We start from the raw sequence: 234374 nt of genomic DNA, 5'->3' as shown, positions 1-234374 counted from the left end.
GCAGGTGAGGCGGGGGGCCTCCAGACCAAGGTGTGATGCCAGTTGCTGTCATGGAGGCGAGCCTCTGGTGGTTACTGAAAATTCTTTGCTCCCACACGCTCCGCCCTCCTGTGCGCTGCGGTCCCAACTGGCGCTCACACCCACTGCCAGTGCTGGCGCTGCTCGTACCTGCTGCTGGCACCAGGCCCCAATCACTTCACCCCATCAACAGATGCAAGTGGGGCCAGCTCTAGCAGTGGCGGTGGGAGCAGGAGCAGGGCTGCGGGCAGACAGGGGCCCAGGGGCCCTGGTGGGAGGGGCTGAGCAGGGGGAGCTCGGAGTCAGTGGCCCACAGTTCCTTTCAAGGTGCACGAATTCGTGCACTGGGCCCCTAGTATGTATATAGTATTAACTCAGTTGTATTTGTAGCAAATATATTTTTCCCAGTTTGTGGTTTGCTCTTAAAATTTTTAGAGCATTTTTTTTATCTCTATTTTCCCCTTCAGAATTTTTTTACTGGCTTTAAAGCTTAGAAAGTACTTCTTCACAAAATCAAATATTTTTTTTTTAGTTTGCCTTTGATCCTCTCTCTGCATTTACCTCTTTAAAAACTGAAAGTGACCCGGGTCCGGGTGAGGCCGAGCGCACCTAGGTCCGGGGGAGGCCACGCGCCCCTGGGTCCAGGGGAAGCTGGATCCCAGGCCCGGGTGAGGCCACGTGCCCCTGGGTCCGGGTGAGGCCGTGTGCCCCTGGATCCGGGTGAGGCCACACGCCCCTGGGTCCGGGTGAGGCCACGCGCCTCTGGGTCTGGGTGAAGCCGGATCCTGGGTCTGGGTGAGGCTGTGTGCCCCTGGATCCGGGTGAGGCTGGGTCCTGGGCCCGGGTGAGGCCACATGCCCCTGGGTCCGGGTGAGGCCAAGGGCCCCTGGGTCTGGGTGAAGCTGGATCCCGGGTCCGGGTGAGGCCATGTGCCCCTGGATCCGGGTGAGGCTGGGTCCCGGGTCCAGGTGAGGCCGCGTGCTCCTGGGTCTGGGAGAGGCCATGCGCCCCTGGGTCCGGGAGAGGCCACGCGCCCCTGGGTCCGGGGGAAGCTGGATCCCGGGTCCGGGTGAGGCCATGTGCCCCTGGATCCGGGTGAGGCTGGGTCCCGGGCCCGGGTGAGGCCACGCGCCCCTGGGTCCGGGTGAGGCCGTGTGCCCCTGGAGCCGGGTGAGGCTGGGTCCCGGGCCCAGTGAGGCCACGCGCCCCTGGGTCTGGGAGAGGCCACGCGCCCCTGGGTCCAGGTGAAGCTGGATCCCGGGTCCGGGTGAGGCCGTGTGCCCCTGGATCCGGGTGAGGCTGGGTCCCGGGTCCGGGTGAGGCCACGCGCCCCTGGGTCTGGGAGAGGCCACACGCACCTGGGTCCGGGTGAGGCCACGCGCCCCTGGGTCCGAGTGAAGCTGGATCCCGGGTCCGGGTGAGGCCGTGTGCCCCTGGATCCGGGTGAGGCTGGGTCCTGGGTCCGGGTGAGGCTGCGTGCACCTGGGTCCAGGTGAGGCCACGCACCCCCTGGGTCTGGGTGAGGCCACGTGCCCCTGAGTCCAGGTGAAGCCATGCCCCTGGGTCCAGCCAAGACCAAACCAGAGGGAGTCGGACCTGCATTACCACCATTTGTCCACCATCCAGAGCTGAGGGGTCAGTGACGACATGTACACATAAGGAACTGGTGGACATTGAAATTGGGTCTCAAAAGAACTGTTGGTCCAGAAAGAAACTCACTGCAGACTTATTCATTTGCCTGTCAGCATAACTATTATTGCTCGTCTCACATTCAGTTCTTATAAGTATATCTCTAGTGACACATGATCTCGCTCATCTAGGGGAAATGATGAACAACATAGACTGATGAACAAGAACAGAACCAGAAACAAGGAGGCATCGATCGGGACTGTCGGGCCTCAGAGGGAGGATAGGGGAGGGTGGGGGGAGGGGGAGAGATCAACCAAAGGACTTGTGTGCATGCATATGAGCCTAACCAATGATTAAGTTCAACAGGGGGTTGGGGCATCCGTGGGGAGGGGTGTGAGATGGGAATGGGGGGATGAGGGCAAATATGTGACACCTTAATCAATAAAGAAATTAAAAAAAAAACACCTGAAAGTGAAAGTTAGAAACGAACTTAGTGTTTTTCCAAATACTTAACCAATTGTCCCAGCACCATTTTGTAACTCAGCCCTCCACTATCTCTGTATCTGTGTCCCCAAAGACAGTCGTCTGCTCCAAGCCAATGTCTAGGAGAAATACACACACACACACACACACACACACACACACACACACACAAAACCTGTAGTCCCCTGACTGCCAGCACTTACCCAAAAGTACTAGCAAACAAGGTATGATTTCTGATGTGTGGAGAAGGTAAGGGGTGTACCCTGGAGACCTCAACACAAACAACTTAAAAATTCCCTCTGATATTTCTATTCTCCCCAAGCCTCACCTGCTGCATCCCCAGGGAAGCCTGACCCTCCCTCTCAGCACAGCTGCCTTGCTGCTCCCCTCTAACTCGGCCTTCATTTCCCAGAACCCTGCCCCCTCTCCAGCGGAACAATTGGGCTGTAGGCCCCTGGCCCAAACCCAGCTCTTTCCAAACAAAGGCCCTCTGGCTAATGGCATCTGCCTCCTTAGAAAGCTGGGTAGCAACTTCCTTGTCACTTGAGAATGCCTTTGGGGTCTCAGCCCCACCCCCTGGGGCTGATTATCCTGTTTCTTGCAAACAAACCCAGTGATGTTCTAGGTGGAATTCTCATACCATCTGCTAATGGCACCCAGGTTACTCTCTCTCTCCTTGTGCCTTGAACATGCAGGAAGTGGAGTTCTGGGAAGAAGGAGAACCTGGAGACCCTCTTACAGAGCTGATATGCAGAGAGGCTGCCCTGGGAGCCCAGAGCTGAGATGGAGCATCCTGAGGAGCAGCCAGCCAAAGACTGGGGAGCCCAGGGGCCAATTGACTAGATTGGTTTATAGCTCTCTGCTCATTAGTGTAGACTCTGGGGGAGAAATGATAATCTTTGCTGTTTCAAATGGTGAGCCCTGTAGTGCTTAGTCTGGAGATAGCTTCAGCTGCTTTAGCTGAGCGCCAGTGCCAAGGATGAATCCAAGGAAGGGGGTAGGAGGGACTCTGTGGGGTGATTTCTGGACCAGTGTGGACAGAGGTTCCGGGAGGAGAGGTCTGAAGCCAAGGCAGGAGAGAGGTGACACGAGAGCAACCACCCTAGTGGCCAGAGGAGCCAGGGTGTTCAGGGGAGATAGGATGGTGGGGTCTCTACTACTCAGGTTCCCTGGATGACTTTAGATGTTATCCCTTAAGCTGCCTGTGACTGCTAGTAACAACAAGCCCTGGCTCAACTTGCTAAAGCAATTTGGAAGTAAATCTCCTGCCCTCACAGGAAGTCTGGGGGCTGGGGGCTACAGGTGCAGTTTGATCAAGGCTTTGCCCTACTTTTGTGCAATCCCCCTGGCTCCACCATCCTCTACGTGGGGCTTTTTCTCAGGCCAGGTCCCTTGTCGTCACAAGAGGCCCAACAAGATGTGACTGTGTACAGGAGCAGAGGGCTACATCTTCTTGGGAAGATGCTGTGAGTGGTCCCTTATAACATCTGTATTATAAAGAGGTAGTATGCAAATTAGGCCGGGACTCCGTAACGGGTCACGACCAGACAGGAGGAGGTTGTGCACGCAGGTGAGGCCTGGAGCAGAGATGGAGACACAGGCAGGGGGCCAGCCCGAGTCAGCTGGTGGATCGGGTGGCCCCGGAGCAGACATAGGCAGGGGGGCCAGGGCACGCTGTGAGTCGGGCACGGGTCCTGGCCCCCTGTGGCACCGGTCTGGCCTCCTGTGGTGCCGATTTGGCCTGACTCCTGCAGCAGCTGGTGCTGCGTGAGTCAGGTGCGGGTCCCGGCCCCCCTCGGGGTGCCTCCTCGGGCGATTTCAATCGCATGCTGGGCCTCTAGTTTATTATAAGTGAGCAACTGCATCCCATTCTCTATCATCAGAGTCACAGTCATCATGATTCCTTGTGGCACCTGCATACACACCTCCACCTTTTTCTAATGTATTTGTCTTTCTCTCCTTATGCACTGGCAGACTTGGCTATAAACAGTCCTGGGGACTGAGCCCACTAAAAGCATCTACCCTTGCTCTGCTGGTGCCTGTGACATCGTCGGAGGCCCTCAGCCCCCTGTGACCTCACCACCTGGACAACTCACCCAGCAGGGCCATCACTACTCCCTCAAGAAGCACAAGTAACAGAAGGCCTGGATGACCACTGTCCCCTGGGGAGAGGCGGCATCCCCACGCGCAGTGACAGCAGGTCTTCAGACAGCCCTGCAGTGGGATCCCAAAGTCAGGTCTCCCTCCCTGCAGATGGCCCAGCGGCTGGCGGTGCAGCGTCAACTGAACAGCAGGATGTAGATCCGGCCTCCATCAAGCCATCCGCCTCCAAGGCCACAGGCAGCATCTGGGACCAAAACCAGCATGAGGATGAAGCTGATGCAGGGCACAGGCAGGAGCCCAAGGAGGCCGCGGCCCAGCTGGCCCACCCGGCCCCAGATGCCCTGCAAACATCCTTGAGTCTCCAGAACCTAGTATGGGCTGGGCCGGTGCGAGATTCGAGGAGGACCCTGGAGTCTTCAGATTTCCCAAAGTGACTCCCCTGGTTAAGGAAGAGACACCACAAACAGCGGGTGTCCCAGACAGGGAGCAAGACTTAGCCCCATCTACCCCAAGTGCTGGAGCACAGTTCCCCCCGTGCCTGCCGCGGGCACTGCAGATGCAGACAGCCAGCTTGACACCATTGAAGCTGTTGGGAAATCTGAGGGTCCGGAGGCCGTGAACCCTGACACTGAAGCTTTGCCATCGGCTGAGTCCCAGGCAGTGACCGAGGGGGATTTGATAGACTGCTCAAGAGACCTGCAGGCTCCACTGGTCCCGCCCTCCCCAGGAAGCAGTGTGACCTGCTTGCCTGGCGCCCCCACAGTGGCCCTGGGGAGAAGACATCTGGACTCCAGTCTGTACACAGCCTGTGAGGAGAACGCCTACATGCGCTCCGTGACCAGCTTGCTGGGAGGGGGCGAGGGGTCCATCAGCTCCCTGGCAGACATCCTGGTCTGGTCTGAGGCCACCATGAGCATGGCCACGGGCCTCCTGGCCTCGGGACACAGCTCCGTACAGACCTGCTGCACAGCCCAGGGCCCAGCCTGCGCTCGGTCTCCAGCATCCTGGGGAACGCCAGGTCGGCCTTCTCCTCCGGGCTGGTAGCCAGGACTGGCTCGGTCCTTCGCTCTGTCAACTGCATGCTGGAGCGGACGGAGCAGAGGACTGTAGAAGGCATCCGCTCAGCCATGTGTTACATGACCAGCCAACTCACCCACTCTGGCCCCAACTATGACTAGACCCTGCACAGCAAGCCCCCAAATGACTGGCTCAGCAGCCTCCTGAGACCCTGGGACACTCATGCCCTGCCCCCTTGCCGCTGCCAGCCTGCGATAGCTCTCCCCAGACCAAGCTGGTTTCTGCGGTGGGCACAGGGCAGAGGGACAGGAGCGGGCTAGGGTGTCTGGAAACAGAAAGGGGTCCCCTGAGGGCTTCCCGGGTGGTCCCATTCAGGGGCTGGAGCCAAAGTACAGAAATGAAAGAGCCGGGCAGCGGTGGGGGCCAGGCGTAGAGGTCTCAGACCTGCAAAAACTGATCCTGGCGGGACCTCCAACCAGGTAAGTGTGCTCCTGAGGAAGGGGCCTGACCCTTCCCTGGCCTCCTGGCCTCGGAGGCTGGGGCTCTCTGCGAGGGCCTGCGGACACGGAGCCAGACCAATGTGGGCGGAAACCCCAGCGCCACTGCTGGCCCTGGGCCAGTCACTTCACCTCTGAACCTCCGACTGTCCTCTGCAGGACGGATAACGAACCACACCATGAAGATGTTATGAGACATAAGGGAAACCATGCATGTCCTAACACATGGGGTCTGGCACTTGATGAGCTCGAACATTTCAGCTGTCACTACGATATCCTCTAGCCGGCCAGGGACACGGTGGGAACAGGGATCTAGGTAGGGTGACCAGCTGTCCCAGTTTGCCTGGGACTAAGAGGTTCCTGGGAGGTGAGACTTTCAGGTTTAAAAGCAGGAAAACCCCAGGCAAACCAGGACAAGTGGGTCACCCTAGACCCAGGTCTGTTTCTGTGGTTTTTACTCTTGTCTGTGACGCTGTCCACCTTGGGAAGGCAGCCGCCTGCTTTGGAAATCCACCAGCCCTCTGGCTGGATACAGTATCACACTGGTCACTTGACTTGGTGAGTGAAGTTTCTACTGGACATGAGCCCCACTCCTGCCCTTGGCCCAGTGCCTTAGGCAGGTCACACCCCGCACTCCTTCGTGCTGCAGCCCTGGACGCGGAGACATTCACTCCTCACTTCTAGCAGCGTCTCCAAATGTGTTTGCCCTACACAGTGTCTCTCAAATTGTGAATTAACTGCTAACATTTAAAAACCCAGAATGCTTATATCAACATATAAATTTCTGCTTCTCTTAAAAAATCCAGGGGCCTTGCCCTAGCCGGTTTGGCTCAGTAGATAGAGCGTCGGCCTGCAGACTGAAAGGTCCCGGGTTCGAGTCTGGGCAAGGGCACATGCCTGGGTTGCGGGCTTGATCCCCAGTAGGGGACATGCAGGAGACAGCCAATCAATGATTCTCTCTCATCATTGATATTTCTATCTCTATCTCCCTTTCCATTCCTCTCTGAAATCAATAAAAATATATTTTTTAAAAAAATCTAGGGGCCTTATTACTTCAGAGCAACTGGCAGGTGAGCTGCCCGCTTTAAGAGAGACCTACCTGGCCTGCATCAGTGACTGATGTCACCTGCCGGCCCCCAGAGGTGCACATTTGCCACCCCTACCCTGCAGATGGCTCGCGAGGAAATCTAATGCCGAGCCCCAAGGGGAGGGGTACCAGGTGAACCAGGTGTGTCTACCGTTTTCCTCGAGCAGCTGCCACTTGCTGTAGGTGAGCCGCGAACTGTTTCCACGCAGTGAAAGCAAAGGTTCAGAGGAAGGAGGATGTCAATTCAGCTCCCAGTGAGCAAGGCCCCTTGGAGAAGCAATTGAATCAGACCTAGAAAGAGAGGAGAGGTGGGTCCCCGACAGAGGCCAAAGGAAGGAAAGCTGATGCGGATGTGATGGGTACTTGGTGGGGGAGGGTAGTTCAGCAGTTCAACCTGGGCTGAGCCCAGAGCAGAGAATGGGCGATAAAGCTGCCAGCGTAGACCCCAAAGGCTGTCAATAAAAAATTTTGAACCAGGTAAATGCCACTATGTGCCAGCTACTACTAGACACTGGAACGTCAAAGGTAACCAACAGTTCAGAAGGGACAGAAACCAGCCCTGACTGAGTGAAGGGATTAGCTGACTAGCACAACTGGCAAGTGTGGGTGTGGCCGGGCCCAGGGTTCAGCCTTGTCCTCAGGGTTCTATCTTTCCAGCTCCAACCCCCTTCCCCCAGTCTGTGCTGGCTCCATTCTCAGGTGGCTCAGCCACCTTCTTAGAAATAGAGGCCCTTGTTCCCACTGGCTTTGGCAGGGGAGTCCTGGGGGAGAGTCCCACAGGGCCTGGCTTGGCTCCCACGCTGTCTCCTGAACCAAGCACTGAGGCCACGGGAACGGGATATCTGGCCTGGGCCTCACGCCTACCTCTGGAGCCAGGGTCAGCCAAGAATTGGGGGATCCCCACAGGACATGTGTTAAAGCTGGAAGAGTTGTAAAGAGTATGGCCTTGGGGTCCAGGACACCTTGAATCCTGGCTCTACCTCGTACTAGCTGTGTTACTTTTATTCCCTTGTGCCTCAGTTTCCTCATCTGTAAAGTGACAATGATAGCACCTACTGCATTGGGCTGTTGTGAGGATTATGCGAGTTAATGAGTCATGTGCTTGGAGCCGTGCCTGGCCCTAGTTGAGTGCTATGTGTTAGTGAGCATTGTCATTATTGTAGCAGAGGGTGCTATAGATCTACGTGCCAAGGGCTGACTTTCCTGCTTGCTTCCAGCCTTCCTCTTTGCTTCGGGATAAACAGCTGTGTTGGCAAATCTGCTTGGCAACACATCTTCTCTGCAGGTGGGACCCCCCAGGCATCTGGGTACCAGTGCACTCGGGGAGAAGGTCAGGGCTGCACACTCAGAGGAGTCCAACACGGAGAGAAGTGGGCACACCCCAGTTCTGGAAAAGGCGGCCTGAACGAGAAAGGAAAGGCCGGAAGACATGAGCTTGGGGATAGGCCCCTCCCCAGGCAAGAGGGAGCAATTCATAGACACAGGAGCCTTCAGCAAGCAGGAGTCATCACGGGCATATGGACCACCTTGGCAGATGGATAAAAATTGAAGAAGGGGAGCACTATTGGGGAGAGGCAGTGCGTAGGCACAGACGGTGGTGTTAAAGGGGGAAAACAGCCCAGCTGCCGTGGCTCAGTGGTTGAGTGTCGACCTATGACCAGGAGGTCACAGTTTGATTCTCAGTTAGGGCACATGCCTGGGTTGTGGACCTGATGATCCCCAGTGTGAGGCGTGCAGGAGGCAGCCGATCAATGATTCTCTCTCATCATTGATGTTTCTACCTCCCTCTCCCTCTCCCTTCCTCTCTGAAATCAATAAAAATATACTTAAAAAGAAAAGGAGGAAACAATGAGCAGTCAGAATAACAGGGTGGCTGTATGTAGGGTACTCTTTCGTGTTGAGAACTGAGGCATGACAAAGTTACAAATTCACCCCAACAAAGCTGGCCCCTTCTCACTGCTTCTCCTCTATACATCAGGGTTCCCACCTGACAAACACCCATATTTCTCTAGGAGAGACAGCCATCTTTCTGGGCGGGTCTTCTGCCCCTGGGAGATTGGCCAGTAAGCAGAGGATCTGCTTAAAGGAACATTTAGGCTGGGCCAAGAGCCAGCCGGGCAGGCACAGTAGCCTAACATCTGAGCCCAGCAGGGGCTTGGCTAAGGGAAGGACACCAACAAGTCCTGGCAGATGGCAGCAGGGACACGGTGCCCCCCCACCCCCAGGGTGGATTGTCCCTTTCATTGAAGGACCGGTTCCCGCAGCTGCTATGAGCACCATCAGTGGACAGCTTTCAGTGCCAGCCCCTTCAAAGCACCCCTGGCCCAAGGTCACGCCCTCCTGGGTGGCCCGATCCAGTGACTGGTCTGTGAGGGAGTGTAAGGCCCGACTGTCCTGGGCCAGCTTGGAACAACTCCAGCTCCAGCTCTAGAGCTCCTGGGGAGCTGATGGGAGTGATGTGGGGTCTGCAGGGCAGTCTCCCTCCCCCTCCACACACTCGGCTTTCTCCTGGCTGAGAGCCTGTGTTCAGGAAAAACCAACCTGTGACTAGAGACTGCTGTTTTCCACCATCTGAGATGGGTATTGAGGAGTGGGATCCACAAATTCAAATGATCTTTAAAGTTCAAAAGTTTTGCCCTGGCCGGGTAGTTTAGTTGGTTAGAGCATTGTCCCATGCACCAAAATGGTTTTAGGTTCAATTCCCAGTCAGGGCACATACTAGGTTTCAGGTTTGATCCCTGGTTGGGGCACATATGGGAGGCAACTGATGGATGTTTCTCTCTCACATCGATGTTTCTCTCTCTCCTGCCCTCCCTTCCTCTCTTAACACATAACCTCCGGTGAGGATTTAAAAAAAAAAAAGTTTGACCCCGCTGGTGTGGCTCAGCGGTTGAGCATCAATCGATGAACCAGGACGTCATTGGTGTGATTCCCAGTCAGGGCACATGCCCAGGTTGCAGGCTCGACCCCTGGTTGGGGGCTGTGCAGGAGACAGCTGATCGATAATTCTCTCTCATCATTGATGTTTCTATCTCTCTTTCCCTCTCCCTTCCACTCTGAAATCAATGAAAAAAATTTAAGTTGGAAGATTATTTTTAAAAAATATATATTTTATTGATTTTTCACAGAGAGGAAGGGAGAGGGATAGAGAGCTAGAAACATCAATGAGAGAGAGACATCGACCAGCTGCCTCCTGCACATCCCCCCCGGGGGATGTGCCCGCAACCAATGTACATGCCCTTGACCGGAACTGAACCTGGGACCCTCCAGTCCGCAGACCGACGCTCTATCCACTGAGCCAAACCAGTTTCGGCTGGAAGATTATTTTTAAAAAAGAATCTCTTTTTTTTGTAAGAATAGTTAGAAATTTGAGGCCACTTTGAATATAGTAAGAAAAAATAAAAATAAATCTGTCAGTGTTTTGACTTGTTTTGTAAGGACAATATTCTTGTTTAGTCTATGGCCACTAGGCTAATTGGTTAGTCACCACATGACTACAGTCAAGTTTATAGGTTTGGCTGGTTGAGGCACAAGTTCTATCCCGGAAAGTGTCTCCTGAAGAAAGTGATCATAGATAAGGACAGTCCCCCAGGGAATGTGCTAAAGTGTAAAGGTAAACTTAAGTACACATTTAAATATTTAAATGCAAAACTGGACCCTCTCTGGGCTAAGAGAAAGCCCTATTTCTTAGGCCTCCTGGATCTTGAGCTTTGAATCCCCTAAGGGAGCAGAGCACGCCCTCTGCTGGAGAGAAGGCATCACTAGCCTGCACCAAGGAGGGCCCCAGACTATTTGAGGTTAATCTCCCGAGAGAAGTGAGTTCAATAAAAACGGTTTCTTTACTCACAACACTTCCAACACTAAATGTGTGAGTTTTCCACACCAAACAATTCTTCAGTTCTCTGTGGGTGTCCTGCAATTCAATTCTGACACTAACCACCTCGGGTCAGTACAGACCCCACAGGTTAAGTCCCACAAGATTGCATCACTAAAGATGCATCACTAAAGGTGGGTCCCCAGGTTACCCACACTTCTGTCTGACTTGGCTACAAAATCAGGGATTCCCATGACTTCCTCCTCAGGTTGGATAATTTGCTATAACAGCTCACAGAATTCAGGGAAACACATTACTCACTATTGCCAGTTTATTATAAAGGATATAAATGAGCAGCCAGATGAAAAAGTACATCGAGCAAGGTCCAGAAGGGTCCAGAGCACAAGCATTTCTGTCTCCATGGAGTTGAGGGGCCACAGCTTCCTGGTATAGGGATCCATTCAACAACCCAGAAGCAATCTGAACCTTGTGGTTTAGGGTCGTTATGGAAGTTTCATTATGCAGACATGATTGATTAAAGTAAAGCACTGGCCATCAGTGATTAACTCAATCTCCAGCCTCCTCTCCTCAGAGGTGTGTGTGTGGGGGCGGGGGGCGGGGGGGAACGGGACTAAAAGTTCCAACGCTCTAATCTCAAGATTTGTTCCTCTGGCGAGCAGCCCCCATCTTCCAAGAGTCATTCCTACCACTCAGGAAATTACAAGGGTTTTAGAAACTGTGCCAGGAACCAAGGGGGCAGAAACCAATATATATTTGTTACATCACCGGGCTTCAGAATAAACCTGAGATGCCACCAGTTGAGCTGATTGACTCAGGTGGGAAATGTGTTCAGAATCTCTGAGGAACAAAGCCAGACGGGCAGAAGGGCACAGACTGTCCAACTGGACTTGCTGCCAGAGCCCAACACCATGGCATAGTTTGCATAACAGTGCCCCAACCTCAGACCACAGCAGGCTCAGGGGCCTCCAGGAAGGGCCTAGCCATGGCAGAGTCTTCAGAGGGCAGGGCTTGGCTGAGGGGTCTCTGACGGGCAGTATCCATTGAACCTCCACTGGCCCATCCTGTGGAGTCCTCCTCAAGTGGACACTGTGGTCCTAGATGAGGGCCTTACTGTCTCCAAAACTCAGTGTCTTCATCTATAAAATAGGTCTCCCATTCCCTCACAGGGATGCTGTGATCAATAAGGCACACTAAAAAGAAACAAACAACATTAAACAGTTGGCATGTGACGAGTGACAGGTGTGCTTTTATTTTTTCTTCCTTGGGGTGTTCTGCTTTGTGGAAATCTCTTAGTTGGAACTGACAGAAACACAACATGACGTAACTTACTTAGGCAGTAATAGATGGATGGGCTGGGCGGAGAAGGGCGAGGAAGAACCTGGCTTTGGAGATGCCTGATGTCAGGGACTCCAAGCTGTAAGGACTGTCTCCATTGCTTGTGCCCACTACCTACCATGGCAACTCTGCCTCTTGAGAAATAGAGCGAAGAAATATAATGGAGTCACCATAGTCAAGTTGCTCAATTACTAAAATCAAGTAGGTTGAAGCCTGAGGAAATGATTCTATTCTTGCTTTAACTAGCCTGGGAACTTAAGTTTTTGAACTTTCCAGTCCTGTGCGAATGCCTCGATATACATCAGACCTCCAGATAACCCTCCGATTACCCCTGAAGGACTGAGGAAGAATGTTCAGGTATCCAGACCACCTGACATCCAGGATGCAGACAATCTGTCATCTAAAGAATTATCATCTCCAACCAATCCAGAGGAGAAGAATGCAGGACTAATTCTTCTCAAGAATGTGCTTTTTACTGTAAGAGCCCTCAGCTTTTCTTTCTTCTTTGAAACACTGGGTATTGTCTAGTTGTTTCTGGTATGCAAACCTTAAGACCTTTGAATAAACCTTTATAATTTATTTCTAGCTGAAGCCTCCAGAGCCTTTTTGGGTTTGTTCAGCATTCTCCTCCAGGTTTCTGCTCCTGCAGGGAACATGGCTCCTGGAGGCTCCAGGCCCACACGCTCACATTTCCAGGACTAAGAAGAAAAACCTGTTTCCCTGCTCCAGTCTGATAAATGCCAAGTGTAAGGATCTGGTTGGCCCGGTCTGGGACGCTTTCCTTTAACTATGTGCTTTAGAAAGATCTGAGGCATTCTTAGGTGTACTCCCACAACTCTGTGGATTAAAAAATTCCTCTGCATCTCTGAATTTTAAGTATTAACCAATGAGGAAATAGGATTCACCTAAAACACCTGGTTTCATTTCTGACCACCTGTATTTTATGAGTACTTGTTAAAATAGAGTGTTTGATGAAGAAAATCACCTCCCACAGATGGCCTTCACCACAGTGAACTCGAACAAGACAAGCCGGGTCCTCTTAGCAGGAGGAGGTGGTCATTATTACCCTGGTCAAAGTTGGGTAAGTTGAGGTAGGGCAGGGCACAATGGCAGATTACTGCTGGCCCCTGCATGAAATTCTGGACCTTGTCTCCCAGCCTGGGCTTTGGGATTCAGCAATGGTGAGAAACAGAGCTGGGCAGGAGAAGGAATAACCTAATAACGAGGCCCACTCAGAAACTTGGGCGGTAGTCAGACAGGCCCCCACTCCCCCTCTCCACTCCCAGGACCACAGCTGGCTCCCAAGACTGTTAGGGGCAGAAATAGAATATTGGGGACCAGCCTCAATTATAATAAGGAATATTAACCATGCTCTGTTATCCATGATGGTTCTGTTCTGATTAGAGGAAGCATATTCTAACCTGGCTGAGTCTTGTACGCCCTGGGACATGAGAGCTAACATTGGAATGCAGTCCATCCTCCTGTCCCGAGAACCACCTATCATTATGGAGAGATTTACAAACTTGTGGCTGAAACAATCTAATCCAGGAGGCACCTACTTTTTACAACCCCAGCCCCTATTATCTGTAATCTGGTCCCAGGTTGCCCAGAGACACCGGCCCTTCTGCAATGCCCCCCCTCCTTCCCCCCGCCAGCCCGTATGACTTTTATTTTTTTTATTATTTATTTATTTTTTTAATTTCTTTATTAAGGTGTCACATATTTGTCCTCATCCCCCCATTCCCATCCCACACCCCTCCCCATGGATGCCCCCACCCCCCTCTTCTCTTTAACCATTGGTTAGGCTTGTATGCATGCACACAAGTCCTTTGGTTGATCTCTCCCCCCTATCCCCACCCTCCCCTACCCTCCCTTTGAGGCCCGACAGTCCGATCGATGCCTCCTTGTTTCTGGGTCTGTTCTTGTTCATCAGTCTATGTTGTTCATCATTTCCCCTAGATGAGTGAGATTATGTGTTACTAGAAATATACTTATAAGAACAGAATGTGAGACGAGCAATAATAGTTATGCTGACAGGCAAATGAATCAGTCTGTAGTAAGTTTCTTTCTGGACCAACAGTTCTTTAGAGACCCAATTTCAATGTCCACCAGTTCCTTATGTGTACATGTCGGCACTGACCCTTCAGCTCTGGATGGTGGACAAATGGTGGTAATGCAGGTCCGACTCCCTCTGGTTTGGTCTCGCCCAGACCCAGGGGCGCGTGGCCTCACCCGGACCCAGGGGCGCGCCGCCTCACCCGGACCTGGGACCCAGCATCACCCGGACCCAGGGGCGCGTGGCCTCACCCAGACCCAGGGGCGCGGCCTCACCCGGACCTGGGACCCAGCATCACCCAGACCCAGGGGCGTGTGGCCTCACCTGGACCCGGGATCCAGCTTCACCCGGACCCAGGGGCGTGCGGCCTCGCCCGGACCCAGGGGTGCGCGGCCTCACTCGGACCTGGGACCCAGCCTCACCCGGATCCAGGGGCGCACGGATTCACCCGGACCCGGGATTCAGCTATACCCGGACCCAGGGGCGCATGGCCTCACCCGGACCCAGGGGCACGTGGCCTCTCCCGGACTCAGGGCCGTATGACTTTTAACCTGTAATAATTATCCCGAGCCTACTTTCCCATGCCTGTAATTCCTACTTCCCCACGTAATCTTTGCCCTTCTACCCAATATAGTAAGCAGCTGGCTTATGGTGGGGTGCAGAGATTTTTATGGATGACCTGCTGCTCTCCCAAGCTGTCGGCATTATTGGAATAAACACTCATCTCTGACTCAACTGTGTCTCTGTTTAATTGGCTCAAGTAGTGACAGGAAGACCCAACGCCTTGGTGGTCCGATTATAAGACCACAACCCCGGGACGTGGATGTCACCGCACAGACGCAGGGGAAGGCGCAGGAGTGAAGAAGGGCTCCAGGGATGGGGCAGAGGGGCACGAGCAGAGCCCAGCGTTCCCACCTCCAAGAAAGGTGTCCAAGCGGCAGATTTCCTAGGCGACTGAGCGGGGACGAAAACGCCCCATACGGTCTCAGCTCCTTGCTACTGGGGCAGGAGTCCAGGTTGGGGCCTGGCGAGAAACTAGGCTGGGACAGAAAGCAGGGTGACAGCGAACAGAGGCCTCTCTCTGGGAGAGAAATCCCGGCCGGTTGCAGGCTGCTCGGGGACCACCTCGGGCCCTTGCCCACCGGCCCGAGGCCTGGTGGCGCCGTCTCCTCCGTTGGGGTTTCCTTCCTCGCAGGGTGGAGCCCCGCGGGGATCCGGGTGGCAGCTCCAGCGCGGGACGAGGGCGCGGCCCGCGGGCGAGGGGCGGCGAGGAGGGCGCGGCCGGGCTAAGGCTGGGGCATCCCCGCCTCGCCCCGCGGTCTCCACGTCCCGCGACCTCAGCCCGCGGGCGGGGAGAGCGGGTGGGAGAGTCTGTGCTGGTTGCTACGCAACGGCCCGGTGACGTCAGGCAATTGAGTTTGGTTCCCAAGGTAACTGGCCCGGCAGCTGGGCCGGGAACTATTTGCGTCTGTCCCCAGAGGGGCCGCGGAGCCTCCGGGGTCTGGCGCAGCTGAGGAAATGCGCTCCTGGCCCGCGGGCAGGCGGAGGACGGAACACAGAGGCCCTTTCAGCTCCCTGAGGCCGGCCGCCCGGGCGGGGCGGGGCGGGGCGGGGCGGGTCTGAGCGCGACCCGACAGCGCCCCTCCTCCGCTCCCGGCCGCCGCGGTTTTCTCCCCGATCCTGGGGAGGCCCCTGGAGGGCCAGGCTTTGTCCTGCTTGTAAGCGCTCTCCTGGGTAAACCCCTTGAAAAGGGGGCGTCTGTTTGCAGCAACCCGCCCCGAACCCTCACTGGCACATACTAGGTACTCAGCCCGGCCTTCCCAGGGGATTGGCTACCCTTTCAGAATTGCCATTTGACTCCAGCGCTGAGAAGCCCTTGTCAGATTCTGATCTTGAGCACCTCCGTACCTGTCCTTCGAGCCCTGGTCAGCAGATCAGCTCCATAATTTGGGGAGCACAATGCAAAAATAAAATGAGAGGCTCCTTGTTCGAAAATGACCCCGGGGGGGGGGGGCGGGGGTAAAAAATGACAGAGCGACAATGTAGGAAACAGGCCCAGCCCTGCCCACTGAGGGTGAACTGCAGGAGTAAAAGTGACAAGTACATGGGTAAACGGAGGCAAGTGGCATCAGTCACAGAAAAAGAGGATAAGGCTCAAACCCAGAGTGGAAGAAGGTGAGGGACAAGACACAACAGGATTAGAAAGACAATCAGGTGTGCAAAGGCAAAGCAATGACCTAAATTTGGGCCTGAGAGCTGGCCCAGCCCCACCTGGGCGTCCCTCAGGACTCAGGGTGCTGTAACTGGGTCCTCCCACCTAATGGCACCTGTAGCAGCAACGGAGCAACATCCAAGCCTCTCACAATGTTTCGGAGGAGCTGCCACCACTTCCCCCGAGTCCAATGGCCGGGCAGGCTGGACTCAAGAGACACAGAGATCTGGGCCCAGCCCAGTATTGGCATCCAGACCAGCTAGGTGCCTGCCCAGAAGCCAGGGCATGCTCTGCCTATCCTGCCTCAGGGAGGCATCTGCCCCAACCCTGTAAACCCTAGCATCTCTTGTCAACAGTCTGACAGCTGACCACGGGCTGAGGGCGGGAGTCATATGGCCTCTTTGAAAGAGAGGCCTAGAGCTGGCTTTCTCCTGGCAGGGCAGCCCCTTAGCCTGACTCATAGTTGGTAAAAACCTCCATCCCTCTGAGTGAAGCAGACTCTGTGATCCCTGTTTCACAGGCAGAACCTGTTCAAGGATGCACCAAGGTTCCCCAGTCTCTCCGAGACGATCCTGGGGAACTAGCCCTGGGCCAGGAACCAGAGCTGGTGAGCAGAACCAGCTACCTAACTTGTCGGGCCCAGTGCAAAGTGAAAATATAAGGTCCCTTGCTCAAAATGTATTAAGAATATAAAGAAAATGACAGCAAAGCCTTAAGCCAATCATGGGGCTCTATGCCACTGCCCAGGTTGCATGCATGAAGCCAACCCAGCTGGTGAATCCTATACACTAAGCAAGCCTCCTTCCTGGGCACAGTCCACCTGTCCCCTCTCTCAGGGTCCATCTGTTGGTCTCTCCCCCACACTGCTGCTGGCTAGTTCCTAACCATTCAACACAATCTGGGGATGCGGGGCGGGTGTCCTCAGAGAGGTCCACCAGACACCACTGGGGGGATGCCCAGTGCTTGGCCATCAAAGGACCAAAATCACAGAACCCTTCCAGAAATGCTCATTTCTGCAAATGTTGGATATTTGGTTAAAATATATGAAGGCTGCCTACATAAGAGGAGGAAATATGAAGCACAGCAGCTGATTGATGAGAATTTGGCAGTGACCAACACTGAAACATATAAGAACAAAGTCAAGCCCTGATCAGTGTGGCTCGTGCCTTCAAACCAAAGGGTTGTGATTCAATTCCTGGTCCAACACACCTGGTTTGCAGGTTCAATCCCTGACCTGGGCTGAGCGAATTCAAGAAGCAACCAATGGATGTATGCCTCTCACATCATGTCTCTTTCTCTCTCTCCCCCTCTCCCTCCCTCCCTCCTTTCCACCTCTCTCTAAGAATCAATGGAAAAAAATACCCTGGGAGATATATATATATATATATATATATATATATATATATATATATACCCCCAGTGCACGAATTTGTGCACCGTGAAAGGAACTGTGGGCCTCTAGGCTGCAGTGGGCACAGGGGCAGGTCTGGGCTCATTCTCCCTGCCTCTCCCGCCACAGCCCCCAGTCCCCTGTCTGCTGGCAGCCCCGCTCCCGCCGTCACGGCTCCCACATGCTGCTGGCGCTGGCCCCACTTGCACCCGCTGACGGCACAGAGGGATTGGGGCCAGCGCCAGCAGTTGGGCAGGTGCCGGCAGCAGGTGTGCCGGGCGGGACCGTGGTGCAGGGGAGCAAAGAATTTTCAGTAACCACCAGAGGCTCGCCCCGATGACAGCACCCAGCGCCCTGCCTTGGTCTGGCGCCCCCGCTCACCTGCTCCACCATCCCACCACGGCCAACGCCCGCCATGTTCCTTGCTTTGCTGCCTGCTGCCGACACCTACCATGTTCTGCACGTGCCCCCTGGTGGTCAATGCACATCACAGCCACCAGTTGTTCGGTTGTACCTTCTTTCAGTCTATTTGCATATTAGGGTTTTTTATATATATATATAATTTTAAAATATATTTTTATTGATTTCAGAGAGGAAGAGAGAGGGAGAGATAGAAATATCAATGATGAGAGAAAATCATTGATCGCCTGCCTCCTGCTCACCCCCTACTGGGGATTGAGCTCTCAACCAGGCATGTGCCCTTGACTGTAATCAAACCTGGGACCCTTCAATCCACAGGCTGATGTCTAGCCACTGAGCCAAACCAGCTAGGGCTATTTTTTTAAAAATACACCAGCCCGGGCTGGCAAGAGGTCTCTGGGTCGGGGCACATGCCTGCGTTTCAGGCTTCATCCCAGTAGGCAGCCACTCAATGTTTCTATCTCTCCCTCTTCTTCTCTCTAAAATCAATGAAAACATATTTTTTTTTTAAAAAAAGCAACCAACAGCCCTAGCTAGTTTGGCTCAGTGGGTGACACATCAGTCTGCAGACTGAAGGGTCCCGGGTTCGATCCCAGCCAAGGGCACATGCCTGGGTTAAGGGCTCGATCCCCAGTAGGGGGCGTGCAGGAGGCAGCCAATCAATGACTTCTTTTTCTTCTCTTTCTTCAATGATTCTGTCTTATTATTGATGTTTCTATCCCTCTCTCCCTCTCCTTTCCTCTCTGAAGTCAATAAAAAAATATTTTAGGGGTAATGGGGGAATAAGGACACATATGTAACACCTTAATCAATAAAGAAATTTATATAAAAATAAATAAATAAAAACACACTTTAACCTAAAAAATACATTTTTTTAAAAAAAGCAACCAACAATATAATGCCATAACATTGAACTTAGAATTTCTTTTTTTAAAAAACACTGATACAATGGAGAATATCTGACCTGGACTGGGGGCAGCTACTTTAGACCATACTTCCTTTAGGTCAATGAAGGTCTTTCTGGGAAGCAATTAGAGGCTGAATAAGAGGCCAGGTGCTTACCAGTTTGAAGGACAAGCATTAACCAGGCAAATTCAAAGGATCTCAGGAAGAAGTGGGGTATTGGGTTCAAGGGAACAAAAGGTGAGTCTAGAATGAAGCTGAGTGACGGGAGATGAGGTCAGAAGCAAGACAAGATGACTCAGGGCCTGAAGAATCCAGGAGACTTCGCCTTTTATTCTGAGTGAGATGGGAGCCATTGGTCAGCTGTTAGCAGGGCAGCTGTGAAATCTTCACTTGTTTAGAGCACCACTGGCTACTGGGCAGAGAATGGATTCACCACCTACTATCTGGCACATGTTTTTGTTGGCCTGATTTTGTTTTAACCTGTGTTTGTGCAATAATCCTGCTGCTTGAGGTTGGAAGCCGTCCTTCAGACTGTTGTGATCCTTGCACTGAGTAGGTCCTCAATAAATGTTTACAGGTCAATTATCTGACAATTCTGTTTCTGCAATACTCTTTGGGAGACTTGCTTCTCAGACCAGCATCAACACCACCTGGGAGCTTGTAGGAAATGTAGAATCCCAGGCCCCGCTCAGACCTAACTCAATCAGAACCTGAAATTTAACAAGATCCCCCAGAAATTCAGATGAATGGTAAAGTTTGAGCAGTTCTAGAGAGCAGAATAAATGGAGGGCCAGACAAGCAGGAGTGGCAGGCAGGAGGTGAGCCCAGTGCACACAGTGGACTTACTTGGGGAGTCTCCCTAAAAGTAGCCATCACCCTGAGTCACTGAGTTTGAGAGGACACAGGACAGGTAATAAAGCTAACTCTTATTGGGTGTTTTCTATGGTTTCTCAATCGTTTACATGCATTAGCTAATTTAGTCTTCACCACAGCTCTAAAAAGCAGTTCTATTACAGTCACTGTGCCCAAATTGCAGATGGAGAAACCGAGGCCCAGTGAGGTTGGGGTTATTCCAGAATATTCCATAGCTATACAAGCATTTGCCCCCACACCGTTCCTGGTGTTTGTGGCAGGGTCTGTTCCCATTGGTCGCTGCCAGTCCTCAGGTTATTCGGTGTTTTGAATGTCGTCCTGGTTACAAAGGTGGATGGAGGAAGCAGGATCCAAACTGTGCGGGAGCCATGCTGTAAACCACGATCTCTATCCATCTATCGCCATCACCACCCAGAAACAGTACACCTCAGGGACAAGTAATGTGTCAACGTGCTTGTGAGCTATAAAGCACAGTATAAATGCCAAATGCGTGGATTCCTCCGGGGGCCGAATTGAGAGAAACCTTTTAAAGCTGGAGAAGCTGGGCTGTGAGAGGAGAGGCTGCTGTGGGGAAGCAGCATGCTCTCTCCTTGTTCGAGGGGGTAACTGAGTCAGAAGGAAAGGTCTCCCTGAGTGGAGCCCCACGACCAGCCCCTGGAGGCTCCAACTTGTCAGATGCCATTAGGCACTAACCAGGTTAGCCCATGCCTGTATTCCCCAATTGACCCGGCCCTCCTGATACCCACCACAAGGGGGCGCTGCTCCCCAGCCTCCATCCCACTGGACCCCACCGGCTCACAGGAAACGGACTTGGAAGGAGCCCTCGTGACCAGGGACTTTGAGAAGAGAAGTGGGGATAGAAGGGGGACTTACATCCATTTTCAATCCACAAAATACCCCCGTGGAGGAGGAGCTCTTGTATCCATTTTACAGATGAGGAACTTGAGGCCCAAAGATTCCCCCAAACCAGGAAGCTGAGAGAGGCAGGGCTAGGTCATGTGATAACAACCTCAGGTCCCCAAGGGACCGACCACAAGCTGATGTCAGCTCATTTGACCCTGTTGTCTCACTGGTGTCCCTACTATGTTGATTCTGTATTCTAAATGGTGGCCAGAACCTCCACCACAACTGTATTCTCACAACTCCAACAGCCAGGCCCCATAAAGGTGGTGCCTTCTTGAACTTGAACCTTTTTGAAGTCATGGGTTCCTGCTTCATTGCCCTCTGGCCTTCAGGAACCCCTACCTGCCACCCCAACTCAGAGAGCCTGGGGTCTCCTCTGCTCCCAGAGGCTGGCTCCAGGCCCCCAGAGTCTGTCCTATTCTACATCCCTTCTTCACCCCAGGGCCCCACGGGTTCAGGCTTTGCCTCCCCTGACACCCAACAGCAGGCAGCAGCACAAATAAACAAAGGGACATTTGAACCAGGAAGAGCCTGTGGCTGAGTTCAAACCAGGCACCGGAGGCTTCTTCTCATCTCCCACCAACTCCTTTTATGGTCTCTGGGTCCGGTTCTTCCCTCCTAAGTCAGAACGGGAAAGGCCTCAGGAGTCACTGGGTCCACTGCGCCAAACTTTCCTTTTCTACAGAGTAAAACACGGCTGCTGCTTTCGCACCTCCGGGCAGGTTCACAAGACTAGGACAGGGCGGGCAGCGTCTGGCAAGGGACGTTAACTCCAGCCCTGGGGCGGGACCGGGCACATCGGCCTTAGGAGGCCCAATCCCCACACCTGTAAAATGGGGTCCAGGGTGAAGGACCCTAATTGTGACTTTTCTAAGGCCCCGCCGCAGCTTCTGAGGTTGCGGAAGGCCCTAGCGAGTATCTATTTCGGCCCCACTCGGTGGGACCCTTTCCTTCTCTCTGCCCTGGGAGCTGCGGGAAGCTCGCGTGTCTTGGGGCACGTGCGTGTGAGCGACCCTGTGTGTGCAGGAGGGTGCTCCGCGGCACACACTTCCGCGCCATTGCTTGGGTCTGTGCGCGCCCCCTACTGGCCGGCCACCCCCGGCTGCCGAGCGGCCCAGTGGCCGTGTGCAGCGCCGCGTGTGTCCCGACTGTCCCGTGTGTGGCCACCCTCCCCTCAGGGGCCGGAGCACAGGGTGTGCACGGCGGGCAGGTTGGCCCACAGCATGCGGAGCATGGGGGCTCTGGCTCTCGGTCCCCAACCCAGCCCTCCCCGCCGGCATATTCTGTTTCCCCAGCCTCCCGCTCCGCCCCCGTGGAGCGATCTGGGGCCGGGGCCGGGGCCGGGGCCGGGGCCGGGGCCGGGCCGGGGCCGGGGCCGGGGCCGGGGCCGGGGCCGGGCCGAGAGCGGCCCCTCCCGGGCGGCTAGTGAGCATGGCCGGGCTGCTGGGCGCCCGCCGCCCCTCCCCTGCCGCCCCCGCCCCGGCGCCCCGATGGGTTTTTCCATGACTGCATCCGGCCGCGGGCCGCCTTTGTTCCCTGGGTCCCCGGCAGCGGCCCGCCTCTCCCCCGCGCGCTGGGGATTTTCCAGGGCTCAACTGGAGCATGGCGGTGCCGCCTCCCTCACTTCCCGACTCAGACCCCGGCCTCCTGCGCCCGGGCTCGGGCTCGGGCGGCGACCCCGAGATCACCTGCGGGGAGCTGTGCCCTCCCCAGATGCGCCGCTCGCTCCGTCCCTCCGGGCCTCTAAGCCCCACGTGTGTGCGCAAAGGTGACCGTCTCCTGGCCCGCACGCCTCCGCGCTTCGTGAGGCGCTCTTGGCGCCCCGAGCCCCTCCCGGACTGCAAGTTGGGGGACGGGCGTGAGGCGGGTGCGGTGCCGGGCCGCCTCTGCCTGCAGATTGTGGAAGGGTCTTACGTTTCCCCCAAGGGATTGGGGGTGCAGTCCTGGCGATAGGTTTAGTGCCCGCCCCCCACCATGGAGGGGAACCCAGGAGCGCGCGCACTCGCCGCTCCCGGTGTAACCGCGCCCGCCCCCACCGGAAAATGGGCACATCGAGGGCAGTAAGCCCCAGAGCACCGAGAACCCCCTCCCAGCCATCAGGAAGAAAAGGGAGATAGGCAGGCAGAAAAGGGGCGATGGGGAGATGCAAGGGCGCTGGAATGTTCCAGGGAGTGAGGGCAGGAGTTGGGACTGTGTGACCTTGGCAAGCTGGATCCTGTCGGCGCAGGGGTGCGTTCAGTCTGTGGGTGTCTCAGCCACCAGCGAACCCTCCCAGCTATTACCCAGCCATGTTGGCGGGAAAAGTGTAAGAAACGCTGTTTGAGCCGAAACCGGTTTGGCTCAGTGGATAGAGCGTCGGCCTGCGGACTCAAGGGTCCCAGGTTCGATTCCGGTCAAGGGGCATGTACCTTGGTTGCGGGCACATCCCCAGTAGGGGGTGTGCAAGAGGCAGCTGATCGATGTTTCTCTCTCGTCGATGTTTCTAACTATCCCTCTCTCTGTAAAAAATCAATAAAAAAAGAAAGAAAGAAAGAAACGCTGTTTGCCTCTGAGTGAGCTTGCTAAGCCCTACCAGCAAAGCCAGGCAGCCAGGGTGGCCTTCAGCTGAGGTACAGGGGTGAGGGGACGAATGTGCAGAGGAAGGGGTCCTGGAGTAAGGATGTCTGGTTCTGTGGGGTTTGGAATCTCCTCAGAGATAGAAGGTGCGTGTGGGAGGAAAATGCAGAGTAAGGGACACCAGATCCAGGGAGGCTCAGCGCTGTCTCCCTGCCAGCACCTTCCCCCCTCCCTGCTGCATTCTCCTATCCTAAGCAGTAATGGGGGAGCCTGACTTCTCTGAAAGGGCTCCTCCTCCAGTTGCATCTTTGTCAGCTCTCTCTGCTTCCTCCCTGTGTTAAGGCCCCCTCCCTCTCAAGCCATCGGAGCATGAGGAAGCCTCGGTTCCACACAGCTGGGCTTCTTGCTCACAGGCTACTCAGATGCCCTTTGCCCTTGTGAAGTTGCAGAAGCTGAAACAGCCTGTGGCTGGGCACCAGCCCCTGGAATAGAGGAACTTTCACTGAGGTGAGGCTAGCTTTAAGCAAAATGCAATTCAGTTTCCCAGATAATGGCATTCTGGCTTATTTTTTGTCCTTGTACCCTGCACAGGGATGCAAGTCATGTTTAAGATCTTAGCACGAGATCTGTCAGTACACAAGGTTCAAATGGTAAACCATAGTTTCTACTTGTCCTCTCTGCCCAGGGACAGCAGTGGGGACGGTAGTTAGAATCTGCTGGCACTAGCATCCTGCTTGCTGTTGCTTTGTCCAAGGTTGTCTTGTCCACCACTTACCCTTCATTCTCCCTGTTCTTGCTCAGGCTAAGAATATTAAACCCGGGCCTTAACTATTATCCCTCAGTTTTCTCACTTATAAAATGGGGATACTAATGGTGCCTACCTCCCAGGGTGGTTATATGAGTTAAATTAATTTATCTGAATTTAATACACATAAAGAGCCTACACATAGCAAGTAGTAAAGCATTGGCTATCATTATGGGAAGTTAGGTAATTTGTCCAAAGTCACATAGTAAGCGAAGTTTGATGTCAGCCCAGGCCACCTGGCTCTGTAGCCCATGCACTTATCCTGTGCTAGTGCACTAGCACAATTGGGAAATGGTATTCATGTACATAGCTCATCAGTAAAGTGGGGGAAACAGTAGCTGCTAGGGCTAGGAGACATTTTTCTTTTTTCTTTTTTTAATATATTTTATTGATTTTTTACAGAGAGGAAGTGAGAGAGATAGAGAGTTAGAAACATCGATGAGAGAGAAACATCGATCAGCTGCCTCCTATACACACCCCACTGGGGATGTGCCCACAACCAAGGTACATGCCCTTGACCGGAATCGAACCTGGGATCCCTCAGTCCGCAGGCTGACACTCTATCCACTGAGCCAAACCGGTTTCGGCTAGGAGACATTTTTCTAGGAAAGAGCCCATTCATAATGGTGATGCTCACTTTGTGGCTATTATAATTGTTTTATGGGTTTTTTAAATTGCAAATGTCAATCAAGAAATTTATGACAATCAGATAATCACTCTGATGGTAGAAAACTCCAGGTCCTTCCAGCAGTGATATGAATCCTAAAACATTTTTTCGTTCCATATTTATCACCTGCTCAACTATGCCCAGCACTGTAGTAGATGGGGGTGGGGATGGTGAGCATTCTTAGCAGGGAGACAGTTCACTTTCTTCCTCTGGAGATAATATGCGTGTCTATGGAAGTGATACTTTCAGTTGCCAAAAGGAGTAGTTCACTTAACGGTTAATGTTTGACAAGGACTTCTGGCAACAGACTCTGAGATGGTCCATGATCCTTCCTTCTGGTCTTCATGCCCTGTGTAACCCCCACCCCTGAGTGTGGGTAGGATCTGTGTGGGTGAGACTTATTATAGGGCAAAAGTGATAGGATGGATGTGATTGTGTGTATATGATTATGTTACATAAAATTGGAACCACCTTCTTTACAGAAGAAAGCTGCGACTTTGGGGCTGCCTACAGAGGGAGCAAGAAATTGAGGCCTCTCCCTGATGTCCCCAAGAAACTGAATTCTGCCAACCACGTCATGAGCTTGCAAGCAGATTCCTCCCCAGTCAAGCCTCAGATGAGACCTCAGCCCTAGCCAACACCTTGATGGCAGCCCTGCAGAAGTCCCAGTCCAGGATGTCCAGACTTCTGTGAGAAATTATGATATAATAAATGTGTACTGCTTTAAGTGACAAATTTTTTAAAAATTTGATTTCAGAGAGGAAGGGAGAGGGAGATAGAGAAACATAAATGAGAGAGAATCGTTGATCAGCTGCCTCCAGCACATCCGCCCTCCCCCCGCCCCTTACTGGGGACTGAGCCCACAACCCAAGCATGTGCCCTTGACCAAAACTGAACCAGGGACTCTTCAGTCTGCAGGCCGACACTCTATCCACTGAGCCAAACTGGCTAGGCCTAAGTGGCAACTTTTGTTGTTATATTGTTTTATAGCAACACAGAACTAATATAAGATCTAGTAGGTGAAAAGTCCTACATAGGACTGTTAAGGGATACAAAAAATTATAAGGAGCCCAGTACTTCAGGAGCTTCCCAGCAGTCAAGGTGAGAAAGGAAACAGCATGGTTTTACCATTTGACAAAAAAGGAAAATAATCTTCTAAAAAGGCAACTTGGCTCCAGTTCTAAGAAGAATTTGTCATTTGGATAGTAGAATCTATGAACAGAGCCTAGCATCTGTAACCTGCAGTTCAAGATCCTTCTTCATCCTGCCTTCCTTCCTGCCTGACCTCTTGCCACATCATGCCCTCCTGTTTGCTGCCCTCCTTCTGGAATGCTTTGTCGACGCTTACGTTTCAAGGACCAGCCTCTTGCACCTCTTCTGCAAAGCTTTCTTTAGTTTCCTAGCAGAGTTAACCACCTCCTCCTGATCTCCCAAATCTTTGTTATGTATTATTCATTTTTAAATTTTTATTGAGCACTAAGTTTTAGGCCTCCTGTTAGGTGCAGGAGATACTGTCGCAAATGCAGCACAGAGCTGTCCTTGAGGCCTACAGCCTGCGGGTGGCACCGTAGTCATAGGCCTATCTTCTCACAGGGCCAGGCCCTGTCTGCATCCTTGGCACTCAGCACCACACACAGCAGCCACAGTCTCAATGTTGGTTAAGTGAATGATTATCTCATGATGGGATGCTGGCTTCCTGACAGGCTTTTGGGAATGAGTTTGCTGTAAAATATGTCCCCAGTAGCTGAATTTGTTGGATATTATGATTTAGTGATGTCATGGGAACTCACAAATTGAACATGTAAATTCAGCAGAAACTGACTTAGTTTACCTGTAATTGATACAGGGTTTCGGGGGTGGGGGGGACAGGTGCTAACCATAATTGATCAATAGGTTCTACAGCATTTTCAGGGTGTTGCTGGTTTATCATAATCCAGTCGCAGTTGTATGAAAGGAGATAGGGAACAGCCTGTGGCAGTGATAGGAGATTTATGCATCTAATTTATCTTTAAAAAATGAAGGACTCTAGCAGCAAATTAAAAGAAGGGGGCCAAGTCATGGCCCTATTAGTTCTGGTTGCTTGGAAGCAGCCCTAGTGTTATAGTAATATATAGAAATGTTTAAAAATGTTCAAAAAATGTTCAAAAAATGTTAAAAAGGTTTGAGTTAAGTTTCTTGAAACTTAAAGTGTGATATTAAGGACACATTCCCCACTGCCCTGAAGCGTGTGTGCCCCATAGATAAGGATTTGAACTTCAGTTACTGACTCAGAGTGACTTGCCAAGATAACCATTTGTGTGAGTGTTGTACTCTCCCTAGATAACCACATGCAGCCCCTCGCCCCGTTTGAGATGAACTTGTGTGCATCGATGTAATTCACTGATAGCCGCCTGAACTGCTGCGGGTACGAAACAGGCTTTAAGAATAGGTCCCGGCCAGCCAACAGGGCTCGCCTGTCGAGACAGCCACAAAGGCACGTCCTTTTGTCAGTCCAGCAAGCAACGCCGTTCCACGCTCCTCTCCCTGGCAGACGACGGAAGAACGGCCAGCACCTCCCGATCAAGACGCGACCAAACTCTCGGGTGAGGAATGCTGGCCCCTGCATGCCGGACCAGCCCAGCCCAGCTGCCGGACCCCAGAGGACAGCACCACCGGGATCCCGTTTAAGCCTGTACCCGCAGCATCAGAAACTTTTGTGAGTAATAAAGTGCCATGTGATTTGCAATTGCATATGTTTCATGTGGTGTCATTCCTCCGGCAGTTAACTGAATTATTTTGCATACACTTAAAACTGAAATTAAAGTTTCTGGTCTTTTTGGTCCTAGGCCTGCCCTTGGTCCTGCTTGCATAGAGCAGCCTCTTCATTAGCAACTATTTGAATGTCCCAACACCTGCGCGGTTAAAGTTTATCTCAAGGGACGCCTTAGATAAACACCCCAGATCCTGTCCCGGGATCTACTTGGGACACCTAGGTGTTTATAAAATGGGATATTTGACGCCCTTATAACCAGTGGCAGCCCTGCTTGACAAGTCTGTAAAGGGTGCTTCCCAAACTGTCAGGTGGAGTTTGGAAATGTCTGAGGGTCCTGGAGAGCTCAGACTGTGGCATTTGGCTGTTGCCAAGAGGAGCAGCAGCCCACTCTATCCTTCCACTGCCCCCTCCCCTTCCTGGCCAATGCTCCTGTGTTCAGTTTCCTGGAGAGTCTCTTTCCCAAGCATCCTGGCCTTCAGGGAGGAATGAGATGCTGCCTCGAGGTTCCCCAGAAGTAGGGTCCTGCCAGCCTATTCTGGGGCCCCCCTCCAGATCCTGCATCTCACTGCATCTCAGATGTATTTTCTTGGCTGTGGCCCATCTCTGCACCTAGAGCCTCCATTATCTCTGCTCAGAAAAAATTCTAAGCCACTCCAAAATCCTCCAATGGGAACCCCTGTCCCATCCCCAGACACCGACCAGGGCCACTAGGGGTCCTTTCTGCAGTATGGCGAGGTTTCTGGAATCTGCCTGGAGTTCTGCTTTGCTCCCTGGAACTTGTTTACTGTGGACTGCGGACTCTCCCCTGGGACTTGTGGGAGCCTTTTCCCCAGTGCTGAGGAACCTGTCTCTACTTGTTTCCTCACTGCCCCAGTTTGCCCTCCTTCCCTCTTAGGCAGAGCTCAAGTCCCCTTTTAATTTAAGCTGCAGGGAAGTAGTCTCAGGAATGGCCTAAAGAGCTGCCCCCCAGCCCCATCAGTTAAAATATCCTCCTGTGACCCCAGCCCCTTGTATCAGGTCTCTGCCTCCCCTGCATCCTCCCCAGAGATGCACTATTTTTGGTGTCCTATCTTCATACCCATTTTTCTGTTTGATTCTTGGGGTTTGGTGACCCACATTTTGGCCTGAGGTCTTGGCTGAGGGCCTGACATTACTTTGGCACTTCTTTCAGACCTGGCACAAAGTTCAGGAAGGACCGCCTGCTGCTACACTCCCTACTCCTCAGGGCCCTGCCTCTGCCCAGTCCCCAACTCCGGTCCCAGGATGTCACTCCACTGGGGCAACTGCTATAACTCCTCTCCAGGCTCTGATTTCTTCCTCAACCAGGCAGTTTCCAGCCTATGGTGTGGGATTAATAAACACTTTGGGAAGTCTTTGTTCTTAAAAAAGGAAGTTCTCTTTTTAAAAAAATAGTTATGAGCCCAGGCTAGTGTGGCTCAGTTGGTTGGGTGTTGTCCCATACACCAAAAGGTTGCCAGTTCCATTCCAGGTCAGGGCACATGCCAGGGTTGTGGGCTTTATCCCTTGTAGGGAGCATGCAGGAGGCAGCCAATCGATGTTTCTCTCTCTCCCTCTCCCTTCTCTCTCAAAAAATCAATAAAAAGTCTTTTAAAAACTAGTGATGGCCGAAACCGGTTTGGCTCAGTGGATAGAGCGTCGGCCTGCGGACTGAAGGGTCCCAGGTTCGATTCCCGGTCAAGGGCATGTACCTTGGTTGCGGGCACATCCCCAGTGGGGGGTGTGCAAGAGGCAGCTGATTGATGTTTCTCTCTCATCGATGTTTCTAACTCTCTGTCCCTCTCTCTTCCTCTCTGTAAAAAATCAATAAAATATATTAAAAAAAAAAAAAACTAGTGATGAACATGATAAAACATTCAAAAACAAAAATATTTTCTTCAATACCCTTGCTTTCTAGTTTCATTCTGCAAAGGTAACTGTTTTTGGTTTCTTGTTTCCTCCAGATATTTTCTTTTTCTTTTTTTAATATACTTTTTCCCCCCTTTATTGATTTTAGAAAGAGAAGAAGGGAGAAGGATATATAGAGAGAAACATCGCTGAGAGAGAAACATCATCGGCTGCCTCCTTCAGGCCCCCCGCTGGGGATCGAGCCCACAACCTGGGCATGTGCCCTGACCTGGAATTGAGCCAGTGACCTATTGGTACCTGGGTCGATGCTCAACCGCTGAGCCACACCAGCCAGGCTCCAGATATTTTCTAAGCCCTCCCCCCACTCCCCACCCTCCAACAAAAAGCCCTGATTCATTTGCTAATTTTCCTGGTGTAAGTATTCCCATCGTAACTGATTTCAAGCTACCAACATGATGTCAGTGAATGTGGCGCTGAGGAGGAATGTGCACAATTAGCTAGGGATGAGAGCCAGCTCCAGCTCACCATGGTGAAATTATGTGTATGTCATTAAGCACACAGCCAGACACACGAACAGAATCATAGGACACCTACACCTTGCTTCTGACGTTAACCAACTTGTTGGTAAGATGAAGCCAAGTATAGCAACCACTGCAGAATGGATGTATCAACCCATCTGCTCCTCATGTAAGATTACTGATTGGAAGGATCTGTGCTACAGTCACTGAGGAGTGTGTGGCAGAAAAGTTTGAAGGGTCATCAGTTAAACAACAGGGTAAAGTGACTTTAAGATGCTAATTAGTGAGATGACATTTTTGTGAAATAAAAACCTTGGTTTGAGTAAATCTTGAAGAAACAATATCAATTTCTAATGCAGTAATTAGGAGTTAAGAGAACCCTTAATTCAAGACAAGATTTAAACTGTTCTGCCAGGGATGGAGGGGAGTGAATCTTCACCTAATTTCTTTCAAAACTTCAGTGATTGATCAAATTTCCCAGCTAGAGAGAATTCAGGAATCTACAAAACCTGGAGAAAGGGGTCTGGTGAGAGACTTCACTGTGCAGGCAGGTGGCCCTGAGCTTGCTCGGTCTCTTCAGGTGAGCAATCTCTTTGTCTGAGCATAGACACATGAGGACAATGTCATTTCAGTTTGTTTAGGGCCAGCAGGAGGAGAAATGGATCATTGTGAAGGCCAGATAACTCCCTGTGTTGATAGTCAACCCATCTAGTTTAAAGGGGTTGGAAGCGGGGGGAAGAGGGGGCATAAAAACCTAGAATAAGGCCCTAGCTGGTTTGGCTCAGTGGATAGAGCATCAGCCTGTGGACTGAAGGGTCCCAGGTTTGATTCCGGTCAAGGGCACATGCCCGGATTGTGAGCTGGATCCCTAGTAGGAGGCGTGCAGGAGGCAGCTGATCAATGATTCTCTCTCATCATTGATGTTTTTATCTCTCTCTTCCACTTTGAAATCAATAAAAATATATTTTAAAAAATAAAATAAATGCCACCAGCTGATAAAGACAGGAGGCTTGCCCTGGGAAGAAGGGTCACAGTCTTTGGCTGTATTCCTCCATCCTGCCATCGGGATATGGTTTTTGGTTCATTGGCAGGTGTATGTTGCAGAACACCCTTGGGGACAGGAGAAATGCAACCATTTATTTATTTTATTTTATTTTTGAGCTCAGAACTGAATAATTCCCGAATGGATGTACTCACATCATCAGGGCTAGACAGGCCTAATTCATTTAGGCTAAGGGGCAGCAATGGAGAAGACTCGGCTCCTCCCAGTGGAAGATTCCCCACACATCCCAGGGACTCCTATGGGGAGAGTAGGTGCTCCAGAATGTGCAGGAGGAATTCTTCTAGGGCTGGCGCAAAGAAACCAGTGTGGGCAGAAGGCTATCTACAGTGGGGAGCTCCACAGAGAGGGAATCTGGGGAGGGGATGCCGTGCAGAGCACAGAGGCACTGGGTGGATTTGTCAGTCAAGGTCAAGATGAAAGAAAGGAGCCCAGCTGCATAAATATCAAGAAAAAAATTGGGGGCAGAACAGATTGACTGGAAAACATGTAAGGAAAAGCATTTAAAAAAAATAGTAAATCTGAAAATACCAGATGGTGATGAGGATGTGGGGGAAATGGGTACTTTTAGACACTGATGTTGGGAGGTACTTTGGGACCAGGGGGCAACTGAGAGAAGGTGTGCATACCCCAGACCCAGCCATGCTGCACTGGGTGTCTCCCACTGACGGCTTCAGCACAGTTGCTCCTGAAAACAATTACAAAGATATTTATTGAAGCACAGTTTATAATAGGGAAAAAAAAAAGTGAAAACAAAGGAAAGACAATATTAACTCTAACTTGCTCATCGGAGGTAGTCTATATTGCAAAATGAATGAGGTAGATCTTCATGTATTCACATGTATAGCCTCAAAAATATTGAGTTTGGGTTGTTTTTTTTAAAGTTTTCTATTGATTTTTCAGAGAGAGGGGAAGGGAGAGAGAGGAAAAAAATCAAAGTGAAAGAGAAATATTGATTGATTGCCTCCTGTACGTGCCCTGATTGGGTATCGAACCCAAAACCTGGGTATGTGCCCGGACCAGGAATCAAACCAGGGACCTTTTGGTGCTTGGGATGATACTCAACCAACTGAGCTACATCAGCCAGGGCAAAAACATATTGAGTTTTAAAAGCAGATTGCAAAATGGTCCACATAGTGATTCCTTTCACATAAAGTTTCAAAACACACAAAATACTGTTGTTCTATTTAGAAGTGCATTTATAATATACTAGAGGCCCAGCACACAAAATCGTGCAGGTAGTGTCCCTAGGCCTAGCCGGCAATCAGGACCATCTTCTGAGCTCAAGCCAAACCAGTGCCCAGGCCAAACGCCGCCTCCGCTGCCAGGGCGGGTAGGTCACGGACGCACCCCACAGCTTCCATCAGTGCCACAAGCCCCAGTAGCAGTGGCGGCAGTGGCGGCGGCGGCAGCAGCGCCCACGTGAGCAGCCCTGAGCAGGCAGCGCATTCCATCAGTGGCTGGCCCAGCGCATGCGCATGGAGGTGAAGTTGCCAATGCCCACTTTCCCGCTGGCCTGAGCCCCCGAGCAGCCAGGGATGAGCTGGGGATCCCAACGGTGTGACAGCCAGGTGGGTCCTCCCACCACCCACCCTGGTTCCCCCGTTCACCATCGCTGATCCATCGGAGTCTGCGGGCCAAGGGGGAGGGACCAAGAGGTCAGCCGTTCAGCCAGCTCGCCAGTCCCCAGTCCCACCGCCCCGCCCGCCGCCACCACTTGCAGGCCAGGGAGGAGGGGCTGAGAGGTGGTCAATGCACCTCATGGCGACTGGGTAAGCGGTTGTTCTGGTCGTTACGCTTATGGTCCCTGGCCTTTTATTATATAGGACTAGAGGCCCGGTGCACGAAATTCGTGCATGGGGGGGAGGGGGGAGATGTCCCTCAGCCCAGCCTGCACCCTCTCCAATCTGGGACTCCTCGAGGGATGTCCGACTGCCCATTTAGGCCCGATCCTACCAGGATCAGGCCTAAACAGGCAGTCGGACATCCCTCTCACAATCCAGGTCTGCTGGCTCCCAACTGCTCGCCTGCCTGCCTTCCTGATTGCCCTTAACCGCTTCTGCCTGCTAGCCTGATCACCCCCTAACCACTCCCCTGCCAGCCTGATTGATGCCTAAATGCTCCCCTGCCAGCCTGTTTGCCCCTAACTGCCCTCCCCTGCAGGCCTGGTCCCCCTCAACTGCTCTCCCCTGCAGGTCTGGGTCCCTCCCAACTGCCCTTCCCTGCAGGCCTGGTCGCCCCCAACTTCACTCCTCTGCCAGCTTGGTCACCCCTAACTGCCCTCCCTTGCAGGCCTGGTCCCTCCCAACTGCCCTCCCCTGCTGGCCATCTTGTGGTGGCCATCTTGTGTCCACATGGGGGCAGGATCTTTGACCACATGGGGGCAGCCATATTGTGTTGGAGTGATGGTCAATCTGCATATTACTCTCTTGTTAGATAGGATAGAGGCCTGGTGCATGGGTGGGGGCTGGCTGGTTTGCCCTGAAGGGTGTCCCGGATCAGGGTGGGGGTTTCCTTGGGGTGTGGGGTGGCCTGGGCGAGGGGCCTCTGGTGGTTTGCAGGCCGGCCACGACCCCTGGCGACCCAAGAGGGCCCTGGTATCTGGGGTTTATTTATCTTCTACAATTGAAACTTTGTAGCCTGGAGCGGAGCCAAGCCTTCTGCTTGCTCCATGGTGGCAGCCATTTCTGTTGGTATTTATGTATCTTCTATAATTGAAACTTTGTAGCCTTAAGCGGAGGCCTGGGCTGGCCAGGGTGTGCGGAAAGCTTGGCTTCCTCCATCGCTGGGGGCAACCTAGCCTCCTGCCCTTTCCAGCACTGTGCCTCCACCATTTCTGTTTGGATTTATGTATCTTCTATCATTGAAACTTTGTAGCCTTGAGTGGAGGCCTAGGCCGGCAAGGGCAGGCAGAAAGCTTGGCTTCCTCCATTGCCGGGAAACCCAAGTCTCTCTCCTGCTCTCTGTGGCCGTAGCCATCTTGGTTGGGTTTATTTACATATTCTCTCCTGATTGGCTGGTGGACGTGGCTGGTGGGTGTAGCGGAGTGATGGTTAATTTGCATATTACTCTTTTATTACATAGGGTAGCAAAGAACAGAAACATACATGGGGGTTGTTTTCACCAATCTCAGCTGAGTAATTACCTCTGGAGGAGAGAAGGAGGGAAAAGAGATATAGGGCTTTAGCTATTTCAAGTTTTATTTCTTTAAAAATATCTGAAGAAAATAAGGCAAAGTATTAGCACCTATTAAATGTTGGGGGCAGATACAGATGTCTATTCATATCACATCTTATACTGTGGTAAGTGGAATAATGGCTCCCAAATATGTCCATCCATGCCCTAATCCCCAGAACCTATGAATATGCTACCTTATGCGGTGTAAGGACTTTGCAGATATAATTAAAGGATCTTGAAAGAGGGAGGTTATCCTGAATTACATGAGGGACCCAATGTAATCGTAAGATGGAGGCAAGAAGGTTAATCAGAGAGAGGACACTGACAATGGAAGTAGAGGTGGCAGGGATGTGCTTTGAAGATGGAAGGAGACACAAGCCAGGGAGTGCAGATGGTCCCTAGAAGCTGGAAAAGGCAAGAAAAGAGTCTTTCCTGAAGGTGCCGGAGGATCACAGCCCTGCTGGCACCTTGATTTTACACGTCTGACCTCAAAGAACCAAACTGTATTGTTCTAAGTCACTAAGTTCGTGGTAACTTGGTAGAGCAACAATAGGCAGCTAATGTAGTTCTTTGGGGGGAATGCTTCATAATTTAAAATTTTGTTTGCTTTTATTTTATGCTATTAAAGTTAGGAGAATGGTGGTAAGGTCTATGGCCCATCTTCCTGTTCCTCCCTCAGAGGAGGAAAAGCTGTAGGAACGCTTCTCTCAGTTGGCCACTGAATTGAAAAGCTGAGCTGTGTGCCCATCTCCAGTGGGCCTTAGGATTCTGGAAGCCTTGTTTGTCAGAACATGCCCTGGCTGTTGGGGTGAGCCACACCCCAGGAGAACTTCTGGAGCTGGTCCCTCCTTCCCTGGGAGGTAAAACTGCCGGAAGCCCACAGAAGTCTGAGGGTGGCTGCAGAGATGAACTGAGGCAGTATTCCAGGAGCTCCCCTAAGGACACTTCTCGCCCTTCATCCACCTCCTGAAGAGACCAGGAAACTGCTTGGGGCATGGCCTGGAGTGGAGAGTCCAGATGCCAGGCCCTCTTCCCAGGCCAGAGCACTTCTGCAATGGGGGAGGGGCAGCACTACGCTTGGCAGAGCCTGGACGTGGGTCATGGCCTCCCAGGGAGGATCAGCAGGAGGGAGCAGCCTGAGATCTGAGCAGTTGCAGGTGTGAGGTGTTCAGGAAGAGAGCCCATTTGTTGAAGAAGTTGGGCTTGAAAGGAAGGAGACTAACAGGAGAGGCTGGTAAAAGGCATCTAAGGCTCCTGAGAGAGGTATTTTCAAGAAAAGAAATACCTGTGTATGTTGCGCGCGCGTGCGTGCGTGCGTGCGTGCGTGTGTGTGTGTGTGTGTGTGTGTGTGTGTGTATGCGCGCATGTGCATACACACATATAGGCCCCTGGTGAGGGGAGAGAAGCAGAAGAGAGGGGGTGGCCCTGGCCACAGGCTGTAGGGGAGGCTGCAGGGCCCAGAATTTAGCACAGGCAGAGAGGAGCCGTGCTGGGCAGAAGGAAAGATGGTTCTTCTTTTTCCAGATCTGGAAACTAGGCAGGAAATACACGGGTCTGGAAGGACACTCCACCTGCTCAGAGTTACCCAGGTGTGGGAGTGGGGACAAGGGAGAATCAGGGGGCTTCACTGCATCTGGATCACCTGAATTGTTTTACAATGAAGATGTACTCCTACACTACTTGTGAAATTGAAAATAAACTTCCTATATTAGACCCTATGAGTAGCACAGACAGTGAGTGCTAGGGTTGTTCCGAGAAGGGTCACTCGGGTGTCAGGTTTGCTGAAGGCTGGGCTGGAGGGGGACTTGACCAGTCAGGAGAAGAGCTGAGGGAATAAAGGGAAGGGGTGGCAGGTCTTGAAGGCGGTAAGACCCCATGGCCAGAGTGAGGCCTCCAAGAAGAGGAACTGGCTGCTGAGGGGATGCAGACCAGCTGCTTCAGAGTCTCTGGGAGACCCATGGACTGCACAGGCCCCACCCCCATATACACACATTCTCAGTCAGGAGGCCTGCTTGGGGTTCTGGAATTCCCATTCGTTTAAAGTTCCCCAGATGATTCTGATGGGTAACCAGGTCATGGGTGCACCTCGGGAAGGATTCTGTTGGGGTGGGTGGGGTGGGCAGGCTGCCATGTGAGAAGGGAGGGCTCTAGACCTCATTCCCTTCCAACCCAGGCAGCTCAGCATTGATGTTCTGCCTGAGAGCAGCCAAAAGCCTGGATCAAAGGTTAAAAAATCAAGTGTGTACACCCCTAAGTTAGGACAAGAGAATGGAAGTGGTGTGTTACTTCAAAGTAAACTGGATGGTACTCTGCATGACCAACCAGCCAGGCAACTCTTGAGGCCCCCGGATGAGAGGGAAAGAAATGGCAGGGCCAGGGGACAGGTTAGAAGAAAAGAGGAAATAACAGACTCTGAGGGGATGCACCAAGAGTGGTGAGAAGGAGAACCCCTAGGCTTGCACCCTCAGAGCTGGGCTCTGTCACGGGCACCTGCGGAGGCAGCCATACTGTGGGTAGGGTTCTGAGTTAGAGGGTAAATCTGCTTTCAAGGCTGTCTTGAGGATGCAGGTGTCCTGCTGGGGAGAGAGTTGCTGGAGAACCCCCGCACCTTAGGGAGCTCTAGGAAGACAGTATGGGCAAGAGTGAATCCAGTGAACTGACAGAGGAAAGTTCCGGCGAGGTGGCAGCTCTCCCACCAAAGTGTATTCTCCGGATCACCTTTCCTTGTGGCAATGGTGTGGGACAGCGCTGCACCAGAGAGACGGCAGGGTAGGTGATGGGGGAGGCAGAGAAGTCTGTTGGCCCCTCCTGTAAAGGACTTCTCACCCCAGACATATGGCTCAGCATCCAGGCTCCGGTTACCTGTAATCCAACCTTCCAGCTACTTCCCAGGAGCCTGCCACTTGTTCCTCTGCCAACTTCTCTCCACTGTGTCCTTGCCCATCTCCCGGGTCTCACTCAGCCCAGGTCCCACGTCCCACAAACCTCAGAGTGGGAAATTGAAGGGGAAAGAAGTCCCTTTCTATGGTCACAGGGCCAGCAAAGGGCTGAGTTAATTCTCAGACTCACCCCAACTTAGAATATTTCTAATCAACTGCATTCTTTATTAAGATACTGAAATACAATATAATATTCTGGCACAGTGTGCTGAGAATTTAAATAAATATAACATAAAACAGGCTGAGAGGAATTGGGTATATTCTCAAGAAACAGAGAGAAAAATTATAAATACTTTTTTTTTTCTTTTAGCAATAGTAATGCAATGAGCATTTTTGTAGCTATATGTTTTGGATACCTTAATGATTCTAGAGGTGAGATTGACAGGTCAAACAGTACTGGTACCCTAGCTGGTTTGGCTCAGTGGATAGAGCATCGGACTGTGGACCAAACGGTCCCGGGTTCAATTCTGGTCAAGGGCACGTACCTCAGTTGCAGGCTCCTCCCCAGCCCGGGCCCTGGTCCAGGTGCAACCAATCGATGTGTTTCTCCCACATCGATATTTCTCTCTGTCTTTCCCTCTCTCTAAAAAATCAATGGAAAAATATCCTCTGGTGATGATTTAAAAAAATAATAATAAATAAAATAAAACCCAGAAAATTTTATCTCATTCTTTGTTAAAAAAAAAAAAAAGGCACTGGTAATTTTAAGGGTTAATTTTCTTCCAAAAGGCTCTCCCAGTTATCATGCATTTCTTTTCTTTTTTTTTTTAAATATGTTTTTATTGATTTTTAGAGAAAGGAAGGGAGAGGATAGAAAGATAGAAACATCAATGAGAGAGAAACATCATCGATTGGCTGCCTCCTGCATGAACCCCCACTGAGGATTGAGCCTGCAACCCAGGCATGTGCCCTGACTGGGAATTGAACCCACCATCTCTTGGTTCCTGGTTCCGATGCTCAATCACTGAGCCATGCCAGCCGGGCTATTGTGCATTTCTAAAAGTAATTCATGAGAAAGCCACTGCCCAACAGTAGGTATTCAGTTACTAGTCTGATAGGCAATAAGGGGAAATGTTATCCCAAATGGTTTTATTTTATCTTGCTTTGAGTATTAAGGAGGTTGAAAATTTTCTTCTCTTATTAGCCACTTGTTTCATTGTTTTGGTTCATCTGCCTACGCACATCTGCCATCTTTCTCTTTGGTGCCCCATTATAAAAGCCCTTTGAAAGGAAGGATATTTGCCTCTGTTGCCACATTAGTCTGAAAAATATATTTTCCAAGTTTGTCTTCTGCCTCTTCAATTTGTTTTGTTTGTGGTTTTTGACATATAGAAAATTTTCATTTAAAAAATTAAATATAGTCCCTGGCTTGATGGCTCAGTTGATTGGAGCATCATCCTGTACACCAAAAGGTCGAGGTTCAATCCCCAGTCAGGGCACATACCTAGGTTGTGGGTTCAATACCTGGTAGGGGCACATATGGGAGGCAACCAATTATTGATGTTTCTCTCTCCCTTCCTCTCTCTAAACATATCCTCAGGTGAGGACTAAAAAAGAAAATTAAATCTAGTAGGCTTTTTTTGTTTATTTCTGTCTTGGGTGAGGCACCAATTAATCTTTTCAGGCATAAAAAGTAAGAATAGATAGGAGCCCAGCCAGAGTGGCTCAGTGGTTGAGTGTCAACCTATGAACCAGGAGGTCACGTTTCACGGTTTGATTCCTGGTCAGGGTACATTCCCTAGATTGCAGGCTCAGTCCCCAGTTGCGGGGGAGGGGGGGGGGCGTGCAGGAGGCAGCTGATCAATGATTCTCTCTCATCATTGATGTTTCCCTCTCTTTCTCATTCTCCCTTCCTCTCTGAAGTTAATAAAAGAATATTTTTTTAAAAAAGAATAGAAAGGAATTTGGATGGGGGGATATTTAATCTCTGGGAGGACAGGTTGAACATGTGAGACTCCAGCTCACTAAAGGTGACTGTTCCAGGTTTACACAGGAATCCCTGTTGGGGAAGGCGAGGAGAGGGAAAAGGGACAAAGGGCAGAAGGATCTGCATGGCAGGGGAGGGCCTGGCCACACCCAGTGTGTAGATGGAAGATGTCTCTAGGTGGGTCCTGTTTGGTGATGGGACTGGAGAGAAGCCTGGGAGACCAGGTTATCTCATCCAAAACCAACAAATGTCTGAAATATCTAGAGAAGGGGGCAGAATCTACACAAAGGGATTGTCCTTGAACCCAAATGAGGTCACAGTTGTCCACTAGACAGGCAGCCTAAAACCCCATGCCGGAAGTTCTGCCTACTCCCAAATAAAGACACAGTGTGACACCAGAGGGAGGTCCAGTCCTCAGTTTATACCCATTCCTCAGAACTGAGGGGCGCTGCCGAGAAGGAGTATTTTCCTGTTGTTCATGCTACACTTTCAGATTCAAAGTTGCTGTTGTATCCTGTTCACCAAGTGGGGATTTTAAGAATCACTGAAAAGTTGGTGAACTTGCCTCTCTCCTGCATCCCGAAATGGAAAAATCCTCCAGCTTGGCTTGTCTGTGAAACTGAAAAACTGTCCTCTAAGTTTTCATTGTGTGTTTAGTGTTTGCATATTGAATTTGAAAACAAAGGTCAGAGGCATTCTTTGTGACTTACTGTGGACATTTCAAAAGAGCAATCTTTGTCTAATAATAAGAAGTTACAGAAATAGACTATTTGGTCACTGGCTGACTACGATGGAAAAGCCAAAGGTTTTCCAAGAGGAAACAAAGGGAGGTAAGGAGTCTAGACTGGCCACTCAGTAGAGTGTGTCACTGAGATGCCCCATCACCACAAGGAAGTTTGGGGGGCTTGCCTAGGCACTATCTAAATCTGGGTGAGCATTTTGGCGTATGGATGAGCAGGCTCTTTAATTACACAGCTGTTTCTGACTTGACTTCCTGGTGGGTTTCATTCACTTGATGAGAGGGTCTTCATTGAGCTGCCTGATGTGGGCCTGGCATTATGGGTTTCCGGGCAACCCAATGTGTCTGGGTGTGTCCCCTTAGTGCTCTCTTTCCTGATGATGTTTCTGGGTGCAGTCTCTGTGCTGGCTTCTGGGCTGTGACCTTCCCCACGTGATCAGGTATGTGACAGCCCCTGGCCTCTAGGCTCCGTGAACACACACAAAAGCACAAACGCTGGCTCGGCTGGGGTTCTTCCAAACTGCTGCCCCAGGAGGTTGTGGCCGAAACTGGAAGTTTCCATTTGGCCAGTGGTGCGCAGGGCCTTCCATGTCTGAATATTGGACTATTTAAGGCTCTAGCAGGACCCTGCTTGTGGCTGAGGGTTTAGAGAGTGGAACTGGCCCCTCCAGGAGCAGAGTCCAATCCCTCTCTGGGGACTGGCCTAGGCCATCAGTAGCTTTGCAGTAGTGATGATGCCTGCCAGACACTTCTCACCATCCTCACAGGAAGCTTTTGAATTGGATATTTGGAACCAGCCCAAAGTCTCTGGGTACCACGGACAGTGATCCCTCTAGGCAAAAAGGAAATGTCTGGGTCTGTAACAAGGCCGACTTGTGAGTGCCTAAAACTGGTTCTGAAAGGACCTTTTCAGAAAATAGAAAAGGACTTCAAAAATATTTTGAACAATGAAAGAAAAATCTTTGAAACAGAGAACTTTCTAGGGTGATTCTCTTAGATTCTGTTTGGATTTTTAAGAGATCTATTTTAATATTGCAGAGGTGAAAAAATGGGTTCCTTAAAGGAGATATTCACTCAGACCTCTGCACAGGGAGGTGGAGCCAGAGCTGGGACCAGAACTGGCTCCTGGGGCCCCAGGGTTTTCCTGGCCTGTTTGTGTTTCTGTTTACATCTGTGTGTCTCTGGGCGTGTCCCTCCGCATTGTGCATGGGCAGGCTCTAGGTGTGTCCCAGCCGCTCAGCAGTGGGTGTTTCTTCACTGCAGGGAAATTCCAGGGGCAGATCCTGCCTCAGCTGCGGTGAGACAATATTTCCTTGGGAGGAAACCAGCTCTCAGAGCCAAGAACCAAACAGTTTCCACTCCTGGAGTGGGGAGGCAGCAGTAGGAGGGAAATGGGAGGAGAGAGCAGAGAGGAGGGAGGCAGCAGGAAGGAGTAGGGTGCAGGGAGGCAGCAAGAAGGAGGAGGGAGCAGGAAGGAGGCAGGAGGGAGCAGGGAGGAGGTAGGAGGCAGGAGGGAGGAGGAAGGAGGAAGGAGGAAGAAAGAGGGAGGAAGGTAGAGCTGTCCTCACCGAGATCCCCCTGGAAGGGAGCTGTCTCAGGGCCCACAGGCCCCAGGCTCCTTGAACCCTCCAAGACACAGTTTAAATTTAGACTTTCTATTCTGGTCCTTGTAGCTTGGCCTCACCCTGTAGCCTTACAGTTGGCCAGTTTCCCCAAGCACAATTCCTCCTGGACCCAAGGGCCAAATGTGTAGGAAGCTTTTCTCCCAAAGGCAAGTCATACCCTAATAACTGTTTTGTGGAGCTGTGGATTTGTGATGGAAAGAAGGATGGAAGAAAGATCCAAGCTAGAAAAACCCACCACCCTAACTCACTTTTCCAAACCTGCCCCCCCCCCTCCACATATTCACACACCCTAAAATGTATTTGTCCCACAGGCATTCCTAGAGAGTTGGTCACTGAGCAACTGTGATGGGAACCCACTCAGTCCCATTCACTGTCTAGTAGAAATTCAGACAAGAAAAGAACTGGTTAAGTGGTGTGAACATGCTATGGATGACAGTTGCTAGGTGGGGAGAAGGGGTTGGAACGCTGGATAAAAAGGTGAAGGGATTAAGAACTACGAATTGGTAGTCACAACAAAGTCCCAGGGATATAAAGTACAGCATAAGGAATATAGTCAACAATCCTATATAATAAAAGCCTAATATGCTAAGTGTCCGACCGTTCGTTCGACGGTTCGACCAGTTGCTATGACTGACCACCAAGGAGCAGACACTCTGACCAGGGTCCTGCCAATCAGGACTGGGCGAGACAGGCCAGACACGCCCTGGAGCCCTCCCACGGTCCCTCCCCGCCCTGATCATGCACCAGTGGGGCCCCTCAGCCTGGCCTGTGCCCTCTCGCAATCCAGGACCCTTTGGGGGATGTTGGAGAGCTGGTTTTGGCCTGATCCCCGCAGGCCAGGCTGAGGGACCCTACCGGTACACAAATCTGTGTACCGGGCCTCTAGTATTATAATAAATATGTGTGGTGCCAGGTGGGTACCTGAAATACCAGGGGGACCACTTTGTAAAGACTATGATTGCCTAACCACTATGCTGTACCCCTGAAACTAATATAAAATAACTAGAGGCCCGGTGCATGAAAATTCATGCACTGGAGTGTAGTCCCTCAGCCCAGCCTGCCCCCTCTCACAGTCCGGGAACCCTCAGGGGCAGGAGGTGACCCAGCTATCAGGGGAAGGCGACACCCCATCACAACTCTGCTGCTGCCACTGCTGGCAGCGCAAGCCTCAGCCGGCTCTGGTTACCTGCGCCTTGGGCCGGCCCTAGGCAGCTGGGCAGCCGACATCCGAGGCTTGCCTGCACCTTGGGCCGGCCCTGGGCGGCTGGGGGTCTGAGGGGACTGGGTGCCACCATCTTTGAGGTAGGGGCAGTCAATTAGCATATTCCCTCCTTATTGATTGTGGGCACCATCATCTTTGAGATGGTGTGAAGGTCAATTAGCATATTCCCTCTATTAGATAGAATACTGAATGTACCAGTAAACTGTAATTGAAAAATAAAATTTTAAGTCAAAATTTAAAAGAAAGAAAGAAAATGCTCTGGGGATGTTCAGGCAGGGCATCAACATAACATAACTCTAACTCTCCAGAATTGATGACTCAAGGGGGAACAAATTTGGTTCTACCCACTGCTTCTAGAGAGGTTAGCTGTATTAATTAAACACTTGCTATGTGCCAGATACTGGTTAAGTGCTTTAAATATAATATCTAATCTTTCTTTCACACAAAGCTTACCTGATCACATTTTTCTGTCAACTCCCTTGCATACATGTGAATTTAAAACCTGTCTTTTTGGCCCTGGCCTGTGTGGTCTGGTTGGAGCATTGTCCTGTACACCAAAAGGTGGTGGGTTTGATTCCCGATCAAGGCAATACCTGATTGGGACACGTGTGGGAGGCAACTGCTCAATGTTTCTCTCTCACACTGATGTTTCTCTCTCTCTAAAATCAATAAACATATCCTCGGATGAGCAGTTAAAAAACACATACACATCTGTCTTTTCTCTTGCTAATCTGTATTTTGCCAGTTAATTTGCAGGCCCCCAATATAAGAGGGTGGAGAAAAAGGTTTTCCCTACAATCTGGAGGGAGAAACACTGGTGGTGCCATCCTCCAGGTAGGAGGGGACCTTCTGACACCAGTTGGTGGTGGTCAGCATGGATTTGTGCTTTTTCCTCTATCTGGTCACTGTGCACCTGAGGACACTACAATTCTGCAACTGAATTTCTTTCACATAAAGCAAACATGTACTGGAAACTGCTCCCTCAGCCTCATCAACACACTTCCAGCTGAAAGAATGGCCCCACCAGTGGTCCAAGTGTTATAGAAGATTGGAGAAGAACCAAGCAAAGCTTAGAGAAATGGAGTTACACAGCTTTATTACGCCGGCAGACTCAAAGGAGGTTGCCTCTCAAATTCTGAGCAAACCAATATGGTGGAAGCCCCTCTTTTATCCCCTTTTGGTGTCTTTGTCCCCCAAATATGGATTATACTTCTGCACCTTTCGCGGGCTTTGCAAAATGCCCCAGGTGTTAGGTGTCTTGAGACCATACCTAAGGGCCTGGCCTGGTGCCAGTGCTGATAACCCCCTCCAGGGGCTGTGTCATGGTTTATGGCCTCTGTAAAATGTGAGCATTTAGGTAACAGGTCTTGCAAGACCAGTTTGTGGAGAAAGGGGCAATGACTTAATTATAGGTTATCAAGAATGTACACTGGGATTGCTGTCACAGATTCAGATTGCTAGCCCCCCCCCCAAACATCAGGGTTACACTGGAATTAGCCTTTTAGCCTCTCCCAAGCAGTGGCTTGGCTGGCCTGAGAGAGCAAGTGGGCACTTACTCTGGGGAATACACCATGGTCTGAAGTGCTGCCCTGAGCTCTGTGGGCCAGAGGGGATGCCTTTTGGCAGGACTGACTCACACTAAACAGACTCATCGAGCACTGATGTAAAAAACAGAAAGCTCTCCTTGTTTCAGAGAGTCTATCTGGTAGACAAGATACTCACTGTGGCAGGTCTGGACAGTCCCTCTCTCTCTCCGGTGTGTGAGTCTGGCAGGAAGGTCGTTGGATGGGCCTGACATCTGTTGGTGAATCTCAGTGGCCCAAAGTGACAAAAGGGTTGGATATCCATGGCAAGGAAGCCCCTGCTGGCCATGTAGATTGTTAGGACAAAGCACATATTCTTTAGCTCAACACTTATTCAGAGAATGACATGTAAACAATGATAAACTTGGAGCTGCTCTGAGTGGGGGGAGAGGGAAGCGTGCCTTGCCCACCCAGCCCACCCCAGGGAGCTCTGGGGAGCACTGAAACTCCTCTGATCTCTCAGCATCTTTCTGAGGTGTCCCTGGCCAATGGCTGCTGGCCTGTCTGACATCATGAGAGAAGCTGGGCAGAAGAACTGATTGGTTGCATGAGAGTTCAGTATTAGGAGGGTGGCATCCTATCTAATAAAAGAGTAATATGCAAATTGACCATCACTCCAAGACACAAGGTGGCTGCCCCCATGTGGTCAAATATGGCTGCCCCCTTGTGGACACAAGATGGCTGCCACAAAATGGCCAGCAGGGGAGAGCAGTTGGGAGGGACCAGGACTGCAGAGGAGGGCAGTTAGGGGTGACCGGGCCATCTGAGGATGGCAGTTGGGGGGTACCAGGACCACAGGGGAAGGCAGTTTGGGGGGGCAGGCTTGCAGGGGAGAGCAGTTGGGGGGACCCAGGCCTGCAGAGGAGGGCAGTTAGTGGGGACCAGGCCTGTAGGGGAGGGCAGTTGTGGGCGATCAGGCCAGCAGGGAGGGCAGTTAGGGGCGACCAGACTGGCAGGGGAGGGCAGTTAGGGGTGACCAGGCCAGCAGGGGAGGGCAGTTAGGGGCAATTGGGCCGGCCAGGGAGCAGTTAGGCATCGATCAGGCTGGCAGGGGAGTGGTTAGGGGGTGATCAGGCTGGCAGGCAGAAGCGGTTAGGGGCAATCAGGCAGAGGCAGGCGAGTGGTTGGGAGCCAGCAGTCCTGGATTATGGGATCAGGCCTAAATGTGCGGTTGGACATCCCTCAAGGGGTCCCAGATTGGAGAGGGTGCAGGCTGGGCTGCGGGACACTCCCCCCCCCCTCCCCGTGCATGAATTTTGTGCACTGGGCCTCTAGTTTATTATAGAGCCCCAAGGTGGGAGGCAAGGTGAATATGTTGTAGTGTACCGCCATCTTACAAAGGATGCCTCTAGAAGTCGAATTATGGAGTCATTTATTAAAGTCCGGCGGCATACAAGGGGCTAAAGCTCCAAATCTTGCAGCCCCGAACAGCTTGCCACATCTGGTTTATATTGGCAGAATATCACAAAGGTATTGATTACATCTTTGGGTCTGGAATGAGGAACCTGTTTCGCAAAAAGCATTTTTACAGAAGCGAAATTGAGCAACTTAGTTATCTAAAGTATCTACGAATCACTGAATCAACAGAAACACATTATCTGGGACCACCAGGGCAATTTAGAATAATTGTGCTGTCCAGATTCTGGGATCACTGAGTCAACAGGAATGCACTATCTGTAGCTACCGAGACAATTTAGGATAATTGTGCTGTCCTGGTTCCCAAAAGAATGTGCTTCAGTAACCAGTGAGATCACAATCAATGGGATATTCAAACCATCATCAATGGAGTATTGGGATAGCATACATAAGTTCAGAAAATCAAAATAACTTTTAAAAGAGTACAGAACCCAAAACAGCAAGGTTAAAATGTTAAACAGCAATTTTTACCCAAGTATGGTTGCTACCATACTTCAAATATTCATCTCTGGAAAGACAGAGAACCTGGTACCCTAATACCTGGATTTGGGGATATAACCGTACAACCAAGGGATCCAGGCTGCCTCTCACTACTTGAGCCAATTAAGCAGTGACAGGGTTGAATCATAGATGAACGTTTATTCCAATAATGCCGGCAGTATGGGAGAGCAGCAGGTCATCCACAAAAATCTGCTCTGCCTCTGCCCATAAGCCAGCTGCTTATATTGGGTAGAAGGACAAAGATTACGTGAGAAAGTAGGAATTACAGGCATGGGAAGAAAGTCGGCACGGGATAATCATTACAGGTTACAAGTCACCCGGGCTGGAGAGGGGGTTTCAGAGGGCTGATGCCTCCAGGCACCCAGGGACCAGATTACAGGTAATAGGGGCTGGGAGCTGTAAAGAGCAGGTACCTCTGGGACTAGGGACTAGATTGTTTCAACCATGAGGTTGTAAATCTTCCCACAGTGACAGGCAGTTCTCGGGACAGGAGGATGGACTGCATTCCAATGTTAGCTCCCAGGTCCCAGGGCGTACAAGACTGAGCCAGGTTAGAATATGCTTCCTCTAATCAGAACAGAACCATCATGGTTAATAGAGCATAGTTAATATTTCTTATAATTGTAGCTGGTCCCCAATATTCTATTTCTGCCCCTAACAGGGACACCACAGATAAAGTCTTCTATCCAAAAACCAACCTATCTCCAACCACCCCTCCTGCCCAAAATTCTATCATGTAGTTGGCTTTTTTTTTTTTTTTTTTTCATTGATCCCAGAGAGGAAGGGAGAGGGAAAGGGAGAAACATCAATGATGAGAGAGAATCATTGATCAGCTGCCTCCTGCACACTCCCTACTGGGGATCGAGCCCGAAACCCGAAACCCGGGCACGTGCCCTTGACCGGAATCAAACCCAGGACTCTTCAGTCCACAGGCCGACACTCTATCCACCGAGCCAAACTGGCTAGGGCGAGGCCCCTTTTGAAATGCAAATCTACCTAAAGAGGAATACCAAACTATTTAACCCAGTATTCCTGGAATTCTGAAGGTGAGTAAATGAATCCAAGAGTTATCCTGAAATTTCTGGTTATGTCTGGGGACTCCTGTTTCTGTGGAAAGGCATTCTTTAAAAAACAAACAAAAAACGTACTTGGAAATGACCAGATAAATATCTGTAAGGAAAAGGGGGAGAAAGCTATTTATATGTAGATAAGGAGCAATTTCCAAGACAATATTGTTAAATAAAAAAGCCAGGTGCAGAGCAGGGGCCTAATATCCTAGTCTTTAAATAATAAAAGAAACCTAATTTGAGCTGTAGATGTGGAGAACAGCTCTGGAAGGAAAGAGACTCTGGTAAAGTTTGAGGCTAAGGGGCAGAGAGGAAGAGAACCTTCTCACCACATTCTCTTTTCAACTTCTCAATGTTGTCCCATGTGCTCATTTATCAATTCAAAGAACATTTTTTTTCCCTGCTCCAAAATCCCATTCAATATATTGTCCTCAGATAGAGGACATATCAGACATTAAACTGATAAGAACAGATACTACATTTGATCTCAGCCAAAAGGCCGAGAAGCTATAATAATTTGTTTTTAAAAATGCATTTGGCCTGCCCAGCCAGTGTGGTTCAGTGATTGAGTGTTGACCTATGAACCAGAAGGTCATGGTTTGATTCCCGGTCAGGACACATGCCTGGGTTGCCGGCTTGACGCCGGTAGGGGGTGTGCAGGAGGCAGCTGATCAATGTTTCTCTCTCATCATTCACGTTTCTGTCTCTCTCTCCCTCTCCCTACCTATCTGAAACCATAAAAACATACTTTTTAAAATGCATTTTAGCTCCACAGTCCAGGCCTGTGCTCTGCCACTAACCTGCTCCCATATCCTCATCAGGAGCCAAACAAAACCGCATGGCCATGGCCTGGGGACCAAGGGACCAGGTGCCAGAGGGAGTGGCACATGGGGTTCTCTGGCAACAGTCTGGGGCACGGTCCATGTCTTCACTTATACCTCATAATGCCCAGAAGGAATAAAGGACCACAAGCATTGACCCCAGCACATGGCAGCATGTGGCCAGCCTGCCAAGGAAAGGTGCCAGTCACACACCGCGCACCGAGAGGGCTAGCAGGGGGACTGTTCGGGCAGGAGATGCCCTGGGCAGGGTAGGCAGGCTTCTTCATCTTCTCTGTGCCTCAGGCCCCTCTAGAGTCTGGTGAGACCTCTGGACCTTTCTGAGTGAGGTTTTTATTTTTATATATTTTTATTGACTTCAGAAAGGAAGGTAGAGGGAGAGAGTTAGAAACATCAATGATGGAGAGCATCACTGATCAGCTGCTTCCTGCACACCCCCTCCCGGGATGGAGCCTGAAACCTGGGCATGGGCCCTGACTGGGAATCGAAACATGACCTCCTGGTTCATAATTCAGCACTCAATCACTGAGCCACGCCGGCTGGGCAGAGTAAAGTTTTTAAATACGTACATAAAGAAAATAGCCCACCCGGTGTGGCTCAGTGGTTGAGCGTCGACCTATGAACCAGAGGGTCATGGGTTCAAGTCCAAGTCAGGGCACATGTCCAGGTTTCGGACTTGATCCCCAGTGTGGGACTTATAGGAAGCAGCCGATCAATGATTCTCTCTCATCATTAATGTTTCTATCTCTCTATCTCCCTCTCCCTTCCTCTCTGAAATCAATAAAAATACATTTTAAAATTGTGGACGAAAGGGGCCACATGCTAACCTGATAAGCTCAGGGAAGGCCTGCATGGTGGTCTTGAAAACTCAGAGACCTAAAGTAACTGCAAAGGATGGTCTGAAGTTAAACTTTAACTAAAAGCAGCTATGGTTGCCCTAACCAGTTTGTCTCAGTGGATAGAGCCTCGGCCTGCGGACTCTAGGGTTCCAGGTTCAATTCCAGTCAAGGGCATGTACCTTGGTTGTGGGCACATCCCCAGTAGGGGGTGTGCAGGAGGCAGCTGATTGATGTTTCTCTCTTGTCGATGTTTCTAACTCTCTCTCCCTTCCTCTTTGTAAAAAATCAATAAAATAAAAGCAGTTATGGTGGGTAGTTACATCCTAGGCTGGTATCTTTACTGACAAGGTCAATCTTTATCTTAACTGAGCCTATGTGTCTTTTTGCATCTATAATAACATATCCTTTGAAATGTCTGGGTAACTTGTAACTTCCCTTTTTCTGGACCCCTTGTAGCACAACCTAATGTGCCTGGGTGCCAGGACAGATACCACAAATTCCTTAATTGTTATGTTAATTGTTCCTGCACCCACCTAAGTATGTGTCCTTCATTTTACTTTTTATCCAATCCCAGGGGTTTCCCTGCTTTGCTTTCTCTCACCTCTCTCGTCTGTCACCAATAGATTTTATGTAACCCCCCTACATCCCTTCCTTTGATTGCAATGTATAAATATAGATGTAACCCGCCATTCTCCGGAGCATTATCTCAATCCGTTGAGGCTCTGCTTCCCGGCAATTGTTGACAGTTTGGCTCAAATAAACTCACAAAAATTCTTTACAGGTTTGAATGTTTTTATGTTAACAAAATAAATAAATGATATTTTCTCCTGTTAATCTGTCTCATGTCAATTTGATTATTAGCCAGAAGAATTTAGAAAGGTAGAAAGAAAATTATTTTCCTCCCTGACATGAGCAACAACTGTGGTGTGATATGAAAATAGCTGTGACTTCTATTGTTGACAAAGTCCCAGGAACCACCTATAATACTGTGATGTGATTTCTATACACACAATGGAAGGAAATGCTAGATTTCAATGAAAGGTTAGGGAAAATAAACATGTAAATTCTACTCATCCAAGTTCACCACCTCCCAAAACCATAACTGCAGGCTAAGACTCTAAGGAGTGAATGTTTTGAAGGGGCACAAGTTGGGTAGAAAGCATGGATTTCTAGACCAGCTCCCTGAACAAACGTTTACTTAAAAAAAAAAAAAAAGTATTTATTTATTTTAGAGAAAGGGAGGGAGGGAGAGAAACATCAGTTCAGTGTTCCACCTATTCATGTATTCCTTGGTTGATTTTTGTTTGTGCCCTGACCACAATGGAACCAGAAGCCCCTTGGTGCAGGGGACGCTGCCCAAACAACAGAGCCACTGAGCCACACTGATTAGGGTGTTACTTAAAAAAAAAAAAAGTTTTTATTGATTTTAGAGAGAGGGGAAGGGAAAAGGAAAGAGATAGAAACACCAATCATCTGCCTCCTGCACACCCCCTACTGGGGATGAACCCACAACCTGGGCATGTGCCCTGACCAGAATAGAAATCAGCGATCTCTTGATGCATGGGAAGATGCTCAACCAACTGAGCCACACCTGCTGGGCACCAGGGTGCTACTTTTAAAATATAGAATAGCAACCTGTGGACGGAAAAAAAGGGGTCACACACTAAACCTGACAAGCTCAAGGGAGACCTGCATGGGGGCCTTACAAACTCAGAGACCAAAAGTAACCACATAGGATGGTCTGAAATGAAAACTTTCTAATTAAAAGTGAGTCACAGCAGGTAGTCTTGTTCTAGGTCTGAATCTTCCCTGACAAAGGTCAATCTTTAACCTTAACTGAGCCTGTCTATTGTCTTTTTGCATCTAGAGTAACATTTGGAATGTTAGGGTTATTTCCTCAAGGGCACAATCATTGCACCAGAGCAGAGTCCAAAAAACCTCTCATTGTTATCATGTTGTTAACTATCCTGCACCCACCTATCTAAGAGAACTTGGTGTCTATTCCTTTTACTTTTTATCCAATCCCACAGATTTTTCCCGATTTGCTTTCTCCTGCCTTCCTAATCTATTACCAAAGGATGTCAGGTAACCCCTTTAAGCCTCTTCCTTTTATTGTAATGTATACAATGAGGTGCAATACTTTCATTCTCTGAAGCATTTTCTCAGTCTACTGAGATTTGGCTTCCCAGCAATTATTATAAGTTTGACTCAAATAAACTCATAAAAAATTCTCTACAGGTTTGAAAATTTATGTTGAAAAATAAAAAACAATTGCTGCCACTTTTTTATTGAGCATCTACAATGGTCTATGGTCCTGGCACTTTACAAATATCATCTTTAATCCACCCCACCCCAGACACACACACACTCTCTTCCAGGACATATTCTTATCCACATTTTACAGATGAGAAGACAATCAGAAGTAACTTGGCAAAGCCATAAGTTAGTAAGTGTTAAAGGACTTTCTTTTACAACATTTAAGAAAAGGCAATTATCTAGAGAGTTTTTTACAGTTGCTGGAACTTTTCTAAGGACATTTCAAAATGCTTATTAGGAATTTGTGATTTAATAAAGAAAGGAAACAAAAAGACAGGATATCTATGTAAAACCTGAAATTATATCCTGTTTCCATTTCCTACTTTTTTGCTTCTAAAGATTAAAAGCACTATTTTCCCCCTCATATTAATGAAGCAACAATGAATAAAAATAAGCCTGGCCTGCATGGCTCAGTGGTTGAGCGATGACCTATGAACCAGGAGGTCACGGTTCAATTCGCGGTCAGGGCACGTGCCCAGATTGTGGACTTGATCCCCAGTGCAGGAGGCAGCCGATCAATGATTTTCTCTCATTATTGATGCTTCTATCTCTCCCTCTCCCTTCCTCTCTGAAATCAACAAAAATATACATTTTAAAAATAAAAATAAAAACAGGCGACTTTTGTTACTTGGTAAAGAAGAAAAGCCAAATCCACATTGTAATAAAAGAAACTAATAAAAGGACAGGCGATGTAATGAGTAAACTGAAAGTGGATAAAAATGGGTTTTGATAAACAGGTGAGTCCTTAAAGGTTTAAGAATGGGAGTGAGGGATGCCTTGGCTGCATACCTCTCACCTGTTGAGAACCGATGCACTTTCATCACGCAAGAGGAAAGCACCTACCATTTATCTGCTGGGTTTGGGGATTCCCATCTTGTTAAAGTTTACACATAAAAAAACAAACAGGCCCTGGCCCACCCGTGTGGCTCGGTGGTTGAGCACCACCCATGAACCAGGAGGTCAAGGCCTGATTCCCGTCAGGGAATATGTCAGCCTCCATCCACGGTGAGGGTCGCGCAGGAGGCAGCCAATTGATTTCTCTCTCTCCCTTAAATTAATTTAAAAAACATATTACACACACAGGCATGGACATAATTACAGATCCTATGGAAGCCAAGGACTTGGAGACTGAGTTGCTAGGCAGCCGCCTCAAAACTGGAAGCACCTCTGCTCCATTGTTAACTGATGAACGTGGGCCCGGCCGCTTCACCTGTAAAGGAGGGATCGTTCCTGCACTGCCCTCTGCCTCGAACTGACTACTCTGATCTGTAAACACACGGTCCTCACAGACTCAAATGAGACTAAAAGGAAGACAGTGATGGCCTGAGAACGTACTACAGCAGAGAAAAAGGAACGAGGCTTTTCCTCCAGACAGGGTCACACGAGTCATGAGAATTCCCCCGGGATCACTAGAGGCCAACGCTGTACAGCGGGGTGCTCCTCAGACCTCCCTAGAGCACCCCCGTCCCCCGTCCCCCGCCTCCCCCCTCGCACAGGACGGAGCTGCCCGAGGCCAGCCAGGAACCGGCTCCCCGGCCGCCGCCTCTGAGCCGATGCCTTCCACCTGCCCAACCGCAGCTCCCGGTTAATAAAAAATGGCCCCAGGTTGCATGAATAACATGAATCAAACTTAACGCACAGAAAAAACACTGCTGGGACCACACCATTTAGCCGTGGTTACCTTGGAAAGGGGGTTTATTCCTTTTCTTACTTTCCCGCACTGTAAGTACTTTTGCGTACCTCGTTTCTCCGTCTGTACACGGTTATGAAAATTAAAAAGCTCAAAATAGGGCCTGGCAATTAGTACTCAGGGAATGTCAGTTATTTCTTTTGAAATTACCTACCAAGAACATAATATATGAAAAAAAATTTAAATGTTTTACTGCTTATTGCTTTTAACGAATCTCTTTAATGAAAAAAAATTTTTCACTTTTTTTGCATCCGTGTCCTCCCCCTCCCCCAAACCCATTCCCAATTTGAAGTAGCAAGTTGAAAGCTATCGTGGTAAATTTGCGGAGTCTGCCTTTCCTTTATAAAAACTCTGGGGATCACATCCCAAAGCGCGCAAACCAAGGGGAGAACTTGGGAGAAGGCCTCGGGCGTCCCCCGAGGCACCCTTAGCTCCGCCGCGAGGAGAAGCGCCAGGTCCGCCATTAGAGCGCGCGAGGGAAAATGGAGGCGTCCGGCCCTCCGTCGGCGGCCCCAGAGCGGCGCCTGCGCCCTGCGCGCCCGCCCCGCCCCACCCAGGCCCGCGAGGCAGTTACAGCGGTTGAGGAAGGGCGAGGGGCGGGGAAAGAGCGCCACGCCACCCCCCACCCCCGCCCGAGCGCGCGGTTCCGTCGAGCCCCGCTCCAGCCCCAGTACTCCGGTCCAGGCCGCTTCGGGCCGCTAGCCGCTCCGCAGGCACAGGCCGCGCTCCGCGCTTTCCCTCCAACCCTTTGTGTCCAGGCGCGCGGCGGAAGGAACACGGGGACGCGCGCCGCGCTGTGCGCCTGCGCCAGGGGGCGGGCGGCGCGCCTGGCCGGGAGTCCGGAGTGGGCGCTGTTCCCAGTCGCCCCGCCCTTGACCCGCCCCTCGGCCGCCATTTCGTGCTCCGGCGCGCGCGCGCGGCCTCAGCGTGATGGACGCCCGGGAGCCCAGACAACAAAGGCCTGAGCGTAGGACTTGGGCGGACTGCTGGTCTTCCCGATGCCGGAGGGAAGGAGATGGCTCCCAGCGACTGCATTATGCCCGAGTATGGGGAGGAAATGGGCCTGCGAGTGTGCACATGTGCCCAAACCCGTATTTGTATCTTTGATGTACGCATCCGTGGCTTTACACGTAACTCCTGTGTGCAAGACCTCGAGGATGTTCTCTCGACTATGCGCAGCACTCTTGTGTTTGCTCCGCCTGGCTACTTACACAGGGCCGGTGTGCATGTACTCGTGTTAACCCGGGACGTGCACTGACACATGTATTCATGAGTCTGAATTACCCACTAACCTTTTCATACCCGGGATGTGCGCAGACCTGGAGTGCAAGCCCAGCCTCCGAAAGTCTGGGGTACCCCTGAAAACCATCCCGTTTCTGGCCTGTTTTGGATTAATTCCCTCTTGTTTACATGCAAAGCATAACCACCAGCCTGCTACCCTATGCTATTCTTACGCTTGGCTTCTTTTCTTCCCTCCTGCTCACTGCTCTCCTGCTGTCACCCCAACTTTGCACGAGGGGCAAGTGGTAACAGTGACCCTCTGCCAGTGAGAGTAAACAGAAAATGGAAATTAAAGGCATGATACAGCTAGAAAGGAGGGGCCTGAAAAGCTTGCTGGAGAAAACCATGAAGCAAGGCCAGTGCAGGTGGCCAGGGCCAGGCCCCAGAGGGAGCCAGGGCTCAAGCCTGAGAATATGGTTCTAGAAGGCATTTAAACAGAAGATGACACCAAATCCACATTTGTGGGAGGACGGGTTGAAGCAGAGGGAGCAGGTGATAGAGAGGAGAGTGTGTAGGAAAAGGAGGCCTTTGGGGGCCCATGGGGCAAGAGACCTTGGGGACCAGGTTCAGGGAAAAGTGGCCTCCCCAGGAAGGGAAGTGGGAGGAAAAGCAGGATGGGGGACTGTGATCCGTCAGCTGTTAATACCTCCTGCTGCTTCTGGCTCTTCTGTGTTAAGCACGTGCCTCTCCCCAGGAATGGGACACAGACTCAAGTCCTTTACCAGCTGGGCACCCGGGCAACACCTACTCAGCAGGGATGGAGGGAGATACTGCCTGAGAGAGAACAGCCTGGGTATAGAGTGTTTTCAGTAAACATGGGATGTTAGCATTTGAGCTGGACTGGCTTTAAAAGTTCCCTTGTCTAGTCCTCCTTCCCCTTCCATCAAAACCACCTCATATGGCCAAGCGGTAGTTGGGTGTTGACCCATGAACCAGGAGGTCAGGGTTCAATTCCTGGTCAGGGCAAATGCCCAGGTTTGGGGCTCCAGCCCCAGTGGGGGGATGTGCAGGAGGCAGCTGATCGATGATTCTCTTTCATCATTGATGTTGTAGCTCTCTCTTCCTCTCCCTCTCTGAAATCAATACAAATATATATTTTTTAAAAACCCACCTCAGCCAGCGGTTGAGCGTTGATCCTGGAACCAAGAAGTCACAGGTTTGATTCCGGGTCAGGGAATATGCTTAGGGTGCAGGCTAGATTCCTAGTGGGGGACATACAGAAGGTAGCTGATCAATGCTTCTCATCATTGATGCTTCTATTTCTATCTCTCTTTCCCTCTCCCTTCTTCTCTGAAATCAATAAAAAAATATTTTTTAAAACCCACCTCATTTGTGTACCTTTCATCTCATTATGGATATCCTCTTATGCTAACTATTCCTAAGTACATTTTAAGGACATGAAAGTCCATCTCCTCTAACATACCCCTGCATTCCCATTGAGAACCCCTCTATAACATCCCCAACGTGTTGTCATTGAACCTTCATTTGAATGGAGAATGGGCCACTTACAAATTTAGCATGTAAAGTTTAGCTTATGAGGCCCAGATCTTTGCAATCTGAAATGAAGGCACTTTTTCCCCCTGTCACCCAAAAGGTATTTTCTGAGCCATGCTTTGTGTTAGGCCTGGAAGATAGAGTAGCCAGACACATTTCCTGCCTCTAAGAGCTTTTAGAGTCAAATTTCAAGACACCAGGGTCCAAGAGCAGAAAATAGCTTCTTCATATTTGATATGACGGTGTTGAAAGTCTATGCAGTGTGGATATCACACACTGGGCTGTTACGTGCGTCTTGAATTAAAACTGTAGGGCCTCTGTGGGTGGGATTGTATTGAGCACATGTTCACCTCCCCACATGGGGTTTGACCATGTCAAGCACAACCTAATTCTCCTCCATCCTTTTCAGTTGCCCCAGGTCTGAGCATGGTCCAAAGTTAATGCTATTGGGGTAGGCAAAGCTGATTCCAGTGATGGGAAGCACCAGCCACTTTATACAGAAAGAACCAACAGGGTCCCTCCTCAGAAGGGGGCTGTGGGCAAGCCTGAGGGGTGAGGTGATCCAGCTAATTGAGCCCTCTCAGCAACAACTCTGGACAACCCTGCCTGCCTGGGAGGTGGGGCTTTGGGATAAGTGGCCATTCTATTCTTCCTGTGTCACTCAGGCATGGGGCAAGTTTTTCTACCACTTTAATCCGCCAGCAGGGACACAGGCTGGAGCTTCCTAGGAAACCAAGCCTGAGCTCAATCTAAATAAAGTCTGTGTGACCTGGAAGTGGGTGAGGTGGTTCTACTTTCCCTTCTGCTGAACAGGCAAGTAGTACTGGATTACTGCTCCACATTTTACCCTTTCCCCAAAGGCCCCAGGATCTGGATTACATCAGTGATGTTATCCTCAAGGGCCCTTTCCTGGAGTATGCACTCCAGAGGTGAGCCCCCACCCCCAGACCCCCAGGCCCTGAGCAGGGGCCCAGAGCTGCCCCCTCTGACTGCTACACTGGGTTTGGGGGTCTTTGCCCAGGAAACACCTGGTGGGGAATTTCCCTGGCTCCCAAGAGTAAACCATGAAGACCTAGACCAGCGGTTCTCAACCTGTGGGTCGTGACCCCTTTGGGGGTCGAAAGACCCTTTCACAGGGGTCGCCTAAGACATCCTGCATATCAGATATTTACATTACGATTCATAACAGTAGCAAAATTACAGTTATGAAGTAGCAACGAAAATAATCTTATGGTTGGGGGTCACCACAACATGAGGAACTGTATTAAAGGGTCGCGGCATTAGGAAGGTTGAGAACCACTGACCTAGACAGTGCCTTCCTTAGGCAGCTTCTTACCTCCAAAGGGTCACATTTAAGAGAGGAGGAGAAATGAGGCTGTTTGCAGAAGAATAAATGCCACTTTGTGCCTGCTGATTTCCTGTAGAGGTCTGTGGGCTTGTTCCGGGCCTATGTAAATAATTTAATGGAAAACTCCAGAAGGCAGACAGCCCACGTGAGCCTGGCCTTGCCTGCCTCCAGCAGGCAGGTTATGAAATGTTTCCCCTCTGAGCAGTGGCTGGGTGGGGGGTCAGGATACTTCAGTCACAATCCAGGGAAATAAGACATTGCTCTGGGCTCCTGGGGAGGACAGCTGGGCGGGTGGGATTTCTTCAGGGAGACCAGCCCTCCCTGCTGCCTCCCAGGTCCTGGTCATAGACTCCAGGATGTGGCGCCTCTCGGATGCAAAGCCAGGGTCTAGGCTGTCCCAGTTGTGTCCTGCTCGCCTCCCCCCTCCCCCACAGGGCAGCCTGGGGGCCCAAGCAGTTTGCTGGGGGTTGGGGGCGGGGAGAAGGTTTCCGGCCGGTTCCAGCCTACGCTAGGCTAACAGGACGTCCCTCCCTCGGGCTGCAGGGCTGGAGGACCACCGAGCTCGGCCGCTGCCCACCCACTTCCCAGCCCAACCCACTCCGCCTTCCCTGCCATCCCGCCAGGCTCAGGGCGGTTCCTCCTGGGTCCAACCGCCCCAGTCCGGCCCGTCTGGGAGGTGGCCTGGGCGGGGAGGCTGGAGGAGGGACCCAGTGGAGTCACTGCCCAGAGGCCGCACCGCTGAAGCACAAACATTTCCTTATGTGGTGGCTCTGCAGGCCGCGGCTGGGGCGGCGCCCTGGGGCTGCTGGACACGCCCTGGGTGATGGTGACGACCCTGGTCTCAGAGGCGGGCCGCTGCCCAATGGGATCTCAGCCTCACCATATGGACTAGACAAAGAGGAAAGGCCCCTGGCCCTGATCTTTGTCCCCTGGAGTGTGTCCCACGTTCCCCCAGGAGGAAGTGGCCATTGCTTCTGAACCAGACCCTCTCTCCACCCCCAACTTCCCCTGCATTTGTGGGAAAGTGTCCCGGAGATCTGAGGTTCAGGCTGAGACCTCAGGCCTGGGCGAGGAAGGGGAGGGGTGGACTGCCTGGCTTTCTTGCCTGGGGCACCATCCTGGCCCCTCCCTGGCCCCTTTGCACAGTGCAGCACCCTGGTTTGCCTTGGGAGCTATATTTGGCCATGGGGATAACAGGGTGACTCATGGGAGGGACAGCCCCTATGGGGAGTGGATGAGCTGCATCCCTGCGGCTCTTTTCTGTTCCAGGCCTGCTTCAGGCCCTAGCCCTCCAAGGACGCTGGACAGGAAAACAGGGCTGCCAGGCCTGCCTTCGCACAAAGGCAGGTCTCCAGGGCCCCTGGGCTGCTGGGGGTGGGGGCAGCAGTGACCTGGGCAGGTGCCCAAGCTTCCCAGAGCCTGATTAATTAGTACAGCTCCAGCTTTAACACCCCCTCTCGAGGTTCTGGGGCGTCTGCTCTGAGCCCCTGAAGTGTCCTGGATTTTTGGGCCAATATCTCATTTCTCCAATATTACAGCCTTTGAGCAGAATTTAATATCTGACAGGGCAGGTTCCCTATGGGATATTTTTTTAAGTGGGGCTTTTAGCAGGAAATTTGCTCATCCCAGTGAATTTCTAATTGGTCTCATTTCAGGGATATAATTTGAGGCTGCATGTGAGAGAGAATTCCTGTCTGGGAGGCTTGTGCATGCAGCAGCACCCCACAGGCTGAGGGAGAAGAAATTTTCCATGCCTGGCCCCAGCCCTCCCACCAGCTTCCTGGTGATTCTCATTCCTCCTCTTGGTCCTTGATCCTGGCTCCCTGGAGTCTGTTCCTGAGTCACAGGACACTCGCCCAAGCTGCCTTCTTCTACCACTGCCCTTACTACCCATCCCAGGGTTCTCCTCGGCCACAGCACGCACACACACACACACACACACACACCATCCTGGTTCAGTGGGAAGAGACAGGATTCAAGCCCGAAATTAAACCCTTGTTCTGTAAGATGCAAGGTCCTAGGAGCTGAAGTCAAAATCCTGTCAGTAAAAGGACAAGAGCCATCCTTGCCCAGTGCACCAAAACAACATCAGTGGATAGACTGTCCAGTTTTAAGATTCTCTTTCCACACCTGGGGAGAAGTCCCCAAGGAATCTGAAGAAGGGAGATGGGGAAATGGACACTCACAAGCAGGAGAGCCCTAACCGGTTTGGCTCAGTGGATAGAGCGTCGGCCTGTGGACTGAAGGATCCTGGGTTTAATTCTGGTCAGGGGCATGTGCCTTGGTTGCTGGCTCGTCCCTGGTAGGGGGTGTGCAGGAGGCGGCTGATCGATGTTTCTCTCTCATCGATGTTTCTCTCTCATCGATGTTTCTAACTCTCTATCCCTCCCCCTTCCTCTCTGTAAAAATCAATAAAATATATTTAAAAAGAAAGGAGACCTTGTAATCCATACACTGACAAAATGGCCAAGTGTCACAGTTAGAAGGGATCAAGTAGCCATCTCATTCATCCCGGCTACCTAGGGCAGAACTCTCCTGGAATGCTTCGAATGGCAGGGAACTCTCACTACTGGGATGTGCCGTGTCAGATTGTCTTCACAGCCCTTGTCTGCCAGGCTATGGTGAGTCCCACTGCTGGAGCATGGTGGTGTTCCATGAATGTGGGGCCAGGATAAATAAGTGCCACCTTGAAGCCACCCACCCTGGGCCGAACTATACCAGCTTTTCCCACAATCCCACATGTCCTGAACATGCTTCGTCCTTCCCACCTGGACACCACATGCAGGTGGCAGTGTTTCTTCTCAGCAGTGGACCCTGAAGCAAACTCAGTTCTCCAGATGTGCCTGGACCAGCACAGCAGTGGAGCGGGGCACCCTCTCTCTGTGTGCTCTGCTCTGTCATCCCTGCAGCTGGGCCTTGCCAGGCCTTATTTTTAGCTCCTGCTGTGGTTGCATCTCTAAGCCCCAGGCTGGTCCTTTGTGTGGCACAGCTGTAACTTCAACTGCCACAATTCTAACCAAGAGGAGGGCTCCTTCCTGCAGATGTCAATAGTGCCTTGTCCTATGATGGACCCCAACTGGCATCACAGGGGGCAGACTGGGGAATGGGCATTCTCAGTCCTCCTAGGTGGTTCCTGCTCATGGGACCAAGACTCACTCTGGTTGTGGGCAAAGATGCCAGAGTGTGCCCTTTGCTCAGAAAGTAAAACCTGGCCGTGGGGCTCTCCCCCAGACCCCAAGCTAGACTCATAATTGGGTAATCAGCAGATGCCTGACCATTGTGAGCCCAGGGCTCCCAGATGCCTTGCCCTTGACATACTGAACAGGTTTGGGGTAGCTGAACACACAGCTCTGGGTTAACATGTGTTTGTTGACTGAGTCCTGGGTGGCTAAGAGGTAGGGAGCAATCCCAGGAGAGTGTCCACACCCTGGACACCTGCTTCTCCTGTCCCCTCTGCAACTGGGCCAGGACCGACTCACACCCCTTGCCCTGTTTGTGGATCTGATGAAGGGTGGCGAGAGGGGGCTCTGGCCCTGAAGCTGCCTCAAGGCAGACTAGGAGTCTGGCTGGGACCAGGCCTGGCCTGAACTTGCAGACCAAAGGCAGATGGAGGGTGACGTTCATAAAGTCTTCCCAAGAAGGATGGGGGAATCTTCCGGAGAGGTTTTCCTCCCAGAAGGGGTTTTATGCCACACTGAGTGCCCACCTTCTAGAATGACCTGTCAGCCACGGAGGGGGCAGGCATCCATCCAGGTCACCACACCTGATGGTGTGCTGGTGGGAGCTCAGGCAGGGGCCTGGCCTGTGGGGGAGGGGCACGAGGAGGGAAGGGGCAGGGTCATGGCTCCCGCTGAATCCCACTGCAGCTCATTGTGACAGAGAGGGAACCCCAGAAACCAACATGCCAGTGCAGGGCCACTGTAAGGAAGATAAAACTCACCAAGTCTGAGAGGAAAGGAGGGCTGGGGAGAGACCCCTGGGTGGCTCAGATGTACCAAGGAAAGCAGGAGCCCACACCCAGATCCCACCCTCCCATCCCCTGCTCTCCACCCAGTTCCTAGCACACCTTCACTCTGTCCTCATCTTCCCACTGTGTTGACAGAGTGTGGACAGGTGCCATCCTCCCTGACATTGGTGTGGATTTGAAGACATGCTCAGGCCCAGACCCTCGGGTGCTGTCCCAGGACTTGGAGACCCTAAGAGAGCCCCCTGGAACCCTTGCTGTCTAGGCAGAGGCAGGCTGCATGTAGGAAAAGAGCCCTGGACGGGTTCTCAGGGCCAGCATGGAGGTCCAACTCTGACCCTAGCTGGCTGGTGACCATGGGCAGATCCCAACTCTGCTGGTCAATGTGTCATTGTTGTGATGTTCAGAGCCCAGGCCATATGAACCTTCCCTAGGTAGAAAGGTCAAGGCCAGAGCTGATGTGTGAAATGCAAATGAGAACCCAATATGTAAATCAATGTTTGCTCCTCTTATGACAAGGTCCAGTGTGACCCAGATGCCCCCAAAGAGTGCTGGCACCTGGGTGTCCTCACAGAGAGGAGCAGTCTGGGCACCTAGGGGCACAGTGGCATTGACCTGCTGGGGGCAGGGGCCCAGCTGGAACCCAGCACTCCCCTGCATGAGCCCAGGGCCCTTGGTCCTCTCCCCAGTGAAATGCACAGCATTCTGTTCCTTCTGCAGTCACTTGTGTCCTGTGTCAAATTTAGACTATAGGAGGGAGGTATCTATCCCCCCAGGCTGAGGGGAACGTCTTTCAGTCTGGGCTTGAGCTGGCCCTGTGGGTCTGGGGACAGATGTGGCAAAGACCTCTGAGGAGCACCCACTATAAGAACAGTTGTGGCTTTGGGTAGGGGTCTCCGTAGGCCAGACCCCCAAGGCTCTTTCTTGCACAAAATACCTGGGGAGTGAGAGGGGGCCAAGCTTGGGACCCTGCCTCAAAGGATGCCAGGCATTCAAATGATGCAGGGCTAGGTGACACCAGCCCTGGGGGAGGGGATAGCTGTTTCCTGCGGCTGCTGGCCAGGCAGGCAGCTGGGCCACTGGGGCCCTGGGGAGACCCAGATGTTGTCTCTTTTCAGCTCATTGCTTCCCAAAGTGAAAGGGGGGAGACTGGAGAGGCCACAAAGAGGAGCCAAGGGGCCCCCAGGGTTTCCTGAGGAGCAGTCAAGGAGGGAGAGTGGGGGACATCTGTTCCCCAGGCCGCAGGCGTCCAGGACTAGAATGGGCTGTGGGCGGGACTTCATAGCACCAGCATGCAGGCCTCCAGGAGTGGACTCCAGGGGGTCCTGGTGGGGGGCCTAGTGGGTTGAGGAAGAGATAGGTTCCAAGACCCCTGCACAGAGTGAGCCCCAATCAAGCCGTGGGAATTTGTTGTGAGGGACATGAGGCCAGGAAAGGAGGTTAAGTACCCAAGGGAAGACAAGGGGGTCCACCCCCAGCTCCTCTCCCCCTGCCTGCTGGCGATCCTGAATGAGGCCAGAGTCCCCCATTTTCCTGAAACTCTTGTTTTCCACTGAGGTTCCAATGAACCTCAGTTCTTGAGGGTCCTTAGAATTTCCCTGAAGAGCTGGGTAAGAAGGAAGGAGGCATGGGGATGGGGTTACTGACGTGGGAGGCTGTCTCTGGGCACTGTTCCCCCAGGGCTCTCATCTCTGATGGAACCCCCTCCCCCAGACCAGAGCCAGCTGGAAGCCCCCTCCATCCCCTTCTCCTACCCCTTCCTCTCTCTACTATCCAGGTTCCAGAGAAAAGAGAGCCCCGTCCCACAGGACATCCCACTTCCTGCCTTGGTCACCTGCAAACAGCTCGGATCCCTGTCCTCAGTGAGGAAGAAGGGTGGCTCTGGCACTGTGCTGGCTGCCACCCTCCCCTAGCCCAGGTTCTGGGCACCGGACTCCATATTGATCCCCAGTGTTGGCTCCTCCCACCAACACTAAAGCCACCAAGTCCCTGCATGTTAACAAGAGTGCCCTGAGCTCCCTCCCTCTGGGCCCTTTCATCACAGCCACCCTCTTGAAAGAGATGTCCCATCTTCACTTCCTCCTCCCTTGCTTATTCCTCAGCCTGTGACCCTGAAACTGCTCAAAGGCTGGTCTCGGCAGCCCTGTGTCTGGTTCGCCATCCTCTTCCCTCCTCCCTCAAGCACCCACCTCTCTGGCCCTTCCTGTCCTCCCTGCAGGTCCGCTGTCTGCCTGGGTCTCAGTGCTGTAGTTCTCCCTCCCAGAGTGGCAGGGGGCAGGGGAGAGGTTGGACACTGGCATCAGACACTCTGGGTTCAAAGAGGTCTCTGACAGCGATGGGCCAGATAACCAAGGCGAAGGGTCACGGAGGGTGTCAGGCAGTTGGGCTGATGTGAGAAGCTACACGCACTCTCATGCTTACTTCTCCTGAGCACATTTTGAGGTGCTCAGTCATTTGCAAGGAATACCAGGTTTTTCTCCTCTGCTGCCAGTGCTCCCAAGGAGGTCAAATCACCCCCTCCCCACACTGGGCATCTTTACCTGGAACCCTAGGCCCCTGGGGCATAAAGGGTAGAGGCTGGCAACAGATGGGTTAACTCTTGGCCTGCCTCCTAGAAGGGGCACTTCTTAAGGTACCTCCCCGCCTCCACTCCTGGACTTTCTTTGATCCCCAAAGCAGCCAGCACCCCTCCTCTCTTCACTCATCCCCCTCTATTCCCTCTGATCAAAGGGGACAGAGGGCTCCCCCAGGTGGCCAAATGTGCCAAGGCCAGAAGCTGGGGAGTCTGCAAGGACCAGCTTCAAACCTTTTGCCCCTTCAGCCCCGTAAATATCTCTGCCGGGTCAGACCAGGTGTAGCAATGTGGGGTTTGAAAAAGCAGGTCACCTGTATGTACACTTACATCTGAATGAAAGGGGCAGTGTGACCAGGCCCTGCTGTAAAGTATTCTGAGCCAGGCTGTGGGGAGTTGCTTACAAGACTGTCTGCAGGACCTGGCCTAACACTTTGTCATGGGTCACAGGACACAGAGACATGGGGACAGGAAGCATAGGGCAGAGGCCCAGCTAGAAGCCAAAAACACACCAGCAGCAGTAATCACCAGCATCTATCATGTGCCTTCTGTGTGCCTGCTACCCTGTCCCAGGCTTTCCATTCTTTGTTTACTTCTCACAACAACCTAGGAAATAGACATTATTATAATCCCCATTTAGCTGATGAGGAAACTGAAGCTCAGTGAAGTTAAATCCCTTATTTAAATCACACAGCTGGGTGAAGCCTGAATTTGAATGCAAACATGTCTGACTCCAAATTCCTTCCTCTTACAAAAGTCTACCAATACACAGGAAGATAATTTGGCACAATAACGTAGGAGAGACACGAGTATCTCATGCTGTCACTACGGTGAGTTCATGAATGAAGATGTACAACTCCTTCCTGCCCCAGAAGTACACACAGCAGGTGCTCAGCAGAAGCAAATGGAATGATGACAGACCAGTTACCATACTATGAACACACACGTATGAAAGAAAGGGAGAGGTCAACCAGTTGCCCTCCAAGGTGCACACCCAGGCCCTACCTAGTACCTGCCAATGCATGCCAAGGCTCGGGGCTTGGGCACTGGTCCTTCTAGGATATGGATACCTGGACACCAGAAAGTTCCAGTGATGGGCTGCAGCTCACCCTCTGCTCACTGGCCGGCTGAGGCCCAGCGTTCTCAACCTAGATAGGTTCTGGTGAGAGCCACACACATTCATGTATGTGTCCCTACTACACATTCATGAATTCCCCACCACACATACCTCTTCCCAAGACAGAACCTGCTGCCGCCATCTGTTTAGTGCAGACAGTTGAACTCTTGGCCTCATCAGCACACAGTCCTGCTCACACTGACAAGTTACACACACAGCTCTCAGAGAGAAGAGAAAGAAAGATCGAGTTGGTTGGGGGGTCTGAAAATCCCTGAAGCTCCATAGACATTTGGGGACTAAGCCCTGGGGACAACCCCCTGGGCTCAGTGTCTGACCTCATGTAGAAGTCTGCCAGCTTCCCAGGCCTTGCCTGAGACTGTCTTCAGCCCTCCCATTTTAAAGGTTGGACCAAGGCCTGGAATGCCCACAATGGCCACGAGGGGGCGGGTGAGCATTGAATAATCCCTTCAGTCCAGCCTCTTCCCTAAAACCTTATCCACTCATTCCTCAATATGTATTAAGCACCCATTCTGTGTCAGATGACAGGACACAGAAAAGGGGAGAGCAGGGGAGGGCAGGGGAGGGAAGGAGAGAGGAAACAGGACAAGTGAAGAGGCAAATCCCAATGCTTCAGTGGGACTGGAGGTTAGCGGGGGAAGGTGTTGGCAGGAGGGGCTGGGTCGAAAATACTAGCTAGAATGTACTGAACACCAGCTGTGTCTAAGCTTTTCTAGATTTTCATATGAATTAACTCATTTAATCACAACTGTATGCACTAGGTGCTCCCATTATTCTATTTTTATTGTGGGTATTATGGGTACACAGTAAAACAGGCATAATGAGTTACTTATCTCATAGAGTTGTTGTAAAGATTAAATGGATCAATGATTATGTGCAAAGCACTTGGAACACTGCCCAGTTGTTATTATTATTCCATCCCCATTCCACAGACGGGGAAAGCAAGGCGCAGTTAGCAAGCACTGGCCTCAGAATTTAATCACCAGCAGGCTGGTTCCAGAGTGTGGGCTTGCAGTTACTAGATTGAAAGGTCCCATCAGGGGGTCCTGGGGGCAGTGGGGAACCACTAAAGAACTTTAGCAGGGAAGGGACAAAACCTAATTTGCATTTCATGCTGTCACCACGGTACAGCTGTGATCAGGATGGCAGTGGAAGGATAGAGAAGACATTTTTCTCCCCTTCTTTTTCTTTTTTGTTTTTGTTGTTAATCCTCACCTGAGGATATTTCTCTATTGATTTTTAGAGAGTGGAAGGAAGGGGGAGAGACAGAGAGATAGAAACATCGATGTGAGAGAGACACATCCATTGGTTGCCTCCCACACGTGCCCTGACCAGGGCTGGGATGAAGCCTGCAACTGAGGTACGTGACCTTGACCGGAATCGAACCCAGGACCTTTCAGTCCATGGGGAGACGCTTTATCCACTGAGCAAAACCAACCAGGGCAAGAGGACAGATTTGAAAGACATTAAGAAAGCAGTCTAGATGGTCTTGATGACCAATTTCATGCCAGAGATGGAGGAGGTAGGAGGCAGAAAGACATAGATGAAGCATAGTGGGGAGAATGTAGGGGCCCCCACCTGCTCTCTGGCCTACACGTGGGAGATGGCTCCAGCTCCACCGCTCAGGACTGAAGAGAAAGGAAAAGCAGCCCCCAGATCCCTCTGCCCGGTTTTTCCTGGAGAACCTGGGGATGGTGTGAGGGCCAGGACCCTAAAATCTGCTTCCCCTTTGTTCAGGGCCTGCGGGGCTCTGGGCTCCATGGGGATGGCACTGAACTATTCTCTCATCCTGCCCCCCAGGAGTCTCACCGCCCTCTCTGGCTGTCCCAAACATTGGCACAGAATGATAACCTCCCTCTCCCCTCCCACACGCCCAGTGGAGGCTTTCTCTCACAAAACCTCCCTTCTGCAGGATCACCTTTAATCCTCACAACCACCTGGCAGCAGGCTCTTATGATCTTGGTTTCACAACTGTAGGGGTCACCTTTGTGGGGAGGGGCTTGCTCTGGGTCACAGAGCTTGTGCCTGGGCCAGCCCTCTGCCAGGACTTTGCCGCAAATCATGGGCTCTTACCACTCCGCTCCAGCACCACCAGGCCCTGGGTGGCCATCTTGGGAGATGGAGGCAGCTGTGCTTTGCAACTTGTCTCTGCAGAGCTGAGAATGGGGCTGAGAGAGAGGCATGGTCTGGAGTCCTCAGGGCTCCCGGGCAGAACCAGGGTCCAGCTTCTGTACCAGCTGGCTAGGGGAACCAGTAGAGGAGGGTAAACAGCTGGGTGGGGCAAGAGCCTCCCGAAGGGTGGGGGTGGAGTGGGGCGTGCCGGGGCAGGCGAGTGGGGACAAAGAGGACGCCAGCACACCTGGCCGCCAGGCAGCGGAACCCGCCAGCCCGGATTCAAAACCGAGCTGAGGCTGTGATTGGTGGCCCGGGCCTCTTGCTCCACCCCTTCCCTCTCACCTCCCAGGCGGCGGGGAAAGAGGGATGGAGTCGGGAAGGCCCCTCACTCATCCTAAGTGCTTAGCACCAGCGGGGGCCTGGCTGGCAGGTCAATTAACTCCCCCTCCGCTCGTTTCACCCCCAGGCGGCCTTGTCTGAGTGTCCCCTGACTCCCCTCCCAGTCCAGCCACGAGGCCCTGGCCAGGCTCCCGGAAGGAGCAGCTTCCTGAGCCCGAACCCTTTCCATTTGGGCCCCCTGGCCTTCCCGGGCCCGGGAACCCTGCCCACCAGGGCCTTTCCGCCGGGGCCTGGGGGCGACGGTGGTGGTGGGGGTTGGGTACACAAGTCGCCCAGCCAGGCGAGGGGGGGCGCTGGGCAGGAACCCGACTCCGGCCAGCGCCCCGCCCCGGGGGCAGATGGCGGGGGCCCGGGCGGGTCCTGGGCCAACGTTTCAGGCTCAGGTTTCGGCCGCGAGGGGCGGGGCGGGGCGGGCGCGAGGGGCTCCGCTGAGGCCGCGGCCAATCACCGCCGGACCGGGACTTCCAGCCGCCAATCACGGCCCGGCTCAGTTGCCCCCGCCCCGCCGTGTCCTTTGTTCCCTGTTACCCCGGCGGCCCTCGGCGCGGCTCCCACGGCCGGCTCCCGGCCTCCAGCCCTGTGACTTCCGGCCCGCGCGGACCGGCTTGTGTGCACGCGACCGTGTACTCGGTGTGGGCACGCGCGTGTGCAGGGCCCGCCCCTGCCTGTCCCAGGGCGCTTGGGGCCCGCCACCAGGCACAGGCCTGCCCATGATCTGGCGCATTCGAGTGCCCTCAGCTGCCCCAGGGACCCCGGAGGGCCTGGCCCAAGCCCCAGAAAAGCTCTTTTGAGAGGCTGAACTTTGACCTTGGGCGGGGGGCAGGGGAGCTCCGAGTGAGCACCAGGACTGGGCAGTGGTCCAGCTCAGGCCCCACCTTTCCTTCCTGGGCCGCGGTTTTCCTCCCTCCCTCATGCTTCCTTGCCTTTGCTCAGTCTTCCCTGCCTGCTGCCTTGCAGATACATTCACCTAATGAACCTGTGGTCTTCCTTCCAGACCAATCTTAGAGGTTGCATCCTCTGTGATGCCCTTGGGAGTCGTCGGTGCCTCCTCCCTCAGGTGTTCCCACCACCACCACTCACCTAGCATGTGGTCCCTTCTAATCTGGGTTTGGGCATCTCAGCAGTGAGGCCCTGAGAAACTCAGGCTCAGTCACCCCATCTTCTGGCAGAGTATGGTGCTCCATCCTAGCCTAATCAAGAGACTGCAACAAGATATCTCGGTTGCACCTGAGATAGGCTTGTTACCCCAGGCCTGTTGTAGGATTAAGAGCTAAAATCTGAAGAACAGAGTGTCTGGTAGGGAGCCACACAGGCCACAGCCCTTATCTCTTCCAAGTTCCCAAATCCAGTGCACACTCTTCTTGCTCTCCCTCACCCACTCCTTAACCGCCACCCCCACCCCCACCCTGCCCCAAGTCTGCTCAGGATGCCATCCTCAGTCCCCTTCTTCCCATATTCCCTTCACTTTCCATGAGCTCATCTACTCTTAGACCTCCACCTGCCCTGCCCAGACCTGTTTCCTGGGTCTCCTGGAGACCTCCACCTGAACATCCTTCAAATATCTCAAACCCAGTTTGTCTCAAACTCAAGGTCCTCATCCTGCCACACCATCTTCTGTATCTGTAAAGGACTCACATCCTCACCATTGCCTGCCAAAACCTGGGTGTCATCCCCACACCCCTCATAGACCAAGTCTCCCAGTTCTGGCTGCCCACTCCCCCAGGGCCAGTGCCTTGCTCCACACTCTTGTAGTTTTTGCTTTTTCTCCTAAGGGGTCTCCTTGCTCTCTGCCTCCACAATCTGCAGGGCCTGCTGCTTGCAAGTTTTCTTCTCCCATTGCCCTTGGCCGAGCACCAGTCCCAACTCCTGGGTATAACTGACAGGGCCCTCCCATCAGCCTTGCTTGCCTTCCTGTCTCAGCCACAGGCACACAGAATTCCTTCAATTAAAGCCCTTGACACAGGTTAGGACGTCTTTCCGAGCACCCAGAAGTGATGCTAGGCCCTGGGGTGACCAGAGGAACAGTTAAGCCTGGGAAATAGACTGACTCAGCAAACAGGCACACTTAGGTCTGGTCCCTGCTCTGAACTTTGTGACCTTAGCTCTGTTACTCTCTCTGGATCTCATGTCCCAAAAGGATTTAATATCTTTGAAGGGCTCAAGGAGAACTTTGGGCGCAGGGCCAAGAATGGACAGGGGCCACCTCCCCTCCGAGGTGCTCCCCAGAGTCCCAGTTTTAAATCACCTGGGGGGATAGACAGGACCTGAGATGGATGAGCCATTTGGGAGGCATTGGGGAGGAGAGAAGGAGCAAGGGGGAGAGAGGGGGAGGGAAGGCTGACAAAAGAGACCAGCTGCTGTTTGCACACAAACCCCAAGTTGATAATGAGTAGAGGGGCTGGGGAGGGGCAGGGAAATGTGTTGGCAGGAGTCTTCCCAGAATCATGGTGCCCCTCCCTCCACCAGCCCCCACTCTGGGCCCTCACTACTCACACCCACCCATACATCTGCTTCTAGGACTGCAGCAGGGAAGGGCAGGAAAGGCCCAGTCTGGTGATCTGGCCCCCTCAGCCCAAGGCTCAAATCCTCCCCTTCAGGCCACACACATCTTGAGAGCAGCCCCAGGGAAGATCGCAAGAAGGGCCAGAGCCTATGAGGGCACAAGGGCATCAGAGGGCCCGAAGCAGACCCAGTCTCTAAGGTCCTGGTCAGAATGAAGGTCATGGAGGAGCTCTGAGTGCCTGGAGCTCTGGAGGAGAGAGGGGGGCTCCCAGATATGAGACCTGGAAGAGTTCTTTATCCCTGGGTCCTCCGGCACAGGGGCAAAGAGGCATAGCCAGAGCTGGGGGGTGAGCCAGGACATTCCTAGCAACCCCTTGGCCCCAAGTAATACCTGGAGGGCCCCTGGGTGGCCCAACAGACAGGGTGAAAATTAATAAGGCTCTTAAAGAAGACTCCTTGGTATCAGGAGTGGGAACCCCCACCATCATTTGGTCACCCGTGCCTGGAGGGTTATAGAAGGGCTTCACTTCCTGTGGCCCCAGGGCCCTTGCTCCATCTCCCCCTGCCCCATGGTCAGGTTAGCCTGTTGGCACCTCCCCTGGGTGAAGAGCTGCCCCATGCCCACAGCCAGCTCCTGCCATGTGGACTGTGGGTGCAGCTGACAGGCTGTGTCTGCAGTGAGAGAGTGTGCTCCCACTGCTGCCATGTGCTAGCCTAGCAACCACTCCCAGGGGCCTGGAGAGGTGGTGCGGGGAAGGATGGCAGCACTCATGCTCCCCTCTGCCTGCTGCCTCCTCTTTCCCTCCATGCTTGAGCTCCCTGTCAACACCTGCTCCAGAACAGGTCAGCCTGGCACCAGGCTCCAAGGACATGGCCGCACTGTTACATACTGTACATCCCTGGCCTTGGGCTTCTATCGGCCAGTCCCTGAGGGGCCAGGGGCAGAGCTGTATGGGAAGCAGCAGAGAGGAAACCACTGAGTGGACCATGAGGCCCAGGCCAGGGCCCAGTGGGGGTGAGGACCATTCCTTTTGGTTTCCTTCTCACCTGTTCTTCTCTCAAGGCCAGAATGGTATGGGTGCAGCAGGAGGGAAGAAAGGGTGGGAGAGCTGAGCAAAGTCTTGGAGATGGGAATGACAGGGGCACAGGAGCAAGAGGTTCACAGTGAGGAGGAGATGCGTGTGGCAGGCAACACAGGGGCCTTGGCCACCAAGGTGAATGAGGACTTCATCCTGGAGTCCTTGGGAGCTAGAGAAGATGCTGAGCAGGGAGCATCTTCTTGCTGAACAGGGTAGTGGGGAGACCATGTCCAGTGAGAAGAGGCCAGGTAGGTGTGTGGGTGGGAGGATAAGAGGCCCTGGTGTAGGGATTAACACCAGGGTCCTGGGGCCACAGCCTGGGAATCAATCTAGACCTTGACCCTCTCTGGGCCTCAGCTCCCTCAGCTGTAATTTGGGAGCATTATGAGACTGCCTTTGTGGGTTTGTTGGAAGGATTGGATGATGCAATGCACACAAAGCACTCCTGAAAGTGAACATTGTCACTAGTGGGAAGGAAGAGTGGCTTGAATGGAATCACAGGGCGGCCTCCCCATGGTCAGAGTACACTGTGGCTTCTGCCCCTTCTTGGAGAGTTTGGGGAGCAGTGGTGTACACAGCAAGGATGTGGATGGGCTTCCCAGGGGGCCCTGCACAGCAATGGCTGTGCAACTGGGGTTCAGAAATGCAGGATGTGTCCCTGAGCCCAAGTGCAGCCTGAGTGGGCATGTGGGTGGGCAAGAATGAGGGCTGGCCCTGACCGGTGGTGTTAAGTGGTTAGAGCATCTACCTGTACACCAAAGGGTCTTGGGTTCTATTCCTAGTCAAGGGCATGTATCTAGGTTGCAGGTTTGATCCCTGGCCTGTGTCGGGGTGCGATCAGGAGGCAACCATTCGATGTGTCTCTTTTATTTCAATGTTTCTCTCCCTTGCTCTTTCTCCCCACACTCTAAATCAATGGAAAAATATCCTCCTGTGAGGATTTAAAAAAAAAAAATGAGGGCTATTGGAGCTATGGCCTGCAGAGGGGACCATTTTAGGACCTCCAGGGCCCCCCATGCAAGGTCTGGGTACCAACAGGGAGAAGGTAGGGTTGTGGTAAGAAGCCAGCACCCTTAGATCAGGCTGCCCAGTGTGGCTCAGTTGGTTGGGCATCGTCCTGTGCATTGAAGGGCTGCCAGTTTGATTCTCCATCCATTGGGCAATGGCTCAGGCTCCGGTGGGGGGCATGCAGGAGGCAGCTAATCTATGTTTCTCTCTCTCTCTCTCTCTCTCTCTCTCTCTCTCTCTCTCTCTCTCTCTCTCTCTCTCCTCTCTCTCTCTCTCTCTCTCTCTCTCTCTCTCTCTCTCTCTCTCTTTCTCTCTCTCCCCTCCCTTTATAAACTATTAAACATGAGTAATATCATTTTTTTAAAAAAGGCCATTAGTATTGTAGAAAAATAAAGCTATACTTCTCCCACATTTGTGTGTACACATGTGCCCATTTTGTTGAATGAATGAATGTGTGTTTGGGGGACATTTTCCCTGAGCTGGATTTCACAAGTGAGCACAGGACCAGCCTCAGCAGGGGCTTTGGGAACACCGGGCCCTAAGGATGGAGAATGCCTACTTAGGACCCCGATCCCAGTGCCGAGGCCAGCCCGTGCCACCCTGAGAGGGGACCAGGCTGGCTGGGGCCCAAGGCCTTACCCGGCCCACCCTCCCAGGCCCAGGCCACAGAGGAGGCATTGATGGGAGAAGAGGCGCCCAGAGCCACTGCAGCTGGCGCACCATCCCTGGGCCTTGGAGGGGGGAGCAGGATGATCCCACAGCACCCAGGCCTCTGTTGGGCTTGAGGCCCAGGTCTGAGCATCTGTGGTCAGTGTGGGTGCCCCAGGCATCCTCATCCTGAGGTACGTCTGTGCAAAAGGTGGGAGAGCCTGACTTGGTGCCTGCAAATCCCTAGAGGGGAAAACCATGGGCCTTCCTTCCCAGGTAATGGTATGAGGCAGAGGGTCCCCCATCCACTCTTGAACCCCACAACGGATAGTCTCTGCCCTGCCTAGACCTCGACAGCAACCCTCCACCATCAGGCAGTACTGGGGCACCTGTGCCTGCCCACCTCTCTGGCCTTGCTTGTCACCACTGGACTCCCAATGGATCTTTCACTTGCTCGGCTTGCCCTCACCTTCCTCTCTGAGTCTTTGCTCTCTGCGTTGTTAGCCCATTGGGCCCCCAACATCCTCACCCACTTAACTGCCTGACCAACTCTCAGGCTTTACCTACCCCTCAAGCCTCAGCTCGGGCTTTGCCTCCTCCATGAAGCCTTCCAGGATTGTTCCTGGCCTTACTTAGGCTTTCCTAGGCTCCCTCTGCATTTTGCCAGCACCTCCAGCATAGTTATCATTTTAATCATCATGCTAGATTACAACCGTTCACATGCATAGCTCCTTAGGGATGGAACTCATTCAATATCTTCCTTTTTTTCTCCTCGTAGGCACTAAATAACAGAGTGGCCAATGGCCAACTCTGTTAATGTGTTGTCCCCTGGAAGAAGGCTCCCTGAACACTGAAATGGGAGCTAGGAGCCCAAAGGCAAGCCCTTCAATCCTCCCCTTTCACCAGTGTCCAGCCCTTCTGGCCCCATTGGGCCACTGGTATGGCCTTCAGTTTCTGAAGGACAAAAGCCCAGAGTCCTGGAGCTGTGCCAAGCAGAGGTCACACATGGGAGTCATTTAAGACCCACTGCTTACAAGTTAAGGGCCTCGGGTGAGTATCTACCCTTCTGAGTCTCAGTTTCATCCTCTGTAAAATGGGCACCCTTAACAGTCCCTGCCTCCCAGGTGAATGCGAGGACAAATGAGGCAGCACACAGAGAGCTGGTTTGGGGCTGGGCACACAGTGCATGAAGTTGGCTGTTATCACTGTGCTGGTTACTGTGTGCTGAGCCCTTTCCTGGCTGAGTCTTTGGGATGGTGTTTGGAGCCCAGCAGAAAGTCACTCACTAAACCTAGGGACATGCACAGGATGGGGGTCAGCCCTGGAATGTCCCACTTCCTCCTTCTCCCAAGAGGGGAGGACTAGGCTGGTCCTCCCTGTCCACACCCCCATATGCCCTTCCCTGTTGTCCCATCATAATTAGGCTCTTTGTGGCTCAGGAGGGGAGTCTGTGCCTCCTCTCCACCCCCAGACTCAAGCTGGCCCCAGGTAGGGGTCTTCCCTCCCTCAGGGGCATTGCTGCCTCTCCTGAAGGCAGGTGGGCCCTCACGTCCCCTGCTGCCCTACCCGTTGTACCGTGGTCAGCTGCGCAAGGAGCTCCACAGGGCCTGTGCAGGCCGCTCTCGTCATGAGCGGTCCGGCCTCACTCCAAGTGAATTAGTTGGTCCTCAGGGAATGAGTGCTGAGGCCTGCAGGCTCCTGGCACCAGCCAGTGATTCATTCACCACAGCCTCATCCCTGCCAGAGGCCAGCAGCATCCCTGCCCCAAGCCACTGGCCTGGTTCTCGGCTGGGGAGCAGGAGGCTGGTGCCCAGAGTGGCCCTGGTTGCCCGTCCATCTGCCCCCATCATCCTATTAATCATGCTGCTCCCCCCTTGGGTCATGCTTGCCTCCATCCGCCAGCCCCTCCCACACGCAGGCCTGGTGGCCCTGGATCTGCTCCTGGCCCTGCTTCCGCCAACCTGGCCCGCCCTGCCAGGCTCCGTCTCCAGCTCCCTTTGTCCCCTGGGCACTTTGAGTGACTGGAGGGAGGCCCACTCATCTTCTTTGCCCCTCCTTCTGTGCCTTCCTGCCCCCCCTCAACCAAGGCTCTGGGGTCCACTTAACTGGTCTTGATGAAAAACAGAGGCTCTACCCATGCATAGAAGGCTCCTGCTAACTGCCTGGGACTGGTCCCTGCCAGCCTCAGGCTGGGTCTTGGCTTTAGCACTAATGAGGATGAGGAAGGCACCTTGTCTCTGCCACATAACCCCTTAGGAGCCCACACACTTCCCTTCAATGACTCCCCCTCCTTGTTTTCATTGACTCAACAGGCTATAGGTGTTCAGAAGCAGGTATTGATGAATGAATAAGTGAATGAATGAATGAATGAATGTCCTTCCCCCACAGCAAATGTGACTTGTCTTCATCAATTCCCGTGACTCACGTCTTTCTGCTCAGATCTCTGACTTGAAATCTGTCCCACTGCAGCTGCAGAGTAGGAGCATCCACATTTTGCTGCCAGAAGACCCAAATTCCGGACCCAGCCTGATGTCTAAGATCCGACTAAGCCAGTGGTCGGCAAACTCATTAGTCAACAGAGCCAAATATCAACAGTACACGATTGAAATTTCTTTTGAGAGCCAAATTTTTTAAACTTAAACTTCTTCTAACGCCACTTCTTCAAAATAGACTCGCCCAGGCCGTGGTATTTTGTGGAAGAGCCACACTCAAGGGGCCAAAGAGCCGCATGTGGCTCGCGAGCCGCAGTTTGCCGACCACGGGACTAAGCCAACAGGTCCTCATGGTCACGTGGGGCTGACCTCCCCTCCCTTCCCCAGGCCGGCTTTAAGGATTAGAGGCGGTTTATCTTATTTGAGAATGGGCATAGATACTCCACAAATGGAAGCCACGAGAGGACTCTGCCCGCAGTGCTCTCCGGGGGGGCCTCTCTAGCACATACGTGTGCCGTACCTCTGCATTGTTCTATAATCTTGATGGCTGCTCTCTAATTGCCCTCAAATGGTCTCATCATAATGAATATCATCTGCAGAGCAGTTGAAAGTTTACAAACTGTAACTTCTTCCTCATCCCTTTCCCACCTTTACAAAAAGAAACGGAGGCTTAGCGAAGTTCACCGATTTCTCTAAGACCACACAGTGAGAAGTAGGCAGAGCTCGTGGGGCCTGCTGGTCCCCAGCCCACGGTGTCCCCAGTTCCAGGCAGGGGAGAGGCACAGGGCGGGAGCTCAGCAGGAGGCAAGGAGGCTGCCTGCGGATCTGATGGCCCCTGGGGGAGGCAGGATGGGGGTCATCCCTGTAATGTCACACTTCCTCCTTCTCCCAAGAGGGGAGGACTAGGCAGGCTGGGTGCATGGGTGTCCATGCAGGCTTGTGTGATCACCTGAGTGTGCAGGTGTTCAGGCTGAGACCAGGGAGCCCCGAAGGGAGCTTATCGAGGAATCACGCCTCCCAGGCTGGGATGTGGGACTGGGTTAGTTCCATCACCTCTTTCTATTCTTAGGCTTAGGTGTCTCAAAAACATTTAGAAAAAAAAAAAAAAAAGAGAAAGAGAGAGAAAAAAAAAAACATTTAGAAAAAGACAGGGCCAAATGAAATGTTTCTACTGGAACTAAGGTTTCATTACCACCCAGAAAAGCTACATTTTTCGCTATTTGTTTGACTTCGTATTTTGTTGTTGTCTTGGTCAGAAAACGGAGGCACCAGGGAGATACATGGACATGTACCAGAGGCACAGTGAGGGGAAAAGAGGAGATGGATACAGCAAAGCGAGGAGCCACGGGAGGAAGGGCTCAGCCTGAGGAAAGGGGATGGGGACAGTGAGGAGCGATCAGCAGGGAAAGTGCCGAGTCCACCTCAGTAGCTCCCCTCATCTTTGAAGCACCTGCTCCCAGGAGCCTCCTCTGGAGAGCCTTCCCTAACTGCCCGGGGGAGCTCGTCTCTCTCCTCCGGTTCCTGCTTCTGTGACCCTTGCCACACTTAGTGTGGACCTTCCTGACTGTGCCTGCCTCTCCCTTGGGTGTTGAGCAGGGCAGGGAAACTGTGTGTGTGTGTGAGCTTACATTTGGGAAGGTTTTTTAAAAAACAACCAGAAAAGTATAAAGTATAAAGGAGAATGAAGCAAACACCCACATGCCTGCCGGGAAGCTTTGTGCGCCAGCCCCTGGACGGGAAGGGTGCTTGCACGACTGCCGACATCACAGGCACATGCACGAAGACACATCCGGCCCCCACTCACGAAGCATGTCCCGGATATGGATATGTGTTCATGGTCATACTTCCAACGCACGTGCACACCCATAATCGGGATATGGACGGACTGGAAAAGGGCCTGTTCCAGAGAAGAAAGGTGGCCCTGGCTCCTGGATGACTTCCCCACAGGTTTGGCCCTTGGATACATGGGGACTGAGGGCAGGAGTAAGAGCCTTTAGGGCAGAGCTGGGTGGCCTCGGAGCAATTACCTCCAACAGCGCTGCCACAGTTTCTTGAAAGGCAACAAATCATGAGCTTTGTGTGCCAAGAAGGGAATTTACCACCAACTAATAATAATAAAACTTACCAACAAGTTTCTAAGTTGTGGGTTGCTTCGTCACTGAGATGTCAACCGAGTGACTGCTGCCAGTGTCCTGGCAAGGCTCAGATGCTCCCCCATTCTGCAGAGCCATTCAGCTCTCTCCACTCGACTCCAACTCAGCTCCAGGCCCACGGTGGCTGCGAGAGTGGGGGCAGCCACTCACGGAGCTAGGCCAGGGGCAAGGGGAGGCCAGTGCTGGGCGGCTGGGGTGGTAGCGTGGGATGACCTGTCTCCATCCACCAGCTTGCTCTGGGAGCCGTGTTTCCTCTCCTGTAAAAGGAGGCACCTACCTGGATTGGTGTGAGGCTTAAATGACACAACCTGTGAGGCAGTGCTTTAGGTAAAAAAGGGCTCCATCCAGCTCTTTAATTAATTACCATTTTAATTAGTTTAGGCCTCAGTTCTAAAGTTTCTAGAAATACTTAAAGGCCAACAGGAAAAAAAAAAAAGTCACTGAAGAAGTTGGACTAAGGGAAAGGAGAATAGGAATGGGAGGAAGCCAGGTTAGGGTTAGTCCCCCCCACCTGAGGTGGTTCTGGAACCCAGAAGTACCTTCCAGGTGGGTCCCCAGATAGGGAGGGAAATGTGATTAGTTACAAGACACGGAGGGTCTGTAAACAAAAATGGAATGAATGATTTGAGAGAAGTCTTAGAAGGTTGTTATCAAGTCCCATTTTGCAGGTGAAAAAACTGAAGTTCGCTGGGGTTAATCTTGCCCAACACCCACACTGGAAGTCACAGATGCAGGCGTGACATGATGTCTTCACCGGACAGGAGGGGGAACCCAGCGTTTGTGCTCCTGACCACCAGGCAATATTGCCCTGATTTCAGAGGCCCGGGAGAGACTGGTCCTGTGGGTCGCTCTAAAAGGGACCTTGAGCAACACTGTACCCCAGTCCAGAGCCAGGCTGTGGTAAATGGTAGCCTAGAGAAACAGCCAAGGCAGATGTTACCAATTGTCTTCGGATGCCATGGAAAAGCACAATAGAACACCCTGGGAGCTCAGGGCTTTCAGTGGGCTAACTTTCTGGTGAGCCCTGGGCAACAAACAGTTGCAAAATGCCCTTCTCCCCAAGTCACCAGGTCCCACTGGAAAAATCTTGTCTCACAATCAGAAGCCACCTAAATGGGAAGCCTTCTCTGCCCCCCCCCTCGCCCCCACATCCCCCCTCCGCCCCAACCTGAGACGCATTTGCTAGGGGATGAGGGCCTCAGTTGGTGAAAATAAATTCCTTCTGACCTGGGACTTTTCCCTCTGAAAACTGAGGCTGCACCTGCAACTGCAGGTGGCACGGGGCTCTGGAGCCAGGTTGCTGGTTTCAAATCCCAGCTCTGCCTACTTTGTGCCTCAGTTTCCCCTTTAGTAAGTGGGGTTAACAGCAAGCCTCATAGGACTCAGTGAGTTAATGTGTGTCTGGAACTCCGAACAATGTCTGGCCAAAAGTTTGTTCAGTAAAGAGCGGCTCCATTCTCACAGGGCCTCTCTGCCTCTTGCACTGAAATGTGCTGGGTTGTGGCGATGGTACTTCTGCCCCAGCCTGGTAGCGATGCACCAAGGTAGACGGGCACACTTGGAATGCCTCTGTGTGGTTGGGCAAGCCAGGCTTCAGACGTGCCCTCTTCCCACCGCCCCTCCTGCCCCACTTTCCTGCTCATGCACACACCTCTGGCTTGTTTCCATGCCGCAGCTGCCCAGGCTCTCCCCCTACTTTCCACCTCACATCTTACCCTGATTCTTGGCTCCTGCCAAGCCCTACTTGCTCCAGGAAGTGCCCCTGACCTCTTTGGTCTGCCCTGGTCTGGAAAGCTGGTGTCAGCCAGGGCCCCATTCGGCGAGAGGGAGAGTAGGTGGCATGGAGCCTGAGCAGCCAGGGCCAAAGGGGCTCTATTCTTGGCCAGGGGCCACGCTGCTGACAAATCAGGCTCCTGTTTGGGGTCCCAGCGTCTCCCTCTGTAGAAGAAGGCTCCTGCCTGTGCTCTCCATCAGCAGGGGTACTTGCCATAACTGTTGGAAGTGTGTTCAGTTTTTCTCCGCTCCTCTGGCATGGAGCAGGCGTCAACACCAGGGATGGGGGCTCAGTGGCACATTGGGCCCAGTTCCATTTAATTCAGAGCAATTGAACAGTCATTTGTACAAGGCACAGGGCCAGGCCAAGTGGGGACACAGCCTGACCCTGCCACCCCAGCTCACAGCGTCTGCAGGGAGGTGGTGCTTACATGACTGTCCACACCCAGAATCCCAGATGATGGAACAAGGTAGGAAAGTGAAAGGACTTCTTAGAACCACTGTCAAACAAGCCTCGAGTACCCCACTCCTACTGGGGGCCCCAGGAGGAAGAGAGAAAGCATGGAGATCCCCACTATTACCCGGTGACAGTCTTCCAGGAAACTGAAAGCTCTGAGTCACCAGAGAGGCTGGAGTTCTCAGCTAAGGATGTTTTTCTGTTGTTTTTTTAAAATTATTATTATTATTATTTTTAGAGAAAGAGAAAGGGAGAGGGAGAGAGAAAAAGAAACATTGACATGAGCCCTAGCCAGTTTGGCTCAGTGGATAGAGCATCAGCCTACAGACTGAAGGGTCCTGGGTTCGAGTCCTGTCAAAGGCACATGCCTGGGTTTCGGGCTTGATCCCCAGTTGGGGGCGTGCAGGAGGCAGCCAATCAATGATTCTCTCTCATCATTAATATCTCTATCTATCTCTCTCTCCCTTCCTCTCTGAAATCAATAAAAATATACTTAAAAAAAAGAAAAAGAAACATCGACGTGAGAGCAGAACATGGATTGGCTGCCTCCTGCACACACATCCCTTCCCCCACCACTGGGGATCAAGTCCACCTGAGCATGGGCCCTGACTGGGAATCAAAGCAGCAACCTTTTGGTGCAGAGGATGACACCCAATCAAGCTACACCAGCCAAGGCTAAGGATATTTTTATTTTTTATTTTTTAAAAAATATATTTTATTGATTTTTTACAGAGAGGGAGAGGAATTGTTAGAAACATCAATGAGAGAGAAACATCGATCAGCTGCCTCCTGCACACCTCCTACTGGGGATGTGCCCGCAACCAAGGTACATGCCCTTGACCGGAATCGAACCTGGGACCTTTCAGTCCGCAGGCCGACGCTCTATCCACTGAGCCAAACCGGTTAGGGCAAGGCTAAGGATATTTAAAAAAAAAAAAATTTTTTTTTTTAAATTGATTTCAAAGAGGAAGGGAGAGGGAGAGAGAGATAGAAATATTTATGATGAGAATCACTGATTGGCTGCCTCCTGCACGCCCCCTACTGGGGATCAAGTCTGCAACCCAGGCATGTGCCTTTGACAGGAATTGAACTTGGAACCCTTCAGTCAGCAGGCCAACACTCTCTCTACCCACTGAGCCAAACCGGCTAAGGAAATTTTTTAATGCTTGTCCCTCCCTGGTTTGAGCTGTTTCATGTTGGCTTACTGATTAATATTAATTATTCTTTTCTAATTGGCCTTTTATCTGTTTCTTCGAGTATTCAGAACACATTTTACTTCCACCACTCAGCCTTGTTTAATAGTAGTGGTGACTTCTGAAGAACATTCGGGAATATATTATCCTGACAATCTTAATTGAGGAAATCTCCAACATACCACATATGGCCCAAGAGGGGGTCTCAAAACCAGGTCTTGCACCTCAGAGCGCTGTGGCCCTATGAGCAGCCCAGGACAGAGCAGGTACAGGCAGCCATATTGTTCTCTCCCTGGGAGACAATATTCTTGTCTCCATTCAGCAAGTGGGAAAACTGAGACTTACCAGCAGCCCAGTGGATGGGAGGTCTCTGGCCCATGCTTTTAAGTAACACTCTTAAAGCACCCAGTGGCAAGAGTGGCCTAGAGAAGGCTGCCGAGAGCCAGTCATGGTCACGACCAAGACCTGGCCGGCCACGAGGCAGCACGTTGAGATCAATGAGATACCTGAGCTCGAGTTCTCCTCTCAGGCTTTAAATGCATGGAGCTCACATGTCCCTGGAAAAGGTTTGGATTCTGAGGTAATTCTATATCCCATTTTGAGATTTTCCTATCGAATCATTCAACTGAGAGCTGCACTATTTTCCCCCTGTGAGCATCTCAGAAAACCTCTTAGAGGGAGAACATTTTTCAAAGGAGCCCAAGGGGTTGCCTCCCCCAGTTCTAGAGACTCTTGCTCCCACCTGGATCTAGAAACTAAGACTCCCATGTTTACAGTCGTCACCGCACGTGGCAGGTGAGAGCCCGCCGGAGGGTGTGGGGCCGCTCACGCCCGCACTGCCAGCTTGCTCTGTGATTTCGCTAAGCCCTTCAATCCCTCTGCTCTGCCCTGTGCAAACCAAATGCTGCCCGAGTCACCCTGGGTTCTTCATGGCAAAGAGGAGCAGAATCTAAGTGAGAGCCTGTCTTTGGCCCGAGGGTCACAGGTGACAGGTGACAGCCTTGGTGGTGGCTATAGATTTCTTCAGAAATGCCATTCTTACTAGCATGTGAATAAGGACTGGACAGAGTGCCTGGGAGTTTCCTGGTTGTAGCACTGGGAGCTCTCCCTCCAGGAACAGTCCGGACAGGTGGAGAGTGAATAAATCCTAGCTGGGCATGTGTCCTCCTGCCCTTACACCTTCTCCCCGCAAACAGGGCTGGGGGTGGCTTCTCTGCTTGGGGTGACGAGAAGGTAGAAAAGACTCATTTGAGATTAAAAGAGAAGAGGAAAGAGGAAGCTCCAAGATATCAAAGAACCTGCCTCTCCTCAAATTCAAGCTTACCTGGGCACACAGATCCTCAGCTAGGGCCCACTTGAGGCTCCCGTCTCTTGGGTTCTCCTGTGAGGTCAGGTGGCAGGAGGTGACAGGTGTGCAGGTGCCCCGTTAAATGCCTCCTGACAGTCACAAACAGGTGTTTAACATTTCCTGGGGCACACTGCTCTCACAGGCAAGGAGACTGGGTGTGCCTGCACACGTGCTCCCCCAACTGGCACCCTCACCTGCCACGGTGCTGCTGGGCCCACGCACTCCCGAACGGGTAACCAGAGCTTAAGCAAAACACCCACGGAGCTCGAACTATACAAATAGACACACACTCAGATGGATGCAGGGAAGGGGTGGGGGGCTGGGAAATGGCAGAGGAGGCAGACGATTCCCGGGGATACGGCATGGGGCGTGTGTGCAGGGAGTCCAGAAGTGGCACCTCTGCTCAGGGGCCGGTGGTGGCCGTGTACACAGTACACACACTTCCCCCAGGCTCCTTTCCCTGTCTCCAGTTTGGCATTAGTTTTGGGGCAGGTCCTGAATGGCAGGAGATGCCCCCACCCTCTCCCTGCCAAGCAGGGGCAGCCAGACCTGTGTGGGTACCAGGGCCTCTGGCACAGCTTCCCGGGAGACCGGGCAGGCCCGGGCGTGATGCACAAGGGAGTAGGTGTATGGGGGTGGCTCTGAAAAAAGCCCAGCTGGGCTCGGCAGGGCGGGAGAGTTGAAAGGCCCCTGGCAGCTCCCCAAGCTCTTGTGCCTGGGCAAGGAAAGCACAGCCTGAAACTCCTGGTTTCTGAAGGGTGGGAAGGCGGGATTTTTTGAGGCCTACTCCATGCAGGCTGCCTCCCAGATTCTGTCATTCCTCTGAGGCCAGAGGGGCTGCCAAGCATGTCGGGCACCGAATCATAGGCTTCCAGAAACTCAGCTAGGCTGGTGCCCTCATTTCCCACCGAATATGGGAAGAATATGCTGAAGACGTTGTTCCTTTGACCAGGGTTCTACAAACACTGTGAAATGAACCCTCTTAAGTACAGACAGCAGCTGGAAATGGGGTCCTAAGAACACGGATGGTTTTCCTGGAGGTGCCAGACACTATTTAAAGCACTTTCTGGATATTAACCCCTTCAGTTCCCACCATACCCCTAGAAAGTAGGGACCATTATTGTCGTCTCCGTCTTTTAGAAATGAGAAAGTAACTTGCCCAAATTCACACAGGTAGCATGTGGCAGGGCTGGGATTTGAACCTAGGACACTTTAAATTCTTTCTGTTTCTTTGGGAATCAAGCAGACAACCATTTAGGAACAGGTTGGAAATGGCTTAGGAGTAAGTTTTGCAAACTTGAGTGCCTCCAGGGCCAGGCAGGTGAAATAAATGTGCGACTCGGGCTGGACAGGGAGGCCTGTGCTCCAACTGGAGAGTGTATAGGCAACCAGAGGTGTCCCTATGCAAATTCCCTAAAACCAAAACTTGCCTGAGGCCATTTTGTGGCTAGCTTAGAGAAGCTCTAACCTAAACCCAGTGCACTTGGGGCTGAAAACAGACCCCAGCCAGGAAAATGTGGCCTATCAGGGCATACCACTTGTATTGGGGGATGGTTTGAAAGGCCACAGAAGCAGCAAGGGGTAGAGATGGATCAATGACTTAAAGTGGGGAGTTGCCTGTCACTGGAGGAATAAGGCTCATGTTAGCCTAAGTCAAATGCCACACTCCTATGGCTAGGAGGAGGAGGTTCAAGGAGGCTACTCCAGCTCCAGGGTTCATCTAGCACATGGATTCCTCCATTCTAGGATTTTAGCTTCAGCCCAGTCACTCCAAGTTCCTTGCTATAATCCTTTAATCTGCTTTTCTGACCTGTTAAAAGGAGAGTGATAGCCCTGACTGGTTTGGCTCAGTGGATAGAGCGTTGGCCTTCGGACTGAGAGGTCTCAGGTTCAATTCCGGTTAAGGGCATGTACCTTGGTTGCAGGCATATCTCCAGTAGGAGGTGTGCAGGAGGCAGCTGGTCGATGTTTCTCTCTCATCGATGTTTCTAACTCTCTATCCCTCTCTCTTCCTCTCTGTAAAAAATCAATAAAATATATATTTTTTAAAAAGAGAGTGATACCATATTAGAGGCCGAATCTATACATGTGCTGATTTTCAGTTGGTTTTGACCTACAAAAACATCAGTTTCTTATGATTCAACCCTATAATTGTCCTACCTACCTTGCAAGGCACAGAGAATAAATGAAAATGCTTAAAGCCAAAGGCTCATTGCCATGTACATAGCTGGTGCCCAGTGAGTGCTTGGTGAATGTAAATGCTGGTGCCAGAACCAGGTGGGCATAGCCTTCCTTCCTCACTTCTAGCCAAAGCCAACTTGATGCAGACAAGTCGGGCAAAGCAGTTCTTTGAGGGAAATTCACGTCCATACAGCTCCTCCTGGATACTCCCACCCCCCTCCCCACCATAACAGCCAGAATTCAGAAGAGCCATCATAGCCAGTTTTCAGCTGTAGACAGAGACAACCGCCCAAGGCCACCAGACAGGGAAGACGATTCAGTCGCTTAGATGTGGCACAGACCAAGCTCATGCTGCGTCAGGTTTTGCGGACTACACGATCCCCTCGAGTGTAGCTAGAGCTTAATGGACGCGCCCCAGGTAGAAGGCGCTCTCCGGCGCTATTGACCGTGCCGCACAAACGTCTTGGAGAATGTGGCACAAAGGAGGGGGTGGTGGCGGCTACGGCCAAGGAACTCCTTGCTCCTCTGAGACGAAGAGTGGCCCCAGGCCCGCGCCTCAGAGACAGCTGGCGGTGGTACCGAGGGGACCGAACAAGAGTGGGGACGCGTGGTCCCTCGGGGACACCATTGTGAGTCCCGCGGATTGGCGCGCGCCCACCTTGAGAGAATCCCACCGTCAGCCATGGGGACTCCTTGGACAGGGCGGAGAGGAGGCGAGCGTTCCCTCCGCCGCCGGGAGGGGATGGTAGCCGCCGGCCAGCGGGAGGTGGCGTGATTCCCTCTCCCTGTCCAGAACCAGCCCACGTTTCTACCGGCCGAAGGACAGGGAGGGCGGACCTCGCTCCCCCTAATTCTGCCGGGAAAGCCCCACAGGACAGCCAGCAGGCTGGCAGATATGATCGGGGATGAGGGACTGACGCGTGCGGGACAGGGTGAACGGGAGGGGGCTCAGAGCCGGCAGGCGCCCAGGCATCCAAGCCTTTTCCCGGCCAGGTAGCGGAGTCGGAGGCCCGTGGGGGCAGCCGGAGAGCGCGTGGTAAGCTCAGTAAATGGGTTTCGCGGTGGAAATGGGGCCAGCTGGCCCCTGACCTAGGAAAACCAAGAAGGGAGACTCAGTCTCTCCTCTGCACCAGGCTTACAGCTCTACGGAACTTGGCAACCTTCCCTCTTCTGCGATCCCAGACTCCGGGTTTTCTCCATTCCCAAATCGGCGGCCCCAAGAGACAGACAGTGGGACCTGCCAATGGAAGGACGCAAAGCGTCAACTTTGTGTTCGCCCGCCACTCTCAGCCAGTGTGCGCTCGTTTCTCCGGAGTCCCGCCTTCCGTGTGGGGCGCCCCCTTCTGGCAACACAGGGATGAACCCTATCTGTCGCCATGTTGTGTGTGGCAAAGATATTTTTCTGGAACCTACTTGCACCTCTTCTAATCTTTCCTCCCACACAGCTGGTTTCTTAAATCGACAGCCAAGTGAGGTGGCGATAAAGAGGGGGTAGCCTACGGTTTTACGATCCTCTGCTCGGGTTGGATCGACACGTCACGCTACGCTCGCGGAGCCCCACGCCATTTTGAGTGTGGCGGCTTGATGGTTCCCTTCTCCGGGCTCCGCGTGGTCCCCTACAGGGCGCCCCAAACTTCAAGGAGCCCCCCAAGGATTAACCCAACTGATTATTGCCCCCTTATACTCCCTCGCATTCATGTGTCCCTCGCAGCCCCTTAAGTGGGAGGAGACGGAGAGACTCGATGGCCGGGCTCTGGAGGGAAGCTCCCTGAGGCTGTCGCGACGGCAGTGACCGTCGGGGCAGGCGCTATCCAGAACCCTGAGACAACGCCCGTGGGCTGCCCAGCTCGGATAGTAGCGCGCACCGGTCCTCCAGGCCCTTCGATGTATGAAACACCGAGTGTGTGTGCTTGACATGGAGCCCGCTCGTCGGCTGTTTTAGGGGGTGCACGCAGGGGCAAGTGGTGGGTAAAGGTGGTGACATCCCCAAAGACTCGGAGCCCCCGCGGCTGGGCAGAGGGGGTGAACCAAGTAAGAGAGTCATGCGGGCAGCCCAGGTGCGCGGGTCTTAGCCTCGCAGCCCTCAACGCTTGTCGTGGGACCTATGCTCACTTGCACTGGAGCAATTCTTGGTCGAAGGTACCAGGCGTATGGGGCAGGGGATCTCTGCGGGCACTGAGCAGGCACCGCCCGGGGTGAGCGCAGCCCAGCACCCAGTCTTCCCCTCCCCCTCGCTGGCAGCCGTCGTACGCGCAGGCCGCCACCTCCTCTGCCCTCCCCCCTCCTTCCGCGGGGAGGGGTGAAGGGGGGCTGGGCGGGCAACTTTGCCGCGCTTTGGCTCTTGGCGTCGGCTGCTCCAGCAAAACAGCGGCGAGAGCGCGCGCCCTGAGCTCGCGCGCGCGCGCGCCCTTCCCCCGCGGCTTCGGCGCCGCTGAGACCCAGCAAACTCAAGCTCTGAATGACAGAGCGACCGGCGATTGCGCAGCGCGGGACGCACCGAGGCACTGCCGCTTTAAGCACGCTTGCCCATTGTTCAGATTGGAGCCAATGAACGAGCGCCCGCTCCCTAAGCTCAACCAATAGCATTTGGGTAAGGGAGACCGGGCACCGCCCACTAATCTATATTAAAGGTTCTGGCGCCGCGTGAGTTCCCCACTGGCTGCTCTGAAAAGCCATCTTTGCATTGTTCCTGTGGCTTCCTCTCCGCTCGCTGCAGCCACCTCCGCCGCGCGCCTCCTCCACCGCCGCGGACTCCGGCAGCTTCTTCGCCAGAGTCCTCCAACTCTCGCTTTTTTTCAAAAAATCCTCTGCATAGGATCACCGGCGTGCCCCACCATGTCAGACACGGCCGTGGACACCAGCTCCGAGATCACCACCAAGGTGAGCTGGACGCCGCCCGCCCCTTCGGGGTCCGCGCGCTGTTGTCGCCGGAGCGGTGTTTGGCGCGCGGCGGTTGGGCTTTCCTGAACCCGCTGTTGCTCTCTCCCGCGGAGAGCTCGGCCTAGGCCCTCGAGGCAGCCCACTCTTTGTGTGTGCGGGGGAGGGGGCGGGAAGTGCTGCGGGCAGACGTGATGCCGGTCGTGGAGTGGGCCGGGCACCCTCGGAGACTCGGGGAGGGCGGGAGCGGAGGCTGAGGGGCTCGAGGAAAGACTGCTCCTCGGCTCTGGAAACTTGCTTGACTCTCCAGAGCGGTGGCGGGAGGAGAGGGGCCCAGCTAGGGGGTCTTCGGCCAGGCGGGCGCACGGAAATAACTTTGAAACTCCAGTGCGTTTGGAATCGGAAGTGTTGGGGGGGCGCGTTTGCGGGCTGGCTGCGGGAAGCGGCAGCTCCGCGGTGAGCGCCCGCCGGCGGCGCTGCTCTTTGTTTGGCGTTAGGTTGCCTCGTTTCGCGCCATGCAGTGGGTCCGAGGTTTATCTGCGCAGAGCTCTGATAAGTGGAGTGGGAGGCGGGCCGTCCGCGACGTCAGTTTTCTCCGCGGAGATGTTAAGGTCTTATCCTCCCTAGGTGTTGGGAGGCGGGGGTGGGCGTCCTCCCGGGGGCAGTGCGCCGGGAGCAGCCTCCCAGCTTGAGCACACCAGCGGAGCCGGGCTTGGCGGAGGAGAGAGCCCACGCGCCGGAGGGAGGAAACAGAAAGTGAAGGAGCTGCGCCCCGGGGCGACTATGGGCGCCCCCCGCGGCTGCCGGGAAAGACGGTGTGCGCAGCTCCTCCCGGGGCGACGCGGACGAACAAAAGCTGTGGCCGCAGGTAGCCCGCTGTGGGGTAGTGCGGGGCGCCAGGGTAGTCGGGACCCTGTGCTGCGGGATCATTGCCGCCCTCGGTTTTGAGGTCTTGCGCGTTTGGCGCAGCTGTGCTTCTGCGCGCCGCGTCGGTCCCTTTGCCGGCCCCGGCAGTGTCTCCGCCGTCGGCGGGAGCGCGACACTTTAAAAGCGGACCAGGTTTTTTAGCTCTTGGCCTCGTCTCTTAACGGCGCCGAGTCACCTTGGCGTCTCCTTAACCCTAGTGCCCCTGGCGTCACCTCTGGCTCTCCCCCAGGGGCGACTCTCCAGGCAGACGCGGGCTTGCGACCGGCTTTCTGAAGAGGCTCCCTCCGACCCGCTCTGGGCACAGCCAGAGTCTAGTTTAGATGGCAAGATTGTCCCTCCGCCGCGCGGGCGTACGCGCTTGCTTTCCTCCAGGGTGATTTCCCACGAGGGGCAATAAATAGCCGGGTGGAGCGCGTCCCCGACGGCCTCGGGGCTGCGATACCGAAAAAGCCCGGCAGACTTTGGGGCGGCCTCCCGCGGGACTTTGCCCGCCAAATGCAGAGGCGCAAAACCCCGCGTTTCTACGACTGCGGGGTGGGGGTGTTGCGCAGTCGTCCGGAGCCCGGAAAGACTGGTGCACACCTCAAGTGCTCGGCGGGGCCAGCGCAGCCCGCCGGCTACGGGTCTCCAGGGTCAGGGGCACACTCGGCGGCCCCGGGCCACGTGCTCTGCGCGCGCGGTGCGTGCAGAGCCCGCGCGCAAAGCTCGCCGGGCGGGGGCTGTGCGCCTGCGCAGTGCGGCCTCCCCACCCCCACTCGTTCCCTAGGGCTTCAGCCGCCAGGGGGCGGGAGTGGGCAGCGCCCAGTCGGGTCGGAGTGGGGCGGGCCGGGGCAAACCGGGCCGACAGGTGCCCCGAGGCCACTTTCTGGACGTCGCCTGGGGCAGCTCGATGCCTGTCTGTTGGCGGTTGGCCCAGCCGCACTATATGGAAAAAATTACGGGGCTTCAGGGCGTCCGCAATGGCACTGCCCTTTGGAATGCCGGCCGTCTCAGCTCCCTGAGGTGCGCGGGAGGGCTAGAGGCGTTTGGGGCCTAGGCACTGGTTACCTTAGCCCGAACCCGTTTCCAGACAACGATCTGCAGCCCCCTGGGATAGCTGTCAGATATGGGGGGGTTGGTGGAATTTGTTTTTTTTCAAAGGCCTGAGCTTGCCAGGTCCTAGACTGGTGGGCTTGGGGCTGGAGCTCTGCTGCAAGGACTGGCTGGTGAGGCGGCCTCTCCAGTTCTGCCTGTTAGCTCCTTCCCTTCCTGGGTTAGTCCACCCACGGGAACTCCCGAAGTGTTAGGGTCCTCCCTCTGCCTTATTTATGGCGCATACCTGCTGCCTTCCCAGAAGGACTTGTGAGAGGCGGAGCTTCCTCTGGTTGGAAACAAGTCCGATGAGTGCGTGTGAGAGTTCCCCGGGCTCGTCCGCCCAGTCAGACGGGTTTGGGGCTGTGGTGCCACATGGCATTTTAAGTGTGTTTCTCAAGGACTGAAAAATCGGACGACAACCTGACCACAGACGGACACACTGTATTTGTGGCCTTTTATTCCACTGGGTCCATGTGTTAAGTGCGGCGCTTTTAACTTGGGCATCCGATTAGCACTGCATAATACCTGGAGTCTAGGGCCCCTTAAAAGACTTTTCCTCCTTCCTCTTTGAAGGACTTAAAGGAGAAGAAGGAAGTTGTGGAGGAGGCAGAGAATGGAAGAGATGCACCTGCGAATGGAAATGCTGTGAGTGTCCACCTTGCTCAATACTTCATAGCTGCTCCTGGCGGGAAAGTTCTCTTCCTGGGCTTAGTCCAGGGTCGGGGAGGAGGCTGGGCAGTGTTGTGTCAAGGTCACCTGGTGTCTCTTCAGGGGTCTGAGGCTGTAGAAGTGTATTGGGCAGGGTTTGGGGCAAGGGATGGGGGCAGCAGTGATGCTGTGTCCTACGTAATAACTTGGTATGTTTTCTGTTGAGGAGAATGAGGAAAATGGGGAGCAGGAGGCTGACAATGAGGTAGATGAAGAAGAGGAAGAAGGAGGGGAGGAGGAGGAAGAGGAAGAGGAAGGTGATGGTGAGTAGCCTTGTCTGCCTCCTCTTTTGGGGGTACCTTTCCCTGGCTTCTGTCACGGAGGGGGGGGGGCTCCCAGGGTGAGGGCCAATGGACTACCTACAACTGGGTTTGTACCTGTGGAGTGAGGGCCTGCCTTGTTTTAGATTAAAGCTGTGCCTCACACTGTCTCACCCGATGGAGAGAGAGTTCCCTCCACCCACTGATCTGTGGGTCTGGCCTCTCTAGGTGCAGGTGCTTGCATCTCTGGGTCCTCTTTCTCCCAGCTGCCCTGTCAGGCAGCAGGGACATTACACCTGGAAAATCTGTTACTGGGGAGAGTCCTTAAGGAATGCAGTCCAGTTTTCCATTTTTCCTGCTCCTTTCCCCTAAGTTCTGGGTCCCACTGGGTGGAAGGGAGCCAAGACCCTCCCTCGTTGGTTGGTTCCTGAAGGGTTGTAGTTCACCTGGAGTTTGATTGTCCAGGTGAGGAAGAGGATGGAGATGAAGATGAGGAGGCTGAGGCAGCTACAGGCAAACGGGCAGCTGAAGATGATGAGGTGGGTTCTGGCTTTTGAGGGACAGGGTTGGGGGCTGAGGGGACTCCGTTGTATTTGGGGTGCTGGGTATTTCTGAGTTGCTCTAAAGGCCTCTGGAACTATCAGGAGGAGCTGAGGCAGTTGGTGGGTGGGCCCAGTGGGTTGAAACGGACCTTAACAATATTTTTCCTGCTCAGGATGACGATGTTGACACCAAGAAGCAGAAGACTGATGAAGATGACTAGACAGCAAAAAAAGGAAAAGTTAAAGGCCTCCGTGACCTATTCACCCTCCACTTCCCGTCTCAGAATCTAAACGTGGTCACCTTCGAGTAGAGACTCCCGCCCGCCTGCCCACCCACCCACCTCGGGCAGCGCCACCTGCAGATGACACGCGCTCTTCACCACCCAACCAAATCCACAACGTGAATTTGCAACAGGGGAGAAAAAAAGAACCAAAACTTCCAAGGCCCTGCTTTTTTTCTTAAAAGTACTTTAAAAAGGAAAATTTGTTTGTATTTTTTATTTACATTTTATATTTTTGTACATATTGTTAGGGGTCAGCCATTTTTAATGATCTTGGGATGACCAAACCAGCCTTTGGAGCATTCTCTGTCCTACTTCTGACTTTACTTGTGGTGTGACCATGTTCATTATAATCTCAAAGGAGAAAAAAAACCTTGTAAAAAAAGCAAAAACAACAACAAAAAAACAATCTTATTCCGAGCATTCCAGTAACTTTGTGTATGTACTTAGCTGTACTATAAGTAGTTGGTTTGTATGAGATGGTTAAAAAGGCCAAAGATAAAAAGGTTTCTTTTTTCCCTTTTTTTGTCTATGAAATTGCTGTTTATTTTTTTTGGCCTGTTTGATGTATGTGTGAAACAATGTTGTCCACAATAAACGGGAATTTTATTTTGCTGAGTTGTTCTAACAAAGCTCTGTCTCAAGCCTGTTTTTTCTTGTTTTGGTTTCTTGAAACCTGGGGAAGGGCAAAGAGATGGGAAATGATCTTGAACTCCGCTCCAGCTCTTGACTGGGTAGGGATAGGGGTTTGGGCATCAGCGCGTCTGGTGGGGGGCACTGGAGTTAAGAGCTGAGGGAAGCTGCTTACCAGGTTTGTCTCCTAGTACCAAAAACCTTTTCCTGGGACCACATTATTGGATGCCAAGTGAACCTGTGTGCCCTGGAAGGTGTCTAGGGCCTCAGACAAGTCACAGGCCAGGCGTGTAGCTGCCATTCTGTGGATGCACTCTTCCAGTGGGACAGCTGGCCTTGCCCTGTACAGGCCTCACTGGATTCGGTTGTCTGCTGAGCGGCTCCCCCTGGTGGTGGTAGGTGGGCACCTTGTCCCTTAGGACTTAATTTCCAGGGCAGTGATGCAGCCTTGTCCTCATTCTGCAAGCTCTGGCCTCCTAGAGAAACAAGTTCCTTGGTTAGTCTGGCAGGCCATCCTGCCCCTTGAGCATAGCTGAAGATGATAGGTGGGCCAGTTTTGACTAACTGGAGGGAGTGTGCGACCTCAAGTTACAGGCCTCGGAGGGAAGGTGACCGTTAAGAGCCCACCAAGAACCTTCTGGGGCCTGTTTCCTAGGCTGGGGTCCACAGGTGAGCTTTATAGGCAGAAACCTGTAATCTAGTGAGGGAGGTTTGACAACCCAGCTGTGGAGGTACAGGGAACGGGCTGATGATGCCAATGTGGAGGCTGCAGGACACTGCCAGACTGAGATCTAAACGTTGATCCTGCTTTCATATGTGCCTTTGTCTCTCCTGAAGAGTCTTAAACACATCTCTGGTGTCTTGGGGTACAAGTGAAATACTTGTTTTGGGTGAAAGAAAAGTGGGGTTTGTCATAATGGGTTTGGTTCAGTGGATAGTGTTGGCCTGCGGGCTGAAGGGTCCCAGGTTCGATTCCATTCAAGGGCATGTACCTTGGTTATGGGTACATCCCCAGTAGGGGGTGTGCAGGAGACAGCTGATTGATGTTTCTCTCTCATCAATGTTTCTAATTCTCCCTCTCCCTTCCTCTCTGTAAAAAAAAACAATAAAATATATTTTTAAAAAATACACACACTCCCTAGCCTGGAGTTTTGACTTTGTAGGGCTGGGTGTGGACAAAGATGGGTGGGGACTGAAAAGTCATGCACCCTCCCTACCCACCCTACCCCTTCTAACACTGGCTGTGTGGGGGTTCCTTTTCTCATCTTGGAGTGGGGGCACACTGCTTTATCACAAGAGAGTCTCTGGGACCCCCATCCCCTTCTAATAGGAGGAGACATTGGGGGGTATTTCATTCACACCTCACACCACTGGGGCCTGGGTTAAGGGGAGATGCTGGGAGGGAGAGAAGCAGGCACACTTAAGACATCATCTAGGGTAAAGCATCATGATTCACTGATGGATTGGATGTTGGAGGCAGTTCCCATGGAGGATCCCTCAGGCTTTGGCCTGAGCCCTTGAGCATAAGAAGGAGCCATTTACCACAGGGAAGGGGCCAGAGATGAAGGTCTGGAGGGCAGGAGAGAGACCGGGGCTGCACCAGAGTAAGGCCTAGGTGTGAATAAGGCAAGCCAGGGGGAGGGCACAGCAAGCAGAGACAAGGCTCAAGTCACACACCAGGGGCCATACCAAGTTGGGCACTGCCCCTCCTGGTAAAGAAAAACAGACCAGGACCCCCTCTCGCTCTTGCCTATCCTGTGCCTCACCTCCCTTGCTCACCAGCCAAATCAGCCTCTTGTGTCCACAGCAACCTTGGTCCTCCTTTATAGCCTTTGCACTTGCTGTTCCTGCTACAGGTATGTCTGACTTCCAGACTTCTTAGACTCACTCCATGTTAGGTCTCAGTGCCAATGTTATCTTCCCAGACGCCTTCCCTGGTCCCCAGTGTAAAAAGGCCCTTCCCAGTCAATTCTCACAATGTGAGCTTATATATTTACCTGCTTGTGTGTTTTGGCCCACTGAGGTCAAGGGCCACTTCTTAAAAAAAAAAAAAAAAATAAATATATAAATATATATATATAAATATACACACACACACACACACACACACACACACACACTGAGTGGCCAGATTATTATGACCACCTGACGTTTGTAGGCAAATTAGCCATACACTGCATCGTATGGGATATGGAAGCCCAAGGCCTGTTCAAACACCTTTGCTGTCTGCAGTTACCAAGATAAAACATCTCCAATTCGCACAGGAACACAAGGATTGGACAGTCGAGCATTGGAAAAAAGTCATGTGGTCCGATGAATCACGTTTCCAGTTGCATCATGCAGATGGCAGAGTGAGAATTTCGCGGAAATAGCATGAAAGCATGCACCCCACATGCATGAGTACAACCCTTCAAGCTGGTGGGAGCAGTGTTATGGTTTGGGGCATGTTTTCCTGGCATTATTTGGGCCCTTTAATTCGTGTGGAACAATGTCTGAATAGCACAGCATACCTAAGTATCGTTTCTGATCAAGTTCATCCTATCATGTTGATGGCGTATCCCAATGGAGATGACTTCTTCCAACAAGACAATGTGCCATGCCACAGTGCTCATATTGTGCAGGAGTGGTTTCAAGAACATAAGGGAGACTTTACCTTGCTTAGGTGGCCCCCACAATCACCAGATCTCAATCCAATTGAGCATTTGTGGGACGAAGTTAAAAGCATCAGGCAGCTGGTTCCACAACCATCAAATCTCACAGAACTGGACAGTGCTATTCATCAGGCATGGTGTCAGATTCCTCGCATCACCTTTCAACATCTCGTGGAGTTAATGCCAAGAAGAATCGCTGCAGTATTGAAGGCAAAAGGTGACCCAACCAAGTACTGATGGGGTGGTCATAATAATCTGGCCACTCAGTGTATATATACAGTATATATATTTCAGAGAGGAAGGGAGAGAGAGATAGAAACCAGTGATGAGAATCATTGATTGGCTGCTTCCACTGGGGATCGAGCCTGCAACCCAGGCATGTGCCCTGACCAGGAATCGAACCATGATCTGGTTCACAGGTCAACGCTCAACCACTGAGCCACACGGCCAGGCCACTTTTTTTCTTTTTTAAATGTTTTTATTGATTTTAGAGAGGAAGGGAGAGGAATACAGAGGACTATCAATGAGAAACATTGATTGGCTGCCTCCTGCACGCCACCTACTGGGGATCCAGCCCACAACCTGGGCATGTGCCCTGACCAGGAATCAAACTGGTGACCTCTTGGTTCATTCAACCACTGGAGTCACTTTTGGGGACAACTGGCTGCTGACTTTTCAAGGTAAGACTGGCCAGCTGGGCTAGGGGCCACTTCTTATTCAACACTTTCTCCCCCACATGGTAAGTATTTTGTCCATTCCATTCATTTGTTCATTCATTCATTAGTTCGCATATATACCCGATGCTTTCTGTGCTAGACACTATTATAGCCTCCAGAGATAAAAGAACAAGAGAGACAAGCCCTCCTAATCATGACATGACTGGTGGGATACCATGCATGACCCATTCCCCACGTGTCTCCACCACATTTGTGGTTTCTCCAGATGCCCACATTCTGGGAAGGCCTCACCCCTTCACAGGGACTAGAGCTTAGCTGTCCTCAGTGGGTCACTCAGGCCCCAGAATGCCCATTCCCCCATCAAATTGTTCCCAAACTGCTGCCAGGGTGAGGGTTAGATAAAGGCTTTGTAGGAGGGACCTTCGACCCTGTGTGACCACCTTACACCCCTGCACAGTCTGGGCTGCTGACTTCAAGGTAAGACTGGCCAGCTGCTCTCTGTCCTGCTGCCCAGGGCAGCACAGTCTTGCTGATGTTCCCAAGGCCTGTAGCCCAGGGGGACCTTAAGGCAGAAGAAGGGGGTTAGGAAGGCCACATAGCAGCAACATGAAGGGCTGGGGTCAGGTCTAACCCAGCTCCCTCAGGCTGCGGCCCTGCTCTGCTCAGAGCTACTACTCCGCAACTCCCCGGAAAAGAGGTGAGAAGCTGCCCCATACACTAAGGTGACCGGACATCCCGCTTTTGGCGGGACAGTCCCGATTTTTAACAATTTGTCCCGCGTCCCGCAGTGTTTTAAAAAAGTCCCAATTTTTGGAAAGAATGCATGACAAGCTAGGGAACGGCGGGAGAACGGGAAGAGAATATACGGTTTTCGGCGGCCATGTGGCTATTTAGCCAGGATATGAGTTTTATATTATTTTTGTTAATTTTATAATGTTAAACTTTAATAATAACAAATAATTGTTGAGACGTGATTATCGAGAACTGCTTATCAAAGTTCGCATTGTTGATCAGTTGTTAGAATTCGACCACCATTGTTTGGACTTAATGAACAAAGGCATTTTTTGGGATTGGCAACGACGAAAACATTTTGTAACTGTCTCTCAGACGATATAAATCGTACTGCGTGCTAGTAAGCCAGTTAAACAAGTGATGTCATTACAAATCAGCTATTCAGATAATTTAGGTAATTTATTTATTTCATAAATACATAAATTTTCTTGAATTTAGCAGACAGTACTCGTATTATTTATATTTTATAGTGGCGGCAAAAAGTCTAGCGCCGGCCTTGAAAGTGACACGACTTACGTTACGGCAAATTCATGAACTTTTATTTATTTATTTATTTATTTATTTATTTATTTTTTAAAAATATATTTTATTGATTTTTTACAGAGAGGAAGGGAGAGGGATAGAGAGTTAGATTGATGAGAGAGAAACATCGATCAGCTGCCTCTTGCACACCCCCTACTGGGGATGTGCCCGCAACCAAGGCACATGCCCTTGACCGGAATCGAACCTGGGACCCTTGAGTCCGCAGGCCGACACTCTATCCACTGAGCCAAACCGGTTTCGGCAAATTCATGAACTTTTAAAACAATGACAGCAATCTACTAAAAAAAATTCACTCAAATGAGAAATATGCCAAAGAATAAAATAATACTATACATAATTCTTTATTTATTATATTTGTAAATTGTACTTATGTTGAAATTTTAAAAAATATATTACAATACTATTTTTGCGTTCTATTGAAAATTTTTGTTGCTCCATATAGACCAAATTTTTAATCAAGAACCCCCCCCCCCCTCCCCCCGTCAATGGTGTCCCGCTTTACCAATGTTAAAATCTGGTCACCTTACCATACACAGACATGGCAGTTAATATGGGACAAATAACTGAACCTTACTGAGTCTTCATCTGTTCCTCTGCGCAATGAGAACAATAGCATGAGGCATGAGTCAGGGTCCAGGGCTGCCTCTCTTGGGGTCCTACATCTGCACTGAGTTCCCTGTTGTACCCTTTGTCCAAGCACCCCTTCACTCCACCAAAAGTTTGGCCTGGAATAGCCCTTGCTGACTCCAGCAGAACGCACTTTCCTCTTGTCCTGAGCCTGGCACATCACATGATTAAACACTGCCTGGGAACCTGTCCTCAGGGTCCAGGGTCACCTCCATCCTACCTACTTCCAAAGTCTCCTCCGACAGCAAGGACAGATTGGAAGATTCGTGAGAGATGGGCGCCCTCTCGTGGTCACAGAGGAACTACAGGGGGCTCCCCTGAGTTCTGCTCAGTCCAGGAAAAAGCCCTTCAGTGGGCCCTGGGCCCAGGGGCAGCTCACCCACCCCGTCACCGCCCCACACAAGATCTTCCTCCATCTCTGTTGCTGAAACCTCAGTCAGACATGACAGCCAGTGGTCATTTCCCAAGCCTTCCTGGGCATCTAAGGGTCCAATAAGGCACGATCCTTTTCCTAGGAGACCCCAGGCCTCCTCAGAGCTGAGGCCACAGTTGGCTCCTCCAAGGTCAGCAGCCATCTCTGGGTTTCACCCCCTGGGCTCCTCTTGTTTAGCTCCATTAAATTGCTTGCTGTGCAAAGCACCGTCCTCAGGAAGGCCCATCTCTTAGTCATTTCTGGGCCCAGTTGTAGGACTCCTCACAGTGGCCGCTGTCCTGATACAGCTGCAGGCCCCTAGGCTGCTTGGAATTGGGGTTTGGCTTTGGCGGCCAGAGGCACCCAGCTGCACTCCCTGGCATTTTCTGAGCTTCCTGCCAGGCTACCCCAGGTCTGAGAGCCAGGATCTGCTGTCACCTCTCCTCCGCTGTCAGCGCTGGCACAGGGTCCAAAGGCCTCTTATATCTTAGTCTCCCCAAGGCCCCGATGCCCCACCTTCTTCTACCAGCATCTGCTGTGGCCTCCTGTGTTCTGGACGCAGGCCATTCCATGGTCTCTTCCTGGTGGAAGCTGCTTCATGGGGATGGAAACCCTGGTCCCAGCTTTACTCAGGGAACTCCAATTTTGCATGTGGCTGCTTATCTCCCCCTCACCCCAAACCCAAGACCAGGCCAGCCAGGGAAGTGGCAAGGTTGTCCCCAGGCCCTTCCCTCCAGGGACCTCAGCCTATGCTCACAGGGTCTGATCTGAGAACAGAGGTGATGGAAGCTCAAATTAGGAAACATTCTAAGACCACCTGGGGCATTGACCTTATGTACTGGGTGAATGGTATGCATTATTTATGGAGAAAGCCTAGCAACCAGTGGCTGGTGTGAATTCTGTGAATGGACCCAGCTTGGAGGGTGCGTGCACTCATGGGCTCTCTGTCAAGTCTGCTGCCTGTAGCAACATGAAGTGCCAGGTGGTCACTTGAAACAACCTCATTTCACATGCATCCATGCAGCCTTGCAGGAAGGAGCTGCTGGTGAGGATTCCAGAAGGTACCAGGAGACAGCTGTTGTTTTTGACACCAGCAGCCATCTCTTCACCCTGCTTTGGCAATAATCCCCTGAAACAGTATCCAGTTTTCCTTCAGGAGAACTTCCCCTCCCCGACTCTCAATCAAAGCGGAGAGGAGGGCAGAGCATGTGACTTGGTCCTGGCCAATCAATGCCCTGATGCCATCTGGCCAAAATACTGATTCGATGGAAGTTGACACATAACCTAGTTGATCCAGTAAGAGTGAGCCTTGGGATTTATTTATTTATTTTTTAATCCTCACCTAAGGACATGTTCCTCGAGAGTGGGGAAGGGAGAGAAAAGAGGGGAGAGAAACATTGACGTGTGAGAAACATGAATTGGTTGCCTTCTGCATGCACACTGATTGGGGTCGGGGATGGAACCTGCAACCTAGGTATGTGCCCTGACTGGGAATTGAACCCACAACGTTTTGGTATACAGGACGATGCTCCAACCAACTGAGCCACTCTGGCCAGGGCCACCCTGGGATTTTTTATTGAGTTTCTGGGAAGGGAGGAAACATTTTTGTCCCTTTTGGAGACTTGAATTTAGGCAGCTGAGAGGCTGAGGCTACGCCCACACAGATAGGGAGCAGAGTTGAGTTATGAGGTTTTCTGTTATCTATAACTGAGTTATATTAGTAAACAGGAGAACACAGGGCTCCAGGTTTCAAGGCCAACCAGGCCTCCGTGAACAAAGACAGCTTGAAAGGGATGAGCACAGCAGTGTGTGGGATCTCTTCTGTGGTGTGGTCTCCAGGTTAAACAGAGAGGTGACTCGGCCTCAGAAGGGGTTGTGATGCTCATGGTCCATCCCTCAACAGGATCAAAGATTACTGCTTGAATCATTTCCAGCCAGGTTGGGGGGAATGGCCCAGGCTAATCTGAGCTGCCCACCATCATCCCTCTTTTCCAGCCCTCAGTGATAGCTGGTCCTCTGACCTCTCAGGGACACACTGAATTTCCAGTGTTTCCACCCATGCCTCATAGTCAAACAGTCCCCTGAACTAACTCAATTGCTCTGTGAAGTCCTGGATAAGGGATGAGACCCCCATCTTCATGCAGCCTGGGTAAGCAATGTTAAAAGGGCTTTCTTTCTGTAGAACTCACTGGGTTTTTAACATACCAAGGGGAAGGAGTCTCCAAGAGGAAGGTTTAACAGGCATCTTGTCCCAAATTTATTTATTTTTAAAATATATATTTTTATTGATTTCAGAGAGGAAGGGAGACGAAGAGAGATAGAAACATCAATGATGAATCATTGATTGGCTGCCTTCTGCACGCCCCCTGCTGGGGATTGAGCCCACAACCTGAGCATGTGCCCTTGGCCCGAATAGAACCTTCAGAATGCAGGCTGACGCTCAATCCACTGAGCCAAGCCAGCTAGGGCTGTCTCAAATTTATTTTACTTGGATTTTTTTTTTTTTTTACAGAAAGACTTATAATATTGAAGGATATTAGTGCCCAGAAAAAAAGCTGATCTGGCACAAGGACCCTCACCAAGGTTCAGGGAATATTTGCTGAACTAAACAGATGACTAGAAAGGATTCCTTTGGGAACTGCTGGCCAGAATGGTGATGTATGTTTTAACTCTCTGAAAGGCATATTTTAAAACCAAGGGCTTACCAGAGGTCCCCAAACATTCTCTGCTCACTATATCTTTAGTGTCTCAGTAATTTTTGCAGTTACTTTATTTAGGCAAAAAAACACACCAAACTAATAATTCCCTTTATTAAACACTTAGGTCCAAATGACTTCAGTATTTATGTCCTAACACTGGCTGCCATATTATTTCTTGTGGGAAAAAAAAAGCCATATAAATTGAGAGAAAAAATATTTTTATTTCATTTATAATCACAATGACCTCCTAATGTGTGTGCCTGTTGGGCACGGCACAGCTTCTTAATCCTTGGAATCAGACTGGACACCACCATCCTTATTTTCTGGTCACATTATTTTTGAAGGGTAGTAGTTGCTTCTTATCACCAAAACCTTCAAAAACATGGTTTACCAAAGATACCTCATAAAAAAAGCACGTAGTGTGTTCTACTGTTGAAACTGAACTATCTCGAGCTAATAGTTTGAGCAATATATGACAGATGTCCTGTATCACTGTATTTCCTTCGAAAATTAAAAGATCCTGCAGCACCTCTGTGAGTTTGCTGCAGAGCTACAGGGTGCCTTTGTGTACAGTTCGGGGACCAAATGTATTAACCAAATCTCTGCTTTTCACTCCACTCCATTCTGCCCCTCAATTTATTCAAAGCTACAGTCAAAGCTGCTCAGTTTCAGACCAAATAAAAGCACCAAAAAGAATTGCAAAGCCAGATGATGTCTTCACTTTGAGGACCATTTTAACAGGGCACTCTGAAAGCCACAAAACAACAACCAGGTCACTAAGCCAGAAGTTCTAAAAATAACTTGGTAATACAAAGGGATTGACCGTCAGATACACATCTTGGGGCTCTCTCTGGTTGTGAAGGATAAATCAGAAGGGGAGGCAATGCCATCAGCTGGACCAGCCCCAGATGGTCATAGGAACTGCGGAGGGGGGATGGGGGAAGGAGGACAATGGGGGACATGTTTAGGAAGAAAAGTCAATAGGCCTGGACCACTGCATTGTGGGACAGCTCATCCTTCTCCACGAACTTTCCGAAGTTCTCATCTTTCCCCCACACCTGGGCAGATATTTCTATCCACCCCTCCCACCCATGGCTGGGGGTGGAGAACAAGGACGTCACCTCTTTGTCCTGCTTCCTCCTCCTTTCTCCTCCCCATCCTACACCAGGCTGGAAGGGGCAGGCTTCTCTTTCTCGAACAGGGCAGGGCCTTTCCTATCATATTCTGTGTTCTTTGTGGGGAACTAGACAATTAAGTGTGCACACCTGGTTCCTGCTTTGTTGATGATAGTTTAAGGTTTTTAAAAAAATATTTTCTTTCTAGTAGAGCCTGGCTTTCCAGGCTGTTAGCTTGGTGGGACTGGTCAACCGTTTTGGTGGTCAAAAGCTAAACGCCAACTACTTCCTGTTTCATCACCTGCTTACTCCAGACGGATAGTGTCATTGCTCTGTCCTGTTTTCTTCAGAGCCCTGGTTACTATCTGAAATTATTTGCCTTCTGTCTCCTCACATTAGGATCTAATGGTAGGGACACACTCATCTTGTCCAGTAAATATCTCCATCATTTAGAACAGTGTCTGCTACGTAAAAAGTGCTCAGTAAATATGTGTGGAGTGAATGTATTATGTGTAATGCTTAAAGAATGCACACATAAGGCCCTGGCCGGGTAGCTCAGTTGGTTAGAGCATTGTCCCGATACATGAGATTGTGAGTTCGATCCCTGATCAGGGCACATACGAGAATCAACTAATGAATGCATGAATAAGTGAAACAACAAATAGATGTCTCTCTTTCTCCCTTCCTCTCTCAATCAATAAAAAAATAAAAAAATAAAAAAAGAGCCCTGACCGGTTTGGCTCAGTGAATAGAGGGTTGGCCTGCGGACTCAAGGGTCCCAGGTTCAATTCCGGTCAAGGGCATGTACTTGGTTGCGGGCACATCCCCAGTAGGGGGTGTGCAGGAGGCAGCTGATGGATGTTTCTCTCTCACTGATGTTCTAACTCTCTATCCCTCTCCCTTCCTCTCTCTGGAAAAAAAAATCAATAAAACATACATTTAAAAAAAATTTAAAAAAAAGAATGTGCATGTAGCATGTTCTCAATAGGCAATAGCTAAAAAAAATAAAAATAAAATAAAAAAGCTACCAACAAACATTTTAGGGACAAGGTAGCTATAAAAAAATGAAGATCTTCAAAGGAGCAAGGAGCAGGACACCCAGGAGAAGGGCTCCTAGAATCCAAGAAGAGAATTTCCAGGAGATAAAAAAAAAAAAAAAAAGAAGCCATGTAGCAGATAAAGCAAGAAGGACTGGAAGGGGGCAGTGAGTCAGTGGAGTTCATTGATGCAGCAAAGGAGAGGAGGCCACTGGCTGAAGCCAGACCTTGGTGGGTGGAGGACTAACAGAGGTAGGGAATGGAAAGAATGAGTGAAAAGAATTCTAAAAGCTTGACTCTGTAGGGAAAGAGAAAGATGGTGCAGGAGCTGAAGGTGATGCAGGATTGACAAAAAGCCTTATTTTAAAAAACTAGAGGTCCGGTGCATGAATTCGTGCACAGGTGCAGTCCCTTGGAGTGGCCTGCAGGGATTGGGCTGAAACCAGCAGTTCAATCCCGCCTGCCTTTCCTGCCTGCAGCTTCCACTCATCTCGGCCCCGCTGCTGACTGCCCAGTCAGTCCTGATTGGGAGAGGCTCGCGCCGCCATAGCAGCACTCGCCAGCTGTGAGCCCTGCACCTGGCGCCTGTCCTGAGGGGGTCGGGGGGATCTGGGGCACAATTGGCCCTCCAGGCAGGCAGTGGGACGCCCTTGCCAGCCTGGGATCCGGATCCATCCTGCTGACGTTCACGCCGGTTGTCGGGAGCCACCTGGCAGCTGCTTTTATATCATTTCTTCCTTGTGGAGCGTCTAGGGAGGGGAAGTGGCCCTGGTGCCTGAGGCCAACTTCCAGGAGGCCAGCGGCACTGTTGGAATCGTGCCAGCGGTGTTGTCAAGATCATGCCAGCGGTGCCGATCCATCGGTGCCTGGCCCGTTCTCCGGAGATTGGACCTGCAGGACTACTGAGGGAGTGAGTGGCTGCTGTCAGGCTGGTGGGCTGCCGGGAGGGGTTGGTCAGCTGAGCAGCACTCCCGCTGTGGGAGTGCACTGACCACGACGGGGCAGCTCCTGCATTAAGCATCTGCCCCCTGGTGGTCAGTGTGCATCATAGCACTGGTTGACCGGTCATTCAGTTGCTTAGGCTTTTATATATATAGATTATTTATTTGGGGGGATGACTGGAATATGTTTTGTAGGCTGAGAGTTGAAGGATCAAAGAGAGAGGGCTTTCCTGATTATTCTGAATCGTGCATAATCTCTTCTTTTAAACTCCTTTATGCCAGGCATTTATAATTACTTATCATATCCCTCTAATTAGAGACAAAGCTCATCAGAGGCAGACCTGCGCTTCACATGACATCTTATTGATACATATAGTAGGCCTGTGTGTGGCTATACCCCCTTTGGTAGATTTTGCTTCCTCCAACCCCCCCACACCCAACTGGCCAGACTCAGTGCTTCACCACATGGAGTCAATACTCAAAACACTGGCAAGTCATGCAGATGGGGAGATGGATGAGAGGGTTTACTGTTCATTACACAGTAAACCTTACCAAAAACAAACAAACAAACAAAAAATAAAAAAATAACAAAATAAAAAAACCCACAGTAAACCTTACCAAAATTCTCTAAGTAGAAATCTACACTCGAAAGAGTCTCTAAGTTCTCTCAAGTCTTTTCCAAAGCGGTGCTGCCTGGGATTCTTCTGTCCTCTCTTCCCCACAGACTCGATGGGTCCTATTGATTGCACTGAGCAATGGAACGCTTCCCCTCAGCCTGCCCAGGTCAGACTGGAACCACTCTTGTTCCTTAAGCATGCTGCTCAAATAACTGGGCTATAATTCATTTTGTTTTTCTCATAGAAGATAGCAGAGAAGGGTGTCCCTACAGTTCTGACTGGCTGAGTGACTGGGGAAGGGCAGTGAAGGAGGCTCTAAGCAGATAGAACAGCATTCCCTGGGAAGTCCTTTCTCCACTGGAATGTGTCCAGGCCCCTGATAGCCCTGCCTGTTGGAATTCTGGGGAGCAGACATGGTTCAGGAAAAGGAAAGGAGATGAGTTCACTCTGAGAACAGATGGCATTTTCAGAAAGCAAAAGGAAACCTTCACTCATTTTTACCTTGTTGTTTATTTTATACAATCTTTGATAATTAAAAATTAGCTTTTAAGACAATAGATCTAATGTGAGGGACAGAACTGTCCCTGAAAAATGGCAATAATATACTAAAAATGTACAGCTCCTCCTCTCCACCAATGCAAACAGCCCCTTCAGCAACAGAGCAGGGACTGGGAGCAGGGGCTACGGCAGAGGGCAGGTCTCTGAGTGTATTCTCCTCGCCCCCGGCCTTACTACTGTGGTAACCTGAAAACTTTTAATTGTTGGTATTTTATATTTATTGATTTTTTTTTCTTAGAAAGGGAGGGAGTGAGCAAGAAAGAAACATTGATTTGTTGTTCCACTTATTTATGCATTCATTTGTTGATTCTTGTATGTGCCCTAACCAGGCATTGAACCTGCAACCTTGGCATATTGGGACGATGAGCTACGTGGCCAGGGACTAATTATTGGTATTTTATAAAGGATAGTGGAGGCTACTGGTAACTCAGAGGTAAGTTCCTAAAAAAGAACCCTTTTAAATGTTCTCTCTCACATCAGACTGGAAAGCACTATTGATGTATAATCACTTCTCTCCCACATGAACTTCTCTGACTGATTTTCACGGCCTTCCAGCATCCCACAGCATCCCAGGTGCTTTCCCAGTGTTCTCCAGTCAACTTCAGGAAGATCTTTTCTTCATTCTGTAACTTATTCTCTCATTTAGGAATATGAGTCCCTACCCTACCAACTTAGAACATCTTCTTTCTGGAAACCTCTTAAACAAATGAACATTTTAAATAAATAGAAAAAGTTAAAAACAACAAACCAACAAAGACAGGGTGCATGTATGCTGTGAAAGAGAACCACTAAATATAATGTCTAAAAGACAAGTATTAAGGTCATAGGTCTTGCTATTCTTGGAAATCAGCAACTGAAGCACTCAGGAACCATAAGATCTATCAGCCGGTCTCTGGAGTAAAACAGAATTGTGATCCTACGGTCTGATAAATGTCATTTTCTCATCATGGAGCCAAGTTTGTATTCCAGAAAAAGGAGAGATGAAAGCAGTGCCATGTTAAAGACTGTAGGAATATTTTAATTCATATTTCAATTCATTACATAATAATAACACAGTCTATTTTACAAGTTAAATGTATGAGAATGTATGAAATAGAAAAGGTAGGAAAAGACTAAATATGGGTCAAGAACATGAATTTTTTCAAAGCCAGGGGCCAAAAGAAGATGTGTGCCCTGTAGGACCCAAGGAGGAGGCAGGGAGGGTGACAGGAACAGCATCGGCTCCTGCACTGGCTCCTGGTGTGTGTTTGTCCCGTGTTTACCCTGGGAAAGAGTTGAGGCATGCCCTCTGCCCTGGTCTGAGGTGGGGAGTTAGCCTGGTCAGTGGAAGATGGCAGCTTGAGGGAAAAAAGCCATCTGGTTACCTATGCAGAGCTGGTCCCCTTGTGGCCGCAGGTGGGTTTTGTTGTAGAGGGAATTAGGGGTGGAAGTGTCAAAAATCAAATGTGTGGAGGAAAAAAGTAAACAGTTTCCTCCATTCCCCCCAAAACCCAAATTCTTGAAATGCAATACATTCTTCTCTCAAACGTAGAAAAGTCTCACTCTGGATGTGCTTACGAGAAGATCGTCGTCAAAAAACTTTGTCTCTATGATAACATTCCCACTGTGAGTAAGAAGAGATGGCAAAAGAGTGATGTGTTAGGCAACAGATTTCATTTCCAGAAAGTGATTTCAATCTGGGTTTGATGGGCCCCTGGACATATACCCACCTATCATCTTGGCTTGGGGACATTCAAATCTGTGTCTACATGGGGTTAGAAGTCTAATATGACATTTAACTTATGTGACAAGGTTTGCCTTCCTCAAGTTCAGAAATCAGAAGAGAGAGCATTTCTTAATCCTTGGTACACTTAAGGCCCTTAGTAGAGTGCTCTGCACACAGGGTGCTTATAAATATGACTGATTTTCTGATACACAGAGGTGGTATCTTTCCCTACAACACTGCTGTGGGTTGGTCTGTCCTTCATCTGTTCTCCTCACTTCGAGTAATAGCACTTTGCTCTTCTATTGGGGAACCACCCATCTCCAGTCCAAGGGTCCATCAAGTGGCTCCTCCCTCTCCTGGCAAAAGGGTGGACAAAGGATGTAATTTGGGCCAATCAGGCTCTCTCCCTTGAGCAGGCTCCTTCCCTATGGCTGCTCCTTGAAGAAAACATCCACAGATTTTTGCCACCTGCATTCTTCAAGTTGCCCAGAGCTCAGCCCTTTCAACTCTGTCATGTTAGTCAGGGTCAATTTCTATGGCTGGCAACGAAAGAACCCCAAATGACAGATCTGTGTTGGGAACTGAGTTAAGGGCAACAGAGGTACTGTTTTGGGGTTCTAAAAAGTAATATATGACTTCAATAACCTATATATATTATCAAAGACTTACTGGTTCTAGTACCTAAAAGAAATCAGGCGTGGACAAGAAGTCAGATTATGGTTAATAAAATCTAAAAAATGCCCTTCTACATACTATGCTGTATTTTCCCAGGGCAATTAATAACCAGAAGATACATTTTTGCTGATAATTAATTATAAGATAGGTAAATAAGCATAGAATATAAAAATACTGGTTTTTTATAGAATATAAAAATACCTACTATTTATAGAATATAAAAATAGAATATAAAAATACCTACTATTGTAATTAAAAAACTACCAAAGACTTATATATAACTTCTATTTACAAATTCAACATGGCTTTCATAAAGGGCCTGTTTAGAGAGATGATCCAACATTACACAATTACCTGTGTGAATAACTCATTACTAGGCACTTTACTAAAACCTTTGAAAGACAAATATCTTTTCCTAAGATAAAATGGTGGGTGGGTAGTTATTGACAGTGTTTTTGGACAAAGGACAAAGTGATTATTCTTTGAGTAGGAAGCACAGCTATTAATATGGCAAGGTATAATGAAAAACTATAACCAAACATTATCCTCTAAAACAGAATTAGGACTTTACCAGTTTCTGTTAAAGGCCATTTAAACAAAGTACAGAGTACCAGAAGTTTGGTAGTCAGGAAAGGGAGGAAATTAGCATGGATTTAATATAATATATATTATATGCCAGCTTCCTTCTATGGCATCTCACTTTATTCTCACTACACCTCTGTGAAAGAGAATTATTAATTCTATATTTAGAGAGAAGAATAAGGACCAGAGAGGTAAAATAGATTGTCCAAGATTACATAACTAGTCAAGTTTAATCAGGAATTTACTCTAAAGGTCTAAAGTTTTCTATCCTTTCCATTTGATCACACTGCCTTTTTCATATGACAAAAGTCAGTACCTGTAAACTCAGATACCCCTGGATACTCTTTTAGCCTCTTTTTAAAGTAGGTGGCCTGCCCACTGAACAGGACCATGAGTCCGGCCTGTCTGGAATGCCTGCTTCTAGCACACATCCACAATTCCTGCGGCCTGCTCACTCACGTTAGCACGCTGGCGGTCATCATCTGGGACTCAGGCGCTGCCTCTATCAGGGACTGCCAGGTGTTTGTGGAGTTCGGGATCACAAAGCCAAACTCGAAGGACCACTCTGCGGGAAGAAGGAAAATTGGATGAGTGGGCATCCCAGATAGAGTCTCAGGGCTCCTTGTCCCCCTCCTTTAGAGCGGGCCTCTTTTTTACCTTGAGAACCACCAATGAAGCCATCAGAAACCTCCCAGCACAGAGGCATAAAAACGGACTCCCTTAGGCTGTCCTCTGAACCACACCAGAGGCCTAGTCCCTATGCTCTTGAGTCTAAAGAACTGGGACCAGTGGGTGAATACAGTATAAGCAAAGTTTTCTTAGAAGTAAGGCTGGATGTAAATAGAAATATAGAACAGAAGTATAGAATAGGCCTTTTCACTTGGAATTTTAGCTCTAGGACACACATGTGCACTCATACTTCATGGTGAAAACTCAATGCAGAGTGGCCCTGCCAGTCAAATCTGTGAGACTGTGGAGAGCACTGTACCAGGCTCTAATCAGCAGCTTCCCTGTGACCGTCAAAGCAGGCACCAATGCCTGGCCCATAGTGTTGAGCTTTTGTTGAGCTCAAAGCCCCTTATAGTGCCAGCTTTGTTTCTGATTATTCTCACTGGGGGTCCCCAATCTTGCAGGGTGTAGGAATCCTGTTACAAACTGAGTTGCAAAATGTATATATATAAAAAAAAGAATGTTATCAAAGTAGTGTTTTATAGTTCATTGGGTCTTGCCTTTTGTCCCTGTCACCCTAAGCCTGGATTTTAGGCACGGAGCAGCAGAATACCTTCTAGGCATTGCCCTTTGAAGTAAACTTTTTGTTCCAGGCGGAATTTTTCCATTTGTTCTGCTGAAGAGAAGTTCAATTCTCGAGACACTGCCTTGCACTTGAGAATTTTCTTCGGAACACGGGCTGGTAAAGAAAAAGAAACTTGCACCTAGGCCCGGGTGAGCCCAAGTGGCCCTGGGTCTGGGAGAGGCCAAGTGTCCCTGGGTCCGGGTGAGACCATGTGTCCCAGGATCCAGGTGAGGCCTCGTGCACCTAGGCCCGGGTGAGCCCAAGTGGCCCGGGGTCTGGGAGAGGCCAAGCGTCCCTGGATCCGGGTGAGACCATGTGTCCCTGGATCCGGGTGAGGCCTCGTGCACCTAGGCCCGGGTGAGCCCAAGTGGCCCTGGGTCTGGGAGAGGCCAAGCGTCCCTCGGTCCGGGTGAGACCATGTGTCCCTGGATCCGGGTGAGGCCTGGTGCACCTAGGCCCGGGTGAGCCCAAGTGGCCCTGGGTCTGGGAGAGGCCAAGCATCCCTGGGTCCGGGTGAGACCATGTGTCCCTGGATCTGGGTGAGGCCTCGTGCACCTAGGCCCGGGTGAGCCCAAGTGGCCCTGGGTCTGGGAGAGGCCAAGCATCCCTGGGTCCGGGTGAGACCGTGTGTCCCTGGATCCGGGTGAGGCCTCGTGCACCTAGGCCCGGGTGAGCCCAAGTGGCCCTGGGTCTGGGAGAGGCCAAGCGTCCCTGGGTCCGGGTGAGACCATGTGTCCCTGGATCCTGTGAGGCCTCGTACACCTAGGCCCGGGTGAGCCCAAGTGGCCCTGGGTCTGGGAGAGGCCAAGCGTCCCTGGATCTGGGTGAGACCATGTGTCCCTGGATCCGGGTGAGGCCTCGTGCACCTAGGCCCGGGTGAGCCCAAGTGGCCCTGGGTCTGGGAGAGGCCAAGCGTCCCTGGGTCCGGGTGAGACCAGGCGTCCCTGGATCCGAGTGAGGCCTCGTGCACCTAGGCCCGGGTGAGCCCAAGTGGCCCTGGGTCTGAGAGAGGCCAAGCATCCCTGGGTCTGGGTGAGACAGTGTGTCCCTGGATCCGGGTGAGGCCTCGTGCACCTAGGCCCGGGTGAGCCCAAGTGGCCCTGGGTCTGGGAGAGGCCAAGCGTCCCTGGGTCCGGGTGAGACCATGTGTCCCTGGATCCGGTGAGGCCTCGTACACCTAGGCCCGGGTGAGCCCAAGTGGCCCTGGGTCTGGGAGAGGCCAAGCGTCCCTGGATCTGGGTGAGACCATGTGTCCCTGGATCCGGGTGAGGCCTCGTGCACCTAGGCCCGGGTGAGCCCAAGTGGCCCTGGGTCTGGGAGAGGCCAAGTGTCCCTGGGTCCGGGTGAGACCATGCGTCCCTGGATCCGAGTGAGGCCTCGTGCACCTAGGCCCGGGTGAGCCCAAGTGGCCCTGGGTCTGGGAGAGGCCAAGCGTCCCTCGGTCCGGGTGAGACCATGTGTCCCTGGATCCGGGTGAGGCCTGGTGCACCTAGGCCCGGGTGAGCCCAAGTGGCCCTGGGTCTGGGAGAGGCCAAGCATCCCTGGGTCTGGGTGAGACAGTGTGTCCCTGGATCCGGGTGAGGCCTCGTGCACCTAGGCCCGGGTGAGCCCAAGTGGCCCTGGGTCTGGGAGAGGCCAAGCGTCCCTGGGTCCGGGTGAGACCATGTGTCCCTGGATCCGGATGAGGCCTCGTGCACCTAGGCCCGGGTGAGGTCACGTGCCCCTGGGTCTGGGAGAGGCTAAGCGTCCCTGGGTCCGGGTGAGACCATGCGTCCCTGGATCCAGATGAGGCCTCGTGCACCTAGGCCTGGGTGAGCCCAAGTGGCCCTGGGTCTGGGAGAGGCCAAGCGTCCCTGGGTCCAGGAGAGACCATGTGTCCCTGGAACCAGGTGAGGCCTTGTGCAACTAAGCCCGGGTGAGGCCACGTGCCCCTGGGTCTGGGAGAGGCCAAGCGTCCCTGGGTACGGGTGAAGCCAGATCCTGGGTCCGGGTGAGGCCGTGCGCCCCTGGATCCATCCGGGTGAGGCGGGGTCCCAGGCCCGGGTGAGACTACGCGCCCCTTGGGTATGGGTGAGGCCACGTGCCCCTTAGTCCGGGTGACGCCGTGCCCCTGGGTTCGGCCGAGACCAATATTGAAGCCATTCTAAATTAAAGCACATTACTGTGGTGCTTCAAGTTTCTGGAAACTGATTTAGAGAGCCCATTTTCTATGTTAAATTTCAGAGAATGCCTTGGTAACAAAATTACACTTTTTAATTAAAGAGGTCCCCAATTGGTAAAGTGTATTTGACTGAAAGATCATTAAGGCACATCAGATTAAGTGCGTTTAAAGGCTTTACCTAGACAAATATGTGACACCTTAATCAATAAAGAAATAAAAATAAAAATAAAAAAAATAAAGGCTTTACCTAGCTACTGTCATCAGGAAAGGGGCTGAATGGGCACCTTCTCTCTACTCTGTTCTATTGGTTTTAACCCCTTAGTTTTTCTTTTTATTTAAGGGAGATTAAAATGCAAATTTTAATTGGGGAAAAAAAGTTGAGTCTTAGTTTATATCTTTAGGTATATTCTAATGCTAAAATTTCAACACAAAGTGGGTTCTGGGAAGTGCGAGTCAGAAACAAGAAAGAAACTAGAAATCTCAGTAACATGTAGATTAATGTGCTGTGCCTCCAGGGCTCACCCTCCTATTAGGTCTGCATTGACTTAACTCTATAATGCTTAGGCCCTGCTCCCCAATCATCAAGAGCTTTGCAGACAAAGGGTCGGAAAGTACCTTCATGCTCCACTCCAGGGACTGATAGGTCTTCTGTTCCTTGCCAGAGTATCTTCCCTGTCTCAGCATCCCGGAGGTTCATCCAATTTCTGATCAAATATATTGAGGAAAAATAAGGCACCAAAAGTGACTTCTCCTTTGTACTTGGCCTAACTGCTAAGTGCCATCCAAGCAAATAAGTTTGTGTAGGCGAGTCCATAAGACATGTAAAGGAAGAAGCATGAAACCCGGAGGAGATATTTTCATCTACAACATAAGAACCAAAGATTGCACACATCTAGAAAGAGGTAAAAAATGAACAGTGCAGCTCTGCCGGTGTGGCTCAGTGGTTGAGCATCGACCTATGAACCAGGAGGTTATGGTTCGATTCCTGGTCAGGGCACATGCTGGGGTTGTTGGTTCGATCCCCAGTGGGGGCATACAGGAGGCAGCTGATTAATGATTGTCTCTCATCACTGAAGTTTCTATCTCTCTGTCTTCCCTTCCTCTCTGAAATCAATTTAAAAATTTTTAAAAAGAGAACAAAAAAAGAAATCTAGAAAAATATACACTTTGATAGCAGAACCAAACAGCTCAAATGGAAACAAAGGTTTTTTTGTTGTTGTTTAGTTTTTAAAAACTATGGACAAATCATTAAAGGAAAAGAAAATTAATATTATCCATGCATGGAGGCTAAGTATGAGAAAGATAGGTAATATGGCTAAGTATGAGAAAGATGGTTAATATTTGTAAAGAAATTGAGCTTCAATTCAAATAGTTGATATAGCTTATGTCTTTTTTTTTTTTTTGCTGTCTAGCAACCAAATCCTCTTCCCAACAGCACACTGCAGCCTCCCTTCCCCAATGGGAGGCAGTGACTGCTTTGCACTATAGCAACTAGAAGATTCAGAACCTTTTTTCCTGGTCCTGGTGCAGCTGGAGGCAAGGACATAACTAGGCTCAGACCCCTGGGTACTTCATTCTGGGGTTCTGAAACTGTAGTCACACAGGACCTGAGGAAAAGCCAGCAGTTCTTCAGGGGGGGCGGGCAGCAGGTAGTGCCAACCTGGCCATTCCTGCAGTGTGACCACTGCTATGGGCCCTGGTCCTCCACTGCCAGTCAGTTTTCAAAGCCCCAGAGAGCCTTTGAGCCTTCCTCACTGTTTGGGTAGCTTGCAGTTGACAACCCTGAATAACACAGTTTTTTGTTTGTTTTTGTTTTGGTTAATCCTCACCAGAAGATATTTTTTTCCATTGGTTTCTTTTAGAGAGAGTGGAAGGGAGGGGTAGAAACACAGAGAGAGAAACATCGATGTGAGGCAGACACACATTGATTGGTTGCCTCCTACCCTCTTTCCCTCCCCCTCCCCAATTGGGGCTGTGAATCAAGCCTGCAACCACGTTACGTGTCCTTGACCGAAATAGAACCAGCGCTCTAAATGTGGCTAGTAGGTCTAACACGGATTTTTAAGATCATTATGTATGTAATGGTACTACATTTAACTCATTGGAAAGATTATTTCTACATTTTGCTGTTGTATAAGAAAAGTTACAAAAGATAACTAAAGGTTATCCAGCAAAGTGCCTTGAATGTGATGGGTATACTAGCTTCCTGTGGCCTCCACCTGCTTGTGAACCACGTCCCTCCCCCGCCCCCCGTCCCAAACCCACTGCTTTGAAGTTGTGTTGGCTGTGCTACTCTCCGCCTGGAGTGCATTCCTAACAAGCTCTCCTGTGCTCATTACATCACCAGGTACTGCTGCTCTTCTATACCTAGGTGGTTTTCTCTCTGCTTCATATTTCTAAACTCCACTTTTTTTTTTAAACAACTAAATTAAAAAGCAAGTCAAAAGTATACATACTTGTTTAGGTCGTGTCTTACAGTTCTAATGACTACAAATATGTTTCCCCATTTTGGGGTCTCTTTTGGGGTTAAGAGAAAGCTTCCCCAACTGGAGAAATACAACAATAGATAGTACTGCTCTAGCAAGTCCATTCTGAGCTCAGATCTAAACAGAATGGCCTTAGCCTTAGTTGGTTTGGCTCAGTGGATAGAGCGTTGGCCTACAGACTGAAGGGTCCTGGGCACATGCCCAGGTTGCGGGCTCGACATGCAGCCGATCAATGATTCTCTTTCATCATTGATGTTTCTCTCTCTCTCCCCCTCTCTGAAATCAATAAAAATATATTTAAAAAATAAACTGAATGGCCTTAGACATTTAAGCCTAACGTTTTCAGAAGACACTACTCATTTGACCTCCTTTGTGCATGCTTTTCATTTTTTCTCTACAGAGAGTCTCTTATGTACCAATCCAGCCACAGTGGACACCAGACTTTCTTAAATAACAAAAATAAAATTACTTCTAAAGTTCCAGGCTCATATTCAAGTGGGGGCAAGACTACTGAAATAAGGGGCTCCCCTCACAAAGCAACAACTGGATCAGACCTAGCAGCTTCCAGAAAAGCATTATTGTCATTGGTCCAGGTCAGCAAAGAAAAGCCTTAATAAATAATTCAAAATTAAAGAAATAAAAACTGAGCTCCATCCAACGATGATAGGCTTGAGGCCACTTAGAGCCCCTCCATGTTCTGTAGGTTTAAAGGTGAAAAGGAAGGCTCTGAGTTCATGGTGGAGATGCAGCCATTTGGGAACAGCTTTATAAATATTAAAAATACAAATCCATGATAGCCTACTAGTAAAAAGAAAAAAAAATTATTGAGGTAGGTGTCTTAGAAAAATAATAAGGAAAGCTGGTCCTCTAAAGAGGGCGCATATTTGGCTAAAAATGTTGGAAATGAAAGGTAAGCTTTGATGGCTGGTCATCATCTGGCTGAAAACATTTTTGTTATGACAGCTTTTTGCTAACCAGATTTTTAAGAGAATTTAAGACTCAAACGGCAAGTCACTTCCAATCTTGAGAGAGGAGAGGATTAGGTGGACAAGCTTTAAGGAGAGGGCCAGGAGGACTATTTATAAATACCACCTTCTGGGTCAGCCAGGTCTTACATGACCAGACTACCTGGCATCCATCACCCAGACCGCCTGACATCCAACTGATAAGTGTCTTGGACCAACTAAGAATACAGAACTGATTAGTCTCTATAAGAACTTATAAAAAAAAAAAAGAACTTATAACTTTCCTTTCTTCTTCAGTACACTTCTGGGTTTTTGTCTAATTGTGTTTTGAAACTCTAAGACCCTTGAATATATCTTTGTTGTTTATTTCTTTAAAAAAAAAAAAGCTCCCTATTATTTGTGCACAGGACAAGCACAAAGGAACATTCCTTGACTGGGATGCCATGGCTCAGGGGAAAGCTGTCCTTGGTGGCCTTTTATTTGCAACTAGACAGACAAAAGAAGCACTCTCATACGTAAAAGAAGCACTCTCATACGTAAAAGTAAGAGCATCTTTAAAATAAGCTTCAGAGCCAAAACAATACACTTCAGAGCAAAATCAATAGTTTGTAAACTGTAAAGCCTTAGGAAAGATTAAAAAGAAAAAGTAAATGAAGATAAACATTATGGAAGAAAAAGAGACTTGGCTCACCACAGAAGGTAATGTAAGTCCTCTTATGTTAAAGAATAGATGTGATCTGGTATGACTTCAGTCCAGGGCAGGAGCTGGGGACAGATCTGAGGTAGAAAAGGCATTCATGGAGGTGGTGGCAGAGTGGGAAGGGAAGGCTTGGGGTTTGGAAGAAACCAGTTAGATGAATGGGGTACTAGGTAAATTTCCTCTAGAGATGTGAATGCAGGGACTGGAATAAAGAATTTAAAATATTTTGAAACAACCATCTAGAAGCATTTTGGAATGATACACTGGCTCTTGGAGTCTTAATTAGTTTTAAATGAAAATGGTTCACATCCGTTTTTATATATTAAACAGAACAGAGCCACTGTGCATGCCACTACCTCACTGGCCAGTTGAGGGAAGAGGGTGCAATGAGGGAGATTAGGGGAGGGGAAGATAGTAGAGAGAGGGAACAGGGAAGGCAAAGATGGGAAAAAGGAAGGAAACACAGAACACACACAAACAGAGGGAAAGACATAAGAATGAGAGTGAGAGAAAAAGTTTCTCAGAAAGAGACAGAGTGAAGAGATAGCACCAAGACAGAGGGGAACAAAATAGAAGAGCTCAGCAAGTTTAGGATAAGACTCCAGTTTTTCCTACTTTAACATAACACTGGCTTATAGGAGTTGTCTTGGCTACTGCCTTTCATAGAACGATTTGGAATTGATGGGAAGAGGAGGAAGACTGTGCACAACTGTTCAGCCCCTCTGAAAATGTTAATTGGCTGATTCACAGTGTCCTGTAATTTACCATCCAAACTGTGGTACTTCAGAGAAGGAAAGAGGGTGCTAACTGGATAGCAAACTTAGATGAGTTGTTCATGTAAAGTGTTTAGAACAGTGCTCGGTGCATTATCTATTACTGTTACTATTATTATTATTTCTTTTTTTTAAAATATATTTTATTGATTTTTTACAGAGAGGAAGAGAGAGGGATAGAGAGTTAGAAACATCGATGACAGAGAAACATCGATCAGCTGCCTCTTGCACAACCCCAACTGGGGATGTGCCCGCAACCAAGGTACATGCCCTTGACCGGAATCGAACCTGGGACCCTTCAGTCCGCAGGCCGACGCTCTATCCACTGAGCCAAACTGGTCTCAGCTATTATTATTTCTTTATCATCTTTCTATCAGTCTCCTGATGGTTTTCCTTGCTTCTATTTTTGCTTCTTCCTCTAATCCATTCTCCTCACAGAAGGAAGTCGTTTCTTACAATTGTAAAATAGATGTCAATCCCTGCTTTCCTTTGTACTCAAAACAATTTTGAGTTCTTTGCACAGTTTACAAGGCCCCCTCAGTCACAATGCTCTAGCCACAATGGACTCCTTTCTTTTTCTCCAACGCACTACTACAGAGTCTCTTCTGCCTGAGGTGCCCACACAAGTGCTCTTCCCCTGAACTCTTCAGACCCGCAGGTCCTGGCTTGTGGCACCTCCTCAGACTCTTGGGACTACTCAGTCTACAGTGGTCTCTGAAACCACATCTGCCTGACTCCTAAGAAAATCACTAGAAAACAATGATTTTTTCCCCCTACTATTTGCACTTGCTATTAAGCTGGATCTCTTAAGGTATTTTCTCTCCTTTATATTGTTGATATAATGATCTTCCAACTAATTTCTCTCCTTCAATCTCTAGCCCATTGTTTTGCAAAGTATAGTTTGATGATCTTGTTAAAAATGTTGTTTCTTCAAAACAACGAGGTACCATCTGACACCTGTCAGAATGGCTATCATCAACAAATCAACAAACGACAAGTGCTGGAGAGGATGTGGAGAAAAAGGAACCCTCTCGTACTGCTGGTGGGAATGCAGACTGGTGCAGCCACTGTGGAAATAGTATGGAGATCGCCAAAAAGTTAAAAATGGAACTTCCATTTGACCCAGTAATCACACTTCTGGAAATATATCCCAAGAAACCAGAAACACAAATCGGAAAGGATATATGCACTCCTATGTTCATAACAGCACAATTCACCATAGCTAAGATTTGGAAACAGCCTAAGAGCCCATCAGCAGATGAGTGGATTAGAAAACTGTGGTACATCTACACAATATAATACTAAGCTGCTGTAAGAAAGAAGGAACTTTTACCATTTGCAAAAGCATGGATGGACCTGGAGAGCATTATGCTAAGTGAAATAAGCCAGTCGGACAAAGATAAATATCACATGATCTCACTCATATGTGAGATATAATGAACAACATAAACTGATGAACAAAAATAGATCCAGAGACAAAGAAACACTGAACAGACCATCCGACCTCAGAGAGAAGGCAGGGAAGGGGGGATAAGAGATCAACCAAAGGACTTGTATGCATGCACATTAGCATAACCAAGGACATGGACCCTGGGGCAGTGGGGGGTGGGAATGGCGGGGGCGGGTCAATGGGGGAAAAAAGGAGACATGTAATACTTTAAACAATAAAAAAAATGTTGTTCCTCATCTCAGATCTATTTAATTAGAATCTCTCTATAGGCCTGGGAATGCTCATTTTGAAAAGCAATTCCTACATGCAATAAAGTTGAAGTATCACTTGTCTAGTCTTTATAATCTAACTAGAGGCCCAGTGCATGAAATTTGTGCACTGGTAGGGTCCCTAGTGGCTGCCGGCCAGGGCCTCCCTCCCTTCCCCCCACCGGCCCTGCCCCCTGGTCAAACTCCCAGAAGAACTCCCGGTTGAGGGGACAATTTGCATACTACACTTTTATTATATAGGATACATTGTGACTAGAATTACATCCCTAAAATACAAGCTGGATCATATCATCACTTCAGAGAAAATTTCCTAGCTTCTTAGTTTAGCACTTAAAGTTATTTACTCTGTGGCACAAACATCTCTCCAGTCTCCCTTTCCACTTCATACCCTCGCAATACCCCCCACTCTCATCTAGGCACAGTGACTTCACCATGCGCTCATGCACCTCTCTGTGCTCCACTCGGACACTAGTTTGACGTCTCTCCCCAGAAGAGCCAGCAAAATCAAAAGAGTTGACACAATCAAGTGTTAGAATCACCACAAGGCGACATCAGACAAGTTGATTAAAGGAGGTGTGAAGAAAACTTTCTTTACCTTAAGGGGACCCCTGTGGAGGCAACTGTGACAGAAGGAAATGGGACTAACAATGACATGGTAATTATCATTGGCAGAAGCTGGGTATGATTTTCCCAGATGTACCAACTGCAGAGAAAAGCCATCCATATCACTCCAAGAAAATCTCTAAAATATAACGTGTGACTAGTCCACTTCTACCACTGAGAGAAGAAAATACCTTTGCCATAAACACTGTGCAGAAAAACTTGTTCCAAAAAATAGCAGAGTTTCTCATTGTGTGATGAGACTAAGAGAAAAGCAATAATGCAGATGTTAAGTGCCCTAAAAAGTTACACAGTCCAGGATGTGGAGTGATGGTCAGACTGTGAAGTTCAAGCTTCTCCCTCTGTCCCCAGTTGCCTCCTTCCCATGATAAGGAATAAAGCAACAATAAAACAACCATCTTATTCTTGGTGCTCTACCGTAATCTTTCTTATCCTTTCCTCCAAAGATTAAAGTTCACCCTTGTTTCTATTGCCACTTTTAAAAAATTTCCGTCTTTTTCTTAACGAAATGAAAAACAACTTATTTGTAAAAAGACACAGAAAAACTACGTCTTAAGCACTTCTATAAACATCCAACTGCTCAAACCAATGGCAACTCTGATTTCATTCAGTCTCATGAAAGTGATTCACAGGTAAAATATAGCTTTTAATCCTTTCAACCATTAGCAGTTCAGTCTTCCTTAGTTTGCTCATTCTTGTATATCCTGAGTTTTATGGTCATTGGCTGGTGTAGAGTTAAAGATGAATATTAGGTGATGGAAGAGGAATGTAAGTTTTTAACAATGGATTAAAAGAAACATTTTGTATTCAGGGAAGAAAAGGAGTCAAGAAATATTGAGCCAGGAGAATAAAGGTGCTATGTGTAAAGTAAGTCATGATTCATGCTTACTGGAAACACAAACATTAGAAGCATTCCCTTTAAAGTCAGAAGTAGTACAGAGAACACATTATTCTGGAGGTACTAGGCAATATAACTATAAGAGAAAGAAATAAGAAATATAAAAATTGGAAAAGAGAAAGTAAATTATCATTATTTGCAAGTGATAGGATTATATATCTAGAAAACCCAAAAGAATAAAAAGAAAACCTACTGTAAATAATAAACAAATCAAATTGATGGGCTCAAAATTAATATACAAAAAGTAGTATATGCCTTGTATATTAACAAAGATCAGAAAATGTAGCAGAATGAAAAATTTCATTTGTAAAAGCAACAAAAAAGTTAAATACTTAGGAATAAGCATATATAAGTTGTAAGCTCTATCAGAAAAACTTTATTTTATTTATTTTTTAAAAATATATATTTTATTGATTTTTTTACAGAGAGAAAGGGAGAGGGATAGAGAGTTAGAAACATCGATGAGAGAGAAACATCGATCAGCTGCCTCCTGCACACCCCACACTGGGAATGTGCCCGCAACCAAGGTACCATGCCCTTGACCGGAATCGAACCTGGGACCCTTCAGTCTGCAGGCCGATGCTCTATCCACTGAGCCAAACCAGTTTCGGCCAGAAAAACTTTAAATAAATGGAAAGGCACACCCTAATTTTGAATAGAAAAAAAAATTAATGTCATAAAGATGTAATACTCCATAAATTAATGCAATGTACAATTGTAAAAAAAAATGTAAATTTAATGCTTTCCAAATAAGTGTAACTATAGGATTTTTTGAAAACCCAAAAAAACTGATTCTAAAGTTCATATGGAAGTATGAGAATCACCAGGAAAATTCTTAAAAGAAGGGTCACAGAGACTGGTGCAGCCACTGTGGAAAACAGCATGGAGTTTCCTCAAAAAGTTAAAAATGGAACTCCCATTTGACCCAGTAATCACACTTCTAGGACTATATCCCAAGAAACCAGAAACACCAATTAGAAAGGACATATGCATTCTTATGTTCATAGCAGCACAATATACAATAGCTAACATTTGGAAACAGCCTAAGTGCCCATCAGCAGATGAGTGGATTAGAAAACTGTGGTACATCTACACAATGGAATACTACACTGCTATAAAAAAGAAGGAACTTTTACCATTTACAACCGCATGGATGAACCTGGAGAGCATTATGCTAAGTGAAATAAGCCAGTTGGACAAAGATAAATATCACATGATCTCACTCATATGTGAGATATAATAATCAACATAAACTGATGAATAAAATAGATCCAGAGACAAGGTAGCACTGAACAGACTGTCCAACCTCAGAGAGAAGGCAGGAAAGAGGGAAGGTTAGAGATCAACCAAAGGACTTGTATTCATGAATATTAGCATAACCAATGGACACAGACACTAGGGAGGTGGGGGCTTGCCCTCAGGGGTGGGAGTGGCTGGGGGGGGTCAATGGGGGAAAAAAGGAGACATGTAATACTTTAAACAATAAAGACAAACAAACAAAAACTAAGTTTATTTAAAAAAAAAAAAAAGAATAACAAGAAACAAGTAACAAATATGTCCTTCCAGATTTTAAGACTTACAACGGTATAGGAATTAAAACAGCGTGTAATGCTGAATATGACCAGACAGATCAATGAAGAGAACAGAAAGCTCACCTAGAAAACACAGTCACAGGGGATTCAGTACATGTCAATAGGGACATTTTAAATCGGTGGCAAAATAATGAACTATTAGTTAAATAGTGTTGAAACAAAAGGATAGCCATATAGAGAAATTAAATTAAATCTCTATCTCACTCCTTCCATTAAAATTTCAGATAGATCAAGATTTTAAAAATGAAGAAAGGAAAGGAGGGAGAGATACAAGGAGAAAGAGAAAGGGCAGGTGGGAGGGAGGAGAAAAATACTAAGGGAAAATGTGAGAATCTTTTTCATAATCTGGGATGGGAAAGATCTAATCGGACAAATAAATCCAGAAGTCTTCCTTCTCTGACCAAACATGCAGACTGCCAGAAGTCTTACTTCAGAGCTACTGTGTCATTGTCTTATTCCTCCCACTTAAAGCCTATAGGCTCCTACTTCTTTTAATATACAATTTATTCCTCCATCTGATTTAAAAACAAACACACTCAGCTTTTAAACTAAAAGAAACTTTTTTTTTTTTTTGCAGGGGCGGGGACTTAGTTTTCATTGTATAAGTTTTTATAGTGTTTGAAATTTTTAAAAATCTGTCCATTAACTTAAAATAAAAGCATAAATAACTGATAAAAATTACTTTTTTTGGGGGGGATTAATCCTCACACAAGGATATTTTTTTCCCATTGATTTTTAGAGAGAGTGGAAGGAATGGGTAGAGACAGAGAAAAAGAAAACACCGATGTGAAAGATCCACATCAAGCCTGCAACCAAGGTATGTGCCCTTGACCAGAATCAAACCCATGACCTTTCAGTCTTCAGGCAGACGCTCTAACCACTGAGCAACTGGCTAGGGCTAAAAATTACTTCTTAATTATTAACCTTTTGGGATATGGGTCGACACTGCAACCAACTGAGACACTCTGCCAGGTGGGACTAATTTTTTAATCAATATTGTTTTTTATTCTACTTTGTAAAGTCCATTTATCTTGTTTTCATGGCACTTATTAACAGTATCTTAGAGCAGTGATTTTCAACCAGTATGTTGCAAGAATTTTTATTTTGTTTTTTAAATTTTATTTTACATTTTTTCCCCAAGAATTTTTAAAACATGTGATACCTGACTATTTAGTCAGAGGCACTGACCTCTTCTCCCTTAGAATGTCAAATAAAAAAAATGACAACATGCAACACAACAACAACCATCCAGTGTGAATGAATCAAAATTATACCTAGTTGTTTTTTTTTTCAGATTGGCAAAATATATATTTTTTTGTGTGTCACTGAATTTAATAATTAGTTTATGTGTGCCATGAGATGAAAAAGGTTGAAAATCACTACCTTAGAGTTATTATACAGTTCTTATTTTTTAGCACTTGATTCTTTTTTTTAAAATATATTTTATTGATTTTTTACAGAGAGGAAGGGAGAGAGATAGAGAGTTAGAAACATCGATGAGAGAGAAACATCGATCAGCTGCCTTCTGCACACCCCCTACTGGAGATGTGCCCGCAACCAAGGTACATGCCCTTGACCGGAATCGAACCCGGGACCCCCCAGTCCGCAGGCCGACGCTCTATCCATTGAGCCAAACCGGTTTCGGCAGCACTTGATTCTTATTTTTAGTCTATTTAAATATAATCAAGTTCTACAAATAATTCTTTCCTATCATTTTCAGAACAGTTTAGAATTATAAACTTTGGAAAATAGAAATCACTAAAGATGCTACAAATTCAAAACAGGGGCACATTCCTAAAGCTGTGCCAGAGAAGCCAAGATCATTAGCTCTATTATCATGAAACTTGAGCAGGTGCAAAGGTATCATTTTAAAATGGGATATTATCTATACATATAAAGAGGTAATATGCTAATTGTCCGTCATGGTGTCCCAGTAAAGACCAATTTGCATGTTGACAGACCAGCAGGAGGATGCGCACGCAGCAGGGGGTGGGCGGCCGGAGCCAAGTTCCAGGGGGTCTGAGGAGAGTGCCTGACAGGAGCCCGGATTGCAAAGAAGGAAGAGGAAGCGGCCACAGGGAGCTCTTCCGATCCCCCTGCACAGACACTCTACTTCAGCCCCTGCACCCCCAGGGGGATTGACAGACAGACACCTTACCCCAGCCCCCGCACCCGCAGGGGGATTGACGGACACCCTACCCCAGGCCCCGCACACCCAGAGGAATGGGGAGGCTGACCGGACAGGGAGAAGACCCAGCCTTGGGGGTAGCTGCAGCCCACAACTCTGACTCCTGATCTCTTCCCCTGCCACCCCAGCCAGGGGCGCCCATAATAATAGCATGCAGGTGACCACCAGTCAGCGCCCCAAGGCACCTGGGGCCCTCGGCCTGCCGCTGCCAGGCCCCCTGGGGCCGGGCCCCCTCCGCTGGCACCTGGCACGCCTCTCCTCCCTACAACTCCAGACCCGGGTGGAGGCAGGCCTGCGTGGGCCCCCAGGGTCAGGCCCTTCCCCCTGCCTTCCCCCCCCCCAGCAGCGTCATCTCTGCAGCTGAAGTGTGCTGAACCTCGCTGGGGGCGCAGCTAAACCTGCCCTCTGAGCCCACCTGGCTCTGCCCTGGTCCGGCCCCCACCCCGCTCCAGGAGATTGGAGCCCCACCCTGAATAGGTACAGCTGAGAAACAGCCACATACAATTTAAAGAATGGCGCCAAGTGGGAAGGTTTGACAGTTACTCCCCATTCGGCCTTGCTGCCCCCAGCGCCCCCCTAATGCCCAGCCCCCTGACAACCACTGCTACAGGGCTGCTGGCCAGAGCCCGCCCCTCCGAGGCCTGCGGAACCCTCTGCAAAGCTTCCATAGCTACAGTCCCAGAAAACAATCATGCCCTCCTCCCCTAGTCAGCACCTGCTACCTGTGAGGGTACCTGTGGGCTTACAAATAACAATCCCTTCCCGTTTAGACATCACTTACTTGAAGAAACATTTCTAGGTTTATTAGCTCAGAACCTTCTCATGACAACCCAGTGAGGTAGGCGGAGAAGAGATTACAATTCCCATGGTATATGCGTATGTATTCAGAAATGAAGCTCAGAGAGGAAAAATGTCAAGCCCAGGGGTTCCCAAGGTGCAGCACACGCCCCACAGGGGGGGTGGGGGGGAGGCAATTTGATTTTAAGTGGGGGCAATTCGAGAATGAGTTAACAGTGAATTTTTTGGCATTACTTATGGTTCTAGGGGGCCTCATCTACAGCATATCCTACATAATAAAAGGCTAATATGCAAATGACCGAATGGTGGAATGATGGGTCATTATGATGCGTGCTGACCACCAGGGGGCAGACACTCAATGCAGGAGCTGCTCCCTGGTGGTTAGTGTGCTCCCACAGGGGGAGCGCCGCTCAGCCAGAAGCCGGGCTAATGGCTGGCGAGCACAGCAGCAGTGGTGGGAGCCTCTCCCGCCTCTGTGGCAATGCTAAGGATGTCGAACTGACTTAGGCCTACTAAGCCGTCAGTCAGACATCCCTCCAGGGTTCCTGGACTGCAAGAGGGCACAGGCAAGGCTGAGGGACAACCCCCCCCAAGTGCACGAATTTCATGCACCGGGCCTCTAGTTATAAATAAACTAGTAGCCCTGTGCATGAATCCATGTGCCAATAGGTCACTGCCGCCCTCCTGTAGCTCTCCACCCGCTGCCCTGACCTCCTGTAGCTCCCCTTACCCCCCATAGCTTGCTGTCCTGCCCCCTCCTGTAGCTCTCTGCAACCCCACCCTACTGCAGATCCGTGATCCGGTCATTACACGGTCGGTCGTTATGCCTCAGAGCGTAATGGATAATTAGCATATTCCTCTATTATATAGGGTAGCAGAATCAGTCTCCTTTATATTTTCATACAACTTTTAGAAAATTGCTAGCTTTTAAAAATGAATAAATATAGCTCGGCCAGTGTGGCTCAGCAGTTGAGCATTGACCTAGGAACCAAGAGGTTGCCAATTTGATTCCTGGTCAGGGCAATTGCAGGGTCAATCCCCAGTGGAGGTGTGTTCAGGAGGCATCTGATCGATGATGTTCCTCTCTCAGTGATGTTTCTATCTCTGTATTCCTCTCTTTAAAAATCAATAAAAACGTATTTTTAAAGAAATTAATGAGTATATCTGTTTGCTGCTCATCTGAATATACACACTTAGCTGGAAAAAGGTATTACATCTAAGATTCTGTGAGATGCCCTAATGCAGGCGTCCTCAAACTACGGCCCTGCGGGCCACATGCGGGTGTTTTTGCCGTTTTGTTTTTTTACTTTAAAATAAGATATGTGCAGTGTGCATAGGAATTTGTTCATAGTTTTTTTTAAACTATAGTCCGACCCTCCAACGATCTGAGGGACAGTGAACTGGCCCCTGTTTAAAAAGTTTGAGGACCCCTGCTAATGTAAGAGCCCAGAGAGAATGCTTTTCTATGCAGGTGCATTTAATTTTAGCAATTTAAAACAGTCATGTGAAAATAAGGATTTTTTTTTTTGGTAAATTAAATGATTTACAAAGCTTTGTAGGAATTTACTGTTTTAAAGGTACTAAATGAATTGTTTTATGAATGGAGTAACTTTTCTCTGATAAAGCCCTAATTTGAGAGTTGTAAGTGAATTTCTATTCCTGTGATTTCCTAAGGCCATGATAAATCTTCATTGTGATAGGGAAGAATTCCAGTCATGTTAGATGATAATAACTTTTAAAGATTATACCCCATTTAGACACACTCACATTTCAGATACTGAACCCCCTAAAAAGCCAGAACTTAATTTGTCACACCACCATAATATATCTTTACCTACCTCACAATACCTCTCTCTTTAAAAAAAATTCCTTTCATGTCTTTATAAAGTTCCTTTTTTCCTTTTTTAAAGTCCAAAGACCCTGAAATGCATCACTGTAATATCAATGACACCTTATAATAACTTTCAATATTGCCTCAAGCAAAGATCAAGATCAAACTATCTACCGCAAACTTTTAAGGCAGCACTAACTTTGACCAAGAGAACCTGAAACTGCTATATTAGTAACTGCTGGCAGGGAAGGCTGCTGTCAATTTGCTCCTGTTACATTATTTTCCTTTGTCTCAGTCAGAGCCACAGATGAGGGCGACAGGGTTTGCTTTTGACTTGTAACAACAGCAGAGGCTATGGATTCCCTCGACTCTAACTTGACTCCTGGCTCCTCCCCTGGAAACAGTAAAGCTGGAGACAGAACACACCAAACAGGATGAGTAATCTGCTATTCCATGAAACTTTCAGTTGGCTCCTTGGGGAACACAGAAATGTCCCTCAGAAGGAACAAAAGGAAATTTTGTGGAGCTGGCTTTGACAAAAAGTTCTTTTTTTGTTTTGTTTTGTTAATCCTCACCTGAGGATATTTTTTCCATTGAGTTTTAGAGAGAGTGGGAGGGGGAAGAGAGGGAGAGAGAAAGAAAGAGGAGGGAGAGAGTGAAACATCAATATGAGACATATCAATTGCTTGCCTTCCACATGCACCCCGACTGGGGCCAGGGATCAAACCTGCAACCCAGGAATCGAACCCAGACCCTTGGTGCACCGGCTGATGCTCTAACCACTGAACCATGCCAGCCAGGGCTACCCTTTGTTCTTTGCTCAACATCTCATTTCTTTTAATACACATCTACTGACTCTGACGGTAAATAAGATACCGTATTTTCCGGCGTATAAGACGACTTTTTAACCAAGGAAAATCTTCTATACGCCCAGTCGTCTTATACGCCGGAAAATATAGTAGCTAAACAGCAGCTGGTTGGTTACATGACTGTTTTGCATGGTTATTCAACAAATGAACTCTTAGGGTAATTCTAAAAACATGTTATCCAGGTAAAACAGTAGTTAGTGGGACTATATCAATATTTATTTCTGATTTTGATAATATATTATGGCTATGTAAGATGTTATCATTAAGGGACATTGGATGAAGAATACATGGGAACTCACTGTACCATTTGGCAACTTCTTGTGAGCTAAAATTATTTCAAAATGAAGTTTAAAAATAAAAAAAAATTAACAAAGACACCCATTGTACATCCACACTACTACTTTCTAAGACAACATTTAGGACTGTAAGGCTATGCTTTTCTTTATGGCCTTCAATATCCCATTGCTGTTTTACTTATGTTTAAAACTTATCACTTGGGTTTTTCCCTTAGCAATATCAGAGTAAATGATATTCCAGTAATATAACAAAACTTTCAATAGGGAAATTAAACAAAGAGAGGCCAGGAGGGGCCTCTTTTGACTGGGAATTTATTTCTCACCCTGAGAATTACTGTTTTCAAGGTGGGAAAAGATACAGAAGAGTTAATAGTTATGAAGAGAGCTGCTGAGTTATGAACAGCTGGTGGTGGGTTTGAACCAGAGTAACTAGAAAAACAATGGTACTTTATAAAAATTAAGGAATTTAGAGAGAAAATTGATTTTATTTTAGAGAGGAGAGGAAAACTGTTGATAACAGTCTGGTGAAGGAGGATGCTAACTGGGAGGGCCTTCAAGAACCTCAAGGATGAAATGGAAAAAAAAAAAGAAGTTAATGTAGAACATGTAGGTGGCAGAGGTGGGAAGTACACTAAAGTATAAGTCAGGCTACAATAATTAGTGTGGTGCTAGCACAAAAATTGGCAGATTGATATACTAGCAAACCGATCTGTGACCCCTACACATGTTGACTTTAATATATGCTAAAATCCAAATCAGTGAAGAAAAATGGTTAATTATCCCACATTGCTTACTATAATATATACCAATTGACCACAAGAGTTAGAATATAAAGAAAATATAGACCTGCATTACCACCATTTGTCCACCATCCAGAACTGAAATATCATTGCTGTTATGAACACATAAACAACTGTTGGACATAGAAACCGGGACTCAAAAGAACTGTTGGCCCAGAAAGAAACTCACTATAGACTGATTCATTTGCTTCTCAGCATAACTATTATTGCTTGTCTCATTTTCGGTTCCTATAAGTGTATTCCTAGTATCACATGAGCTCACTCATCTAGGGGAAAAGATGAACAACATAGACTGAAGAACAAGAACAGCATTGATCAGACTGTCAGACCTCAGAGGGAAGGTAGGGGAGGGTGGGGACAAGGGAGATAGATCAACCAAAGGACTTGTGTGCTTGCATATGAGCCTAACCAGTGTTCACGGACAACAGGGGGAGGGGGGCATGCGTGTGGGGGGGTTTGGGAAGGGAACGGGTTGATGACAAATATGTGATACCTTAATCAATAAAGTAATTAAAAAAACAACAAAAAAAGAAAATATAGGTGAATATTTATAAGACCTACGAATGAGGAAGGCCTCTCTAAGCAGAAAAACAAAAGGAGAAATCATAAAAAGAGAAAAGCATATATAATTCCACAGAAAAAGTTCAGAACCTGAGTGGTTTCAGCAAGAGAGGGAGGACACTAGGGCTGGGAACTGAGATCAAAAGAGATAAGTTGATCCAAATGGTTTTAAATTTTTACAAGAAGAATGTATTTGTGCATTACCTGAATTAAATTTTAAAAGTATTTCAGAAAATAAAAATATAGAATAACTTCTATACTTCAGTCATAAAATTCAGCCAAATGAAAAACGAGAAAAATATTTATAAAACAGCAAACAAAAGGACAGGGTCTTTACTATATAAGGAACACTTATATATGAAAAAGATAAACCAGTTCAAAAGGATACTATCCAAAACATAGGGAAAATGCAAATTTTCACCTATCAAACTGTCATCCTGAGCTTGGCCCTTAGAGTAGGTGAGGAAGAAAGAGCTGTCCTCCCCAGGGTTCCTAGGGAAATGGCCTCCTTGGGAGCGGGTCAGGTTTCAGTGTGGGAGGCAGGTGGGAGGGATGCTCAGTGAAGAGCTCCAGAAGGGAGGGATTTTGTTTAGAATGAAAGGAGCTTTCTGACTGGGTGGTGCTGGGAGAAATTGGTGGAATATACTATAAAGCAAGGGGAGGAGACTACCAGAAAGGACTATTGCCTGGAGGAGTCTGCATTTTGGGAGGCACAGGAAATTTACAGAAATGAGGGTCATGAAGTCATTTATAGCTTATTCTCAAGGTTTCCAGCTTTGGCAAAATTATTTGGGTGCCAAAATTATTCTTGAGGGCATTGTCTCTTTGGGCATTGACCTTCATGACCAACCCCCCACCTTCCTTTCCAGTCAGTCACCAAGCCCTGCTATTTCTTCCACTGAAATGCATTTTCATGTATTCCCCTCACCCCCATCCAATCTACAAACTACTGCCAGACTATTGTTTCTAAAATACCAGTTGGATCATGTCACCTCCCTGCTCAAAACCCTCTCAGTGCTTTCTACTGTCACAGGATCAAGTGCAGACATATGTCATTGTCTGACACCCTTAACTATGAGGTGTCTCCAGTTCACCTCAAAAACCATATGCTCCAGCCCTGGCCGATGTGGCGGTGTGGTTGTTGGTAAGATTCCAGTCAGGGCTTATGCCTGGGTTGTGGGCTTGATCTCCGGTAGAGGACCTGCAGGAGGCAGCCAATGGATGTCACATTGATGTTTCTCTCGGTTCCTCTCCCTTCCTCTCTAAAATCAATAAAATCATATTTTAAAAAACTCACAAAAACAACCCACCTGATTCAGCCAAAGTAGTTCAAATCATTGACCTGTCCCTATAAATGACACTATCACTCGAAACCTTGTTTTATGCTTTTCCTAAGCCTTATTCCCCCCTGAAATACCCTTCCCTTTTTACTTCTCCATATTCTAGCATTCTTTCATGTTCAGTTTCAGTCCATCTCATCCTACCAGTAACTGGTACACAATGTGATTAAGGCACAGGCCTGAAGTCTCACAGCCTTGGTTATAATCATGGCTCTGTCATTTAATAGTTTTGCGACTTAGGGCTTAGTTTGCAACTCCAAAAAAGCAATAAAAACTTATATGATTTTTGTGAAGATTCTATGAAAATTAATTAATGTATGTAAAACTATACAGTGCCTGGAATACAGTGCCTTATCACTAGGATTAGTATTAATATTATTGTCAAAATCACTCTTTTCTCTTGAGTATAGTCTTTTTTTGTGTGCACTGTTATTTTATCTCTTACATTTAAACTTCTTTATTTAGTTCTTGTTTCTTCATACTTTATATACTTCATCTCATTAACACTCAGTGTGCCAAAGCCCTGTATAAGGTGCTTTATACACAAAACCCCATGAGTTAGGTATCATTAACTCTATTACATTGGTTTCTGAGTGGGAAAATTAAGTTTTGGAGATATTGAAAACTTTACCAATATTAAACAGCTAGTTAACAGTGGGATGAAGATGCAGGTGATTTTCTGATTGATTGAGTTTTAAGATTGAAAATTGCCTAGGAGTTCTATGATCACTGAGCAGCCCTAATGAGCCAATTCTGTCCTTCTTTCCTTACCTGGAGAGAGAGTTCCCTCAGGGAGAACTGATCACTGTCACTAGATCTGGCATTAACATCACTCTCCAAACAGCCAGAGCCTATGCTTTCCTCTAGGGACTGCCACAACCCTTTGACTTTCAGAGAGAAAGCACACTAGAAGCTCCATGCTTTGTTACAAGAGAGAAAAAGATCATTTCCAGAGTGAGAAATCATGCCATCAGGCATCAAAAACAAAAACCAGGTTTCCATCATCAAAAAGCATTCTTTATACTCTTTAGTTTCCTGAAGGGGGGTGGGGGGAAAAGAAGCTCTTCAGAGAAAGAGCCAAGCCTTCTGAGTACAAAAGAGGCCAACTTTTCCCAAAGGTAACATTTAAAAGAATGTGAGTCTGAAGAGTCAGAAGACAAAACCCTAAAGGGCATGGGAAGGACAGACCCCACAATTATTTACTCTTTAATCGATTCCATGAGAGTACAACTATATACAACTAATTTTTTTTTTGTAAAATTGAACACAAAAATAGGCCATTATATTAACTGTTATTGCAATTATGTTTAAAAACTGATTTCCAGTGGAATCATTACAGATTAGGCCTCTTTATGAGTCTAAAATTTTCAGGCTGAAAATCACAGTCTCTGAACTAAAGATAAAATTTTGTCTTGCTAACTCTCAAACTGTTTTGGCTGGTAAAGTTTAAAGAACTCCTCCAAAAAAGTCAAGCAAAAGAAACCAACAGACATAAAACAACAATAAAAAGCAAATTCGCAGTCCATGGGTCGCATGTGACCCACAATGAATATTTTTGCGGCCCAGACAATATAATGTAAGAAACATTTTAATAAAAATTTTGTAACTTAATTTTTACAATACCCTGTTATACATAATTATCCTATATAATAAAACCCTAATATGCATAGACCGAACAGCAGAATAACCAGTCGCTATGATGTGCACTGACCACCAGGGGGTAGATGCTCAACACAGGAGCTGCCCCCTGGTGGTCAGTGTGCTCCACAGGGGGAGCGTAGCTCAGCCAGAAGCCAGGCTCACGGCTGGCAAGTGCAGTGGCGGTGGCAGGAGCCTCTCCCGCCTCTGCTGCAGGCGGGCAGTAAGGAGCGAGGGGTCCTGGACTGCGAGAGCCCTGGACTGTGAGAGGGATGTTTGACTGCCGGCTTAGGCCCAATCCCCAGAGCAATTGGGCCTAAGCCGGCAGGTGGACATCCCCTGAGGGGTCCCGGACTGAGAGAGGGCATAGGCTGGGCTGAGGGACCCCCACCCGAGTGCACTAATTTTGTGCACCAGGCCTCTACAACGTTTGCTAATGAACTGATTACTATAATCGTGTTGCATTCATTTTCCTTATGCACCTTATGCACAGGCACACCATTTCTCTCCACTAATACTAGCAGCGAATATTTTAGCAGCCGATTGCCACGTCATTAGTCTTGAACTGACTTGTTTGGTGTGCGCAACAGGAACTATTTCACTTTTGGAGAACAAGAAAAATAGGCTTATTTGCATTACACTTATTAATTTGTGCAGTTATTCAGTGTCTGGTAAGTTAATGTTCAAGAAAAAAATATTAATTTTTATTAAAATGTTCTATTATTTTATGTTAACGATTACTCATTTATTTCAGCCCTTTGTATTCAGCATGTCTCTATCGAAATAAACCTACGTTTTTATGAAAATTGAAGCTTTTGTTTTTTTGCGGCTCACATAAACTTAAAACTTGTTTATTTGGCCTGTGTTAGCCTTTGAGTTTGACATGCTTGGCTTAAAGGGTAAAAAACAAAAGGTTCATCTACTTAGGAAATAAACATGCCTTCTTGCTCCACTGTCTCTAACCACCTAGGGTAGTTTGGAGGTCAGAAGGAGTGGAATATACATCCCCATCAGTAGGGGACAGCCCACTGTCTGCCTCTGGAAACCCAAAGGCTCAGTATATGAAACTCCCTTAGTTGGGAGGCTGGGATTGATGGATAACAGGGATTCAGAGGTTTCCCCTTTGTTCGTCCACTTGTCAAATTCTCCCCAGAGGCTCTTTATTTGTGGAAGGAAGGCAAAAAACTTTATTCTTTTTTTAACTTTTAATATTTTTATTGATTTCAGAGAGGAAGGGAGAGGGAGATAGAAACATCAATGAGAGAGAATCATTGATCGGTTGTCTCCTGCATGCCCCCCACTGGGGATCAAGTCTGCAACCCAGGTATGTGCCCTTGACTGGAATCGAACCCGGGACCCTCCAGTCCACAGGCCGATGCTCTATCCACTGAGCCAAACCAGCTAGGGCAAGAATTTTATTCTTTACAACGTTTTTTGTTATTCTTTCCTACAGGTCTAAAAAGGGTTACATGAATCAGACTAATAAATATTGTAAAGATGACAATACTTCCCAAATTGATCTATAGGTTCAACTTAAACCTTATCAAAATCCCAGCTGGTTTTCCAGAAATTGACAAACTAATTCTAAAATTCATATGGAGCCCTATCCAGTTTTGCTCAGTGGATAGAGCATCGGCCTGAAGACTGGAAGGTTCCAGGTTTGATTACGGTCAAGGGCATATGCCTGGGTTATGGGCTCAATCTCCAGTAGGGGGTGTGCAGGGGGCAGCTGATCAATGATTCTCTTTCATCATTGATGATTCTATCTCTCTCTCCCTCTCCCTTCTTCTCTGAAATCAATAAAAAATATATTGAAAGAAAAAAAATATTTTTAAATCATAGATCTGATAAGGGAATTGTATCCAGATTATACAAAGAACTCTTACAATTCAATAATAAGACAATCCAACTAAAAAATGGGCAAGAATCTGGATAGACATTTCTCCAAATATATACAAATGGTCAATATATATATAATGAAAAGATGCTCAAATCACTAGTCATCAGGGAAATGCAAAACCTCAAGAAGGTACCACTTTATACCTTCTAGAATGGGTGTTATAAAGACACAATAAAATGTGTTGATTAAAATGTAGATAAACTGGAACTCTCATACACTGCTGGTAGAGATGTAAAATGGTGCAACCACTTTAGAAGAGTCTGGAAGCTCCTCTAAAGGTTAAAGAGAGTGACCATATGGCCCAGCTATTTCAATCCTAAGTGTATGCCCAAGAGAAATGAAAACATATGTTCACACAAAACTTGTACATATATGCACATATCAACATTACTCATAATATCCGAAACTGTGGAAACAATCCAAATGTTCATCAACTGATAAATGAAGAAATAAAATGTGGTAATTAACACAATGGACTATTATTTGGAATGAAAAAGGGATTAGATACTGATACATGCTACAATATAGATAAACATTGAAAATATTATCTTAGCCAAAACCGGTTTGGCTCTGTGGATAGAGCATCGGTCTGCGGACTGAAAGGTCCCAGGTTTGATTCCGGTCAAGGGCATGTACATTGGTTGCGGGCACATCCCCGGTAGGGGGTGTGCAGGAGGCAGCTGGTCGATGTTTCTCTCTCGTCGATGTTTCTAGCTTTCTATCCTTCTCCCTTTCTCTCTGTAAAAAATCAATAAAATATATTTTTTTAAAAAAGAAAATATTATCTTAAGTGAAAGGAACCAGAACAAAACACTACATATTCTATGATTCCATTAATGTGAAATATCTAGAATAGGCAAATCTATAGAGACAGAAAGTAGATTCATGGTTTCCCAGGGCTGGGATGGAAGGGTAGGGGAAATGGGGTGATTGCCAATAGACACAGTGTTTCTTTTTGGGGTGATGAAAATTCTAAAAGATTGTGTTGATAGTTGCACAACATTGTGAATACAGTGAAAACCATTGAATTGTACATTTAAAATGGGTGAATTGTATGGTATAGTGGATTTACATCATATATCTCATTAAGGTTGTTATATATTTTTAAAAAAGAATTATAGAGATATCAATAAAAATTCTTCAAAATTAATAAAAGGGTAATAAATATTTCAAAAGGCAAAAATCTAATAAAGAATCAGAGAGACACTTACTAAGCATGTGAAAAAGGGGTCTGTAAGAATACAAAGGATCTAGCACAAAACTAAAATGTATTCTTGGTCTGGATCTATTCTGAAAAACAAAAGAAAAAAACATTATATGTCAATTATACCTCAATAAAACTGAAAAAAGAAAACACTAGGGAGAGGCTAACACAACCTGTTCCACCTTTTTTTGAAGTTTTATTTTATATATGACAAAAAAAGTCTGGTCTGTATATGAACTCTGTAGATATATGAAAAACTTAATAGTTATTTTTCATGCCCAAATATACCTTCCACTCTAATGTTTTCTAAACCATTGCTTTGATAGTAACAAAAGAAATACAGAATCGGCTATCAAACCTACTAAGGCTATTAATGAAATCCATAATTCATTTGCATAGTCTCTTAAAGTTTATAAATTACTTTTACACGTATTATCTCAGCTGACTCTATCCTTTTAAAAATGAAGAAACACCCTCAGAGATATTAACAGACTTATATAAAGCCTCATAACTAGTGAGAGGTAGGGAGAGGCCATACTTTACTAAGCCACCTCCTAAGTTTATAAAGAAATCACTCTTTTGTATAGAATATTTCTTTTTTTTAAAAGGTTTTTACTGATTTTATTATTATTTTTAATCTTCACCCAAGGATATTTTTCCATTGATTTTTAGAGAGAGTAGAAGAGAGAGGGAAAGACAGAGATTAATACCGATGTGAGAGAAGCACATAAATTGGTTGCCTTCTGCACAAGCCCTGACCAGGGCCTGGGCCTGGGCGGGGTAGAAGCCTGCAACCAAGGTACATGCCCTTGACCGCATTGGAACCCAGAACCCTTCAGTCCTCAGTCCAGCGCTCTATCCACTGAGCCAAACCAGCTAGGGCTAGAATATTTCTTTATTTTACTATAATTTTTTCTCAGTGAATTTTCTCTTACATATATTTTCTGAAACTAATTTTAAATAGCAATTTGGTATATACTGAAACATAATTTAACATACAGATAACATATATTCTACACTAATCTCAATAATATATTTCATTTTTTAAAAATAAAAAAACTGTTACTCAGGATGAACAAACTCCAAACTGACTACCACAAGTAACTTTGGACTAATAGTTAAGAAGTCAAGCCCTGGCTGGTTTGGCTCAGTGGATAGAGTGTCAGCCTGCGGACTCAGGGGTCCCTGGTTCGATTCTGGTCAAGGGCATGTGCCTTGGTTGCGGGCACATCCCTGGGGGGGAGTGTGCGGGAGGCAACTGATGGATGTTTCTAACTCTCTATCTCTCTCCCTTCCTCTCTGTAAAAAATCAATAAAATATATATTTAAAAAAAAAAAAAAAAAAAAAAGAAGTCAAAATAATGCTTTAGGGCAATACAAGACAATCCAAAAATCAAACGTGTCTTATTCATTTAATTTACTTATTATATCAGTGACCAGAGAAATATTCTTTCCTTAGCTTGTGTTTTCATATCTTATTTAAGAGTTAAAGCCCTAGCCCACATGGCTCAATGGTAGCGTGGAGGCACGCACACCAACGGGTCTCGAGTTCGATTCTGGGTTAGGGGCACTACCTGGGTCGCAGGTAGATCCCAGGCCCTGTGTGCATGCAGGAGGCAACCGATGGATGTGTCTCTCTCACATTGATGTCTCTCTCTCTCTCCCTCTCCCTCCCTTCCACTATCTCTAAAAATCAATGGAAAATATCGTTGAGTGAGGATTCACAAAAACAAAACAAAACAAAGCAAGAGTTAAGACACTATGATATTTTGATTAACATCCAAAACATAATATCATTGTGAACATAAATAAATGTGCTCTAAAAAACCAATCCCCAAATTTTGATATAATTTTAAATAGGTTTCATAATTATGTCCCCTCTAGAAAGTGCAGAATAGCCATCTACTTTACAGTTGTTAAACACTAGTGTTAAGTAGTGATCAACTTTTAATTGGTGAAAAAAAATCAAGTTAACCAGATTTGAATACAACCAAAGAGTTCTGGATTATAACAAGGTTGAACTAGACATTTCATTTGTCCAACATTTAGACATGCTCTCTGTTCATGCTTCCTGGAGTTCTCCTCCAGGTAGGAAAAACCACCTGGTAAAAGAATAATTACAATGCAATGTGAGAAGAACTATCTATAATGAAGGCCTGTACAAAGTACCATCTTTGGCTTGCTTGTGATCTGGTCTTGTGAGATAAGATAAGTATCAGTGTCTAAAACATGTCTCCAAAGCTGAATATACACTCACGAACCCGTATCACCTTTCAATACTGTGCCATGCCCAGGTGTCTGGTCTCTTCCTGATTTGCATATCCAGGCAAGATAGCCAAGGCTGATAGCACTACCATCTCAAGTTAAGGCACAAACTCAGAAGTAAAGGCACAAACTTAGATCAAACACTACTCAAAGGGAACACATATCTCTAGTTGGCGAGTATAGCTCCTGAAGTCTTCTTTAGTTTGTGAAATGCCTTGGAATCTTTCTCCTCAGAATGCTAAGTTTAAAAGCTTTGTTAATTCTGTAAATGAAATATTGAGCCTATTTCTCTGAAACTAAAGACTGCATATTTCTGAAACTTTTATATACTGATTTTGGTTGGGAAAAGGTTAAATATGGTAAAAAGGTGACAAACAGAACTTTTCTCTTGCAGAGTAAAATACTACGCATCTTTAAAAAGATTCCCCAATGCCCAGCTCGTGTGGCCCAGTGGTTGAGTGTTGACCTAAACTAGGTCACTGTTGGGTTTCAGGTCGGGGCACATGCCCAGGTTGTGGGCTCGATCCCCAGTGGGGGGGCATCTGGGAGGCAGCTAATCAATGATTCTCTCTCATCATTGATGTTTCTTAAAAATATTTTTTTAAAAAAATCTTTATTGATTTCAGAGAGGAAGGAAGAGGAAGAGAGAGAGATAGAAACATCAATGATGAGAGAGAATCACTGATTGGCTGTCTCTTGCACATCCCACACTGGAGATTGAGTCCACAACCCAGGCATGTGCCCTGATCAGGAATGAAATCGTGACTTCCCGGTTCATAGGTCTACGCTCAACCACTTGTGCCACGCCGAATGGGCTCATTGATGTTTCTATCTCTCCCTCTCCCTTTCTCTCTCTGAAATAAACAAAAATATATTTAAAAAATAGAAATAAAAGATAAAAAACTTCCCCAAATGCAGAATGCAATTCCTTTCTTCTTTTCTTAAAGAGATCATTAGCAAAATTATTCTCTTCCCATATAATGCAACTTAACTGGGTTGAGGACAGAACAATTTTATAGGAAGATTTAAAAATATATATTTTTATTGATTTTAGAGAGGAAAGGAGAGGGAGAGATAGAAATATCAATGACGAGAAAGAATCATTGATTGGCTGCCTCCTACACACCCCATAATTGGGGATCGAGCCTAGAACCTGGGCATGTGCTCAGACTGGGAATCGAACTGTGACCTGGTTTATAGGTCGACACTCAACCACTGAGCCAAAATGGCAGGGCAGGAAGATTTTTTTTTTTTTTTTTAAAGTTGTAGGACTGGTATTCCCAGAGTTTGGGAAAGAGGATGCACTTAACTTGCTTTGATTACAAAATAGCTTGGCCAACTACACATCATTGAGGTTCCCTAAGGATTTTCCAGCTTTCCATGTCAAAATTTCCACAGAGGAAGCTGTAAGAGATGCTAGTTGTCTTGAAACACAATTCCAACTAAACCAACAAGGATTTGAAGAGGGAAGTTTAGAAATATAATTCCATCCAATAGGACACATAAGTTGCAATCCAAACATCATTAAGAATTCCCTGTGGTGCGGTATCTTTTGGGATGGTAAAGTTCAGTTCTATGTGTTAGGTTTAATAGCTCAAACAAATGCTGGTACTCATTTAACAATAGTTAGAAAAACTTCTGGGAAGGTCTGATCTGACCTCACTGCAGTTTCAACATCTCCATCTAAACATCTTGCCTTCTGTGGACAAGAAAAGCTTCCAAGTACTAAAGGTTTCCAAGAGTTAATCAGTCTCTCAAAGGCCCTTCCTAGTCAGTAGGTAAACATACTTGTTAAAGTAAAAATCCAGTCATCCTGGGTCAGGATTCACTTTAAGCAATATAAAAGCCAGTGTAAATTATATTTAAAGGTATGAGAAAATATTTGTAATATACTGATATGTGAAAAAAGGATAAAAATTTAAAAAAAATTAAAAAGCAGTTCACAAAACACATAGAATGTGATTACATTTACTTAAAAGTATATATACACATGCGAGGATTTTTAACCAACAGAATTCATGGCTATTATAGAAAGTTTGGAAAATGGAGGTAAAAAAAATATAGCTATAATCCTATAACCCAGAGATTACCATTTAATATTTGGGGGGTCTATATTTCCAATGTTTTTCTATTCATATATACATCCTCCCAATAAATGTAATTTAAAAAAATTTAGGTGTTTTTTTTTTTTTTAGTTATTAGTCTTGCCTTGATTTATACCTAATGATATCCTAAGAAACTAGGGAAAATTATAAATTTGTGCACAAGAGTGGTTCTAAACCTTGGCTGCATATTAGACTCACTTGGGAATGTTTAAAACTCCCAATGCCTGGGCCACCCCCCAGACCAATTAAATCAGAATCTCTGGAGATGGAACCCAGGCATCTGTCTTTTTCAAAATTCCCCAGGTGATTACACTGAACAGCCAGGGTTGAGAACCACTACTTGATAATTTCCCCTCCTTTGAGCAAAACATGATTTACAGCAATGATTTCTTAAACTTTGATGTATATACAAATCACATTCAGATCTTGTCAAAATATAGATTCCGGTTCAGTAGGTCTGGGGTGGGACCTGAGATTCTTCATTTCTAACCAGCCACTGGTCCAAAGACCAGACTTTGAGTAGCTTTAGGGTTCTGGGGAAAAAAGCCTTTTAAAGAATGGAAAGAAAAAATTTTAGACACTAAAGCCATATTGTCAACCATCGCATAGGGAAGGGTGGTCTACAGTGGTTAAATAAAGAATTCATATTGGGAGTTAAAGGATGTTTCTAGGAAATAAGTTCTTATAAAACTAAAAGTTTGAAATAGCAACACATTTTTCAAGGGAAAACAGTCACTGGGGCTTAAATATTTTGTGTGCACAAAGGATGGAAGGCAAGCATGGGGGAGAAGAGAGGTGGGCAGTGAGGGGAAAAGATGAAATGTCTAAAAAATTGCTTGAAAAAAACAAAACCTTTGGCTGTAGTGCTAGAAAGGGATAAACACTATAAGGGAACTTGCAGAATTTATTTCTCTGCTAAAAACATGTTTGGGAACTAATACAGCTAATAAACTGAAGTTGGTACAGATTAGTAACCACCTTCCATCAACGCCCTCCTGGGGACATAAGAAGAGACCCAGGAGTATAAGTCTCCCCTGGCAGCGCTTTAGGAACCAACAACAAACAATGGACTATTTTCCCAAATGCTTCTCTTACTGTGCAGAGAGAACAAGAAGCAGCTCAAAGATAGGGGCTCTTTGCAGCTTCTTGGCAACACAGTCTTCCAATTTCTAAACTTCACTAGAGATATAACAACAACAACAAAAAGGAAATTTTTTTTTCCCTGAGGGTTTTCCGATGGAAATTCAAAATGTTTAGCATATTTTTAGACTGACAAAGTAAATATTTAAAAATATTCATAAGTCCCCAAAATAACTTCTAAAAATAATAAAATAGGAAAACTTTCATATAACATTATCTGGCCCTAGCTGGTTTGGCCCGCTGGATAAAGCATTAGCTTGCGGACTGAAGGGTCCCAGGTTCAATTCCGGTCAAGGTGCAGGCTTGATCACTAGTAGCAGGCATGCAGGAGGTAGCTGATCAATGATTCTCTCATCATTGATGTTTCTCTCTCTCTCCCCCTTCTCCCTTCCTCTCTGAAATCAATTTTAAAAATATACATGTATAAATAAAATTATCTGGAGCAATTATATAAATCAGCTGGTACACTTTATCAGACACTCCTTATCAAATGGGCAATACCTAAGAAAATTTCTGTTTATATGAACAGAAGAAACTAAAGGGGAAGACTTTACCAAGAATTCTGTTGTTAGATGATTCATGTTACACATCTCTTGCGTGTAAGAATCTTTGGCAGTAACATGCACAATAGTAACAGTATCACTGATCTATAATGACCATGGCTAACAAGTACTGAGTACCAGATATTGGCTAAGTTCTTTTTTTTTTTTTAATATATTTTATTGATTTCTTACAGAGAGGAAGGGAGAGGGACAGAGAGCTAGAAACATCGATGAGAGAGAAACATCGACCAGCTGCCTCCTGCACACTCCCTACCGGGGATGTGCCCGCAACCAATGTACATGCCCTTGACTGGAATCGAACCTGGGACCCTTCAGTCCGCAGGCCGACGCTCTATCCACTGTGCCAAACCGGTTTCGGCTGGCTAAGTTCTTTATCCAGATCTAAATTAATTCTCACAAACCTATGAAATAGGCATTATTATAGTCCTTATATGGATGAGGAATCTGTGGTTTTGGGATGGCAAGTAACTTGCTCAAAGGACATAAAGCCAATAAGTCATAAAGTTGGTTGTTGAGTGCCTGATTTCAACATCCGTTCTCTTAACATTGATATGACATGATCTGCTATCCTGTCTACCCAGTCTGTACCAGGGAGAGACTATACTCAAGACCTGGGTATAGAAGATGAATAAGTCATGATCCCTAAAGTTTATGGTATAGGCCAGTGGTTGGCAAACTGCGGCTCACGAGCCACATGTGGCTCTTTGGCCCCTTGAGTGTGGCTCTTCCACAAAATACCATGTGCGGGCACGCACATACAGTGCAATTGAAACTTTGTGGCCCATGTGCAGAAGTCGGTTTTCAGCTCTCAAAAGAAATTTCAATCGTTGTACTGTTGAAATGAGTTTAACTAATGTTTGCCAACCACTGGTATAGGCCAAGCAGTCCCTCCAGGACATGAGGCTAGAAAGGCACTTCCAAATATTGCAGGATTCAGGATGCCTTTTGGTGTTGTGGAATGCCAGCTCAGATTATGCTGCTAGTGTATTCCACAGGGCAGAACTCATTCACTTTTGGGTTCCCTAATTCTTGGTCTTTTATTATATATATATCCTTGATGAGTAAAAGACATATTTATAAAGAGGACTTGTTGCATGACTAGAGGCACTTTTCTAGCTTAGGCAAGCTTCCCAGAAATTATTGAACCACATTAAATTGTATAAAATCAATGAAGCCACAACAATGTTCAGGTAACAGATCTAGTACCAGTTGAGGAGTTGGTCTTTTCCACATTCCAATGGTGAGAGATGTCACTAGACAATCAGTCCAGTCAGGACTACGAAAACAGAGATATTAGCCCAAGACTCAGATTCTGGTCTCTCTTCTGAGTTTCTATAAAATCTCCAAAGGCTAAGGGAAACCCAACTGGTTGTATTAGCCTAATAATGGCTATAAAGTTAAATAATTCTTAATCTATAGTTCAATACCAATGCAGACAGATAAAGTCCTAATTCTTGCATTTCTCAGAGATAGCTTCCTAACAGTCTTGTTTAACTTGATAATTGTACAGTATAAGACCAGGGAAAAGATGAACAATATTTCTAGACTTATTTGGCACCTGACTATATTCATTGCTTATAGTTAGTCCTCAAAGAAAGAGGAGGCAATGTAAAAAAAGTAATATTTGAGAACCTACATTCAATACATATGCCAAGCGCTGTACTAAGAGCCCCTCTTTTCAATTTTTCAATTTTATATAATTTAACTAGAGGCCTGGTGCATGAAAATTCATGCACTGGGGGGGGGGGGGAGGTCCCTCAGCCCCGCCTGAGCCCTCTCACAGTCTGGGATCCCTCAGGGAATGTCCACTTGCCAGCATAGGCCCGCTCCCTGGGGGATTAGGCCTAAGCTGGCAGTCAGACATCTGTCTGGCAGCCTGGGAGCCCTCAGGGGATGTCCGACTGACAGCTTAGGCCCACTCCCGCAGCCATAGTCAGACATCCTTAGCGCTGTGGAGGAGGTGGGAGAGGCTCCCATCACCACCACTGCACTAGCAGCTGTCAGCCCGGCTTGTGGCTGAGCGGAGCTCCCCCTGTGAGAGCACACTGACCACCAGGGGGCAGTTCCTGCATTGAGCGTCTGCCCCTTGGTGGTCAGTGTACATCATAGCGATCGGTCGTTGTGCCATTAGGGTCAATTTGCATATTACTCTTTTATTGTATATGATGATACTGACACCCACATGAAATACTACTATTTCATGTAGTGCTCTCAGAAGTTGAATACATTTCTCAGGAATTTACAGCTAGTAAATAACATAGCTGGCATTCAGACAGAGGTTTGTCCACACTACATACTCTTGGAAAGAAAGTGGCTTTAGGCAGTTGCAGAGTCCTGAGTATCTTTGTGAGGACAGGCCTCCAGAGCTAGAAGAGCTGAGGGAACCGTTGAGAGAGTAAGAAAAGCAGACAGACCCCCAAATATACATGAAAATGGTTCTTTTGTCCTTCCTAACAATGTCCTCTTGGAATATGGCTAGTAGAGAATGAGGATGATGTATTGAGTTATTGATGCTGTACTTAACTACAATGGACACAGAATCCTATATAATAAAAGACTAATATGCAAATAGACCGAACAGCGGAACGAATGGTGGAACAACCAGTCGCTATGATACGCACTGACCACCAGGGGGAAGATGCTCAACGCAGGAGCTTCCCCTAGCCCGCAGGCCCGCCAAGGCAGATGCCAGTGAGGGCTCCCCACCCACCCCCGCATCACCCAGCCAGTTGCCCCACAGATCGGCCCTGATAGCCGGCCAGGCATGAATTTCGTGCACCAGGTCTCTAGTTCTACTTATAATAACAAAACTTCCCTATTATAAGTTGCATTCAAACATTAAGTTCACATATTTCAAAATAATGACCTCCTTTGAATGCAGCTATGTATTTCAATATTAAGAAATAGATCTACTTTCCTATCCCCTGAATGACACCATAAATCCCTCGTATTTTCACTGAACTGAAAATTTGCAGTGTTGTAAGCAATATGAAATTACCTTAATTGACATAGAAGGTTTGTTAGTTACAAATTTTTTGATAAAAAGACTTATTACCCTATTCAGCTAATCTTCTGAGAAGACACAGAAGGAAATGGGAAAAACCTCAGGCAGGAAAAGCATTTGACAGTATGGTTCATATTATTACATGTAGAGATGTTTTGATTAGAAGACCATGGTTAGTATTTTAAATCAATTCTAGCCACCTGCAGATTTGCTTGTGAGAGCTAGATCAGGTAAATGGGTTGACATTTTTCTGCAGATATTTAGAGTTAAGTTTTACATATTTGGCAAGATCAAAATGAACATGTCTCAGAAATTGAACCAGGGGATTTGCTAGTGCAGTGGTCGGCAAACTCATTAGTCAACAGAGCCAAATATCAACAGTACAACGATTGAAATTTCTTTTGAGAGCCAATTTTTTAAAATTAAACTTCTTCTAACGCCACTTCTTCAAAATAGACTTGCCCAGGCCGTGGTATTTTGTGGAAGAGCCACACTCAAGGGGCCAAAGAGCTGCATGTGGCTTGCGAACCGCAGTTTGCCGACCATGGTGCTAGTGTATATCCGCCTCACTAGAGAGCCAAAGGATCGACCTTCAGAAAGACTGATGAGAATAAGGTTGTTTTGCATCAAGGGTAACATTATTACAGTACTCTACTTTCTCAACCGATTCCCTCCAACTCTCCAAAGAGAGCCGTGACTGTCATTTTTTCCTTCCTATTACTATATCATGCTAACCATCTCATTCACGTATTTATTCCCCAAACATGTACTGAAGTTCTACTGTGTATCAGGCACAAGCTGTATCGGGGAATTCTATAGCTGTGCTACTCAAAATGTGGTCCACAAACTGGTGCTAGTTTGTGAACACATTTGTTATTAGTCTGTGACAAGATAAGTATTTAAAAATTTTAATAGCAATCTGGCAGAGTAATTTGTTGATTTTAATAATAAAAACTTTTTACTTTTATTTTGTATGCCACTTTTCTAGGAATTTATTTTCACTTAATTCCTAAAAATATTGGCCTGTGAAGGATTAGAAGTTAAAACCTGGTTCTTTACCAGTGATAATATAAGAAACACAGTCTAGGATAGAAAGACCTCTGCTCTGACAGGGTCTCAGTTTAACCTTATGTGAGTGTACAATACAAGTCCTTCTATCCTCAGACATACACATTTCTGAGGAATATATAAAGTTTAGGCTTTGTAAATAGGTTTGTGGAATGTTGATTTTTTTTAAAAAAAGGGTTATAAGTTAATAGAGAAGGGTGAGATAGGAAGATAGTGTTAAGTAGAAAGGACAATTTTATACAGAATAGGAAATCAATAGGCAACTGGGAGGGCAGTAAGTATAATAAATTACTATAAGCCTGGGGTAAAGAAGTCAAGAGAATAAATAAAGATTTATTGGAGGGAGGAAGATAATCAGTCTAGCTTCTGCTATTCAGTCCATTCTTCAGTCACCTCTTACCCTAGCCTCCAGATGCACCCTATCCCCCAGCTATTCGTAAAGACATTATATTCTTGTGCTTCAGTGCTTAGCATACACTGTTCCACTGGCTTAGAACAAGCATCCTACCCTGCAGTATGCTCCTTAATGACCCAGTGCTATGTCAACCTCCTCTCTGATTGTAGTCCCTGATATACTTTGAGGCAAAGCTATTTGATCCTTTCTCAGTGCACCCGCACACTTGTTTACACCTGCTTCGCAGTACTTATCAGAATGTACTACACATATAAGTTTGCAAGTCAAATTCCATTGGCACTATATTATTTATCCTGTCTTCTCAGTACTCAGCACATGATTGACACTGAGAATTAAAGAGCAAGTCAGGGGGGTTGATTAGAATTCTCTTTTGAGCTGAGCAACCAGAAAGCAAGGCTCACTAAAGAGTGTCTAAAAACCAAACCAGAAGAACTCCTCATTCTGTGGAAAGGGCAACTTAGAGCTGGAGCTCAGCAAAACACAAAAAGCAAACAAATCAACCCGTCCCCCCAAAAATTCTCCCTAAGGAGAACAGCTAAGTCAATCAGCTGAATTGCAGGTAAAAACATATTAGAATTTAAAAGCTCATTCCGCATTAAGTTGAATTCATGACTTGGCAGAATACCTGTAACTTATATATGGGCATGTGGTTCATTACTTTCTGAGGAACTTCAAGGTAAGTAGAATTTTCAGGCAAAGTGGCTGACTAAGCACATAACGGTGTATGCTAATGTCTACCACAGCAGACCAGAGCAGTATGAGGCAAAGCCTCAATCCAAGATCACAGGTGTAAAGTAAAACCTCTCCCTTCTCGTTCCTCTGGGGGTGAAGCAGCAATAACTAGCAGTAAAAAAGGGGTTTCTATTTAGAGGTATCTTGAGCATTTTCATCATAGGAATGCCTTTCTTTGCTTTCCTAGTTTTTTTTTGTTGTGTTTTCTTCTTCTTGTTCTCTTTTAACTCTCTGCCTTTATGATCTCTCCCCTCTCAAACTCTCCTCCTTGCTCACTTTTGGAACTCATTTCCTTTTCTTACTCTTACCTTCATGAATTTTTAAATATAATTTCTTTCAAAGCCCTTCTTTTAGGCTTCTTCTGCACAAGCATTGGTTATACTGAACATCCATCTTTTAGTACATTCTTAAGCACCAATTTAATTCATGGATATTTAAATATCTGTCTCCACCAAAAATTTCCCAGTGATTTTCCTTATGGTGTTTTTATTTATGGGGGACAAAGTAAGAAAATTTAAATGGTTTCCCTGAGAAACCAGGTTTCAGTATCCTTGAAACATAATATGCAGCACTGTAATCAGTGGTGAGATCCCTGTGAAATAATACTCTGCCCCTGGCAAAGGTACTATGCTTGGAAAGCATACAATCAAAATTCAAGCTGGCCTGGGAAACAGAGGAGGTAAGTAATTTAGTAATGAGAAAAAGATCACTATTTGAAACCTAACACTGTCTTCTCACTAGCAAAGTCAAACAATGAAACAAAACTTTCTTTCTCTAGTAGGTTTATTATTCTACTGATATGTGCCGTTATGTACCTGAATCTGGTCAGAAATAAGATATAATAGACATATCCAAAGATATTCCTAGAGACTCCCTTTGCATTTTTATTTGCTTCCCAGAATTTATTGATTGAAGAAGAGATAATACAAGGCCTTTTTCCAATGGCATATTTCCAAAAGGATCAGCCAGTTTCTTATATGTTTTTTGGAGGCATAGGGACATTCCCTTGAATTCTATCAAAATCCAGTCAAAGGTCCCTGAATTTTACTTAGTTTTAGTAATTATTATTATTTTTAAAATCCTTATCCAAGGACATGCTTAGAAAGAGGGAGAGTTAGAGTGAGAAACATCAACCAGTTGCCTTATGTATGCCCCAACCAGGGATCAAACCACAAAGGTATGTGTTCTGACAGGGAATTGAACTGGCAATCCAATTGTGCACAGGATGACGCTCAACCAAGTGAGCCACTCTGGCTGAGCAAAAATTTACCTAGTTTTTAAAAAATGCTGCAGTATTGAGAGGGAAATCAACTTCCTAAAGTTGTAACACTCTTAATAAAATAATAGGCAAAGATGATTTTGGCTTTCAAATGGGACATATGTGTTACCTAGGGGGCTTCCTTTGCTATCAGTCCAAGAACCACAGTTACTTCCCAAGATGGTGAAAAAAGGCTTCAGATGTTTAACCTGGAATAAAAGAAAATCACTAAGCCCTGGCTGGTGTGGCTCAGTTGGTTGAGTGTCATCCCATGCACCAAGAGGTCGATGATTTGATTCCTGGTCAGGGCACATCCCTGGGTTGCAGGCTCCATCCCCAGTGGGGGCGTGCAGGAGGCAGCCTATCGATGTTTCTCTCTCATCAATGCTTCTCTCTCTCCCTCTCTCTCTCTCTCTCTCTCCATTCCTGTCTCCCTAAAAATCAAGAGACATATTTTAAATAATCAATAAGACTCTGGCTTTATCAACATGACACCTACAAATTTGAAAATTAGAAAGCAACTTTAAAGCAAAGATAAATAAATGTTAGCAATGTAATAGTAAGCAGAATACATTTGTAGAGCTATGGTTTTTAAACTGAGTTGGCATATGTTCATAGTAGCATAATAGCTAAGATTTAGAAACAACCTAAGTGCCCATCAGCAGATGAGTGGATTAAAATACTGTGGTACATCTACATAATGGAATACTATGCCGCTATGAAAAAGAAGAAACTTTTACCATTTGCAACAGCATGGATGGACCTGGACAGCATTATGCTAAGTGAAATAAGCCAGTCAGAGAAAGATAAATATCACATGATCTCACTCATATGTGGGATAGAATGATCAACATAATTTGATGAACAAGAATAGATCCAGAGACAAATGGCAGGGGAGGGAGGTTAGAGAGCAACCAAAGGACTTGTATGCATGCAAATTAGCATAACCAATGGACACAGACAATGGGGCGGTGGGGGCTTGCCCAGGGTGGGGATGGCTGAGGGGAGGGGGGGGGGTCAAGCGGGGAAAAAGGAGACATATGTAAAATTTTAGTCAATAAAAAAAGCATCCTAAAAATAAATAAATAAAATAAAATAAATAAATTTGGAAAAAAATAAAGTGAGTTGGCATTTATTTAACTTATTTCATAGCATCTCTATAAGGCATATTGAGCAAGCATTATCCTTCTTTAATAGATGTTAAGCACCTTGCACAAAGTTGGATTGCTTAAATAAGTAATTTCAATTCTTTAATAAAATCTCTCCATCTACTCAAGCTACTCCCTTAATCTCTGCTTTCCTAAATCACCAGATTTCTTTTATATATATATATAATAATTGATTTTTTTACAGAGAGGAAGGGAGAGAGATAGAGTTAGAAACATCGACCAGCTGCCTCCTGTACGCCCCCTACTGGGGATGTGCCCGCAACCAAGGTACGTGCCCTTGACCTGAATCGAACCTGGAACCTTTCAGTCCGCAGGCTGACGCTCTATCCACTGAGCCAAACCGGTTTTGGCTAAATCACCAGATTTCTTGAAAGAGTAATCTACTTGGTGACTTTATTTCCTCACCTATTATCCATTTTCGAATCTTGGCAGATTATAGTTTGTTTCCTCAAGTATCTGCCATTCTGAAAAAGATCACCAATGACCTATATGGTATCATGGGACTCTAGTTAGAACCTTAAGTATTCTTTGAATGAAATTTCCAGCAATTCTAAGGACTTGTTTTTGATCCTCATTCTTGATCCCAACTCCCTTCTGAAACACTCTTTCCTCATTTTTTATGCCTTCACTTTCCTTCCTCTGTTACTCTCCAGTATCTGAAAAATTAAACTACTCAATACCTACTCATCTTTCAAGATTCCATTCAAATGACAATTCTGAAGTCTTCCACAATGCCTCCGACAGTAGTCATTCTTTCTCTGAGTTTCCATAGTACTTTATACTACTAGGCACTTATCACATTGTATTCTTATCGTTGATTTCTTTTTCTATCCCTTATACAAGTTCTTTGAATATGAAAACTAGATTATCATTTTGTATCTCTTGTGTTCAGCAAATTACCTGACACAGACCCTGCTAACAAACATGTGAATGAACCGCCAGTAAGTGGCAGCACTATGGACAGAGGACTTTGCCTTCGCTCTTCGCTCAGAAGATGGCTCAAAAACAATGGCTTATTGTTAAATTTCTCACCTCTTATTCCATGAAAGTTATCAGGCTAGAGTCTCAGATTTAGGCCCTTTTAAAAAAGCTTTCATTTAGCAGCGACCTGCCCATGAACCATCATTTCCAAATAGAACTGTCACCCAGATAGTGGTGCCACACAAGGTATAGTTATGACTCTCCTGTGATTTGCCCATCCACTTAAGAAATATTAAAAAAAAATTAATTTCAGAGAGGAAGAGAGAGGGAAAAAGAGACAGAAACATCAATGATGAGAGAGAATAATTGATTGGCTTCCTCCTGCACACCCCACACACTGGGGATCGAGCCCGTAACCTGGACATATGTCCTGACTGGGAATCAAACTGTGATCTCCTGGTTCATAGGTTGAAGTTCAGACACTGAACCATGCCAGCTGGGCTGCCCATCCATTTTTCTCTCCATTATGTGAGGACACAGGGAGAAGGTGGCCATCTGCAAGCCAGGAACTGAGCCTCTACCAGAAACCAAATCAGTTAGCACCTTGTTCTTGGACCTTCCAGCTTCCAGTCCTGTCGTGAAATAAATGTCTGTTGTTTAAGCCACACGATGTATGGTATTTAGTTTTAGCAGTTCTAGCTGACTAACACATGCTGTTTAAATACTTTCTGGAAAATGTCTTTTTTTTTTTTTTTCAGGCAACTCTAATTGTTAGAAAATTCTTACTTATCCTAGGCTAAATCTTGCCCTTTGTATCTGAGAGTTGAGGGAAACCAAAGAAAATAGGGGATATGACCACAATGGAAGAGAATAATTTTCAAGTGAAAAATAAACCTGTGACTTAAGCATGAGAAAAAGTTTTAAACTCAAAATCAATAATACAGCAAAAAAATTAATTCCCCTGAGAGGCATTATGGTACATTGTAGAAAAATAGTGGTTAAGGTTTAAATTAAGGTTCTGCCTTTATCTGAGTGATATAGCCTCACCAATCCTTAATTTTATACCTATGAAATAAGGATAATACTGTATAGAGTTGTTGTGATAATGTATCAAAGTGCTTTGAAAAGCCAAAAAAGACTATAGGAATGCAAGATATTGTTAGGCATCCCCTTTCTTCTTGTGGCTATATTTATAGTATTATTTATATTAGAGAGATTTATGTTTAGTTCTGTATACTTTATCTAAATTCAGAGCCCATAACTGCCCTCTGTGACTCTAAATCAGTGGATCCACAATGCACTAAACATACTTCAATAGTATCTAACAATGAAAAACAAAAAGGAAATAGCTTGCTTTAATTACATCAAATCACAAAACAATGTTTTGCCTATTTTAGGTGTAGTGCATATCTCAATGGAAATACTTGCTGAAAAGCATTCTTGTTAACCAAGAAAGATTGTCACCAAATCAAAGAATTGTAGTGTTGGAAAAGGATTTGCGTCCTCTGAATATCATCCACTCTAATACCTCATCTGATGCATACATAATTTCCTTCTGCAATACTCTTGATGGACAGGCATCCATCTGCTGTTTAAAATACTTTCTGGAAAATGTAGTTTTTTTGCAGGTAACTTTAACTGTTAGAAATTAGGTTAAACTCAGTCCCCTGTAACTGCCACTCTTGAGTCTTGTATTTCTTTTAGAGCCACATGAAACACATTTAATTCTTATTCTTTAGAATAGTTTTTTAAACTTTAAAGGATTTTCAAAAATTGACTTTAGAGAGAGGAAGGGAGAGAAATATCAATATGAGAAACGTTGATCAATTACCTCCTGCATGCGCCCCAAATCTGCAACCTGGTTATGTGCTCTGATCAGGAATTGATCCTCTGATCTTTTTTCGTTTAGGGGAGGAAGCTCCAACCAACTGAGCTACACTGGCCAGGGCTAGTTTTTTAAACTTTAGAAGAAAATACTCATGTTCCTTGCCCAACTCTTCAGCTTCAGGTTAAACTTCTCAGTTCTCCAATTATTGTTCAACTAGAGGCCCGGTGCACGAAATTTGTGCATGGGGGGGTGTCCCTCAGCCCAGCCTGCACCCTCTCCAATCTGGGACCCCTTGATGGACCCCTAAATGGGCAGTCGGACATCCCTCTCACAATTCAGTACTGCTGGCTCCCAACTGCTCACCTTGCCTGCCTTCCTGATTGCCCCTAACCACTTCTGCCTGCCAGCCTGATCACCCCCTAACCACTGTCCTGCCAGCCTGATTGATGTCTAACTGCTCCTCTGCCAGCCTGTTTGCCCCCAACTTCCCTCCTCTGCCGGCCTGGTCACCCCTAACTGCCCTCCCCTATAGGCTTGATCGCCCCCAACTGCCCTCCCTTGCAGGCCTGGTCCCTCCCAACTGCCCTCCCCTGCTGGCCATCTTGTGGTGGCCATCTTGTGTCCACATGGGGGTAGGATCTTTGACCACATGGGGGCAGCTATCTTGATCTTGTGTGTTGGAGTGATGGTCAATCTGCATATTACTCTTTTATTAGATAGGATAATATGGCACATTTCAAGTCCCTCTCCTCTAGAGCAGGTCCACTGTGCATACCCCCTTCATTGTACCTAAACAAATTCCCTATGTGTGTTCTTACAATGGCACTATCACCTTCTTTGCCATAAATAGTGTGCTTCTTTAGTCCAGTCCGCTGATATCTTTATGGATACTGGACTGTAGAAAAAATATATATGCTTTCCATCTCAGCTTCAAATTACCAGCAGGTCAAAAGCAAAAAAAGAATGCTGCTCTTAAAATTTGAGTTTTAAGCTTGCAAGCAATGGTTGGAAAAGTCAGATACTAGATAAGATGGCCGTTAAAATATATTACAAAGATGCTAAAGCTCAGGATTAGGGACAAATCTATACATTCCAAAGTCAAGTCCTTCTCTATCATGGGGATTTGTGGATGCAGAGTGCTGGTAAAGGAGGCTTGTGGGGCAAAAGTGAGGTTAAGCCTAATAAGAACCTAGAGCTGCCAAACATCAGCACCATTGCTAGCCCTTTATCAAATACAGTAATAACCAGAATTTTCCATGCGAGTCTTACCATGTTCTAGTCCATTTCTCCAGAAGTCACTAAAATGTTTCACTATAAACCATATTCGCAATCCTGAAAAGAAATTTAGGTTTGAAGAAGACTATAAGTATCTAATTATACTCCAAATTCCTCCCAAATAATGCAAAATAACATAATCAACAGGACATTATATTCACTTAATCCATTCAGGATAATAGTAACAACCTCTCAGAGTCTATGCATGAGTGTCTTGGAAAACACACTACCAATCATAATCTACATGAAGTCCATGACTAGACAATCTGTGATCAACAGTGTTCATTGGATATATGAGTGGTATGTTTTGGTTGCTTTACCAGAACTGGGGTTGACAGTCAAAAACTGTATTTTAGGAAAGCATAAATCTCAAACTCATTTTTAACACTTAGTTAAGGCGTCTATTAGGTAATACTGACATTCAAAAAAAGTTTGACAGTTTACTGTTCTTAGTAAGGAAAACTAAGTGAATAGAAGATGTAAAACAAACTATTTTTGACTGGAAGTAAAGTCAAAGATCAAGGTGCTACAACAAAGAGGATATGTGGGATCCAGGACTAAACTATAGAGAGGAAATGCAAGAATACAAGTGAAAGGTGTTTTTAGAAACCTTCTGAGCCAAACTAGTTCTCTTTGGCCTGGCTGGTTGGCTCAGTGGTTGAGTATCAACCCATGAACCAGGAGGTCAAGGTTCAATTCCCAGTGAGGACACATGCCAGAGTTGCAAGGCTTGATCCCAAGCAGGGGGTGTGTAGAAGGCAGCTGATCAATGATTCCCTCTCATCACTGATGTTTCTATCTCTCTTCCTCTCCCTTCCTTTCTCTGATATCAATAAAAACATATTTTAAAAAACTAGTTCTCTTTTGGCCATAAATTGGAATGTGATTAATTCCTAGAAAACAAGGTAAGCACTAGGTATACATCAATGCTTATTAACTAAATCATTTTTTCAAAGAGGCAAATAAAAATATTATATTTTTCTCAGTTAGAAAAGAGAATAACAGCATGAAGACATTGGTTATATCTCAGAAAAATAAGTGGCTTTATAGCAACATTATCTTTACTGTTATTAATAATAATTAATAAAACAAATAATAACAGCACTTAACATTTATTACTTACTTAATATGTGCCAGGCAATGTACTAAGTATTTTATATGCAGTCTCATTTAATCCTCATGACAACTCTCACAGGAAATGCTATGCATAGTGAGTTTCATAGTTTGGGTACTCTGCCTAGGGTCACAAAAACCCTATAGATAGGTACTATTTTTATCCCCACTTACAGATGAGGAAATTGAGGCAGCAGTTAAAGAAGTTGCTCAAGGACACAAAACCAGGAATGCAGGGCTGGGATTCCAATGCAGGCAGCATAGCTCTACAGTCCAGTATCACCTCTCCAGGGACCTAGTGATTGAGGGAAATATAAACTAAAAGAAGACATCATTTGTTGTCCAAACTGGCCCAAAATTTTTAAAAACCAACATAGTCAATGTGGTAGGAAAATATAATGGCAATTAAAAAAACCTTTTTAGCCCTAACTGGGTTTGGCTCAGTGGATAGAGCACCAGCCTGTGGACTGAAAGGTCCCAGGTTCGATTCTGATCAAGGGCAGGTACCTTGGTTGCGGGCACATCCTCAGTAGGAGGTGTGCAGGAGGCAGCTGATCGATGTTTCTAACTCTCTATCTTTCTCACTTCCTCCCTGTAAAAAAATCAATAAAATATACTTAAAAATAAATAAAAACTTTTTACAGAAATAGACACTCTAAAAGAAAGTTCAGAAAAAAAATTCAATAAAAGGTGGACAACAGTCAGGTAGTTTCTTAATAAAACAATTTTATTTTTCCTGAAGGTAGTATCAAATCTTAGAACTACTTTCCTTTTCTCTCTCTCTCTTTTTTTGGTTAATCCTCACCGGAGGATATACTTTTTCTATTGATTTTTTAGAAGAGCGGAAGGGAGGGAGGGAGGGAGAAGACAGAGTACACACATGTATACATCAATGGGATGTGTCTTTCTTTCTCACACCAATTGGTTGCTTCCTGAACTTGCCCTGACCTGGTTGGGGGACCAGATGGCAACTGAGGGACACACCCTTGACTGGGAATCAAACCGGAGACCCCTCAGTGTGAGGGGGCCAATGCTCCAACCACTGAGCAACACTGACCAGGGCCCCTTTTCTCTCTTAATTCTCAGATGCTAAAAAAGGCTACCAAAGGATAAGCATTCCACTGCTCCCATGCTAACTTTTTTTTAGTGTGGCTGCTTCCCTTGTAATTTAATCAACCTATATCAAATTCCTTAAAAATGTGTTTCTTGACCCACTAATGTCATTACTGACTTGGTTAATTCACCTTCCTTTCTATTGGGCTGACAAGAGGTTCTGCTTTCTACTGTTTTCCATATTTGTCCCTTAGCCTCTTTCTCAACAGGTCCAAGAACCAAGGTGAAAAGCTCAAACTTGCCCTTTCTGCTCTGTTCAAAAGTTGTTAATAAGACCCCCTCCTTGTTTTCAGCAATATGTTAATTCCAAGCTGACAAAATATTGCTTCTGAAATATCACAATTCTCCATAGTCTCTGGCTTACTGTCTACAGTATACATGTTAAATAACAATATAAATTACTTAAGGGAAAAACAAAATCCATGTCATAGCTTTTCTAACACTTCAGCCATCCTATTCTACTTACAGGTGCCATTATGACGAGAAACATGGTAAGGTACATGGAGCTATATAAAACTACTGAAATGGTAGTATGCAAAGGTGATGATTTCTGTTGTGTGTTTTGTTTTGCTTTTAAAACAAGCACAGCAGATCAGCTTCCATTTGGAAAATTTCATTTGTACATTCAAAATGTCTTGTAACTTTTTTGCATTTGTGTGCTAAAATTTACTAACAACTTGGTTTCTGACTGTGACAAAGCCATTAAGATTTGCAGGGTTGAAACGGGCATTGTGAAAACACATGGCTCAGAAAACAGTGGTTTACTAAACCTCAGGGGAGGAGCCCTAAAGTGGTGACTACGTTTTCACTGAGAGAGGAATTTAAGAATGTTCCATTTTGTATGCATACGTTGGAAGAAGAGATTAAGGTCAGCAGGAAAATATAAAGTTGGACTGTACAAGGTTGCGTATTTTTCATCTGTATTACATGGTTACAGATTTAACACTCCAGTAAACACAAAGCTTCCTCACTGCATTAAGGAGAGGTTGCACAAGCGGTACCACAACAGGCCTGAAGCAATGATTTCTATACTCTACTACAGTATATCCTACTGTGTCCCCAGCGTAATCAAGTACTTGCTGGACAGCTCCACCTTGTCTACGCGAGCTAAGATACCTTTGCCAGGAGTCCCACAGCAAAACCAAAACACTTCAAGGCATCTCACGCACAAGCCTATGGTTCTCATTTTGTTGGAAAGAAAGCTGAGGAGCTGAGGGAGAAGCAGCACAGTCCAATGCCTCAAAGGCCAAGACAGAGTTAAGATGAGGGTGATGCGGGACCTCTCTTCCCCCGCCCCCTCCCCCCTCCCCCGCTCTTCCTCTGCTCCAGCCCCGTGGAGCCACAAGTGAGGAAGAGAAGTTGTGGAAACAAGACGGGGGTGGTGTGGGATGGGGGAACCCAAGAGAGTTTAACACAAGCGTTTGCATATGTCCCACACAAGGACCGTCGCTCCACGTCACTTTTCCCTGCTCCCCCGAGGGGCTTCCCGCCAAAGAGGCTACTACTGAACTTCCAGGCCAACCCACCGCGCCCCCCCCTCCTACCCCCCGGCCCTTCCCTGGGAGCCGCAGCCGCTTCGCGGCCTCTGGGGGCGGGCTGGAGCTCGGACCCAAGCCGGCCTTCCTGACACCCGTTCCCGGCGTCCGGCGCCTTTCCCAGCCCAATTCCAGGGCTCCTTCGCCTCCACCCCCGCGGGGCTCCCGTCAACGTCCCAGTCCTCTCTCAGGACGCCCCCTTCCCCACCTCCAGCGCCCGGTCCCATCGGGGGCGCGGGAAGCCTTTCCTTTCCTCTCCCCCGCCTCCACCCTTCTGGTGCCCACCTGGCGCGGCTCCCTTCCCTGGCCCGTCTCCTTAGCGAGCGGCCGCCTCCCAAGTCCTCCCGACCCCGCCCCGCTCCCGGGCGGATACAGTTTGAAGCCCCTCAGGATCTCCCTGGCACGCTCGTCCTTGGCTGACATGATGCGGCAGCCGCCGCCCGCGGCTCTCCCACGCTGGCCCGACGGAGCCTCGCAGACGGTGCCCCGGAGCCGAGGACTGAGCCGCAGCCCCGCCTGGAGACCTCGGGCGAGCAGAGGCGGCGGCCAGACCTGGACCGGCCTCTCCCTCCCCACAGCTCCCGCTCCTGATCCCTTCTCCTTCCCCTTAGCCTTGGAGTGCCCGCCCCAAAGCCAATAGAAAGCTCGTTTCGGCGATTGGCATCCTGCTCATCCAATAGAAACACTCAGCGGCTTCGTGGGGAGGTGGGGGGGTTGAAGAGCGTCGATGGGAAGGGCCCTCCCCGGGAAGTCCCGTAGGACAAATTTTTCATTCGTTCTTGTTGCCTAGAGTTTGCACCCCCGGAGGTTTGGCTTCAGATCTGCAGAGGCTCGAGGGGCTCGCTCCCGCAGCTGAGTGCTGAGATGACTGCAGGTTGCACTGTGCGATGAACCAAAGACTACATTTCCCAGCATTCCAGGGGCGCACAGGGGAACCACAGGTCCCGGCGCGCAAAGAGGCCCAGGGACTACAAATCCCAGCATTCGATAAACCCTATTCCCCTGTAACTTAGACTCCAGTGTGCCGCGCAGTGTGCGCAAATTCATAAACCCTCTCTCAGGTTTGGTGGTTTTTGAATCTCGAGAGTTGGGACCAGGCGAGAAGACCCTCTTCACTCTAAAAGAAGATGACAGCCCACAGAGAGGTAACTTCTGTTTACATGGAACTCAGAAATCTCCTGCAAATCATGGTAAGGCTGCAAACAAACAAAAACACTGATTAAACCGTGAAAGATATGTAACAAAATAACTCCTTCAAATCATGTTGGTTTTATGGTCTGGAGCGCCTTTTACGTGTTTTGCGGGGGTTTCTATTGTGTTCCTGCGTTGGACTGGGAGAGAGTGATTGTATACCCAAAATATAAATACAGGAAAGGACTTTAGAGAATTTGCTAATCCGACCCCTGTTGTTTTACAAATGAGGAAACTGAGGCCCACAGAAACGAAGAGATTGTCCATCGGTCACAGCAAGTTGGGGTAGAGTTAGAATTAGGCCCTAAGAGCCCTGACCCGCTGTCTGAGCTTTTTGCACACCAGGCTGGCGATATTTTTAGCAGCATGGCTATGTGATTATCAGTCTCCTTGGTGAAATTTCCTCATACAGGTTGAAACACCCAGCGATTAGGTAAGCATTTATTTGGTGGATTTCCTGTAAGTGTGATGTTGTTCATCTTCAGTCTAGGTAGGACTTGGCGAACCAAGTCTGGATATGGAATTATTTGTCTGACATATGCTTGCAAATATCTTTTCCATCATTCTTTGTTGCTCAAGGTGACATTTAATGAGATTTCAGGAAGTAGGAATAGTTGTAGTGTAAGTTAAGGTTTCCTTGGGGATTTATTTCTTTTCCTAGGCCTTCCTTCCTCTTTTTGTTCCCCTTTAACCCATATGGGCAGCCACCCAATTTTTCCTTCCATGTAATTCAACAAACAGTTTTCTCAGCTTTCCTTATTTGCCAGTAAAAGGTGAAAGACATGGTCACTGCCACAGGAAGATAATAATCTAGTTAGGGAAATAAGGAGATTCCACTGAGATTTGAGATGGAGCATGATAAATGGCATAAAAGAAAGGACATCAGAATGCTACAGAGGCTGTAATGAAGAGATGTATTCTAGCTGGCAAAACTTGATAGAGGAGGTGGCATTTGAATATGAAGGATAAATAGAATTTTTTTCTTGGTTAAAAAAATTTTATCTTTAGATTTTTAACATACAGTAAGGGCACAGTTTTTGCATATGTGTACACCTGTGTCACCACCCCCCAAATCAAGGTATAGAATTTATTCCAGGACCCGTTGTGCCCCTTACAGTCAGTACTGCACCTTCGCATCCCAATAACCACTCTTTTGACTTCTATCACTATAGATCAGTTTTATCTGTTCTTGAATTTCATTTAAATGTAATTATATAGTGTGTACAATATGAATGTCTTCTTTCATTCATCAATATTTTTGTGACATTCATCCGTATGTAGCAGTAGCTTTTTAAAAAAAATTGCTGAATAGTATTCCATTGTATGCATATAACACTGTTGATGGACATTTAGGTTATTAGTTATCAACTTTTGGCTTTTATTAACAAAGCTGAAATGAGCAATCTTTATTATAATTTTTTTATTTATTGATTTTTTTAGAGAGAAAGAGGAAGAGAAAAAGAGACGTTGATTTATTCTTCCACTTATTTATGCAATCATTGGTTGATTCTTTTTTAAAAAAATTGATTTTAGTCCTAGCTGGTTTGGCTCAGTGGGTAGAGCATCAGTTTATGGACTGAAGGGTACTGGGTTCAATTCCGGTCAAGGGCATATGCTCAGGTTGCAGGCTCGATCCCCAGTAGGGGATGTGCAGGAGGCAGCCGATCAATGATTCTCTCTCATTATTGATGTTTCTATCTCTCTCTTCTTATCTGAAATCAGTTTTAAAAAACTGATTTTTAGAGAGAGAGAAACATTGATTTGTTGTTCCACCCGTTCACAAATTCATTGGTTGATTCTTGTATATGTCCTGACCGGGGATCAAACCTGAAACCTTGGCATATCAGGTTAAGGCTCTAACCAACTGAGCTACTGGGCCAGGAGTTGCAATGAGCATTCTTATGTTTCTTTCTGTGGACTTGTGTATTCATTTACAGGAGAGGAGTTGCTGGCTATGTTGATCAGCAATAGTAGATGTTGCCAGTTTTGCAAGTGTTTGTAGCAGTTCTCACCTTCACCGGCAACGTAAGAGCTCTAGCTGACTTTTAACCTTGTCAATACTGGGTGCTGCTAGTCTTTTATTTTTAGCCATTTTGGTTAAAGGTGGCATCTCATAACATATAGTTCTTATTTACAATGTCTCTGGTGTTGAGGGCCTTTCCATGTGCTTATTGACTATTTGGATGTCTTCTTTTGTGAAATACTTGTTCAAATCTTTTATTTATTTATTTTTTTACTGGGCTGTTTGTCTTCTTCTTGATTTATAGTTCTTTTGTATAGCCTGGATATGGAATTATTTTTCTGACATATGCTTGCAAATATCTTTTCCAAGTCTGTAGCGTGGCCTTTCACTCTCTTTACTGGTGTCTTTTGATACACAGAAATTCTTAATTCTAGTGCAATAGTTGTGTTTTCTTTTATGATTAATGCTTTTTACATAAAGTTTAAGAAATCTTTGTGTACGGGGTTGGTAGTATTTTATTTTAAAAACTTTTTTTTAACCAGTCATCTTTTATTAAGTACAACATGAGAGGATTCACAGGTGCTGGACAAAGGTCCTGGTCAGGAATGTGGTGTCCACATTGGGCCCTCTTCAGTGGTGCTCTTCAGTCACAGCTCATGTTTGAGTTCCTTATACTAATGGCCGTAGTAAGTTGAAAAACACAGAAGCTGCCAGCACCATAGAAACCCCAACGATGTTCCCTTTCCTGACATTGGTATACTTGTTGTAATACCGGTAGAAACCTCTTTGGAATGCTTCAGCAGTGCCTTTAGGGGTGAAATCCTGCATCAGTATTCAGCTTGGCAGCTCCCATTTTGACATCCATGAGTTTCTCCTCCTTCAGGGGTACTAGTGACATCATCATGGAGTTCAGGATATTGTTGGTGGGATTTTAGCAGGGAATTATGAGGGAAGAGATTTGCAAAGGAGATAGAGCAAGCTCGAGGCCCTGCTGTGAATAAGTGAGGGTGTAGTTTGCAGTGGGCATGGGAAGGCCTGGAGTTTGGGCTGTAAAGAGGGTGAGGCAAGACAAAGCTGGGAGGATAGGCAGGAGGCATAGTGCAAAAGACTTTAGCTGCAGCCTTGGAGTCTGGACATTGTTCTGGAGGAAGTGGAGGCACTGCTGGAATATTTATGGTAGCTTCTATGGTCTAAATGTCTCTAACAGCATCCCTTCTTTTACATGCCCAACTGCCACTACCTTTCTTCAAGATCTCACAGTCTCTTATTTGGAATACATCAAGTCACTCAAGGGTTTCTTTGCTTCAGTTCTCTCCACATCCAATTAATTCCTAGAACAACTGGTGTGATCATTCTAAAATGGCAATTATTCATAGCTCTCCACAGCTTAAAACCCCAAACTTGGCCCCCAGTGCCCTTAAGATAAAATAAAACCTCTTGTATATGGTTTTCACCCTTTGTGATTTGCTTGCTTATTCTTCCTGGCTCAACTCAAGCCTCATCTCCCCCAAGGAGAGCCTTGCCTGTATTCGTAGGTGCCTGTGGCAACCATCTATCATAGTCAGATAGGCATGTCTCTTCCAGGGGACAGTAAACTCTCAAAGGTAGAAACTTTGCTGTATTTAGGTATTTACTGGGTGTGGTGCCAGGCCTGTGGTTTCCAAGACCCTGGATGACCTGATTCCAGCTCTGTATCCCTAATTTCTGAAACCTTGGTTCCAGCTATTCTGGGTTTCTTTTCTGCATCAATATATGTTGCACAGTGCAAGCCTGTAACTGTGATCACTGCCCCCTTTTCTTCCCATTTTTGCCTTGAAGATGCCTGTTTTTTCTTCCTCCTCAACATACTCTCCTGTGCTTCCAAAGTGTCTCTCATAGCACTTAACACATTGAAGCTTTTGAGGGCAAGAACCTTGTTTTTTCTTCATGTAACATTCTAGAAAATAATAGGTGTTAAAGAAATTTTTTGAATTCATGAATGGGTTGGTGTTAAGCTCCTTCACATCCGTCCTGATTTCTGCACCCTATAAAGCACAAAGGGCAAATAGAGGTCTTTTCCTCATCTTCAAGACCTGAAAGTTGGAGAGTCCTCCTTGGGGTACGCCACTTGAATCTCTTTTTCCAGTGAATTTTCTTTCTCCTAAACTCTAAGGCTCCCCACAAGATTTGCAACCATTGGAGCAATGGGCAGCGGCATTGCTGTTTCCAAGGCCCCATTTTTTCTGACTTTTCAGTGAGCTGACAGCAGCCCTGCCTTGGCTCACCTCTTTCCCATAACATTTCTAGAGAGCCAAAGCAGGCCTGCCTAGGCTCTCTCTGGTTGTTTCTTTTATCTTAGGCCCTTCCTTGTTTCACTGTTCCCAGCTTTAATAAACATATTCTCAAAAAAAAAAAAAAAAAGACAAAAAAAAAAAAAAAAGACCTGAAAGCCTGTAGTGTATACTGTACTTTAAAGGAATCAGCCTAAGTATTCAGTTATGTAGCCATCTTCCTTTGCCATCTTCCAGTGGAGTTGGTAAGTCCCAAATGCAGCCATGAATGTCATTTTGGTCACAGAGGCATTGTTGACTCAACCCAGCTCTTGCTTATTTTAAAACATTTTCTGAATAGATGCCAAGAACATGGTCTTTGGCTTCAGATAGCCTAGGTGCCAAAGCAGACTTTGCTACTTACTGGCTTTTGGATTTTTAGGCGTAGTTAATTCACCTGAAAAATGGGGATAATATTGTAGGCCATAGAATTATGAAAATTCAACAAGACAATGTACAGCACTTAGCACATGGAAAAACGATTAATAAACAGTTATTAGGCTTAATATGTCTCCATACGCCAGGGTAGCCGCAGTCGCCATAGGGAGCTCCTGGGGGTAAAGCTCCACCAAAGGGGTGGATTTCAGATCCAGGAAATGGTGATGGTGATAGTTTGGGCCCCAGTACTGCCGGAGCGGTCGCCAACCTTTCGGACCTCGCGGACCACGGGTTGGCGACCGCCCACCCCGATTCCTGGGCTACAGACCCACAAGGACCCTTTCCCCAGCGAGGAGAACCTAGTGTAGGCGGAACTCGAGTGCAGCAGCGGGAGGCTTCCGGGGGAGCGGTAAGGGCGACGGGTCGGCGGAGGTAGAAAAGCGTCGGACGCCGGGTCGATCATGGACGCTTGACAACCTGCGGGCAGGCGCCGGGAGGCCGAGACAGCGAGCTAAAGGACGGAGAGATCGCGAAGACAGGTCGGGGTCAGCGAGAAGGCGGGACCCAGCAGGCCAGGTTAGTCGGGGCTGTTCGGCTTCACGCCCGCTGCCGGGAAAGCCCGCGGCCACACTGCCCCGCCCCCGCCCCGGAGAGCGCGCCCCGCGGCTCCTCACTCCTCACTCGCCGCTCTGTCTGGAGCACGCCGCCGCTGGTCCGCCCTCCCTGAAGTCCTTCCTAGCCTGAGACCCTCCGCTGCCGCACCGCGGCTCCTCTCGCTTCCTCATTCCCAAAGGCTGCCACTTTGCCCCTCTGTTACCCATCAAAATACTGCCCCCCACGACGGGAATTCATCATCACTGCGTCTCTAGCCTCCTCCTCGGGCCCGCCCACTCCAGAAGAAAGCGATTCCCAGCGCCTTCTTACCGCTTTGCCCCCACGGGCTTTGCTCTTTAGGCCGATATTATTTTTGAAGAACCGAAATTTCTGCCCATTTGTCGAATCCGTCTCCACCCCAGTCCCTTACATTCAATCGCTTCACACGTGTTCCAGTTGGAAAGGAGGTTTTCGTTCATCCTCTCCTAGCCATCACCTACCCCTCTTCTTCCTCTCACCTTCTCTCCTTCTCTCCTCTTGCCTTCTCAGCAACCTTTATTCCCTGGCACTTCACTTTTTTTGTTTGTTTCCGACAAGACCTTAGGTAACCTTAAGTGAGGCGACATACTTATTTCTCTAATACTGTAAAAGGGCTGCTGCTGCCCTGTGTGCCTGCTTCCCCAGGAAAACTTAGTTTCTCTTGCACCAAGTTATCGTTCTTTGAATTGTTCTCTGCTTCAGCTTACTGTAATCCTTCTCCTTCATTTTGTCATACTGCCCCAATAGTACCATTCTTGGAGGAGTAATCTTTTCTTATGCAGGATTCCTGTACTGTAGGTGTGCGGTGTGTGCGTTCGTTCACATGCACTCAGCATGTGATTAGATGATGCAGTTGAGGGACTCTCCTGCCCCTAATGTCTTCAGGATGGCAATATAATACCTTCATTGTTTTCTTGATGTTTCATACAAATTCTGAAGTTTGCTAAAGTGTCACATATCAAGTAGGAGGCCAAATTGAGGGATTTTTTTTTTCATGGATTTACACACCATGTATTTTCTTAGTTTGAATATGTTGTTGCTTATCTTTCAAGATGATTTCCCCCCTTTTTTCTATGCTTCAATAACTTTTCTGATTAAATGAGACATCTTTCTTGATCTGTTTTTGGGTCTTTTCCTTATCTGTACCTGGCTGCAGGTGAGAGTCTAATGACACACTGGAAGCTGTAACTGATTGCTTTTGCTTACATCTGCCACCTCTGTGTATGGGCAAGATTTCCTTTTTCTTAACGAGTCTATAAATAAGGTGAATATAAAACAGGTACTGAAAAACTCCCATGTGTTTCTTTAAGTCCTGGTTAGGTATAAGGGTTTAGAACATGCTGCCTTTGGGAGAGGGTCAGATGGGGATAAAGTGGCTTTTACTAAGTATGTTTCAAACCTCAGCATAAGGACAAAATCCCTTTAACTCCAGGTTGAATCCTACTCATCTCACTAAGTGGCCATAGCATCTGGACTCTAACTGTTCTTTTTTCTTTTTTAATACTATAAAATTATTCAGATATCTGATCCAGCATTAAATAAGCATAGACTTTGCAAAGGAGAAGGAAAAATGATGGAAACACCTTTATTTTGGACAGATCTTAAGACCAGAGAATGGCAGGTGAACAGAAACCCTCAAGTAACCTCCTGGAACAGTTTATTTTACTAGCCAAAGGTACCAGTGGCTCAGCCCTCACTGCTCTCATAAACCAAGTCTTGGAGGCTCCTGGAGTCTATGTCTTTGGAGAACTGCTGGAGCTGGCCAATGTTCAGGAGGTAAGAACAATTTCTCTATCTCCTTTATTCTAAGCCTTCATTTGAGTCTTCAGGTTTCCAAGGAATTTCAGTGCCAAAGCACTGTGGACCTGTGAGGTACCCTGTTGAGGGAGAGATGGGAATTGGTGGGACAGGGGAAGAGAGCAAGGATAATGTCTTGGACTCCTTCTAGTCAACATTTTCATCTGAACTAAATTAGATTGGGTTGCTAATCTAATTTTGAAAGATAGGGAAAAGATCCAATTAAACCTAATAAGTTAGAAACATAGAGTGTAATCATAGACTGATGTTTAACGGGTAATTTCAGGCATTCTTTTTTTTTTTTTTTTCTGGTTTTATTTTATTTTATTTTATTTTATTTATTTTTTTTTTTAAATTTCTTTATTGATTAATTTTCAGGCATTCTTAAGGATAAAACCTCCAGTGCAAATATAGACAAGGAAGACTGGTCAGGTGTATAATAGCAGAAAATGTTTGCAGTTGAACCTGAGATAGGCATGAATAAGGAATGTATTTTTCCTGTGGAAAAGGGCAATCAATGTTGTGTAGATGTGTAAAGTAGATGTATAAAAAGGATATGACTGACAAGCTGTGAAGTAGTCCTTTTTGCTTGTTTGCTTCTTTGTTTGATTGTAGTTATTAAAACCTTGGGTATCCAGTTTTGGTTGTTGTGCCTTAAAATGAGATGATCCAGTGAAGAATGACCAGGTGGAATAAAGAGATGTAAAGCAACCTATACTTTTCAATTTTCACTTCCCACTTTGGATACTTTTATATGGTTGTCCCTCGGTATCCTTGGGGGATTGGTTCTAGGACCCCCCTTTGATGCTCAAGGACCTTGTATAAAATAGCACAGTGTTTGCATATATAGCAGGGTATGCTATCACATCACTTCATTCACATGGATTCATCACAGTGCTTGGTGCATAGCTAATTCAAGGCTTGCATATTGGAACTTTCTGGGACTCCCCTCCCCCCCCAAATATTTTTGGTTTGTGGTTGGTTGAATCGCCAATGTGAAACCTCTGGATATGGAGGATTACTGTATTTATTTATGGATTGATATTTTTATACTTATTGAGTGAGATAGATAGAAGTCTGGTGGCATCTTTATTACTTTGGGGGTTGTGTTCAGGCACTCTTGGTGGGGTGGGTTGGCTTCTTTTTTACCATCACAGCTTCTTTCTGGCTGCCAGGAGGGTGCTGGCTCTGCAGATGGCTTCCATCACAAATCTGGGCAGTACTTGTTCTTGTGGATTGTGTGCATGATGCGGCTGAGGGTGGCCTGGTGTTCTTATTTTTGGTGGTCCACACATAGGAGGTGGTTGTCTTTTTTTTTTTTTATCCTCACTTGAACATATTTTTTTCTATTGCTTTTTAGAGGGAGTGGAAGGGAGGGAGGGAGGGGGAGAGAGAGAGAAAAACATCAATATGAGAGACACATCAATTGGTTACTCCCCGCACAAGCCCCGACTGGGGCCAGGGAACTTGCAACCCAGAAATGTTGACCAGAACCAACTCTGTTACCCCTGGGTGTGCGGGCCAACTCGCTTACCTCTGGGCCCACCAGCCAGGCTGGAGGTGGTTGTCTTGTTGGCTGGTTCTTCGCTTCACAACCACTAGGACACTTCTGCTGTTGGCTGCTGGCTGCTGGCTCCACACCTACAGCCTTGTGGTGAATCAGCCCATTGTAGTAGGAGTTGCAGGCCTTCAGATGACTGGCCTTGCTGCTGTACATCTGCTTATTCCTCTTTTTTAAAAAAATTTTTTTAAATTGATTTTTTACAGAGAGGAAGGGAGAGGGATAGAGAGTTAGAAACATTGATGAGAGAGAAACATCAATCAGCTGCCTCCTGCACACCCCCTACTGGGGATATGCCTGCAACCAAGGTATATGCCCTTGACCGGAATCGAACCCGGGACCCTTCAGTCCACAGGCCAACGCTCTATCCACTGAGCCAAACTGGTTAGGGCTGCTTATTCCTCTTAGTGAGGATATTGGAGCAGTTCCCTATGACCATCCATTGTAGGCACGTGGACATAGCATCATTTCTTTTCCCTGCAACAGCTGGAGACCAAAAGAGCTGCTTTTATTTTTTTAATTGTGAATTTTTTTTTAATATCAGTGTTGTTGAGACTATGCTCCATTGTGCTCACCCTTGTTTCCTTATAGCTTAATATGTAGACAGAAACACAGTGGGCTTTCAGTACAAATTTAATATATCAGAGATGGAAAAGGAATACTATGAGAAAAATTGAGGAGAGCTGGGTTCTTTTTAAAAAAATAGACTTTATTTTTTAGAGCAGTTTTTAAAAAATATTTTTATTGATTTCAGAGAGGAAAGAGAGAGAGAGAAACATCAAGGATGAGAGAGAATCACTGATTGGCTGCCTCCTGCACATCCAACACTGGGTATAGAGCTCACAACCCGGGCATGTGCCCTGACCAGGAATTGAACCGTGACCTTCCGGTTCATAGGTCAATGCTCAGCCACTGAGCCATGCTGGCCAGGCTAGAGCAGTTTTAGATTCACAGCAAAATTGAAAGAAAGGTAGAGATTTACCATATATCCCCTGCCCTCACACATGCATAGCCTCCCCCGTTATCAATATCCCTCACCAGTGTGGAGCCTGCATTAACACATCATTATCACCCAAAGTCCATAATTTACATTGGGTTCACTCTTGGTGCTGTACATTCTATGGGTTTGAACAAATGCATAATGCCATGGATCCCCTATTACAGTATCATACAGAGTAGTTTCACTGCCTTAGAACTCCTCTGTATTCTACCTGTTCATCACTCCCTTCTCTAACCCCTGGCAACTATTGATCTATTTACTGTTGTTGTAATTTTGACTTTTCTATTATGCTATAGAGCAGCGGTCGCCACCCTTTTGGACCTCACGGAACACCAGTGGTCTGGGGACCACTGGTTGGCAACCGCTGCTATAGAGGGAATCATATAATATGTAGCTTTTTCAAATAGGCTTCTTTCACTTAGTAATATGCATTTAAATTTCCTCTGTGTCTTTTCATGGCTTGATAGCTAATCATTTAAATAGAAGAGATGACTAAGGGATAATCTGTTCCTTCAGGTTCATAAAAAGCCTGAATGAATATGCCAACTAGTTGTTTTGTAATTGTGAAAGATTGGCTAAGAGGAGATGGATGAAAATTAAAACTGGAAAGACCTTATTGATTTGGGCCAGTGGGAGAAGTTTTGGAGCATCTGCTCTAGAGGAAATAGTCTGTTACAGCTAGTTTTGTAATCATCTGTTTGAAAAGTAGGGACTGGATTAGATGGTCTCTTCCACCTCTGATTCAGGACCTCAGGAAGTTGTTAACAGACCTGAAAAGGTAGACTGGGATATTAGGATGCTTGCTCTAATTTGGGGTGTTTAGCAAATCCCCTTTACCTCCCCGTAGTTTGTTTTGTTTTTTCCATATGTAAGCCTGGAATAAGCTAGTTGACTTTCAGTGGTTTGAAATTACAATTGTAGTTTCTTGGAACCCTTTATTAAACTTAATAAAATGCTTTTATTGATTTCAGAGAGAGGAAGGAAGGGAGAGGGAGAGGAATAGAAACGTTAATGATGAGAGAGAATCATTGATCGGATGCTTCCTTCACTCCCCCTATTGGGGATCGATCCTGCAATCCCGGGCATGTACCCTGACTGGGAATCGAACCTTGACCTCCAGGTTCATGGGTTGATGCTCAGCCACTGAGCAACACTGGCTAGGCTTGGAATTTTTAAAAAATTTTTTTTAAAAGATGGTTAAAATTGAGTAGTATTTCATAGGTGTCCATAGAATAACTTGGGTATTACTGTTTAGACTTCACTGAGTTTGGTAAATTGGAAGAGTAACAGGTCCATATTTGTGAGTAAAAGAAACACCTAGTTAAGGTAATTGACAGCAGAGCAGAGCAGTTCAGGAAGAACATATTCTCTTTCGTTTTTCTTCTAAAGAAAGGTCTTTGACACCAACATTAGTGAGGCATAAGTAATTTTAATGAAAAGTTTTATTTAGGGTTGCTGATATCCTGGTTTCTTGTCCCAACCTGGCTCTTCTGTCGCACCTTATGCTGTGCTAATCTCTCCCAGTGTCACAGTCCACATAGAGTCCTGAAACTTGGAACCAACCCTACATTTTGTTTAATTAGGATTGATAGTGTACCTGCCAAGGTGGTGTGTGGACAAGGTGGCTCCAGTGTTCATTTTAATGGCAAGGGAATCTTGAGAAAACTTGAACTGCTTCTAATACTTACTGCTTTGTGTGTCTGTTGAAGCAAAATCAGTTCCTTGGGCATGCTGTGTGAAATGTAAAAAAAGGAATTCCTGAGAGAGAAAAGTTAAATTGGGGGCTTTAATAACCTTAATACTTTTTTTCCCAAAGAAAGAGTTGGAAGGGACCAGCTAATAGAATACAGAATGGTGGTACATGGTCACCCGCCTTCTGCTTGAATACTGCCAGTGATTGATGGACAGCTTGGTCTCTGAACTGTTTCTTTTCCTCCTCAGCTTGCAGAAGGAGCTAATGCTGCGTATTTGCAGTTGCTGAACCTGTTTGCCTATGGAACATACCCAGATTACATAGGTGAGTTGGTTAAGATCCTCCAAAGACTTTTCTCAGTTATATCCCTCTGTTTATTTATTTATTTTTATTTTTTTAAAATATATTTTATTGATTTTTTACAGAGAGGAAGGGAGAGGGATAGAGAGCTAGAAACATCGATGAGAGAGAATCATCGACCAGCTGCCTCCTGCACACCCCCTACCAGGGATGTGCCCGCAGCCAATGTACATGCCCTTGACCGGAATCGAACCTGGGACCTTTCAGTCTGCAGACCGACGCTCTATCCATTGAGCCAAACCGGTTTTGGCTATCCCTCTGTTTAGATGTGTTGCCTCCAAGAGGATCACCAAGGTTTGGGATGTAAAGCATGGGGTGGGAACTTCTTGACCTGGCTGTTGCCCATTTTACTGTGCTCTTTAGGTGATCTTATATGAGGACTCTTCCTTCTCACCTTTTATTTCTTTTTAAAAAAAAATAGATTTCATTGATTTTTTACAGAGAGGAAGGGAGAGGGATAGAGAGGGATATGCCCGCAACCCAGGTACATGCCCTTGACCGGAATCGAACCTGGGACCTTTCAGTCCGGAGGCCGATGCTCTATCCACTGAGCCAAATCGGTTAGGGCTCACCTTTATTTATTAATGGTTAAAATGGGGACTATGTTTATGCTCATTCATAAATATAGCCCTTGTTTATTTTCCAGATGAGATTCTTGAGGACTGGTGTTTGTAGAACTCTTGGAGTGTTGTGAAATGTCAGAATACCCACTTGTAAAGTAAACATTTTAAATATTATCAAAATAATATTGCTATACTATATTGAAGAAAATCTGGAAAATAGGGGGGGAAAGTCACTCATAGTTGTACCAGTGTTAAACTGCTGTTAGTGTTATGGTGCTGGATTTCCCCCCTCTGCTTGGTTTTCTATTATGTATATATAATTAGATTATGTACACAATTTTATATCTTGCTTTCCCTCCCACTTATTTCATAGGTATTCATGTTTTAAGTCTGTGAAGTCATTTTTAGCATTTCACAATCTACTATTCCATAATGGACTTAGTCCATTCTCTTCTGTAGGTAATTTGAGTCATTTAAAATTAGAATCATAAATATTAGGAATGAGGTGCATGCATGTCCAAATGCTAACTTACCTCCCACCCAAGCCATTTTTGTCTGGCTTCCCTGGCTTATTTTAGTGGCATGACAAAGGCCTGGTAGTTTATTTTAGTGGTGTGACTCAGAACATTCCCTACTATATCCCTGACTTACTCTCTTTCTTACTCTCTTTCTTGCTCATCACTTCTGCTTACTCTTTGCTGCTGTTAGACTATATAGTTTCCCACTTGCCAGTTTTTCCTGATCTTCACTTTGTTCCAATGAGTGTATCCTCTGTTTCTGTCCTCACTGTAGAGGCAGAATTGCACAGACTCTGGAACCAGACTGCCTGCATATTCTAGCTCCACTTCCACTGGTCAATTGGAAAATTAAATTTTCCAATGGAAAATTAAATAATCTTCTCTGCCCCAGTTTCCTTCTCTGTAATAATTCAGGTCTATAGTCCTCTACCTGTACTTCTTGGGCAAAATGTTTCAGAATTTAGAATTTGTGGGAATTAAAAAAGGTATAATATGATGCATATGCATTTTTATGTAACACCTTTGAGAGGTGTGGGCAGTCCCTGTAGTCAAACACAATCATAATTTGTTTAATCCTCACCCAAGAATATGTTTTCTGTTGATTTTTTAGAGAGAGAGGAAGGGATTGAGAGAGAGACAGGTAGACAGACAGACAGACAGACAGACATCGATGTAAGAGAGAAACATCATCAGGTATCTCCCCTATGTGCTCTGATCGGGGAGTAAACCTGCAACCTAGGTATGTTCCCTGAGCAGGAATCGAATCACAACCTTTTGGTGTACGGAACGACATTGTAGGCAACTGAGCCACCCGGCCAGGGCTGCAATCATAGTTTTGTAGCAAAATAAGTGAATGTTCACAAGTGGGATAAAAAGCCCACCTTAATTCAGGTCAGGAATTGTTAATAGATGAATTTTAGTACCATGCTCAAGGAAAAATAAAATCAGTTTGGATTCACTCTTTTGGAGTCCAGTATTATGGATAAGGACTTGAGAGCATTTAGAATCTATCTCCTGGGGTTGTTGTGAGGACTGGATGTGTGTATGTGCCTCTGGATCTGTGTGTGCATCTACACTAAGTTAAGCTTGTCCTGTATGTTACCTGTGGGTGCCGCCATGGCTATTGTTAGCATCATTGCTATTACTGAAATTCTGCCTATCCTTCAAGGCTCATCTCAAACTCTTATGTTTCTTTTTTTCCCCTCTCCTGTACCTCCCAATGTGATTGGACTCACTCGCTCTCAGTCTTTCTCCTACCCCCTCTCCCCCTCTTTCCTAGCTCTGTCTCTCCCTTTCTCCCACATCCCTTCCCCCTCTCTTCCTCACCCTTTTGCTCTCTTGTGATAGTTTGGACCTTCTATTAGTTCTGCCTTGCATTTGTAGCTGTTGAAATATCTACTTGTAACACTGAGGATAAGTCCAGGGCCACTGAGTTACATAGCTCCAGGTGGTTGGTGCCCCTGGAAATGTGTAGTGCAGCATCCTGTCAAGGCCCATCTTATTTATCCTCGGTGCCTCTGAATCATTTAAGATTGTGCCTTGCACAGAACAGATGCTCAGTGAAGATGTGTTGAACTTGATTGAATGTCACAAAGGGTACAAATAGTACTATTTCATTAGGATAATTGTCATCATTTTGTGCATTCATGCCTGGATTTTCAGGCGTTTAAGCTCCTTGTGTGTAGAGACTGAGTCTTGTCTTCTTTGGAAGCACATGGTCTTCCAGAAAAGACAGGAAGTGCTCATGGAACATTTGCCTAATGAATAAGTGAAGAGTCAAGAATGACTTAGTAGTAGATTTGGTGTGAGGAAATGGTGTGCTTATTCCATAAAGAAATCCTAATTTTATTTTGTGTCTTGATTTTTGTGGTGGGTGGGACTGAGCAGCCAACAAGGAGAGCCTGCCAGAACTGAGCACAGCTCAGCAGAACAAGCTGAAGCACCTTACCATCGTGAGCTTGGCGTCGAGAATGAAGGTACAGTTCTGAACCCTTTCCTGTCTCCTCCTCCCCTGAGGCAAGTCTGTAATTGGCATAAATGCGGGAATTCCCAGCTACACACAGTAGAGTCATAGCATAAATGCATAAGATTTGCTTGGCAAAGGACAAAAGATAAAAAGATAATTAAAATAGTGTTGACAATAACTCACCCTCCCATTTAGGAAAAATATGCCCAGGAGTGATTGTGAATCAGCAGATCTCAGTTCTGGCATGCTGTGGTGCCTCATGTAGTGTGAGTATTTGCCATCCTAAAGGGAGACTGCTGTCTAAAGATAGGTATTTTTCAAATAGCAGGGCATCTCAGGGCAAGTTAACCACTTCATTTGTTGCTCGGTGTACAGTTACTGGAGGAAAAACTTGTTTTGTTGGACTTACTGAGAAGTAATTTTTAATATGCTGCCTTCCTCTAGGGATTTTCTTCTTATTTATTTTTGTTAATCCTCACCTGAGGATATTTTTCCATTGATTTTTTATAGAGTGGGAGGAAAGCGGAAAGACAGAGTGAGAGAAACACAGCAAATGGTTGCCTCCCGCATTGGGGCTGGGAATCGAGCCTGTGACCAAGGTATGTGCCCTTGACCAGAATCAAACCCTGGGACCCTTCAGTCTGTGGGCCAACGCTCTATTTACTGAGCTAAATCAGCCAGGGCCCTCTGGGGATTTTCAAGATTAATTATACTAATTGGAGTTTTTGCCTTACATGCTAGCTTTAGACACGAACCTTCTGTAAGATGTCACTCCATTATATCTGAGTTCTCTGCCCCCACTCACTTTAGCAGCAGCCTTGCAACCAGCTGCTCATAGTCATTAACAAAGAAGATCCAGATTAGGTTAGCTGATAGTTGATTTGCCCTCTGCCCAATCCCAGCCTGAGTAAGTTTTTGTGGGGCTATGCCTTTGAAGAATTTGTTTTTGGATTTCCCCTCTGTGATGGAGCTTGAGAGGTATATGTTTGTTCTTGTATTGCCATTTCAGTTACTGAAATCACTTTACCTGATCTGATCACAAACTTCTGATTCTTAGCCTGACATTTCAGAGGGGAGGCCTATTTTGTTAGGGAATGATGACCTGACTGTTGTTTATTTATTTTTGTCCTGATCATGGACTTCTTAAGTGTACCAAAGAGTAGTAGTAACTTTTTCCTTTATTTTTGCAACCTGTCGTTGTAAGCTCACCTATCGCCCCTGGATTTCAGACCTTTAGTCATAAAAAAACCACTCTAGGTAGGTGTGCTCTCTCCTCTGTATCCATTTCCTCCTGTCAGTTTCTGCAGATTTTATCACTATGTTAATTTTCAGACTAAAAGTAATGTGTCAGGATTTGCAGAAAGCTGGATGTTTACATATCCAGTTGTCTTGGAGTCATGAAGAATGTTGGTACAGCCCAATAAAGGACTGTTGTTGGGAATTGACATTGGTTGAAAGAGTCTGAGAAAACAACTGTAAGCTTGAGGATGATTGAGCTGGCTCTACCGCTGGTCACCTATAGTGGATGTGTTAGCCTGCATGTGTTTTTGCTTGTGCCCTCAGTTCTCCTCGCCAGCATCTGAGATGGTTTGGAGTTTTGTGATGAGCTGGCGTTTTATGCAAAGTCTGCAAGCTTCCAGAAGGTGGCAGAGTGGCATATACCAAGTATATACCAAGTATTTCCCTTTCTCTTCTGGAAAGAGTCTTTAGGATCCCAAAGAGTTTGCTTTAGAGCATGAAAGCTGAAGGTGGGGCAAAGTCCAGGAGGCAGAGAATCTTGGAGAACGAATTTCTAGATGGGCTAATGGGTTTTGTTTGGATCCCATAGGTCTTATAGCTCATTTATCCATCTCTTGTTGCCATAGATGTTAATAATTATTATTACACTGCATTTCCCAAAGCCCAGAGGCAGCTGTTGGCTATGTCAGTAATACTTGCATTTCTTTAATGTTTGCCAGTGGTTTTTGTAAATATCACATGGCCTTATCTGCAGTGTATCCCCTACTCCGTGCTGCTGAAGGACCTGGAGATGCGGAATCTCCGGGAACTGGAAGACCTCATCATAGAGGCTGTCTACACTGACATCATCCAAGGCAAGCTGGACCAGCGAAACCAGCTTCTGGAAGTGGACTTCTGCATTGGCCGTGACATCCGAAAGAAGGACATCAATAATATTGTCAAGACCTTACATGAGTGGTAAGGCTGAAAGATGGAGGGGTCCCTTTTCTCTAGGGAGGGGGATAGCTAGCCTCTGCTTGGGGAAATATGGTCCAGGTATTAGCTGGGGCTCCCTGGGATCTGGGGTCTTAGGATAGTAAGCCAGAGAATTAGGGGCTACATTTGTGGCTATAGCTGTGTGGCAACAAGAATCATTTCAGGCCTCCTAGTGCCTTGTTGTAAAATAGTCTTATCCTATTGTAGCTGGTACTATTTAATGGTGGGCTGTGAAATGCCCAGGGTTGGCAGGTGGAGCCTCTGAAGCCTAGCTATGTGACACAGACCCTGTACTTTGCAAACTCAGGAAGTTAGTGTTGATAAGATTCTTTGGGTAAGAGAAACCATGTTCAGCATCAGTAACATTGGGCTAGTGTTTATAAAAACATTGTGAGGGGTAGTGAAGACAAGGAATGGGTTATTCTAAGTTGGAACACAGAGTACTATATTAATATAACTATATTCTGGTATATAAAAAGAAGTGGGATATTTGCACGTACTCTATTTTAGTAGAATTTGATGTGTGCAAGAGCTATTTCAGGTTCTACAAGGGTTGTTATGAAGTTATTTAAATGATTTGGGGCTTATAAAGCCAGATGGGCTTAGTTGGAGATGAGGTTTTAGCTGAGTTTTGAAGGAGGGCCAGGGGTAGAGCGTGGTTGGAGCTGAGGAGAATATGTTCCCAGGCAGGCTCATGGCATTTTGGAGATCAGGAAGCAGAGTAGGCGAGCTTTGTGCTGAGTGAGAGGGAAATTATTTTCCATAAAATGGATGAAATCTCTGGCTTATCCCCAGGAGTAGTATATCCAGAGATGAATGGCCCAGCTTTGACTCTCTGGGGTCTAATGCCCCCAACCCCTTCCAAGTTTCCCTCACTTTAGCTACTCTTGGGCCCCAGGACATGTGCTGCCCACCCCTCACCCCAAGTTATAGCCCAGGTGTGACCCCAAACACTTTCCCTTTACAACCTCTGACCAAAGCAAGAGTTTTTAAAAGACTGTAGAACTGTTAAAGCAGAATAAATGGGAAATAAACTTAGAAAATACCCCTAACATGAAAATGGTCTGGCGTACACAATCTGGTTTTCCAACCACTATAGTTGGATGTCTTAGGCTGTTTTTGAGATGGCTGACACAGTTTTCACATCCATGGTCTGGCTTCCTATGTTTTTAGCCTCCAGTATGTTTCTACCTAAAGGTGGCATCCTAACCCCTATCCCAGAATGTTTACTGGTGCAGATTCTTAAAACTTGTGTTTAGGCATTGGAGTTCAATTTGAAGCAAAATTGGAATGCAGAGCGGTACAACAAATATGGCAAACTGTTTACAGCTATTGAATCTTAAGTGAAGGGTATGTGGGTATTCATTGTACTATCTTTCAACATTTTTTAGATTTAAAAATTTCAAAATAAAAAGTGGGAAAAAGAAAATGAGGGGGATGACAGGAAGTAATTTAAGTTTCTGAGAAAGGGGACAATCTTCAAAATATAAGCTTTTAGAACATAATTTTTTCTCTCAAGACATGTGTAAACTCTCTCCTAATTTCTTTTATCTCACAGTGTGTAAAACTTTCCCATGGGATACAGAACTTGGAGATTAAGGCTGTATTCTAAGAAACTACCCCACATCCTCCATATTTGTCTCTTTGTGCCCTATGTTATATGCCCTGTTTAGAAATGCTTGTCTTTTGGAAGGAGTATGGGGGTAAGAGCCTTGGCAGAGGGGGTGTTACAGAAAGCCCTTGTAAGGAGTTGGGAGGGAGATTTTGGAGTCTGCAGGAGAGCTCCCAGACCTTTATATGGCTCAGGATTGGCTATCTCCTTTGCAGGTGTGATGGCTGTGAAGCAGTTCTGCTAGGCATTGAGCAGCAAGTTCTGAGAGCCAACCAGTACAAGGAGAACCACAGCCGAACTCAGCAGCAGGTAGAGGCAGAGGTAAGGAAGAGAATTTTGTTCCCCTGCTCCAGAGGATCCCTGTTTGTTCCTTTAGCTTGTGACTCTTGTTGTAGATGAAATAATCAATCATCAACAAACAGGCACTGCTGGGGTAGAGATGAGTGTGACTCTTTAAGTTAGGATTTAAAAAAAAAAAAAAAAAACCGGTTTGGCTCAGTGGATAGAGCGTCGGCCTGCGGACTCAAGGGTCCCAGGTTCGATTCCGGTCAAGGGCATGTACCTTGGTTGCGGGCACATCCCCAGTAGGGGGTGTGCAAGAGGCAGCTGATCGATGTTTCTCTCTCATCGAAGTTTCTAGCTCTCTATCCCTCTCTCTTCCTCTCTGTAAAAAATCAATAAAATATATTAAAAAAAAAAAAAAAAAGAGCCAGGACACATGGATTTGTTATGGCTCACTGATGCAAAACTGGGCTATGGAGATCCCTGCTGACAGAACCTGAAGCTGCCACCAGGTGGCAGTAGGGATTAGATTAAGTTCAAGAGAAAGTAATTTGCAGAAAAGGCTAAAGATCCCTTCAATATCAATCTACTGATTTACTAGTAATCATCTTCTAGGAAATCTGGAACAGACCACTATGAGAGGAAAGGGAGCATGATCAAAGCCTAGAGCCTTGCCAGTTTTTCTAAAAGTTGATTTTTAGAGAAAGGGGAAGGGAGGGGAGAGAGAAAAACATCAATGTAAGAGCAGAATGTTGATTGGCTACGTTCTTTCTGCATATCCCCGACCAGGGATTGAGCACACAGCCTGACCTGGGCATGTGCCCTGACTGGGGGTTGAACTGGCAGCCTTTCGGTGCACGGGACAATGCCAAAACAACTGAGCCACACCTGCCAGGGCAAGTTTTTTCATTCAGTAAATGATGATTGGAGTACTGAGTGTAGGTTGTTGATCATTCCCCAGCAAAGGCTCACTAAATATTTGTTGACTAGAAAAGAAAAGAAATCTACAAAGAACAAAAGTATAATTCTGTAATATTCTGTTGGTATTTATGCTTCTGTTACACTTGACCTAATTTTTTTAGCCATTCTATCACCTGAGTTGGTGATCTTTCCTTATTTGTCCTTAAATTAGATTGCTTTTTCTGAGAGGGGGAAAAACTTGATGTTTGCCCCCCAAATTCTTATAACAGCAGCTTCCCTTTGGTGAGTTGTAGCTTCAAGAACGTTCCCTCTTAGTGCAGTCAGCTCTCACTTATTGCCTAAGAATATTCTCTCCCTTTCACAGAAATAACACATATTAATAAGTTACAATTCTAGCATACCTGGGGAAGATAGAGTAATAACATTGTGATCTGTTTCATAGTCTCTGAGCAAGTACTCTGGAGGGAAGGAAACGATTGGTGGAAGCATCAGAGCATCTCCTTGTTTGTATTTGACTTTGGAGCATGTTTTTCTTCATATTTGTTTGTGCATATGTCTGATGTTCTGTGGAATGTTAATATATAGCTACCATTACATTTACAAAGTAGGCTTTGTTTGAGTCATGTAGGTAATAAAGTGTAATTGGACAAAGTAAGCCCAGTTTTCCATGATGCAGAAAATCTTCCAGGAGTTAGGTTAGTGAGAGTCTTGAGGCTTGTTGGCTGTTAGAGCGCACCAAAGGGTGCCTCCTGGTTCTTTCTGGAGAGTGTTGTCTCCATCTCCCAGCTCTTTCCCACTGTGGACTCTGCTTTTATCTACCTTTGCTTTGCCTCACAACTGAGTGACGTTTTCCTGCCCGGGAAGCTCTTCTCTCTTCTTTTTCCATGTAAGAGGAGGAGGTACTGCTAGGCAAGTATAGATTGGGAGGCAGGTCGGTGTGGGCTAGAGTGGTCAGGGCAGGTTTGTGGGAAAGGTGCTTGACTACAGGGAGGGTCAGATGTCTAGCTAAGGAGGAAGCTTGCCCAGGATAGAATAACAGGGTGCTTCAAAGGCGAGATGAAGACACAGTGGACTGGCGTGGCTTGAGTGAAGAATGTATGTTGGGGGAAGGAAGGTACAGAATCATGAGTGGTGTTTCAGATATGGAGAGAGAACCAAGCTTTCCCTTGGGGATACGTCTCATTTCTTTTCCTTGCATGTGACCAGGGTCACTGAGCACCCAAAATAAGGACTTTTTGGGAGGGCAGTACTTGAGGAGGCATTTGAATGAAAAGGGGGCAGGATGAGGGGAATTGTGCTTTTGTTTGTTTATTTGGTGAAAAGCTTTTGACAGGATTCTGAATCAGAGACTTTTACATGGAATTGAGTTACCAAGAGATGGGGAGTCTGCATTACCCTGGTGGGGAGTGGTGGTAGGGATGGGAAGAGAACACAAATGGGCCCTCTGTGAATAGAGCGGGGTGAGAACCTGTGACATTAAATTACGTTAAAGGATGTGAAACTGGGAGTGCTGAACTTTTTTTGGGGGAAAAAGAATATATATAGCAAAAGAGGCAAACAGCAAAGTGTTTTAGTCAGTTGAACTCTGGGGGACTGTTGAGAGGCTAATGGGAGAGCTGTCTTGGTGAGTGGGGTGCATGTGCTACAGTGCCAAGTCTGCTGGTTGGGCTGGCAGGTCAGGAACTGAAAGCTCACTTCTAAGACTGTCCTCCACAGATATTCACAAAAATATGCAAAGGTAAACATAGAAGGGTGTTGTAGGAGCTCTGTACTTGGTGAACAACAAACTGGGAGCTAATTTGAAGATGATAGAACATTCATAGCAGAATAGTACACAGATGGTACAGAGAATGTGTAGTCTGACATGGGAAAGTGTTCAGGAGTTGCTTAAATAGATTTGAGCTCCTCCTTCGTTGAGTGAAGAAAGGTATCCTGAAAAACAGTAGGGTGATAGCATTTTGCTAATTTTTTTTACTACATTTTCATCATTTATCAGTTAGGTGGCTGAAGTTCAGCCTCTAGTTGTTTATTCATGAAGCGCTTGGGGAGCAGAATCCCCAGAGTTCTTGTAGAAATATTTGGTTTCATACATGAACAGTAGCAGTCAAATTCTTTGTCACCCTTTCTTTTTCGAAGGCCATTTTAACTACTGCTTTCTTTCACTTCTTTGCCAAATGGTCCACTTCCACATGGCTTTTCCCCTCTTTTCAACGAAGCAGGCATTAGTTTCACTTTTTTGCTTGACTCATTTCCACATATCTCTTATGAGTAGCTCCAGCTTATTTCTTCTCATCTGGTTAAAGGTAATTTCACATTTTCTTGCAGAGGATTCTGGCTTCTTCCCTAGGTGGCCCCCATTATAATGAGAATGAGTCTCGGTGGGTTTCTGGTGCTTACAGAAGGAGCACACAAATTCTGTGTCTCCCTCCAGGTTACCAACATCAAGAAGACCCTCAAGGCCACAGCATCCTCCTCGGCTCAGGAGATGGAGCAACAACTGGCCGAACGGGAGTGTCCCCCTCACGCCGAGCAGAGGCAGCCCACCAAGAAGATGTCCAAAGTGAAAGGTCTGGTTTCCAGCCGCCACTAGGGCCGGCTGGGGCAGCTGGCACTCACCAGGCCTGGGCAGGTGGGGAGGGGACACCTAGGGCCTATTTCCTCCTCTCTCTACCTTCAGTGAGTTCCAGACCTGCCCGTCCCCTCACCAGCGCCTCCCCATCCTGTTGGTACTGTTCCAGAAGAACCGTTAACTCCTTTCCCTCGCCCACACCCTCCTTCCCCAGTTGTTCCTTCAGACTCAGGGGCTCCACTGATGCCATCCCAACAGGGTCAACACTGCCCAGCTTCCCTCCAGGAGGTTCTTGTCTCTGTTTAAGGGCTTATCTCTCCCAGTTTTTCTTTTGCTCCATGTCATTTGGTCAGGCTGGTCATAGCCAGAGGCAGCTTTAACCAGCCCACAGGGATGACTGCAAAGGAGGCTCCTCTGAGTGAGGAGGGGGCACTCCTCCAGCCCCATGTACCACAGTACCCACAATGGTGCAGGCACTCTAGCCAGGTATCAAAATGCTTTGTTTTCCTTCCCCTGCCTTGTCCCTTGTTGGCAACTCCAATCAGGCCATGGAGGGATGTGATGCTGGGCTATGTTTACTCAGCCTCTTAAGCCCAGCTCAAATCTCTCATTAGTTGGGAGCACTAGGTTAACTGATGTCTGGTATCTGAGCACCAGTGGAGGGTGCTGTGGGTCTGCTCGGTGGCAGAAACTTCTTCCAGCTTGGTGTTCTCTGCTGCCTGACTACTCAGACTGGTTTTCGGTGTGAAGGCCCAGCTGCCCACTGGGACTGTCTGCCAACACTTGCTCTCCCCAGATCTTTAATTACTCCTGGCTGCATCTGTAGTGGGGATGGTGGTGCTGAGGCCCAGCCTGCTGGGGAAGGACCTGTTGCTGCTTCTGTCTGTTTCTTTCCACCCCTCCTTGGCTGATGACCCAGAGCCCTCTGATGATGGCATTCTCTTGGCAAGAGAAAAGGACTTGACTAGCCTTTCTGAACTTGAACAGTTTCAGGTTATATTTTAATTTTTTTTTTTGTACAGGTTCTGATTCTAATACATTTCAACATGCCTTTTTTCCCCCTCGTGTCAATATTTGTTATAGATCGCCGGGGATTTTTCACTCGCTTGGAGGGTGGTGTGTGTGTGTGTGTGTGTGTGTGTGTGTGTGTGTGTGTATGTATGTGTGTATGTGTGTGTGTGTGTGTATGTGTGTGTTTAAGGGGAAGTGGAGGTCTGGACTAATATTAAAGTTCACAGAGGGAAAAAGCACATTTTAGAACAAAAATTAAAGTGTAGTTACTGTGTGACTGGTATGCAGGGTTGCATAGCTGGTACATCTGGAGGAGCTGGGATCAGGGTGCTTCAGGGAAATGTCCTGCTGTGTCAGTACCTGGAGAAAATCCATATCTCCTTTTCCAACATGTCCAGTAACTGCCTGCTGCTGATCAGATGTTAACAGTTATTCTCGTTTCCCCTTTAAGCTGGTCCATGTGCCCATATAACATTATGTCCAATGGGAGAGTTTAGTTCCCAATGTATGTTTCGAGAAACCTCTTGACAGATGCTCTGTGGAAAAGGGGTTCTGTTGTTAAATAAATTTGGCACATCCTGCATCCCATATCCTCATTGGAAATTCATTCTTGTGGTCTCAGAGAAGGCCTGGGTGAGGTAGCCTGTTCCCACACTGATGTCACCACCAAATCCTTTGGATACCTTGTGGAACACATTTTGGGGAAGTTTTTAAACATCATATTTCTCAAAAATACCTCTCAGCTTCATAGGTTTTTCTATAACTACAGTCATGTGTTGCTTAATGATGGGATATATTCTGAGAAAAGCATTGTTAGGCCATTTCGTTGTGTGAACATCATAGGTGCACTTACACAAACCTAGATGGTCTAGCCCAGTGGTCAGCAAACCGCAGCTCGTGAGCCACATGCGGCTCTTTGGTCCCTTGAGTGTGGCTCTTCCACAAAATACCATGGCCTGGGCGAGTCTATTTTGAAGAAGTGGCGTTAGAAGAAGTTTAAGTTTAAAAAATTTGGCTCTCAAAAGAAATTTCAATCGTTGTACTGTTGATATTTGGCTCTGTTGACTAATGAGTTTGCCGACCACTGGTCTAGCCTACTGACACCTCAGCTGTATGATATAGCCTATTTTTCTTCTGTTACAAGCCTATACAGCATGGTACTGTATTGAATATTGCAGACATTGAAAAGGTACAGTAAAAATCAGGTATAAAAATAAACAGTGATACATTTACCATGAATGGAGCTTGCAGGCCTGGAAGTTGCTCTGAATAAGTCAGTGAGTGAATGGTGAGTGAGTGTGAAGACCTAGGACATGACTGTACACCACTGCAGACTGTACACTTATAAGCACTGTACAATTGGGCTACACTGAAGTGATAGAAACGGTTTTTCTTTAATAAATTAACCTTGGTTTACTGTAACTTTATCCTATCTAATGAAGAGGTAATATGCAAATTGACCATCACACCCTCACAAAGATGGCTGCCTATGACCAGGCCAGCAGGGGAGTTAGTGAGGGACGACCAAACGACTGAACAGCAGGCTGTGTGGGACAACCAGGCCAGCAGGGGAGTTAGTGAGGGATGACCAAACGACTGAACAGCAGGCTGTGTGGGGTGACCAAACGACTGAACAGCAGGCTGTGTGGGGTGGCCAGGCCAGCAGGGGGGTTAGTGAGGGATGACCAAACGACTGAACAGCAGGCTGTGTGGGGTGGCCAGGCCAGCAGGGGGGTTAGTGAGGGATGACCAAACGACTGAACAGCAGGCTGTGTGGGGTGGCCAGGCCGGCAGGGGGGTTAGTGAGGGACGACCAAACGACTGAACAGCAGGCTGTGTGGGGCGAACAGGTCAGTGGAGGGGCCGTGAGGGGTGACCAGGTTGGCAGTGGGGGGCAGTTAGGGGAGATCAGGCCGGCACGCAACACAGTGAGGGGCAATCAGGTCGGCAGGCAGGTGAGCGATTAGGAGCCAGTGGTCCAGGATTTTGAGAGGGATGTCCCGGATTGGAGAGGGTGCAGGCTGGGCTGAGGGGACCCACCTCCCTTGCCCCCCGTGCACAAATTTTGTGCACTGGGCCTCTAGTTACTTTATAAACTTTTAACATTTTAAAAACGTTTTGGCTCTTTTGTAATAACACTTAGCTTAAAACACACATTATACAACTGTGCTAAAATATTTTCTTTATATCTTCTATAGCATAAGTTTTTTCTGTTTTTAATGTTTTATTTTTCTTTCACTTTTAAAACTTTTAATTAAAAGCTAAGACACAAATACACGTCATCCTAGGCCTACACAGGGTCAGTATCATCAATATCACTGTCTTCACCTCCACATCTTGTCCCACTGCAAGGTCTCCAGGGACACTAATGGGCATGGAACTGTCATCTCCTGGGATGGATTTCTTCTGGACCGCCTCCTGAAGTACCTACCTGAGCTTCTTGAGGAGATGTCACTCTTCAGAAAGTGCTAAGATGCTATGACAGCCCCATCATCATCAGGTGATAGGAATTTTAATCTCAGAAGATCAGTGTACTATAAGCCATCTGTCATTGACTGAAATGTTGTGCAGTTCATGACTATATTCTTTCTAGACCCAGAATAGGCACACGTGCTTTCAGCAAGTCTTTCATCCTTGTCTTTCCCACTAGTGAGCAGAGAGGACGTGTGGCTTAACTAGTAGGAAATGTGTGATTGTTGTTTGTCCCATGGTCCTGAGGAGCTGAAGGTTCATCTCCACAGTTTTGCTGCTTCCTTCAAAATAGAAATGACAATATTGAGAACACCTTTGTAAAGTGCTCTACAGAGTGCCTTCATGGACAATAAAGCATTGAATCCCTTTCACCCAGACCATCTCCTGAGGTTGGTAAGGGTATTATTGCAGTTATCCTAACTTGACATATGAGCAAATGAAAACTCAGAGTTTCAAAGTATCCCATGGTAAGTGTCAAAATGAAGACTCCTGGATCTCTTGACCAGGCCGGTGGGGGTGGGGGGGCCGTGAGGGGTGACCAGGCTGGCAGGGGGGGCAGTTAGGGGCGATCAGGCCCGCAGCGGGAGGGCAGTTAGGGGCGACCAGGCAGGCAGGCAGGCAGGTGAGCGATTAGGAGCCAGCGGTCCAGGATTGTGAGAGGGATGTCTGACTGCCAGTTTAGGCCCAATCCCTCTATTATATAGGATAAGGTTGTAAGTGTTGCCACCTTCTCTGTGTTACATTCTAATTTAGTCTGTTCCCCAAACTAACACTTGGCACCCTGCTTGTTCCTCTGAGGGCTCATCTTGCTTTTAACTGACACCAATGCACCACAGTCTGCTTCCCAAACCCACTCAGCCACTTTAAAAGGAAGCTGAGAGTACGGGGCTGGGGCTCCAGGAATTGTGGGAATAGCTGGAATGTTCTTTGCTTTGTTGGGACTCTGGGCTTTGCAGTTTCCCAACCCGCATGCTGTTACAGCAGGGTTTAGGTTTGAAACATGCCCAGTTATTTTACATGTAAACACAATGTTCAGAAGATGTGTCCTCATCAACAGGGATTAAAAAGAATTAAATAATATTTAATACTAGTGGCCTGGTGCACGAAATTCATGCACATTAAAGGAATTAATTAGAGGAAATATTTTAATGTTGCTATTTATCAGGGACACAGGCAGGCAGTGTCACATCCCAGGTCAGGGACACAGGCAGGCAGCTTCACCTCAGCGCTGGGCAGGGACGCATGCAGGCAGCATCACGTCCCAGGTCAGGGACGCAGGCAGGCAGCTTCACCTCAGCGCTGGGTGAGGACACGCAGGCAGTTCCATGTCCAAGGTCAGGGACACAGGCAGGCAGCTTCACCTCAGCGCTGGGCAGGGACGCATGCAGGCAGCAGCACGTCCCAGGTCAGGGACGCAGGCAGGCAGCTTCACCTCAGTGCTGGGTGGGGACACACGCAGGCAGCATGACGTCAGTGCTGGGCAGGCCTGCGCATGCCTCCGCTGGTGGCCACCTTCACCAGGGGCCACTCCACCTCAGCACAGGGCGTGGATGCCGCGGGCCTGCGCACGCCCCCACTGGTGTCCGCTTCCACTTGGGGCTGCTCCCAGGCCAGGTGGCGCGGCATGCCAGCTTGTGACCCCCGGCCGGGCGGCCTTTGGGCTGGGCAGCAACGCTGTTGTCCGCTTCCACCGGGGCTCACTCCTGGGCTGTGCCTGACTGGTCGTGACTGTTACGGCGTCCAGGCTAATTAGCATATCCCTCTATTATTATATAGGATAAGGTTGGTAGTAGTGCCTATCGACTGGCTTTAGCCACCTTGTACCCTAAGCTGTCTGCTTCCTGAGGTCCTCTATGGTCTTTATTGTTTGTCCAAGTGAGAGGCATCATGGTTCCTACTTGGCTAATGTTAGGGAAGTGGTCAAAGCCCTCAATATGGCCTGCTTTAGTGTTCCCAATTTGAGATGACCACCATTGATAGTAGGACTCTCCCTGCAAACTTTTGAGTCATAGGAAATAGGGTGAAGACCAAAAATCTAAGATGTTAAACAGCTTGTGATAATTTTACATATTTGCTATTTTCTTCATCTCTCATGTTCTGGGTTGCCTGAAATCAAACTACTTTCTAATTCTTGTACTAGAGTCACTATTCTAACAGCCTGAAACTTCAAACATTTTTTTAATGCAGCCATTAGTTGATTTTGAAAAAAATACATATTTATTGATTTCAGAGAGGAAGGGAGAAGGAGGGAGGGAGGATGGAGAGAGAGAGGGAGATAGAGAGAGAGAGAGAGGAGAGAGAGAGAGAGAGAGAGAGAGAGAGAGAGAGAGAGAGAGAGAGAGAGAGAGAGAGAGAAACATCAATGTGATGGGAATCGAACCATGACCTCCTGGTTCATAGGTCTATGCTCTACCACTGAACCATGCAGGCCAGGCCATTAGTTGATTTTTACTGGACTTGAAGGACTATCACACTACTTGGGTATCTGAGTTTCACATGTAGCCTATTCAGCTCGGTCTGTGATTGCACCTGTGTCTTCTCTGGGGATCTGCGCAGCCATGAATATCTGCTTCATTAAATCTTTTCTTGTAATTATGTTTTAGATTACAGGTTGAAATATACTTTTCAATATGCATAAATTTCGCCTTATATCTCCTTTACATTACCTTGAGGGCATTAAATTGGTGTCCTTTAAGGCCCCTCTCCTAGGCTTGCTGATGGCTACCCTCTCTGTGTCCTCCCAGGACCTTTTCTCTGGTATGCATCCCCGGTGTCTCCTCTTCTTCCTATAAGGACACCAGCCATATTGGATTAGGGCTATACCTTTATGACTTCATTGAACCTTAATTACTTCTTGAAAGTCCTGTTCCCAAATACTGTGAGTGTGGAAGGGAGGTAGGGGGAAGGGTTTCAAGTGACAAAGACAGCTCTTGGGGGTCAGCTTCAAAGGAACCACCAGCTTGGTTCTCAGTGTTGAAATCCCTGCCTGGTTGGCTTCTGGGAGAAGATAGGGGGCACCTCTCCTGAGAATGTGGCTGTATAAAGATTGGTTCTTCTGGTTTTAATTTTGTCATTTAGTTGTCTGATAACTTCTTTAGGAAAAACTAGAAGTGGAATGTTTGAGATTTCCAGTGGTTGGAATTTTTAAGGCCACTGATAAATGGAACCAATTTGTGACCCCCGGCCGGGCGGCCTTTGGGCTGGGCGGCAATGCTGAAGGCCTCGCCGACTTACGCTTCCCCAGCTTTGGAAGCCAAAGCTTTACAATGGGGTGCCGGGTGCCAGAGCCTGAGTGGGTTACAGAGGGTGGCCTGCTGAGGTGATCAGCTTCTGTGTGTGCCCTGTTGTGCAAGCCCTGAATCTGAACCCTGTACAGCCCTAGACATTATAATTCTTTTCCATTATCACCAATCTGATTGAGGGAGTAGTAACTCCTTGATGTTATATTGTTCATTTATTTAATTACCACTTTTTTTTATGTTCATTATCCCATCACATTTTTTCTTTTGTGACTTTCTTCTTTTCCCTTAATCATTTTGCTACTGGAGCTGTTGATTTTTTTATACACATTTGTAAGTACTACCTAGAAACTGCCATCAGAGGGCAGCAGTGCATCATGGTGCTGAGGATCTGGAGCTGGAATCTGAACCTTAAAGATTATTTTGCACAAAGGGGAGCCTGAGTCCTGAGATGTGGACTCAGAAACTTAGGACAAACACAGACAAGGCAGTTAATTTACTCTCCAAATTGAGTTGTTTGTCTGGAAATCGATGGGTGGGTAGAAAAAGAAGATGATGTTGAAAGGTCAAGACTATAGGTCACAGACTAGTAACTGAATTCTGATAGGAGACATCAAGGAGCCCTAAGATAGAAGGCACTTTTTGTGTGGTTGTGCCACTGCAGGGGTACTAGGTTGTTACCAGAATATGGGGTGTGTGTGTGTGTGTGTGTGTGTGTACTTGTACTTGTATATGTGCAAATGCCCACCCCACACTCCAGAAAGGTAGCTGGATAAGCTTTCATATATGCCAACCTCTCTGTTTGAGCTGTATTATTCTCAGTCTCATTGGGAAATTGAAGCAGCTGAGTAGGAAGGGTCTGGGTGATGATGCAGAAATGTGGGGTTGGGGAGGGATGAAGACCTGTGAACACTGCCCAGCCCTCCTTTCACCCTAGGAGGCTAGGTAAGCCTCAGGAAGATGTGAAGCTCCTGAAATCATATGCAGAATCATCTATGCCAGGGGTCCTCAAACTTTTTATTTTTTATTGTTTATTTTTTTAAATATATTTTATTGATTTTTTACAGAGAGGAAGAGAGAGGGATAGAGAATTAGAAACATCAATGAGAGAGAAACATTGATCAGCTGCCTTTTGCACACACCCTACTGGGGATGTGCCCGCAACCAAGGTACATGCCCTTGACCGGAATCGAACCTGGGACCCTTGAGTCCGCAGGCCGATGCTCTATCCACTGAGCCAAACCGGTTTCGGCATCCTCAAACTTTTTAAACGGGGGCCAGTTCACTGTCCCTCAGACCGTTGGGGGGCCGGACTATAGTTTAAAAAAAACTATGAACAAATTCCTATGCACACTGCACATATCTTATTTTGAAGTAAATAAAACGGCAAAAACACCCGCATGTAGCCCTCAGGCTGTAGTTTGAGGACGCCTGATCTATGCACTTTAATCATTTTTTAAGATTTTAATTTTCAATCAATTATACATTCAGAAGTCATTGAAAAAGAGTGGCGAGGCCTCTTGTACCTTTCACCCAGTGCCCCTCAGTGGTAACATCTCCTATAATTTTAGTATATAATAAAAGCATAATATGCTAATTAGACCAGACGTCCTTCCAGACGACCTTCTGGATGAAGCCAGGGCTGCTAGGGAAGCCCGGGTCCCAGGTGCCAGAGGGAATCCAGTGCTGGCAGCCCGGGGGAAGGAAGGCCTACTCTTGCACGAATTTTGTGCATTGGGCCTCTAGTTTTAGTATAAGATCTAAACCAGGAGGATGACATTGGTGCAATTCAGGCCTCATTTGGATACAAGGGGCAGCCGGTAAATGTGGTGTGGATGAACTCATGCATGTTCATGATATTGTGGAGCTATGTGAGCGGTCCTGGATTGTCATCTTTAGGACTTCTTTTATTTTTTTAAATATATTTTATTAATTTTTTACAGAGAGGAAGAGAGGGGGATAGAGAGCTAGAAACATCGATGATAGAGAAACATCGATCAGCTGCCTCTTGCACACCCCCTACTGGGGATGTGCCCGCAACCAAGGTACATGCCCTTGACTGGAATCGAAGCTGGGACCTTTCAGCCCGCAGGCCGATGCTCTATCCACTGAGCCAAACCGGTTTCGGCGTCTTTTGGACTTCTTGATTTGTGCAAAAAGTATACCCATATTTATTTAAGTTATCATTAGTAGAGTTTTCTGTTACTTGCAGCCATAACATTCCAAACATACATACAGTTGCAAGGTGCAGACAACCTAATGCAAATTGGTTTAATTAACAAAAAAAAAATGAAGGGGAGGAATATTGGTTCATGTAATAAAATCCAGAGGAATAACTGAACTGGCACCAGAGGCTCATGGAGAGGGGAGGTGTTTGAAAAGAAATTGGAAGTGCTATTTCCAGGGGGAGGGGAAATAGATGCTAGGCAGTAAACCACAGTTGTCCACTACCTCCAGCAGGGGTTTTGTGTCCCTCCTTGGGAGTGCAGTTCTTGCACTAGGGGGTGTATGTCACAGCAGGGCAGATAGCCCAGGAGGTCTCTAGCACAGTAGTGGTTCATGTCTGTAAGACACTTCTGCTGCGTATATTGTCTCCACATACCTCAGGATGTTAGGCTAGTCATGGTGTCTCAATCCATCCCCACTGGCTTGATGTAGGTCTGCAGAAGACAGTGGGCTGCCAAGGAACTGCTGTGGTTGAAACAGGGTTGTAGGTTTCAGCTGCATATGTTAGGTAGGAGTTGGGATGTATTTAGATAGGGCCTCCGCCCTCATCCACACCACGTTTACCAGCTGCCCCTTGTATCCTCCAGCTGCCCAGTACAGACATCAGTTTTCTGCTCTATTCTTCCCCACCCCCACTATTAAGTCCACCCATTCCAGTGCACCCAGAGGTCTTTAGAGAGACTTTACTGGGGCAAGGCTGCTTCTAGTGCCCCATGGTACTCAGGTTTATGGAAAAGGTCAGTGTTTCCCAAAGTGTGCTAGTCATGCCATTGTGGTATGTGACTTATTTTAATAGATATGCATCAAATTTTAAACATTCCTTTAAAAAATCTTTTTACTGTAAAATAAAATAGAGATAGAAAAATACACAAAACACAGGTAGAATTTAATATATTATTTAAGGCAAACACCCCAAATGCTCTTGTAATCGAAGAGATGGAATGTTGCAGCCACCAGCAGCAACTCTATGTCCCCTGTCTCAATCATAACTCCCCACCCCAACTGCAAGATTAACTATTGCCTGGCTTTTATAGTAATAATTTCCTTGTATTTCTTTATAGTTTTATCATCCGATCATGCTTTCCTAGAAACTGACTCAGTCTTGCCCACTTTAAAAAGTGTATCTTCTCCCTCTCTTTTAATCTACAGGTTCCCCCTTCATCCTTTCCTTTTATCTGTTGAAGAATCCACGCAATTTAACTGTAGTGTTTCCCTAGAGTCTGCTCCGCTGCCCTCTGTATTTGCTGTTCATTGTCAGCCAGATCTAGTAGCTCGATCAGACTCAGCTTCTGTCTCTCTGGTAAGACTCTAGGTGGCTGCATAGTGTCAGGCTGCCGTTCTTTGTGCCATTCATAACCATGGATGCTCAGTCCTTAGCTCCATTAATTCACTGGGGGTCCAAAATGCTGACATATATTGTTTTCATTGTGCTGTGATTCACATTTTATTGCTTATTAATTTTACCATTCCACACAATTTATAAGCAAATAGGCTTTGAGAGAATATATGGAGAGTGTTAAACAGATGATGGCAACATTGATGAGACTGTTCCAGTGTTTTGCATAAGGTAATGAGAAGAACCATTGCTGTCACCAGTACAAAATGATGGTATTTTAGTTCCATTATTTCTTTTTCGTTTAGATGCTGGAATTCTTTATAAACAGATGCTGCCTTCTATCTACCATGAGGTTATCCAGTGATAGAGCTCATTTAGGAGAGGCAGGATAATAAATGCTTCCTTTCTCCCCTAAATTTACCAGTTTGTAAAATAATAAACTGGTTCCTTATTATCTTCTGGAGGTGACCAATTTATTTTCAGTATCATTATGTACTCATGGATTGAAATAAATTTGGTGAGTTTCAATTTATTGGAATTATTACTGTGATCAAAGCTCTGCTTGTCCTGTCTTTGGCCAGTGGGAACCTGTGTTCTACCCTAGTCTATGCATAGCCTTTCTCTGATGGTTCCCATGTTGTTTATGTCAAGATGTTCCATACTCCTTTGAACATTCTCTCCTCAGATCTGCAATCAGTCATTTCTCTACATCGTCCTAACTTTTTTATTTTATCCTCACTCAAGGATATGTTTTTAATATTTTGTTTTGTTAATCCTCACCTGAAGATACTTTTCCATTGCTTTTTAGAGAGAGTGGAAGGGAGGGAGGGAGAGAGAGACACACAGAGGAAGAGATAGAGAGAGGGAGAGAAACATTGATGTGAGAGAGACACATTGATTAGTTGCTTCCTGCATGCACCCTGACCAGGGCTGGGGGTTGAATCTGCAACCCAGGTATGTGCGACCAGGGATCAAACCTGCAACCTTTTAGTGTATGGGACAACATTCCAGCCAACTGAGCCACATGGCCAGGGAAATGTTGCCCTGACTTTATGGATTCTATAAGAATGCTCATTGCTGCTGGTTTGGTCATTGTTTCTCAGCCTTTTCAGTGGGCAGACTAATTGATATAGATAAAATGATAGATAAAATACCTCATAAGTTTGATAGAATGATAGATAAAATATCTCATAAGTTCATACTGTTATTTCCAATTAAGTTTTAGGACTACAGATTTTTATTTAGTCGCTTTTAAAAATTACAGCTCTATCTCTTTCCACACTGAGAATCCTGATTTTTAGGACACAGGATAATCATTAAAATATCCCATAATTACTCATTTGTTTCAGGCAACATTACACACACAGCAGGGAATAATTCTAATGCTCCTACCACCAGAATGATAACTGGAAATAGTTTAGAAGTTCTCACTGCAATTTTTATAGCTGCTAGCTGCTCTATGTCTACATTGATCACTCTTATATACCATATTCTCTTCCTTTTTTTTTTTTTTAACAAAAAGTATATTTTTATTGATTTCAGAGAGGAAGGGAGAGGGAGAGAGTGATAGAATCATCAGTGATGAGAGAGAACCATTGATCGGGCTGCCTCCCACACTCCCCCCACTGGGGATTGAGCCCACAACCCCAGCATGTGCCCTGACCAGGAATTGAACTGGGATCTCCGCGTTCATGGGTGGATGCCCAACCACTGAACCACACTGGCTGGCCCCGAATCCATTCTTTATTGTCAACTCTGTAGTAATGGAGCTGGACCCTGTAACTATTTCTCCTTGGAGAGCTTGCCCCGTGTTAAACTTTGCTGAAGGGCACTGGAGGAAGAGGGGGTTTCTCTTCTGGATTCTGGTGTGCCTCATGCACGCTTCTGCAGGGCGTGCAGCCTCCCAATGCTCAGCTTCAGCAGATCCTGGTGGCCAGGGGTACAGGCCACCTCCCCACAGCGAGCTTCCCTTGGCACCCCCTGGGGTGGCTCCACAGCCCACTTCTCCACCTTTCAGTGAGTCAGGGCTCGGGCATCTTTGGAGGTCTTGATCTCAACCCTGGGATGGGGGGCCCTTTTCTTGGTTCTCAGTCCCAGCCCTACATGTAAAGGTGTCTCCATTTTTCTGCTACTCATTATATTCTTTAAAGTTCCTTTTACTCCTTACTAGCCACTTCCCTGTTACGGTTAGTAATTTATATAAAACTTCCCCTTTTTAAATCACTTTGTGGTTTCTCTTTCCTAAATGGGTCTTGACTAATGCAATATAGTATGAAATCTTTTTTTTTTTCTTTTTTTAAATTCAGGAAAGTGTCTGTGAATTTTTTTAAAATCAGATTTTATTTTTGAATTTTAGTTTTTAGTATTTATCCTGTTCCCTTGCTATGAATTTCATTTTCAGGGACTCTTTTGCCCATTTCCAATATGTGTCATTTCCTTTTGAATCTTTTTCATGTGTTCTTTTCTTTTTGATATAAAACTTTCCCTACTTTTTACATTCTGTTTCTCTTATGTTTCCCCTAACTTAATATTCATATCTGCAATTATTTTTTCTTTTATTCCTAAATTTGTCCTAAGTGCTGTCACCTCATTTCTGAGTTTTTCTCATTCTGACTTTTGTAATGGCGCCCCCTCGCCTCCCTGATTTGGAATAGTTAGTACAGTTTTGCTCATTGCCTGTAAGGATGTTATTTTGCTCCTTATTCTCTTTTCCTCTTCCAGACACTTTGGATGGGATTGGATGTTGACACTTTGTGTTCCTCATTTTTTATGTGAAATTATTTCTAAACTTTTGGAATGAGAGGCTGAGGAGGCATTTCTAACTTTTGTTTTCATATAGTGTTAAAAAATGTATGGCAAACTATTAGAACTAATATACAAGTTCAGCAAGGTTGCAGGGTATAAGATCAGTATACAAAAATCAGTAGCATTTCTATACACTTGCAATGAATAATCTGAAAATGAAATTAAGAAAACAATTTCATTTGCAATAACACCAAAAGAATTAAATGCTTAGGAATACATTTGACTACAGAAGTGTAATATTCTTAAAATGACAAAGTATTGTTGAAAGAAATGTAAAAATCCTAAATAATGGAAAGATAGGTGTTCATGGATCAAAAGTCTTAATGTTATTAAAACAGTAATGCCCCCCCAAGTTGAACTGCAGACTCAATGCAATCACCATCAGAATCCCATCTGGCTCTGCAGAATTTGACAGGCTGATCCAAATATTCATGTGGAAACTGAAGAGGTCCAGAACAGCCACGACAATCTTGAAGAGGACTTCTTGATTCCAAAACTTGCCAAAAAGCAATGATAATTAAGAGAATGTGGTGGTGGTATAAAGGTAGATATATAGTTGAGTGGAATAGAATTCAGAGTCCATAAATAAGCTTCACATTTCCAGTCAATTTATTACTGGCAAGGGTGCCAAGACAGTCAACGGGGGAAAGAATCGTGTTTTCAACAACTGGTGATGGGACTCCTGGATATCCACAGGCAAAAATACTGAAGTCTATACCCACTGCACACCAGATACAAAATTAGCCCCAAAATACCTAAATATAAGAGCAAAAACTATAAAATTCTTAGGAAAAAACAGGGATAAATCTTTGTCACCTTGGATTTGGTTACGGCTTCTTAGCTATGATGTCAAAAGCATAAGAAGTCAACAAAAAATAGGTAAATTGGACTTCAGAAAAATTAAAAGCTTTGTGCTTCAAAAGACACCAACATGAAAGTTAAAAGACAACTCACTGAATGGGAGAAAAGATCTACAAGTTGTATGTCTAATAAGGGACTGGTATCTAGAATATGTAGAACTCAAATATCTAGAACTCTTTCACCTCAATAATAAAAGAGAACCCACTTATGGAATAATAAAGGTATTTGCTCCTTGTCCTCAGTTCCTGGCACAGAGCTCCTAAAATGCTTGGGAATTCCCTGAGTGAAAAGGGTGATAGAAGCTTCTTTTGTTCTAATGAGATGACCTTTGGTGTGCCCCTAAGTAGCTTCAGGATGGGGGCTGGTTTCCAGAAAGACCCAGCCATAATTAGAAGGTGGGAACTTTCAGCCCCATCCCCCCAACCTCCAGGGAAGGGAGATGGGCTTGAGATTGAGTTAATCACTAATGGCACAATCCTGCATATGTATGAAGCCTCCATGAAAACCTTTTTAAGTGACAGGGTTCCGAGAGTTGAGGTGGGGAACCTCCCGGGCTGGGAGGTTGGTGCATTCCAACCCTGAGAGGACAGAGGCTCCTGTGTAAGGGTAAGAGGGAGACACCGCGACTTTGTAGCCACGTTGGACAGATCAGGTAACTTGGGGACTCCTGTATTTGCGGCTGGCATTTGACATGAGAGCAGTCTTTTGGGACTGAGCTCTTAAACCTGTGGAGTCTGACACTAGCTAGTGTCAGGATAGGATCGACTTATAGGACACCCAGCTGGTTTTATAACATTGGAGAAGTGAGGTTGGAAAAGATACCACGTATTTGGTGTCAGGAGGGGGAAACAAAAACCTCTCAACAATAAAATAAAATAAAATAAATTGGGCAAAGGGCCCAATAGGTGTGACTCAATGGTTGAGTGTCAACCTATGAACAAGGAGGTCACAGTTTGATGCCCATCAGGACACATGCCTGGGTTATAGGCTTGATCCCCAGTTGGGGGGCATGCAGGAAGCAGTTGATCATTTATTCTCTCTCATCATTGATGTTTTCTCTCTCTCTCTTTCCCTTCCTCTCTGAAATTAATAAAAAGCATATTTTAAAAATGGGCCAAGATCTGAATGGACATTTTTTTTCAAAGAAGATACACAAATGGCCAATAAGTACATGAAAAGATGCTCATCTTTTATCTGGGAAATGCAAATTAAAACTGTGTTGAGATACCACTCCACACTCACTAGAATGGCCATAATCCATAAGACAGATAATATACAGTGTATGTTAATTTTATCTAAAAAAAAAAAAAGATCAGAAATGAAAAGACGAGTGTTGATGAGCTTGTGGAGAGATGGGAAGCTCATACACCGCTGGTGGTCAAATAAATTGGTGCAGCCACTTTGGATAACAGCCTGGCAGGTCCTCAAAAAGTTAAACACAGAGTTACCATTTGACCTAGCAATCTAAATCTAGATGTATTATAACCAACAGAATGGAAAACATGCCCACACAAACCTGTGTACAAATGTTAGCTGTTCTTTCTTTTTTAAAAAATATATTTTATTGATTTTTTTACAGAGAGGAAGGGAGAGGGATAGAGAGTTAGAAACATTGATGAGAGAGAAACATCGATCAGCTGCCTCCTGCACACTCCCCACTGGGGATGTGCCCGCAACCAAGGTACATGCCCTTGACCAGAATCGAACCTGGGACCCTTGAGTCCGCAGGCCACTGCTCTATCCACTGAGCCAAACCGGCTAGGGTGTTAGCCGTTTTTTCTTTTGGGGATGGTGGTGGTCAGGCATGGGTCAGGCAGAGTTCTGCGCAGGGCCATCCACCAGGCCATCTGCTCTCTAGGACAAATCCACATTAATCAAGATGAGAATGATGCATCAACCCAAAACTCCAACTTAGTTCATTTTTTGGTGAGAAGTGTTGTGCCAAGGGCATTGGAAAACACCTGGCACCATGATCCATGAATTATTTCCTCTGTGGTTAACCTACATTTGGAAAAGCAAACCTTCAACAGAAGATTGTTGTAGGCAGATGGAATCAGGACAAGGAACCTTGATGAGGTCAACAACTAATGGTAGAGACACATCATCTCTCTAAGCGGTGGTCTTGTCCATCGGTCAAGAACTCCGTAGGTTATGGGCAGAACCACTGCCCACTAAGACTGCTTGGACACTCCAAAATGTACAGAGAACTCATACAACTTAACAAAAAGGAAGATACTAGTAAACAATAAAAAATGGCAAAGGACCTAAATAGACACTTTTTTGAAAGAGGACGTATAGAAGGCCGAGAGACATATGAAAACATACTCAAAGTCACTAATCATCCGAGAGATGCAACTCAAAACAACAATGAGGTACCATCTCACACCTGTCAGAATGGCTATCATCAACAAACGACAAGTGCTGACGAGGATGTGGAGAAAAAGAAACCCTCCTGCACTGCTGGTGGGAATGCAGACTGGTGCAGCCACTGTGGAGAACAGTATGGAGTTTCCTCAAAAAGTTATAGATGGCCCTAACCGGTTTGGCTCAGTGGATAGAGCATTGGCCTGCGGACTCAAGGGTCCCAGGTTTGATTCCGGTCAAGGGCATGTACCTTGGTTGCGGGCACATCCCCAGTGGGGAGTGTGCAGGAGGCAGCTGATCGATGTTTCTAACTCTCTATCCCTCTCCTCTTCCTCTCTGTAAAAAATCAATAAAATATATTTTTTAAAAAAGTTATAGATGGAACTCCCATTTGACCCAGTAATCCCACTTCTAGGACTATATCCCAAGAAACCAGAAACACTAGTCAGAAAGGATATATGCACCCCTATGTTCATAGCAGCACAATTTACAATAGCTAAGATTTGGAAACAGCCTAAGTGCCCATCAGCAGATGAGTGGATTAGAAAACTGTGGTACATCTACACCACAGAATACTACACTGTTGTAAAAAAGAAGGAACTTTTACCATTTGCAACAGCATGGGTGGAAATGGAGAGCATTATGCTAAGCGAAATAAGCCAGTCGGAGAAAGATAAATGTCACATGAGCTCAGTCATATGTGGGATATAATGATCAACATAAACTGATGAACAAAAATAGATCCAGAGACAAATGATGGGAGGGAGGGGGTTGGAGATCAACCAAAGGACTTGTATGCATGCATATTAGCATAACCAATGAACACAGACAATGGGGCGGTGGGGGTTTGCCCTCGGGGGTGGGAGTGGCTGGGGGGGGTCATTCAGCGGGGGGAAAGGAGACAAAAAGACTGCTTGGACAGGCCCCACTGTGGTTCCTTTTGTGTGGTCAGTGACCTTCTGGAGGACACAGTCTTTTCTGAGATATGTTTATCCATTTGGGAGGTCCCCAGTGTAGTCTTCAAGACCTGAGAGCCATTCTAGATCTTTCAGATGGGCTTGTGTGCTCTGCCATATTCTTTTTTATTTTTTACAGAGAGGAAGGGAGAGGGATAGAGAGTCAGAAACGTCGATGAGAAAGAAACATCGACCAGCCGCCTCCCGCACATCCCCCACTGGGGACGTGCCCGCAACCAATGTACATGCCCCTGACCAGAATCGAACCTGGGACCCCTCAGTCCGCAGACCGACGCTCCATCCACTGAGCCAAACCGGTTTCAGCTGCCATATTCTTTCCGGGCTCTTTTTGATAAATCTTGGAGGGCAGTCATTCTTTCCTGTGTTCCACATTCTTGGGGAGATTGGAAAAGCATTATTGTAAGGCCCAAGGAGTACTGTCGAGTGCTAGTCTATAATTTAGCCCTATAGCAGGGCCTCTGGGTAGAGGACTTCCTGCAGGTCTTGTGCATGACCACTGGACTTTCTTTGTATATCTGCTCTAACCTCCACTTGGTCCTGACAGCCTTCAAGTGGCACTTAACATCCATCACCCCTTGCTAACTGCTCTCCTCTCCTCTGCCCCAGCCTCCCTTCCTGGAAGTAGGCTGTGCTGAATGCTGGTTCTCCTGTTTTCTCTCTTCATAGCTCTGAGACAGGCAAACTGAACATTGTTTAGAATGCTATCTGAAGATAAGATCAAAACTGCTTTCAAATTCTTTTAAAGCTATTCCATGGAATACAGATTGCTTGTCAGCTTTATGAACAGTGAGCAGCAGTGAGTCTGGTACATCAGTACATTGCTGAATTAATCAGACTGTCATTCAGAAAAATTGGTAAAAGACTCCTAAAAATGCTAAATGTTGGAAAAACTGAAAATGACTTTTAAAGAATTAAAGAGAAATCAATATAAAACTGAAAATTCTTATATGAAATTTTATAAATTAGGACTATTGTCATATAAACAGTGTAGTCAAGACTAAACTAGACTAAAATTCTAGTTTCAATAATTTTAACATTTCTTAAAATGCTGGTAAGATATTAAAGAAGAATATTAAATATTTAAAAAGTATATGACCTAAAACAGTGCATGGAAAATCAGTGTACTAGCTCAGTTTGGTGAATTGGCCATTTGGGAACCAATTGATAAAAGATGGCTTCTCATGGAATCTATTGTGAGACCCACGGCTCAGTGTCAGGGGCCCTGGAGAGTCACGGGTGGTTCTCTGTCTCCATCTTCCTGCTCTCTGTCTCTGTGTATCTCTATCTCTGTTATGTCTCTGTCTCTATCTTTGTCTCTGCCTCTGTCTCCCTGTCTCTGTCTCTATCTTTGTCTCTGTCCCTCCAGGGGACAGTCAAGTCCCTACTCTCTACCCCAGTGTCCCAGCTCTTCTCTAAACCCCAGTACCTGCCTTCAGCTCCCCATTCTTCAGCTGGCAGGTGGGTCCAGCCTGCCCAATGCCTCTCTAAGCCTCACTCCCCACCCCCTGCCACTCAGTGCCCCTTTACTCAAGGACTCCACTCAGCCCTGTGTTGTTTTTCAAATTCCTGGAAAGAGAAACTGCCTGGCTGCCTCAGGCCAGGTATCTCACTTACCAGGTGTGGCTGTGGCCACATGGATCGGGCCTTCTAGGGCATGGAGGCTTTTGTAAAAAGGAAGTGCAGCCGGAGGCGGTGATGTTACCTGGGGTTCAGCCCAGTCCCTCCCTTGCCTGGCACCTCCTTATTCTTTCCTTGGACTCAGTTCTGGAGGTGCACTCATCCCACACCATTCTGCAACAATCATCCCTTCTACTTGTGCTTCTCCGCCTTCTGGCTCTGGCTAAAAGCGTCTGCCTTGCTCCTCACAGAACCTTGATGTGATAACACGTTTCCTGGTCTATTGTCTGCCTCCCCAACTAACACCAGGTCCCAGGGCAAGGGCTTTGTCTAGTTCACTGCTCCATCCTGGTCCCTGCAGTCGTGGCTGGTGCTCGGTGACTGTCTGTAGAATGACTGAAATACACTCTCATCCTCCCCTGTTGAGAAATGCCCGAGACCTGTCTGGGAGTTGCCATGGGACCACTTTGGAAGGTCAGGGACCAAAGGCACCCACTGGTGGCCAGTTCTCTGTCCCCACCTACCTTCCACCCAGACCTCCCCTCCCCAGGAGGAGAGGTGGGAAAAGTTATGTCCCTATTTTTCCAGATGTGCTTCAGAATCATTTGGGCCCGTTTCCCAAAGATTTCTGTTGAGATTTTGCTTGACATTACTTTGTACATCCATTCGCAAAGAAACTATATCGACACAACATTGAGTCTTACCATGAGCATAATGTTTCTTTATTTTCTTGTCTTCTTCGATAACTCTCAGCTTTTACATAGTTTCTGCATATTTATTTAAAACTTATTTAAACTTTTGTAGCTGCTATCTTGTATGGCTTCCCCCACCCTTTCATTTTCTAATTGTTGGCATAGAGGAAAGAAATTGATTTGTGATTGTTTACTTTGTATCTCTTCACTTTAGCTCAACTCATATTAATCCTAAAAGCTTTCCATTTGATTATTTTAGAAATAAAATCACATTATGGACAAATGACCATTTTATCTCCCTCTTCCTTTCTCTGGTCGAACCTCTTTTTCAGCTGTTTCTTACTGTGTTCATTCAGCAGAGCGGATTCTTTCTTAAATAAACCTTTTGTGAGGGAAGACGTTGAGGAATCCACAGAATATTTAAAGAACAAAACCAAGAAAGTGACCTATCTCAGTTTCTGGGATGCTGCCAAGGCAGTACTTAGAGGAGATTTATTGCTCCCAATGCTTATATTAGGGAGGGGAGAAAAGAGAAACAGTAAATCAAGTTGATAACTCGATGAACTTTGTTCCCTTTGAGTTACAAACCAAGAAAAAGGAGAAAAAGGAAGTAATAAATTTAAACAAAATGGAGGAAGAAGAAACAGAATTGATAAACTTAATCAATAGCATATGGGAAGAAATGGCTCCATCTGCAGAGTAGGGCAGTTTGGACAGGATGGAGGAAGGGGCCCTGTCCTGCCAGGCAGCTCGCCTCTTCCTTCCCAGCAGATACCTGGGGGCAGGTGGGTTTGGGGCAAGGGCTTCTGTTGACCCCATGGTCACCCTCTGGCCATGGACCCTGACTGGAGTTCTATCCCCAGCCAGTACGTTGGAAGTACTCGAGATGGGTAGAGAATGCTCAACATCAAGAAAGCACCAGCAGGCCCCTATCCAGGGAGAGGAAGGCACAAGGCTCCAGGTGAGCAGTGAGTGCACCCCATTGTTGGTTTCACACCCCTACTTTGTAAATCCATCCAGTCTTAAACTGCTTATAACATCGTCCTTTTCCTGTCTTCTTGTTTTTATTTTATAAAATGTGTCTTTTTATCCTTACCTGAGGATATGTTTATTGATATTTAGAGAGAGAGGAAGGGAGAGAAAGAGAGAAACATCAATATGAGAAAGAAACATCAATCCGTTGCCTCCCAAATACATCTCGACCAGGTGGAGATCGAACCTGAACCCTGACTGGGAATTGAACCTGCAACCTTTTGGTATATGGGATGATGCTCCAATCTACTAATCTAGGCCAGGACTGTCTTGCTTGTTTTTAGGAATGAATGAATGAATGAATTCACCCTGATGGAGAAAAGAGCTGGGTGGAGTGGGGCATAGTGACCAGTGTGGGCACGGAGAGGGGAGACAGACAGGCTATGCTGGGTTCACACATTCTTTTAACGCAATTTACTTAGAGGATTTAACTATGTTTATTTGAAAGGAAAGTTATCTTACAGTCAGTCTTAAAAAAATGAATAAGCCATTAGCTAAGTTCTAAAAAAGGAACAAATACAAATTAATAATATGCTCTGGAAAAAAGAATGAACTAATACAAAGCATGTTTTATAAGCAAAATGAGGGGATCGGATTCTCAGCAGTTGGCTTGTATGTTTTTGTAACAAAATGGAAATTCATATCTTCCCAGGGGCTCATCATCTATTCCTCTCAACGCAATGTAATATGCAGCAATTCTTTTTTTAATAGAGAGGAAAAAGCTCCCAGCTGCTTTTTTGAATAAGTGGAGACAGAAGGACATCTTGGAGTAGCTTTGGGTCTGCTGGGAGTCACTAGGTGGCCCTGTGTTTTCAGATGGAAAGAGGGTGGGCCCCTATTTTCCAGGTGGGGGCTGCTGTAGAACAGGCCTAGCAGCCGCTGGCCTCCCTTGTGCACAGTTCTGGCACAAGCAAACCAAGAGCCTGTGGGGAGGAAAAAATGGATCCCCCAGCCCCTTCTCCCTGCGATCTGAAGTTAGGGAGGCGGGGGGCTGGGGGGTGGGTGTCATCTAGTGGATGTAGCCAAGGTTGCCTGGCCAACAGGGCTGTGCTGCTCCCCGCACAGTTAGGGCTGAGGCTGGGATCCCAGGACTCAGCCACCTGCTGGTGTGGAGATTTGGGGAGGATTCCAACCTCGTGAAGATGACCTAAGGATACTGAGGCCTTGGAACCTGGATGAGAGGTACCCTTGGGTCAGGACCAGCAGGGCATCACTGCAGTTGTCCACAGCATCCTGCAGACTTTGGGACCCATTTTCAGCAATGACACTCAGTGGCAGCCTCAGAGGCAAAGGTAGCAGCTGACTCTGCCTGGCATGGGTATGTGCTGTGGAGGCCTCAAGGTGGAAGTGCAGAACTTCCTACCAGTAGGAGCTTGTGGACATTGTGTGACAAATGCAGGTCCCTCTTAGCTGTTGGGTCAACAGGGCTCTTCTTCCCAATAAGAAGTTGCCACACGTTGCACTCGTGGCTTCTCCTTGGCTGATGCTGGTTGACTTGTGCATGACACCACCTGTGGGCACCCATGCTGCCAGGCACTGTGCTGGGCACACAGGACACGTCTCCCCTGTCCTGCAGCTGCGGCTGGAGGTCCAGTGGCAGACTCCTACTCCAGGCACAAGGGGGCACTCAGCTCCTAAATCTCTCAGGAACCTCCGGGGCTCTGTCTCCCGGGCTGTTTTTAAACAGCAGCTTTGTACTGTTTTACTGAAGATGTTGGATGGTGAAAGGGGTTACCTCTCGGTGACGTAAGCTGCTTCACTGTAAATATTCTTACAGTGTTGAAAACCTCTAGGTCTCCATCACTAGGAACTTCCCTGTGGTCCTCCCTTGACAGTCTGCAGCCTCCTGAACATCTGAGGAGGGGGCCCCAACATGCCCTGATTCCATTTTGGGGATCCTCCCTTCAAACTCAGCCTCTTTGTTATGCCAAACAATTGAACTATCCCCACTCTGGGTTCTGGGCCTCCCTGATCACCCCAAACCCAATAATATTCTCTGCCAAACAGAGGCATTCTCTTCATGCTGACCCCCCATCCCCCAGAAGCCCCCATGAGGGGAGTAGGTCTGAGAAAAGATTTCTTTCCCCAATGACTTCTTTCCCCTCCCAACTCAGGCAAAGGTGGCTGCATCACCTGTTTTCTTTTATAACAGTACAGAGAAGTGTCCTGAAGTAGCACCCCTGCCACAGGGACCACGGTGTACCCGCCCTGGGGATGAGCTGCTGTGGGTTCATGGCAGCTCTCAGACCAGGTATTCCATCTTCATCCTGGCTTCCCCACCAGGCTTCATCCGCCTCCCAGTGCCTGGTCCCGGGCCACCCCCCTCCCAGCTGCCTGATTTGCTCCTTACATTTCCCAGTTCAGATTTCTGAAAGGGAATCTGGCCTAGTCAATTCCCACTCTCCTTTCATGCCAGCACCACAGGCCAGATGCCCACCTGGGACCTGCTTCCTGGGACCTGCTGCTTTCTGAAAGGACAGGGCGTGGGCACTGCCCTCCACAGAGTTCCTGGCTGCTCCTGGGAGTGACTGTGCAGTAGTCCCCTGTTTGCCCAAAGTCATACAGCTGGTTAGTGTCAGAGGCAAGTTGCAAATCCAGGTCTGTTCCTGCCAAAGCCTCATAGTCATTAGCCCCCTATTCTCCATGGGCCTTTCAAAGGTAGGTTTGGAAGGTACAGGAGGCTGGGAAGCAGTCCTTGGGCCAAGACTAAAATATGACCAGCATGGCAGAAATAAGAAAGTGCTCTTTTTTGAGCACTCCTTTAGTAGATACAACTACTCTATAAAGAACGGGAATCAAGCGCCTAAACAAATTAAAAACCTCTTACTGCAGGATAATGCAAGAAAAAACCAATAAATCATTATCTGAATGTTTGAAAAGAGGCGTGAATTGCATATTCAAAAAGTCAAGGGAATGGGGTGAGGTCATCTTAAAATGGCAGGAGGGCCCTCAAGTGAGAGCCAGCTGTGCTCAGGCTCCACACCTGGCCCCGCACACAGGCCATTCTGTGTGAGAAATAGGAATGGAACATAAATCATCCCGGGAACCACAGGAAACAAGTCCCTCGCCAAGTAGGAGCTGAAGCGGGAATGCAGTGACATTAGCAGCTCTTTCAACTCTCCACAGCTCAACACTTCAGAGAAATCCTCAAGGGTTGGTAAAGCTCTCCATCCTTTTGTTTTATTTTGTGACTTTTGAAACAGTCTTCTCCGAATCTCTTCTTCCTCCCTGGGTCTTATGGTTACTTCCTGTTCCAGGCACCTGCAAAATAGTCTCCATTTCCCCTGAGTTCTTATAGTGAGCTTTGTACCCATGGCATCCTCCTTGAAGGAGGACTGTTGGTGAAAGCGTTCTATGATTCCAACCAAGACTGGGTTCGAATCCCCACTCTAATTCCCACCAGCCTATCGAGCTAGGTCTGTGCCTTGGTATTCTCATCTGTAAAATGGGGATAGGTATAGTAATTACCCAATAGGCTTAATGTGAGGATTCAATGAAAGGATTTACATTAATTATTGCAGTCATGGTGCCTGGCACATAGTAACTGCTTACTAAATGTAGCTCTTTTTATTATGAAGTAGAGATAGGAAAAGAATTGGGTGACATTTTGTTAGCTAACAAACCTTAGCCATTCTGGCCATTCCAGGGAAAGGCACAAAAAGGAATGCCAAGGGCTGCCTGGTCTGGGATCTGGCATCTCTCCATGGGTCTCAGTCCCTTCCAAAAAACATGATGGCTCCGAGTGAGCCTGTGAGCTGTCATTTTCCACCATTTGCAATAGGTTAGTGATTGCCATGGGCACTTGTTTTATGGCCATCAGATATTCATTGCCCTTTTAAAAACAGCCCTTGATGCTTTTGGAGGGACTTGCCCCTATCCAATTAGTGCAGTCTTTGGGGAGCAGTAGGTCAGGAAGTTCCCAACCTCATTGCTAAAGAAGCCAAAGGGGTCTTCAGAACCCATCACAAAACTCAGACTTGCCCACGAGTTCTAGGGGCATGGAGCCTACATTCCATCCATCAGACTTGTTGGGACTCTGAGATACAAGGACAAGTAGAGAGACACAGGACAGAAAAGGGTAAAGTTGGCTCACTGCAGGTACAGTGCCACCCCAGTTCCTGCTGTTTCTACGCTTGTTTCTCCTGCCTTCCCATTAGCCTTCTGAGCTACCCCAGAGCTTCCCTGTATGCTTCCAGCTAGCCAGAACCACAATCTGTCTTGCTTGCAATCAGAGACCCTTAACTGAAATTCATTCATTGAATTCCATTCAGAGTTGTTCAGTTTCACAGTTCTGACAGGTTAAAGAGATGGCGACCACTATTGGTATTCAGGTAGTTCCTGACCCATGAATTAGAACTCAGATGGAAGGTGGTAGAATATTGAAAAGGTCACAGAACTTGTGTTTATATTCTTATTCATGTTCATCTGCTTAATGGTGATCACTCAGGCCTGCTCTCTCTCTAGAACCTTCCACATGTCACATAATCCGGGCTAGGAATCACTGGACCTGTCAGGAAATTGAGGGTCTTCCAGACTCATGGACTTGCAGAGGTCGAGTCAGAACCCAGGACTCTAGACCCTCTTCAGCACTCCTTTTATCATAACACATGGGCACCCATGAACCAGGAGCTAAAGTTGTTAGTTAGTAGATAATCAAATAATTGTTTCCAATCTCACATTCATCCCTTTGCTGCAAAGTGCTGAGTTGCCTCCCACTAGAGTAGGAAGAGGGTAATTCCCTGCTCCATGCATATTTGCCTTGGCCATGTGACTTGCTTTGATAACTGGAATCTGAGTAGAAGTGACAAATCTGCCAAAGAACAGCTGTGTTGCCACATACCACTCTTTTTAAAAAATATGTACTTTTATTTATTTTAGAGAGGAATGGAAAGAGAGAGAGAAACATCAATGATGAGAGAGAATCATCGATTGCCTGCCTCCTGCATGCCCTCCCTCCACTGGGGATTGAGCCTGCAACCCTGGCATGTGCCCTTAACTGGAATCGAACCTGGGACCCTTCAGTCCACGGGCCGATGCTCTATCCACTGAGCCAAACCAACTAGGGCGCACACCCACTCTTGCACCTTCTGCTACTCACCACGCGAAGAACATAGCCCAGGTGGCCAATGGCTCCAGAATGAGATACACCTGGGAGGAAACTAAATGTACCCCAGAGCCTGTCACGGGGTTGCCCCAGCCAACTCGCAGCTCTGTGACCATGAGGTACATGCTGCTGCTCTGAGCTGCTGGGATTGCTGAGTTTGTTACCCAGCGTGACCGAGGATGAGTCTGCCTAATACAATGTTCCCGAGCTCAAAGGAAGAGCTCAGTGTGAACAGCAGAGTGTGGGGTTCCAGATACCTGACAGGCTGCTGTCCCAATCGACTTCCTAACTCACCTATCTCCTGGTGCTATATAATTACATTTACCCACCTTGGCTCTGCAGAGAAGGCACTCAGTTCTTCAGCCTCAGCTGCCTCTTCTTCCCTTTACTAACCTTCCAGTCCAACCACATTTAAACCACGTGCACATTCCTATCTCTAACTCCTCTGTTCCACCTAATTAAGTCCCCAACTTCATGAAGACAACCAGCCCCGTCCCATCCAGTTCTCCTTCCTCTGAACACATGTCCAAGTGGACAGAGAGCTCAGCAATGCTTCTTCCCTCTCACACACTCCCCCTCACCCTGGTGCCCCCTCCATCCCTCTAGCCCAGTGGTCGGCAAACTCATTAGTCAACAGAGCCAAATATCAACAGTGCAACGATTGAAATTTCTTTTGAGAGCCAAATTTTTTAAACTTAAACTTCTTCTAACGCCACTTCTTCAAAATAGACTCGCCCAGGCTGTGGTATTTTGTGGAAGAGCCACACTCAAGGGGCCAAAGAGCCGCATGTGGCTCACGAGCCGCAGTTTGCTGACCACGGCTCTAGGTTAGAAGGAATGGCTGGTGCAGCCCTACCTGTTCCTCACCCATGCCTCCTCTGGGCACTCTCCTTGGTGCATCTACCCACGTGATGCTTGGTATGGAGGGGAGGATGTTGGAAGCCAATGGAAAAAGTCCTTAAAGGAGCAACGAAGACAAAGGAAAGAGGCCAGGCTGCCTTGGAGCTGTGACAAGACCAACTGGACGCCAGGCCAAGTTTGTTAACTGAACCGGAGAGCCTACTTAGGCCTGGTGGAGCCCTGACTTGATGCCCAATGGTGGCTTAGCGTTCTTGAAGGCCCTGGCAGGTGGACATCAAGAAGTCAACACATTCAAAGGACAGGGGCAGAGAGGACCTGCCTGGTCAAGCCAATGGAAAGTAGCCACCTGGTTTTCTGCCCAAGGGTTCTCTGAAAGTAATTTACTGAATAGGACTTTTCCTAACTGGCAACAGTGGTCTAGAAGCGGGTCACTCAAATAACAGAGGAAGTGTTCTTGAGGTCAGTGCAGTTCCTGACGCCCTGACTCAGAGCATCAAAACCACCGGAAAACCCAGACACGCAAGACCGCAGGCTCCCATTCAGTTGGGAGAACCTGCAGCCCTCCGGGGCCCAAAGCCAGAGAATGTGTGGGAGCCGAGTTTTATTGCAGGAACCTAAATTTAACCAGCTGGAGCTCTTTTTAAACAATCATCCTATTCTAATATTTAAAATAAATTGTGCATCTTTTAGCAGGCACTCAGCGTTTCATTGTTACAATGGAAGATGGAACAGAATATTCTTGGCCTGGTTGCCCCAGGATCCAGGTTCCTCATCAGGATTTCTCAGCATGTGGTAAAGACATTTATTAGGACAAATGTGCTTCAGGCCTGACAGATTGGAGCCCACATACCTCCACAGCAAGCAGCCGTCAGCCACGGAGTGGCACGTCAGTGGGGAAACCTTTCCAAAGTGATGTCATTATCTCCTGACTCACTCCCAGGTGCCTGGAGGGACCGAGGAAGTTAGAGAAAAGGGAAGTTTTAGAGTACTCAATGGATTTACCAAAATCTCTTGGTAAGAGAGACTAAAATACTCCCTAGAACAGTAATTAAGACAGTCTGAAATGATTAAAAAAGAGACAGTTCCAATGTATTAGTTTTTTCCCCCAAAAAATAGACTTTAGAATATATAGGAAATCAACATATAATAAAAAGGAAAAAAGAAGCTCATTCCTTGAACAGATAAACAAACTATGAAACCTTCTGGACAGTTTTTAAAAAATGCATTTTTATTGATTTCAGAGAAGATGGGAGAGGGAGAGAGAGATTGAAACATCAATGATGAGAGAGAATCACTGACCAGATGCCCCCTGCTGGGGATTGAGCCTGGAATCTGGGCATATACCCTGACCTGGATTTGAACTGTGACCTTCTGGTTCATTGGTTGATGCTCAACCACTGAGCCACACTGGCCAGGCGCTTCTGGCCAGTTTTACAAAGAAAAGTCCACATAATTAGGAGTGGATATAGGGAAACAACCTATGAGGCAGGTCCTGATACCAAAATCGGACAAATCAGCATTAAAAAAATTATGTGGATCAATCTTTCTTCTGAATATTGATACAAAAATTCTAAATAAAATATTCACAAATTGGGTTCATCTGTGTATTAAGCCACAGTTTTATTATAGGAGTGCAAGAGTTTAAAAATTTGGGAAATTTAGTTTTGTAATTTATCACATTAATAGGATAAAAGTAAAAAAAAAAAACTTGATACATAATTATCTTCAGTGCTTTTCAAACTGCAATGGGTGGAGGAATCACCCGGGTGGAGCTCCTGTAAAAACACAGATGCTGACTCTGTAGGTCTAGGATGGTACTGAGTGTGTGCACTCCTAACAAGCTCCCGATTCCCAGGCACAGCAAAGGTTCAGAAGCAGAGCTCTAGCTCTGCCGCTCTTAACCCTGGGGAGACGTTACAGTTACCAGGAGAGCTGATGCCTAGGCTCCACTCCGGACCCAATAAATCAGAATCCAGATGAGAGGGTACCCAGGCAACAGTAATTTTTAAATATGCTTTTTAAAAATTGATGAGAGAGAGAGAGGGAGACAGAGAGAGAGAGAGAGAGAGAGAGAGAGATTGACTTGAGAAAGATTCTAGGTGATCCTAACGTGAAGCCAGTATTGAGAGCCACTGACCTAGGCTAATGCTGAAAAGACACTAGACATAATTCAACATCTATTACTGACCAAAATACTCAGAATCCCCCAAACAGGAGGGTGATTCTTTAAAGTGTTTATCAGAAACCAACAGTAAACAGTAAACCTTATTAAACAACAACAAAACAGAAATGCCCACTATCATTGCAACTGTTCAAAAGCCCTAGGTGCTTCAGACGATGAGGTCAGAAAAAGGAAGTCAGTGTAAACTGGAAAATAAAAGACAAAACATGATGACTTCCAGGTAGTATGATTATCCACCTCAAATATAAAATCAGTTTAATAGAGTATCAAAACAATAAGAAACTTAGGCAATGTAGCCAGATTCAAGATAAATAAAAATCAGGGGCCTTTTTAAAAAAACAAAACAAAAAGTTTTTATTGATTTTAGTGAGAGGGGAAGAGAGAGAGAAACATCGATGTGAGAGCAAAACATCAATCAGGCTGCCTCCTGCCCTGGAGCCTGACACCTGGGCATGTGGCCTGATTGGGAATTGAATGAGTGACCTCGAGGTGCATGGGATGATGCTCAACAACTGAGCCATACTGGCAGGGATCAAGAGCCTTTTCATATATCAGAAATTAGTTAGAAAATATTCTTTAAAGACTCCTTTAACAATCGCAACCACCACATATAAAATATATCCTAAAATATTTAATAAGAAATGTATATAGCACACTGATGCCATACATGACAAACTTTTACCAAAATGACAAAACTTTTACCAAAGAAGATTTGAATAAATGAAAAGACACATCCTGTTTGGGGATGAAAAGTCTTAATAGTATAGAAGTATCAGTTATATCCCAAATTAATAAAGAAACTAATATAACTTTTATCAAGAGCCTGATGTAATTTAATACATTTTTATAAAGCACTTTAAAATTCATCTGGAAGAGTAATTTTATAAACATAGAAAAACAATTTTTGGAAACAGCAATGAGTTAAGGGAGACTTATTTTTAATCGAGGTATAACTTACATACAATATAATTAATTCACTTTAAGTGTACAATTTGAAGTTTTGATGAATGTGTGCACTCTTGTAACCACCAACCCAGTCAACACCAACCCCATAGAACATTTCCATCTTTCTGGAAGGTTCCCTGAAGCCCCTTTATAGTCAACATCTCCCAGCCCCCTCCCTCCCAACACTGGGCCTGACCCAGGCAACCACTGATCTGTTTCCTGTCACTATAGCTTAGTTCCACCTGTTCTAGAATTTCATCTAAGTGGAATATTACTTAACGTTCTGTTTGTGTCCAGCTTCTTTCACTCAGCTTGCTGTCTGTGAGATTCACCCCCTGTCAGATATTAAAACAATTTATTGTGCCTATAGTAATCAGAATAGTGTCATGGCAGCATAGGAATAAACAGACTGGTCAACGGAATAGGACAGGGTCCAGATCTGACTCCAGGTTTGAGTGGGAATTTGGTAGATCTGGCTTTCACCATCCTGCCAGTACTTACCACCACGTCCAAGCTTCTCTGTCCCTCTTTCTTCATTTTCTCCCCCTCGCTGGAGCAAAGCAAGTTCCACCTTGTCTCAGAGAGAATAACTCAGTCAGCTCGGATGACTGATGCCTGTCACCTTCTCCGTTCTCAAATGTCATCTTTCCCCCAGCACACCAAGGTGTGTTTCTATACGAAAAGCTCCTCTCCAGAGAGGGCTTCTGCTGCCAGCTGCTAAGCTAATAAGCTCGCTTCCTTTCACCTAACATTGAACTTCTGAATCAGGAAGCACAACTGGACCTGGATGAGCTATTTATTATCAGCCATTTACTTAATAACCACTGATAAGGAGCAAAAATATTTTATATAAGCCTCTGGAGTTGTACTTGGAGTTTGTTAATAATGGATATTTCAGAGGTTAAAAGGGGAGACCGTTTCCAGAGGCTGTAAAACAACCCCTTAAAAATCTATGAGGAATTGTATACTTTAAATAGTGAATTGAATGATACGTGAATTATATCTCACTAAAACTGTTACAAAAGATTAAACAGTTCTTTGGCAGCTCTGAAATGTTCTCTGTGGACCAGCCAGGCTGTCAGGATATACTAGGCTCCCTCCTACTGCTGCTGTAACAAGTACCAGAACTCAGCGGCTTAAAACCACACAATTTAGCCTACGGTTCTGTAGGGGAGAAGTCCAACATGCGTCTCACTGGGCTCAAACCAAAGTGTCGGGAGGGCGGCATTCCTTTCTGGAGGCTCTAGGGAGAGTCTGTTTCCCTGACTTTTTCAGCTTCTGGAGGTGCCTATATTTGCTTTGACTCAGGGTCCCTGTCCATCTTCAAACCAGCAGCGTCACGTCTCTGTGCCTTTCTTCCGTAGCCACATCTCCCTCTGACTTAATCATCTGCCTCCCTATCCCTCTGTCAAGGACCCTATTGCATTGGGCCCACCAGATAATCCTGGGTCCTTTCCCCATCTGGAGGGGCCCCTCTGTCCTGGTCAGGTGGTATGGAGCATGAAACAGCAGGCACTGCCCCTTCTCCAGCACCCCCACCTGCTGCAGGAAGGGGAGAGCAGCTGTGTGCAGAGCTCAGGCTTTCATTGGCCACAGCAGGAGGGAGATCCAGCCACAGAGGCAGCCCAGGCCCCTGCATGGGCATTGCCTTGGGCCTGGATTCAAGCTCCAACCCCTGAGAGCCAGGGGGATTATGTCCCAATCCCACCCAGCTGCTGGGACACTTTGCCCAGCTCCCTTTGGGAGGGTGAATCCTGTCCCAAGCCAATCAAGTACAAGTGGTCCTCATTGGGGGTGGTGTGCTCATCACCAGACCCCTGAACTCTGGTCACAATCAATTGGCCCGAGGTGAGTCCCAGACCCTAGCTAGGCCAATTGGGATCCATCACTGGGATTTTCCCTTCTGGAGTATGCCCCTAAACTGCAGTCCCTCTCTCATGGTAGAGTTTGGAGGAGAGATGTGTGGGAACTGCCAAACTCAGGCTTCTAGCAGGTCTGAGAAAAATTCGGCTGACCCCTAGGGAGAACCAGAAAGACTTGATGCAGGGAAGTCTCTGTGGTCTTAGAAATGCTGGTTCCAGGAACCTGCCCCACCCCCACTGCCATCTTCCCTGGTCCCTGACATGTCTGGGAGTCCTTCTTTCTGCGAAACCAGTGGGAGCTGACTGCCTTTACCTCTGCAGCCTCAAACCTGACCTATCAGCAAACAAGTAGGATGGGGGCTGGGCCCAGATCTCAAGAACTCTTGGAGGAGCAGGGAAAGAACCTGAGAGCAACAGCCTAGGGGCAGTGAGAGGCCTCTGGAGTCCCCAGGCAGAGGGAGCACCAGCCTGGAAGAAGAGGGGTCTCCTCCCGTGTTTGGGGAGCCAGCCCCACAGCATGGGGGCCCAACCCTTATCCTCCTGGGACTTTGCAAGAACAGGGCTTTTCACAGAAGGTTATTAAAAAGCCAAGGAAGAGGCTCTGAAGTGCCCAGTCCATCTTTGCAAAGAGGTCTGTGCCTGCTTCTTAAAAGGCCATTGTGGTAATAATTCTCCAACAGGAGTGATGTGCGTTGGGTCTCATTGTTTTGCTTAAAAAAAAAAAAAGTTATAACCCAATTGCAAAAAATCTAGAAGAAGAAAAAATCAACAAAAAGTCACCCATAACTACTGTGGAGAGGTAGAAAAAATGCTTGTTTTAATTAATTTCCTAGCATGTCATCTAGTATGACAGATGCAATGTATTGGAGGAGATAACCCTAACCCAGTGACTCTCTGTGTGGCCTCAGGAACAGCAGCAGTAGCAGCATCACCTGGGAACATGTTATAAATGGTCACTCTCAGGCCCTACCTCACACCTTCTAAGGTAGAAACTGGGGGTGGGCCTAGCCTGCTGTGTTTTAACAAACATGATGAGCTAGTCTGGATACCAAGGACTTAAAACTTTGATAATCCTATGCAGTTGTGCCACTTGACCACCAGAGGGCACCAGCAGGCTGTGGTTTCCCTTGCCATGCCAGCTAACCGAAAGACCTCTGTAGACTTAACCATGTATAGGCCAAATTGTACTGTCATTCTGGTCCTTGCTTAAATGTGGACCCAGTGCAGTATGTTTTGGTGATGGTGGTGGCACATGATTGGTAGTGCTAGTTTTGTTTGATAGATCTTTTAAAGAAATGTAAAAGTATCAGGGTTAGCAACAGATTCCCTAATATCTAATAACAGTTTACATTCTATAAAAATCAGGGTATAGCTCCACTGTGACCTGTTCCTCCTTTTTCTTTTCCTGCAGTCCCTGACTTCTTACCTCCAGGGGCAGCATCCCTGGGCTGAGAGCCTGGCTGTCATCGGTGACTCACCTTCCTCCCCTCTCTCAGGTTACCTCTTTGTTATTTTCCAACCATCTGTACTGACAAATAATTTACATATAAGAGGTGTACCCATTGGAAGTGTTCAATGTGTTTTAAATTCATTGAATTTTTAATAATTTTTTATTGTTGAACGTATTACATGTGTCTCTCTTTATCTCCCATTGAGCCCCTCCAGCCTGCCCCGCCCCCTTCACCACCCTGTTGTCTGTGTCCAGGAAGTTCATTGACTTTTGACAAGTGTAGCCACCACTCCATTGAGGTTTTAAAACGTGGAACTTATAATAAGCCCAGTTATTTGTGTCTCCTTTTGTCACCACTTTAGAAACAGACTTTCGCTGCTGTTTTAGCACCTGAGGGCCTTTGAACTTGCCTGTGGGACAGTGGGCTCCAGGCAGGGGAGCCTCTCTTGGAGTTGCCCTGTGGGCCCTCTAGAGAGCATCCCACAGAAGGACAGGGGGCCAGGAATGACTTGGTGGATCCTTCCCCCTGCCACCTCTCAGAGGCTTCAACTTTCTCCTCATGGCTCTGAGTCCCCTTTTCTGAGAACAATTCAGACTTCAGTGATTTCTCTGAGTAATTTGAAAAGCCCACAGACACCTCCCTGATAAACCCAGGCCTTGCATTTTTTCAAAAAAATTGCTTGTAACTGAGTGGTTACCCAGGACTTGGCTGTAAACATGATTTATACATTGAACACATTTTTATTGAGCATTTATTGTGTAGACTCTAGATACTGGACTTTCAGTGAGAACAAGACAAAATCCTGCCCCAATGAAGTTTACATTCTAGAGGAAAAAGGCAAGCAATAAACAAATAAGCACATAATATAATGTCAGATGAACAATAAAGCAGGGTAAGGAGGTAACCACTGAGCAGGGAGGTAAGATAGGAAGGTAATCCAGATAAGATGGTTGGGAAAGGCCTGTCTGAGAAGTTGGCATCTGATCAGAGATCTGAATAAATGAATCCACCAGGAAGATATCTGGGGAAATGGCTGTCCAAGCAGAGAGAACAGCAAGTACAAAGGCCCTGGGGTGAAAATAGTCCCTTGAGCTTCTGTGTGAAGAAAGGGGTGTAAGAGTGGAAACATAGACCTACTAGGAGTCTCTTGTGATTGTCAAAACTGAGACAGAGGTGGCTTGAGCAAGGTGGGAGCAGAGCAAGGGCAAGATGTGACCCAATTGAGGATGTTCTCGGCAGATACGGTCGACAGCATTTGCTTCTGCATTAGCTGAGTTAAACCCCCAGTACTCAGAGAAATGGTTTCAGGTATCCTCCTTAAATTCTGTTTCTGTAAAAATCTTTTCATTTAAAATAATTATAACCTAGGAAAGATGATAGCTTTATATTCATTTTTGTATTCAATACACTTTGCCAACATAGCCCCTGCACATTTTATTGTTCTTTTTGCCATTTATTAAGTATTAACTGTGCCAACAGCTAGGAACCTTCAGGGGGCATCCAATCCTCACCACAGCTTTCTGAATTAGGTATCACCCCATTTTACAGATAAAAAACTGAGGCTCAGAGGGACCAAGAGGGTTGATAGATACACATATCCTAGATGTTTGTCTTCAGGGGTCGGAGAGACTTTTTCACCACAGGAAAAGACCACAGGGAGGGCACATTGCTAGAAGACAGATGGAAGCAGTGATCCAAGGACATGAACTTTGCAGAATCATAAAGTCTTGAAACTTTGATAGTGACAGTGACAGAGATGGAGGAGCCATTTCTGTTGTTTTTGAGCATAAAGATGGGCAAGGGGGAAGCCCTAGGCTGGGAAGAAGTGTTTCCTACAGGGGTCTCTCCTTAATTTTGTCCCTTAGATGAGAGTTGTCCTGAACAGTTCTTGTTTCTGAGATGAAGAGTTAATCCAGTCAGTTGCAGGTAGAGGCTGGTCTCTGGAGGCTTTGAGTATTTGCCTGACCTCATTAGTCAGAAATAGCATTTGACAATGTCCTGTACTAGAGACTAAGAGGCATAGAAGATCTACCTAATACATAGTCACAAACCCAAACAGGCAGCCAAAATGGGCAGACAAGAACCCCTCCCCCCAATAAAAGAATAAGAGATTTCTCCAGAAGAACAGATAAATGAAATGGAGGTAAGAAATTTACCTGATATAGAGTCCAGAATAATGATGGTAAAGATGCTCAGCAGCATGAGAAAAAATATAATAACTATTAAAAAGAACAGTCAGAAATATAGGCTGACATAGTACTAACAAAGAACTCATTGGAAGGAATACACAGCTGTAGGAAAAGCTGAGGATCAGATCAGTGTATTAGAAGACAGGTGGAAAAAATCACTCAATGAGAGAACCAAAAATAAAAACAATTAAAATATAGGAGGACTGCTTAAGGGAGCTGTGAGACAAGGTGTTTTGTTTTTTTTTCTTCCCAGCCTCACAATTTCTTTACTAGGGTGCTATTCTCTACCAGTAAATGCCAACAAGAGGGTACTACTGAGCCTAATTTTTTACTAGGATGCAGTTCTCAGAATGCCCACAAGTGGGCCCTATTGAGTCTAATTCCTTACTAGGGTGCAGGTCTCAAGAATGCCCACAAGTGGTTGCTGTTGAGCCTAATCACTTTCTAGGGTGCTGTTCTGAGAATGCCCCAAAGAGGGTAGTATTGAGCCTAATCAAGACTGGGGTGTTGTTCTCTGAAAGACCAAAAGGAGGCACTATTGAGCCTAATCTAGAGTGCGGTTCTGAGAGTGTCCTCAAGAGGGTGCTATGGGCCTAATCCCTTTCTAGGGTGCTGTTCTCAGAATGCCCCAAAAAGGTTGCTATTGCGCCTAATCCCTAACTATGGTGCTGTTCTGAAAATGCACAAAACAGGGCACCATTGAGCCTAATCCCTTACTAGGATGCTGTCTTAAGAATGCACACAAGAGGGCGCTATAGAATCTAATACTTTACTAGGGTGCAGTTCTAAAAATGCCCCAGAGAGGGCACTATCGGACCTAAACACATACTAGGGTGCTGTCCTCTGAATGCTAGCAAGAGGGCGCTATTGGCCTAATCCCTAACTAAGGAGCTGTTCTCTGAATGACCACAAGAGGGGGCTATTATTGAGCATAATCACTTATCAGAGTGCTGTTCTCAGAATGTCCAAAAGAAGGAAGATTAAAAATGGCCATAGGATGCTACACAGACATGGTCACAGGACCAAATTGGAATTACAATTGAATAACAAAAAAAAAAAAACAACAAAAAAACCATCCTAAATAATCCATTGAAAACTTGCTGGAGAGAACCCTAATAACCAAAAAGGGAAATGGGAGACTGCCATAGAGATTTGTAGGAAGGGTGGAGGCTCAAAAGGGCTGGCCAGATTCTCAGAGAACAGCCAAAGTTCGGGAGAGATGTCTTAGCTCTGGAGTCTGTCACTGAGAATTCTTGTGTCTAGTCCCCAAGCTGGGCCCCCCAGCAGAGAGTACCAGAACTGAGAAAGTTGCCCACATAGCATCTGGCTGTGAAAAGCAGCAGGGTTGCTGTCTGCCAGGGAAAGACGGCTAGAAATGCAGGTACCCTCTTAAAGGGCCAACTCAAAACATTTAGTGCACATTCCCTTACCTTGTGCTCCCATGGAGGCAGGGCAGAGTGGACTGGCGCTATGTGAACAGAAGTCAGGGTTGAGGCCTCTGAGGTTAGAGCTCAGAAAGCAGACACCACAGTTTCCTGTGCTGTCATTCCCTCACACTGAGGAGGTCACCTTTCTCAGGTAGACCTTTCTATGCAGGCAGTTCTTGCCTGAGGGGGAGACAGTTGTCTCATTCTATTGGAAAACACCTTCTCCCAAGGTGTGGAGTTTCGAGGCCCATTAAGAGACTGAGAATGAGAATTAGCCTCCAGACAGAAGCAATTGCCCCACCCTATTGGAAAACCTCTTGCCATACCTGAGGACAATTGCCTGAGGACTACTTATAACATATTTCAGTCCAGATCACAAGAATTCTCGTGTTTTCATATTATACAGTGTTTTACAAAGTATCATACTTTATTAATTAAAAAAATATATATATTTTATTGATTTTTTAGAGAGGAAGGGAGAGGGATAGAGAATTACAAACATCAATGAGAGAGAAACATCGATCAGCTGCCTCCTGCATATCCCCTACTGGGGATGTGCCTGCAACCAAGGTACATGCCCTTGGCTGGAATCAAACCTGGGACTCTTCAGTCTGCAGGCTGATGCTCTATCCACTGAGCCAAACTGGTTAGGGCCAAAGTGTCATACTTTAAAAAGATATTAGCTTGTAAGAACATGTAATAAATAACTTCAAAATGCAATGGGTATTTAATTTTAAGGCATACCTTTAACATTTATTTAAAATGTTTTTTATACTCATTAAATAGAAATTTATCTGGCCACTGGATAAAGCTAGCAATAAAACTACTGGTCCGCAATGTGTTAACAGTGAATCCAATCAGTATGCAGTTAGAGGCTGGTCTCTGGAGGCTTTGAGTATTTGCCTGACCTCATTAGTCAGAAATAGCATTTGACAATGTCCTGTACTAGAGATGGAGAGGCGTAGCAGATCTACCTAATACATAGTCACAAACCCAAATAGGCAGCCAAAATGGGCAGGCAAGAAAACAACCTCCAAATAAAAGAACTAGAAGATTCTCCAGAAGAACAGATAAATGAAATGGAGATAAGGAATTTACCTGATATAGAGTCCAGAATAATGATGGTAAAGATGCTCAGCAGCATGAGAAAAAATATAATAACTATGAAAAAGAACAGTCAGAAATATAGGCTGACATAGTACTAACAAAGAACACCTTGGAAGGAATATATAGCAGATTCGGAAGAGCTGAGGATCGGATCAGTGTATTAGAAGACAGGGTGGAAAAAATCACTCACCGCTAGGCCAGCCACTTTGGTTTCACTTGCTGATAACAGAATGTGGCCTGCTCATGGTCCCCTGCCCCTTTTGTGAGTGCCACCCCCAGGGTCACACCAGGGTATCATCTATGAGAGTCACCAAACTTTCCATTTGCAGGGATCAGCTGGAGCCTTCAGTTTGCCCTTTGCTTCCACAAACCTTCGCTGAGCATCTAAGACATGCTAGTAACTAGGGAGGACGCTGAACTTCAAACCAAGACAGACCCATCCTGGCCCTTGAGGTACTCGCAGCCACTTTGGGGTTAGTAGAGCATTGTGGCTCTGCCCAGGTGGGATTGCTCTTATGGACTGAGAGCTAATGGCCCACTGGCCATCTTTGTGTTAAAGCACAAAGGCCTTTGTCGCTAGACTTAGGAGGAAGAAAGAGTTTGGGGGAGTGTCAGGAGCTGTTGGGTGGCGTATAAGGACAATGCAAAGGACAGAGATAAGGATGTCATGAAGAAGGAGGCCATGCCTGGGGTCATCTGTTACCCTTCCCCACTCCTCCGTCCTCTTCACCTTCCCACGCACATGGGCTGACTTCAAGGCCCAAAGGCTTGAGCACTGGTGGCAGTAGCTGAAGTAGCAGCTCAGCAAGACTGTGGACCTGGCCCAGTATCACTGCTTGGAGACCCAGAACTTCCCTTCATCCAGCCCCAGAGCTCAGGGTGGCCCCAGCAGGGGTTCTGTGCCCCCCAGAGCAGCAGCACCCCTGAGGGGCATTGACAGCATGGCTGTGGCTGTGTCCCCTTTGAGGGCCTGTGAACCATAGACTGTCAACAGGAGGAAAAAGGAAGAAAGTGTGTGGTGTCTCTGGGGTTTCCCTGGGACCAGGGGTGTGACTAGGAGGGGGAAGCAGGATCCTCAAGCTGTGGTCATTCGGCTCCTCTGTTAAAGGGACAGGGTTTTTTGTTGTTGTTGTTCGTAGTCTGGGAAGCCTGGGCCCTCAGATGGGGGACCATGCATGCGCCTCGTCTTATAATCATAGCCCCCTGTTTGCCAGGTGCAGAGCAAAGGTCCTGGCACGCGCCTCTCCTGCTACCCTTGCAGCAGCCCTTCGAGGCAGGAGTATCGTTCCCACTTGATGGAAGAGGAGGCTGAGGTTTCACCTGCCAAACCTCCCAGCCGGCAGGGGTGGTGCCAGGCCACCTGACACCTGGGCTGGTCCACCCACCTCGGCCTGCAGCTTAGCAAACACCACTCCTGGGAAAGATCCAGCCTGAAACAGGGCTGGGTTCTGAGTGCCTGACTTCATTCTGAGTCTTTTGAAATTTTTCACACTCTCCCTTTTGAAATAACCTTATTTTTAAAGTAACAGATTTATTGAGATATAATTCACATACACTACAGTTCACACATTTAAAGTGTATAATTCAGTGGTTTTAGTATATTCACAGAGTTGGGAAACCATCACCACAATCAATTTTAGAATCCCATAATAATTAGCAATTATTTCCCCTCACCCTCCCACTCCAGCCCGAAACAGCCACTTGGAATGGACTTTCTGTTTCTATACACTTGCCTCTGCTGGACCTTTCAAGTTGATGGAGTCACACAATATATGACCTTTTGAGTCTGGCCTCTTTCACTTGGCCTCATTTTTCTAAAGTTCATCTATGTTGTACCATGAATCAGTACTTTTATTTTTTTAAAGTTGCTAAGTAATATCCCACTTAATGGATATACCACCTTTTATTTACCAGTTCACCAGTTGATGGACATCTGGGTTGTTTCCACTTTTTGGCTATTGTGAATAATGCTGCTATGAACATTTGTTTGTATACACACACACACACACACACACACACACACACACACACACACACACACACACTACCTTTTCATTGCAAGCAATGCAACTATAACCAAAAAGTACAAAAATAAAAAGTCAGAGTCCTCTGCAGTCCCCCATCTAGAAATAGTACCTGTTACCCTTTGGCAAACATCCTGTCAGATGTCACCCCATTTCCAGCCTCAAAAATTAATCCCAACCTTTTCCTTGAGTGTAGGCCCAGCCTTTCCTATTTTCATGGATCATGTAGGAGCCTGGGTAAAGATATCAAGCAAAAATAAAAATAAAGTAGGGTGTTCACATCAGATAAGATAGAATTTACTAGGAAGTGAGCAGCACACAATGAAAGCACCCTTTAGAAGATAAAAAAAAAAGTGAGACTGCAATGTATCATAACTTTGGGATAGTAATATGACTGTACTCAAAAATAAATGTTCAATTAAGAATTTTTAAAAGTACAAAAAAGTGTTAAGAAAACCAATATAAACAATAGTATTATGTAAAAAATACACAAGCAAAGCTAAACAGTTTGGAAAATAGCAAAATAATGGAATTACTTTAAGACCTTGGATTTTGGTATTTTGAAAAAGGGGGGAAAACCATAAACTTCTGCTTCTCACAAATCTAAATACAATGTGTGTTATAATAATGTAACCCCTCTAATGTATGAAATAATTATTGTGTGAAATGTTTGCTGTATGGAAACCCCCAATACTCTGTAACTTCCAAAATTAATGAACACCCCATTATCTTGATGTAAAAGCCCTGAGCCCTTAAAGTGTAAATGCCCTGCTCCTAGCATAAGGCACACTGTCTGGCCCACTGATGAGGACACAAGTTATTTACCACGGTCTATATAACCCTGAGACCGTCTTCAGTTGAGGTCTCCTGCCTGATAAGAGGAGGACTCCACGTCGCTCCGAGAGACAAGCCCCTAATTGCTCTGCTGTGTGAGCCTGAACCAACTGCGGCCGCCTGCCTGTCTCTGTTTTCATCGTCTGTCCTTCAGTGTGCATCGCCGGGTGGCCTTTGCTGGAGCCTAGGACCCACTAGGAATAGGTAACTAAACCCTGTGTGATTGCATACTAATTCTGTCTTGTGTGTCATGTGTTCCGGTTTGGCTCAGCTGTCTAGACATTGAAGTACCAGGAGATAGGCCGTTATTGCTGACTCCTGGTCACCTGCGTTTGTCCCACTAAGTCTAGACAGATAATCAATTAATTGGGGCATAATTGAGACAATACGTTAGTAAAAACAGTTCCTGGTCCCAAAGCTGCTTTTGGAGAGAGCCACATATACAGGAACATGTAGGTGTGGACCCAACCTCATAGCACTCCAAAGTGAGACGGACAGGCAAGGTGATGCCCGAACCAGGAGGAATCAGGAAGAACTGACACTAATAAAGTGCCAGAGAGAGAAACACCCAACCCACCCTCGGCTTATGGCCCCTGGGCTGAATGCCTCCATCAGGACTGAGCAAGCATCCAGCTCCCAGGGTCCTGTCTCTACTCAGCCCCAGGCTCTGAGCCAACCAGAAGCTGGTCAGCGACTCTCTGAACTCTGTAAGTATCAGGCTATTTTCATGCCATTTCTAATGTTTTGCCACTTTCCCAACATCTTCCTCATACCTTTAGAATTTGCAGGGGAACAGGCCTCTGAAATGTATTTGCAGAAGGATCTAGAAGACAGTTTCAGGAAATTGTAGTGCATTCTACATAGAATGCAGGAGGACATGGTTTCTATGAACGAGGAGCTAGAATGAAAAGGCAGCAGAGTAAGGGAAAAGGAAACAAGAGGAGATGAAAGGGGGAAAGAATGAAACACGAAAAACTTTTTGCAGAGAAAAGAAAACATGCAGAAAATGAAACGGTGAGCTCAAAGGCCACACTGCAGTTAGGAACAGAATTGGTGCAATGGAAGATCAAGTCCGGGATGTGAAAACAAGCTCAAATTCTAGAAAAGGACAAAAGGTAGACTGAGGTTGGGGACGGGGAGTCTACCTGTGCTGGAGTCAGGCAGGTTCATAATGTGGGTCTGCCCTGGGGTGGGGGTGGGGGGACAGGTGGGGGCTTGCCGGGTACCCTCTTTAATCCTATTCTTTCCCTGTAAAAACCATATCTGTCCAGGGCCTGGACCAGGGTAGGATAGAGAGCATCAGGCAGTTGCCAGCAGGGAGGGGACACGGTTGACTGGCAGTCCTGGTGGGACATGGATGGAGGGCCGGTGGCCCTCCAGACAAGCTCAGTGAAGCTATGAATGTGGGCCCACTCCCAGAATCAGAGTCATCAGTCATACGGTGGCCACATTTCTGACCCAGGCAATCCTCTGTGTTCTGCAACCAAGACCAGGGACTGTCTCTGGCAAGGAGCTATCAGCCCCCTACCTGCCAGAGGAGGGTGCTGCATCCCTGCCGAAACCAAGGCCCTTTGGGGCTGTTGAGTCTGTTTGCCTCCCACCTACCTGTCCTAGCGGGCTGCTGCTGCAGGCCGCATCACCTGGGCTCCCCTCTGGCTGATGCCTGCTGGGTTTAGCCAATTGGAGGCACCAGCAAGAGACTGGAGGTGGGGTTTGGGTTATTCTCCCTCATTCTGCCCTGCTTTGGTGACCCATCCCACACCATGGCACAGCTCTCTCAGGATGACCCTTCTACCCAGCTGCAACTGGGGCGTTTCCTCCCTTCACTCCAGCGGAGAGACTGGCTTCTCACGGGATCCTGGGTTCCCCCTGCTCTTGCTCCTGAAAGGAGGCCCTCAGTCAAGTGTCTTCACATGAACCAGCTGAGTCCAATTCCAATTCTGAGGGACCCTGACTGTTGCTCCCTAACAAAGGTTGGGGGCCCTTTCCTCTACACCCCACCAGCTGCCTGAGCTAAGAGTTATTCCTACAAAAGGGCGGGACTCTGAACTGTCCGTCCATGTGTGGTGGCCTCTCTGATCACCTGCAGAGCTTGCGTGCAGCCCATTTCCACCACCCCTGTGGGGTCATGGCTGCCAGGGGAGGACCTCCCATGTCTTGGGCAGTGGGAGGAAGGCAGGCTCCTGGAACTGTGTGCCTGGCAGAGGACCTGGAGGCCCTGCCTCCCCCAACTCCCCATCACCTCATGATAGGAGTTGGGGGTACATCTCTGGAGAAAGCCCTGGCATGAGCTTGAAAGACTGGGCCTCCTTGTGTGTTTGGGAGCCCGAGGTGGGTTCCTGGGTCCAGCTCTGCAGGGCCAGGGCTCCTCCGTGTCACCAGCTTCGGCACAGCACCAGGGAGCCTTGGCCAGGCAGGCTCTTAACTCTTCCCCATTCTCTACCCTAAATCCCCAATAGCCAAGCACCTCAGGGAAGGGAATGGCTTCCTCTGGGACACCCTGAGGCCTGAGGCCTTCCAGCACCCGAAACTCTCTTTGCCTCTGCCCAGCCCAACCGGCCCTTGGCAGGGAACTCTGCAACACTGTGGAGGTGCTGCCCTGTCCAGGAGGGCTCCAGCAGGCCCACCCCTGGAGCCATTCCTTCCAGCGATCTGGGCTGCTCTGGTCCCCCTGTGTGAGAGGGGAACTGCAGGTTCTCCAGGTGGCTCTGGAGGGGAGATGCTCACGGAAAGGGGGGAGGCCAACACCCCGGCCAGAGGACCGGAAGCTCTTGAGTTAAAGCACATGGGCAATCTCTGGAAGTTTCCAAACTTTTCCTGTTACTTAGGGAATATTTCTTGATCCTTCCTGACTTTCCAGAAATTCCTGGCTGGGCTGACATATCTGCTTCACTGCCAAGGAAGCAGTCTCAGGACTTCAGGTTTGCAGGTCAAACGAGAACTGATGATCCAGCAACATTCTAGCAAGCAGGCCTCTCCCTGGCAGGGGAGAAGTGGGCATGAGAGGGTTGTGCACATTGTTCTGTTGTTCGCGGGCTAATTCATGCCAAGAGAATCTTGGGAGGATAGCCTGTGTAGCTTAGGCCTGAGGGTCCTAGCGGCCCCGGAAACTGTCCGCAGGGAAAGCCTTTAGCCTCTGGAGGTGGCTCCCTGATTCCCACATTTGCCACCCCTATGTCTCCGGGCTTTGGGAAGATGTGCCTGACTCACCACCAGCAAAGCCCACAGTGCACCACTTGCCTCTTCCCACTCCCTCCCTCTTCTGCAGTGGCCCTCCGCGTCCAGCACAGGTCTGCACACACACAGTGAGCTGAGGCACTGGGGAGGCCTGGGTGCTGGAACTCTCCCGCTGACTCACACGGGCACCGAGTTCTGAGCCACAGAAGCAGGGTGGGCACTGAGATGTCCACGGTGGCAGCGGTGGAAGCTGAGGAGGTGGGAAGGCTTGGAATCTCCCCCAGTGGGACCTTATCTTAAAAGCGATTTTCTTGCATGAATTAGCCCTTAAACCAGGGGTCCTCAAATTTTTTAAACAGGAGGCCAGTTCACTGTCCCTCAGACCGTTGGAGGGCCGGACTATAGTTTTAAAAAAAACTATGAACAAATTCCTATGCACACTGCACATACCTTATTTTGAAGTAAAAAACCAAAATGACAAAAACACCCGCATGTGGCCCGCGGGCCATAGTTTGAGGACGCCTGCCTTAAACACTACGTTGGCCACCCACCCACCTGAGAACCTGATGCTGGAGGATGACTTGGGAGCAAAGGTCACGGAACGCAGATGCCCCAGAAAGGCCAGGTCACTGGCTGCTGATTTGCCTCTCCAACTGCTCACCTGGGCCTGTGACCCCATGACCTCGGGACACACAGTTCCCAATGCCCTGAGTGGGGTCAGGCACCCCCTGATGTGATGAGCCTAAAGGCTCTTAATGTCCCAGCTTTCACCAAATGGGGGACAGAAGACATATGGGGGATGCTATATGAGTGTCACCTTGCCAAGGATACAGTGAGATTACCTCGGAATTACTTAAAAGTTTCCTGCTGGTTCTGGGAAAAGAGATTCTACTCATCATTTCACATCCAAGGCTCCATGGGGCACAGGAGCCATAACTCTTAGCAGCTTCAAGTGGAAAGAAAAATCACAACCTCCTCGAAAAGCACACGGCACTGTATAAGTATGACACCTGGTGATCCATCCTCTTTCTCTCAGGGGCTTCCTCCCTCTCACCCCCACGCTGACCACAGCATTCACTATGAGGTAAAAACCACTCACCCTGTGCCTCTGTGAGCAAGTCTATAAAATGGGATTGCTAAGGTTCATAAGATGACCTGACCAATTCTACAAGATAGACAGGAACCTTCTAAATCTCCCCTAAACAGAGGGGAGCTTTTGGTTATTTCTTTCCTCTAATAACAGAGAAAAGGTGCAATAGGATTAGAAGGCCCTCAGCTAAATTCAATGATTTGTTGTTGTTGTTAATCCTCACTTGAGGATATTTTTTCTATTGATTTTTAGAGAGAGTGGAAGGGAGGAAAGGAGAAAGAAACATCCATGTGAGAGAGACACCCTGACCAGGGCCAGAGGAAACCTACAACCCAGGTAGTACATGCTCTTGGCTGGGAATCAAAACTGTGACCCTTTGGTGTGTGGGCTGACACTCTAACCACTGAGCTACATCAGCCAGGGCTAAATGTCATTTTTATTTCTTTTTAATTTTTATTTTAACTATATCTTTTTTCTAAATTAAATTTTTAATTGAATTCATGACTTCTGATTTCCCAGCTGTCAGGTGCTCTGGGCAGAGCTTCTTGACCTGGTCAAGCTGGTCAGAACCATTAGGAACAGAGTCCACAGGCCAACCCCATCCCAGGAACAGCAGATTCAGTAGATTAGGGATTCTGACTGATACAAGAAATTAACAACTGGGAGTCCAGTTGTGAGATCTGTTTAGAGGCAAAAAGCCTTGTCTTCCACTTTCTCCCTCTTCCTCAGACTACTTCCTAAAAAATAAATGCAATGAATAAATAAAGACAGTTTTCAAGATGTTCACAGAAGGACTTTTTTTTTTTTAACATTTTTCAACTAGTTAATACAAAAACATTACAATGATTGACTTCTTTCATTTAGTTACATAAATAAAACTTTTTATAAATATCTCTTTATAAACAATATAAATAGCTTTACAACATAAATACATTTATGCATGACATGAATTTACACACAGCAATGTTTACAGCTGGTTTTGTCAGTCTCTGATAAACTGTCCCTTGTCAACACGTCGGTGTAGGTGTGTGTTTCATGTATACTATATATATGTAATATATATAACTTTTTATTTTTCCTTTTCATAAACAAACAAACAATAAAATCATACCCCCTCCCCAAATAATAATAAAACAGCTGGTGTTGCCTATTCCCAGTACCGCAAGGGAAAATATAAGAAAGAAATGTAAAAGCCACATTGCCTTGGAGGTGCTTCCAGATGACCAAGGATGATCTCAGCAAAACGGAGCAAGTTCCCAATCCTGAAACACAGAGGGGACACGGGACACTCAGTGCTGGCCCTCAGCTGAGGGAGCCCAGCCTGCCAGGCAGTTCTAGAACCTTCCTCCCCTTCCCCAAAGAAGCAGGAAGCAGTGTTCCTCCACCTGGGCCCCAGTAGAAGGAAGGGGCCCTTCCACGCCACCCTTTCCCAGCCTCATCTCTCCTCCGCCCCAGCACAGGTGGAACCAGAATGCCTGCCAGCCAGCCGCCCCTCTGGCTAACTGCAGGCCTTGCCCTCGGCTCAGGGAAACATGGTGAGGGGAGGGGGATGGAAAATACCCCTCTTTCCCGTCCTTGCTACAACACAAACCCTCCGTCAGGTGCCTGCCTCAGCTTTATGTGTCTGGATTACCGTGGAGGAAAAAGAAACATCGGAGGAATCAGGAATTCTGGGCTCAAACCCCAGCTCTGATATTTATTTCCTGGATGGCCCTGGAGAGCTTTGAGTATGGATTTCCTCACCCATAAAAGGGGATAATAGCCACCTCCCAGGGTGTACAAGGGGCCCTGCAGAGCGTCTGGGTCACAGCTGCCACTCAGTAAATAGCACTTCCTTCCCCAGCTGGCTTCATCTCAAAGGGTCTCCTTCCGAAGCAGAGGAACTGGTGTCTCAGCAGCCCGGAGAAGTGAATGGTCTCACGGGGTGTGCTGGGGTTAGAGCGATAACCCCAGAGTCATTTGATGAGGGCCGTGCTGTCTTTGCTAATGGGTGTAAGGGTGCTTGGGGTGGAGGAAGGCATCCTCCTGAGAGGGGTGGTGCCCTCCCAAAGAACAGTCAGTGCAGAGGGACCCCGGGCCTCAGTGGCCTGATGAACTCTCCCACAGCTCCCTTTTCTGACCGTCTCCTGTGTTTAAACAGATGACAGATGTCTGTGATGTCCCTGGGGCCCGTGGGCAAGGTGTTCATTCAGGCATTGGACACACCCAGTCGCTGTCATTACCATTTATAATCAAGGCTATAATCATCAGCGACAGTCATTATGGTGGCTGCTTAGAGCTAAGGTCACGGGGATGGGGGGTGAGGGTGGGGTTCAGAAGGTTAAGGGTGTTGGAGGTGGGTGTTCAGCTAAAAGAGAACTTTCAGGAAGTTGACCAATTTCCCTGGACAAAAAGGTTGGGAAGTCTTAGTAACCTAGATTCCTCCTGCACAGCACCCATTGGGTCATCACCTGGAACCCATAGACAGGCACACCCAGGAACCAAGAGCCTCTGGGGACATGCATACCAGGTACTTTCCAGGCCCTCACCTCATCTCCTGCCAACCCATGGAATAAATTGATTCTAAAGTTTGTTTAGATTCTAAAGTTTGAGCTTGGTGCTTAAGTCACAAGTGAAAAAGTTGAGGCCTGTGTCTCCCAACTCTTTGTTGTTTAGACTGGAGAAAAGAGAGCAAGCCAATACAGTGATAGCCACTGGAGTCTGGGCCCCAAATGGCAGAATCAACTCTCCCTTTGCAGGGATGAGTCCGACAAACAGAGCCCAGTCTGGCTGCAGAGAGCGGAAGGGCACCAGCTAACACCTTAGACAGGTGGGAGAGGACTGCCCAGCTGGGTGGGACAGGGTTCTCTAGTCACTGACACAGGGATGTTTCAGGTCACCTTCAGTTAGCATCTGGCCCTCAGTTGCCCATGAGTTAATCTGAGGAGGCACCTATAGCTCAGGTGAAAAAGTGTTCTGGCCCTAGCTGGTTTGGCTGAGTGCATAAAGCGTTAGCATATGGACTGAAGGGTCCCAGGTTCGATTCCAGGCAAGGGCACATGCCTGGGTTTCGGGCCTGATCCCCAGTAGGGGGCATGCAGGAGGCAGCCAGTCAATGATTCTCTCTCATCATTGATGTTTCTACCTCTCTCCCTTACTCTCTGAAATAAATAAATAAAAATATATTTTTAAAAGGGGTGCTGTAATAAATGTAACCTCACAGGGTGGTCTGATCATAAATTCCTAATTGTGCAGGTCATGGTGGGTAGTCACACCTCAAGCCTATACCTTCCTTAGTAAAATGTTTATCTTTGCCCTAAACCAGTCCTGCCCATTTTTGTGTATCTAGGTTAACACCTTGGAAAAGCCACGGTAATCCTCTTTTTCAGACCCCTCAGAGGCATAACCACCCTTGAGAGATCATTAATCCTAACTATCCTGTAATCCAACCCTGCCTTGCTTTCTCCCATCTTCCTTACATTCTCATTCCTTAATTCCAAATGTATAAAATAAACTGCAAAACTGTTTTTTTTTGTTCAGAGCAAGATTTGAGATCTTGCTTCATGGCAATGTCAGTTTAGCTCAAATAAACTCTTATAAAAATTCTCTATGGATTTGGACATTGCTTATGTGGACGACTGTGAAAAAGACTTAGGCAATGTGCTGGAGAGTTTTCAAAGGGTATTCTCATTACCCCCTGGGGGAACAGAGTGTGGACACGGGTAAGACTTCTTGGGTGAGAGAGTAGCTTGGCCTGGAGTGGTACAGACGGGCTGTGGGACAAGGAATGACAGTAGCCAGGCTTTAGGAAATGGCTGGAAACCAGTAGGGGTCAGATTCTAAAGTATTTGAATGTTAATATCCAAGGTGGGGACATGGTTTTTCCTTGGGCACTGATGGGCAGCAGGAATGCAAAGAAGATAAGGAGAGGAGGTGAGGACCTTTGCCACAATACATTTTCAGGCTGTGGCACCTGGCAGGAGCTGAAGGTAGCGCGGGGTTTCTAGCCTTAGTGGAGAGTGAGGAGGCCATGCAGGGAACAGGGAGCCCAGGTATGACGGGCATGGGAAGGTTAATGAGGAGCTCATTTTGGGACACGTAGGTTGAGTTTTTGAAATATAAGATTTATTTTAGTGTTCTTTGTTTCCTTTGCTCTGAAATAGTGCCACAAACAGAGGTTCGATCCTGAAGGTGGATGCAGTGCCAAACGGTCGGCATCTCTAGGGGCGCGCTCAGGACTCGGAAGGGACAAATCGCACTCGCGGGCGCCTCAGGCTGGAGCATCAGGGGCCCCACAAAGTCTCCCTCCAACAAGGGCTGGAGCAGCATCAGGACTTTGGACAGTCTGCCCATAGCCACTGTTTAGAGAAGGGACAAAAATCAGAATGCTCTGGGGCCAGAAAAGCTCTCTGGTGATGCAAACAGCGGGCTATTCTCGCTACAGTGAGGGGGCAGGTATTTCTCCAAGTCTTCCCACTTCAGGGACAAAAGACCTAGGAGCCGAAACCGGTTTGGCTCAGTGGATGGAGCGTCGGCCTGCGGACTCAAGGGTCCCGGATTCGATTCCGGTCAAGGGCATGTACCTTGGTTGCGGGCACATCCCCAGTGGGGGGTGTGCAGGAGGCAGCTGATTGATGTTTCTCTCTCATCGATGTTTCTGACTCTCTGTCCCTCTCTCTTCCTCTCTGTAAAAAATCAATAAAATATATTTTAAAAAAAAAAAAAAGACCTAGGAAGCATCCTGACCTCTGGGAAACCTACTGCCTGGCACCATGATACAATGGTTGGCAGATAGACTTGCCCTGGGCTTGTATGTATGCCCTTCCTCCTCTGTTCCCACAAACCCCAGGTCTCCCCTCCATGCTCCCATTTGGCAAATTGGGGCCAGTGCTGCTAGTCCATTTATGGTCCGGGGATGGCGGGAGCTCTCCAAACTGTCTCCGCTTCTCCGGAGAAAGCCAGGGGCGTTCATCTATCCTGAACCATTTCTGACCTTTCCCAAGTTCCCTCTCTCCATCCCTCCTTTATCCATCTGTAAAATGGGATGATAAATAGGTTTAGGGGCAAATGACTAGCACACACATGATCTCGTGTCCGTATAGCCTGGTTCCCCTCCAAAGGCCATGGGAGGCGGGCTGGTCCCAGGGCTAGGGGATCAGAGGAGTCGGCCTGGGGCGGTGAGGTGGGGGTTAGCGGGGGCGGGGGCTAAGCCTAGATTCTGGCGGGCGCTGCGGGGGAGCTAGGTGTGCTGGAGCGCCAGGCGGCCAGGTTGGTGGTACTCACCTCCGCCAGGGGTCGCCGCACTAACATCCCAGGCCACTGTGGGCGCCGATCCGGTCCAGCTTGTGCCCGAAGCAGTTCTTCTTGCCCGTAGTAGGCTGTGGTTTTCTGCGTGGTTTCTCTTGCAGAAGGCGGGCCCATCGAGACTTGGTGTCCCGGAGCAGTCGCGACCGGTCGCCCCTGAGGTTGATGCCGCCGCCTCCGAGAGTCTTGTCGCGCTTCTTCTGAGCGCCGCTCTCAGTCTGGGACGCGGCTGACACCTCCCCTGGCGGAGTTCGCAGGCCCTGTCCGAGAGAAAGAGCAGGCAGGTGAAGGGACGCACGTCGGCAGCGAGGGGTAGGTTGGAGGGAGACTTTGTGGGGCCCCTGATGCTCCAGCCTGAGGCGCCCGCGAGTGCGATTTGTCCCTTCCGAGTCCTGAGCGCGCCCCTAGAGATGCCGACCGTTCGGCACTGCATCCACCTGCCACGCGGCCATAGTTGTCCGCTCCTTCGGGGAGCCCCTTACCCTCCCTTCTTTTGCCGCTCGCCCGGCGGGCCACACTGGGGTAGGGGCTGCGCATCTGTCGACATTCTCCCGAAGCTGGGGACGGAGACCCCTGAATCCAAGCTTCCAGGGCTCCCCTGGCTGTCACCCAAGCTCATCTCAAAGGAGAGGACCGCCTTACCGCCCTCTCTGGTCCCTCTTGGGGGCCGCATCTCCTAGACCCCCAGCCTGCCCACACAGCCTCTCACAGCCCCGACATCCCCGCGACAGCACCCACCTTCGATGGCACACCGGGCTTGGCTTCGGAGGGCCAGAGCGAGAGTAGGGTGAGCAGCAGGGCGCAGGCCAGCAGTTGGGAGAGGTGCATGGTGCCCTTGAGGTGGAGGGGCACACGCAGGCGGCAGCAAGGGCAGATGCTCAGGCAAACGCGGAGCGGGCTGGCGGGGCTGCTGTGTGGGCGCGGGTCACAGAGCTACGCGATGCCGACTGGGTGCGCTCTGAGTCCGCAGCTCCGCTCGCGCCTTAATAAATCCAACCTGCCGCTGATGTCATCCCCCCGCCCACCCGGTCGCCCGGGCCAATGGCACGCGCTCCGAGGGCTGGGAGGGGGTTGCGGGGGCTCCCCCTCTGCCCCCACCCTCATCTCACCCCGGAGAGATCCCGCGGCTTGGCGGGCTCTCTACCGATTGCACTCAGAGCTAGCTGCAAAGCGGCGCGCACAAGGGAACTCCATTTGCAGTAAGCGCGCGCCCTGGCTTGCCTAGCGCCGGTGCTCTGGCTGCCTTGCCTACACGCTTGGACCTCAATACACACCCTCTCCCTGGAAGGGATCACTTTCCCTCTTGGCAGGTGCAAAGACAGGCTCAAAGGAATTAAATCACTTGCCCAAAGTCACACGGCCACAAAGTTGGCACAGCCCGAAATCCGCGCAGACCTGCCCTGTGGCCAAACTCTTCCCTGGGCGCCTGACAGGCTCAGGCCTGGGGTTGCGGCTCCACCTTTCACCTGCTCGCCGGGAGTTCGGATCGCACGTACGCCTTTGGAACCGGGAGGAAGAGAACCCGGTCCCTTTGGAACCGGGAGGAAGAGAACCCGGTCCCTTTGGAACCGGGAGGAAGAGAACCCGGTCCCTTTGGAACCGGGAGGAAGAGAACCCGGTCCCTTTGGAACCGGGAGGAAGAGAACCCGGTCCCTTTGGAACCGGGAGGAAGAGAACCCGGTCGGAGGTTTAGGCGCAGGGGGAGCAGGGGTATCGTGGTTTGCCCGGGGTCGCAGTGGGGAGCTCAAGTCCTACACAGGAGCGTGCAAGCTTCTCGCCCGCCCCTCGGTGTGTTTCAGAGCGAAGAGCGAACGAGGTGGGCTACCAAGGCAGACCCGAAATGCGAGTGCTTCTGCGTGTGTGCGGCAGCACGGTGTGACAGCCCCTGGGGCTCTAAGGTGCGCGGTCAGCCCGGCCCCGCCGCACAGAATAAAGTCCCTGCGTCTGACCCGGCGGTGGCTTCCGTCTGCACCGACAGGGGCACGCCTGACCCTGTCTGCACCCAGGCGAGGATCCCCAGGGTGGGTTGTCCGCTCCAGAGTCCTGTGCACCTGCACGAGCTGCAGAGGGTTCTTTAGTCAGCCCCGAGCCTAGTCTGGCTTCGGTGAGCTGTGACAGGTGGTGGCCTTCACGCTTTCACCACAGAGAGGTCTGTGGGACATGGCCTGCTGCTCACGATTCCCTCTCCTCCCGCAAGGCGTCTGATCCCTCGGGCTCTGAGGAGTCCCTTGGGGATGGGCCGCCAGGCGGAGAGCCCAGTATCCCAAGAATTGAGTGAGATGCAGGCAAACTAAGCCTCGGCTGCCTCTCAGCAGGGCTGGGCTGGAGAGCGGAGAACCTCGGAAGAGGGAGGAAGCTCCAGGTGGGCGATGGAAATCCTCCTCTTGGCCTACTGAACAAAGAATGTGGCCGATCTGGAACTTCTCCGAGACTCGCTTTATTTACACGGGCTTAAGGAGCCGGGCAGACTGACTCTAGGGCCAGGCACTGGGCTAGTTTCTATGGGCCAGGGTGCAGTGGCAGCCTCCAGTAGCTAAGAAGACCACCGGGATTCCAGAAAGGAGTTTTCCTTCCCCGCTTAGGAGAGGAAACTGCACCAGGGGCAGGAAGGCAGCCGGAATCAAGAGGTCAAAGGATCAGGTGGCTCTGCAGGGGAGCCTGGACCCAAAGCCAGGATGCAACGGCTCTCTACATCCCACCCTGGCACACCGAGTCAGAAAATGCCCACCAGCCAATTGTGCCCTGGGACCTTTTGCTTAAGAAATAACCGACCCCTGAGGCCTGAGTTTGGGTAGAAGAACCTCCTGCTTTTGAAGAGGATCCAGACATGAACAGGGCATCCTATGTGAGTTCTGGTGAGTTGACTCACCACGTCCACACAGGCCCCCCCAGATTGCCTCTTGGAGGTAACATTTGTAGAGTGGCACCACTCTTTCTATGAGGAGAAAGGAAGAGGAAAGGATCTGCAGGTGGGCAATGAAAGTCCCTTTTCCTCTTTGCCTATGGGACAAAGTGGAATGTAAGCAATCTGGAACTTCTCTGAGACTTGCTTTATTTACACCGGCTCTGTCTGGTAGACTGACTCTAGAGCCAGGCACTGGGCTGGTTTCTGGGGGCAACAGCTACAGCTTCTGAAATCCCTTATTAAGGACAGGTTGGAAGCTTCCGGTGCTCCGTAGTCACCTCCTTCTGTAGGCTGGTTCTTCCTGTCTTTGTCTCTTGGATGTGCTTGGTGATAGCAGGCAACTATCTAGGACTCCCTGTCTTTGGGCTTTGAGAATAAATCCAAGTGAACCTTGGAGCAAGGCTTCCCTGGGGCAGGCTACACAGCCACTCGGGCTGAGCCTGGGAGGTGGGGTGAGTGGACGTTCTAGGCCTGGGCTAGAGGGACATTCAGGGAGGGAGGTGGTCGGCACATTACTGTCTTTGCAACAGAAGATTTCACACACACACACACACACACACACACACACACACACACCCCTGCTCTTCCCCCTTGGTTTCATTGCACAGGAAGCTGCAGAGGAGACTCTGTGTTCCTCCTGGGCCTAGACTGGGCACTAAGGCCCTTCCTGCTTTTTCTTCATGAGGTCTACTTCTTCTGCTCTGGTCCCAGGAGCCAGGCCTGGGAAAGGTGGACCCACTGAGCAGCTGAACATGAGCTGTTCGTGGGACTTCACGAAATGCTCAGTGTGAAAAGCTCTGATGGTAGAGGAAAGAGAAAAGGCCTGGCAATTCTGCAGGGAATCCTGTCATTTGCCGCTTTTCCACCCACTGATTCCCCAAGGATCCACTGAGCATCCCTGCAGCATGCAAAGCTCCAACCGGGCTAGGAAGAACCCCCAGGAAACAGACACTAGCTCTGTAGGCTGAAAAGGACGTGGCAGGGAGGGAGAGCAGCTCCCGCTGCCTGGGCTAGAGGGCGAGCTTCCTGGAGAAGGAAAAGCCTGTGCTGAGCCAGGAAAGGAGACCCAGCAGAAGGAGAGAAGGGAAATCTAGATGGAAAACAGCAGTTTCCCATTGGGCTAAGGGGGAATGCACTCAGGCTTGGAGGGATGCAATAAAAGAAAAACAACCAAATGAGAGATTGCTCTCACTAAAGGGCAACCCAGTGAACCCGAGGGAAGCCGGGAGGGTCTGATGTTGCAGAACCCAGCGTGCCCAGGCCTAAGGAAAAAAAAAAAGGGGGGGGGGGGCGGCCAGCATTCAGGTAGGGGTAGCCAGAGGAGGCAGGCTTGAGAAACAGGCAAGTCTGTGGTGGACAGTTCTGGAGGCAGGAGATGTGATAAAGTTGGGGAGGGGCTTGCCTTCCAAAAGTGGGAGCCTACTGAGCTCTTGGGGGTGCAGAGGGCAAGCAAGCCTGGAGGCCATAAAAGAGGAGGCTGAGGGAGAGTGGTCAGTTGTGGGGACACAGAGAGGGAGCAGGGAATGGGGAAAATCAGAGTCAGGCTGAAGCGTGCCAAGGCCTAGGCATTAGAGAATTGCATAGCTGGGACCCTCTTCTCCCTCCTAGATTCTGAAAGGTGGGAACATGGAGAGAAAAGATTTCATTCTTGTGAGTCCCTTCTTCCCTTTTTCTCCTCCTCCACCAAGGGCAAGGTAAGGCTCTTGCATCCACCGCGGACAGTCCCTTTCTTGGGAGAGTAGATGTTCAGTTCTTTAGCAGGACCCTATGGAAGACGGGAGTGGGTCTTGATGAGGATACCTCCGGTGAGAAAGGGACACAAATGCAGAAGGGATGGCTAAGAGAGGATTGTCCAGCGCCCCTTTCCCAGAAGGTGGTAACCAGCTCCCTTTGGAACAGCACCCCCTCCTGGCCCTGGGGCCAGACAGAAGGATTCTCAGGCACACTGAGGAGGGGAGGATTGCTCAGCCGCCCATCTGTTTTCTCTGTAATTATTTTATCCCAGAGGCCTCCTTCCAGCTGCATAACTTCCCAGAGAGGACACGGAGCAGGCGGTGAGCAGATCTCATGAAGGCCAGGCAGGGAAATTACAGCAGGACCCTGGCCAAGTCCCGTCACTGCATGGGGCCTTCAGTTTCACCACCTATAATTGGGAAAAAGCAGAATGAATCAGGAGGCCGGATGAGAGGCTTCTCACCCCTGGATGAAGGCAGGACAAAGCAGCTGTGGCAGAGAGGGCTCTGCATGTTACTGCACAAACACACACACTCCCAGACAGGGGGACCCTGTACCCCCAGGACTCCCTGGGACTGTTTGGTGGTGGGGACCTATAGAAAACACAGAGGTCCTGGCCTGGCCGCATCTCCTTGAGCTTGGAACCCTCTCCAGGGGTCCTGCACCTATAAGGTCTGGCATTAGGAGACGAATTGGAGGCCAAGGAAGCATCATCCATCCTTCCTGGGCCAGAAATTCCAGGAAAGCTTAACCTCATCGTGACATGAGGTCTTTGTCTGACCCCAGGACACTCCCACCTGATGAGCCAGCTGCTCTCTTTTTCCTTTCCCAGGGGCCCTGCCAGCACCTGCTGCAGATGGCTCGCAACCCTGCTGTCCTACGCAGGCCCATGACGTCAGAGTTTATCCCTCCTTTCCCACCCCCCTTCAATAAGAGACAGATAAGCTCCACAGATAGTCTCAACAAACAGGCTCTGTTTCTTGGGGCAGGGTGGGGGTGGGAGGGTGGGGGAGAAA

General features: G+C 47.6%; 5 protein-coding genes, 1 long non-coding RNA gene and 3 pseudogenes across 13 annotated transcripts; 3 read left to right on the top strand and 6 right to left on the bottom strand.

Moving 5' to 3' along the window:
* Nucleotides 1–4606: 4606 nt before the first annotated feature.
* Nucleotides 4607–5411, top strand: TEX44 (testis expressed 44). Its single transcript, XM_054722842.1, is given in 3 exon segments — nucleotides 4607–4757; nucleotides 4760–5185; nucleotides 5188–5411. Coding segments are annotated over 3 exon segments (801 nt in total).
* A 42158-nt stretch (nucleotides 5412–47569) lies between these two features.
* LOC114230508 (U2 spliceosomal RNA) lies at nucleotides 47570–47695 on the bottom strand (annotated as a pseudogene).
* Nucleotides 47696–54851: 7156 nt separating this feature from the next.
* Nucleotides 54852–67467, bottom strand: LOC129150717 (uncharacterized). Of its 2 annotated transcripts, XR_008557444.1 has the most exons (4): nucleotides 67387–67467; nucleotides 66736–66903; nucleotides 55261–55351; nucleotides 54852–54923 (listed from the first exon to the last, which is right to left on the bottom strand). It is a non-coding gene; the product is annotated as an uncharacterized LOC129150717 (long non-coding RNA). The 2 variants fall into 2 exon arrangements; XR_008557445.1 differs by lacking the exons at nucleotides 54852–54923; nucleotides 55261–55351 and adding an exon at nucleotides 64817–64864.
* Nucleotides 67468–86593: 19126 nt separating this feature from the next.
* PTMA (prothymosin alpha) lies at nucleotides 86594–91251 on the top strand. 2 transcript variants are annotated; one of them, XM_008138389.3, is made up of 5 exons: nucleotides 86594–86830; nucleotides 89402–89473; nucleotides 89706–89799; nucleotides 90262–90335; nucleotides 90512–91251. In XM_008138389.3, the coding sequence occupies exons 1-5, from the start codon at nucleotides 86786–86788 to the stop codon at nucleotides 90557–90559; spliced, it is 333 nt and encodes a 110-aa protein (XP_008136611.1). In that variant the 5' UTR covers nucleotides 86594–86785; the 3' UTR covers nucleotides 90560–91251. The 2 variants fall into 2 exon arrangements, with proteins under 2 accessions (XP_008136611.1, XP_008136610.1); XM_008138388.3 differs by having other exon boundaries at nucleotides 89703–89799.
* A 13667-nt stretch (nucleotides 91252–104918) lies between these two features.
* On the bottom strand, nucleotides 104919–155631 carry PDE6D (phosphodiesterase 6D). 3 transcript variants are annotated; one of them, XM_008138390.3, is made up of 5 exons: nucleotides 155395–155631; nucleotides 110954–111042; nucleotides 108166–108291; nucleotides 107343–107448; nucleotides 104919–105524 (listed from the first exon to the last, which is right to left on the bottom strand). In XM_008138390.3, the coding sequence occupies exons 1-5, from the start codon at nucleotides 155442–155444 to the stop codon at nucleotides 105443–105445; spliced, it is 453 nt and encodes a 150-aa protein (XP_008136612.1). In that variant the 5' UTR covers nucleotides 155445–155631; the 3' UTR covers nucleotides 104919–105442. The 3 variants fall into 3 exon arrangements, with proteins under 3 accessions (XP_008136612.1, XP_054579362.1, XP_054579361.1); XM_054723387.1 differs by lacking the exon at nucleotides 155395–155631 and adding an exon at nucleotides 152548–152646; XM_054723386.1 differs by lacking the exon at nucleotides 155395–155631 and adding an exon at nucleotides 151255–151317.
* Nucleotides 155632–156593: 962 nt separating this feature from the next.
* Nucleotides 156594–159214, bottom strand: LOC129150676 (ATP synthase subunit f, mitochondrial-like; annotated as a pseudogene).
* A 1905-nt stretch (nucleotides 159215–161119) lies between these two features.
* Nucleotides 161120–216682, top strand: COPS7B (COP9 signalosome subunit 7B). Of its 3 annotated transcripts, XM_054723334.1 has the most exons (9): nucleotides 161120–161438; nucleotides 163015–163271; nucleotides 167795–167870; nucleotides 170875–170963; nucleotides 172947–173149; nucleotides 174995–175100; nucleotides 178414–178549; nucleotides 211549–211633; nucleotides 216641–216682. In XM_054723334.1, the coding sequence occupies exons 2-8, from the start codon at nucleotides 163110–163112 to the stop codon at nucleotides 211587–211589; spliced, it is 813 nt and encodes a 270-aa protein (XP_054579309.1). In that variant the 5' UTR covers nucleotides 161120–161438; nucleotides 163015–163109; the 3' UTR covers nucleotides 211590–211633; nucleotides 216641–216682. The 3 variants fall into 3 exon arrangements, with proteins under 3 accessions (XP_054579309.1, XP_054579310.1, XP_054579311.1); XM_054723335.1 differs by lacking the exon at nucleotides 216641–216682 and having other exon boundaries at nucleotides 211549–211657; XM_054723336.1 differs by lacking the exons at nucleotides 211549–211633; nucleotides 216641–216682 and having other exon boundaries at nucleotides 161124–161438; nucleotides 178414–179609.
* Nucleotides 164403–165313, bottom strand: LOC129150781 (60S ribosomal protein L28-like; annotated as a pseudogene).
* Nucleotides 216683–224638: 7956 nt separating the features above from the next.
* On the bottom strand, nucleotides 224639–229567 carry NPPC (natriuretic peptide C). Of its 2 annotated transcripts, none has more exons than XM_008138711.3 (3): nucleotides 229458–229567; nucleotides 228699–228979; nucleotides 224639–224698 (listed from the first exon to the last, which is right to left on the bottom strand). In XM_008138711.3, the coding sequence occupies exons 1-2, from the start codon at nucleotides 229545–229547 to the stop codon at nucleotides 228719–228721; spliced, it is 351 nt and encodes a 116-aa protein (XP_008136933.1). In that variant the 5' UTR covers nucleotides 229548–229567; the 3' UTR covers nucleotides 224639–224698; nucleotides 228699–228718. The 2 variants fall into 2 exon arrangements, with proteins under 2 accessions (XP_008136933.1, XP_027996342.1); XM_028140541.2 differs by lacking the exon at nucleotides 224639–224698 and adding an exon at nucleotides 227570–227773.
* Between the last annotated feature and the right edge of the window lie 4807 nt (nucleotides 229568–234374).

The sequence above is a fragment of the Eptesicus fuscus genome, chromosome 11, assembly GCF_027574615.1.
Source record: "Eptesicus fuscus isolate TK198812 chromosome 11, DD_ASM_mEF_20220401, whole genome shotgun sequence".
In the NCBI taxonomy this organism is placed as follows: domain Eukaryota; kingdom Metazoa; phylum Chordata; class Mammalia; order Chiroptera; family Vespertilionidae; genus Eptesicus; species Eptesicus fuscus.
The sequence above is the reverse complement of the archived record's forward strand: the minus strand, read 5'-3'. Positions and strand labels throughout refer to the sequence as shown.

Bases quoted from the DNA above. Each gene is read 5' to 3' on its own strand.
- PTMA (XM_008138388.3), top strand. From the start codon at position 86,786: ATGTCAGACACGGCCGTGGACACCAGCTCCGAGATCACCACCAAG. The intron at 89,800-90,261 runs GTGAGTAGCCTT...TTGATTGTCCAG, and splicing joins AGAGGAAGAGGAAGGTGATG to GTGAGGAAGAGGATGGAGAT. The intron at 90,336-90,511 runs GTGGGTTCTGGC...TTTCCTGCTCAG, and splicing joins GGGCAGCTGAAGATGATGAG to GATGACGATGTTGACACCAA.
- PDE6D (XM_008138390.3), bottom strand. From the start codon at position 155,444: ATGTCAGCCAAGGACGAGCGTGCCAGGGAGATCCTGAGGGGCTTCAAA. The intron at 111,043-155,394 runs GTATCCGCCCGG...ATATTTGATCAG, and splicing joins ATCCTGAGGGGCTTCAAACT to AAATTGGATGAACCTCCGGG. The intron at 107,449-108,165 runs GTATTCTGCTGC...TTCTTCCCGCAG, and splicing joins CAAAGGGCAATGCCTAGAAG to AGTGGTCCTTCGAGTTTGGC.
- COPS7B (XM_054723334.1), top strand. From the start codon at position 163,110: ATGGCAGGTGAACAGAAACCCTCAAGTAACCTCCTGGAACAGTTTATT. The intron at 167,871-170,874 runs GTGAGTTGGTTA...GGGACTGAGCAG, and splicing joins AACATACCCAGATTACATAG to CCAACAAGGAGAGCCTGCCA. The intron at 178,550-211,548 runs GTCTGGTTTCCA...CTTTTCCTGCAG, and splicing joins GAAGATGTCCAAAGTGAAAG to TCCCTGACTTCTTACCTCCA.
- NPPC (XM_008138711.3), bottom strand. From the start codon at position 229,547: ATGCACCTCTCCCAACTGCTGGCCTGCGCCCTGCTGCTCACCCTACTC. The intron at 228,980-229,457 runs GTGGGTGCTGTC...TCTCTCGGACAG, and splicing joins AGCCCGGTGTGCCATCGAAG to GGCCTGCGAACTCCGCCAGG.